The sequence below is a fragment of the Myodes glareolus genome, chromosome 9 (genome assembly GCF_982192425.1).
Source record: "Myodes glareolus chromosome 9, mMyoGla1.1, whole genome shotgun sequence".
In the NCBI taxonomy this organism is placed as follows: domain Eukaryota; kingdom Metazoa; phylum Chordata; class Mammalia; order Rodentia; family Cricetidae; genus Myodes; species Myodes glareolus.
In genome coordinates, this window is record NC_142034.1 from 33,483,918 (window position 1) to 33,746,484 (window position 262,567).

The window sequence follows — 262,567 nt, forward strand, 5'->3', positions numbered from 1 at the left end:
TGTTTTATTACCCAAACAGAAAAGTAGCTAATGTAGGAGAAGAGAAGAGAAGAAAAACGGGAAAAGGCCCATATGCTCATTAGATCAACTTGACCCAAACTGGAGTCATTTTGAAAGAGGGAAATCTCAGCTGGTGGTGGCGCACGCCTTTGATGCCAGCAATCAGGAGGCAGAGGTAGGTGGATCTCTGAGTTCGAGGCCAGCCTAGTCTATAGAGTGAGTTCCAAGACAATCAGGGCTACACAGAGAAACCCTGTCTCAGAAGGAAGGAAGGAAGGAAGGAAGGAAGGAAGGAAGGAAGGAAGGAAGGAAGGAAGGAAGGAAGGAAGGAAGGAAAGAAGGAAGGAAGGAAGGAAAAGAAGAGACACTCTCAATTGAGAAAATTTTCCCACCATATTGATTGCAGGCAAGCCTGTGGTTTTGGTTGATGACTGATGTGAAAGGGCCCCACCCACTGTGGGTAGTGCTGCCCCTGGGCTGGTGGTGGTCCTGGATGCCATAAGAAAGCTGAGAGAGTGATAAGGAGCTAGACAGTGTGCAGCTCTCCTCCGTGGCCTCTGGGTGAGCTCCTGTCTCTAGGATCCTGTCTTGTTTGAGTTCTGCCCTGACTTCCCTCAGCAATGGAGAGTTGTAAAATGCAACAAACCCTTTCCTCTTCAAGTTGGATCATATTTTATCTCAGTGACAGGAACCCCAAAACACGAGGGACAAGGAAAGGAGAGGAGAAGAGAGGAGGGAGGGGAGAGGAAGGGAGGGAAGGAAAGAAGAGGAAAGGAGAGGAGAAAAGAGGAGAGGAGAGGAGAGGAGAGAGGAGGAGAGGAGAAGAGAGAGGTGGGAAAAGGAGTGAGAATAGAAGAAGAAAGGGAAGAGAAGAAGGGAAAAAGAATAGAGAGGAAGGAGGGAGAAGATGATAATAGAGGAGAGGCTAGGAAAGAGGAGAGAAGAGACAGAAAGGGAAGGAGGGGAAAAGAAAGGTAGAGAGCAGGAAGGGAGGGGCGGGGAGGAAAGGAAAACAAGCATTTGTGCTGTTTTGGAGCTGGGAAGCCTGTCTGCATAGTTATCTCCTTCGATGCCCCTGGTGACTCCCGGGGCAGGGCAGGTGCCATGATCACACCACAGAGAATCAGAGACTAGAAAACAAGCCTCAGAGACTAACATGTCCTGCAGCTCATCAATAGCAAGGAGTGTTTTATCTTCTCGTCTGTCTGTGCATCATATGAATGCTGTGCCCATGGAGGCCAGAAGATGCTGCTGGATGCCCTGGAACTGGAGTTGCAGATGGTTGTGAGCCAAACTATGATTGGTGGAATTGAACTCCGGTCCCCCGGAAGATCAGTCTGTTGCAAGGAGGGCCCCCTTTGTTCTTCCCGGTCACCCGCTTGCGTAGCCCCAGAAATAACCACACAGAAATTGTATTAATCAAATCACTGCTTGGCCCATTAGTTCTAGCCTCTTATTGGCTAACTCTCACATCTTGACTTAACCCATTTCTAATAATCTGTATATCACCACGAGATCATGGCTTACCAGAAAGATTCAGCATGTCTGACCTGGCAACTCCATGGCGGCTCTCTCTCTCTGCTTTCTCTCTCCCAGAATTCAGTTCTATCTTCTCCACCTACCTAAGTTCTGCCCTATCAACTAGGCCAAGGCAGTTTCTTTATTCATTATCCAATGAAAGCAACACACAAACAGAAGGACCTCCTACACCATCAGTCAGTGCTCTTAACCGCTGAGCCACATCTCTAGCCCTTTTAGTTCCTTTCGTTGTGGCATTCTACCACAGCACAGCCACAGGAAAATAAGCCAGGATACCATCACAATGAAGCAAAGGACAGTTAGCAGTCATCTCAGTCAGCCAGCTAGTCCTAGAAAATTCTAGGTATTCTAGCCATAGTACATAAACTCTGAGCTTTGTGACTGCACCAACCTCTAGTCACCTTGCAGCTTGATTTACTTTCCCATGCCTGTCTAGTTTAATTCAATTTCAACACATTATCAATGCAAAAATTCCTAATGAAATACTTTATATTCGTTTTCACACCAACTTGAGACATTGTGTGTGTGTGTGTGTGTGTGTGAGAAAGAGAGAGAGAGAGAGAGAGAGAGAGAGAGAGAGAGAGAGAGAGAGAGAGAGAGAGATGCTCATGGCTATGTTCCTGGGCAACACCAGTCTAGAAGAACTAGAAAGCTTTAATGGTGAGGATGGGGCTGAGAGCACCTCAGACAGAGGGAGCAAGATCCTTGCTTGATGTAGAAAAAAATCATCTCAATGTCAGCTCCCTACATGCAATCAATACACAAAGATCATTTCCATTCCCAAACTACATCCCTTCTTCTCCTTTTCCTCCTGTCTTTGCCTTTTCTTTCCCCCTCCTTCTTGGGTATCGTCTGATGGAGCATCTTCTCTCGGCATTAGAGGAGATGCAGATCCACAGGAGCCCACTTGCCCCTTGCCCCGTCGAAGGCTTTCAGACCTGTTTTTACATGGCGCTGTCAGGAGAATGCAAAAACTATGGTCTCTCCAGTAACCCTGACATCAGAAAGAAAGAAGATTTAAAAACTGAAGTCTGGAAGGATGGAGGCGAGGAGGGAAAAAGAGGAGTGAAAGATAAAGTGGAGAAAGATGCTGGTTTGCACAGCACACCTCCCGCCATGGCAGGTCCTCCCAGACGTTAGTTAGAAGAGGAGTTTTGAGCATCTAGTGAGTTGGAACAAGTTCACACGGGGTTAAAGTGGGTCTTGAACCAATGACTGCTGCTCTTAGGGTACAAATACGTTCCTTAAGCTACTTTTCTCCGGGGCGTGGTCAGAGCGCTGTGAAACACTAACTCCCAAGAGCATGGAGCAGGTGCCCTCTGAGCGCTTCGGGAAGTAACTGCCTAGATTTCAGCCATCTAGCCTCTACTTCTTTGAGGATCTTAACTCCCAGCCCACCCGCTACGGCAATTTCTTAAAGCAGCCCCAAGAAACTGCTAGAAAAGGAAGGCCAGCCACACAGCCTTTCTCAAGAAAACCAGAGGACAGCTAACCAAGCAGACAGAGCTTACAGGGAGGCCGTGAGGGACCTGGGTGCTGGTTTCACTGGCTGCAGGCCCCCAGGTGCTTGTGAACAGGGATCCACTGATGTCACCTGCCCCCACCCTTCTATGTTGGTAATTATGCGTGAGGCGCTAAGCCTTAAAGTGAAAGGTTGAACATTTCAAAAATGTTATGTAGATGTAAGGGCAAGCAGTTGGCAACATTTGTTACCCCACTGATCACCAGGGCTGATTTTGGCTGCCTGGAATCTTCCCTTCCTCCCTCACTACTCCCCGTACATCCTTCTCTCTCCATAGGTCAAAAAGGACAACCTTCCCCGAACAGAGGAGGACCAGCATCATCCAAGATACAAAGTAGCTGTACTTCTGTATTTCTTGTTTAGAAACCTCCAAACAAGCTCTCAAGGTTTCAAGAGTAACCTATAAAGGAGAAAGTCACTCACTCTGAGAATGTACTAAGAGGGCAGACTGTGGAACAGACTCAAAGAGGACAGGAAACGTTAGTTCAATAAATCAGCCTGGGGCGGGGTGTTGTTTGTTTGTTTGTTTTGAGACAGACCTTGGCCTGTGACCCAAGCTAGCCTCAAACTCCTACTCCTAACACAACTGTCTCTGTGACAGGGTTTTAGTTACCTACCACCATGCCTAGCTCTTCTGACAGAATTTGGTTGTTGTTGTTGTTGTTGCTGTTGCTGCTGCTGCTGCTGTTGTGGTTGTTTTGAAGATATCCCGAGTAGCCTAGACTGGCCTTGAACTTGCTCTGTGGCCACACCTGGCCTTGAACTTCTAACATTCCTGCCTCTACCTCTCGAGTTCTGAGAGGGCCAGCAGGAGTATCAGAAGTTCAAGGCTTTGATGGAATTTTTGAACAAGCGAGTGACAGGTGAGCTACCTCGTAGGCCAGTCCCCAGTGGAAACTGACCTAGGAAGTATTAGAAACTAGAGACCTGGAGAGAGGATTGGGGGGGGGGGTGCTGGTTACAGGCACTTGCCATGCCAGCCCAGAAACCTGAGTTTGATCCCCAGAACCCACATGCAGGTGGAATCAGAGAACTGAGTCTGCAAAGTTGTCCTCTGACCTCTACACTCACCATGGAACAAAAATCCCACAAACACTTGTGATGCATACCCTCACTCACACACATGCACACACACACACACACACACACACACACACACACACAACAATAAGAATTTTTTAAACTAGAGACGGGTTTTATGGGGTGGGACGTCTTATTTTGTTTTGCTGTTATCACGGAAGTTGCTTTGGCAGAAGAAAAGAATGAATACTGATTCTAAGCAAGAACATTTTCCATCTGGGCAGCAGCAGGACAGTTAGGAAGGGGCTAATAGGTAGGGACTCCCCAGTGGGGTGGCTTAGCACAAATCCTACCCTGCACTGATGTGGGTTCCTGATCTTCTGGCTCTCCCCAGTGTGGTCCATGCCACATAATCTGTCACCCTGCGCCTGACCTAGCTGCTCCATTTCTCACGCATTTCTAGTGATATGAACGCGAGTCAGCGAGCCAGAGAGGCGCTGGGAGTAGAGAGAGCCGTGTATAGGTTACATTTATGAGGAAGCAGGAAACATAAGGAAACGGGAAAGTCAACAAGGCAGTGCACGTCATAACAAAGCAGAAAGTGGCACACGTCTTGTGCTCTGCTTATTTCTGCATCTCAAACTCCTTCGAAAGTTAGCGGCTCAGGACAACTGTCGCACGGCTCGGCGCGAGGCATAACGTTAGGAATACAGTGAGACTCAGCTGACTGAGTCTTCTGTCAGGATGGAATCGACGGCAGCCACTCCGTGGCCATCTGCTGGCAGATCGGCTAGTACAGCAATCCAGAATGGCTTCCCTTGCCTTTGGGAAGGCTGAAAGATGGGGCTTAGCTGGGCTGTAAACGAAATCTCCTACAATCTCTCCAGCATGCCCTCTAAGGAAGCTAGATGCTGTATTAGTTAAGGCTCCCAAAACTGAATGTTTCAGTTAGCAAGGCAGAAGTTCCATGGCCTTTTATGACCAAGCCTGAAACTGGCGTAGCACCATTTTGACATATTATATTTCTGAAAGCAGTCACAAGCCAACTCAGATTCCAGGGGCTTATGATTCCAAGAGAAGAGGGTCCAACAATCTGTGGCCATGGTGTAAAATCACCATCCCAGAGATGCACAAGAGATGGGAGGAGTTGCTTTCTGGTTCCTGATTCTCAGAAGAGAAACACCTAGGACTGAGGAGGTCAACAGGCAGGAGAGCAATTGCTGGCGTACACAAAACCCAAGGTTTGACCTTTAGCCTCACAAAATGTGTAGTAGTGAGGAGAGCAAGCCTGCTTTTCATCCTGTCTGGCTGCCGCAGGGCTAGCTTTACACCCGAAATAGCAACACACAAATTGTATTCATTTAAACACTGCCTGACCTATTAGCTCTAGCCTCTTACTGGCTAACTCTTACATCTTGATTAACCCATTTCTAATAATCTGTGTAATACCATGAGACTGTGGCTTACGGGGAAGATTCTAACCCACGTCCATCTCTGGCCGGAGCTTCATGGCGGTTGCCTGACTCTGCTTTCTTTCTCCCACAATTCTGTTCTGTCTTCCCCTCCTACCTATGTTCTGACCTATCAGGCCAAGCAGTTTTCTTTATTAATTAACCGATGAAAGCAACAGATAGATAGAAGACCCTCCTATATCAAAAATGAAAGTTTTTTTAAAGATTTTTGCTAATTGTGTGTGTGTGTGTGTGTGTGTGTGTGTGTGTGTGTGTGTGTGTGTATGAACATGTGAGTGCAAGTACAGCAAAGGCCAGAAGAGGTCACCAAATCCCCTGGAGCTGAAGTTACAGGCAGCTGTAAGATTCCCAGTGTGGGTGATGGGTGACGGGCACCAAACTTGGTACAAAGCAGTACACACACTTCACCACTACACCATCTTCCCAGGGCCCCAAAACACTTCCTTTTGAAAACATGATATGTATGGGTGTTTTGCTTGCATGCGTATCTATGTGCCATGTGCATGAGTGGGGCCAGCAGAAGCCAGATGAGGGTGTCAGATACCCGAGACTGAAGTTACAAACAACTGTGATCTGTTGTGTGGGTGCTGGAAATAACACCTGGGTCCCAGAAAGAGCGGTCAGTGTTCTTAACCACTGGGCCATCTCCATCTCACTAGTCCAATTTTAAAAAAAATAAAACTAGATCCTGTATGTGGGTTTCTGTTCCCTGTTGTGGGCTGAATTGTGTCTGGCAAAAAAAAACAAAAAAGAAAACAATCATGTTGAAGTCCTAACCCTTATGCATTTTAAAATGTGACTGTATTTGGAGACAAAGTACTTAAAGCAATAGTTAAGTGAAAAGGACATCTTTAGGGTAGGCCCTAATCCGATATGAAGCGTCTTCTTATATGAGGTGGGAATCAGATCGGGACAGTAACAGGAACAAAGGGAAGAACACATGCATGGAGACACAGGGAGAGCAGCTATCTACCAGACAAGGAGACAGGCCTCAGGGGAAGCCAACCTTGCCAACACCTTGGGTTTAGACTTCAGTCTCCAAAACTCTGTGTGTGTGTGTGTGTGTGTGTGTGTGTGAGAGAGAGAGAGAGAGAGAGAGAGAGAGAGAGAGAGAGAGAGAGAGAATCTGCTGTTAAAATCTCCCAGTCTGAAGAAATTTGTTATGGCAACCCTAAAAACACTACAAGCCCTGGCTGAGCCACTGTGCCCAGCGAAGGTGTCCTGGTGTTACCATAAGCAGTGAGTGGGCTGGGCCTGCGTGGCTACTCCTCAGAGCAGGTACAGAGCCAGGGTGGTTCCAGTGTGCAGCAAAATGTGAGGACACCGTTGGCACAGGCCAGTTACCAGCTTCTGGTGTACCAGAAGCAGAATGGAAAATGGATGTCTCATGGCTCCCTTCTCCACCGACTGCAAGGGGAGGCATTACCTTCATCCTTTGCGAAAGCAACAATACTTTTTCTTTGCAAAAACAAACACTGGCCTGGTCCAGGTTTCTTATAAACACAGACCACAAATGCAAACAAATGCAGGTCTGCATATACACACACTTGCATGCGCACATACGTACATGCATACACACATACCTGCATGCATATGCACGCATGCATACACATCATTTCTGGATTCCCTCCCAATACACTCTCCCCCTGCGTCCAGCACCAATATCCAACAGCAGACCAGGGCTCAGGAGACCTGGGCTTGGTCGCAGCGCATCTCTACCAATTTCCATTCCTCCTAGCTTTCTGTTTGTTCGATTTAAAGTCAAAGGCCTAGACTGGAGAGGGTTTCCAATATGACCTTCGGCACTCAGGACTCTTAATCCCAGCCTCACGCAGATAGCCCAGCCTGGCATGACAGTTGCACAGGGGTCTGCTGTTGATCAGCCACGAGCAGCTGGTCACGTCTTCTGGTCTCCCTCTCCTCCACGGTGAAATGCACCTCGCGGGCTTCCTCTCGCAGTCTAAGCGTGAGATCTGCTCTCTGTCCTATCAAGTCTTCTGGCCTTTCATGATTTTGCCCTTGTTTTGTTTTGTTTTGTTTTTTGCCTTCAACAAGAATGTCTCCTCCTTTGCCTCCTGAGCCTCCTGAATGGGAGAAAAACAACAACAAAAAACAAAAAACAAAAGCAGAAGGACACTCCTAGGTAAGGTGGAGGAGAAGGTCCATAGTAGACAAGGGGAGAGCATAGCTAGAGGTGGGAACCTCTGGGAGAGTCCAGAGTGAATACAACCAGACTCAGCTGGACCATGTGAAGAGAGGGGATAGGAGGAAGGCAAGAGGAGCTGCCCACCAAAAGGGGCAGCTTGGGCCGAGAGACTGACCAAGGGACCAAGAAGGTAAAGGGTAGACAAAAAGTCAAAAGGACCAGGTTACCAAAATGTCTGGATTATGTGAGAAAGGGCAGCCCGGCCTCTGGGCTGGAGAAGTTTAGGGTAAGGGGCGGGAACGCCAACCCTGTGACCAGTAAAGACTGAAGGACACAAGTGGACTGGGTCTGCTTTGATATGATAATAGACACCTCAGTTAGCCTTTTGAGGGGGGGGCGGGATTGAAACTTAACCTCTCTGCTGTCTTCTCCAGAGTTTCTATTCCCAGCCTACACCATTCAGCATTCCTTAGTCCCTGGTGTTCAAATTTTTCCTTCTCCATCCCCAGTAGGGTAATCTACAGCTCTAGCCTCAATGACCTTGACTGACCTCCATTTCCATCACACACACACACCTCCATGATCATAACAGAGCGCTGGGCCCTCCCGCACCTACCGCCAGGGCAGCCAGCACCCTCACATCCCCTTCGTTTGCTGACTCTTTGCTGACTCTTGTCACTGCCCACCCTTTATCTCTAAAGTATCTTTCTTTCTTGATCACTGAGTACCCTCCCTCTCCTACTGTCACTGAGAACCTCTTGCCTCCCACTCTGGAATCCCACTCCCCAACCTCGGGCCTTGGCATCAACCCAACCAAGCACCTTATCTCCTGGCAACTCTGGACAGCAGAATTAAACAGAGAAATCCTCCAGCCACACAGACAGGTGCCAAGCCAGATGAAAGAAAAGTCCCTGCCAACGCTGACCCTGGACAGGGATCACCTGTCCCTAACAGCCCTTCTGTCGTCACCCCCGCCCAGGTCCTTCCCAGCCTCCCCCAGCGCCTTCGGTCTCCCAGCCTGGGAAGCTGCCCGCTACAACCGCACAGGATGACCTCGCCTCCTCCATCACAGAGAAAATAGAGGCGATCAGGAAAGGACACCCCCATGTTCCTGCCACCCCACCCACATCTCCACATGTGTGCGCCGTCATTCCTGCCTTTCCTCCCGCTGCAGTGAAGGGCACTCCTACCTCTGCCAGGGCCGATCCCACCTCCGGTGCCAGATTCTTCCCTACCCTCCTTCTCCCTCAATCCTGCCAGAAGTGACAGCCCCCTCAGGTTTTGTCCTTTACCTGGTCTTGGGTACCTTTCTCTTGGCACATATGTATGACCGCATCTCTCCTTTTGGACTAGATTGCAGGCCCTGCCCTTTGAGGTAACTTACACCCCACTTCCTTTCCTGGCTCAGACACTTGAAATCAGCCACTGGTCAGGGACTTTCTCATCAGACACGTATAGATTTTAAAAGTAAAAATCTTTTAGGATTTCGTATGAAGGCTCTTGCCTTCTACCTTCGTCTCTCATCAGAGCTACTGTGCCAAACGCTCCATGCTGGTTGTCCTCTGAGCTTCAGACAAACACCCCCCACCCTCCCACCCCCCACCCCACTCCACCCCCCCCCCCCGTCTCTACCTCCCAGGAATGCTAGGGTTGCAGATGTTTGAACCAGACCAGGTGGGTTCCAGGGATCAAATTCAGACTGAGACTTGGACAGCCAGTACCTTTTTCTGTTGTGTTGTCTTCCTGATCCTAAAGTTGCTTTCTTGCTGTTAAAAGGCAGGGGCTCATTGTCAGCTCACACGCAATGCAAGAACATTTGAAAACAACACAAATTTAGCCCGCAGGACAGCTCTGCAGATGCGGCTGCCAGCGCAAGCCTGAGAACATCAGTTTGGCCCAGAAAACCAACCCCAGACATCTGACCTCTGACCTCCACATGGCACACACATATATAAATAGATGAAAGATGTCCAAAGAAAATTTGAAGCCAGGTGTAGTGGTGCATGCCTTTAATCCCAACATTAGGAGCCAGAGGCAGGTGGATTTTTATGAGTTTGAGGCCACTATGGTCAACAGAGTGAGTTCTAAAACAGCCAGGGCTGTTACACAGAGAAATCCTGTCTCAAAAATAAATAAATGAATGAATTGCGGGGGCGGGGGGGGAGAGAAGAAAGAAACTTTAAATAAACAACAAAGTCAAATTTTCTCCTGCCTCAGCAAGCAGCTTTGGGGTGCTGCCACACAGCTTGCTCCCAGGCGTCTGCCCCGCAGGCTGAGGAACTCAGGTTGTGCCCTACGCAGATGAACTCTCAGAGTTGATGGATGGCTCTGGAACCTGCTTCCCTCAGCACACAGTGGGTTGTGGGTGTCTCTCCACGGCAGCCAGGGTGAATATCACCACCATCAGTGGTGGCTCCCCGAGACCCGTGTGTAGACTCATCATCACTGGCTGAACCGCTCTCCAGAGAAGGGGTGTTTAGCTTGCCCTTCTGAGCCCCCTCCCAATGTGGCCAAGTGTTGGAGGGTGCAGCTCAAGACCAAGATACAGAAAGTACAGTTAAGTTTGAGAGACCAGGACCTGTGCCTTATTGCTCTCTTTCCACTTGAATGTCCCCCGCCCCCGTCTCCACTCTTTCCTGGATGACTACTCCCTCCTCCCTTCTCTACTGCTCAGTCTCCCGTCCCTCATCAGCACATTTGTGGCCAGGCCGCAGCCCCTGAGTCCACAAGGCCTTCCAGCTTTGCTCCCCAAGGAACAAGCTGTTCGTTCACAACCATCTGAGACAGGCTGGCCTCCTGTGCAAAGACTCCCCAATGTCCAGAGACAATGGCCAGTTAAGTCATGTTCTCACAGTTTCCCCTTTTCACTAACACCCATAAGCACATTGTCAACTGCTCTCCCCCATCTCCCTTCCATTTGCTTCCAGGCCACTGGCTCTCAACAGATCCCAAAGTCAGATTTTCCTGCACCTGAGAGTATCACCACCATCACCCAGCCTGCCCTAGCCCCAGTCCTTCCCAGCATCCCTCCACCCACCTCAGGGACTGATGTTCTCAGCTACCTGACAAAAGATTCTGAGCAAGATCTGGAATTTCCTTTATTGTAGGGGTGTGTGCCATAGCCACTTCAGCTCCTACTCAATCCAAAGAAGGCACAAATACAACACACACACAGGTGCACACACACACACACACACACACACACACACACACTCACCAACATCACTGCATTCTGAGTCAACACCCTGACACAAGGTCCAGGACAAACCCAGCATCCATGCTGATCTATGAAGACTCTGACTATGGCATCCACTCTGTGGTCAACAGCAGTATGAAGCTGGACTGGAGACATCAGCCTTGGCATCAGCCATGGCATCAGCCATGGCGTCTTACTAATAACAGAGACTTCCTTTACTCTGAACCTCTGTTCTCTCATGTGGGAAACAGGTATAAAGATACAAGGTCTGTAGAGAGGTGATGGCCTAGAAGCAAGAGGAATAGGGTATAGGAAGAGAGGTTGACAATATCCTTTATGGGTACCAGTGCAAAGCAAAAGCATGGAAACAGTGTTTAACAATGGGGTGACTGAGAGATGGTGTCTAATGCATATGTGTGGGAGAGGCATGTATGTATGTGCATATGTATCTGAGTCTTCCACTCTTTCCTCTGTCTTATCTTTCACCCTTTACAAAGCTTTCCACGGCTGTCCCTGGAGTAAGTGTGACCAGTGCCTACCGCAGCAGTACCCCAGCTGAGTCACCTGCTGTCTTCCAAGCCAGCTACACTTTTGTCAAAGCCTCAGTGACACACATGGAGAGTGGACTGAGGGAACAGTGCCCAACTGTCACCAAGCTGGCTACAAAAGCAAGAGGAAGAAACTGAGAGTGGGGCGGCGGCAAGGAACAAGAGGGGAACTCTATAAGTAAGTGACTTCTTGGATTGAATAGTGTAAGCAATGCCCACGCTAACTGTAGGCTTCTGTGGTGATGTAAAAAAAATGGCCCCCAAAAGGAGTGGCAATATTAGGAGGTGTGGTCTTATTGGAAGAAGCACGTCACTGTGAAGGCAGACTCTGAGGTCTCATATATGTTCAAGTCCATGGCCAGGAAGACAGACCACTTACCTGTTGCCTGCCAGTCAAGACTAGGAATCTCAGCTGCTTCTCCAATACTATGTCTGTTTACATGACACCATGTTGCATCATGGCAATAATGGACTAAACCTCTGATTGGAAGCCACTCCGATTAAGTGCTTTTCCTTTATAAGACTTGCCATGGTCATGGTGTCTCTTCACAGCAATAGAAACCCTAATACAGAAGTTGATACCAGGGATTGGGGTATTGCTGGGCTAAGCCAGACCATGTTTTTGTTTGGAGTAATATGGACTTTAGTACTTTGGGTTAGGAAAACAGTGGAAGGCTTTAAGCGTTGCTTAATGGGTCATACTAGTAGGAGCATGAAAGACAACAGTGCTGAGTATGACTTGAACTGTGGTGGGGGGGGCTGACTCAAAAGGTCTCAGAGGAGAAGAATATTAATATGTGGCCTGGAGATCATTCTTGTGATATTTTGATGAAGAATGTGGCTGCTTTTTGTCCTTGCCTAAAAAGTTGGCCTGAGACTAACGTGAAGAGTTTTAAATTAATTCTATTGACAGAGGAAATCTCAAAACAGCCTAATATAGACTCTGTAGTGCGGTTACTAGTGTTAACTCTAATGAAGAGATATAGTGAAAAGGAGCAATCCGAGTAAGGAAAAATATTTGAGGAGAAAAGGAGTACCAGAAAGTGGAGATAAATCCTGTATCCAAGAAAACAAACAGTTTAAGAAATGAAACAAAGGGAGTGGAGACCTCAGGGCAGGATCCCACCCAGCTAAATTTCCAACTTGTGAAAAAGAATTAAAGAAAAGTTTAGAGTCAAGTATAATGCTGCACACCTTTAATCCCAGCACACCAAAGGCAGAGGCTGGCAGATCTCTGAGTTTGAGGCCAGCCTGGTCTACAGATCTGTTTTCAGGACAGACAAGCTTAAGCAATGAAAGAGATCATCAAGAATAGAAAGTTTGTAGTATGAAGGCCGGCTTGTTGGGGTATCTGTCCATCCCGGTACCCTACAGCCAGCAAGCCCCAAGAAAATCTCATAGAGTCTACATTAGGTTATAAACTGATTGGCCCATTAGGTCAGGCTCCTTATTAGTCCTTGTAACTTATACTAATTCATTATCATTATCTATGTTAGCCACACGGCTCAGTACCTTTCTCAGCATGGCAGCTCACATGTTGCCTCTTCGGTGATCTGGGCAGGAGTGGCGGAGGGAGTTTCTGCTTCCAGAATACTCCCAGTCTCTTTGCTCCACCCCTACTTCCTGTCTGGCTTTCCCGCCTATACTGCCTGCCTGGCCAGTCAGCGTTTTATTAAAATATGATTGACAGAATACAGACAATTCTCCCACACCAAAAGTTAGCGGAGATGTAACTGAATGAGGGAGAAAATGTTTCTGCCCCAGTAAGCAGCAGAACTTGGCAGCTTCAGTCAAATGGTTCTGGCTTTAGAGTCAAGAATAGAAGAAAAGAGTTAGGGAATTTCCCCCCCCCCCCGAGACTATGGAAAGCCGCTGAGGCCAGGCATGTGTCATAGGTGTCCCTGAATGGAGGCCTAAAGAGGCCATTAAGTGAAACTGTGAAGTTGAAGTCTGGATTGCCTTGGAATCCCCAAGATGTTGGAGATGCCAGAGTCGTGGGATACCTGCCAAGGAAAGCTGCTAACAGGCAGTGGAAACAGCCCAAGAGAAAGAAATATGTTGCAGTCAACAAAAGTGAAAGGAGTCAGAGATCTGAAGAGCATTTTGACATTGGACATGGAGATGCAGAGTTTGGAGTTTGCCCGCTGATTTTCAGCCTTGCCTTGGTCCAATATTTCCTCACTATTCTCTCTTCCCTGTGTTTTGGAACTATAATATATATCCCGTGCCGTTATATTCTGGAAGTATGTGATCTGTTTTTTGGTTTTGATTTTATAGGCGATCGCAGTTAAGAAATTGCATGAATCTCAGAAGAGAATTTGAACTTTAGACTTTTAAGTAAGTCTATAAATAGACTATGGGGACTTTTGAAGTTGGACTGAATGCATTGTTGCATTATATGGATATAAGCCCTTGAGGGCCAGGGAATGGAATGTGATGGTTTGAAAGTGACCCCCAAAGGGAGTGTCACTATTAGGAGGTGTGGCCTTGTTGGAGTTGGTGTGATCTTATTGGATGAAATGAGTCACTGTGGAGGCAGGCTTTGAGGTCTCATATATGTTCAACCCATGCCCAGTGAGCCAGACCACTTCCTGCTACCTGTAACTCAAGATGTAGGAATCTCAGCTTTTTCTCCAGCACCATGTATGCCTGCACACAACCATACCGCACCATGACAATAATAGACTAAACCTCTGAAAATGTAAACCACCCCCAAATAAATGTTTTTTTCCTTTATAAGAGTTTCCATGGCCATGGTGTCTCTTCACAGCAATAGAAACTCTAAGACAGCATCCATGTCCAGTGTCTGCCCTCTTCCCTTCCTTTCCCAGCAGTCCTAGAGTTCTCCTTGGGAACTCAACAGTCAGTGTGGCCATCCACACCCGGCCAAGTCAGATGGAGTGACATTGTTATGGCGTGAATGTAAAGCGTCTCTCCAAAATGCTACTGGAGTTGTTAGCATCAGAGTCCAGGCCCTCGCAGCCTTAACAAACTATGCTGATCCCTCCCATCCTCAATAGATCAACTAAGCAAACAAGTGATGGAGACAAGGAGATGTGTTTGATATGGCCACACTAGGAAGAGGAACAAGGAGTTCCAGTAACACTTCCATCCCGACAAGTTCATCTGTAGGGTCCTGACGTGGAGTTTAGGTTTAAAAAGGGAGCAGAAGTGTGTATTACCAAGTAGTCTTGTCATGGTGTGGTCTGCTAATCATTGGCACATCACTGAAGCGTCACTGGCCTGGCTCCAACCCCTCCTGATCTGAGAAGTTGTCAGAACTGTGTCAAATCTCTGTCAAGGGTCAAAATTTCCCCTCTAGCTGGGACCAGAATTCAGTCAGTCTTTTCCTTTGCCCAGTATGAGCTCCCTGTCTCAGTCTGTTAGGGAGGTCACATGTGTCTATTTAGAATATCTTCATTCCTACACCAAGATCATTACAAAAAGGCTGGTGTAGAGCAGACTTGGTCCCCAGATAGATCCAGTCACTGAGTCGTGATTGGATAATGAGGCCTTGACCTGATCAATGGATGGCTCCACCAAAGGGTGCCCCATCTGATGACATTATTGGTAGATGAAGGGTAATGTGGAAAGTAAGGCCTGACTGGAGAAAGTAGACCACTGAGAGCTTGGGGGATTCTCTTTATTTCTCTCTACTTCCTGGACAACAGGAAGTGACATCCCTGCTCTGCCACATATTCACTACCATGACGATTCTGCTTCTCCTAGGGCCCAAAGCAATGGAACCACTGACCGTCAGAAACCGTGAGCCAAATCAATCTCCCCTTTGAACATGCTCCTCTCATGTATCTGTAAGCAAATGGAAACTCTAACATAGATACACTCTGGTTCCAACACAGGTCACAGGGAAGAGACAAGGTCAATTAATCTAAATGTTCCCCCAGTGTGCCATGCACCCTGAATCTCATGCCCACCTGCCTTCTACCCCCCTGCAGCCCTAAAGCCAAGCACACAGGAGTTTGCTTGGGAAGCAGAAGGCAGACAGCCCTGCAGATCCAGATGAAGTTTGTGACCCTTACCAGGCTCTGTGGATAGAGGAGGAGAAAGTACTCTCAAGTCCCATGAGTCTACCAGCCCTGCACGGATATGTTGCCCTGAACTGAGCCTCCTCTTCTGTGACAAAGAGAAAAAGAAGGGAAAAAAACTTGACAGGATCCATCCTAGAGTGCAGAAAAGAGAAAGCACAAGCTGAAGTTTGACTTCATAAGAACTCAATGAAGCCGACAATTTTTCTAAGCAGAGATAGAGTGAGGCACCCAGAAACTATCAACAACACCCTGCCCAGAGCTGAGAGGCTAAGTAAGAGCCAGAGGCTGAGAGGGAGACCAGCACTGGGAGCAGACATGGTGCAGATGGGTCAAGAAGTACTCCAACTCAAACCAGGCAAGGTGGTACATACCAGTAACCACAGAACCTGAAAGGTAGAGGCAAGAAGATGGCAAATTTAAGGTCATTCTTAGCTACCTTGTAGGCCAGAGGCTAGTCTGGCTGGGCTATATGAGACCTTGTCTGTCCCAACCTCTCATCTTACCCTATGATGTCCTCACAGTATCTTCCCCCTGGACAAACCCAACAAGAAGCCGGAAGGTGGGTAAGGCAAGGGTGTGTGTCCATAGCGACCAGACTTCGCATGGAGAGAAGGGTCAACATGGGACCGGAGGGAAAGGGCATTGTTCTCTCCCACGTCACTCCAGCATCCGGGCGGAAAGAAGCAAATGCCTGCCATAGTGAATGCTCAGCACATTCTGGTTTTTACCCTTGTCATCGTCAGTTGCATCACCTGTCTGTCATGAACCCAGCCCCTGCTCTTCTCTTCCATGGAGCGAACATGGTTATCCTTTATCTTCTAGGGAGGAAACCACTGATGAAGACCGCAGCATTCAGCTTTGCTCTAGTGACCCCATTTTGCCTCAGATCTCACAATCCAGTATGTTAGAGTGCAACCACACCTCCCTCATTGACTTTGTCCAGCCTACCGAAAACGGCCCATGAGGTTCCACTCTTTGCCCCTTGAAGTCAAGGCATCAAGAAAACTGACATTGGCTGAGCTCCTACAGCGCCAAGCACCCTTCTACATCGTATCCAGTGAGGCTGGGCAGTTAAGCACATTTGCTTTGGGACTAACGGTGGAGTTCAATGGTAGATCACTTGCGTGGTATCCATCCCGCCACTGTAAAGTGGGGGAAGGGAGAGTGGTAGCCTCGGCCTGGAAGCAGGCCATTCCTGGACAAACGGTTGGATTTTTCTGATTCCTAGGTCCTTCCCCCATCCCCTCCCCATCAATGGAACGCTGCCTGGGAAAGCTCTGTGGTGACAATGGGGAGGGCCTCACACAGAGACGGTCTGTCATCTTCCGGGGAACGTGTGTCAGACGGAGAAATGGGGATCATAGCAGATAAGGGGTTTTCTAGCGGCTCCCCCAGTGATGACATCTGAACCCAACCCAACGCCAGTAACAGCCCACTGCCCGTTCTACTGTACCTCTCCCATCTGAAGCCATCACTGTGTTTTGAAGAGGCACAGACAGCACATCCTGTAGTCTTATCTCCTGATGGTGTCGCTTAGTTGTTGGGCACAGACATGCATGGGTGTGGGGTCAGTGGCCTCCTTGGCAGCAGCTCCAGGAATTGCTTAGAGAGAGGGAGAATAAAGAAAGTGCAGCTGAGGAAGACCTGGCTGTGAGCATCCACGCAAGGGGAACCGCCCAAATACATCTGTCCTTTCATTGAAACTACCAGCAGTAGGGACGTAAGAGGGGATCCCCAGTGATATTCCTAAGCTATCTGCCAATCTAAACATCCCCCTCATATCCTGGCCTCCAGAGCTAAAAGATGGCCCTGTGCCCCCCTGCAAGGCCTAGGGACACTACTCAGAAATCTGGTCTCTAGGAAGTTAATGTTAAGGTGATTTGGAAATGAACTTCACTGAAAACTAGACTGGTCTTTGAGTCATGAGGTGTTTTTGTTGTTGTTGTTGTTTTGTTTTGTTTTACTTTTTCTATGCAACAGTAGAAAGTTAATCTTCCAGGCCTCAGTTTCCTCATATGTGAACCCCTAACTCCTGGTGTCATTAGGAGGAGGTGCACTGAGGTCAGGTGTTTGCCGGGAAGGGGACAAAGGACTGAGGGAACCAAAGCTGTGGCCTCCTGCCAGCTTCTAGTCAGGGATAGCTGAGCACACCAGAGTTCTTCAGGCAGAATCAAGGCTGGCTTCTGTCTGTGCCTCAAGGCTCCAGCCCACTCTGGCCACGGTTGTCTGTTGCCGCCTGTCCTTCGCTCCTTTAAAAGGAGGCAGCGTCCTTCCTCTGGAGACGGTTGTCCTGAAACCAGCCTGGAATGCTGGAGACATTGACTTCATGCTGAGTATGAGGAACTACTTTCCGGGTTTAAGAAAATATATTATTGTTTACTTAACAGTTCCTCGGTGAGAAATGGATGTCTAGTGCTTTAAACAGAGGCAGGGTGTGCACACAAAAAGGCTCCAGACTTGTTTGCAGCCAGCCGAGAGGAGGGAGAATGAGGGCATCCTGTTGTTAACCAAAAAGGATGGACAGACAGACAGATGGACAGACAAACAAGAAACAAGTCAGCAGAGACTTGAACAGAGATACCTAACTCATTTTCCCTCTCCACAGAGAATTATGGGTTTGGTGTTTTGTTTTGTTTTGTTTTGTGTGTGTGTGTGTGTGTGTGTGTGTGTGTGTGTGTGTGTGTGTGTGTGTGTTTTCAAAAGCAATTCCTTTCCTTCTCTTTCCTGGCATGTGTTTTGCCAGTCTTACCTCAAATACTACTAGTTTGCTTAAGAAAAGCATTCTTTCTCCAGTTAGGCTCTGTGGGACTGACTGGCATTTCTACCTGACTACGTCAATCCTGAAAATCCAGTCAGCAGTTTTATGAGCAGCAAGGAACCTGGTAATGGGAATATGAAAAGCCCGTCTTATTCGCTGACTGGCCCAATGGCCATACCTGTCCTATAGTATCTGCCCACACCTGCCTGCTTCACAGGAACAAAAGCACAAGCAGAGGCTTAGGAGGGCTGAGGCTGGACCAGGCAGACTTCACCACGTCTCTTTAGGTCCCTCCTCCCAGCATCCCACCCTCATAGACCCAGCAGCAGGTGTGAGGGTAGCAAAAGGGGGAAAGGGAGCAATGAAATGGGTTTCCGGTCATGTGGCTTGCAAGCTTCTGAGTGCGTCTGGTTGCCTCTGGCAACGTTTTGGTTCTTTAAGATGCTCTAGCATCAAGATTGAGATGCCCAGGATTGTCATATCACAAGGGTGCATCTGACTCCACAACTGTCATTCTCAGCAGTGTCGCCGAGCATTTAAGAAGCATCCATCAATTGCCAGTTCAAAGTGGTTCTCCCAAACCTCCCTGCATGAGCTGGTCTCAACCGACTCCTCTCATCCATCCATCTCCTCGCTTTAATCCTTGTAGGGTCTGCTTAGCCATGCCTCCAAGAGTCTCTCATCTCCTCTAACTCAGCACGGACCTTAGTGTAAATCTGAGACTCCTAGCAGCGGCTCCAGCACCACCAGGAAGCTGATGGGCAATTCTAGACTTTCGCTCCCGCCCCAGAACTGCTAAGTGAGGAACTGCCTTCTACTAAGATCTGTGGGTACACATTAAAGTGTGAGAAGTACCATGACTACACATTCACCCCTCACCTTGGGACCTTTGTACAGTAGCACCCTCTATCTAGAGCACGCCTCTTTCATCTGTGCTAGCCTTGGTCCTACTCAGCCTTAACTTATATGTCATTTCAACTGAAAGGGATCACTTGATCCTCCAACAAAATGTCTGGTTCTTTCCTTTTAGAATACAATTTTCAGTCCACACCACCTCACATCTGCCTTCAGTGAAAACTCAGGCCTTGTTTTACTGGCTTACCTGTAATACAGGAGGAGCTTTGCAAACACATGTTGACTACATAAACATTGCCACACTGGGGTCCTATGTATAAAAGGCTTGCTTGTTGCAAAGTGGAGTTCAAACTTGAAAGAGTAAGTCTACTGTCTTGTTCAATGGACGTGGTTGGGGCTGAATGCAGCCACTCATGTTGGTCTTGCTAGTAGCAGCAAGGACCCCTCAGAAGCAGAGAAAGGAAATTAATACATCCTGCTTCCTACTTCTGGACTAGGTGTCTACATAGCCAGCAAGTGTCAAGAAGGGTACACAAGAATAATGCAGGGATTGTTTCTCTAAAATCCATGACTTGTGCCCTGTTTTCAAGCAAATGTAGCAATGCACACAATTTGGGGCTGGAAAGATGGCTCAGCAGCTAAGAGCATGCACTGTTCCTGCCAAGGACCCGAGTTCAGTTCCCAGCAGCCACATCAAGGAGTTCGCAACCAACAATAACCCAGCTCCAGGGGATCGAGCAGCTCTTCAGGTCTCTACAAGCATGACTTGCATATGCACACGCCCACACAAAGACACATATGTATATACATAATTGAAAATGAACCTTAGAATCAGACGAGGTGGTGCACACCTTTAATCCCAGCACTCGGGAGGCAAAGACAGATGGATCTCTGTGAGTTCGAGGCCAGCCTGGTCTACAGAGCAAGTTCCAGAACAGCTAGGGCTACACAGAGAAACCCTGTCATGAAAAACTAAAAATATATAAATAAATAAACAAAACTAAATCTTAAAACAATGTGAATAATTTAAAAATAAAATGGCGCAGTAGTCTCTCATTTTTCACTATCTTTAGTTCTTTTTTTTTTAATTAAATCATTGCTTGGTCCATTAGCTCTAGCTTCTTATTGGCTAACTCTTACATCTTAATTTAACTCGTCTCCATTAATCTGTATATCATCACGGGGCTGTGGCTTACCAGATAAAATTCCATCTAGCATCGCCCCAAAATTAACTATATTTCACTCACATCTATTTTTTGGGGAAAACTATTTCAGATAAATGTACAACTGCTGCTTGGCTTATTAATATTATACCTTGCTTATTTAATTTTTTTCTTTTCAAAAATCGCATTGTATTTACCTGTGTGTATATTTGCGTATGTGTGAGAGTATGTGTGACACATTCTTGTGTGTGGAGGCCAGAGGGCAACTATTTTTATCTTCTCTTTAGTGGAGAAGGGGCACAGTACACAAATATGCCTATGGTGGCTGGAAGACATTATGGAGTCACTTCTCTCCTTCCACTTTACATGGGTTCCGGGAACCCAACACAGGTCATCAGGCTTGATCATTAGCAGCAAGCTCCTTTGCCCACTGAGCCACCTTGCCAACCCGAATTCTTTCTTATGACATCAAGAAGCAAACTTCCCCACCCTCTGGTCTAGCCTGCTAAGTGTAGTCTTCATGCCTCATCAAGGAAATTTCTTTTCGCCATAGATGGAGACCGCAAAGGAAAGCCACAACCAATCAATATGAAGAGCTATAGAGACCAGTTCCAGAGGATAGACCTACAAAACACTTCCACACCTACGGCTCAGGGAACATTCAGGAAGAGAGAATGGAAAGAAGGACAGAGACGGAGGATAGAGGACTTTGCTGAGAGATTGTGCCTCCTAGGAATGCCAGAAGCTCCACCCAAAAAGTCTAACCAATGTGACTGCCTAAACGTGAACTGAACAAGGAGGGCACGAGTAAACACGCCGACGACACGCAGAAAAGCCCTCGAGGCCGCAGCGCTACACAAAGAACTTCAGGCAACTGAGTCAAGCTGAGCAGGAGAATGGTCCTCCCCAGGGAAGAGCGCACCAAGAGGTTAGCCAGTCAACCCTGAAAACACACATACAGGTGTCACTGTAGGGACTGAACAGGTTATATTTGGGAATATAAATAAACACACACACATATGCACGCAATAAGGATTGACGAGAAAAGAGGCCATGGATTTGAAGGAAAGCAGGGAGTAGTATATGGGCAGATTGGAGGAGAGAGAAAGGAGGAATGTTATAACTAAAATACAATCTCAAAAATTAACAAAAAAAAGAGAAGTGAATTTAGCTGTCTGTACCATTCCTATCTCCTATATCTATTTGATCTGAATAAATTATATCACTGTTAATTATCTTTATAAATTCAAGCAATGTGATAAAAATGCATTATTCATTCAACTATTTACTGGCCCTTCTGGGTTTCTATTACTGTGTTTCTCTGTGTAGCCCTGGCTATCCTAGAACTCCCACTGTAGACCAGGTTGGCCTCAAACTCACAGAGATCCTCCTGCCTCTGCCTCCCAAGTTCTGAGATTAAAGTCGTGTGTCACCACTGCCCGGCATCACTGGCTCTTCTTAAATTACTATCTTATAAAATTTCTAGGGTCTCTCTATTTTTCTTAGCTCATGTCTCCACACCACCTGGCAACTTCTGTCATCTCTATATTTACAGTGCCAATGGTAATAACATTCACATTCTGTTATTTGGCCAAAATAATTGCCTTCAATTCCTCGTGTATCTAAAATTTGAAAATATATTGCATTTATCAGTCTAAGAATACTAACAAATCATGCGTTAACAATACCTTCTTCGTCATAGGCTTTATTATTTTCCTTGAGCTGCCAATAGCTTTTGTTTTCCTTGCAGTATTTACCTTTGTTATAACTCCTCCCCTCTCGACTGTAGACTTTCTATCGTACAAAGCGCAACTCCGTTTTTCTCCAGGCGGCATCTTAACTCACTCTCCTGGCCCTCACCTAACCTCCACAGCATCTTCTAGCATGGTTGCTTTTGAGTGTCCCCCTCCCCCCGCAAAAAAAAAAAAACCCACTTATAATGTGTTCTCTTCAGTTAGAGCCATGGTATTTTAAAGTTGTGTCTTAGTTAGGATCTTTTGTTGTTGTGCTGTTGTTGTTGCAGTTTTTTGTTTTGTTTTGTTTTGTTTTGTTTTGTTTTGCTTTGCTTTGTTGAGACAGGGTTTCTCTGTAGCTTTTAGGAGCTTGTCCTGGAACTCACTCTGTGGACCAGGCTGGCCTCAAACTCACAGAGATCTGCCTGCCTCTGCCTCCCAAGTACCGGGATTAAAGGCGTGCGCCACCGCTGCCCAGCTTAGTTAGGGTTTCTAATTGCTGTAATAAATACCACAACCAAAAGCAACTTGAAAGGCAATGCTGTGGGACAATGGTCTTTTATCCTGTCACTTGTGTTATTTTTAATAAATGTTGATTGGCCAGTAGCCAGGCAGGAAGTATAGGCAGGGCGACTAGGCAGGAAGTAGAGGTGGGGCGACAAGAACAGGGGCGTTCTGGAAAGAGGAAAGATTCAGTCTGCAGTTGTCACCCAGACGCAAAGGAAGCAAGATGAGAGGGCCTCTCTGATATAAGGTACCTAGCCACAGTGGCTAACACAGACAAGAATTGTGGGCTAATATAAGTTATAAGAGTTAATAAGAAGCCTGAGATAATAGGCCAATCAGTTTATAATTAATGTAGGCCTCTGTGTGTTTATTTGGTACTAAAAGGATGTGGGACCTGGTGGGACAGAAAACTTGGTCCACAAAGCAAAAAGTATATTTCATCTTACAGCTTATAGTCCATCATGCCAGCAGTCAATTCAGGACCTCAAGGCAGGAACCTGGAAGCAGGAACTGATGCAGAAGCCACGGAGGAGTGATGCTTACTGGCTTACTTGCTAATGGTTTGCTCAACTAGGATTACCTGCCCAGGAGTGGCAGTACCCACAATGAACCGGGCCCTCTCACATCAATCTGCAGTTAAGAAAATGGACCACAGGGCTCACTGACAGAGCAGTCTGGTGGGGGTGCTTTCTCAAGTGAGGCTCTCTCTCATCCAAAATGGCTCTAGCTTGTGTGTGTGTCTGTGTGTGTGTGTGTGTCTGTGTGTCTGTGTGTCTGTGTGTCTGTGTGTCTGTGTGTCTGTGTGTCTGTATGTCTGTGTACATACATGTACGGGGAGGCCATAAGTCACCCTCAGGCAGCAGTTCTTAGGAGCCATATTGTTTATTTGAGACAGGCTCTCGCTGAGAGCTGGAGCTTGCTGATCAGTCTAGGCTAACTGCCTGGCCAGTGAGCCCCAGGAAGCTCCCTGTGTCCCACCTTCTCAGCGCTGAGATCACAAAGACCACCACATCCAGTTTCTCCTGTCGGTGCTGGAGATTGAACTCAGGCCCGCATGCCGGCAGGGCAAGCACTTTACCAACTAAAACTCTCTTCCCAGCTCCTCCTCCAGTGTTTCCACTGCAACATGGTCTTACCTTCCAAATAAATAAATGAAGGGTTCGTGACACACACCTTTGAGAAATCCGTGTAGTTGTTTGACTATGCCTCTCGGTTACAATTGATCATTTTTGTAAATGGAGAAGTCGATGGAGAGTCATTGTTCCTCAGAACTCTGAGGTCACATGCCTTGTTTAGCATCCAGGACTGCCCATACGGAATATGACCTGCAGTCCCTCCTATATGACAGTTTCTTTCTTTCTCTTCCTTTCTCTCTCTCCCTTTCTTTCGTCCTGGGCTTCCTTTCTTCAGGATCTTTTCATTAGAAAAAGTAAACCATGATTCATCTTTCCAGTTACAAACTCATGTTCTTCAGCTCTGGGACCCTGTAGACATGACCTTGTGTATAAATCCTTGCTTCTGTTTTCTTTGTCACCTTTCTGAAGACCAAGCAGGGCTTCCAGGAGGCACCTGGATGCCGCCTTTACATCTCGTTTCCTTTCCCGCCACTTCTGTCTCTCGGCCTACGTTCTGGGATTCCTCCTTGTCCTTATTGTCCAAACAGACATTTTTCTCATATTATTTTTATTTTTTAAATAAGTCCTTTCTTTCTTTTAAAAAGAGATTTGACTTTATTTTATGTGTGTTAAGTGTTTGTGGAGTAAGTGCAAAGCCAGCCTGAGCAACTCAATGAGACCTTGTGTCAAAGGATAAGAAGGCTTAGGAGTATAGCTTGGTGGCAGAATACTTGCCTAGTATGCCAAAGATCTTGGGTTCAATCCCCAGAGGCACAGAAAAGAAAGAGATAAAGAGTGAAAAAGAAAGAAAAGGAATGGTCTCTTCAGTCTCTATAACAGGAGGTAGGATCTTCCTGGGCCCACACAGGATGATCTTGTACTACACTAAGGCCGGCTGAAGGGAGTGAGCAGAGGCTGAAATCAGGCCCGCTCTGCTTTCCAGGGCATGTGGCCTAGCCCAGGGCTTGTTAAACCCACTTGGGCTCCATTTCAGCCTCTTGTTGCTCTCTCACCCGAGGACTCATGCAATGTACAGCCTGCTCACACATTCACAGAAGCCCTGTTTCTCAGGAATAAGACTTGACCATGCTAGCCCCCATTGCCACCGGGCAAGACGCAAAGGAAACCGAGGCCCACATCCTCCTTAAACTGAACCCATACTCCATATCGCCAAGCTTTCTGCCCAACCTGCTTTATTTATTTACGTTACCCATGCGATCCCCCGAGGAATTTGAGTTTACGATCGTTATCTTAAACAATAAACTTTTCATGTTGGTTTGTCCCAGGAATTAGTTTCATGGTCTATTTCTGAATGGCATTTCTCTTTCCCACCCAACCCCCTTTCCCAGCCCTCTTGGTTAATCTATTTGTGCTCACTCCGCCCTCCTCTAAAAATACATACAATGCAACAAGATTTTTTTTAAGGTAATCTCTGGAATGTGTGAAAAGCATTCCAACCACAAAGTTATATTAAGATGTTTAATTATCAGAAAATTGCTGTATAATAAACCTATCAAACAGTAAGTGTGTACCCTGCATATATGCACTGGGAATTCCTGAGCAACCTCAGTCTGTAAACCTATTCACCTCACCCAGGCACTCAACGAACTCTTTATGCCTTTTCTTTAGCCAGCCCGAGAGGCTTGGAGGTTCAGTTGCTTCTGAGGAGCTTTAGGATTCACCAGTTCCGGGGAGTTCTCCAAGCAGTTAGGACTTCCCCTAGCTCACCCAGAGACTGTGCTTGCTCATTCTTCCCTCCTCTTGCCACTTGCCCACTCTTAAGGGATGTATTTGTTCACTGTCTATGTTTTAGGAAGTCACTGGGGCACCAGGTCGCTACCGTGGGTTGTCTCAGTCAGCTGATACTGCATAACAAGCAAACACAAACATCACAGTAGCCTGTAACAAGAAGCATTTTTGCGGGTCTCGTGGGGTGACTTGACTTCAGGATCTTTGTCTCTGGGTCATCTGGAGCAGCATAGTTCTCTGCACAGCTCTCGCCCCACAGAGCCCATGCCCTGGTTTTCCCATAGCAACGGCACACGTTTGAGGAGGATGTTCAACAGCATGAGCCATTTCCACTTCTATTCGTAATGCTGCCTCCGGTAGCACCAAGTGACACAGAGAAGCTGGGAGTCGAGGGCAGGCAGATGTGCTTGTCTCTGGAGGGGAGTGGGAAAGGAGACGAGGAGTATCTACAGACTTTCCTCATTCGTCTGCCCATTTGTCAGAAATATCCGCTCCTTTCCCACATACAAAATACATCACTAGATCCCTGAGACACACCACCAAAGCTGGCATGTCTCTGAAACCCCAGAGTCTGATGATCTACGCCAGAGCTGGCTGAGACTCTTCTTCACTTGATAAGTACATGAAAAGAAGAAATAAAAGAGAAAAGACGTGGCTGCTCCTAGGTATGGTGGAGGAGACGGTTTATTGTAGAAAAAAGGAGAAGTTGATAGTCAGAGGCAGGGGCATCTGGGAGAATCCAGAGTGAGCATGACCCTTAGCCAGGATAGGTGAGGAGAGAGGAAGGGGAGAGAGGAGAGAAGCAGCATGGGCCAAGACCCTGGCATTACCAAAATGTCTGAGTTATATAGGGGCCAGAGGAGCTGGGGCGAGGAATCCCAGTCCAGCAGCTGAGCTGGAGAGTCCTGGGTAGAGGGCGGGGCATGCCTGCAACAGGTAGAGACTGAGGGATGTTGGGAGAACCTGACGGCTAGCGCCCACAATGCTATGTTAACGGGCACCTCAGTTAGCATTTGTCCCGTGTTTAAGACCTAACAAGAAGGACCTGAGAATCAGCAAGACATGTTGTTCTTCCTCAGACACCTAACACACAATGGAGCACCATGTACCGAGCCACCACAGAAGCACTCCCATTGAGGGTGGGACAAAATGGAAGGCATGCAGCCCCCATTCGTGTAGCCCTCATTCATGCCCACAGTTTCAACACGAAGCTGGAAATGCTCTCACGGAGTCCCTGCTCTTCACTCTCTGTCTACCCTGCTCCTTCCTCTCCTTGGAGGTCTTGACCCTTCCTTCTGCTGTACCTTCCCTGCCCATCTGACTCCGCTGATTTGAAAGAACCTGTCTGAGGGCAGGCGGATCACAGCCCACTGTCTGCTTCCAGCCAGACATGATGTTCACATCCCCAACTGCCCCGTCTCTCTTTTGAATTGCCTGATGGAAGTTCTTCCTAATATTTTGTTAGCATTCTGTGAGGTTCATTTCATTTGATTCCAAGCACAAAAGCCACGTCCACACTTCTTTTTGAGAGCAAGCCGTTCTCTTTCCCTGAGGAATCACACCCTTCTTCCTTTGGTCCAGGAACCTTTGTGTCCAGCTGAAAGGGTACCCCATAATCTAGTGGGCCACCGGGAGCTGCCACGTAGTGAAGATCTGAACAAAAAGACTTTAACTAAGGAAAATCAATTCAACTGAGCCAATAAGTTGCTGACTGTCCTGATGGCTGAAGCAGAGATCAATGAAAAGATTCATGCTAGCTTGTTAGACAAAATACTTTCTTTTTTCTCGAGATCATCAAACACAGTAAGCAGGCTAAAATTCAGATGCGGGGCAAGGGGGCAGGGAGGGGGAAGCTTCTGGCGGTGAAGACAACTTCGCACACGTCGGGAAACTTAAAAATGACCTTGGGGTTAAAAAGGAGAGTCTGTCAGCTCGTGTGAATGTCAAACAAGAAGACAGGCTATCCCAAAGGCAGCTCCCTGTTACCTGGGAGAGAGAGAAAATTGGGGTGAAGAAGAAGAAAAGGCGTAAAGCCCCATCCAAGGATGAGAAACCCAAGATTTCTGATAGTCAGTTGTATTTTATTTTGTTTTTCAAGTTTCAAAACACTGAAGGAAGTATAAGCCTTAGGTCTCGCTTCAGAGGTGAGAAAGATGTGCTAGCTGCTCAGCTGACCACTAACTGGGTTTGCTTTCTAAGCTCTGGAGACACTGGACTGGCATTCTGTCTGATCGCTGAGGGCTAGTGTAGTCCTGTCTGAAGGCACTGAGGAGGTCCCATAGAGGCCTAGGAAGGGTGGTTCACTTCTGAACAAGAGGCTGACTTGGTCCCTTTGTCCTGAAAGAGTACCACATGTATCTGAGACATGTGAGGTTAGTAATAGACGGTGGGGCCGAGAGAGATGGTTCATCAGGAAAAGGTGCTTGCTGCCAAATCTGATGACCTGAGTTTGATCCCTAGAAGCCATACGGTTTAAAAAAACAAAAAAAAAAAAACAGATTCCTGTAGGATGTCCTATGGCAACCACACACATGCTGTCAAATGTACACAAACAACACACAATCAGTAAATACAAGGCAAAGTGTGCACATGTCTGTGTGTGTCAGTGTGTGCTCCTTTTCAGGACTTCTACACGGGGTGTCCTCTCAGGCAGAGGTAGCTGACCACAGCCCTAGCTCTGCTGGACTGACGTGGGAAGATGGAAGGCTGGAGTTGGAAAAACACCTTAGAGCTGATGTCACCGATACAAGAGGCACCTGTGTCTCCCCACTAGTGTCCTGTCTGGTTCATAGCTGTGACCCAGTGCTGAAGCCAAACTTTGGCCAGACTCTTTCCGGATTCCTTCCCAGCTGGGTCTCTCTGTCCCAAGTGACTGGTGTCTTTCCCCATTTACTAAATGTGCAGTGTGATCTCAGTTAGCGGGAGACAGGAAAGCCACGCTAAATCCAAGTGCCGGCATGTCTGGGTTGGTCCTGGGTGATGCTCGCTCTGCAAGTCATTCATGCATCTCCCTACTCACAAAGCCGTTACCTGTCTCCTGCAGCAAGAGGGCTCTCAGGAGGTGATGATTCATTCCCAGTGATGAGCACAGAGGTCAGAATCAGGAAAATGCCTTCTGTCTGCCATGACACCATTCCTTAGAAGAAGGCAGGCTCTCTCATTTGAGGCTCCTTTCTAGCAGGGACATGTTGAAGGGTGGCGTGAAGAATGTGGCACAGCCAGCCCACCAGTAAAGCAATTACAGAACAAAATTAGGCTGGTGGTTTAGGATATAGCACAAGCCACCCCTCAAACGTGCCCTAACCTAAGAGCCAGTCCCCAGGACTCTGCGGCCCCTCAGGCGGCCACCCTGCTGGGGAGGGAGCATCCCTAGCAAGCAAGGAAATCATCAAAGGCTGGGCAGCAGGGATGCTCAGCCATTAGACAGGGAAGACAGATTCCCTCTAAAACTAGCCTTTAAAGGCATCTCATTTACCTTCAAGGGTCTGGGGAAAGCCCCAGATAGGTGCCATCCAGGAAACAGGGATACTTTGAGATCAGCAGGGTATAATGCGGCATAAGAGAGGCAGGTCAGGCCCAGAAACAACTTCCTGACTCGGAGGGCTTATTGGACCATGAAAGAGGACTCCTAGGGAGACTGCGAAATCACCATCTTTCTGGGCCTTTAGATGCCTGTTTATGTGAGGCCATGGCTTCCCGGCCAGCCCAGAGGCAGGCTGGGGGATATGAGGACTTCTCAAGGCCCCTCCTGTCAGCCAAGGAAGCTATTTCAGTCTAAGAGCCCAGGTTTCCCCTTTCTGTGTGGAAAATCAAGTCCAGAAAACAGCATTATCTTCATTGCTTTAAAACAGCACAGAACGATAGAACAGCACTTCACCCACTCATTCATTCATTCATCCATTCATTCATTCGCTCAATAGACACAGTAAACATTCATTCCACGCTTTGTTCAGTTCCGCCTACTTGAGAGTAATGGGAGGGCTTTGATGCCTTGTGATTTCATTTTATTATCCAAAAAGGGATGGGGTAAGCAGAAAGGGGGCAGATCTTCTTCAGAAATATTCTCAGCCTAGAAGTCATTTCAGTGACTTAACTCTGTGGGGCTTCTCTCCAACTTTGAAAGAGCTGTGGGATACAAAATTGAGCCCATAACTCTAAAGTAGCAAGCGGTGAGTCAGGGTGGTGGAGGCAGGATCTGGAGCTGGGAAGGGGACCAGGCAGAGAAGAGGGTGGAATGAATAGTGGCTTTCTTTATGTGGACTCACATATACACACTACATACACACATGTGAAGTCAGGACTGGAGAGAGAGTTCAGCACTTCAAGCACGTACCGCTCCATCGAGGATTGGAGTTCAGTTTTCAGTGTTCGCATGGAATGGCTCACAACTGCCTGTAACTCAAGCTCCAGGGCATCAGACACCCTCTTCTGGCCTCCTTGATCACTGCCCTCACATGTGCAAACCCGCACTCAAACATACACACACACACACACACACACACATAATTGAAATTTTTAAATAATTTAAAAAATAAATACCAAATTAGAACTCCCAGCATCTCCCCCACAACCAGGAAGTGTAGATTCTATAGCAGCAGAATGCCTACAGGATTTGGTTTAGAAATCTCCTAAAATCTGAATGTGAACTCCTTGGATGACCCGGTCATGTACAGACAGGTGATGACTCCCAGTAGCCGAACATAAACATCCCCTGTGGAAAGGGTGGAGTGTGGGGACAGGGGCCAGCCTTTCATCTCAGCTCCTTTAAAGTGTGTAGTCTTTCTCCAGCATCGTTCTTGGGGCTCACGAGCATGGGAGTTGCCCCTCCATGCCTCTTCCACTGAATGCTGCATTAGGAGCTTCTGGATTTGCAGTATATCTATTGGATATAATTATTATTTATTTACGTAGCTCCTGGAAGTGAGCTGCAAAGTTGTGCTGGGCTCTGACAATTGGCTCTGGCTTCTCCAGGCCTTCCTTGCCTGCTAGGTTTCTATTCTTGGGGCCACAGAGAACACAAACTTATTTGATCACTCATTCTGTTCATCCACTCAGTCATTCGCTTGTTCACTGAGTTGCTTGTTCAACACATTCAGTAAATACTCTTCTTATTTTATTACATTTTTTATTTAGGCAAAGGGGCACACGTGTACTGTGCCATGTGTGTGAAGGTCAGCATGGGTCCTCCAACTCAGGTTGTCTGATTTGGTAACAGGCTCCTTTATCCACTGAACCATCTCACCAGCCCAGGAAAGATTCTTGAAGCCTTGTCAAGAGCTAAAATTGCAGCAATGAACAAAATAACCTCCATTCCAGTAGTGCTTAGTGTTACAATTTTTTTTAAGAAGTAACACAAGTGAGAAAGACACCATGCGATAGAGTGTGTAAGGGTTTTTTATTAGGAGAAAGAGAACATAAAAAGAGGGAAGTGATGTAGGATTCCCCTCTGTGTGTTGTGAATACCATTGGTTAATAAAGAAGCTACTTTGGTCCTATTGCAGTGCAAGCTAGGGCAAGGTGGGAATTCCAAGCAGGTAGAGGAGGAGAGAGTAGGTGGAGTAAAAGAGAAACCATATAGCCTATGCAGAAGATAGACACTAGACGCTGGATGGAACCTTACCAGTAGGCCAAAACCATATGGTGATACACAGATTGATAGAAATGGGTTCATTTAAGATATAAGAGCTAGCTAGGTGGTGTGGGAGGTCCTTCTGTCTATGAATTGCTTTTATTGGTTAATGGATAAAGAAACTGCTTTGGGCCTACAGCAGAGCTATAGGGGAACAGAACTAGGTGGGTAAAACCAAACTGAATGCTGGGAGAAGGAAGGCAGAGTCAGAAGAGAAGCCATGAAACCACAATCAGAGACAGACACTCTGAAACTTTGCTGGTAGGCCATGACCTTGTGGTGATGCACAGATTAATGGATATGGGTTAAATTAAGATGTAAGAGTTAGCCAATAAGAAGCTAGAGCTAATGGGCCGCCAAGCCGTGATTTAAATAATATAGTTTCTGTGTGATTATTTTACAGCTGAGCAGTCAGGAAACAAACAAGTGGCCTCCTTCCAACAAATTGGCACCCATGTGATCAACTAAAATCCATGTAAAACCTGAGAGGGCTTGGAAAGGAATTCTAGACAGTAAAAAAAAAAAACAAAGTTTAGGTGCATTTAATTTCCTGAATGGGCTTGGCTTGCTGACAGCTCCTTTAAGAGAGGTTTTCCTGATTCAGCAGTAGAAAAAAAAAGCCACAACTTTTAAATGCTGGTTTTCTGGGCTTTGCTGACAGCATGACCTCTGGTTCTTTCAGGAGGCCAAGCATTTAAATGGGGTTTGTAAGCAGCATGTTACAAACTGCTTAATGTCAAAATAGACCTGCTGTGTGAATGGACTTCCACCATGTTGGACTGTGTGGAGCAAGCAGGAAGTACTATATATATCCTAGTAATGCTGCAGCTTAAGTTTTTAAGAAGTGCTTAGCATTTTAAGAAGTTCTCCTGGACAGTAAAAAATTACAGATACACAATAGGACAGATTCATACATAAAAGACCTCTAAATGAGACACAGTTTTGGATAAATGTATGTAGGCTTGGGAGAGAGAAGAAAAAACAAAACAAAGTCTTTAAAGAGACAGACTATAGACAGTCAGATTAAGAAGAATAAAAAAAGATAAGCCATTTAAAGAATGGAAAATACACAGAGAGTTTGGATTATGTATATTATTGTGTTGTCTTTGAATTTTTTGACTATGAAGGAGCTAAGTATGGAGAGACATTTCATTGTATGGGCTGCTAAGCTAAACCAACATATATATTATAAAGGTATCTTGATTTCAGAATTTGAGTCCAAGGATATGTTGCTTTGAAAAAGAGGTTCTTCTTTTGTTTCCAGAGAGGATGAGAACCTGTGGGTTGCTTCCAGATTCATATGGTTTGATGCACCAAAACCCCCTGAAAGGATACCATGAACACCCCAAAATATTACTTTGTCCAACTGCTGACTGAAATGAACTTAGCACACAGGATACACCATGAAAGACCTGATTAATAGTGTCCCCAATCAGCAGGAAGTAGTCTAGAGAACTACATTCAAATTCCCAAATATTGTTTATAAATGTTTGTTTACATTTTATGCTATAGAGATGGATATTTTTACATTGGTATAGATCTTGGTTTATTGATACAAATTTAAGATCAATTTTGTTATACTGTATATGTTTATTTCTGCTCTTGATTAAGGTATTGTGTTTGTGCAGCTCATTTAAAAATGTAATGTATAATTAAGAAATATAGGTTAATAGATTATCATCTATAATAGTCAAGCTTGTAGTCAAGTTAGTTAGGCTTTTTTTAGATATCTAGAGATATACTTTAGTTAGATAGATATTCTCCAACTCTTTCAGAGACCTTCAGAATATGATATTTAGAATGTTTAAGAACTTAGGACTTTTCATGACAGTGAGACACATCTGCTCCTGGAAGCACCAATTAGTTCAAGGGTAAGATGGGCCTCAAAAAGGCGCCTCACGGAGTTTGCTAGCCATTTGGGCAAGAGACTGCTCTTGCCTGGACTGTTGCATAAACTGGACATGCAGGACCCACAGAGCAATGACTGCTAAACTTGCCTAAAGGTGAGAGCATCCTTCAGGGTTCCTGCTTTATAAAAGAGTCCGCCAGACATTCTGCAGGACACAGAAATAAGTGACTGACAAACTGCCAATATAGGCAGAACTGTCTTTGAAATTTACTGCCTCATGGAAAAGACTGCTGGATACTATGAGCCTGTAGGCTGAAGATAGATTCCCCATTGGTACAGAAGAACTTTGGGTAACTGTCCAGGCAGTGAGATGTCTCTGTTAATTCTAGAGTGTTGAAGTTGCTTACAATGAACGTATTGTTTACTTAGGTAATATTGCATCCTTCTGGAGTCTTGGATGGAGTTGAAAAATATATAGATAGTTATAGTTATGGTTTATCTTAGTTATGACAAAAGATAAAGTAGATGTAAATATTATATCTGTAATTCTTGCTTGACACCTGTTTTGTTATATGTAATTTTACTATGTTAAAGTTAAAACCTTCCTTTTCATTTAAACAGAAAAGGGGAGCTAGGTGAGGAAAACTAAATGGAATGCTGAGAGAAAGGAGGCAGAGTCAGAGGAGAAGCCATGGAGCCACCACTGAAGACAAACATGCTGAAACTTTGTTGGTAGGCAACAACCTTGTGGTGATGCACAGATTAATGGAGATGGGTTAAATTAAGATGTAAGAGGTAGCCAATAAGAAGCTAGAGTTAATAGGCCAAGCAGTGATTTAAATAATATAGGTTCTATGTGATTATTTTACAGCTGATCAGTTGGGAAACAAACAAGTGGCCTCCCTCCAACAGCTAGGATACACTAGAGTCATTGGCCAACCAGTATTGCAATTCACATAGTTTCAGTGTAATTATTTCAGGTCTAGGCGGCTTGGAAATGAAGTTTCCGACAACAGGGAAGGGAAGAGAGGAGACCAGCCTCTGGGAAAAAGAGCAGCAGAAGAGAAGAGAGAGGGGGAGACAGAGAGAGAAAGAGAGAGAGAGAGAGAGAGAGAGAGAGAAGAAAGAAAGAAAGAAAGGAAGGAAGGAAGGAAGGAAGAAAGAAAGAAAGAAAGAAAGAAAGAAAGAAAGAAAGAAAGAAAGAAAGAAAGAAAGGCTGAAAAGAGAAAGAGACAGAGACAGGCAGAGAAGCAAGGAGAGAGAGAAAGAAACAGACAGAGAGAGAAGGAGAGAGAGAGAGAGATGAGATGTGGACAGAACCCTTTTAAAAGGGAAGGTAGTGAATGTACACAGGAGGTGTTCTAGTGGCTACCACTGAAGACATAGCCTGTCAGAATCCCAAGGGCAGGCCAGTAAAGATGCCTGAATACTAACACTTAGACCTAATTTCTAGTGAGGGGAAGCTCATAAACAAGAACAATGAGAGGTAATGTAGCTGGTAGATAGATGATTGATTGATAGATAAATATAGAATCTTTGCATTAATTTTATGTATGTATTATACATACATATATGCAATTTCAAAAGCAGGGCCAAGTAATAGAGAGAGACTAGGGTGGGGCAAGCATTTCCTGAAATGAGTGGGAAAGTCCCTCTGTACCATTTGTGGCTCAGTGAAGCCTGCATCAGCAGGAGTCAACTCAGTCCCTATCCACCAAAAAGTGATCCTCCAGACAGGGACCTGGCAAGTGTTAAGAGTGTGAGATAAGAAGTATATTGACACAAGAAGGGCAACAGAGTCAGGACACAGGAAGACAGATCTGTAAAAGACCATATAGATGAAACTATGACTTATTCCAGCATTAAAGCTAGGTGGAAATGCACAGACCCTGGAGGAGCGGGGGTTGAAAGACAATGCCCCCCCAAAGGTCTATTGGGAGGTATGGTCTTGTTGGAGAAAGTGTGTCACTGTGGGGTGGGCCTTGAGCTTTCTTTTTCTCAAACTTCCCTCAGTGTGACTGTCAGTCAACTTCCTGTTGCCTGCAAGATGTAGCACTCTCAGCTCCAGCACCACGTCTGCCTGCATGCCACCATGCTCTCCTTCATGATGATAATGGACTGAACATCTGAAACTTTAAGTGAGGCACCATGATTAAATGTTTTCTGCATAAGAGTCACCATGACCATGGTGTCTCGTCACAGCCATAGAAACCCCTAACTAAGACACTGGGGTTCAATTCCTAGCTTGAATCAGAGGCCAACCAAGAATTCTTAGCTTGTTTATGGTGATCCAGCAGTGCGACAAAGAGCCAGAACAGGTCCCGGAGCCTGCTAAGCTTCTTACCCAGTGTTTGAGCCACTGTATCACAGCCCTGTAGCAGGTGCTAGCACCCTAGAGCCTCCAGAGACCACAGTGGTTCTGGGAGGAGGGATCCAGGTTGGTGAAGGCAGGCAATAGGAGGTGAGGAAAGGGCGTCATGAAAGTCCCTGACTTCAAACTGACCAGAACTGACCTCAAGTTCAGATGACCCGTTCTCAGATCTATGACCTTGGGAAGGTCACATAACCTCTCTGAGCTTCAGTCTTGCCCTGTGCAATATGAGACAACACAGACCCACTCCAGAGATGTGCTGTAGGGACATTCAGAGGGCGGAACACAGGTCTGGGCACATGTGAGGAGACTTTGGGATAAGTCTACTGCTATTATTGACTAGTCCTGAGCCTAGAAAGGCTTTTTCCACACACGAACACCCCAACACATAAAAACACCAAATATTATCAGGCATCTGTCCTGTAACAAGTCCCCATCCAGTCCTTAGGAATACAATATGGGGCACAGGTGAACGTAATCATGCTAGTTCAGGAGGTAGGCAACAAGCAGCCACGTGAAGATTGGTGAAGATGCGACCAAGAAGTGCTAGGCCAGGACCCTGGAGTGGTGGCACATGACTTTAATCCCAGCAGGCGGATCTCTCTGAGTTTGACGCTAGCTTGGTTTACATAATAAGTTCTAGGACAGTCAGAGCTACATAGTGTATCTCAAAAAAAAAAAAAAAATACTAGGCCAGAGATGAGGGCAAGAAAATGCTGGACTCTCCGGTGTAAAACAGCTCTGTAGACAATCTAATAAATCCTTTTTAAATGTATATGCATTCTTTTAGTTCTGTTCTTCTAGAGAAGCCTGAATAATAGAACAATATGGAAGATGGCCCAGCCCTGGCTCCTACAAACAGTTGAACAAGCAGACATATGCTAGCAACAGTTTGTTGTAGAAGGAACACTGGGCACAGATGCTGAAATCCTAGGTTTGAGTTCTGGTTCTGCCCATTATTGGATAGCCCAGAGTTCCTCAGGATTGGGACTGAGTTTGATCATCCCTAAGTCCCAACACCTGGCACCCAAGAAGGCTGACACAGTTAAAATGGTCATGGAACCAGAAAGAATACCAGTAAGGTTACAGCTGCCCTGTGTTTTATCAGTTTGAAGACCCTTCATGCCTTTTTACTGCATGTTATTCTGAACCCGTAGCATCCCTGTGATGGGATTTGGGACTGGCTGTATGATTCTTGGGACCTAGTATGAAAAGAAATGTAGAGCTCTCCTTCCAGTCTTTATGGGGTAGAGCATTAAATCAAATCTGGGTTTCTGTGAACATGAGCTCCTGCGTGAGCATACGAGCTGCCCGGATGTGAGCCAATCCTGAGCAAGTCCACTGTACAGATGAGATTACAAAAGAAATTATTCTTCTAGCAGGGCATAATGGTGCACGCCTTTAACCGCAGTACTTGGGAGGCAGAGGCAGGCAGATCTCTGTGAGTTCAAGGCCAGTCTGGTCTATAAGAGCTAGTTCTAGGACAGCCAGAGTTACATAGTCTGGTCTCAAAAAAGGAAGGAAGGAAGGAAAGAAGGAAGGGTCCTACCGTTGTCATCCAATCAGAAGCCAGAAGAATGAAGCTCCACAGTAAATCCGGCCTGAGCCCAGCTCCTAAACTTCCCATTAACGTCAGATGACCTGACTTTTGCTCTGGGGAACTGTTCCTCCCCAGTACAGCTCTATTTCAGCAGCCATGTGAAAAGAGACAAGGTGTGGTAGTTTGAATAGGAATGGCCTCCATAGACTCATGTGTTTGAATGCTTTGCCCATAGGGAGCTGTGTCATTAGGAGGTGTGGCCTTGTTGAAGGAAGTGTGTCACTGTGGGGGGTGAGCTTTGAGGTCTTAGATGCTCAAGCTAGGCCTAGTGTGGCTTTCACTTCTTCTGCCTACAGATCAAGATGTAGAACCCTGAGAGGGGAGGGAGAGAGAACTGGGATTGGTGTGTAAAATGAGAAAACATTGTTTTAAAACTTAAATTTAAAAAAAAAAAAGATGTAGAACTCTCAGCTCCTTCTCCAGTACCATGTCTGCCTGTGTGCTGCCATGTTTCCCACCATAATGATAATGGACTAGACCTCTGAAACTTGAGGCCAACCCCAATTATAACAGTTGCCAAGGTCATGGTGTCTCTTCTCAGCAATAGAAACCCTAACTAAGACACAAGGTAAACAAACATCCTGGGATCTTTCCCTCTGTGGGATCTTTATCAGTTCCCATTGTTCTCAGGACAAAATGGCAAAGCCTCGGATGGCCACGCAGAGTCCTTTGCTCTCTGAGCCTTCATTAAAATTCCCCAGCTGCACTGCCTGCTTCTCCCCCTCCCTCAGAATGTGCTTCCCAAGCACGCATACCGTCTGGCCTCTTCCCAACTGGACCTTGATCCTTCTGGTTTCCAGGCCTTTGCTTCCTCCAGTCACTCTGTCTCCTGCTGTGTGTTAAAGGGTGACTAAAAGCTAATTGGTCAAGGAGGAGAACAGAAGGAAGAAAGCCGAGGCAGAGGGAGACCCATGACCCATCGGTCTGCAACCTGTGAGTGCCTCTCTCTCCTTCCATTTATTCTGCCTTTCAATCACCATTCATCCACATTAGTTACATCTATCCATCCTTCCATGCATGTATCTGTTTGTCTACCCTTCCACCTACTTGTTAAGCTATCCACCATTCTTTCTACCCATCTACCCTTCTGTATAGCATCTGTCCTTCCCATTCGTGTGCCTAGTCATTCACCCATCCACCTATTTATTCATCTATCCAACCATCCCCCCATCCTTCCATTTACCCTTCACTCTGTGTACCCATTCATCTCTCCACTCACCTATCTTTCCAATCATCTAACTATCCTTCCACTCATCCACTTCCCCTCTATCCATCCATCTGGTTTTACCCATCAGTCTATCCTTCAGTCTACCCATTCACTCACCTACACATTGACCCATCTATCTTTAGCTCCATCCATCTCGCCTAGCTCTCTTAGAAGCTAACAGTCTAATGGGAAGGCAGCAAGCATCACCCATTGCTTAAACCAACGACATCATAACTTGTATGAATCGAGACCGTGTCCTTACAGTTGGTGGCCATTCTCACTGTCCTCCTCCTGATTCTATTCCTATCAGTGTTTCCATGGATGTCATCCCACAATAGGTGGTGGGGACACAGCTCCAGCATTCTTTACCAATTTCCTACAAGAAACACAAATCCAGTAGGATCCCTGTGACGTTGGTGACCTCGCTGCTGCGGCATTGAGATGAAGGCGGCGTCCTTCACTCCACAGCTTTCCACTGTTTTGCTAAGTTTTTCCCAAATTACCCCACCTCTTCCCAAGTCCCAAGAGACCCTCTCCATGGCACAGCCCTCTGGTACGTAAACTCATCCTCACTCCCTGCTGTGGCAAGTTCCCAGGATCTGGTGAGTATAATGGCCCTCTGCAACGCCTCTCCGCCTCTCCGCTGTCTGCCAGACTGCAAGCCAAGACCTCCAAAATCACAAACATAGGCTCCTGGTAGCATGTCTATTCATTTCCCAGTGTCTCCGGGTCAGCTAAACCTCGAGTGCACTTTCCCAGCATCCTTTGCTCCCCTCCACACCAGCTGCCACCTTGTAACACATCCATCATCTGTAAGTGTCACAGATTTCAGAAGGAAACACGGTCCTGGCCCCTTCTCCCTTGAGTCCTCAAGCAGGTTATTTTGTTAGAGATCATGGACTTCCAAGACACAGTCTCGGAACCCCTGAGGCAGCACCTTGTTTTGAATAAGGAAATTATATTTTGCCTGAATGTTGTGTTCAGATTCAATATTAATATCGGAAGCCACAAAATGTGAATGGTGTCTAAATTGGAGGCGTGTGTTCTCCAATTTCACCCCCAAAGCATTACTTCAGCAACTGACTTTGGAGGCAACCGCACGGTATCATGGGACTTTCCTCCGTTTGCTGGGAATGACTGGCGCTGAGCCACACAAACAACCAGGCAGGTGCTTACTCAGCAAATCAGTACTCTGGACCCTACTCATGGGCTCCAGGGACTCACAGCAGAGGGGACCCAGGAGACAGGTAGTTCCTTTCTTAAAAAAACTGGAGGCAGAGTCTTGTTCCCATGCAACACGTCTGCCCTGACTTAAACTTTGACTCTGCACCAGTAGCCTTTCTGAGCTGTTTGCACTGAGAACATAGCACCTAAAAAGATTCATTTAAAAAAAATTAAAAAGAGGTAACTGTCATTTTTAGAAAGGCGAGACACTCAGCACATCCTACTCTGAGTAGATTTCTTTGACAGAGTCTGGTGTTGCCCGGATAGTAAATATGCCCTCAGACTGCAAGTAAACAGTTCACGGCATGGAGCTGGGGTAGAAGAGAGGACGTGTTACACAACGTGGCCACACACACCTTGTTATTTCCCAGAAATTAGAGGGTCTCCCAGTGACCCCGTGAATTCATCACACAGGCATTATTCCATGGTTTCAACAGCAGGCTCACGTCGACAGAGTTTTACAGTCCCCGTAGATAAGACGCAAGAAGCATCTCTGCAGGAAAATGGATGGAGCTAGAAAACATTATTTTGAGTGAGGTAACCCAGACCCAGAAAGACCATTATTACATGTACTCACTCATAGGTGGTTTTTAAACATAAAGCAAAGAAAGCCAGCCTACAAACCACAATCCCAGAGAACTTAGACAACAATGCGGACACTAAGAGAGACTTACATAGATCTGATCTACATGGGAAGTAGAAAATAGAAAAAGACAAGATCTCCTGAGTAAATTGGGAGCATGGGAACTATGGGTGAGGGTTGGAGGGGGAATGGGAGAGGCAGCGAGGGGAGCAGAGAAAAATGTAGAGCTCAATAAATATCAAAAAAAGAAAAAAGAAAGAAAAGATGCGAAGAGCTGGGGATGGAAAGAGAAGGGGCCAGTGGTTTCACCAAAAAAACAGAAACCAAGTTCTTGGCCTCTGGGCTTCTGAAGGAAAAACTCTGTCAACAATGAGTATCTTTGGCTGGGGATGGGATCGGTAAGAAGACTAGATGAGGGTTAATTCCTCTACTGGGGTGTCTTTTTCCAAAGCAAGAAGAGTTTACAGGACTGGTAGAAAGAGAGACTCGCACACACTGCAAGGGCTGCATCAGGCAGGTTCCAAGTGGTCCTGGATAGCACCCTCCACCTACAGAATGCATCAGAGAATTTTGAAGATTTCACAGCCACACTTAGCGATTCCCCAACCCCCTTAGACAGCCCCAAGGTTGAGCCCAAACCCTCATGCATGCTAGAGAAGCGCTCTCTCACTGAGCTGCAAACACTCCCAGTTCCTTCACCAGCTCTTTGACTCAGCAACAGTGGAGAAATACAAATCTCCACGTTCTAAGTAGCTGCCATTGATTCCCTTTAAACCGCGTCTTTCCACCGCAAACGGTGGCTGGCAGAGACCCAAGAGCCCAGCCCTGAGCACTTGAGGCATTGGAGAAAACACATCGCTTGATCTTCACCATCTGGAATGCCGAAGGTGGGAAGTGAGGCTCAGCTTAAAGGGCTCCCTGCCTCTCCCAGAGTCCGCTGCTGGGAAGGACAGAGAGGGGAGCAGCAGCAAGCACAGGCTGGTGTGAGTCACTTGGGCTGTCAACTGTCAACTGGCAGCCTTGTGGGTTTGTGTGTGAGAGGAGTTGCTGCTTTGTTTTGTTTGGGGCCAGGTCTTACAGCAGTGTTTCCAATTCATGTTGTTTATTTACCCATCTAACAAGTGTCCCTGGGCCTTTACTGTTTATAGTGCTGCTATCTACTTGCCCTATATAAGACAGAGTCTCTCATAGCCCAAGATGACCTTGAACTTCTGACCTTCCTTACAGGCACAATCCACTATCCATGTTTTATGCCATGCTGGAGATTGAACCCAGGGCCTCACAAATGGGAGGCAAGCACTATACCAACAGGGCGACATCCCGATCCCATCTAGACATTTTCTATAATGATTTATTTTATTTTGTTTTATGTATATTGATGTTTTGTTTGTGTGTGAGAGAGAAACTCTGTGTGTGTGTGTGTGTGTGTGTGTGTGTGTGTGTGTGTGTGTGTGTACCATGTGCATACAGTGCCAAGGAGACCAGAAAAGGGCATAGGATCCCCTGGAACTGGAGTTACAGACAGTTGTAAGCCACTGTGTGGGTGCTAGGAATTAAACCCAGGTCCTCTGGAAGAGCAGTCAGTGCTCTTAACCACTGAGTCATCTCTCCAGCCGTCATCCCCTGCATCTAGACTTTTAATTAAGACCTTTTCAATGGTCAGCTGCTGTCTTTCCATGGTGGGCTTCACACTTCGTTTTCATGCCTTGAACCGCATCTCCTCCACCCGGTCTGCTTACAGAAGAAGCTAGTGTCAGTTTTGAAGTTGGCGGTCCGTGGAGTTCTTTGATACAGTCTTATGTGTAGCTGTTACAACAACCGCGCGTGAAAAGGAAAAGCAGTCACGAAGGCGATACCAAATATAACGATGATGACAATGTTCTCACTTTCACACCTGTCAGAGGTGAGGCCTATGCATCTTGAATGAATGCTGGAGCTGGAATTCGACCTCAGGTCCTGAGATGCCACTCTCTGAACCCTTCCCACTGCTGCACAGAAAGCCAGATGGACAGCACCCTCTGGAGAAGATGCTTCTCAGGCAGTGTGGCTAGATGCAATGGGTCCAGAGAGAGAACGGCCGGCAGGCTCCTGAGTCAGACAGCCTGGGTTACAAGTCTGACCTGTGACAGTAACCAGATGGCCTTGGTCAAGTGCCTTAACTCCTTGATCCCTCAGCTCTAAACGGATCAAAATCAAATGACAATAGTGTCTACTATTGTGAAGACTAGAGATTAATACACACGAAGTCCTAGGACAGTGTCTTGACTTGATAAATGTCGTTCAATAGTCAGTTGCTCTCGCATCATTACAGATCATTTGAGGGCAGCGGAGGCTGTGGGAGAAAGAAGAGCACAGAGATCCGCAGCTGGGGGTGCAGGGGAAGATGAACTGACGCTAACAGGAACCCACTCTACCACTTTCTCCACACACCCTTGAAGAGATCCGCTGCCATCCCGGCCATTGGTTTCCTCACCAGTCGGTGAAGGGCGTTCAATCCTGTTAGTCACCGCCACTTGGCAGAGACAACTGACTCCCTCGTACGTCCCCGTGGCCCCTGGGGACTCAGAAGCATTCCCAGTTGGGCGGCTTGGACTGAGAACAGCTGGTGAAGATGACTGGTCAGTTTCGCTGAGGTCCCGACTGGCCGATTCGTCCCAGATGCTGGGGCTTTCCCAGTTCTCGCTGGAAGCTCTACCTCCAGAAACACAAACGAAGGAATACCAAGATGGCAGGCCACCCCAGTGGTCAGCTCGTTTAAAATTCTGTAATCGCTTCCCAGACTTTGCCCTTCATTACCATCTCCGTAGATTTTGGCCATAGTTGGTATGGAAGTCTTTGCTCAAACACCTCGATTTCCAAAGACTTTTCACATCATGATGTCAGCGGTCGGTATAGCTGGGTCAGCTGGGGAAATAAATATCCCCATAAAACAAAGCTAGAGAGGCTGGGGAGATGACTCAGTCAATAAGGTGCTTATTGTGCAAGCAAAAAGGCCTGAATTTCGGTGCCCCCCAGAATCTAAGTTAAGAAACTGAGCGCAGAGGAGCTTGCTGTGATGCCAGCATCAGTAAAGAGGAGACACGATCATCCCTGGGGGCTGCTGGCCAGCCAGGCTATCCCAACTGACCAGCTGGAAGTTCGCTTGGAGACCCTGTCTCAAAAGCAGAAGGTGGAGGAGAGAGTGAAGCCACCCACTGGTGTGAAGTGGGGCCCAAACCCACCGCGGAGGCTTCTAGAAGTGAGACCACCTACCTGACCAAAGAAATGCATGGGCAAGGAGTTATTGTGATGAAATGGTGGCCGAAGAGCGTAAGGAACGCTGTGAGACTTTGATCCCTTTATGGATGCTGTGACTGACTGATGAGGGTGTGGAGACGGTAACTAATGGGCAGCCCAGTGACACGGGAAAGGCAGCAGCGCATCACGTTAGAAGCCTCGGGAGAAGCTTAAACAATGGCTGCTCAGCAGGGCAGCCCATAACCCTCCCCAAAGGGCCTTGTTTGCTATGACAGAAAATCGGATCATACATACTTTCATATGACACTTTTTGCTAAATAAACTTTTACAATGAGAGAGAGAGAGAAAGAGAACGCGCTCAAACTGGTGACTTTGTGTTTAATCCCAGCGCTCAAAAAGCAAGCATCTCTCTCGAGTCCAAGGCCAGCCTGATCTACCTGGAGAGGCGAGCTAGAGCTATATAGTGAGACTCAGAAGAAAATGTGGAGTGGAGAACTGTTAAGACACTTGTTGCTAACCTCTGGCCTCCATACACATGTGCATGCATACACACCCACACATGTGCTACACATATATGCACAGCAGTAGGAGGGGAATCGTGCTGGACCAAGTTAACACAAGCCTGGCGCAATCTGCTGCTTTTTTGCCCGGCTCTCAGCTCCTATTCATTCCTCACCATTCAGCTTAGACAATAATCCTCCGGGATGCTAAAATAGAGTCCTTCAGTCCCATGCAATCCCCATTACACCCTGAGCCCCTGGTGCTCTGTCCCAACATTCAGTATAAAAAGGCCTCTCTCCATTAGGTGGGCTCGGTTGGGCTGCAGTCTCCATGGAGACAAGCACCCACCAACATCCACACACCTACAGCACTGCCCAAGGGTGCAGCAAGTGGCACATGATTATTGAGAGACCAAGCAATAACCCACAAAAGCCACTCTCAAGCAGTCACCGAGATTAGTGTCACCCCCTCACCCCAAGCATCTCCTTCCCATTCCCAAGATCAAGGCCTCCTCCCCACCCACTTTGTCAAGGAAGGCAAGAGAGCCTGCACTCTGGCCACCGAGAACGTGGTGTCCGGTGACACTACTGGGAACGCTGACAAAAATGCGGTTGTAGTGGGTTCACCCTGCTCTCAGGAAGGACTAGGTATCAGTCAAACTGCCTCGCACACAGGAAGAACATGAGCTGGTGCCGGCGGCGCAGGACAGCCTGAGCCTTTGGTCTTGGCTTTCCCCTCCTGGAGTATTTATATCCATCCGGAGAGGCTGGCTGGCCTCCTCAACGTGAATGTGTGTCCACCCAAAGTAGCTATGCCCCAAATGTGTTTAGTACCAGGCCTTAGATGGGCATTCTCTGCCGTTTTGAGGGTTTTAATAAGATATATAAGATGAATGGCTCAGGAGTGTCCAATGCTATCTTTGTCCCCTCAGAGGGGTGAGCTCCTGGCTTGGCCTATAGTTTGGGTTTGAGTTTGGTTAGGTTGGGTTTGGTTTGGTTTAGTTTCCAGGACTGAGATTTGAGTCTAGAACCTCATACATGCTAAGCAAGCACTATACCAATGGACTCCTCAGACCTTTTCTTAATTGTTTTTGTTTTGTTTTGTTTTGTTTTGTTTTGTTTTGTTTTGTTTTGAATCAAGGTCTTGCTAAGTTGACCAGGCTGGAGTTGAACTTGGGATCCTCCTGCCTCAGGCTCCTGAGTAGCTAGAATTACAGGTCCAGACCCACAAACCTTGTTTGCATTGTTTATTCCTACAGGAACCGCTACTTTACAAACAAATAAGAAGGAGATGTAAGCCCTCGATTGTCTAAGAAAGGTAAAAGGAAGCAAAGACTGCAGACTCTATGTCCAGTGTCCCTGAAGAGTCAGTCCCTGTGGCCATCTTTCCAGGTCACTCCTGGAGCCTTGGATCCCAGAGACCTGGTTCCCGCCTCTGATTTCTCCTTTCTCTCCAGAGAGCTGGAGAGGTGGAGAAAAGCCACCTGGCCTTAAGAGTTGAATCTTTGCAGTGAGCGCAAAGGAGGGCACATACGATTTCTCAGCCACAGAAGTCAGCGCGTGTTCCGTGAGGGACAAGGAATGCAGGTTGTCCCAGAAGGGAGAGGCCTGCTGCATGATGGGAGGCCAGGTCTGCAGCCCTGTCCCGCACTTGTCAGATCCTAGGAGCGGGGGAGGGGAGTGCAGCCGTTACTGCCACCCAGGCTCCACTACCCAATCTATAAAGTGGGCACAACGGTAATGGTGGAATCCTTGGCCAGATCTCCTGGTGTCCTTCTGACACCAGTCCTTCTGACGAGGAGGAATTCATTCAGTATCTACTGATCGCTATTTCCAGTACAGGAGTTAAGAATCTTGCCCTTTTTTTCACTACACACACACACACACACACACACACACACATATATATATATCCTACTAACAGTGTATCAGGCACACACAGTAACTGAAATACAAAGAAAAATATGGAAGCTGGGTCAGGCTTCAGGGTGCTCATTGTACATGACTCAAGTTCAGAGAAAGGCAGGCAGAAGTTGGATCCTTGTGGAAGGAACTAGAAAAGTCATGGTGGAAGAGAGCGTGGAGAAGGTGGAGGATGCTAGACGGTGAGGGAAGGGGACCACTTATCCCTGGCCCATCTGCCCAGTGGTTGGACTTCGGGAAGAAAATCAACTCCGATCAGATTTGGTCTAGGTTCCAAGCAAGTAGCAACGTTCCCGAAGTCTTATTTCCAGAGCACACTCTCGACAAAAGAAGAACCTACCGCTGAAGTGACATCAGATCAAAGTGGATTATTTTCTTTTTTATGGCCAGTCCTTTGGCTAGTTAGCCAGACCGGGGATAAAGTGGAGTCTGTCACTGTACAGAGGCCCCAGAAAGTGAAAGAAGAGAGAAGCGATTATGCAGGACTTCTTGCCTGCCCCACCACCCCTTCCAAGAGTCTCAGGGTGGAATCCTGCAGTCCGTCTCCTGGGAGCGGTTCGCTCTCCAGAAACTATGACACTATTTCCTGCCCTTGTTTGTTAGCACACCCCGTCACCATCCGCCTCGGTTTCATGTAACTGCCAACCGGCATTAACACCCTCCTCCTCGCCGAGGGAGAAAATAGAAAAGGAAGAATTCAGCGGACCACCCCACCCCAACCCCCCCCCCCCCACCCCCGGTGCCATCCTCGGCGGCACCAAGATAACCAAGGCAGAAACCACAATAGGATCCGTGCTCCCTTCACCAAGGAATGCTAAAGCCAGGACAGTTTGACTACCTTCTGCATTTTCCTGCAAAGAGAAAGTGTGTTATTTAGGCTGTCTAGGGTCTCTACCTCACTACAGAGAAAGATTCCCCCCTCCCCATACACACACCCCCACCCCGCCAGGACAAGGCAGGAGGTGTTGAACACAGTCGGGCGGGATCTGTCAGCTGGAGTCTGCAGCAATCAGGTGAGCCGCCCGCCAGCGCCTGCAGCGGAGACATACTGACCCCTAGTGGCCGGCCGAGCCCTTGACGCCTTGTGTCCACCCTTCCTCAGTTACAGAGCACAGTTACAGATTGTTACAGAGCAATCAAGTGTGTGCCTGCGTGGGTGTGGCCCGTGCTGTGTCTCCACCGCCTATTCCAGCACACTCACGCACGAGTGCACACACACACCCCATGATCCCTTTTCCCGTCCAAACCATAGAAGCAATTTTTCCTCCTTAGTCCGTTCCAGAGAACAGTTTCCTGGGAACCTTAGGAGGGGCTCCTGGGCTCAGCTAAGGCAAGTTTCTAAGTTTTGGGGGAATAGGTGGGAAAAAGAGAGAGTGCCCCCATATAACACGGGGCTGGGGAGGTGGTTCAGTGGGTAAGAGCGCTTGTTGCTCAGGCATGAGGGTTAGCATTCCCTTAGCACCCAAGTGTCAGGGGAGAGGGGAGGTTGGACAAATGACCCAAATGGTTCTAAATAAATAGTTCAAAAGCACTAGTTGTGCAAACATGAGGCTTGAGTTTTGATCCCTAGAACCCACATACATGCCAAGTGGGTTCCTGGTTGTCACGGGTGATCTCCAGAGCAGGCTGGCTAACCAGGCTCACCTGTGAGTGAGCTCTGAGTTAAGTGAGAAACCCTGACTCAAGTAGTAGAGTGGGGAGCAACCAAGGAAGTTCGCCAACACCAACCTCAGGCCTCCACACATGCACCCAACACCCATATACACACACATATATAGGTATTAAAAAGATAAAAATATCCAGGGACACTTGTAAACTCAGCATTGCGAAGTGTGATGGAGGCAGATGGATACATGAACACACGCACGCATGCATGCACGCACACATACACACACAGAGAGACTTTTTAAATTATCCATGTGCTTTCAATACGCAATTAGGACTATACCAACACTTCACAGATGAACAAATTGAGACCTAGAAAGGCTTAATAGTTAGGGAGGATGAACCCAGCAGAACGCCCAGACAACCTGTCTCTCAGTCACGGCACTGGGTTCCATGCTTTGCGGGTGCCATCAAAGAGGTGACCAGGATGATGGCGGAGTGTAGCAGGCTATAGACCCCCAAGCTCTGCTCTGCGCCTTGCTTTCCTAGAACACCGCTCACTTTTGGAGCCTTGTGCACAGCATACAGGGTGTTCAATCAATCCCGAGCTAGACAGTTTGAGGGAAGGTTCTAGGAAACTGGGAGAGCCGGAGGAGGGGCAAGAGCTCCGTGAACCCTAACGCTGAGGTGGAAGCATAACTTGTACTCTCCAGGACTACCCCAAGAAGAGGGGTTTTCAAGTACAGCCTCATTACCCCTTCATTTTGGAGCCAGTATGGTCTGTAGACCTCAGCTGAGCCCTGTGATTCACATCTGAAAATGGAAGCCTCTCTCCTTAGTTTAGCCCGTGCGTGTTCTAGAGAAGTCTTACTACGTAGGAGTAAATATAACCACATGCTTTTTACTGTTTTCATCACTTATTGTGCGTCTCCGTGGAGGAGGGGGAGGCATGCATGTGACACAGCCCACATCTGGAGGTCAGAAGACTGACAACTGGCCAGAGTCTGTTCTCTCCTCCAACCATGTGGGTTCCAAGGATTGAACTCGGGTCCTAAGCCTTGCCAGAAAGTACCTTGACCCACTGAGCCAACTCCCAAGCCCACCAAACTCTGGTTTTGACATGAAAAAAAAAATGAAGGTCTCTGCCAAATGGTCTCAGTCACTATCTCCGGTTTCCTCGACATTGAGCAGAGACCCTGAACACCCTGGCTTCCTGAGTCAAGGCAGCTGCCTTCCCACACTGGGACTGTCACCAGGACCCTCACACGCTGAAAACCCACCTGTCCTGCCCTCTCTCTGTAAGGCTCGTGTCTGTCTGCAGACCTTTACCCGAGCCGTTCCCTCAGCCGGGAGTGCCCTTCCTGTACATGGATCCTCATGAGGTTGGCTCCTTCCTGTCATTCCGGTGTCAGCTCAAGTGTCACCTCCTCCGAAAAGCCTTCCCTGTGCACCCAAACCCAAAATAGCCTTCCAGTTACTCTGTGTTGCATCACCATCGTATCTGCTTCCCAGCAGCCACTAATCTCTGCAGTGTGGTGTCCAGTCACCCCGGCTAGTTTCAGCCCCTGAGGAAGAAGGGCATCTGTCACCCAGCAAGAGCCCACCGTGGGCCACGCAAGGGTCCTAAAGCTTCACCCGCAAGACCGTGGCAGTAGGTTCTATCGTTATCCCCACTGAACAGAAAGGGAAATCCAGGCAGGGAACAGTCTACAACCTGTCCAAAGTTCTCCCCTTAGTAAGCCTTGCTCTGAGTATGAACATTCGCCCGTCAAAACAGCAAAAGACAACTGAAATTGTACGCAAGCACAGGCTTGGAGCGCTCTCCCCTCAAAAGATACCGGATTGGCCGATAAACAAATGGAAATTTGCTCAAAATTATTATTAGGCTTTAGAGAAATCAAATTCACACCCACCAGGGGTGTTTGTTTTAAGTGGGAAATAACAGGCTGTTGGGAAGAGCGTTGAGAAGCCTTGATGCTTGTGTGTTTCTGGTGGGAGTGAGAGATGGGGCGGCTGCTGTAGAGCACAGAAATTCTCCTCGAAGTACGATACAAGCCTGGGGAGGTGGTTCAGTCAGTAAGGTGCTTTGCCCTGCAAACCTGGGGACCAGAGTTCAATTCCTAAAACCCATAAAATTATTTTGTTTGGCTTAAAGTTGGTTGTAAGGCGGTGGCACTCACTTGCAATCACAGAGGCAGGCAGGTGGAAACAGGGGGATCCTTGGGGCACATGGGACAGTCAGTCCAGCCTAATGGAAGACCCTGACTCAAAATAAGGTGGGTGGCGTTTTTAAAGAATTACACCCCAAAGGTGGTTCTATGACCTCTACCCACTCACTGTGCACACGCACGTGCACACACACACACACACACACACACACACACACAAATGTGCATACACACAATAACAACAAAACTCAATGGAAATCACATACAATCCAGCAATTCCCTCTCTAAGTAGGGACTGAAAGGAATTGAAAGCAGTTACCAAACAAAAGCATGTACCTGAATGTTTATGCCACTCCAGACAGCTAAAGCGTGGTAGGAACTCAAAGACTCATCAACTACTAAACATGAGGTGGGACATAGATCCACTCAATGGAATATTGATTGACCCTGAAAAAGGAATGTTCATGCATGCTACAGCAATGATATCCTTGAAATCATAGGCAATGTATAAGAAATCAGAGACAAAAACATTATAGGACTCAATGTATCTGAAATATCTGGAATAGGCCATTTCATACGTAACAAGCAGATGTTACTGAAGACAGGAAAGCATTAAAAACAGAATGACAGCTTAAGGGACATAGGGTCTCACTCAGGGCGATGAGACGGTGGGAACTGGACAGTGGTGCTGGTGCACAACATGTGAAGGTATGAAACCCCACTGGGTTCTGGGTTCTAAAGTGGTTACCAGAGACCTAAAAAGACGCCTCAGCAGAGAAAACTCTTGACAACCGGAGGTCAATACATGGACCCACGTGGTGGCAGGAGAACCAACCCCTGCTAGCTGTCCTCTGTCTTCCAGGCTCACGGCATGGCACGTATGTTAAACAAATAAATAGATTATAAATAAATAGGTAGATAGATAGATAGATTATAAATAAATAGTTAGATAATTAGCACAATAGATAAATAAATCGGCCTCCGATGCAGGGCAGATAGCTCGATGGATCAATTCCTTGTTGCAAAACCATGAGGACCTGAGTTCAGATTTCCAGCAGCCATGCATGAGAAGTCTGGCATGCAGCATGCACCTGTAATCCGAGCCCTGGAAGGCAGAGACTTACAGGCTCCATGGTCAATCAGACTAGATTATCAATGGGCTGCAGGTTTGGCGAGAGACACTACCTCAAAAAAGACAGTGGAAAACAGCTGAAGATGTTGACTTCTGACCCCGACATGCACACACGTGTGTGAACGCATGCACACACATACCAGCACAAAATGTGCTTTTCCTATTTTGCTTCCCACATCTCTGGACCTAGGGCCACCAACGTCAGGTATATATAAGATCATAAATAATTCCCTGAAGGTGGGAGAGGTGGGGGAAGCATCCGTGTCTCCCGGCGCACTCGGGTCCTTTCACGGCGGCATAAAGTTCCAGGAAAGTTCTGGGTCCATGGTTCCCAAACTCCAAATGTTCCCAAGAATCCCACTGAGTCAGAGGGCTGGCGAAGCCTGGGAGTTTGCATGTGTAGCTCAATAGCTGTCTTCCGAGGGCCACATTTTAAGAACATGGCTGTGCAATCGCATGCCTTTCATCCATCCACAAAAGAGGTTCTCGGAGACAGGGCCTACATACTGAGAGAAATATACATATGTGGGGGGTTGGGGACACTGAACCATACTGAGTCAGTTTCAGAGTAAGAGATCTCCATCCAGGTCTCAAATTCTGTGTGTGGAAAGAGGAGTTACAGGCTCAGGGAGGGGCAAGAGAACCAGATGCAGACTCCAAGGACTAGCCCCTCAGTGATCTGCTTCCTCCAGATAGGCACTGCCTTCTAAAATATCCAGAAACTGAAATTGTGCCACTAGCTCGGAATCAAGCCTTACCCGGTGGTGGTGGTGTTTGGGCAAGGGTCTCATGTAACTCAAACTCAAGCTAAATCTCAAGCTTGCTGTGTAGCTGAGGATGACTGTAAACAGCTGGTCCTCCCGCCTCTACCTCCTGAATGCCAGGATTATAGGCATGAGCCACCATAGCCAGTTTTATGGAATACTAGTTGTCAAACCCAGGGCTTTGTACACACTATCTAGGCAAGCACTAGTCAATTCCTCTCCAAGCCAGTACAGAAGTCTTTGGGGAGCATCTCCTACTGATAACATGTTTCTGTGTTACCAGGGTAAAGGTTTGCAATTCAAGGCTGAGCTGGGATGGGTCAGGACCAGGAGAAAATTCACAACTGAACAAACAGATATTTACTATGTGCCTCCCCTCACTGTGACAGAGAGCTGGGGCCCTCTCCAGAAATGCCTGCCAATGACTAAACTATAGCACAGCCCTTTGAATACATATGAGTCTCGACCTTTGTGTACTAAGTCCCTCTGAACGGGGACCATATTCATCTATGCTCACCTAAAAGAACACACTCACTTCCTGGGTAGGGGCTCAGTGCTGGCTAAATGAAATACTAACTGCAATTTCTCACAGAATTCCTAATGTCCATCCATTTTTTCCTTATATCTTCTTGTGTGTGTGTGTGTGTGTGTGTGTGTGTGTGTGTGTGTGTGTACGTTTATGTGCACACTGCGAGCACAGCACAGTGCAGAGGAGGCCAGAGGATGACATCTGGGAGTCAGTTTTCTCTTTCCACTGTGGGGGTCCCAGGTATGGAGCTCAAGTGTGCAGGTTTGGCACTAAGTTCCAGATTTTCCATTCCCTGGAACCCCTCAGGACTTCTCCCTTTGCCTTCTATTTACTGGCTTTTTATTTCATCTCTACAAGTTGGTGTGATGACCCTCGATCTGAATAGCAAACAGAGATGCCCTAAAATATAACAATACTATGTGGCACCAGCTTCATAATGGAATCCAGATGCCATAACAAGCCGTAGGAATGTTCAAATAGGAAGAGACAAAAAGGCTATATTAGTCGTATTAAAACAATAGCCCTGCATCACAACGAACAATAACAGGTAGCATCAGCCCCAAGTTAATGGAGTGAGGCTAACGTCTTTACGGAACTTTCTGTGTAAGGTTTCAGCGGCCTTTGAGGTCTCCTAGAGTGCTTTGGGACAGCTATCATCAGGCAATCCCGTGTAAGAAGCCTGCCTCACAAGCCACAGCTTTACTTACTGTTTGGTTTTGCAGAGTTGACACAAGGAACTCCATTTTTGTCCCGCCAGGTTTCCTTCCCATTGCTATGCAGAGGTCCAGCAACTTTCTCCTTGTACCAGCCCAGCCCAACCTTCCCAGAGGCAGGACCACCCAGACACCACTCAAGGTGACCTCCTTGCCCTGCTTGAACTTTGACCGCCTAATTCTGGGACCAAGGTACAGATGAAGGCTAAGGAGTACAGAGAAGCAAGAACCCTGCTTTCCACAAGAAATCTCTCCTTTGCTGGAAGACTGGGTATGTATTTGGTGTTGAGTTATGGTCCTGTTGGTCTGACCTCGAGCGGATATCTTCCCTGCATTTTTTATTTATTTCACGTACATGTCTATTTTATCAATTCCTGTGAGTGGGTGTGTGCGTGCCACGGCATGCTTGTGGAAGCTGGGGGATAATGTACAGGAGTCAATTCTCTTGATTCATCATGCAGATCCTGGGGACCAATCTCAGGTTGTCAGTCTTGGCAGCAGGCACACTGGCCCACTCAGCCATCTCACCAGGCCCCATTCACATACTTAAAGAACAGTTTATGGGAGGGAGAGATGACTCCGTAATTAAAAGCATTTTCTGCACCTGCAGAGGACCTAGTTTCAGTTCTCAAGCCCTTTCACCCCACTCCACCCCTCCCACCCCACCCCCGTGCACACATGGTGATTCACAGGTCTCTAGTAGCTACAGTTCCAGGAGATCAATGTCCTTTTTCTGGTCTCCCGCAGTGTGGTGCACCACGCCCATCTGCACTCTATGTGCCGCCAACCGCCAACCGTTTGTGAACCAGGCAAGGGGCTGGAGATTGAGACACACAAAGACTCACAGACAGAGACACGGGTCATCCTTGATGCCAGAATGCCCAAAGAATGCCCCCTTTATTGTGTCCAGGGGCAACTTATATAGGGATAGCCACGCCCCAGCCAAATGTACCAGAAACCATTCCCCTGCCATCAGGAACTCCTGAGGGTCTCGTGCTCAGAGCAGCTGTAGGCTCTTAGGAGCCCTGTGATTCAAGTTGTTAGTTTTCAGATCAGGGGAAAACAAGTTGTTTACAAGAAATTCAGGATCTGGGGGTTCACAGCTCCCAACACCCCAGCACATGGTGAACATACATACATGCAGCCAAACACTCACACATATAAACTAGGATTAAATAAGCCTTTTAAAAATAGTGGTACATTATTTGGAACTGGGTTTACAAAGGGGAATAAGGAAAGAAATCCCCAGTACTCCCCTAGTGGGAAAAGAGACACACAGAAAGATTAGACACCAGCCTTTATTAGTGCCGCAGAGAAATGAAAAAGCAGAGGACCCCAAATTCAGCAGCTCCCAGTGATGCACTTCCCCCCTCTGAGCAAGAGAGCCCACAGTACAGACACCCCGCCCCAGGCCTGTTCTCCAGCCCCCAACTCCATCCCTCTTGGGAGGACTGGGGCTAAGCCTACTTGCAAACTGGTAGGAAGGCTCTCAGGGTCCTGTGAGTCAAGCTGTTAGTTTTCACAATGTGGGCAGGTTAGTAAAACGAAGCAGAATATGTATTTGTCATTTCCTCTGAAGGCCACTTCTAGCCTTCCCACAAAGGGCCGCAAGTTCCTGAGGTCAAAAGGCCTCATTTCTGCAGTTCCAGATCAGATGGAAGACGAGCTTCTCTCTGTCCCAGCAGCCTCCGGATCACTGCCTGGAAACCTGCTGGAGAAGAAAAGAAGGAGAAAATAATTTTAGAATGGGGGGGGTGGTAGTGGTGGAGGGTAGGGGGAGAGTGGTGGGGGAGGGAGGTGGTGGTAGTGATGGGGATGGTGGTGGGAGAGTGGTGGGAATGGTGGTGGTGGTGGTGGTGGGGGTGGTGAAGAAGAAAGAGAAGGAGCTACCAGCTGTTATTTCCTGAAAATTTCCTGTGTGCACCAATTTTGAAAGATTTATTTTATTTATTTATGTGCATGTGCATCTGTGTGTGCATATATGGGTAAGGACGTAGGTGTGCCAGGAAGCCAGAAGAGGGCGTTAGACTTTCCTGGAGCTGGAGTTGTATAGGTGGCTGTGAGCTGCCAGGCGTGAGTGCTGGATCTGAAGACAAGCTCTCTAGAAGAGCAGCAAGCACTCTGGGGTTTTTTGGTTTGGTTTGGTTTGGTTTTGGTTTTTTGAGACAGGCCATCGATGATGCCAGGGCAGTAAGACAGTCCATTGACAGAACTGGAGGAGCACTCTACAAACTCCCTGGTGACATTCTGAAGGGACATCCCTGTGCCATTACAGTCACACAGAACACTCAGCAGCAAAGGTGCAGAGATTGCTCGTGACCACACATAATCAACCACCCGGTTATGCCCTGTCCTGCTTGGCCTATAAAGCCTAGAAAGGGCTAAACACAGTGGTGCATTCCTTCAGTTTTAGCACTCAGAAGACAAAGGCTGTAAGATTTCTTTGAGTTCAAGTTTAGTCTGATAGACACAGCAAGCTCCAGTCCCTCCAAACTGGGGGGGGGGGGAGGAGGAGGGAGGGGAGATTGTTGTGGTGTTGTGGGGGAGGGGGCGCTACAGAGAGAGATGACTCAGCCTTTAAGAGCTGCTCTGCTAGAGAACTCAGGTTCAAATCCTAGCGCCCACTTGGTGGCTCATTACAGGCTGTAACTCCAGTCCCAGAGGATCTGGTGCCCTCTTCTGGCCCCTGTAGGAACTGCATGCATGTCGTATACAGATCTTTCCTGGATGGCAAATAGGGTACCATTAGCACCCCATCTGGGATCTCTCGTTGACCAGTAGGCTCCCCTGCTTTCCTTCTTGCCTGACTCCCTTGCCACCCCTTAAACTACAAGCAGTGACACCCTGGCCCCTGAGCACGCTCCTCCAGGAAGTCTCCCCACCGTGAACATATTTTCCATCGTCATTCTCCCCAAAAGAAGGCCGGGAACATACCGAGTCCGCTCCGGGGCCCTACACGGGGTGGACCAGGTTCCTATCGCAGTGAGGCTTGCAGTGGGGATTCAGCCAGTGTTCCAGAAACAGCTCCTCGGCGCGGTGCTCCAGGGCCAGCAGGTGGTGCACATACTCCTGAAGAGACAAACCAACAAAATGAGAGGCTCCTGGAACTCGCTTTGTAGACCAGGCTAGCCTGGAGCTCACAGAGATCCGTCTGTCTCTGCCTCCCGAGTGCTGGGATCAAAGTCGTGTGCCACAGACCCAGCTTGCTCCTTCTTCTTAACCTCAGTCTTTCACACAGCCCAGTGGGAAGTAAGCCAGCAAACGAAGCCAGATGGTACAGCCTGCAGGGTCAGCCTCACTCTGGAAGAACCCTGGGCGCCATAACTGTGAGACGGGAATCACTACAAAGTATGTGGGAAGTGGAACCACTTAAACATTTTTAAGTAACTCTAACAAAACAGCGGTGTTAACCAGAAAAGTGGCATTTCACCTTGAGAGAGAATGAACATATTCAGTCATATAGCATTTGTGACAAGATACGTATCTATATCAAATTTTATATAGTAAGTTATTATATGTTATATATAATAACTATATATAATTGTACATATATATGGTTTTTCAAGACAGGGTTTCTCTGTATAACAGTTCTAGCTGTCCTGGAACTCGATTTGTAGACTAGAATGGCCTCAAACTCACAGAGATCCACCTGCCTCTACCTTCCAAGTGCTGGAATTAAAGGCGTGCGCCACCACCGTTCAGCTCAAAAATATCTTAAAGCACATGAGCCTTTCTGGAGCACTGAAAAGCCTTTAACAGAGGGCCTGGCTTAAACTTTAAGATTTTTGTGTTTTGAGAATGTCCTCTGGGAACTCTGTAGCCAGTACTAAATACAATCATTAACAATTTAAAAGAGGGGGTGGCGCTGGGAAAGAGTGCAGTTGGTAAAGCACTTGTCATACAAGATTAGGGCCTGAGTTCAGATCCCCAGACCCCACAGGAAGCAGAAATGGGGGTAGTGACGTGTGCCTATAATTCCAGCACTGATGAGGCTGACAGAAGGAGCCCAGGACTTGCTGGGCAGCCAGTCTCTCAGAATAAATAAGTTCTGGAGACAGTGAGAGGCCCTGTCTCCGAAAAAAAAAAAAAAAAAAAAAAAAACCAAAGTGAAGAGCAATTGAGAACCTCTGGCTTCCAACTGCACGTGCACACAGCTGTACCTGCACACCTGCACAGAAAAACATGCGTACACAGACACCATACATGTGCACACATTCATAAATGTATACTTGTACAGGAAAACATGTATACACAAACACCATACACATGGTGCACACATCTCTACATGGACACCTACACAGGAAAACATGCATACACATACACCATACACATGCACACATCTGTACATGGACACCTGCACAGGAAAACATGCATACACAGACACCATACATGAGCACACATACTCACAGAAAGCCAGATGTGGTGTAGTAGCTATGTAGCTGTAACCCCAGCACACGACAGGCTGAGGCAAAAAGACATACATTCAAATTCAGCCCAGGCAGCATAATGAATCTCAGGCTAGCCTGGGCTTAGTATGAGACCCTGTCTCCAGAGAAAAGAAGTGTTATAGGGAAGGAGGGAAAGGTAACACCATCCTTGACGAGGGCCTAAAACACACAGCCAGGTAAAGCCTTGCCACCTACTTAGCCGCAACTGTTGCTTTTTGGCCCTGGAAAAAATTACACTGAGTGCAGTAACCCAGGCTCAGAAAGACAAACACCACACATTCTCTTTCATAAGCAGATCCAAACTCCGACGTTTGGGGATACAGCCCTCACGTGGTGCACATACATACTTGCAAGGAAAATACTCCTGTGCGTAAAATAAAAAAAAAATAAGTCTATAAAATAATGTTTAAGTAGAGAGAGGGCTACATAGAGAGACAGCGTCTCAGAAACAAACAAACCCTGGGCTCCAGTGATCCTCTCTCGTAGCCCTCCTGAATAGCGAGGGACTAGGGCACATGCTACTCAAGCCAAGTAGGGATTTCCATTGGTTTGTTCTTTATGGCAACAGCCACAGTACACTAAGAGTGCGCCTTAGTGCCTGGTGCACAGTAGGGCCTCAGCACAGCTCCCTGAAGACATCTACAAATGAGAACATGACAAGACTGCTTCTGATCCTATTACGTCCTCGGTGGAAGGTCCCTCGCCATCTGTGTCGATTGTCTCCCTGTAATAGCCAAGTGTACATAAAAGTCAGTATCTACTTCACAGCGGTTGAAGTCATCCCCGAAGAAAAGTCATCAAAATAGACACACACTGAGAACAAGAAAAAAAGCCAGCACCGGTTTCCATGACACTTGAGTATTTATTTTAAACGTCAGGGAAATGAATACGCCACAAAGGCCTGAAAGCAGTCATTAGTCAAAGATGAAAAGCCAAGCTACAGACCTGCTAGAAACCACAAATTCAACAATTGCACTGGCCGAGTCTGAAATGGCCCCGCGTTAATGAGCATCTCAAATGTTCCTGGACTGGGAAAGCGGAGGGAGATGGAAAACAGGTTTTTATTTCTTTAGATTCTCTTCTCTGGGGAGGGAAGAAATTAAACAAAAACAAAAACTGGGATTCGTGTTCCGTGTCAAATGCCCATTGTAATGATTTAAGTGAATCACTCCCCAGTAGTGGGAATGGAAACTGCGCATAGACCCTCACTGGAGCAACATGACAACAAAGCATCCAGCGGAACCCGGCCTGACCCGAGCATGACAGCGCAAAACCTATCAAAGCAGCAACTTTTTCCAAGATGTCACCGTCCTTTCCGATGACATTTGAACAGGATTGCAGATCCATGGGCATTTGGAAGAATTCTTTGGCTCGTTAGTCAAAGCAAGGTAATCACACAAGCCGGAGGATGGCTCAGAAGTTAAGTGCCCCAGAGTCCCAAAGGCTCCGAGCCCCCAGGAAAACCAACATGCGCCGAGCGCAACAGACAGCTAGGTAATTCTGAACCGTCTTTGAGACCATGGGGACGAAAGCCTGATGCGGTCCCTCGGACATTTCTCGCGGGGATAAACATGAAAGCGTGTTTACAAAGGCTACTTAGCATCAAGCTAGCCTGAGTTATCCGCACCCAGGAAGAACATGCCTGGAAGGAACACAAGCCGAAGTGGCCCAGCTTCCTAGAAAGGCAAATACCCGGATACAGCAGTGCTCGCGAACACGATCACAGAAGACGTCCCTGAAGCCTGAATGTCATCTTTCTTAAAGAGTCTGCATCGTTCTCCCGGGCGATGGGTAAACATATTCTTCCCTAAAATTTGGAAAGATTAGGAGAGGACTAACAAGTTTAAATGAGGTAAGGAGATCTCTTTGAATAAACTCCAGGTTCACAGTAGAGTTCTATCCTGTTGAGTCCACCCCACCACCACCACCCATCCCAGGAAGCACAGAGACAGAACTAGTACTTAGTAAATGCCAATCATCGGTTTGGTGCTGGAGACCCAGAAGTGAAACAAACTGTCCATCTCCTAAAGCCATTTACAATGGTTTAATAGGAGAGACATAAAAATATCAAAACTGGGAACTGTAGAAATGGTTCAGTGGTTAAAAACCCACATGGTCCATGCGAAGGACCCAAGTTCACTTCCCCAAGCTCCTATTGGGCAGCTCTCAACTGCCTGTAGCTACTGCTTTAGGGAATCCAGCTCCCTCTTCTGGACTCCACAGGCACCTGCATACACATGTGTGCATACCCACACACAGACAAGCACACAAATGCATAACTAAAAAATGATGCCTGCAAAAGCAACCTATGGACTGAACCACCTGCCATATACTATGGTTTTTTCCTACACACACACACAGGCCTATGGTGAAGTTTAGTTTACAGGCTGGTTCAAGTAAGAAACCAATGACAATAATTAATTATAAACTAGAACAATCCAAATGTTATGCTACAGAGATAGAGAGGTAATTCAATCAGTAAAGTGCTTGCCCCTGCACAGAGCAGGGCCTGTCTCAGGAGAGGCTGGGTCTGGGTAGGGAGAAAGTTACTGAATTATCCACAATAATGACAAAGAAAGTTGGCCAATCAGACAGTTAATAAAGTACTTGTCTTGCAAGCATGAGATCTTGGGTTCAATCCCTGGAACCTACATTTAAAAAAAAAAACAAAACAAAACAAAACAGGCATATGCTTTGGAAATCAGTATGACAGTTTCTCAGAAAATTAGGAAACAGTCTACCTCAAGACTCAGCAATACCACTTTTGGGTATATACCCAAAGGATGCTCAATCATACTACAAGGACATGTGCTCAGCTGTGTTCATAGCAGCATTATTCGTAATAGCAAGAACCTGGAAGCAACCTAGATGCCCCTCAAGAAAAGAATGGATAAGGAAAATGTGGTACATTTACACAATGGAGTACTACACAGCAGTAAAAAAAAACAATGACATCTTGAAATTTGCAGGCTAATGGATGGATCTAGAAAAAAACATATTTAGTGAGGTAACCCAGACCCAGAAAGACCAATATAATATGTACTCACTCATAAGTGGCTTTTAGACATAAAGCAAAGAAAAGCCAGCCTACAGGCCATAACCCCAAAGAAACTAGATAACAAAGAGGACCCTAAGAGAGACATGTATGGATCTACATAAGAAGGAGAAAAAGACAAGATCTCCTGAGTAAACTGGGAATGTGGGGATCATGGGGGAGGCTAGAAGGAGAGGGGGGAGGGAAAGAGGGGAGTGAAGAAAACTGCACAGCTCAATAAAAACAACTTTAAAAAAAACAGTCATAATGGTGTGTACTTTTAATCCCAGTGAGCAGATCTCTGAGCTCCCTGGTCAGCCTGTCTATCCTACTTGGGGAGCCCAGGCCCGTGAGAGACCCTGCCTCAAAATACAAGGAAGATAGAGGTAGGAAGCTCCTGAAAAATGATACTCAAGGTTAACCTCTGACCTCCACACATAAAAGCACAAATGCGCACGTACACACACACACACACACACACACACACACACTGTACTTCCCTTCTTCCTGTGAGGACACAAGATGACGCAATGCTTCTGGGGTGGGATGCAGTGAGCTGAAGGGCAGAGGCTGTGTGTGCTGAAGCTGGCTGGAGGAGAAACACAGTAACTCTGCAACGGACTCTGTGGTGGACACAGGACTGCCCTAGTCCCTGTTGTTGCTATGAGAGAGACTCCGTGACCAAGGCAACTCTTAGAAAAGAAATCCTTTAACTGGGGGCTTGCTAACAGTTTCAGAGTGTTAGTCCATTATCATCATGGTAGGGAACAGGCAGGCATAACACTGGAGCTGGAGCTGAGAGTTTTATACCCTGATACCTAGGTAGCAGGCAGAGAGAGACAAAATGTTTCAAAAGCCCATCCCCAGTGACATACCTCCTCCAACAAGAACACACTTAATGCCACACCTCCTAATCCTTCCAAGCAGTTCATCAGCCAGGTACTAAGTGTGTAAATATATGGCCTGTGGGGGACATTCCCACTCAAACCACCAAAGAAACCAAGTGACTGACAGGTGTCTTGTACAGAGTGCAGACACACTAGACCTCCTCACCCCAGGAGAGACGAAGCAAGGCAGCACAAGATCGCATCACCCTCCCCAGAATGCTGCACAATTTTAATCTTAATTTTAATTCTCGCTAGAATTCCCCCTTTAATATTTGTAGACTCAGGGTGAGCATGAGTTGCAGAAGCTTAAGGAAGCAAAAGTGAAAATAAGGAGGAACAGAGAGAGCTGGGAGAGCAGACAGGGAAGAGAGAAGCACTGTGACTTTCAGAAGGAAGAGGAGACTGCCAGGGGGAGCTGAGGGGGGAAGGCCTTGCCGGCAGATGGAGACGCTTTTGAGAAGGTGCCCAGGTTTGAAAAGGAATGAGAAGGGACAGCTTGGGGCTAGGAGGTCCCCAGGCCAGGGAGCACGCTGCCTTTCCTTCGATAAGCAGAAAGAAGGCAGAAGGCTGTCTTAGTCGGGGTTACTGCTGCTGAGATGGAACACAGTGACCCAAAGCAACTGGGGAAGGAAAGGGTTGATTTCACCCATTCTGTATTATGATTCATCACTGAAAAGAGGCAGGGCAGGAACCTGGAACCAGGGGCTGATGCAGAGGCCATGGAGAGCTGCTGCTTACTGGCTTGCTCCTTACGGCTTTGTTCAGTCTGCTTACTTAAAGAACTCGGGACCACTAGCCCAGGGATGGTCCAGCCCATAACAGCCTGGGGCTTCCCCCATTAATCACTAAGAAAATGCCCTCCATACTTGCTACGACCTGGTCTTGCAGAGGCATTTGTCCAGCTGAGACTCCCTGCTCTCTGATGACTCTAGTTTGTGTCACATTGACATAAAACCCGCCATCACCAAGCCTTCAAAGCTTTTTTTTAATAATAATAATAATAATAATCGCCCATAGGTATCACTAGACTGAACTAAGTACACATTCTCTCATTTCAGCCTCACAGTGAGACAAATAGGCAGTTATCGGTTCCTCATTTCCTAGCCGTGAACACTGAGACTCGGGGAGTTTAAACGATTTGACCGAGTTATGGCAGCGGGTCCGCAGTGAGCAGAGATGCAGACAGTTAACTGCTGCCACCATGATCTCCATGATCTTGTGGAAATCATACATACATAGCATCATTAAGTTTTTTAATGGCTGCCTAAAGAGCAAGCCTACTTATAACATACTTATAAATTCATGCCTACTTATAACATACGAAGGGGACCCTTTGTCTTGGAAATTGAATCTTTATCAATGTTACCAACTGAAGACAGGATTCAGGTGGGTCCTATCCAGTGTCTGGTGTCCTTTGAAGAAGGAAATGCGAGAGACCGGGGCGAGAGCTCAGAGATCAGGCCCTTTCTTAGCACGGACGGGTTCCGTCATCACGTGACGTACATTTCCGGTTCCCACTACCTTACGGTCTCCACAGTAACAGGCTACAACCCACGATTGAGAGCTCGGATAAAACCTTTCTCCCCTAAGTTGCACTTTCCAGGGTATTTTAACACAGCCACCAGAAACAGAACTAGAATATTCCAACCTGAAAAGGAGGAAATGGAGACACTGTATCACACAAGGAATAAGGCCCCACATGTGACAGCAGGCAGGTTGGCATAAGGCAGTCATGGGTTAAGAAACGGTAAGAACCACCAATCACCACCAGGAGGCAGTGGAGGGACATGGTTCTTCACTGCTTCCGGAAGGCGCTAACTACCAATGCTTGACTCAAACCCCAGCCTCCGGAACTGTAGGATAATAAAGTGATACTGTTCTAGATACCGCAGTCCATTACGGCAGCCCTAAGAAATGGAAACAGAGCAACCACATAGAGGACGGAGGTGACAGTAAAATTTTGCTCCAAATCTTATTGCTCAAAAACATCATCACTTTTGCCCCATACACACAGATGCACGTGGTACCCATCTAAATATGGGTAGGCCAAGTTTGCCTTCAAAACTTCCTCTCCGTTTTAAGAGCTGTACATGAAAAAAATTTATTTAAAGTTTTGTCAAGAGTACAGGGAACTGACTACCAGGGCACCTCCGAGGGAAAGGTGCTTACCACATAAGCTTGGAGACCAGAGTCGGGTCCCTGGAACCCACAGAGAGGTGGAAAAAGAGAGTCAGCTCCACAAAGTTGTCCTCTAACCTAACAGTCCCTTTCCTCGGGGAGCAGAGATGAAAGCATTGCCTTCAGCAAAACAACACTTCCTAACTTGAAGGTGTCCAGGGTGGCTGAGTATTGCACAGCCATGGGCCATGTTTAAGGGCTGTGCCTACGTTCTGCCTGTCTGAGGAGCTCAGACGAAGCCTGTGCAGCTCTCTAGACTTGAGGTCCAGCCCTGCAGATAGAGGCCAGCACTCTCACAGCCGATGGGCTCTTCCAGGGGGAGCTCAGAATCATGTTTGCGTTGGTGACTTTCAGACCATTGCGACCTCAGTACCTGACAGAAAACAACATAGAAGAGGAAGAGTCAGGCTGGAGACACAGCTCAGTGGTCAGGAGCACTGGCTGCTCTCCCAGAGTTCAGTTCCCAGCACCCATGTCAGGTGGCTCTCAACCACCTGTTACTCCAGCTCCAAGGGACTCTGTCACCTCTCACCTCTTTGGGCACCTGCATTCACACGCACATAATCCCCACACAGATACATGAAAATACAAACCTTGGAAAGTATAAATAAGCCTAGCAGTGGTGGTGCATGGCTTTAATCCCAGCACTCAGGAGGCAGAGGCAGGCAGATCTCTCAGTACAGGGCCAGCCTGGTCTACAAAGTGAGATCCAGGACAGTCAGGGCTACACAGAGAAATCCTGTCTCAGAAAAAAAAAAACTTTCAGATAGATAGATAGAAGATATAGATATAGATATAGATATAGATATAGATATAGATATAGATATAGATATAGATATAGTGTGTGTGTGTAAAATCTTTTTGTTATTGTTTTGGTTTTGGTTTTCAAGACAGGGTTTCTCTGTTTAACAGTCCTGGCTGTCCTGGAACTCTCTCTGTAGACCAGGCTGACCTTGAACTCAGACCCACCTGCCTCTGCCTCCTGAGTCCTGGGATTAAAGGCATGCACTACCACTGCCCAGCTATATAAACATTTTTTTAAAGACTTAGGAAAGATTTGTTTTGGTTCACGATTTTAGAGAGTTTATTTAACCCACTGAGGTTAAACTATGGTAGAGATCTCAGTTCAAGGCAGCCGGAATGTGTGACTGTTCACAACATGGTGAACTGAGGAACAGAGAGAGTAGGGCGATAACCAGGGATCATGTACAATCTTAAAGGTGTACTGCCCTGTCCCACTTCCACCAGCCAGGCCCCAGTGCCAACTAAGGAACAAATCTTCAAAACCTGAGCCTGTGGGGACATTTCAGCTTCAGACGGCTTTCCGTTCTGCCTTCTCTTCCTATAGCCCCATCATCATGCCGTTGTCTCCAAACAAACCTGGGTTGTCTGGCTGGTCTTGGCCTCTTTGTGCGTGCTGAGGCTTCCTTAGACCCACAAGTCCTCTGACACAAAAGAAAAACTATGACAACTCAGTCAAATCTACCTGTCTCTGAATGGCACATCCCAAAATGAATACCAGTCTTTGGCGAGCTCCCATCCCATTTCCAGGGGGTTCAGACCCTACTCTCCAAAAATCTCTAAAGATCTGGAGCCAAGTTAATTATAAATGACCATCAGAGTCAGTTACACTACCACAGCAGCTCCAAGAGTCTAGGGGTGACTTTCCCTTCCTGACAGCCACGATTGTCCCCACAGTGTACCCCCTGCCAGTCATCAGTCCGTCCAGGAAACCACTAACACAGATGGCTGCGTGTGGCTGGGGGCTGCAGAAGATAAAACACACACAGCAAAACCAACTGCAAACCCAGCTGGGCAGGGAATTCCGGAACTACCTCGCTGGGCATCAGCCATTCTCCTTTCTCTGGACAAACGCCGCGCCGCAGTTCGGGAGGAGCAGCTGTGAGTCTCTGCGCATGGTTTCATTTTGAATTAACACTCCCCGAAAGCACCGCTCCTTACCCTCTGCCATGGCTTCTTTCTTCTCTAAACCAGTGTTCTTTCATCTAGTCACTTAGTGAGAAACAAAATAATAGTCAACATCTCAGTTAGTTCCGGTGACAGCGAGCACATGGGTCTCCAGGCTTGGTTTCCAGGGGCACATGCTTTCCCCCAAAAGCTGTCGACTAGATTCATTTGCCAAAGTCCACCTGTCCATCTCCCAGGTCACGTGACAAGAAGATGGAAAACACGTCCAACGATGTCACTGCCATGACCAATGATGTCACCGCCTGTTTCCAATGGGCAGCAGGGTCTGAAGGTCTAAACGAACCTCTAAATGGTTCCTGTGGAGCAGGCCTGATTTTATCAGTTGCCTGATTAAAATTCCTAGATGGTTCCACAAATGTGTGCAGCCCAAAACCCAACCAGGTTGCAGTGATGGCCAGGAGAGGTCCTACCTGACCCTGAGGCAGCCCTCCACTGGCACCATTCCAGGTAGCCTAAGGCCAGGCCCAAAGAGGAATATGCAGCAAGGAGTTCAGACAGTTTGACGTATATTATTTTGCAAAGCCTGTTTCAAAACATACACAGGTAGGCCAGATATGGTGGCACACTTTAATCCCAACACTCAGGAGGCAGAGGCAGGTGGATCTCTGTGAGTTCAAGGCCAACCAGCCAAGGCTATATTGAAATACCCTGCCTCAATGAGAGAGCAAAGGAGAGAGGAGGGGAGGAAGAGGAAGAGAGAAGGAAGCATAACTCTTCAGGAGCCAAGGGCCCTTGGATGATGTCTACTCTCTGTGAAGCTCCTGACCCTGCCTGGCCAAAGGTGGGACCTCACTGGCACCCCAAGAATGCTGGCAAGCACAGGGCCACCATCCTTGGCCTTCAGATCCAGCTGGGTGTGTTATCAGGGGTGGCAATGGCCCCAAGCCAGAAGTAGGCACAGTGTCAGCAAAGGAATATACTCAGAAGATGGCCTCAAGCCAAGAGAGGACCATACAAGGTAGAGTTCAGAGCCAAGAGCAGCACAGTTGCAGGAGGCAGGAAACAGCTTCAACGGTCCAAACACCTGCAGGGAGAGGCCCACAGAGTTCTTCAGAAAGGGCCCTGCCGTTGCCCCACAGAGCTCAAGACAGCCAGGTGCAGGCGCTGGCAGAGAAAACCCTCAAAGACTGGCGTGAGCTGAAGGGTAGAATGTTTGTTTGCCCTACTTACGCAAGGCCCCAGGTTTGATCTTGGTACAGGAAGAAAGTTGAGAGAAATGGTGGAGAGCAATGTAAGGGAACCTCCCCAACATGCAGTTAGAATTCATTGAGCTAGCTGGAGGACTGGGGGGTGGGGGGAGTAAAGATGCTTGCTGTCAACCCTGACAACCTGAGTTCGGTCCCTGGGCCCCACATGACAGAAGGAGAGAACCATCTCCCACAAGTGGTCCTCCAGCCTCCACATGGATGTACACACCACTCAATAAGTAAATGTAAACAAAGAAAGAATGAATAAGAGAAGGAACAAAGTGAATGGAAAGATTCAAACCTAGTCTGACCTGAGCCAGGAGTATTTACCATCATTTTTTTTTTTCTTTTAATGCTGGAGATCAAATCTAGGGCCTTGCACATTCCAGGTGAGCTTTCCACCACTGAGATACATTCTCAGACCAATGAAAGTCTTTTAAATATCAAATATGCGCACTGAGTCCACAGTCCACAGAGAAGGCAAATATGGTTCCAGGTTCCTGTGGACCTCACATAAGAATCTGACAGAGAGGCTGAGCTGATAGCCAGTTGAGGGGTCCAGGAAAGAGACCAACCAGGACCACAGAAATACCACCAGACAATAACCTCCAGACACCCAGAGCGAGTACATTGTGATGGACCTTCACTTGGATGACGCAGAAATACCATGAATGTCAGAACAGCCAAATTAGACCCCAAAACAGGGGCTGGACCAGCCTGCCAGGGTCTCACAGAAGGCACTAAACACCCAAAATAAAGGCAGGGAAGGGGACTGTACAATTACTTTCCTCGCTGTGATAAGATGCAACTTGAACCAGGCAGTGGTGGTGCATGCCTTTAATCTCAGCACTGAGAAGGTAGAGGCAGGAGGATCTCTGTGAGGTCAAGGCCAGACCAATCTACAAAGTGAGTTCCAGGACAGCCAGAGAAACCCTGTCTCAAAAAAACAAGGAAGGAAGGAGGGAGGGAGGGAGGGAGGGAGGGAGGGGGAAGGGGGAGAGAGGGAGGGAGGGAAGGAGAAAGGGAAGGGAAGGGAAGGGAAGGGAAGGGAAGGGAAGAAGGGAAGGAAAGGAAAGGAAAGGAAAGGGAAGGGAAGGGAAGGGAAGGGAAGGGAAGGGAAGGGAAGGGAAGGGAAGGGAAGGGAAGGGAAGGGAAGGGAAGAAGGGAAGGAAAGGAAAGGAAAGGAAAGGGAAGGGAAGGGAAGGGAAGGGAAGGGAAGAAGGGAAGGGAAGGGAAGGGAAGGGAAGGGAAGGGAAGGGAAGGAAAGGAAAGGAAAGGAAAGGAAAGGAAAGGAAAGGAAAGGAAAGGAAAGGAAAGGAAAGGAAAGGAAAGGAAAGGAAAGGAAAGGAAAGGTCAGTCCCAACTCACATCTTCAGCACAATTCCTGCACCTAAGGGTCAGGGATCATTGCAGAGGAGAGACTTGAAAGACTGCGAGAACCAGAGTAACAGGGAGGGTGCTGTGAGCTTGTGTCTCCTAGACATATCAGAAAGGCGTGCACCCATGAAGTCTAGTCAACATGGCTGCCTAAACAAGACTTGAACAAGGATAACCGAAATGAACATTGCTAACATGGAAGAGAGAAAGCTTGTGAGGCTTCAACCATAGACAAAGAACTACAGGCAGCCAGGGAATTCTAAGAGGGAGAGAAACCATCTCTCCTAGGGAAAACCTCCCAATTAGCTATCTAATGCCAAGTTGTCAACCCCAAGATCATATACATGCAGGTAACATTATACAGACCAAGCAGGTTGTATTATTTAGGAGTGTGTGTGTGTGTGTGTGTGTGTGTGTGTGTGTGTGTGTAAATCAATTAAAGAAAAGGAGGCAATGAATTAGAGAGAGAAAGGGGATTACATGAGGGGTTGGTGAGAGGATATGGAAGTGGGGAATGATGTAATTTTATTACAATTTCAAAGAATAAAAGAATGGGCTGGAGAGATGGCTCAACGGTTAAGAGCGCTGGCTGCTCTTCCAGAGGTCCTGAGTTCAAGTCTCACCAACCACATGGTGACTCACAACCATCTATGATGAGATCTCTTGCTCTCTTCTGGACTGCAGGCCTACATGAAGGCAGAATACTGTATACATAATAAATAAATCTTTAAAAAATAAATAAAAGAATATCACTTTTTAAAAAAATAAAAGCTACCACCCAGCTTGCTTTCTCTTTTTGAATGCAGTCAATTCAAAAAAATTGGATTTGAACCCAATCCATAGAATGCAGCTGTCTACGTTTAGGGTGGGGTCACCCATCTTGAAACTCTCAGGCATACCCAGAGGGTTGTCTTGAAAGTAATGCTAGGTCCTCTTAAGCTGACAGTCAATGTTAGCTATCCCAGGTGCCTTGGTTCAGAAAGACTAGGCAAGTGGAAACCATAACCCCCAGAGCAGAACTGAGAACAAAGGCATCGACCAGAAGCAGCTGGTACCAAGATTCTACCCAAGGTGACCGCTGCCAGCTGAGGATGCTAATGCAGGGGTCCAAGAGGCAGACAGCCGGTTGGCATCAGCCAAAAGGAGCAGCTTCTGAGCAAACAGAGCAGAGGAGGGAGATGCTGAGCAGCCCCCTCAGGATGCAGGGCATGTACACCACATACCTATAGACCCTGCTATTTCCGTTTTCAGTACCGTGTCCTCAGTAGGTGAGGACAGCCAGCGTCCCCAGGGGTGAGGAGCACACGTCTTAGTGCTGTCTGGACTAGCACCCCCATCTCACAGTCCGTCCAGTGAGCAGCACTCAGTTCATTTCAGAGTAGACGCCCACTCAGAAGACAGAGTATGCTAGGCAATTGCCAGAGCCAAGCACTCACCCGCATGGGCTCATCAGGGAATCCAGGTTTGCTGGGCCTGTCCTGTCGCCGGGACCTCAGGAGCTGCTTGGCTTGCTTTTCTGTCAGAATCGGGGAGGCCTCTGAAAAGAATCAGGGAGAGACTTGAGGGCTCCCCAGGCCCAGGCGCCCACACTCCGTCTCAGTGCTCCGGGAGGACTTGCAAGTTCAATCATGGTGAAACACAAAGAGGCATCTGTCCCAAGGGATGTGGCATTTCTGAGGACTCGGAAATTTTAAATTGTTTCTACTATGGTTAACTTAAAGTAAAAGCTTCGGAACTTAAAATCTACGTACTTCTTGCAATGGTCCGCTCATTCACAGCAGACATTTATGTAATGTATAGAGTTTTTTTGTTGTCATTTGTTTTGGCTCATTTTTATTTGTTTTGAGAGAAGATCTTTTGCCTCACTGCCCTTGAATTTAAATGTCTAGTTGGAATGACCTTGAACTTCTGATCGTCCCCAGTGCTGGAATTACAGTTGTTTGTCGCTGTGCCCTGTTAACATGGTACTAAACTCAGGGCTTCTCCACATGCCAAGCAAGCACTCTGCCAACTGAGCTCTCCAGCCCCGACTACGGTTTTAAAAAACATTTTTAAATTCTTTCCCAATCTATTGTCTGTGACAATAAGACTGTGCTAAATCTGTTCTTCACACATCCCACACAGAAAGTATGATTGCAAAATTATTAATGGGGAGGGGGGGCCTCATGCAAACATTAAAGGATATTAGCATAACAAAAGTACATCAAGCTTTCCGTGATCGTATATGAACCTTAGAAGAAAATGTAATTCAAGGCTTGTCAGTATTTCTGAAAATAGTACTCAAAAGCATCTTAAGACTTTTCAAAGAAAGTAATTTACCTCCCTTCTAAATAATAGGAATTCGAAAAGCTTACTTTTACAAAAAAGAAAGTATAACAAAATATCAATATACACTATGATGATCGCGTCAGTGCAAAAATAGGCCGTGTCCTTCCAGAGAGAACCTACCTGAGGAAAAAGCCAGCAGGGTGAGAGCAAAGACCAACACAAACAGCTTCTCCATGATGCTGGCCAGGCTCCTCTCCTCCCCTGACTGAACTCTTCGGACCCGTCCGGACCCGTTCCACCTACTTAAAAGAGGCCCTGTCAGTACCAATGCTGTGTAGACTTCCACTAACACAGTTTGCCACCTGATGCTAAGCGTATCTGACTCTGAGCTTGGAATAATGACTGTAAAAATATTTCCCTCTGAATTCCTGGGACTTTTTGTCCTGAGACAGGAAATGCTCCCTCTGTAAGGTGACCTCCCGAGTGCGGTTTCGAGAATATCCATTTCACGTAAACAGGTCTACCGAGTGCATTTGGTAATATTTCTGAATATTTCTCTAAAGCTTTGGTTTATTATTTTCTGTCTCACTGGGTAGCACTCACCCTTTTATTGACATCTGGCTATGTTGGAGGGGGGGTGTACATGGGCGTTCACCTGGTTCCATACAAGTATGGAAGTCACGGACCAGCTTGTGGAGTCAATTCTCTCCTTCCACTGGGTGGGTCCTGGGGATTGAACTCAGGTTGTCAAAGACTGTCAAGCTTGTCAGCATGTGCCTTTACCTACTGAGCCATCTCACCAGCTGGCATCATCTCTTATATTTGCATATTTGATTAATGGATTTTGGAAAAAGGTCATAAATCTAAGTTCATCTGTGTGTGTGTGTGTGTGTGTGTGTGTGTGTGTGTGTGTGTCTCACACGCACACACACACTGATAATTTCAGAGGTAGGTAAGCAAGGAACATAAAGAAGGGAATAAAGATTTTCCCTCGGTCTTTGGAGCCAGGAAAAAAAAAAAAACCACCCTTGAAATCGTGACCTCTCTCTCTCTCTCTCTCTCTCGCTCTCTCTCTCTCTGTGTCACACACACACACACACACACACACACACACACACACACACACATTGCTCCTTCAGGTAAATCAGTAAGTTTAACTCTTTCTTCTCTTCTTGGAGAAGGAACCAACAAACCCACCATGTTGGTGTGGTGAAGCACTGGGAAGAAGCATGAACTTGCAGTAGCTGTGAGCCCTCACTATCAGCCATTTCTATCTTAAAATTGAGGAAATTAGGATCCAGAGAAGGGAAACCGAGTCCAAGTTCACACATATATATTGGGGAGAATTTAAGTCTGTCTCCACACTTATGTTGTGTGTTCTCCTTATGCTCCATGCCATAGCTTAGATACAATTACCCAAAAAGGTCCCTGTGTTAAAGACTTGGCCCCCAAAATACCAGTACTGGGAGGAACAGCCTTTAAGATGTGGAGCCTTGCCCAGATACAGTGGTGCATGACTTTAATCCCAGCACTCTGGGAGTAGAGGCAAGCAGAGCTCCGTGAGTTCAAGGCCAGCCTGGTCTACACAGGGAGTTTTAGGATAGCCAGGGTTGTGTAGAGAAACTCAGTCTCAAAAAAAGAAAAATAAAAAGCTGGGCGGTGGTGGCACACACCTTTAATCCCAGCACTCTGGAAGCAGAGACAGGTGGATCTCTTTGAATTTGGATCTCTATGAGTTCAAGGCCAACCTGGTCTACAGAGTGAGTTCCAGGACCACCAGAGCTACGCAGAGAAACCCTGCTCGAACAACAACAAAGAAGAATGTGGAACCTACGTAGGGAGTTCCAAGGTCACTGGGCAACGCATCCTGAGGGAGGCTGTGGGCCCTGACTGCATTCCTCTTTCTCTTTTGCTCCTGCTCCACCCTGTGCTCTTGCCATGATATGCTGCCTCACTACAGACCTAAATCTTTCTACTGTGCTCAGCCTTCCTAATGCTGAGACACGTTCATACAGTTCCTCGTGTTGTGGTGACCCCAACCATAAAATTATTTCGTTGCTACTTCATAACTGTAACTTTGCTACTGTTCTGAATCGTCATGTAAATATCTGATATGCAGCCCCTGTGAAGGAGTCATTCGACCCTCAAAACGGCCACTGCTCACAAGTTAAGGATAACTGCCCTAAACTGAAGCAAAAGGAACCTTTTCTCAGGGCCGGGGCAACATCTCAGTAATTACGAGCACCTGCTGTTCTTGGCAAGGACTCAGAGTCAGTTCCCGGAACCCACATTCATAACTCCAGTCAAGCACACACGGTACACATGCCTGCATTCAGGTAAAACATTCATAATATAATAAAATAAACCTAAAAAAATTTAAGGGAAAGAAGCCATGAATTGGAAAGAGAGCAAGGCGAGAGGGTACACAGCAGGGTTTGGAGGGAAAAGAGAGAAGAGGGAAATGTAATTACATTACAATCTCAAAAAAGTTAAATAATTTTTTTGAAAACCCTTTTTGTCTTTAAAAATTTGATCCCCGCAGATAGCCTATCACAGGGACAAAAACCTGATTAACACACCCATAGCCCTCTTCTTTCTGTACAGGGCTGGGGGACATGCCAGGAAGGCCATAGCAGCCTTCACCAGACTTCAGGTTATTTTCCTAAAGACAGTAAACCTGCTGGGTGTGGCGGCACACTGTAGGAATCCCGGCTCCTGCTGGGTAGCAGCAGGAGGACAGGGGGAGAGTTCGAGGTCCTCTCCACCACATAGGAAGTTGAGTGGAAGCCTGAATCTCAGCGACCCTGTCTCAAAAGAAGATGGGAGACTCCAACACACTGTTGAAGTTCTCTGAAATTCGTCAATAAATATTACGTGAAGAAATCGTTAGATGCATAACAAATAGAGCTGGCAGGGACGTGGCCTTTCTTTGTAAAAAGCTCTCCTTCCAGAATAATGGCCTGCTGTCCTGTTGTCCTTTTGCCTGCCAGCTCCAAAGAAAACAGAACTTGACCCGCAGTTGTCGGAGGTTATGCTAATGCTGGGTGACTGATGTTAAACCGAAATGTCCTCAAAAGGAAATGAAAAATAAACAAACTTTCTAAACTGAAATATCCTGGCACTGGGTTGGTATTTTGAGCAGTCTGCACACAGGAAAAGAAATCACGCGCTGTCAGTAAAAGATGCCTCACGCGCTCTCTCCCCTCCCCCCTCTCTGAAACAGGGTCTCTCTGTCTAGCCCTGGCTGTCCTGAAACACACTCTGTAGACCAGGCAGGCCCTGAACTCACAGAGATTCGTCTATCTCTGCTCCCTGCATGCTGGGATAAAAGGCATGAGACACCACATCTAGTTGCTCCTTCATCTCTCAAAACATGGGGTTTGGTTTAAGGAGCTCTGCTGCTGCTAGCAACCTTCTGTTTTTATACAGTTCTCCTGGGAGATGGCTCAGTGGTTAAGAAGCCCTTGGACCAGGCTTTTTCTTTTGTCCCCAACCAGCTCCCAGAGCAGGACACAGAGACTTATTAGTTATGGATGCTTCAGCCTTAGCTTATGCTCATTTCTAGCTAGCTTTTATTTAATTTTTTTCTTTAATTTAAATTAACCTGTTTCTCTTCATCTTCATTTTGCCTTGGACCTTTAAGCTTCTTTCTGTGATGCCCTGCTTTTCTGCTTCCTCCAGAGGCTGGCTGCTTCCTGACTTCTGGCCCCAGGTGTGTCCCTCTCTTTCTCTCTCCTTCTCTTCTCTCCTGCCCGCCAGTCCTGCCTATCCCTCTCCTGCCTAGCTATTGGCCATTCAGCTTTTTATTAGACCAATCAGATGCCTTAGGCAGGCAAGGTGAAACAAATGTTGCACATGTTTAAATAATCAAACACGTTCTTACATCCTTAAACAGATACAACATAAAAAAAAAGTAACACATCTTTACATCATGAACAAAGGCAGAAGAAACTAATGTAACACCTCTTTGTTCAGTTAAAATAATATTACAAAACAAGCCCTGGCTCCTCTTCCAGAGAAGCAGGGTTTGACATCCTGCACCCACATAATGTCTCACAACTGTCCCTGTAACTCCAGTTTCAGAGGAAATGATAGTCTTTATGAGCACTGCATGGACATGGTACACAGATGTTCACTCAAGCAAAACACCCATACACATAAAATAGAAATAAAAACATCAAAACAAGTTTCAAAAAAAGAACTAAGGAATTTTAAAGTGCTGTTTTAGGAATATGCATATTGTCACACTAAGTATTTTGAGGTTTTTTGTTTTTCTTTGGGGGGGTCAGAGGTGGGGGGTTAGGCTAGTAAAACAGATGCTAAGCCTGACAACCTAAATTCAAACCCCAGAATGTACAGGGTGGAAAAAAACTGAAGTTCTGACTTTCACACAAGTGCCAGGGCATCCTTGTGCCCAGTGCATATGTCTCTACAGAAACACATAAGTAAATAAATAAATGCAATGAAATATTTAGGCATCCTGTTTTTGGTTTTTGCCCATGCTCATTTTTTTTTCCATTTCTTCTGCTCTTTGTGGTTGGGTAGAACACTGTTTGTCTTGTTATATCAAGTAAACGTCTTCCATCAATTAGAAAAAAAAAAGTTAGAAATTTCTAGAATGTTCTGTATACATTCAGTCTGAAAGCATTTCTCTAATCTAGTAATTTCTGTCCAATTAAAAATACAATGTGGGCCAGGCAGTGGTGGTATACACCTTTAATCCCAGCACTCAGGAGGCAGAGACAGGCAGAACTTTGCAAGTTTGAGGCCAACCTGATCTACAAAGCAGATGTCAGGACAGGCAGGACTGTTACAGAGAAACCATATCTTGAAAAACCACACACACACACACACACACACACACACACAAACCATAATGACAAGATGCAGCAGTGGTACCACACTTCTTTCACCTCAGCACTTGGAAGGCAGCGGCAGGGGGGATCTCTGAGTTCAAGGCCAACCTTGTCTAAAAATGGAGTTCCAGGACAGCAGGACATAGAAACCCTGTATAGAGGGGGGGAATACAAAAAATAATATGAAGCAGGACTAGGCACACAATTGTAATCCCTGCTCTCAGGAGACTGACTCAGGGAGGAGGCTCATGATTTCCAGGTTGGCCTTAGATACACTGTAAGGCCCTCATTCAAACAAACAAACTGATACAATAAAAGGAACTTTTTGGCTAAGGATGTAGCTCAGGTATCAGACCCTTGCTAAGCACAGGCACAAAGCCTTGGGTTTGGTAACACAAGCCTGAAATCTTAACACTCAGGAGTGGGAGGCAGGACGGTCCAAAGCTCAAGGCCCTCCTCAGCTCCATAGATAATGCAAGGCCAGCTTGGGCTATGTGGGACCCTATCACAAGAAAGTAACAAGCCTTGAGGGAGAAAGTCATTCGAGACGGGGTCACATATCGTGCGGGCTGGACTTGAACCTCTGATCATCTTGCTTCTACCTTCCAAGTGTTGGAGTTGCAGGTATATGTCAGCATGTCCATTTTTATGCGCTGTTGGTGATCAAACCCAGGGTGTCATACATTAGTATCACTCTACCAACTGAGCTGTATCCTCGGGCCTGGGAAACTTCTCAAGTACTATAAAATAACCTACTGCTGTTGGAGGAAGCCGCTTGTTGGTTCCCGGCCACTCAGCCCGACAAAGTTTCAGCACATCTGTCTCCAGAGGCAGCTTCATGGCTTTTCTCTAACTCCGCCTCCTTTCTCCCAGCATTCAGTTTAGTTTTCCTCACCTAGTTCTGTTCCCCTGAAGCTCTGCTATAGGCCCAAAGCAGTTCCTTTATTAACCAATGATATTCACAGCATACAGAGGGGAATCCCACATCACAGTGGAGGGGTCACACACCTTTAGTTCCAGCACTCTTGTGAAAAGAGGCAAGCATACCTCAGTAAGTTGAGGCCAGCCTGCTCTACAGAGTAAGTTCCAGAGATCTGTAGAGAGACCCTGTCTCAAAAAACAAAACCACAAAAAGGAAATGTAAAATATAAACCAGTCATTCCCGTGCTATATTTCTAGGTTATTCCACGCCGTCTAATGTTGCTGAGTCAGACCTTCAGACTGATAGGTCGTCCACACTTCCACGTCTCAAGTGCTCCACGGCTGCATATGGCTAACAGCTACTGAACTAGACAGCGGGGCCTACAGTCTTCCGTCTCCCTTGCTACTACCCCATCTTCAGCGCCTGTCCTACGTCCGCAGCTGGCCTCCCATCCCCACTGCCCTTGTCAATCTACCCTCCATGCAGCAGCACTGATTTTCTCCATCAAATAGAATCTCGCCCAGCTAAGGGGGCACACAACTTTGAAAGACAGAGGCAAATGGATCTCTGTGAGTTCCAGGCCAACCTGGTCTTACATAGTGAGACCCTGTCTAAAAACATTTTTTGAAAAAAGTTTGAAAAAGTGAAATTAGAAACTCCACTACCTTTCTTATAGACTCAAAACAAAACCAGGGCCCTTCCCGTGTGCTACAAGCCCCTGAGTCCTATGCATCTAGCGCTTTCCAACCCCGCTCCAACCCTCCCCGCTCACTCACTGTCAGCTAAACAGGCTCTTTCCTATCTCAGGACACCTCTGCACGTGCATTTTTTTCGTGATACCTCCTTCTCATCTTGCAGGTGTCAACTTGAAACTTCTCCCATCTGGGTAACCCTGTCCTTCTTAGCCTTCAGTAAAATTCCCCTTCCCCGCTACACGCATTTCCGTCCCATATCTTATTTAGTTATTTGCCTTTTAAAGGCTGTCTCCTCCACTGGGTTGTAAACTCTAAGTTAACGCGTTCTCTCTAGTGGACTGGAGGGGTAACGCTGGAGAGTGAGCGCCTGTATCACACCCTGGCATGCTCAGGTGGAAAGGACCACGCAGGTGTGGAGCTAGGCCATCTGATGCTCAAAAGAGCCTGTCCAATTTTGCCTCTCAGAAGAGGATGCAATTCCCAACACGTCCACAAGGTGGCAGAGGAGAGAATAGGACCCCCGCAACTAACACAGCAGAAAAGCAACAAGACCTCTACAACTTTCCCATTTTGGAAGCAGCCAGGCTCCCAGGGAATCACTGGTCATAGGAAGGGGTGGTGCTCCAGTGCCCAAGACTATTTCTCTACTACTAAGTTAATGGACTACTCGAAGTCTTTTTTTATTTTTTATTTTCTTCTTTTCTGGGAACAAACCCAAGGCCTTGAGTGTGGAAGGGACGTGCTCCACCTCTGAGCCCCACCTCAGCCCCTCACTTGAAGGCCTTCCTCAGACTCCGAGGGCCAGGAGAGGTCAATTATCCATCTGACAACAGCTACGAACACAAGAAGGTGCCACCCAGGCTTGGAGGAACACACTTGTAATCCCAACACTCATAAGGCTTAGCAGAAGGACTGAGAATTACAGAGCTGCTGAAAGCAAGACCCTGCCTCTAAGGAAATAACTAGATGGATGGATAGATTGACTGACAGACAGACAGACAGATAATTACCACCTACTACCCATAATCTTATGGCATTCACATAACTAATGATGTCATTTGCTGTTTCCCCTTTTCTTTTGGAAGTGGTTCTAAATGAACACAGATATTTAAAGACCTTTGATAAGTCAACGCTATAGAGTGCTCTGCCTCCTCCTACATGGTGTTTTACAGCAATGGAGATCTAAATTCCAAGAACTAAAAACATTTCTGAGACACAGAAAATCTATTTGGGTTTTTGTTTCTGTTTGTTTTAGTACAAAAAGATCCTGAACCTATCCCAACCAAGAGATTTAACGTGTCCACATTGTATAGGCCCAGAGTCAGCCTCGTAAATTCTTTTTTGTTGTTTTTGGTTTTGTCTTTTGTTGCTGCTGCTGTTGTTCTTTTCTCTTCTCTTCTTTTTTCTTTATGTAACAGCCCTGGCTGCCCTAGAACTCGCTCTGTAGACCAGGCTGGCCTCGAACTCACAGATATCTGCCTGACTCTGCCTCCCAAGTGCTGGGGATTAAAGACATGTACCATCACTGCTGGGTGCACACTATGCTTTTTTAACTGGACAGAAGCTACTAGATTAGAGAAAATGCTTTCAGAATGGTTGTCTACTGAACATTTCAGAAATGTCTAGCTAGGTATAGATTTCTTTTTTTCTAATTGATGGGTGAAATTTATTTGATAAAATATAACATCAGTGATCCACCCAACCACAAAGAGCAGCATTCCTTGGTGTCACATGACAGGATGGCATGATGCATGCTTGTATTTAAAACCCAGTTTGCAGTGAAGCTGAACCCGTGAAGCCCGTGGGAGCACAGCCAGAAAGGCCTTGAATGAATGACACGTTTGGTTCTGAATTTGGGTTTGGTTGTCGTGCATTCAGGAACCTTGCTCTCACCGAATCTTCCACCGCCCAGCATTCGGCTAGCACTACAGCTCCCGCTAGAAGAGCTAAGGTCTGGACCAGCTGACTCTCTCTGAGCAACGGGACAACAGCAGATGTGACACAAACAGGGTGTGCGCTGTCTTTGTGAAGGTGCTCGTTCGAGGCGACCTACCCAAGTCCGTCAGCCTGCCCAAACCCGCCAAGCCTGGCAGTGGATCTAAGTTATTAATAAGGCCTTGCCAGAATGGCCATTCAAAGACAAATGAACGCCTCTGTGTAGGCAGGGAGGTCTAATGGCTGCAACTGTGGCCTTTGGACCTCAGCACCAGACCTGGGATAGTTAGGTGTGGTGTCTGCCTATAATTCCAGCAATTAGGAAGTGGAATTAGGCAGGAAAGTCACAAGCTTGCGGCCAGCTGGGGGCACATAGGCTGTGACCTTCTCTCTCTCTCTCTCTCTCTCTCTCACACACACACACACACACACACACACACACACACACACACACTGGGGTGTAATTATCATTCTTATTCTCACCACCTACTCTGTGTGAAGCCACTCTAACTTGTGTTGCATGCACACCCACTCTCAGGCTAGAGAGTCGCACACCAAGCCAGAGGGGTCAGTGCAGGCTGTGTTTGTAATCCTAGCACTTGGGAGGAGGAACCAGGAAGATCAAGAGGTCAAGGTCATCCTTGGCTACGTAGGAAGTTTCGGAAGTTCAAAGCCATCTTGGACAACACAACAGAGCCTGTCTATAAAAACAGAAATGGGGGGGCGGGGGGGAGCCCAAGTCTGTGAAACAGTTTTTTCAAAGGACCAAAGATGCTGAGGTTAGTCAGCGTATCAGGATGCAGACCTTTCCACACTGTTTCTGAGGAGAGACTGTGGCCCCTTTTTAATGTGAGATTGCTGGCCCCACTCACACACCCTTCTGGGCTCCCCTTCCCTTTCCTTTCGTTCCCTCAGGGTTTTGCACAAGTTCACCCTTCCCTTCCTGTTTGGAGCTGCGGAACAATGGTGAGATGCTTTGGCCTTGGACAGAGGCCTCCTGAGTGCTTCCACAAATGGACTTTAATTTCTCTTCTGGGTACAGGGACACTGGCCTCAATTTGTGTCTGCCCAGCAGGTGAGGAGGATAGCCAAGGTCAGCAACAGTTATGGTGGCCAGAGGCAGCCTACTGTCCAACCTAAACAGGAAGAAGAGGCATGCGGGCAGAGGGCCGGGAAGGTACCATGGTGATAGGAGGGGACAACGAGGTGCACTGTGAGGCCTACGGTCCTATTCAGGATCAGCGCCCGGCCTGAGACTGAAAGACACAGCATTTACTCTGGGAAAAATAACAGTCTTATGTCAGTCAGGTTGACAAAACGTCCACCATTAGGGACCCCCCAGCGGCGCTTCTCCAGCCTCTGAGGACTTCTGATGCAGCAGAGAAAAAGAAAAGAAGAAGATAAAAGTGAACCTGGGTCAGGCATGCTGCTAGAGCTGTAATCTCAGCAGTAGAGAAACTGAGACACATTGGCACATTGGGCTGTGGTGGCATGCGCCTTTAATCCTAGCACTTGGGAGGCAGAGGCAGGCGGATCTCTGTAAGTTCGAGGCCAGCCTGGTCTATAAGAGCTAGTTCCAGGACAGCCTCCAAAGCTACAGAGAAACCCTGAAAGAAAAAAAAAAGCTGAGATGGTAGGGATTGAGAGTTCAAAGTTAACCTGAGCTTCATAGCAATAACCTGTCTAAATTAATTAAATTAATTAGTGAATCAACAAACCCTTAAGAGGGAATCAGCAACTGTAAAAAGACAAAAAAATGGATAAATAATATAAGTATCTTCTGAGAGGTAAGGGAACATTTTTACTCAAAAGAGAGAGGAACAGAATGCTGGGAAAAAAAGAAAAATTTGGCAAAAAAAAAAAATATTTCCAAGCAGAGTGTGATAGTCCATGCCATAGTCCCAGCTGCCTCAGCAGCTGAGGCAGGGGGATTGCTTGAGCCAACCTGAACAGCATGGTGAGAGACCCTATCTCAAAAACTGGGAGAGAGGGGGGAAAAAGAAAGGAAAGAAAATTCAGGAAATTAAAGAAGCAGGCTGGTGAACTGGCTTAGCAGGCATAAGCCTTGGGCTTGATTTCAGTCTCCAGACCTATATGGGAAGAGGAAAGCCAAGTCCGGAAAGCATAGCCCATGTCCTATGCAGTAGTGACTGCAGCATGCATGGACACACACACACACACACACACACACAACAATAATAATAATAAACTAAAGGGTTTTTTATTTTTAATATTTTTTATGGTTTATTTAACTTTTTATTTTATGTGTATTGGTGTGAAGTGTCAGATCCCCTGGAACTGGATCTTCAGACAGTTGTGAGCTGCCATGTGGGTGCTGGGAATTGAACCCGGGGCCTCTGGAAAAGCAGTTAGTGCTCTTAACCACTGAGCCATCTCTCCAGCCCTAAACTAAAGGTTTTTTAATACACAAGCAGAAATAAAAAACTTAATAAAAAATATTTAAGGGAAAAACTGAAGAAGTATCTTTAAAGCAAATCAAGAATGACAGGGAGGCTTAAGAAAACAAGAAAAAAAAATGTTTAAAAGAGGAAGCGTTTGCCCAAATGAGTTACAAACCATGCCCACATGAAAAGTTCCACAGGGAAGTTCATAGAGGTTTTATTCATCATGGCCCACACCTGGCAACCATCAAGATGCCCTTCCAAAGACAACAAGACGAATGATCTGGAGAGAACAAAACAAAGGAAGAACGGGGAGTTTTAAGAGTAAGTGGAAGAAAGCGGGTTGAAGCCAGGGTACCTGGTACGCTGGGTGCCACCATCCACCTGGACACCCAGAGCTGTGGCAATCCCTGCTCCACACCACCTCACCCTGTCACCTGGGTGCGTGCTCCTTACCCCACAGCGTCCTCCCTCTGAGAGCATATTTTTGCCAGATGTTCAAACTATAGCCCAGCCTGGAAATTTCCTTGGGTGATCAGCTGTCTCCCGAGAGCCCGCCCACCCAGGCTGGGATCTTCTCAGGGAAACTGAATCCATGCTCTGTCCCTGAGACACTCAGCTTAACTCCCGCTGGTAACCTCCACATAGAAGGAAATGGGTTTTCTGCCACCCCTGCACCCTTGCACTGATGTGATAAGCCAGATCAAAACAAACTGAAAAAGTATAACAAGTACATGGAGCAAAGCAACTCTCTGGCGGGTTCACTGGTCTCAGGGAATGAGGCCAGAGAAGTAACGCACAGGGGCTAAAGCAGTAACGTTTTATAGACTGTAGGCGAGGGGCGATGACGTGCCTGCCACAAGCGGGGTTTGTGCCCAAGTATGATCGAAAACTGAGAGCTTAGGCAGGGACTTGGACAGCTGGCAACTTCAGGGGAGGAAGCTGCAGCAGCCACCAAGACTACAGCTGAGCCTCTGTTACCTTTCCTTTGTTTGGAGACTCTGAGCGGGCAAGGTTCACAGAGACAGAGGAGAGAGAGATAGGGCTTCCCAGAACATGCAGGGGCGAGCTGGAAGCGCCAACCAAACATGGGGCTTTACTGATCCTCTGGATAGGGCTAAATTGGGACAAAATTATCAGATAATATTGACTTTCCAGAGGTACTATTTTTGTTTGATTGAGACAGAGTTCAAATTGGCCTTGCTATCACTACAGAGCCTAAACTGACCTCAGACTTGAAGAAAACCACCCTGGTGAGAGAGCAGGGGTGTGCCACTGCACTCAGAATATTAGTCTTCAGGACTTTTTCATAAGCGCTAATCTGCCACAGTGCTGTGAGAACCTCAGGAAATCATGCAAGACGGGGATGTTTGTAACAGCATATGCTAGCAACAACTTCACTAGTTCTGGAAGTAGGGTTAACATAAAGTGTGGGTGGCATGGAATATTATATTATAGAATGGAATAGTATGCAGCCATTAACCGTGACCGTTTTTCTTTGTTATGTGTAGACATGTTGCAAGGGGCCCGCTTAGCTCTGAAATAATCACACAGAAACTGTATTATTTAAATCACTGCTTGGCCCATTAGCTCCAGCTTCTTATTGGCTAACTCTTATATTTATTCAACCCATTTCTACTAATCTGTATATTACCACAAGGTCGTGGCCTACCAGCAAAGTCTTAGCACGTCTATTTCCTGAGGCTCCGTGGCTTCTTTCTCTGACTCCACCCTTCTTCCTCCCAGCATACAGTCTAACTTTCCCTGCCGACCTAAGTTCTGCCTTGCTATAGGTCCAAAGCAGTTTCTATATTTATTAATTGTAATCACAGCATATAGAGAGAACTCCCACACCACCTCCACTTTTCTGTTTAAATAAAAAAGAAGGCTTTAACTTTAATATACTAAAATTACATATAACAAAACAGGTATCAAGCGAGAATTATAGTCACAATATTTATATCTACTTTGTCTTTATCATAACTAAGGAAAACTACAACTATAACTATAAATTTTTCAACTCCATCAAAGACTCCAGAAGGATATATTACCTAAGTAAACAGGAAGTACATTGTAGGCAAATTTCAAAACTCTAGAATTGATAGAGACATCTCCGTGCCTGGACAGTCACCCAAAGTTTTCTGTACTGTTGGGACATTCATCTTCAGTCTACAGGCCCATAGTATCCAACAGACTTTTTCATGAAGCCGGAAATTTTAAAGACAGGTCTTCCTATATTGGCAATTTGCCAGTTACTTTTTTGCTGTTGTTGCTTCCTGTAGAATGTCTCGCAGACTCTTTCATGAAGCAGGAACCCCGAAGAATCATCTCACCTTTTGATAAGTTTAGCAATCATTTTTTTGGGGGGGGATCCTGTATGTCCAGTTTATCTAACTCCATAAGGAGCCTCTTTGATGCCTATCTTTTTCTTGAAGTAGATTGGTGCTGCCAGGAGCAGATGTGTCTCACTATCATGAAAAGTCCTAAACTTTTAAAACATTTAAATGCCATATTCTGAAGGCCTCTGAAAGATTTGAAGAATACCTATCTAACTGAAATATATCTCTGTACATCTAGAAAACCTAACTAACAAGACTGCAATCTTGACTATTATAGATGATTATCTATTAACCTATATTTCTTAATTATATATTACATCTTTAAATGAACTTCACAAACATAATACCATAATCAAGAGCAGAAATATACATATAACAAGGTTGGCCTTAAATTTGTATCAATAGACCAAGATCTTTTCCAATGCAAATTATTCACTAATGGTGATCACAGCACAGAGAGGGGTCTCCCACATCATATATATACATAGAAATGTGATACAATCTGCTGAGTCCATTCACTAATGGTAACCACAGCACAGAGAGGGGACTCCCACATCCTATATATACATAGAAATGTGGTACAATCTGCTGAGTCCACCTAGTGTCACTACTATGCAGGAGTTTTTAGGGCTGACCACTTGACACTGGATAGTCAATTAGGAGGCTTATCCCTGGCCGTGACAGGATCTCCCTCTCTCAGTAGACACTAATTGTAGCTTTTCACCTACGGGTGCAGTCTCGTGAGACACACTGGTATGTCCACTGGTGTCATTGTTCAGATCTTGTTTAGGCTATAAATATGATTTTTTAAATATGTAAAAGATATTTCGTTGCCAAGCGTTGTGATGCACACCTGTAACCTCAGCACTGGGGAGAATGAGGCAGGACCATCACCATGTTTCAGAGGCTTACTTGAGTTATGTAATGTGACCCCGACACACACACACACACACACACACACACACACACATTATCTTGAAATCTAAATTTGGAACACAGTGATAAAGAATGTGTTTACTACTTGCCCTTAAGTGTGTATAGGAAAAAAGTATGCCACTGTTTCCAAAGAGAACAACCAAAGAGGGCTGGAGGGCGTACCCACTGTGCAGCCCTGGGTTCCAACCCCAACACCAAGTAAGTCAGGCTTGATGCCAAATGCCTGTATTTCCAGCACTTGGGAGGTGGAGGCAGGATGGTCAGAAGCTCAAGGTCATCCGCAGCTACACAGTGAGTTCCAGACCATCTTGGGATAAATGAGAGCCTCTTTCACAAGGAAAAAGAAGACAACAGAAGGAAAACAGGTCAAAATGTTTAAACACCAGCTATGACCTGGTAGGACATTTGAGCAATGCTTTCTTTTTCTTCCCTTTACTGTTGTCCATTTTCCAAATATTCAACAACATGGAGAGAAACGGTCATTTTTTAAAAAAAAATAGTATGTCCTTTCCTTGCCTCTTCAAAAATGTAAGGATTCTTCACCCAGAAGGATTTGGAGAAAATGGTGACTAAGCACACACCATGCCAGTGGACAGAGCAGAAGGAACGCTGCAGAGACCCTCCCACACTCATGTTACAGATAAGGATGTAGGATGGGGGGAGTGAAACATGAGCCTTGGAGGCAGGAATCCCACATGTGAGGGGTAGCACTCCCCAGCCCATCTGATCATCTTCCCATTTAACCAACAGCATCTCCATCTTCCAATTCCAGATGACTAGGTAGGCCAGACTCAGACTCACAGTGTGATGCTAGGCTAGCTCACCATCTGATAGCTATTGTAAATGCAGACTCCCACCACCAAAGTGGTACCTGCCTGTATTCCCAGTGCTTGAGAGCCAGAGGCAGGAGGACTTGTTTCTCCGTCAGCTTCCCAGGTAGACTTAAAGTTACTGCTATTTTAACTACCATATGTGACCCTGCAGCCCTGCAGTCAGTGCCGCCGAATGGAGTTTTTAACTAAGTCTCTATTGTTCTATTTACCAATAAAACTCAGAAGTCAGATATCAGGGTGAAAACCTGCTAGCTCAGAGAGGCTGAGAAGCAACCAGCTGACCTTTCTTTTAGACCAGAGATCCAGCAACAGAACATCTCTCCAGCTGTCCCAAAGCAAAAAAAAAAAAAAGGCAAAACTCTTAAGTCCTCCCTATCCCTTCCTGTGTTTCCTGTGTGTCTTTATATTCATCTTCCTGTCTGAGTCTCTCCAAGACCAATTCCTGTCAGCTAGTTGCTGGCTTCACCTCCTGATCCAAGGTTGATCTTATTAACACAGTCTCAGGTTTCACAGTGCAATCAAATAGCCCACAACAATGACTGACACAAATTTGAGGCCAGCCTGGCTTATATAGTGAAACTGTCTCAAAGGGGTAAGCATCTCAGGCCTCTTTCCCAAGAAAAGGGGAAGCAGAGCATACCTTTTAGAACCCCAGGGCAAGATTCCCAAGGGAGCAAAAACAAATACAGAAACTCTTTGATGACTTAGGCTGAAGCTGTCAGCTTTTTTCTTTTTTGATTTTTTTCAAATTTTATTTATTTATGTTGGGGGGGCATCACATGGCACAGAGAATATTTGGAGGTCAAAGGACAACATCTTAGGGTTTCTCTTGCTGTGAAGAAGCACCATGCCCACAGCAACTCTTATAAAGGAGAACATTTAAATGGGGCGGCTTGCTTACTGTTTCAGAGGTTTAGCCCCTTGATTGTCGGGTCGGGGAGCAAAGCAGCCTGCAGGTAGACCTGGTGCTAGGGAAGGAGCTGAGAGTTCTTATACCTTGACTATAGACAACAGGAGGTGGTCTATCTCACTGGGTGTGGCTTGAACATATATGAGACCTCAAACCCCCCCCCCATAGTGACACACTTCCTCAACAAGGCCACACTTCCTAATAGTGCTACTCCCTTTGTTGGGGGGGGGGCACGTTTTTTCCAAAATACCACAGACAAGTTGCAGAAGTCAGTTCTTTTCTTCCACCTGTGGGTCCCAAGAATCCAACTGAGGTTGTCAGGTGTAGGCCTCTACCTGATGAACCATTCCACTGACTCACAGATGGCCAAAGTAAAACAAAATGATTTGGGATGTGCTAAGCTGTTATGGATGGGGTTGACCTTCTCAATGTAGTTCGGTCTGGCCCTGAACTCGCGGAGATCCATCCTCCTCTGCAGTCCACCATACCCAGCACGTGTGTGTGTGTGTGTGTGTGTGTGTGTGTGTGTGTGTGTGTGTGTGTTTGTCCCATACATGTAGGACTCAGAGGAGGCCAGAAGAGGGCCTCTGATTCCCCTGGAGCTTGAGTTGTAATGCTACCAGAGAACCAAATTCAGTTCCTCTGGAAGAACTCTTAACCTCAGAACCATCTTTCCAGCCCTTAATAATTCTTTTTTTTTTAATTCTCCATTTTCTTACTTTTTCTTCCTTCCTTCCTTTCTTCCTTCCTTCCTCCCTTTCTTTCTTTCTTTTTTTTTCTTTGAGACATGGTTTCTCTGCCTAGCCCTGTCCTTTCAGGAACTCATATGTAGACTAAGCTGGCCTCGAACTCAGAGGTCTGTTTGCCTCTGCCTCTCCACTGCTGGAATTAAAGGCATGCACCACCACCACCCAGGCCCCTTAATAATTCTTGCTAGACGCGTTTCTACAGGCCTGATGCCCTCTGAGCGTTGGGACTTCCCACCTAGTAATTGTCACCTAACAATCATTCAGTATGTGTGCAATAATACCAGTAAGTAGTCTAGGGTAGCTCAGTATAGTGTTGTCTAGCATGTGATATCTCTGAGTTCAATCCCCAACACCAATATATAAATAAGTAAATACACAGAGAGAGTAAGAGCACTGGTGACTTTTGGCAGTCTTGCACTTGTGCGCCATTCAGAACGTTACGCTTTCAAAAGAGACAGTTTTATCCACTCCGACATCCAGACATCCATAACCACGTCAATTCCACCTCCATCAGCGAGGAGGTGGGTGAGGCTGAAGATCAAATATTGTAAATTGTTTATGGTAGGACTTCCTGTGGTTCCGAAAGTTTGCGAAATTTCGTTCCACACATCTTCGCTTTCAGGGTGCTCATCCTTTTCAAAGCTATAGATCCATAGTCTTTCAACATTCCTGCCCATCTTCAATCTCCGCCTCTCCTCCAGATCTGGCTCCGCCCTCATACCTGATCCCTCCCACTCAAGGGGGAGCGCCGCCGCGGGCCCCGCCCTACATCCCGTTCCGCCTATAAAAGCGTTTCCTCTGCACAGGCCCCGCCTTTCTCTAACTCCGCCCACCAGCGGAATGCGCCGCCATAGGCCTTATCCTATCCGACTCGCCCACTCCCTGGGAGCGTCAGGCCCCACCCATCCCTCCCCGCAGAGGGCCAGCATGCGGACTGCGCAGGTGCGCGCCAGAGGCGCGGCCTCCTCACCCCACGCAGATCTCGCCGCGTGAGGGTGGGACGGCGATCGCGGGCTTGACTGCAGGTAGAACCCGGGGCCGCGCGAGCCGTCGGAGGTCTCAGAGACCTCGCGAGAAGGGCGCGGGCGAGGCCCCGCGGGACGGCCGTTGCGAGCGCGGTGGCGGCGGGCCTAGCCTGTGCTGGACCGAGCCCGCGAGTGTGGGCCCGGGGGCCGAGGCCGCGCGCTGCGAAGGCGAGCCGCAATCCCACGCTGTGAGTCCTAAAGGCGAGCCCTGTGGACCTGGCCGCTCCCTAGACCACGCCCCAGCCTGGGAAGATGGAGGGGGACCGGCGGACCGGTCCGCCCAGCCAGAGCCTGCTTCCCGATGGCCATTTGGTCCTATGGACGCTGTTCTCCGTGCTGCTGCCGGTGTTCATCACCTTCTGGTGTAGCCTTCAGCGGTCGCGCCGGCAACTGCATCGCAGGGACATCTTCCGCAAGAGCAAGCACTGCTGGCGTGACACCGACCTGTTCAGCCACCCCACCTATTGCTGCGTGTGCGCGCAGCACATCCTTCAGGGAGCCTTCTGCGACTGCTGCGGGCTCCGCGTGGACGAGGGCTGCCTCAAGAAGGCAGACAAGCGCTTCCCGTGCAAGGAGATCATGCTCAAGAACGATGGCCGGGCCACAGATGCCATGCCTCACCACTGGATCCGCGGCAACGTGCCCCTGTGCTCTTACTGTGTCGTCTGCAAGCAGCAGTGCGGCAGCCAGCCTAAGCTCTGCGATTACAGGTATGGCCTTTGTGTGTGTGTGGGGGGGTGCAGGATTGCAAACACTCGCTCGAGAGACCTAAATTCATCGCAGCAAATGGCCTAAACCACTCACTCACAAGCATCCCCGGCGTTCACGGCAGACCCCCTTTAGATGCTTTGTTTTCCCGTTTTTGGAGACGGGGCTCTTCTATAGCCCAGGCTGGCCTCAAACTTTCTGGCTAACAGAGGATGACCGTGATCTTTTGACCTCCCCCGTGCTGAGATGACAGGCCAGTTCAAGAGGTGTTGGGGATCTAACTCAACGCCCCTGAACACGTTTCTCAAGTACTCTGCCAACCGAACCCCGCCACCACCTTCCCACCCCTGCCGGAGCTCTTAATTTTCATCAAAGGCCTCTTAATTGCCGCCTGCCTTGGGGCTACTCTGTAGCACCCCATTTTATATAAGGAAAACTGAAGGGCACACACAGTAACTTTATTCTAGTTACAAACCAGCTGGCTCTTGGTTTGGAACTATGAAAACAAGGGTTGTACCAAAGCAGAGCTCTCCTCTAAGTTTCTTTTGCAAACACAGCTCTTGGTATCATAGCGAAGTGTTTGACACACAAGACAAAAATGGAGTATTTATTTTATGTTTGCCATTTGTTTATTTGCGTGTGGGAGGTGCACATTTGTAATGAGTTGTATATGTGGTGGTCAGAAGACAACTTTGTGGAGTGAGTTCCTTTTCACCCCAGGAGTTCTGTCACTCTAGCAAGTAATCCGGCTAGTGGGCCTCACCAGCCTTGAAAGGAATGTTTCGTTGTCAGATCTTTCAGGTGAGTCACCTGAGTTAAACTGAGCATGTTTTTAATGACTTCCCCACATACACCGAAGAGTGCGTTTTGCGTGTGAAATGGCGTCTGAACGAGGCTTCTGCATCGGAGGTTGGTGGGCAGCAGTGCTGCCCTGCAGATCATTTGCCCTCGCGTGTTTAACGGTTGAGAAGACTGAAGATAAAACAGGGCAGGATCCCGTGATTTCTAACACCTAGCCTTGTCAGAGCCTTGTCTGGATCTCACTATGTGATGGGTCTTATTTCCAACAAATAGAAGTCCCACACACGCTTCCAAGAGCTGAAGCAGAAGGTGGTACTAGCTGCTGTGTGACTCTGTGTGGGGTTATGTACACATGAGCACCCACAGAGGCCACAAGAGGGTAACACTCAGACACACACACCCAAGCCAAAGTTGAGGTGGTTTCAGCACATGGGTGCTGAAAACCAAACTTGGGTCCTTTTCAAGAGCAGTACACATTCTTTAGCTGTTGATCCTTCTGTCCATCCTCTCTTTAAAAGGTTTTTCAAGACAGAGATTCTCTGTGTAGCCCTGGCTGCCCCGGACCTCACTCTGTAGACCAGGCTGTACTCAAACTCACGGAGATCCGCCTGCCTCTGCCTCCCAGTTCTGGGGTTAAAGGAGTGTACCACCGCTGCCTGGTTGAAAAGGTTTTAACAGGAAAAAAAAAAGATTGAATAAGTTATGAAATGGTACATATAACATAATATTACACATTTCTTTCTAAATCATTTTTTTAAAAAAATAATAGCTTAGGAAAACATGCATGATACCAACTTGGAAGAAATGCAGAGTCCAATACACACAGATCACACTCCTACCTGAAAAGCATCTTGTACTATAAAATTGGAAATACATCTCCAGAAGAGTTGTCGATGGTGTTATTTATACCTTTCTAAGATTCCTAAATTCTCAAGCGTAAGTTTTGTTGTTTTTTTTAAAAAAAACTTTTATTAAAGAAATTCATCAGGCTGGAGAGATGGCTCAGTGGTTAAGAGCACTGACTGCTCTTCCAGAGAACCCAGGTTCAGTTCCCAGCACCTACATGGCAGCTCACCCTTGTCTGTAACTACAGTTCCTGGGAATGTAACACCTTCATGCAGAAATGAATGTGAACAAGACACCAATACACATACAATAAAATTAAATCTAAAAAAGAAAATCATGGGGGGCTGTTAAGATGGCTCAGATGGCTCACTGACTGCTCTTCCAGAGGACCCAGGTTCAATTCCCAGCACCCACATGGCAGCTCACAGCTGTCTGTAACTCCAGTTCCAGAGAATCGGACATCATTATACCAATGCACATGAAATAAAGTTAAATAAAGTTTAAAAAAAAAAAAAGAAAAAAGAAAATCATGAATATATTCTAGTTTTTAGAAACTAAAGTAACACACACACACACAAATAGAGGGTTAGTTAGACGTTCATGTCCTCCCCACTTTAGTTTTACTTTTCTTCCCAGGGGAAGTTATTAGGAAATATTGCAGTGGTTATCCTGCAGGTTATGTTCAATAATAATATACAATAAGGTCACCATCATGTGTTAGCCTGTGCCAGGAGGCTAGACCTAGACTCTGCCCTTGCTTGGGGTTCTGCTTCAGGAGGCTAGATTTATTTTATATGTGGGTGTTCTTCCTGCATATATGTTTCTGTACCGCTTGTGTGTCTGGTACTCCCAAGTGGAAGAGGATGTCAGAGGCCCTGGAACTAGAGTTGCAGATAACTTGTGAGCTACCAAGTGGTTGCTGGGACTCTAACCCAGGTCCTGTGCAAGAGCTCTTAATTGCTGAGCCATCTCACCAACCCCTGCCCTTGTTTTTTCAGCATAACAGTTTTTGGTTTGGGGTTGGTTTTTGTTTTGTTTTGTTTTGTTTTGTGTGTTGGGAGGGTTGTTTGTTTGTTGTTTTGGTTTCTTTCTCTTTTTTGACACAAGAACAACACTTCTGAATGGGAAATTATGTATCCCTTGTGTTTGTCTCTGTGGTGGTGACAGTTTGTTTATATACCACATCTGATTAGCTGTGCAGGTGTGAAAACAGGAAATTAAGTAGATCAGTGTCTCATAGTCTTATTTAATTTAAAAATTGGTGGTGAAATTTGACCCTTTTCCCCGCAAATAAATGTGATATGGGGAAAAATAAATACAATATAGTAGGTTAGGGTTATCTGAGCTGTAGATGTAGGTAGGTAGGTAATAAGAACACTTGGATATCATATACAAATCCTAGGTTCCATCCCCAGCACTGGAGGAAAATTATCCAAACTTGGTGGCACTTGTCTATAGCCCCAGCAGTCTGGAACCTGAGGCATTAGGATTGAGAGTTCAAGGCCAGAGAGGATCAAATAGCAGCATCTGACCTCAGAAACAGTGATAACATACTCAGTAGTTATTAGCTGTAAGCAGCCAGTAGATGGGTATATTCACATCTATTGTGTAACCTTCCATTACAGTTTCTGACGTTAGAAGCCAGTCTTTATAAATGGCATGAGCAAGTTGTGTTATAAGTGTCTCATTGTGCAGGTATCTATTTTTAGCCATCAGTAGAACTCTTGAGTAAACAGTAATTACTTGACAAACTCAACATCCAAAAGAAAGAAAGAAAAAAAAACCTTTAAAATAGAAGACCAGGAGTTAACATCTGGCAGAGAAGTGTTTGTTCCCTCCTTCTTAGATTAGTTAATTCTGTCCTGCTCTGGTGGCCTGCTTTTGCTCAGTCAGATCTGTCTTATCTATGAGGGGATTAAATAGCTTAGCAGATTAATAATAGAAAGCCTAAGTCTTGCCAACACTGTTCCCTGCCTGTAGCTGGCACTGGTACCCAGTTCAGAGACAAATCTGAATACGCATGCTCTGTCTTTGTTTCAGAAGCAGGCATGGAACTGTTTATCAGCTCCTAAAAGAAGTGGGATGCTTTCCTCTCTATGTGTTGGCAGTTTTCCAAACCGGACCTGAGGGACTGCAGGTGTCAAACAGGTTTAAATGAAAGCCTACACATTGCTAATTACGGCTGTTGTTCTAGGTTGACCTTGTTAGGGAGTTGTACCTTCAGGTGTCTATCATGATACAAAACTACCCTGAGAAATTGTTTGTGCACTTTTAGAAGTATGATCATAGGTAGTATATTTTTGTGCAGTTTTTAAAATTATATTTATTTGTGTGTGGATACACTGTTTTACCTTTTGACAGAAATGTGGTTGTGGGTTGGAAACACCAGTTTAAAATTAACTGACGGCTGTTTCTTCCCTCAGGTGCGTTTGGTGCCAGAAAACAGTCCACGACGAGTGCATGAAGAGCGGCTTGAGGAACGGACAGTGTGACTTTGGAGAGTTCAGGAATCTCGTCATCCCACCAGGTTATTTAACTTCCATTAACCAGATGCGTAAAGACAAAAAGACAGATTATGAAGCGGTAATTAGTTTATTTTTTTATAAATTTACTTATTTAAAGTTAGTATATAAGATAGTTAATTCTGTGTGTTTGAGGAAAAAATGGGAATGAAGTCAATAAGAGATTAAGGGGTTTAAAATGCCATTATGGGAAGCCATAAAACTGTACCCACGGCCGGTCATGATAGCCAACGACTGCAGTAGCAGCACTCAGAAGGTAAAGGCAGTAGGACCAAAAGTTTAAGGTCAGTATAGCAAGTTCTGGAATATAGAGCGAAAACTAAGAACCAGGAGCTGGAGAGATGGCTCAGCAGTTAAGAGCACTGACTGTTCTTTCAGAGGACCAGGATTCGATTCTCAACATCCACATGGAGACTCAGAACCAGTTATAACTGCAGTACCAAGGGATCCAACACCCTGTTCTGGCCTCTGGACATTGCTTTCATATGGTACACAGACATAAATGCAGGCAAGACACCCATACATATAAAATAATAAAAGAGCCTTTAATCACAGTACTTAATAGGCAGAGGCAGGAGGCAGATGGATCTCTGTGAGGCCTTGCCTCAAAAAAACAAAGAAAAAACTAGATCACAGACAAAAAAAAAAAAAAAAAAAAAGAACCTGGTCAGAGAAGATAAGAATCTGCTCTGTCAATGGCTAAAAGAACATGGACTGTATTAACTGGTGACAGACTCAAATATTAAAGTTGAGCATCCCTAACCCAACATTGAAGATCCAGAATTTTAGGTACCATCATGGTACCACAAGTAGAAAATCCTCCTCCTAATCACAGGACAGGTTGTGGTCAAAATGTAGGAACACTAAAATGTCCTATAAAACTGACTTTGTGCTGTTTGAAGGTACATACATATGAAACATAATTTCATATTAAATTTGGATCCTGTCTCTAAAGTCGCCCCATTATGTATGTGCAAACACTCCAAAATAAAAAACACTTCTGCTGGGCGGGCAGTGTTGGCGCATGTCTTTAATCTCAACACTCTGGAGGCAGAGGCAGGCGGATCTCCGTGAGTTCAAGGCCAGCCTGGTCTACACAGCGAGTTCCAGGACATCCAAAGCTGTACAGAAACTCTGTCTCAGAAAAAAAAAGAGGGAGAGACATACTTCTGTTTAAGCATTTCAGATAATGGATACTCAACCTATGTAATGTTCCAAGTTTTTTAACATAGCAGTTGTGTGGAAATTTATGTAATAACTGTTTTGGAAGCAAAATGAGAAAAATCAGTGAAAATTATTAAGAACCCCATTTTCAACTTAATTTTATACTAATTTGATTTAGCAGTGGCATAAACTGCTTTATTAACGAGTTCCTCTAAAGTGATTTATTTCATGTGTAGTCTTGTCTCCAGAAGACCCAGGTTCAATTCCCAGCTGCCACATAGCATCTCACACCTGTGTACTCCGGCTCCAGATTGTCTGACACCCTCTGACTTCTGAGGACACTACATACCTACATACACATAATGTACATACATACATGCAGACAAAACACTCATACACAGAAAAACAAATTTAAAATGTTAAAAATGGATTCAATTTAATGTCTTAAAAAGGATAACATGGAAAGAATCGTGTGGAAATTGGGGAGTGGCTCACTTAGTAAGCACTCGCCCTGCAAGCGTGAGGACCTAAACTCAGTCCTCAGCATCTGTGTTCAAGGCTGAGCATGGTGCCTCCATTTGTAAGCCCTGCCTTAGGAAGGCAGTACTCCTGGGGCTTGCTGGCTAGCCAGCCTACCATAACTGACAAGTTGCATGAGCCATCGGGAGACCGTATTTCAAGAAAGAAGATAGTCTCTCTTGGTGGGTATGTGGCCAACACCTTCCATCTAGCACCTGGGAGATGGGCCGGTGGATTGATTTCTATGAGCTCCAGGCCAACTAAGGCTATATAGTGAGATTCTGTCTCAAATCAGGAAAGGAAAAAGGGGGGCTCCTGGAGAAAATATCTGAGGGGGTGGTCTCCTCTTTCCATGGAGACTTATGCACACAGGAAGTCTACACTGAGTAAAAGGTCAAGCTGTAAAATCCTCTGCCATTCTTGGGCTTGTTTGTCATTATTATGTTGATAGTACAGGTATATTTCTTTCAGCAAATTATAGCGCCATTGCTACTAAGGAAAGTTTTGTATTTGCCATCTCTCAGACACTACTAACCCTGTTTCGTTCATGTTCATTTTTTAGCTGGCTTCTAAGTTTGGAAAGCAGTGGACCCCACTAATAATCCTGGCCAACTCTCGCAGTGGAACTAACATGGGAGAAGGACTGTTGGGAGAGTTTAGGATCCTGTTAAATCCAGTCCAGGTAACTAAAGAGAAAGCCTTGCTTTCTAAGGTCATTTTTAGCTTTTGTTTTCCCTAAAACGCAATGGTTATTGATGCTTTAAATCACTACCTAGTCATAGAAAAAAATAATACTTGTTAAAAAAAAAAACTTCAAGCCTTTCAAATATATAGTAAAACAAAAGTCACATCACCCAGCAATCTCATTTTAAGGGAAGGAAGCCTTATATCCCACAGAGATTGGGGTACACATGTCCCATGGCAGTATTAGCCATAATTGCCTAAAAATGGAAGAGCTCGACTCTCCATTAGCTGGTGAATGAATAAACACTCTGTGTTTTCATAAAGTGGATACTTTCCAGTGACGGACAGAAACAAACTATTTGATAGTAAGTGAACCTAAAAAGCACCGCTAAACCAATCAGGGCTTAAGGTATCAATCAGACTGTGTAATTGCTTTCATGTGTCCTGTCTAGAAAGGGCAAATCAATAGAGCCAGAGAGTATAATTCTTGATTGCTTGGGGCTGGAAATGGGAAGTGGCTGTAAAGGGATCTTCAGACATCTTATTAAAAAAACAAAACAAAAGGGTTATTATGTACTGGATTTTGATAGTAGTTGTACAAACTAAATTCAACTATGTTTTCCTTTTTAGAGAGGAATTTTTTTGATAAAGTAAATTATACCTTGATTTTTTTAGAGGATGATCAAGATAGGGTTTCTCTTAGAGTTTTGAGCCTGTCTTGGAACTCACTTTGTAGACCAGGCTGGCCTCAACCTCATGGAGATCTGCCTGTCTCTGCTTCCCATGTGCGGGATCAAAAGCGTGTGTCACCACTGCCCGGTTTATACATTGATTTTTCAAATGGGGGGAGGCACGCCATTAAAACTGAATGCCCATAATCCAAGTGTGATGGCACACCTCTATCATCCCAGTACAAGGAGACGGAAGCAGGTGGATCTCTAAATTCAAGGCCAGTTTTTAAAGCATGAAGTACAGAATACTGGCCAAGGGCGAGATTAGCACACTAGAGTTTGACATGAACAGAAAGGAGTCAAATGGTATTGTAGCCTTAGGCTCTCAGTTTGCCTTGTGTTTCCACATTGCAGAATCGCACAATTGATTTAGCCTCCTGGGCCCCGTGTCCTAGTCGGTTGAATGAGGCCAGTCCCTGCTTTGTAGGTCAGTGTACTGGATGAACCACAGTAATAGATCGGGCCCTGGGAACTGTCAGGAAAATACATAATAGCCAGTCCTGCTGCTCAGCTACGCCTCTGTGCATCTAGAGGGCAGTCATCCGCAGGTGAAGGACAGTGTGGGCTGAACAGTCTTCTCCTTGTTCTTTTATTTTTAGGTGTTCGATGTAACTAAAACACCCCCGATCAAAGCCCTGCAGCTGTGCACTCTTCTTCCTTATCACTCAGCCCGCGTCCTTGTTTGCGGAGGGGACGGAACAGTGGGCTGGGTCCTCGATGCAGTTGATGAAATGAAGATTAAGGTATCTGTCTTTAAGAACCACTGTAATGCCAGCAGTGGTCGCACACCACCTTTAATCCCAGCACTCAGGAGGCAGAGGCATGAGGATCTCTGTGAGTTAGAGGCCAGCCTGGTCTACAAGAGCTAGTTCCAGCACAGGCTCCAAAGCTACAGAGAAATCTTGTCTCAAAAAACCAAAAACAAAAAAAAGAACCACTGTAATGGGGGCTGGTGATATGGCTCAGTAGTAGAGCACTTGCCTGGCATGTGTAGGGTCAGTCCCTAGTACCAACCCCAAAAAGAATGAAAGTAACAGGTGACCACTAGATGAAGCCAATTTGGATAGTTAGGAATAGAACACTGATTAAGTAATTAGTGCAACCTACAATTGTTACATTTTTTTCTTTGTTGCTTTAGTCTTTAAATTTTACAAAATACTATTATGCTACAAATAATCCAAAGAGAAAAATCTGCAGTACATCTTCTGTATTCTAGGGACAAGAAAAGTACATTCCACAGGTTGCAGTCTTACCTCTGGGAACAGGCAACGATCTGTCCAATACCCTGGGTTGGGGTACAGGCTATGCTGGAGAAATCCCAGTCGCACAGGTCTTAAGAAATGTAATGGAAGCAGATGGAATCAAGCTAGACCGGTAAGTTACTACTGCTAACTAGTAACTAGTACTCACAAGTCTGTTCCTTGAGTTTGGGGGTATTATTTGTGTAAATGAAGACTTGTGTGGCTATAAAGTTCAATGAAGTTGGTCAGGCATGGCAACTCATCCCTGTAATCCCAGCATTTGGGAGATTGAAGCAGGAGAGAATTGCCATGAATTTGAGGTCAGTTGCCATGGAGTAAAGACTTTGTTTCAAGAAGCCAAAAACAAGCTAAATGTAATTAAAATGAAAAGAGCTATCTCAGCTGCACTTATAACAGATTCTGGTGCCTTGGTTTTGATATTGTAAATAGTTCAGTTATAAATTATGCTAAAATTTGCACACTTACTTAGATGTGGGTACATCCTCAGATGCTTTAAAATAGCATCAAGGGCCAGGCTGTGGTGGCGCACGCCTTCAATCCCAGCACTCGGGTAGTAGGTAGGTGGATCTCTCTCTGTGAGTTCAAGGCCATCCTGGTCTACAGAGCAAGTTCCAGTACAGCCAAGGCTATGCCGAGAAACGCTGTCTCAAAAAAAAACAAAAATAAATAAATAAATAAGATAAATAGATAGCATTGAAATTGTCTTCTGTCAACTTATCTAGAATATAGATTTTTTTTGTAAAATATACTTTTTTAACTTCTGTTTTTAGATGGAAAGTGCAGGTAACAAATAAAGGATACTACAATTTAAGAAAACCCAAGGTACGTTTTCAGTGCTTCGGTTGTAAGCAGTTTAGCAAGTGCACACACAGTGTCTGTGGTCCGTTATTTCAGTCAGGCAGGGTGGAAAGATCTGGCATCAAAAGGGAGCTGGGTACAAAGCAAGTCACCCATGTGCCTGCCTTACTCACTGAACTGTTGGGTTTGGGGTTTTGCTTGGTTTGTTTCTGTTAACTTGTATTTGGGGAAGTGCTATATGAATACTCCGGCCACATCGGGCTATAAAATGTTCTTTGGAAAAGAACAAGTGCACTCCTGCCCTGGCAGATCAGGTTAATGTGGATCAGCAAAGGACCATAGGTGAGGTATATCAGCAAATAGTTGACATTACAGAGATAATAGAGAACATTCGTTTACTGAGGATCAAAGTCAGGATCTCACACACACTGCCCAAGTATTCTGCCACTGAGGTACCCACAATCTCAATCTGTATTTTAAGAAAACTTTCTGAGATAGTATGACCATAGCTTATAGACACAAGGAGAATCTTAAGGATAATTTCGAGAGTTTATTTTCAGTTTAAAGATGTTTTAAAGTTAAACTGAAAAGCCTTGGTAACTGGTGGCCACAAAACGAAGAAAACAAATACATAGCTACGAGAGCTTAATGTTTATGATTAGGTATATGGAAATGATTTTAATCAAAAAAATAAAAATAAGGAAGTTGGGGCTTGGAGTGAAATGAAATGAGTTACTTGGCATAGCGTCTCAAATGACTGTGGGTGTTTAATCAGAGGCTGAATGTTTGTGTTTTTTGCTCAGAGATCCAAGCTAGATATGTAGACTGAAGAATTTAGGCTGAATAGGAAAATACAAACTAAGGGAATAAAGAGTTAAGACCAACGGAATCTGAAAGTTACAAAGAAGGTACAGAACAAATACCATGAGAACACAGAAGTAAAAAACTGCCAAGAAAATGCAGAGCCGTGGTGTTGGCGCACACCTTTAATCCCAGCTCTGGGGCAGCTCTGTATCTCTGTGAGTTTAAAACCAGCCTGGTCTACAGAGTGAGTTCTAGGATAGCCAGGACTGTTACACAGAGAAACTCTGTCTCAAAAAACAGAGAGAGAATGCAGAACCATTCCAGACGGGATGAGATGTGGTGGTTGAGTAGAAGTGGGAGTCGTGTCTGTAGTTACTGAATTCAATTCCCAGCAACCACATGGTGGCTCACAGCCATCTATAATGAGATCTGGTGCCCTCTCCTGGCATGCAAGCACACATGGAAGGAATATTGTATATCTAATAAATAAATAAATCTTTTTAAAAAAGAAAGAAAGAAAGAAAATATTCCATTTGCAAGAAGAATGCGGACTGAGGTTGACCAGTGGGTGGCGCAGCTGCTGGAGTCACCGTCACTTTCTCTCTCACAGGAGTTCACAATGAACAACTACTTCTCTGTTGGACCTGATGCCCTCATGGCTCTCAATTTTCACGCTCATCGTGAGAAGGCACCGTCTCTGTTTTCCAGCAGAATTCTTAACAAGGTGTGTGGATAAAATAACATTTCCTGCTTATCACCGAAGGTACAGTAAAAATCAATAGTTAATTATATTTAGCCCTCTTAGATTCCGATCAGATTGACTTATGGAAACATTTACATGCTCTGTTTTGTGTAGGATTTCAAATTAAGATGTATAAATGTATTTTGTTGACTATAACAAGAGTTTTAAAATTAGAAAGTTGAGATATTTTATTTAGATGGAAGTTAATTGGAGTATGTTAACGTCTGTCTTAAGTAGCTGAAAGATTTTTTTTTTTAGTTTTTCTAGACAGGGTTCCCTTGTAGCTTTGGAGCCTGTCCTGGAACTAGCTCTTGTAGACCAGACTGGCCTCAAACTCACAGAGATCCACCTGCCTCTGCCTCCCGAGTGCTGGGATTAAAGGCGTGCACCACTACCACCCAGATGGAAGATAAATTTTTGGTTAAATCACTGATAGAGAACTATATTCTGTTGGTTTAGGAAAGCCCCACAAGGCAAATGAGGTAAGGGCATTTGTTCCCATGACTCTTAGACTCTTAGCAAAAGTCTCTCTCCAATTCCTAGCATGGCTGATCCCTTACTCCTTATTTGGTTTGGTTTTCTGTTTTGATATGGTTTGGTTTGGTTTTGGGGGGGACAAGTTTTCTCTGTATAACAGCTCTGACTGTCCTGGGACTCATTTGTAGACCAGGCTAATCTCAGACTCACAGAGAGCCACTTGCCTCTGCCTCCTGAGTGCTGGGATTATAGGCATTTACTACCCCTACTTGGCTTGTTTGTATTTGATTTGCTGTTATTATTGCTTCTGGATTTTATTTTTTTGAGACAAGGTCTCTCTAGTAGTTCTGGAACTCACTATGTGGACTGAGCTGGCCTTGAATTTGCAGGGGTCCACCTGCCTTTGCTGGGATTAAAGATGTGCTCCACCATACATACCTGGGTCTGCTTAGCATGTTTAGTGACTTGACTGTGAAAGATAAATACACTTTAGTTTATCCTTATTTATGTTTTACAAATAGTTGAAATTTCATACTATTTGTGTATGGAATATACACATTTCGTGGGGGCATGTCTTTGCATCCTTCATGGACAGCAGAGAGATGAACTTCAGGAGGCAAAAAGGCAATTCTGCTCAGCACGACTCAGTACTGCGTGTTGGTTCAGACTTCAGCAGTCTGACCCCAAGTGGTTTGTTTTAGGCATCTTAAGCACAGCACAATTTGGTGGAAACTGTTCTGGGGATAACTAACTCAGTCCCTCATAAACAACAAAGCATGCGTACATCTCCTTGGGAACAAAGTAAGCTGAATACACACCGGATGTGACTCCATCGAAGCTCTTTGTAAAGCCCATAAAGATGGGTTCTATAGATTGACCCAGAAAAACAAACTTAGGATAAGGGTCTGGGGGAGGATCTGGTGCCAGAAAATCTCTGGCCACACAGGTAGTGCAAAGGTCACCAGATTAGCAAGCATGCTTCAGCCTCTGGGCAGAGAACAGGTTTGCATTCCTTCCCCTGAAGAAACAACCCTGTGTGCACGACTGTGAGCATAGAGACCTCCATGGCACCCAATATTCCTCTCTTTATTTTTTAAAGAAAATAAATTGTGGCTGTAATAGAGGCCAAGGCTGAGTGCAATACTTACCTACAGTGCTTGCTACTCTAGCTATTATGGGCAAGCATAAGAGAACTGCACGAATAGCAGGGGACCAAGGAAAGGAGAAAGCTATCTTAACCATGATAGTCATTCAGAGGTCACTTGGGAGGGAGATTTTTGTTGCCCCCCCCCCCGTGTCTCTGTGTGTTTTGTTTGTTTTGTTTGGGGGGTTTTTTGGGGGGATTGTTGGTTTGTTTGGGTTGTTTGGTTTTTTTAAGACAAGGTTTCTTTGTGTAGTGTTGTCTGTTCTGGAACTCACTCTGTAGACCAGGCTGGCCCAAATTCAGAGAGATCTACCTGCGTCTGCCTCCTGAATGCTGGGGTTAAAGGCATACGCCACCACCACCCATCATCATTTATGCAGAATATCAATTTGACGATTGATAGATAATATGAGAGAAATCTGACATACTAAAGCAGCACGTGCTAGTAGCTATGTTTGCTAAAACGGTGGTTCTCAATTTGCCCATCACATCACTTGATTAACTTCTGCTAATGTTGTTGCTGTTGTATTAGTACTTTTATTAATCATACAGATCATTTTTTAAATATCTCTTTATCTTCCAGTGATCACTGCTGGGACTGGTAATAAAAAAAGACATTGTAACAGGAACCATTACAGGATCTAGTAGATGCAAAAATAACCACAATTTTCAGGGAGAGTTCTTTCACAGACACTTGTCCCCTTTTCTTAATAAAATAATAAGACAGGAGGGGACAGCAGAGACGACCCAGTGGTTAAGGTCACTGAATGCTCTTGCAGAGGACCAGGGTTTGATTCCCAACACCCACGTGACAGCTCACGACCCTCTCTGACTCCAATTCCAGGGAATCAGATGCTCTGTTTGATTTCTGTAGGTACTAAACACACATGTAGTGCATAGACATGCGTTTAGGCAGAGCACCCACACACATAAAATATTTCTTAAAATAGTGTTGCTAAGACAATAAAGACTGCTATTTATACAGTTGGCAACTTCAGTTTTTCTGTCAACCCTTCTATATTCAAAAGTGTTTAGAGAATGTTTGCTAGGTTTATATGCATTTTCCTTAAATAATTTGGAGTACTGGGAAAAAATAGAATTTCCTTACTTTAACGTAGTCTTATAAAATATACTTTTTAGATAAGTCAGGAGGCAGTACTATTTGAACACAAACCATCCCAACCATATCTTACATTCCCTCAGAAAAACAGAGTAGTTAAATCAAAAAAAAAGGGGGGGTTATTATCACCTTTAAAGAGAGTGATGATTCTGTAATTCTAACAGAATGGGAGACCTGAGGCAAGAGAATCACCACAAAGTCAAGGCCAGTCGACTACATAGTAAGACTTTATCAGAGGAAAAAGAGGGTTTAGAAATGCTACTCAATTGCGAGAGTCCTTGCATGGATGCATGTAGCCCTGGATTTAACCCCAGCACCTCTGAAAGCCAGGTGGGGTAACAACCAACTGTAATCTCAGTACCCAGGAGGCAAATGCGTGAAGATTAGGAGTTTAACCTAAATATCAAATTTTAGGCCAGCCTGAGCTACATGAGACCCTATCTCCAAAGAGAGACAGTTAGCATTTCATGTGTCCTGGCCACAGTTCACCTAGACTCCTCCTACCACAGTTGCATGATGAAATGAAATGCTGAACGGGTATTAGAAGAGTGTGAAACTGGGTCGCATGCCAGAGGCTTCCCCGTTTCTCTGTCCCTCAGTGTCCAGGCCACATGGGAAGCAATGGCTTACAGCACAGCAGGAGCCTTGCTGGAGTGTCTTCTTCATACTTTAATGCTGTATTTTTGTCTGTTTTCACAGGCTGTCTATTTATTCTATGGAACTAAAGATTGTTTAGTGCAAGAGTGTAAAGATTTGAATAAAAAAATTGAGGTAAGCTACTAATGCCTTTTCTAAAGATTTCGGTATTGGCTGAATTCTGAAGTTCTTTAACAAATGCTGAGTAGTTTTCTGTAAACATACTTTGTTCATGGATGTCAAGTGTCCATTCGTATGCTAGACACTTGCTCAAGTTGTTTGTTTTTATGTGTATGAGTGTTCCTCCTGCATGTGTGTATGTGCACCACTTGTGTGCCTGGTCGTCTCCGTGACCTAAAGAGGGGAGCAGATCCCTTGAGCTAGAGTTCAGGACAGTTGTAAGCTGCCTTGTGGGTGCCTAGGAACTAAACCTGGTTTTCTGTGAGAGTAACAGGTGCTCTTAACCAGTGAGCCATCTCTTGACGGCCTCCACTTGACTGAATTCTTTGTAGTCCTTGTTCCTCTAAATTGTCAATGCAAACATTTATGTCAGGCATTACTATATTCCCAGAGACAACAAAACTATTTTAAATTATTTTCCTAAGTCACATGGTTCAAGGTCACAGGAACTAGTTAGTATTCACAACTTGGACCCTGGTTTGTTTCCAGAATCTGCTTAACTAGTAAGAAGATAGCAGATTTATGTTTCCTAACACAGTGAATGCTTATGAAAGTTTAAAAGATTAATTCATGTTTTGTATGATATCTCTTACCATATTAAAGCAAGTAAAAATGTATAAACAGTAAAAATAAGGCATTGTTGACTGTGTATTGTTCCAGACCCTTGACATCACACATAGCGGTTGTGTATCTTCCTTGCTTCTGGAAAGAGTCTGTAAGAGTTAACAACAACAGAAACATTAACTAGAGAACCCCAGAACTATTGTAAAATAAGAAGGGGTGGGAATGATAAACGTCTTGAGAAAGAACGGACAGCATGGGCATGCAGTTAGGAGTCTGACGCGCCAGCCCAGAAAGCTGCCGTTGTCCAGCAAACCCTTAGCAGAAAGCCTTCAAGAAGCCACCCGGTAAGGAGGGAATTGCAAGAGTCTCCATCAAAGTTTTATTGACTGTGGTTCTGGGGATCAAACCCAGAGCCTACGGAGCCTAGATACATATAAGAGCTTCACTGCAGAACATGGCTTGCAGGGAGGAGAGGGTGAGAGCCAAGTCTAAGACATCCAGACAGAGGCCAGCCCATGGCTTATCATAGCAGACTGTTTGGAACTTGAATTCTGCCTCCGGTGCCAGGGTAAGCCAGTGAAGTCTGTAATGAGGGAGTGGCATGTTGGTTGTACCAGCTGATGTGTTAGGGTGCATGAGAGGGGAATGAGGCAGGAGTACACAGCCTGTTAGAAACATTTACGGGGGAAGGGAAGGTGGTTTCCACAAAACACTGTCAGGAGAGCAAGACAGGCAGTGTCATCTGGTTTCCTACTGGTTGGCAGTGGGGAATCCAACGCAGAGAGTGCCAGGCTCCTGGTTTGGGAATGTAAGGTGCCATGCTGCTTTCTCTATTTTGTACAGAGCAAGGAGCCCAAGTAACTAGTTCTAGTGTTGTTGATAACTTGATTAAAAACTGTTCCACTTGGGACTGAGGAGATAGCTCAGTTGGTAAAGGGCTTGTACAGCAAGGTTAGGCCCCTAATTCAGTCCCCAAGGTAGATTGACCACCGCACGTGTGTGTGCACACACACCAGGAATAAACTAATTAATTAAGAATTGATTCCATGACCTGGAGAGATGCCTCAGCAGTTAAGAGCACTTAGCTGCTCTTGCAGGGGTCCTAAGTTCAATTCCCAGCACCCACTTGGTGGCTCACAACCATCTGATTCCCTCTTCTGGCATGTATGAAAACAGCACTCAAATACATAAAATACTTGGATAAACATCTTTTGTAAAAGAATCGATTCCATTGTGTCAAGAGAAGGAACAGCCAGGTTGCCTTGCATGCACGGAGTTGTCTTCCCCTCAGGCATGTCTCATATCTGAATATGTGTTAAAGTTTGAGTTCCGGGTAAGTAAGTGTGGAAATAGGGTGCCCTGTAGTAACTACCTGTATTTCTTTAAAGCTAGAACTGGATGGTGAGCGAGTTGAACTGCCTAATTTGGAAGGTATTATCGTTCTGAACATTGGCTACTGGGGCGGCGGCTGCAGACTGTGGGAAGGAATGGGAGACGAGACTTACCCTCTAGCCAGGTATGGATGTTTGCGGTGTAGTTGGTTGGGCTTGACAGTGCTTGGTGTGAGTACATGGTCTCACTGTGAAAACCACGTTCATCTTGAACACAGTTTCACGTTGAGGCCTCCCTAGAGCTGGATTACAGTTGTTAGTCACCACAGCCAGCTGTAGTCTGGAGTTGTCACTTTACTTTAAAGTGCTCTGGGGTTTTTGTTTTATTTTGTTTTAGTAAGTTTTCCCTCCAGTTTTCACTTCTTCTATATATGTTAACATATGAACATTAATAAGTTGATGGAATAGGGTGTGGTGGCTCTGGGTGCCTTTAATCACATGGATGGGTGGATGGATGGATGGGTAGGTGGATGGATGGGTGGGTAGATGGATGGGTGGATGGATGGGTGGGTGGATGGGTAGGTGGGTGGATAGATGGATGGATGGGTGGGTGGGTGGGTAAGTGGATAGGTGGATGGGAGGGTAGGTGGATGGATGGATGGATGGATGGATGGATGGATGGATGGATGGATGGATGGATGGATGGGTGTTGTAGGAGGCCGTTTGTTTGTTTTCCCAGCCACCCACACTCCTGAAATAATCACACAGAAACTATATTATTTAAATCACTGCTTGGCCCATTAGCTCTAGCTTCTTATTGGCTAACTCTTACATCTTAATTTAACCCATCTCCATTAATCTGTGTATCACCATGAGATCGTGGCCTACCAGCAAAGTTTCAGCATGTCTGTCTCTGGCAGTGTCTCCATGGCTTCTCCCTTACTCCACCTTCTTCCTCTTCGCATTCAGTTTAGTTTTCCTCGCCTAGCTTTACTCTACCCTATCACAGGCCAAGACAGTTTATTAACCAGTGGTGTTCACAGCATACAGAGGGGAATCCCACATCAGATGGGCAGATGGATGAGTAGGTAAATAAATGAACAAATAAACTGATGGCCCATCTTATTAAAAGAGAAACTGCTATCTGTGGATAATTTGATTTCATTGTGTTCTGTAATCCATATTTTCTTATTCCAATGTTAGGCATGATGATGGCTTATTGGAAGTCGTTGGAGTGTATGGGTCTTTCCACTGTGCTCAAATCCAAGTGAAACTGGCAAATCCTTTTCGAATAGGACAAGCACACACAGTGCGGGTAGGTAACTGGCTGTTTCCAAGCTGTGAGTGTGAGGAAGACAGCACGCATCTGTCACTTTCTCTGTCCTCGTAGACTGTAGCAGGGCCTTGCAGGAAGCTGCCAACTAAAGAAATAAAGTACCCATTAGAAAAGAATCCCTAAGGGGCTGGAGAGATGGCTCAGGATTAAGAGCACCGCCACCTCTTCCAGAGGTCCTGAGTTCAATTCCCAGCAACCACATGGCGGCTCACAGCCATCTGTAATGAGATGAGATCTGGTGTCCACTTCTGGCCTGCACGGATACATGTAGACAGAACACTGTCTACGTAAGAAAGATGGAAAAAAAAAGGAAGGAAGGAAGGAAGGAAGGAAGGAAGGAAGGAAGGAAGGAAGGAAGGAAGGAAGGGAAAAAACAAAACAGACAAAAACCCACATATAAACAGCTAATAAACTGAAAATGTTCAATTACATTAATCAGTAAAACCTATAAAAAAATTTTAAAAAAAATAAAAGAATCCCTAAACAGTCTTTCGGTATATTCAGATGAATTTTTGTTTAATGTCAAAGGTTAAGAACCTGTAGGAGTTAATGGGAGATAGAAATACCTGTTCGTAGTTTCTAGAACTGACATTTTTCTAATTATTTCCTGATTTCAGCTGATTTTGAAGTGCTCGATGATGCCGATGCAGGTGGATGGGGAGCCTTGGGCCCAAGGACCCTGTACTGTCACCATAACGCACAAGACACATGCTTTGATGCTCTGCTTCTCTGGGGAGCAGTCGGATGACGACATCTCAAGTGCCTCGGATCAAGAGGACTTAAAGGAAGCTGAGTAGGATGAGCTGAAGCAGCAGCTGTCCAGCCACAGACACGTGGTCGCCCGCAGGAAGTGCTGTTAGCACCGTCTTCGTTTCATTCCTAGTATAATGGGTGTGAGCTTATGTAAACAGCATTTCCACAGCTAGACTTCAGTATCACAAACACGTTCTCTTAGCAGCAAGATCCTCTGATCATTTAGTACTAACGTTGGGAAAACACGCAAAGCTGCACTCCTGACTGTTTCTCCTGTTTCAGCTGTTTCTCCTGACTGGCGCCCACTGCAGTGTGCACTGTCTTGAGTGACAGTTGATAGACAGAGTGAGGATGAGATCATTTCCCTCTTAGTTTTTGATATGGTGACAACGTAACATGTTAAAAATTAACTTGCTTTTTGAACTGCTGTGGTTAACGCTGGGCTTTCTCCTGCAGTGTGCTTCCTAAGATCTCCCAGCCCCAGGCCAAACGGACCTACGTCCTGATTTCTGGGAGCCCCTGAGGAGAAAAGAGAAAGAGCAATGACAGTTTAAGCTTTCACAGTGGTGTATTTTCTGTCATTGTTTTTAGGCCGCTGGGTATTTATTTAATGACCATATTGAGCTGAAATGCAAAAATCTCTTTTTTTTAAGTTGTTTTTGTTTGGGCAGTACTAGAGTCTGGACCTAGGTCCTCTGGAAGGAAGTGTAGACAAATGCTCTACTACTGAACTGCACTCCCAGTACAGTGTGTGTGTGTGTGTGTGTGTGTGTGTATGTGTGTGTGTGTATTAGGTGGATGGGTCTAAAGTAAGATTAAGAGCACTTTGTGTTGGGAGCTCTATAATTCACCAGCTTCTCTGTTGATTAAAAGGTAGTGTTGACAGTGGGGAAAAAAATACACATAAGGGAAGCTTCTGAGTTAGATTAATTATTCAAAAAACAATTCTAGGCCTACTGCCTTCGCATCAAGTGAGCAATCTTGTGCTATGAAACTGCAGGGCTTCAACAGCATCAACCTTGGAGAAGGAAGCTCTGCTGAGATGTTTATATCATATTTATTTCAAAGTTAGAAAGATATATATTTTAACTTAATTTATTATTATCCTTGTGGTATGATCCTTGTGGTTAGCATTTACACTGTATTGTACAGCTTTAGCTAGTGAGGTGGTCATGTAAGTCTGCTGGTCACAGTCACATAGAACTCTCCTTTGGTTTCCATGGCATGTATACTCACTATGCTCATTTCTCAGACTTGAAAAGGGAAGGCACATGATGAAGACCTTGGGGTAACAAAGCTTGGTTTCATCGCACCTCCACCCTCTGTTGCCAAGGACTTACTGAAAGGTGGTTCCATAGCTCTCCATTAGAGGGTGCTCTTCTGTTGTCAATGGCCTGCCTCTGTGGTTAGTCACACCCATTGGGCATATAACCCTGTGTATTTCTGACAAATGGCATGTTTGCACTTGGTGGTCTTGCATGAATTAATTTCTGAAAGACTAGAACCTATTCCCAGAACCACCATTTATCTCCCGTTTAAATGGTTTGTTATGAATCCACAGTCAGTGAATTGCCATAAACTCCAGTCTGAGTCACCTCAGGCCTAGACCATGTGTTTGGAAGGCCAATTTAGTAATGTCTATTAATGCATACATCATCTAAAGTAAATTTTCACTGCTAAATTAACTTCTTCCAGATGATGCCAAAGTCTACCATTGAAAGATGCTCCACAAGTCTGTCCCAGCTTCCTCATACACCTTCACTGGATAACTGTAGCCAAGGGCAAGCGAGAGTTTGCAACACTCCCTTGTGAACGGATCCTGCTTGGAGTGAGATGAACTTCCTCCTTAGGAAGGTCAGGACTGCTAAGACGTCACCCTCTGAGGCACACTCTTACTTTTACCTGTAGTTCACACCGCTCATCTGTAGTGGAAACAAATCATTCATTTGGGGCTATCAATCAAAATAATTCGGGTGACTCCAGAAATGCCGTAGTTAGAGCAGGTGTGTGACCCCTCCCCACAGCACACTATACTGATTCTGAGGCTTTGCTCAGCCAGATCTCACTCTGCACCTTTCACAACATCACACACGAAATGTACAGCATTGTTCTACAGCTCACACTTTTAGGCGCTAGTTCACCCAGCATTCCAGATAAATGTATAGGCATGTGCCTTGTTTGAATACAATATATAAGACTTGGTGTTTGCAAGTTATATATTAGGTAGTGGTAGCTTACATTCCCGGGGTCTGTACTTCACACACTGGGTCACCACGAGATCCTCTGTTCCATTTAAAGTTGTCTCGATAGCAACATAACTTATATGTTCTCAGGAAAAATTAGAAACCATCTATTTTCACATCTCTTGTCTTTTTCTGCTCTGATACATTCCTAATGCCCATAAACTTAGTGGCTTAAACACCAAATACCTGGCAGCTCCTCTCGGTTCTTACGCAGATAAGTTTCCAGTGCTTTGTTATATTTAATCAAGTCAGAGACACTTCTGTCTCAAATGGAAGTTGTCCAGTAGTGAGGTCACTAAATTTAAATGTTCTGGATTTTCTGTAACTCTTCGCTGTGAACCTGTAATGTAGCTGATATTTATAAACATTTTATAGTGAAACTATTTTATTTTTTTAGAGTATGAAATCTGTAGTAGTCGCCTTTTGAACATTTGTGTACCTGGTTGTAACATAGACTGACTCAGCAAAGTTGTTATCTGTGCTGTAAACTGGGTGCTTCTACCAGCATGTCAGAAAGAGGCGTTTTCATCTGTAATATAAAGTCAAATATTTCTAATGTACACTGTGGGTTTTTTAATTTGCACTAGTTAGAAAACTTGAAAGATTATGTTAATTTGCACATCAATGTGAACCTAAATACATAATCTGACCAGAAAGGTCTATAGAGGATGATTTCGTGATACTTTTGTTCAAAATGGTAATTCTGAAGCAAGAAACCAGCGCTTTATATTCAGAAATGCTCTGGTAGGTTCTCTCTTTGTGGGGGGGTGGTGGGGTAATTTGATTTTTGTGACTTTCTTTTTTTTAAACTGTATAGTTTAGGACAGGGAATGTTATACTCTTATTATTTAGAAAATGTTTTCTTGTTTGGGTTTCTTGCTTTGCTTTTTTATTTTGTCTAGAAACTTTAAAAAGAAAATTGTTTTGTTGCTTCCTCCCAGTCCTCAGGAAGTCCCATGCTCAGCTACAGCACAGGTTCTTGCTTCAGCTCACCTTTGCAAAGCATGCTCTGTGTTTCTAGAAGCCTCAGACCTAGCTGCTGCATCTCGCGTGTTCTCTCAGAGCCACGAAGGCCAAGAGTGTGGTTGAGAGGTGAATTCTCAGCCCCGTCATGGTCTCACGGGACAGAGGAGCCTTTTTATTACAGCACCCTTGTTTGTACGAGGTTGGCAGTGTATACTGTTATAATCTCAACACCTGGAGGCAGAGTCCTGGCTACATAGGAAGATCCTGTCAGGGAAAAAAATTGCATTCTAACCCAATCAGTGACCTAGCTATTAACATAAACACTGGTAGTTCCTGGTGTGAATGTAGTCTTTAGACTGTTGTGTGGGGTCTCGGAGGAAGGAGAGCTGGTGGAGCAGAGTGAGCAGGCCAGATGAAGCCCCTGCCTTCCTCCTCAGTCAGTGCAACAGCATGTGAGACCACTCACCTCTGCTGCAGTGAACCGTGCTGAGTGAGTCCTGGGACTTCAGTATGTAAAGTATTTATGCTGTTTACAAAACAATTCTCTCTCTCTCTCTCTCTCTCTCTCTCTCTCTCTCTCTCAACAAAGTTTCTCTGTGTAGCTTTGGCTGTCCTGGATCTCACTCTGTAGGCCAGGCCAGCCAGCCAAGGCTACAGAAACCCTGCCTCAAAAAACAAGGTTGTTTTGTTGTTTTGGTTTTTTTAAATTGTTGTTATGTATATGTATGTTTTGTTTACATGGATGTCTACACCATGACGGTGCACAGGGAGGTCAGAAGAGGGCGTGGGGTGAGCTACAGTGTGAGTACTAGGAGCTGAACTCAAGTCCTCTTGAAGAACAGCCAGTGCTCTTTTCTGCTGAGCCAACTCCCTAGCTCAAATTTTTTTCTAAGGATTTGGAAAATGCTTACTTTGAAGATTTTGTCATATGGTTGGTTTTGTAATGTTTTTTATGCACCTACACCCTCATTTTTTTCTGAAAGTACTGTGTTGGGGACTCCATCGCCACTTGGAACAGTCACTTGGCTATGTCACAGCTTTCCGTGGCATTTCGTTGTGTTGTAAAGTACCAGGACGGCCTCTGTTGTGTTGTGATCATAGTGTGCAAATTGTCTGTGTACTCAGGTACTTTCCCTAAAGACACACATGTGTGTTTGCTCTGATGCCCCTGGCTATTTAGTGAGTATGAGGCTTACTGGTCCCAAAAGTGTATATCCCAAGATTCTGGGGAAAGCGTATTAAAAAGTTAAGTTTTAATACCAACATTGACAAGATTATCACTCTGCAAATAGAATCTATAGAATTTACCTAGAAAGTGTATAGTCATGATACTGATACTAGCTAGACCAAAGGCATTTCCTCAGTCTCTGTAGGGGTAACCTGGATATTAAGGCTACTCACATTAAAGGAGATTCAACACACAGGATGCACTGAACAAGAAAGGAGCCCAGATCTCTGGTGACTGACATAGAATGTTCAAACGGGAAGAGTCGGGACATTAGGTTGTTTTCTTAGTTTTTTTCCTGGCATTGTCCAAGCAAGATAGCACCCTGATTGTTTGGACAGATTTGACAGGCTGGGAAAAATGCAGGGCTGGGCAGGGCACCACCTTCTTTTGGATGGCAACTGCCTCAAACATCTTTTCTAAATTCAGGGTTCTGCTAGTAGTCCTTCCAACTTGATCCACTTGAATGATCCCTTGGCCATCTGCTCTGTGAATGTTCTGTGCCAGTTGAGAGCGCCCTACCTGGGTCTTCTGTGCTCTCACAAGAGAACTCATCCTTTGAACCCTCAGCACTGAAGATGCAGCAACTCCACTGGAGCAGCCAGCCGGCTTCTTTCACCTTGTCCCCACTCTGACCACAAATGTTACATTCACCCATTTCTGTTAACTGCTCCCGTGGAGTTGGGTCTGCATCCTGTGGTCGGTACCTACAAACAAATATAAATGAGAGCATATGATATGTTGAAACTATGTTTGCTTGTTTTAAAATAAAATTTAAAGTTTAGCACTTGAAAAGTTGATCTTGTGGTGGGTGTATGATTGCCAAACAATGACGTGAAGCTCTGAGTCATTCCAGGCTGGGGGAGGGGGCAGGGGTAGGGGGTGCACACCTTTAACCCCAGCACTGGGAAGGCAGAGGCAGGTGGATCTCTATGAGTTTGAGGCCAGCCTGGTCTACAAGAGCTAGTTCCAGGACAGCTAGGACTGTTACACAGAGAAACCCTGTCTTGAAAAAGAAAAAGAAAAAAAAATAGAAAGCTGTGAGTCTCTAGCAAATAGTCATTGGTTTTCAGCAGGGCAGACATACCTTGTAGCAAGTTCTAAGTCATGTTTCTGAAAGCAAATAAACATGGAAAATTTATAATGCCTGGGGTTATGGTGACATTCGCTTTGTGTTGGCTTGAATGAGAATGCCCTCCATAGACTCATGTTATAATACTTGGTCCCAGTAGGTGAAGCTGTAGGGAAGAAGTAGGAGGTGTGGCCTTGAAGGGGGTGGGTGTATCATAGAGTTAGCCTCTGAGCTTTCAAAAGCCTCCCTGCATCCCGTGTGCTCTCTGCCTCCTGATTAGAGTTTGAGATGTGAGCGCCCAGTTGTTCCTGCTGCCGTGCCTTCGCCCCCTTCCGTTAGAATTGTAATTAAATGGCATTGAAGAGATGGCTCTCAGGAGCACTCACACAGCCATGAGAAGCTGAGTTTGAATCCTGGCACCCACATAACAGCCTACTGTAATCTCCCAAATTCCTGTAACCTCAGCATTCAGGAGATGAAGACAGAAAAATCCTGAAGTTGACTGACTGCCAACCTAGGGAAGGCAAAAACAGGGCCACACTTGGGGTTGCACATCTTTAATCCCAGCATTTAGGAAACAGACAGAGGCCTCTATGAGTTCCAGGCCAGCCTGGTCTACATAATGAATTCCAAGTCAGCCAAAGCTATGAACTGACACCCTATCTCAAAAAAAAAAAAAATCTATTAAACCCAGATAAGTAGGGTACTATGTTAACTGGAGCAAATAAAACACACCATCTATCCCAGTCAAGTGACATGGTAGCCTCCATAGAGCATCTCATCCATAAAGCAATCTCAGTCAAGTATTTTTTTTTGTTCCTTCCAAAATATTCAATGGAATCAACAGAACAGATAGAACACCTGTTTCCCAAATCATGAAGGGTTAATGGCATACTGAGTTGTCCTGACTCCATTTTTGAGTCTGTATAGACAGTTGCCAGTCCTCTACTCCCCACCCCCTGACAGCCAGGTCTGCCTTGGCAATACATTTGGAATTTCCATGACCCTGACCATGGTCCAGATGCATTAACCAAAATAAGTAATGATTATACAAACAAAATGTAAACTAACATAACAGAAAAAGGTATAAATCAAAATTAATTGCCATGTTATGTCTGAAATAATTAGGTTCTATCAAAACAAATGCCCCAGGGTTACTCTGACCCTCATCCAAGATTGATGTAATTGTGTTTTTTGCTTTTAAAAAACCTGCCCTGGAGCTTCTTTGCAAAGAGACACTGAGTTATTGGCCCCACTCTTGGCCACTGGTCAAAAAATTAAAGGACTCAATCTTGAGATTCTTGGCTTCATTGGAGTGGTGGTCCGTATCTTTCTCATGTGAATTTATTTCAGTGATGGTATTGCATAGATTGTAATCCCTGACCCACACAGTCTTATGACTCTGAAATCCAGTGGGTTTGGGCCTCTCTTTTTCCCCAACTAAGTTACACCATCTGGTAAGTTACACCATTCTGGCCGGTGAGGGGTTTCTAGCTTTCACAGTTGACTGTTGTAACTATGAGGGTTTCTTTCTGTTTGTTGTGACCAGAAGCAAGGACAGCATTTATTTCTGCTTACAGGATGGAATTCATTTGGTAGAGTTCAGGGCAAGAACCAAGCAAGGAGCTGGAGAGATGGCTCAGCAGTTAAGAACACTGGCTGCTCTTCCAGAGGGCCTTGGTTCAATTCCCAGCACCCACCTAGAATTCCAGTTCCAGGGGATCCAACACCCTCACACAGACATGCATGCTGGCAAAACACCAAAGCACATAAAATAAAAACAAATCATTTTTTAAAAGAGAGAACTTAAGCAAGAACTTGGAGGTAGACCTGCTTGCTGTTCCACATAGCAACACCTCCAGTCAAGGAACTCACTTCACAGCCAAACAAGTACAGCAGAGATCGTGGAAGTGGGAAGAGGTGCTTGCTAGCTTGCTCACAGGCCATGTTATACTCAGATAGCTTTCTTACACAGTTCAGGACCCTGTCTGGGGCTGATACTTGGGTCCTCCTATATCATTAATAAGATAGCCCCTAGACATGCTCACAGGCCAGTCCCACCTGGAAAGCCCCTTGTGTGAGACACCCTTCTGAGATGCCTCCAGCTTGTCAAGTTGACAGTTGAAACAAACTCAGACAGGGCTGGAGAGATGACTCAGCAGCTAAGAGCAGGTATTTGCAGAGGACCAGAGTTTAGTTTCCAGCACTCAGATTGGGTAGTGTAGCATGAGGGCCTGCTTGTTGGGGTTTCTGTCCTGCCCAGTTCCCACAGCAGGTAAGTCCCAAAGAAAATCACACAGAGAGGTCTACATAAGTTATAAACTGATTGGCCCATTAGCTCAGGCTTCTTATTAACTCTTATAACATATTAACTCATTATTCTTATCTATGTTAGCCACATGGCTCAGTACCTTTTTCAGCGGGGCAGGTCACATCCTGCTTCTTTGGTGTCTGAGAGGACTGGAGAGGAATGGGCTTCCTCCTTCCCGGAATTCTCCTGTTCTCATTGCCCTGCCTCTACTTCCTGCCTGGCTACTGGCCAATCAGCATTTATTTAAAACATAATTGACAGAATACAGAATTGTCCCACACCAGGGTAGCTCAAAATTGTCTGTAATTTCCAGCTCCAGGGGTTCCAATGCCTCTTTTGACCTCCAAAGGCTCTGTACTCATGTGTACAAACCCATGCACACACATACAATTTTTTTAAAAGTTAACTAAGACAGTAACAGACTCCTTTTTTCCTCTCTCCACTGTCTCAAAGCTATCCCACAAAGCAGGAATTGGTGTTTGTATGTATGTTGCACATTCATATGTGTACATGTACATCTTACATGCAGGTGCATGTGTGTGGAGGCCAAAGGGTAACCTCAGTCCTAGGTATTCTTCCTTAGGCACAGTCCCCTTGTCTTTTGAGACAGGGTCTCTCACTAACCGGAGAGTTGACGGGGGCGGGGAGGGGGGGAGGGGGGGAATGCCTCACCAGGTAGGCTAGACTAACTAGCTAGCATGCCTGAGAGATCTGCTGTCTCCACTTCCCCAGAACCGGGTTATAACTATGCCAACCCATCCAGCTTTTTTTACATGCGTTTGGAGGATGGGATGGAACACATATCTTCTCTTCAGGTTTACTTTACCAACTTGGAGAACCCCAGATCTCCCCAGACCAGAAAGCAAAATTTCGTGGGGACTTCACTGGAACTGGCCTGGCAAGATGACTCAGCGGGTGAAAAACGCTTGATGCCAAGCCTGAAGGCCGGGGTTTGGTCCCCAGGGTCCACAAGATGGAAGCAAAAGAAAGCAGCCTCCATACGTTGTCCTCTGTTCCCACCTGTGTGCTGTGGTTCACACACACACACAACACGCACACACACATGCACAAGATAAATGTAAAAAATACAGATTTTCATTGCCTGGCATGATAGTGTACATGTTTGGGTTTTTTGGTGTTGTTGTTGTTGTTGTTGTTGTTTTGATTTGGTTTAGTTGGTTTTTTATTTGGTTTTGGTGTTTTGAGTTTTTTTGTTTTGTTTTGTTTTGCTTTGCTTTCAAGACAGAGTTTCTCTGTAACAGTTCTGGCTGTCCTGGAACTCTCTTGGTAGATCAGGCTGGCCTCGAACTCACTGAGATCCACCAGCCTCTGCCTCCCGCGTGCTGGAATTAAAGTCTTGAGTCACCACTGCCTGGCTAGTGCACACGTTTAATCCCACCTCACCCAGAGGCAGATGAGTCTCTGTGAGCTTGAGGCCAGGCAACAGGACTACATAGTAAGACCCTGTCTCAAACACAAACACAAAAAAGGAAAACCCCAGCAGTTCTAGCCAGGTCAATACATGCTGGCGGTGCAGTGAACTTGCTCTGACCGGTCAACTTCCGCTGCCTCCAGTCATTTTCTGCTCTGACTCATCGACCGGCCCACAGAGAAACAGCGCGTGAACCTCCAGGTTCTGAAGAGCAGGAAAAGGAAAGTGATACTTAGCCTGAGCCCAGAAGGAGATGACAACCTAATAAATTCAAATCCGAGGATTTGTCATTTGTTATCTATTGGACAAGACAGCAGGAAGAACAGGGTACTAGCAGAGGCTCAACCGGCAATGAATTTGGGGGGTGGAGGTAGCGGATCACCAGGGAAGAGAATTTTTTGACATTCATGCTGCTGTAAAGCCCAGCTCTCAGCCCCTCAAGAACGGAAGGGGAGACGGGGAGACGGGGGGGGGGGGGGGGGGGGGGGGGGACGGGAGACGTGAAGTCCACAGACTAATCACTCAATTGCCTTTCTTATCTGAGGTAATAAAACGTAATTCTCTGGGGCCAACAAAAAGGGTAAACAAACACACCCACGCACACACACCTTCAGAGTCTATCATTTTCTATCTTTATTTTTTTCCCTTACAGCTTTTACACCTCATCAGAATCTCTCAAGCAGTATAAAAAGTACGATGTGGTTACATTCTGTTTTTCAATTGAATGATTATAATGAATACAAGTTTTAAAAAAACAGCATGTTTCTCATTTTCCTTACACGATTAAACATTTTCTATATTTTACAGGTGAAAAATAAATTATTCTCAAGGACCCACATACATTCATGTCTAAACAACTTGTTATAGATAAGCAAAGTGTACACACACAAGGTATTTTTCTCAGTCAGTTCTTTTACTGTCAGGCTTCATTTTGCCATTACAAAGAAAGGATCAATCATTTGATTTATCCCAAAAGGTGATCTTATAAAAAATTTTAAAAGAATCACAAATCTAAACTCTTATATATGAAAAACAGTCATCTCTACTTTAAATCCTCAGGGTACATACCGACTCATCAACAGTTTTTTTTTTTTATTACAGGAAGTTGAGGGCAAAAATGGGAGCAAGAAATTAATCATCGCCTTTGGCACGTGGTCAGCTCGTAATACCCAGGGCCACCTTTGTTCTTGTTCCTTGACCTCAATGGGTCCCTCGCTCAACTAACAAAAGTACGCCTTTCTAAACGTTAAATTGCCCCCTAAGATTTTCTACATCAAAGCCATTAACAAATGCACCTTAACCTAACCTTACTAACAATCTACATGTCTGAATTCTTTCTAAGGCTGGTGACGGAGTCATTAATCTGCTCCAGCAGCAACGCTTGGAAAAAGTCCCTATTATTTTAAGCACCAGTAGCACTGCCCAGTGAGGGGCTAGAGACCCCTGAGAGTTTTCATACAACTCATAGATTGTGAGGGACATGATGACCTCAAGGGTAATAAGCAGAATTATACTCAATAACAGCATGAGTCCGCAGGACACATAGCCCTCGAGGTTCACTTGACGAAGCTTTGCTGTCTACCAGGCTATGGTCCATGAGTTCCAATGCTGCCTGTTGGTCCCCTGGCATGGCCCATGACACATTCATTCATTCATCATTCATTCATTTATTCATTGATTAGAGAGCATGCAATCTCGGCACTGGGGAGAGAGAGGCAAGAAGATCAGAAGTTCAATTTCATCCTCACCTACACAGTAACTTGGAAGGAAGCTTTGGTTTGACATGAGACCTTGTCTCCAAGGAGGAGCTTGAGCCTTGGAAGAATGGATCTGTTCAATAACTCTTGTGCACACACATATGTGGATGATAGAAACAGAATCACAAAATGCCAGATCACACAAACAGCCAAAGTCAAGTCCTGGATGATTGAAGCTTACAGGAAGCCACTCTGAATTTTATTTATTTATTATTAATTTGATTGAGCTATACATTTTTCTCTGCTCCCCTCCCTCTCTCCTCCTCTTAAACACTCTCCCATTGTTCCCATGCTCCCAATTTATTCAGGAGATCTTGTCTTTTTCTACTTCCCATGTAGATTAGATCCATGAATGTCTCTCTCAGAGTCCTCATTGCTGTCTAGGTTCTCTAGGATTGTGAATTTCTTTGCTTTATGTCTAAAAGCCTTTTATGAGTGAGTATATATGATATTTGTCTTTTGGGGTCTGGGTTACCTCGCTCAATATGATATTTTCTAGATCCATCCATTTGCCTGCAAATTTCAAGATGTCATTATTTTTTTCTGCTGTGTAGTACTCCATTGTGTAAATGTACCACATTTTCCTTATCTATTCTTCAGTCGAGGGACATTTAGGTTGTTTCCGTGTTCTGGCTATGACAAATAATGCTGCTATGAACATAGTTGAGCACATGTCCTTGTGGCACGATTGAGCATCCTTTGGGTATATACTCAAAAGAGATATTGCTGGGTCTTGAGGCATGTTGTTTCCTAATTTTCTGAGAAATCACCATACTGATAGCCATTCTGAATTTTAAACTATCACTTATGGGCTAGTGACATAGCTCAGCAAGTAAAGGTGCTTGCCACCAAGCTTAATGACCTGAATTCAATCCCAAGGACCCACATAAAGTAATAGAGTAAGATTCTATTACAAAGTTAAGAACTAAGCAGAGATATGATGGTGCACACCTTTAATCCCAGCACTTGGGAGACAGAGACAGGTAGATCTCTGAGTTTGAGGCCACCCTGGTCTACAGAGAGAGTTTCAGGACGTCCAGGGCTACACAGAGAAGCACTGTCTCTAAAAACAAAACCTAATAAACAAAGGCAAGAACCAGTTCCTAAAAGTTGTCCTCTGACTTCCATATGGATGCATAGGCCCATACATATACAATAAATTAGTGCAATAAAAAAGTAATGATAAAAAATACACTATTACTTCTATACATAGCAAAAAGAATAATCCAAGGCTGGGGGTGTAGCTTAGCGGATGAGTATGCCAGATGTGGCATTTTACATAATCAGTAAAGGCGGTAAAAGCTGGAGGCAGGAGAATCAGAAGTTCAAAGTGATCCTAAACTACTTACAGAGTTTGAGGCCATATTGGGCTTCGTGAGAGACCCTGCCTACACACCAGAAGATGCAGGAAGTTCAAGGGGCCTGAAGACCACAATGAATATGGTTGGGCAGTGGGTTAAGAAGCTGCTTCTGCTATTCTGCTTTGGGTATTAGAAAGCTCTGCTGTGAGGAGCCTGGGCAGGAAGCTCCCCCACTTCCTCCCACCTCCCAGAAGCACTGAGAAATGAGAACCTGTCTGATAGCTTCTCTAGACAGCTACGACAGCTAACCGAGGGACTCCTGGCCGTTCCTTGAAGGCACCCAGCCTCCCACATCCAGGAAGAGCACAGGATGTGCTGCCAAGACTCGATAAACTGCCTTTCAAATTCACCTGAGTACGTGCAAGGTCACCACGACCCCATAGTGAAGCCCTCCCCACACATGGGAGCTGGGCTGTCAGAAACTGCAGATAAACTTGGCTTTAACTCGAGGGACTGTCCAAACAATGGGGACATTTATGAGGAAGTGCCTGTGGCTGGGCAGAACTGACAGTGTAGATCTGTGTGTCCCGTGCACATTTGGTGGTGATGACTGGCCGTTTGAGAGCCATCTCTAGTCCTGAGGTCTTGCCTCTAGGACACCTGTCGTGGTTTCCATCTGAGGTGTCCCCCACAAAGACTGGTGTGCTCATTCTCCAGCTGGTGCCACTATTTAGGGAAGCTGTGAAACCATTAGGACAGGGGACCTAGCGAACTGGTTAAAGGGAGTCACTAGAGGCAAGGCTTCAAAGGCCGGCTCACTCTGCCTCCTCCTCTGCCGTGATGTGAGGCACCTCCACCAGTGAAATGATGAATTCTGCTATGTCTTCCTGGCCTTCCTGAACTGAGCCCCTCCGAAACTGTGAGTGGAAGCAAACCCTCCTGTAAGGTATTAATGACAGGCATTCTGTCACAGTGATACCAAAGTAACAGATACAACAGCTGTGTTATTAATTACCTGAAAACTTAGTAGTTACGGCATTTGGGGTTTTTTTTTTTTGTTTTTTTGTTTTTTTTTTTGGTGGGAGGGAGGGCAAGGTGCTTTTTGGGTGATATTTTCCCCCCAGTTCCACCCAAAAACTGAGGTTCAGGCAGATGATTCTGGCTGAGTCCAAAACAGCCTCCTCTGACCTCTCTGAGAGGCTGCCTTGCTATGGAATAATCCTCTTGTACACTGTAAAGATTTGTCACTCAAATTGGTTTGATAAAACACTGATTGGCCAGTAGTCAGGCAGGAAGTATAGGTGGGGCAACCAAACTAATGATGATAGGAAGAAGGGCAGAGTCCCAGAGGGAGCAGAAGATGAACATGCCATGCTAATAAAGGTACCACCAGGTGGCAGGACATAAATAAGGAATATGGGCTAACTTAAAATGTAAGAGTTAGCTAGTAATAAGTCTGGGCTAGCAACTGAGCGTTTACAATGAATATATAAGTCTCTGAGTGGTTATTTGGGAACTAGCGGCAGGGAAAATGTCCTACTATACTGCCTTAGCTTCCTCACAGCATGGAATCCCAATTCCAAGGAAAACATTTGGAGAAGCAAGCTGTGGAGGGAAATCCTGTCTCCTCAGGTGACAGCCTCAGAAGTTACAGTGGCATTTCCACAAAAGGCCCACCCAGACTCCCCAAGGAGGAGGTAGCCTTAGCCTCTCCATGGAGACGTGGAAAGGAGAGCTCATGGGACCAGAGAGAGGCACTGGCCATTTTTGAAAAATACGTATGTAATATTATTAACATTAGCTGCCATTCTTGTTGCTGTTGTGGCAAAATATGCATAAGGAAACACATAAATTTAGTGATAATCTTAATAGACTGGTTTTACATTTAGTTAGTTCCTGCATGTGATGCCTGCATGTGTGCGCTTGCATGTGTGGAGGTGGGAAGACAGCAGGAGTCATTCTCTCCTTCCACCTTGTAGGTTCCAGGGATCGAACCCAGGTCATCAGGGTTGACAGCAAGCACCTTAATCTCTCCCTGGTCCTGTTTTAATTATTTCAAAATGTATGAAACAATTGCTTGCAATAAGGTCACAAAGTTGGGAAAGTATCACTGCCATCCATTTCCAGAACTTCCCCAACATCCCAATCAGGACTCTGTACCCATCACACAATGGCTCCCCACTCCCACTCCTCCCCGAATCCACCATTCTACTTTCCGGCTGTGTGAAGTTGCGGGAACCTCATCTAAAGGGGACTGTCACGGTCTGAATGTGAAATGCCCCCCCTGGGCTCACGTGTTGAACATGGCCCCAGCTTCTGGCTGTTCCTGGAGATTATGGTACCTTTGGGGAAGATGGACTAGCCCGAGGCTGTGAGTCGCTGTGGGTAGGGACTTTGAGCATCGCCTCCCAGCCCTGCTTCGCACCTGAGCTCCCGGAAATCTGTCTACCAAGGTCTGCGGAGCTACAGTGATACTCTTCGGCTATGCTGGAGTGGTTGCCAAGCCTCATCACCGTGAGGAAGTAAACCTCTGGAACCGTGTGCCTGAATGAGCCCTTTTTCTGGGAAGTTTCGTCTGTCTGCTATGTTGTCACAACAATTAGAAAATTAATGAACACGGGGACCATACCATATCTGTCCTTTCACACCTGGCACAATGTTTTCAAGGTTCAAGAAAGACCCCTTGAGCCTGTTTCTTATCTCCAAAGTGGGGTAACAGAACCTTTCCCATAGGGTGTTGACACAACTCCCATCAAAAGGGAATCGAATTCTTCTCTCTATGAACATATACACTGACCTTTCTTTCCTTTTCTTTCTCTCTTGACAGAGAGTCTCACACAGCCCAAGCTGACTTCAAACTAGCAATGTAGCAGGATGACCTTGAACTTTTGACCCTCCTGCTTCTACCTCCAGATCACTAGTATTGCAGGTTTTACCACTTTGCCCATCTTATGCTGTGCTGGGGATGGAAGCCCAGGACTTCACACTTGTCAAACAAACTGACTGAGTCACACTACCAGCCCTAATTGGCTACTTCCAGTGTGGCACAGAGTCTCCTGAGGTGCCGTTGTAAAAGGTGGTCCAGCTTCTGCCTGGTTCTGCTGAGACAGCTGCCCTTGGATTCCAGTCCTTTCTTCAGTCTCTCACCAACAAAATTTACCTGCTGCAAGGAGAGCGACCAGATGTATGGGCAGGTCCCAGTTCACATTAGTGGGTAGTGCGGGGGAGCAGGGTAAGGACAGCTCTAGACTCCAGCCTTCAAGCTACCCCAGCGGATGTCAAACTGCACACATCGAAGATTCAGGAACAGAGTACACCTGTTTTCTTCTCCAGGTTTGCTCTGTTTGTCACATAGAGTTGACACATGCTGAATCAACCCAGAAACCGCCCTGCTGTGAGACTGAGAGTTCTTGAGATGAAACAGTTCCTTATTTGTAAAAGCTGGGGTTTCCACCAGGGCATGGTGGCTCATGGTTACAATCCCAGCACTCAGGAGGCTAAGGCAGGATGGTTGCCTCAAGTTACAGTTCAAAGTCAGCTAGGACTACTGGGTAAAACAGAGTCTCAAGGGAGGTGGTGATGCATGCCTTTAATCCCAGCACTGGAAAGCAGAGGCAGGTGAATCTCTCTGAGTTTGAGGCCAACCTGGTCTACAGAGTGAGTTCCAGGACAGTCAGGACTACACAGAGAAACCCTGTCTTGAAAAATAAACAAACAACAAAAACAGGCTGGCAAAAATGGCCCAGTGGGTAAGGGCACATAATACTAAGCCTGATGACCTGAGTTTGATTCCGACGACCAACCAGGTGGAAGGAGAGAACTCTTTCTCATCGCTGTCCTCTGTGCCCTGGCATCATGCCCCTCCAACACAAATTAAAGTAATTTTCCAAAAATATGATGAGTTTTCCTCTGACCTTCACACATACGCAGTGCCACATGTGCAAAACCCTTACACACTGCACAAAAGAAATGTCAAAACCTTTCTTTAAAAAAAAAAATTTTAGGAGGGGCAGGCTGGAGAGCTGCCATGGCAGTCAAAAGCACTGCCTGCTCTTGCAGAGGAGCTGGATTTGACCCCCAGCACCCACACAGTGGCTCCCAATCATCCATAACTTCAATTTCAGGGGATCCAAAACCTTCTTCTGGCTGCTGCAGGCAACAGAGGTGCATGTGGTGCACATACATGCAGCTAAAACAGGGATACACCTAACATAATAACTAGAAAAGAAAGATGGGCGCACTGCCATAAGCAGTAACCTGGCACCGTGTGTGTGGAAAGTGCTGGGTGGTGACCGAGAACACAAAGCAGCAGAAAGAGGAAATGCGTTACCAGGTACTGCTGTTACACTAGCTGGGGGTCACAGCGGTACAGTAAGACCAGCAGTGGAGAAGACGCCCCCTCAGTGGTGGAGGCGACAGCTCAGGTCACCAGAAGGTAAAATGACGACCAATAAAACAAAGCAAAGTTAGCCGTGCGGTGGTGACGCACGCCTTTCTTTAATCCCAGCACTTGGGAGGCAGAGGCAGGCAGATCTCTGTAAGTCTGGTCTGCCAGTCTGGTCTACAAGAGCTAGTTCCAGGACAGGCTCCAAAGCCACAGAGAAACCCTGTCTCGAAAAACAAAACAAAACAAAAAGAGAAAAGAAAGCAAAATTAAGTTGGGTGCACACCAAGGAGTTGTGAACATCAACTAGCAAGAAGCCATGGTCAGGACAAAAGCTCTTTCCTGACCTCAAAGAGACCTCAGGGAAGCCATGTGTGACACTTACACAATCTGATGAGTGCAGTTCTCAGACGCTGTGACACCAGTGGGTGCTGTGGGTGGACAGGGTGTCACTGCTGTAGCCCCCCAGAGTCACTGAAGCTCTAAGTAGTGGGGATTTGCTCCCGGAGGCTCTGAGAGGCCTTAGGAAAGGCCTTGAGTGTGGAGGGCAGTAAATCCTCAGCAAGAACTTTACCCTACTAGTAAAGCAGACACCTAGAGAGGGAAGATTTTTCTCCACAAGAAACTGAAGGCAACGCTCTCCCCAACAGTGTCACTGGAGAGTAGATGCAGGATAGAGATCCTGGGCTGTGGGCTGGCGACACCAGGAAGGACCTTAACTTCTCTTCTGTCCTAGGACTCTGGTAGAGTCATACTTAGCGTGAGGGTGTTGGTAGTGTTTCAAACAGGATCTCACCATGAACTCAGGCTGGCCTTGGCTCAGGACCCCCGTCTCAGCCAGAGGAGTGCTGTGATTTCGATTATGAACCGCCAGCCCAGCACAAGTGTTAAAGATGACGATGACAATGATTTTATGTTTGCTCAGGAGTGGAGGGGTGTGAGGGAGTATGTCTGTGTGAGTACAGTCATCCCTGAAGGCCAGAAGAGAGTATCGGGTGGATCCCCTGGAGCTGGAGTCACAGGCAGTTGTGCGCTGCAGGGTGTGGGCACTGGGAACTAAATGTCCAGTCCTCTACAAGAACAGGAAGTACTCTTAACAGATGAACCATGTCTCCAGTCCACAACTCAGGATTTAAACACACCACATGCACACACACACGCACACACACACACACCTCACTTCCAAACCTTCCTGTTTTCCCACAGTTTTGCCTTCTGGGGACTCAAGAACTCAGCCCAGCAAAGGGGTCTTCCCCAGGGCCTTAGCTAGAGCAGCACACGTCCATTTATTAAGCTACGGTCTGGCCTGTTTTCTTTACAGCCACCTTCGCTATACCTCCCTGTAGGATACAGAACCCCACCCCACCCCCAGACACGGACCTGGGCTGCTTTTTCACTAGCATGGTGACAATGCCTGGCACAGGGCAGTCCTTGAAACAAACTTACTGGATGAGAGAAAGTCACCCTTCCGATGCTGTGAGGCAGCGGTGGCATTGTGTGATGGGAGGCAAAGGCAGAGTTCACAGCAGGGACCCGCAAAGGCTGGGCCTGGCAGGCAGGACACGTGTGACATGGAGAAGCAGCTGTTCTAAAGAGAGCAGCTGACCGTGAGCTGTGGGAGCCGAGATTTCCTCTGAGTGGTGTTGCTTTAAGAAGGAATAGAGAGTCATTGTCTTGGTCCCTGTTCTCTGGCTGTGAAGAGACACCATGACCATGGCATCCATTTATGAAAGAGAGCATTTAATTGGGGGCTTGCTTACAGTTTCACAGGGTCAGTGCATTATCATCATGACAGGAAGCATGGAAGCAAACATGGCGTCAAGCATGGCAATGGAACAGTAGCTGAGCACTGCATCCTGATCTGAGAACAGAGGAGGCAGAGGGAGGGAAGGAGGAGGGAGGGAGGGAGGGGGAGAAGGAGAGAGAGAAAGGGAGAAGGAGGGAGCCTAATAGTAGCAGTGTGGGCTTTTTTGAAATGTCAGAGCCCACCCCCAGTGACACACCTCCTCCAGCCAGGACACAGCTCCTAACCTTTCTAACCCTTTCAAACGGTGCCACTCCCGGATAATTAAGCATTCAAATATATGAGCCTATGGGGTCCATTCTTACTCAACACACCACAGCCGTCATTAGCAGAAGAGAGAAGGAGTTACCTGATGGGAAGGGAGAAATCCAAACTATAAAACGAGGAATCAAGTCTGGTGACGTAGGCCTGTCGTGCCTGCAGTTCTGGAAGCTGAGGAGGGAGGAAGCTCACAAGTAGGTCCAAGGCCTGCCTGGGCTACGGACTGAGTTCAAGGCCTGCCTAAAAACATCAGTGAGACTGTGCTTCAAAAATAAAACATCCCTGGGGATGTCATTCACTGGTTGAAATATGCTAGCCTAAAATGTTCAAGTCCCTAGTTTCAAACACCAGTATAGCCGGGGTGGGGGGCAATGCAGAGGAGAACGACGGGGGACGGGACAGCAGCGGAATGGACCCTAGCCGTGACTTCTGACCCACTTTTAGTCTCCAGAGGCTGGGAGCTCTCACTTCTAAAATTCCGCCTTTTCCCCCCAGTACAGACTGCTGGCTCCTATCAGTGACATCCAGACCTACTGATTGGTTGGCTGCCTTCCAGACAAGTGACAGATGAGGCCTCACCACCCTGCACGGCTAGAGTGTGCCTTTAAGAAATTTGCCTAGTAAGCAGTCAGACTCTGTATGAGTCACTCAAAATGGGGAAAGAAATCGGGAACTAGAAACTGGCCCACCCAGCAGGTGCTGCTGGGTTCATAGGACAAAGTTCAAAGTTACTCAGCAGTTAGAGTCATCCAAGACCTGCCCAATCTTTCTGTTTACGTTTCTTGGAGTGTTACTCCCTGCAAGACTGCACAGTTGGCACGTTCTACTTACTTAGTAAATTTAAGCGTGTGTGTTTATTCCCCAAGAGGAAACCACAGCAGAAATTGCTGTCAACCTTTTATTTTTTTTTCAAAAAAAAAAATAGTGTTGGAGAGATGGCTCAGTGGTTAAGAGCACTGACTGCTCTTCCAGAGGTCCTGGGTTCAATTCCCAGCACCTATGTGGCAACTCATAATTGTTTGTAACTCCAAGATCTGACACCCTCACACAGACATACATGCAGGCAAAACGCTGATGTACGTAAAATAAATAAATTATTTAAAAAAAAAAACAAACCCGGGCGATAGTGGCACATGACTTTAATCCCAGCACTCAGAAGGCAAAGGCAGGCAGATCTCTGTGAGTTCTAGGCCAGCCTGGTCTACAAGAGCTGTAGGACAGGCTCCAAAGCTACAGAGAAACCCTGTCTTGGAAAACCAAAAAACAAAAAATTTTAGAAGGATTTTTATTTGTGAGCATATGCTCATACATCTGTGTCTATGCAGCTGTGTGTGGGTCCGTGCAGGTACCCTGAGAAGCCAGACAAGGGGTTCAGATTTTTTAGAGCTGGGGTTACAGGCTTTTGTGAGCTGCCCAAAGAGATTGGTCTTTCTTCTGTTAAAGAATCGTTGATTAACTTTTGTATCTTATGAAATTAGTTTCTGTGCTTTTGCTGTTGTTTTGTTTTGTTTCTCGAGACAGGGTTTCACTGTGAGCCCTGGCTGTCCAGGAACTCACTCTGTAGACCAGGCTGGCCTTGAACTCTCAGAGATCCACTTGTTTCTGCCTCCTGAGTGCTGGGACTAAAGGCATGCGCCCTGACTTTGTCTTGGAACTTTGCCAGTAAAGTTTTGCTAACCTAGTGGAGTGGTGTCTTAGTGTTCTGTGGCTATGAAGAGATACAGTGACCATGGCAACTCATATAAAAGAAAGCATTTAATTGGGGCCTTGCTTAGAGTTTCAGAGGCTTCTATTATCATGGCAGGGAGCATAGGGAGCTTGATCCTGATCAGCAAGGAGAGAGAGAGACAAAGAGAGAGACAGAGAGAGAGAGAGAGAGAGAGAGAGAGAGGGCCTAACTGGTATGGGTTTTTGAAACATCAAAGTCCACCCCCAGTGTCACACTTCCTCGACAATGCCACACATCCTAATCCATCTAATCTTTCAAATAGTTTCACACCCCAGTGACTAACTGTGTACTCAAATCTCTGAGCCTCTGGGGCCATTCTTATTCAAACCACCACAGATAACGTGCACTATTAGTCCATCATCATCAGCCATCCCAGCACTTGGGAAGCAGGAAGATAGTGAGTTTGAGGCTACAATGCAGTGCCTTGCAAGCCCATGTTTATTTATTTATTTTAATTTTAAAATTTTTTCAAGACAGGGTTTCTCTCTGTAGCCCTGGCTGTTCTGGAACTCACCTTATTGACCAGGCTGGCCTCGAACTCATAGAGATCCACCTACCTCTGCCTCCCAAGTGCTGGGATTAAAAGCGTTTGCCACTGCTGTACAGTTGCAAGCCTATCTTTTTAAAAAAAGCTTCTTTTGTAAAATTAAATATACTTTTCATGAACTACATGAATATCATCAATGACTCCTATAGCAGAAGCTTTTCATTAACCCCTAATATGGTGTGTGTGCCTATGTATGTGTGGGGTCTGTCTACATGCTTTGTTCTGAAAAGAGAGGCCTGATGTGTAACTACAAACCAGATTTTTTTAAAATTAAGCTTGAGATCAAATACTATTTTGTTTGTTTGTTTTGTTTTTTGAGACAGAGTTGAAAGTTTAAGTTGCCGGGTTGGCCTCTAACTCACTATGTCGCCAAGGATGATACTGTATTTCCTCTACCACCTAAGCCTGGAATATAAGCACCATCATGTCAGGGTTAGTTCTAGTGACTGAATCCAAGTCCTCTTACCAGCTGGGCAGGCCCTCTGCTAAATGAGCTCCACCTACCCCTGTCTTCCTTGTCTGCCTGCAAGTGAGCTCTCTCTCCCTCTTTTCCTTTTCCCACCCGCTCTCCCCTCCTCCGTCCCCCCTCTCTCCACTCTCCCCTTCCACCTACCTTCTTGTTCATAAGTCTTGCTAGGCAGTCAAGGCTGTGTGTGTATATATGAGTGCGGGTACATGCATGGAAGTCAGAAGACAACCTGCAGAAGTTGGTTCTCTCCAGCCAGCGGGACCCAGGGACCTAAATGAGGTCAGCCAGTTCAGCAGCAAGCACCTTTACCCACTGATCCGTCTCACTGCCCCTCCCACTTGTTTGTTTGTTTTTTTTTTTTTTTGTCTTTTCTTTTAATATTTATTTATATTTTACATACATTGGTGTTTTTGCCGTGAGTGTTGGGTCTCCTGGAGTTAGAATTAAAAACAGTTGTGAGCTGCCATGTGGTTGCTGGGAACTGAACCCGGGTCCTCTGGAAGAGCAGACAGTGCTCTTAACCACTGAGCCATCTCCCCAGCCCCACTTGTTTGTTTGTTTGTTTGTTTGTTTTGTTGTTGTTTTTTCCAAGACAGGGTTTCTCTGTAGCTTTGGAGTCTGTCCTGGAACTAGCTCTCATAGACCCGGCTGGCTTTGAACTCACAGAGATCCGCCTGCCTCTGCCTCCCGAGTGCTCGGATTAAAGGCGTGCACCACCACTGCCTGGTGATTTTTTTTTTTGAGACAGTTTTTCTGTGTACCCATGGCTGACCTGGAATCTGCTCTTTATACCAGGCTGGCCTCAAACTCATAGAGATCTGCCTGCCTTGGTCTCCCAAGAGTTAGGATTAAAGGTGGTGCCACCACCACCAGACCCCAGCCTGTTTTGAACTGAAAAGTTGCCCTCTAACTTCCTTAGACCCTCATAAACAAGATTATAAACTTCGTTTACAACGCCTTGTGACACCCACAGTAAGGACTCTTCCCTTGCTGTGACTTACTATTTTGTCTTATCTCTGTTGTAATCCTGCCCAGCGCACTTCAGGATTACCCCATGCTCTGATTTACTAGAAATAATAGGTTCATTTGAAACACTTTGAACAATCTAACTTCTGAAGCCACTAAAAACATACACTTGGCTATTGGTGACAGTAAGCCCAGGTCTCTCCTGAGACGCTCACACCCATGTCTTGGGTGTGTACTATTCTTTTCAAGACACCTTTCCCCGACTAACTAACGCCTGTGCTTAAAAGCTTTTTATCCTCTTCCTAAGATTTTTTTAAAGATCTTTATTTATGTATTTATTTATATACGTGATCTGTCCTCATGCACCCCAGAAGGAATCTGATCCCATTACAGATGGTTGTGAGCCACCATGTTGTCACTGGGAACTGAACTCAGGACCTTTGGAAGAGCAGTCAAGTGCTCCTCACCACTGAGCCATCTCTCCAGTTCCAAGATTGACTTTTTTTTATGTGTATGTGTGGGTGCCTGAGTGTGTATATGTGCACCATGTGTTGACACAGGCCCAAGGAGGCCTGAAGACCCTTGAATCCCTAGAACTGGAGATCCAGGTGGTTGTGAGTCCATGTGGGTGCTACAACTGAACTCTGGTTTTCTGCAAGAGCAGCAAGCGCTCTCAACCCGCGAACTTTCGAGGATGCTTCTTCCCATGATGTCTACAGAAGGGAATGGGTACCAAAACCACAATGTAAATGATGGAACAATGCTGAGTCCTAGGATAGCAGGAGCAGCCAAGCTGTGGCTGCAAGGATGCTCCACCACCAAGGCCCATTTCGACCATCAGGGGACACAGGTCCCAGGAAGTGGCTGTAACTTCCTTGATTTTCTCAACCTCCCCTCTGGAATGGTCTTCCTGGAGTAGGTGGGGGCTTTTTTAGAAGGTGTTTTTACACCCAGTTTCGTCTATCACAATTCCAGGTCTTAGGAGAGGATGGGAAGAAAGGATGCAAGTGCCTTGGGCATTTGCGCATGTTGTGGGGCTTCCCCGGGTTGTGGGGCTTCCCCAAGCCGCTGGAGTTGCCAAGACACAGCCTTGTTTTTCCCCTACTCCGCACCCTGTCCTTCTTCTTATCAGCTTGGCTGCCTCACACTCTCCTCCCAGTTCCCAGACGTAGTTAAGGCTAACTTCAAACTTCATTTTCACATACGCTTATTTCCACCACAACACAATCTCGGCCAGGAGTCTCTCCACTAGACCACCAAAAACTTTCAAATTGTTCCCAGCGTTTGGGAGGGGGAAGCAGGAGGATCAGGTATTTAAGGTCACTCTCGGCTTCACGGTGCATCAAGCCTGGGTTAAATGAAATTCTGTTGCCAACAGAAACAGTCGGGACTGTGGGGCTGGAGAGCTAGCTCGGCGATTGGGCTTCCGCCTCCTCTCCCCTGCATCTGGTTAGTGGGGCTCATAGACACCCCAGACCTCTTCTAGACTTCAAGGGGGGCACCTGCACTCACAGGGCACATTCCCATACTCACACGCATGCCTTGCCTCGACTGAATTGCCATTCTGACTTTCATCTGAATGACAGACGAAGTGCCATCTCCGAAGAGTCTCTAACTGACATTGTGGGTGTTCCAGGGCAAGCGCTGAAGCAAATGGAAGATGAGGTAATTTGTTAAAAGGGTGTGTGTGTGTGTGTGTGTGTGTGTGTGTGTTAGCAGGGCAGTGGTGGCGCACACCTTTAATTTTAGCACTCAGGAGGCAGAGGCAGACAGAACTCAGTGAGTTTGAGGCCAGCCTGGTCTATAAAGCGAGTTCCAGGACATTCAGGACTGTTACACAGAGAAACCCTGTCTTGAGAAACAATAACAACAAGAAAGAATATGTGTTGTGTGTGACAGGCTGCCCAGCAGGACTTATTCAAAGCTTGCAGGTCCCATCACCTCTGTCCCAGTAGCAACTGCTGTCCTGCACACAGTGGCCAGGTCAGCCACCAAGAGTTAGATGTGGCACCCCAAGTTAAGGGACACAGTCCCCCACTGTAGTGCCTGGCCTCAGACACCAGCATCACTTTGGTGGCCTCAGGCTACACACAATGTTGACTAACTGTAAATCCTGGGAGTGGCTGTGATCTGCCTACCATTTGTCATTTGCTAGAATTCACAGAAGGCAGGACAGTCCTGTATTTATGATTTTAACTTTATTAAAATGAAAAGAATCAGGAAAAGTAACATAGAAACACAAACAGGGCAAGGTCTGGAGGGGTCTGGAGCACAGAGCTTCCTTGCCCGGCCACCCTAGGACAAGAGTGCATCAGCCTGAATGAAGCACAGCCATGTATGTGCCCATCTGCAGAGAAGATGCACTAGGTCTCCACCAGGGCAGGATTATTCCCAGAGGTCTCAGAGTCACCTCAATCCCCAGTTCTCTCTTCTCCCCCAGAGGGGTCCTTCAAACTCAATGCCTCAACCCTCTAATCAAGCTGGTCTTTATATTGGCCAGTTGCCACCCTTGGCCATCTCCCACCAGGGAGACAAATAACAATGACAGTCCATCCTCTCAGGAAATTCCAAGGACTTAACACCCCCCCACCACATGCCCCCAAACCAGGGACAAAGGCCAGCCAAATCCTTTAATAGCCACCATTTCCTGAGACACCCATTCCTCTGTAGAAAAGATCATGAATGGGGTCCATCTTCTGGTCTGGCCTGTTTTCCATTTCGCTATTGAACTTTTCACGATAGAAATGTTCGAGCCTATGCAACAACAGTAGGAAGAATAAGAAAACAGGCCCCGGGTTCCCATCTCTCCTTGTTGGTTACTCAAACGGGGCTTACTTTTCAACAATGTTCCACGTTGGCATTATCTTTTGAAGCTAAGCCCCCACACCCTCTCTCTGAGTATTACTTCCCCAAAGTTCCCTGCAATCGCCGCTACACTACGGTAGGCTTCAAGGGATCTGGAGTGGAGCCTGAGCACCCAGAGGCGCTGGGCAGTAGCTTTCAGGGGGTGAGCACATCATCAGCGGATTTCAGATTAAGGGACAATTTCTCCCCCCCCCCACCTCAATCCCCAAGGGACACAGAATTCTACTTCACTGCATTCAGAGTGAGGACCGGCCAGCCTTGCCCTGTTTATGATGATTATCTTGGTAATGAGTCGCCTCTAAAGCACTACGTTCAAGAAGTCATCAGCTAAAACATTAGTAATTCACTAAAATCAATAGAGAGGTAAATGATGTAAAAGATAACCCCAGTATTAGTAACAGATTGAAAATCAATCTCCAAGTAATTAAAAAGACTAGTCAGCCAGTCCTGAATAAATACAAAGACTGGACCTTTAGTTTATCATGCCGGAGAGGATTTTACATCAACGTTTCTGGCAAGTTCTGTATGTCTAAAGGACCCTGGGGTTTTCCTGTCACCCATGTTAGGCATCTCTGCCATGTTGGAATGACAAGAGCGGTGACCAGAGCCATCCATCCTCCACCTTCCCACCTGCCCGATTCTGCACAAGGAGGGGTGAGATGAATACACAGCTTCTGTCCATTCCAGGACCCTGTGGTACAGGATGAAAGAAACGGCTGTGGTGAAGGGGAGGTCTTACCATTGCAAACAGAAAGGTACCAGACAGCAAGGGTACACTCCTCCACTTACAACTCCAAAGCACCTCGAACAGCTCTGGGCTTTGGTGGCCTGCTTGACTCTCATAAACAGAGGGACACATGTCCCAGGCCTGAGCTGCACATTGCCTGGGAAGAGTCTTGACTGCTGGTCTCATTTCTGCATTAGAGCCCAAGCAGGACCCCTCAGTGAACCTTGGCATTCTCCTTCTCTAAACCTAAATGTTTCCCAAGTCTGACTTGGTTGCAAACAGGTTTTGTTTCGGAAGATTGGCGAAGATGCCTTTAGACATCTTCAAATTCAGAGAAGAATCACCAAGAATTTGTGTAGCAAAGGAAAAAAAAAACTTTTCAAAGGCCACATATCATCTGCAGGGACATGGTCTCTGCAAAGACACTCCCAGGGAACAGAACATTCCTCTGGGAGAGGACACAGGTCACACATCTGTCAGGAATGCCAATGCTGAGAGCTCTGGAATTCCATTACTAGATCTGAGATGTGCTATGTTCTCAAGTATCCATCCATATGAAAAGTCTAGGGGCCCCACCTTCCCCATAGTGACCTTTCTTCATAGGAAGGCTTACAAGAGGGAGCTCCCCACATAGGAAAGAGAGCTAGACTCCTGTCACAAGAGGCCAAATCCTCACAGGTTCTGGATTTGACGTCAGTACAGAAGAAGGGAGGGGAGATTTCGGTCATCCATCCCTGCCCTTTAGTGGCCTGGGCTATTTTCATTGCATGAAAGACTGCAGAGAAAACAGCCACTGGCTGGACCCTCCTTTTTTTTTTTTTTTTCTTTCTTTCTTATCTTAAAAAGGTCTTCCTAACCTACAGTTTGGTCTATATGAGCATCTGGAATTGGCTCAAATGAGAAAGACAGCAGAATGGTCCAGGTTAGGTGATGAGTCTTGGACTCAGCACTGGGCCTGCAGTATGTGGCTAAGGGAAAAACAGGAAAATGGCTGTCTCTCACTGGTCCTCAGGCCAGAGTCACCTCAGTGGGTGGTCTCGCATGGCTCCTGAAGCAACCACATGAAGCCCTTCTGCATGACGGTAGGGTATGGGAATGAGGTGTGGCTGGCCACTTAACAAAGGGTGACATGTATAGCCACAGTCCAGTATCTACAATCCGGAGGAAGGGCACATTACTGCTGAAGACAGCAATTAAGGCAAGACATGAGTAAGAGCAAAGCCAGCAGGGTCCCGTGAATCCAGCCAGGGTTCTTCTGCTCCCCAACCCCCACTCCCAGCACAGGCTATGGGAAGAAAGGCCTCCAGCTCTATGGCCACAGTCAACATGTCCCTGGTGAGATGCCCTTGGAGAGAGAGAGATTCCATCTCAACCAGATCAGAGTTCATGGACACAAGCTGATACAGATCAGAGTTTGAAGCCTCACCTACAAAAGATTCCCGGGAGGAAGAGATATATGGAAACTCAGAGTAGGGATTAGGCTCAGTAGTAAAGCATGTGATACATGCTGATCCCCAAAACTGGATGTTTGCATGTTTTTTTCCTTTGTTTTTTATGACAGGGTCGCACTATGTAGCTTCAGCTGTCCTGAAACTCGCTATGTAGACCAAGCTGGTCTCAAACTCATAAAGATCCACCTGTCTCTGCTTCCCAAGTGCTGGAACTAGAAGCTAGACCACTACACCTGGCCTTTTTCTTTTTCTTTTTTTTTAAATCTAGGGCATAATCAAAACACGAGGGTCTGAAGACTAACCCAAAGAGTGGACATCCATCACCTGAAAGAAAACATGGCCACAGACTTTCTGCTAGACAACAGGAGTTGCCGGGCGGTGGTGGCGCACACCTTTAATCCCAGCACTCGGGAGGCAGAGGCAGGCGGATCTCTGTGAGTTCGAGACCAGCCTGGTCTACAAGAGCTAGTTCCAGGACAGGCTCTAAAGCTACAGAGAAACCCTGTCTTGGGGAAAAAAAAAAAGAAAGAAAAAGACAACAGGAGCACTAACGATTTTACTCTCTGCCGCTCTGCCCAAGTAGCTAGCAGCCTGAGAGATTTCCCAGAACACGGGAGGGGGTCACCCTGTCCTCAGGGGCACCGGGAGGTAGATATGCTTCCCCACCCACAAGACAATCACCCCACCCCTTTCTGAGCCAAATCTCCCCGTCTTATTCTCTCTGCCTCTTCCCCAGGTCCCCGCCAAATCTCCTATCCGTCAGGGACTCGGAAGTTCTCCTGGGAGGATCCCTTCTACGGTGTTTTAACCAGTCTTGGATGTTCCTCGGCAAGCCCAAGTGTCTGAGGCTGGCCTAGCGGCTTGCCTACTTGGAAGAATAAATGGAAAGCTTGGTGCCCGCAGAGAAGACCCAGAAGGCCGGGTACAGGGCTTCGGTAAAGTCCACCTTGTACTTGTACATCAGGTGGACCTTCTCAGTGACAGCAAAGAAAATGACAAAGCCGTGGTCGCAGTTGAGAAGCACGCCGACCCGCGTGGCCTTGGTGGAGGGCAGCGTTTTCTCCACATTGTTGTGCCAAGCCGAGATCTTGTTATTGAACCACTCCACACACCACGAGTGGGCATTGCGGCCCAGCCGGCTCTCGGGGCCCTGCCGCTCCATGCTGCCGTAGCAGACGCCTACTCCGCAGAAGTTGTTCTTCTGCAGCTCCACCTCCCAGTAGTGAATGCCTTTCTTATAGCAGTGCAGCCCCAGGACCTGAGAACAGTAGGTGAACCTCTGGGGATGGGTGCGGTACTGCTGGAGACCCTCGGCCACAGAAGCGGTGGTGTAGTTGTCGGTCAGAGTCACCTTGTTGTGGGCAGTGTTGTAGTCGAAGATGACTTTCACGGCATCTGAGAAAACATCCCCCAGGGAATCCATGGCAGGAAGCCCAAAGACCTTTCACCTTTAGAGCTTTCTCTGTAGCTATTTCACCCATCCACCTATTGAACTACCCATCCACAGATCCACTTACCCATCCACCTAGTCACAAGTCTCCCCCCCACCCATCCATCCAACTAACCATCCACCTTACCCATCTACCCACTCACACACACGCCTATCCAGCTATCCACCTACCCATCCACTTACACCTATCCATCTACCCAACCACCCATCCATCCAACTGACCATTCATCTCTCCAAACACCCACTCAAATACACACATCATCTATCAACCCATTCAACTAGCTGCTCGCTGGTGCTTTGACCACCCACTCCTCTGTCTGTTCATCCATCTACCTACCCATCATCTACCTGCCCAACCATCCATCTACCCGCTTATGCACGCATCCGGACGCCCACCCACTCTTGCATCCATCCATCTAGCCAAGCTACTCACACTCCAGAAGCTGGGCTCTGGACTTGGCTAAGAAGTTTTCTAGCATCTTGGCTTTGAGCGCAGTCAAGTTTGGCTGTGGGGTGTTGGGTTTGGGCGTGGCTAGAAGAGGAAACAGAGAGTGGTATTCAAGACAAGCTCAGGACAAATGGCAGAGGCCTCCTTGGTGCTAGGGCACAACTCACCATCAGGGATAGTTGTTTTAAAGTCCATTGACTGCCCAGGAGCTCCAAAGGTGGGCGTGTTGGATGAGGGAGAGCTGGGAGTGGGTCCAGGAGCAGTAGCTGAAAGGTGAGGGGAGACAGACGTGAAACAGCAGTATGACACAGAGGCCAGATGACCTCTCCTCCCTTCTAAGGTGGCTGTCAACTTCCACCAACCGCCTGACCAGTCAGGGCCACACAAGTGAGTCCAGATAAGGCTCTTTATCTGTCTTACTCAGTTACGCTGGGCTTCCTTTCCCTGCTCAGGCCTGGCTGCCTTCACAGCGGACATTTGGAAGGACAGGGCCATTGCAGAGCCTTTGTTAAAGCAGGTCAACGGTCGCTCTCAGTGTTAGCTCTAGGCCCAAACAAGTCACGAGAAAAAGATAAACAAATGCACAACTTACGGGGTTTCTTGGTCTTCTTTTCCTCTAAAAGAAAGAAAGAAAGATTTTAGGATTAAGAAATTTTAAAGCACACTGCTATACATAAAAGACCATATAACATTCATCAGCACACACTTGCCACATGTAAGCTGAGGAAGGCTGGCCTAACTTCAAATATAAGGGGGTGGCTGGCAACACACATCTACAAGGACAGGAACCCCACCAGGGACATGGGGGTATAGACTGACTAGGAGGAGATGGGAATTTTCTAGGAAGCATTTATGTTGATTTGGGTAATGGTAAGATGGGACCCATTTGTCAAACATGTATTTAACTGTACATTTAGGGTCTATGCATTTTTACTACCAAAAGAAAGCAAGCAAAAAAAGAGGAAGTCAGGGGAAAAAAAATAGTCTTGGTTAAGTATTACCACAGTGCTTAAAAAACACCTGCCTTCCCTAGGGTTCTTCCGAGCACGCTCAGTCGCCAGGTGTTCTGGTCCACAGAGAGACCGAGGTTCAGCAGTGGTTTGCAGAAGACAACTTACACATTATAAACAAGCAGCAAGCAGTAAAGTTCACCCACGTTCCTCTTGCACCCCCTAACACCACTAACAGCAGGGCACCTCCATGCCTTCTCACACTGACCCTGGGGAAGCAGTCCCAGCTTGCTTGCTTGAGGGTTATAAAGAGTTCTCATGTACAATAAAAGAACTTCTGGAGGCATCACAATTTCTGACTTCAAACTCTGCTACAGAGCTACAGTACTGAAAACAGCCTGGTACTGGCATAAGAACAGACAGGAGGACCAATGGAACTGAATAGAAGACCTGGATATTAATCCACACAACTTCGAACACCTGATCTTTGATAAAGAAGCAAAAAATATTAACTGGAAAAAAGAAATCATATTTAACAAGTGGTGCTGGCATAACTGGATATCAACATGTATAAAAATGAAAATAGACCCATATCTATCACCATACACAAAACTCAAGTCCAAATGGATCAAAGACCTCAACATGTGTTCAAGTGGCACAGGGAACCACTTTCTAAATATAACCCCCAGCAGCCAGACACTGAGAGAAACAAATAATAAATGGGACCTCCTGAAACTGAAAAGCTTCTGTAAAGCAAAGGACACGGCCAACAAGACAAAACGACAGCCTACAGAATGGGAAAAGATCTTCACTAACCCCACATCAGACAGAGGCCTGATCTCCAAAATATACAAAGAACTCAAGAAATTGGACACCAAAAGATCACATTATCCAATAAAAAAAAATGGAGTACAGACCAAAACATAGAACTCTCAACAGAGGAACCTAAAATGGTTGAAAGATACTTTAGGAAATGTTCAACATCCTTAGTCATCAGAGAAATGCAAATCTAAACAACTCTGAGATACCAGCTTATACCTTTAAGAATGGCCAAGATCAAAAACACTGATGACAACTTATGCTGGAGAGGTTGTGGGGAAAAGGGAACACTTCTGCATTGCTGGTGGGAATGCAAGCTGGTACAGCCCTTTTGGATGTCAGTATGGTGATTTCTCAGAAAATTGGGAAACAACCTTCCTCAAGACCCAGTAATACCACTTTTGGGTATATATCCAAAGGATGCTCAATCGTGCCACAAGGACACGTGCTCAACTATATTCATAGCAGTTTTGTTTGTCATAGCCAGAACGTGGAAACAACCTATGCGCCCCTTGATTGAAGAATGGATAAGGAAAATGTGGTATATTTACACAATGGAGTACTACACAGCAGAAAAAAATAACAACATCTTTAATTTTGTAGGCAAATGGATGGAGCTAGAAAACATTATTTTGAGTGAGGTAACCCAGACACAGAAAGACAAATATCACATGTACTCACTCATAGGTGGTTTTTAAACATAAAGCAAAGAAAGCCAGCCTACAAATCACAATCCCAGAGAACCTAGACAACAATGAGGACCCTAAGAGACACTTACATAGATCTGATCTATATGGGAAGTAGAAAGTAGAAAAAGACAAGATCTCCTGAGTAAATTGGGAGCATGGGGTTGGGGGAGGATTGAAACCAGAAGGGGAGAGGCAGGGACGGGAGCAGTGAAAAATGTAGCGCTCAATAAATATCAATAAAAAAATGTAAAAAAAAAAAAAGAGTTCTCACAAGCAGTGTGTCCCACGGGAACCTCGCTTGCCTTCATTCCACGGGCCAATTGTTATAATTTTTCCAAAGTGAGGGACCATACTATACTAGGTCCATCCTATTCTTCCCCAGCCCCATATCCACATTCCCATTGACAGTGACGCCATCCCTGATGAGGGGAAGGGAACAGGGGTAAAATCTAATGCTTGAAGTATGGGGTAGAAAAAGTGTTCTTTTGCCAGGTGGTGGTGGCGCACGCCTTTAATCCCAGCACTTGGAAGGCAGAGGCAGGCAGAGACAGGCAGAGACAGGCAGAGGTCTGTGAGCTGAAGCTCAGCCTGGCCTACAAAGCGAGTTCTAGGACAGCCAGGACTATAGAGACACTCTGTCTTGAAACAAACAAACAGTGCTCTTTCTTTTTTTCCTTCCTTCCTTTTTTTTTCTTTCTTTCTTTCTTTTTCCTTTATAGAGACAGGGTCTCTCGACAGAGCCCTGGCTGCCCTAGAACTCACTACATAGACCAGATAGGCCTCAAACTCACAGATGCTGGGATTAAAAGCATGTACCATCATGCCCTGCTTGCTGTTTACTCTTTTTATAAATCAACAAATATACTGTACACGTGTAGATTCAAATTCCCACTGGTAGGAACAATTAGGAAAACATTTTCTGTTTTTCTTTTTTTTTTTGGGGGGGGGGGGGCGGGTAGAGACTTTGGAGCCTGTCCTGGAACTAGCTCTTGTAGACCAGGCTGGTCTTGAACTCACAGAGATCCGCCTGACTCTGGGATTAAGGGTGTGTGCCACTGCCACCCGGCAATTAGGAAAACATTTTCTTTGGCTCAGTAGAAGAGGTCAATAGGGGAAAATAGTGAGAAACACGAGACTGGGTAGATGGCTCAGCAGGGAAAGCACTGGCCACGCAAGCATGAGGACCCGAGTTCAGATCTTCAGACCCCAGACAGTGCTCGATGGGGTAGCATGCATCTGAAATCCCAGCATTCTTACAGCAAGATGGACACAGGGGAATCCGAGAAGTGTTCAGGCCAGTGAGCCTGGCTTAGGCCATGGCAAACAGGAGATCCTGTCTCAAACAAGGTGGAAGGTAATGACTGACACCCAACGTTGAATTCTGACTTTCACATATGCACGATGTGTCCACACTCCCACACACAAACTTGAACACATACACACACACACTGAAAGACAGGAAAGATTTAAAAAAAAAAAAAAAAAAGAGGGAGAAACAACACACACAACGTCATTGTGCATTAAAGCCGGTTGGGTAGAGAGCACACTTATTGGTTGCGCTCGGAGTATATCAAATAGTTCTTAAACACATGGCAGCTTTGGTGACCACTATCCCACACAGTCAACTGTAAACAGAAAAGTCAGATTCCCTGTCCCAGTGGAGTGAATGCCTGACCCTGTGCCGCAGTAGCTGACGGGATGGTCTCATCTGTCAGCCATAGTCACACTGACACCAGAGAGATGAGAGGAGGCTACTTACGTTGGGGCTTCTTCACAGGGCGTGTAGGCTTGGATGTGGACTCCGGACCATGACCTCCCACGCCACCTGTGCCAGAGAAAAGGGAATGGCTGTATGTAGTTCCTCCCCACCAACTCCCAGAGCTGGGTTTGTCAAGGCTGTGGGCAGAACATTCACACAGACACACAGCTCGCCCACTGACCCAGCCATTTAGTTGCAAGAGACAGAAATTAAATGCTAAGAGGACCAATTTGTTTGTTCCTTCTCTCTTCGGCTTAAAAGGCAGCTGGGGCGAAGTCTCCTCTGCAGCACCCAATTCCGGGACTTCTCTGAGATTTGGTTTCTTTGGCCATCCATCAAAGATTCCAACTTGATGATGGCTGATGGTACCCCTGAATGAGGTCAAGGTGTCTGGTGTGGAGTGGAGACTAGGCCAATGTCAGTTTCTTGCCCACTGGCTCTTTCTTCCCTCCTTCAGCAGGCTAGTCACTCACAGATTTACCCCCTGTGAAGTACTTCTAGAATCTTCCACAAAGGTGCCTCCTTGTCCCTGTTTCAGAAGCCCTTCTGCAAGGACCCTGGGCTGGCCACATGAAATTCAAGGCCATCGCCTGTCATTCAACAGGGATTTTACAAGCGAGTCAGGCTTCTCTGCGCAACACCACGGGACAGCTTTTTAACAACAGAACACAGTTCCAACCTTCACAGAGATCCCCACCTCTGAGGATGCTGGACAGGAATCTCCAGGAGCAAGAAAATGGCACCTACGTAAAGGATTCCAGAGGAAATGAATCCTGCTCTAAGGAGTGGAAATGGAGCTGGTAGGATGATGGCTCTGTGGGTAAAGGAGTTTGCCACCAAACCTGAGTTCCATCCCCGGGACCCGCACGGTGGGAGGAGAGAACTGACTCCCGCAAGTTGTCCTCTGATCTCAACGCCCGTGTCATAGTGTACATGTCCACATACGTACACATACAAAATGCATACGCAGACAATATGCATGCAAACAAAATAAATAAATGTGTTGTCTTTTCAAAGGAGCGAGAATGTTGGTTCTGGAACCTGGCAGAGAAATGTAATGGCTCAATGATTTCCACACAGTGAGAAGGAAGCCCAGTGTGAGGGTGAATGTTACGTCATCAGCTTGACAGAGTCTAGAATCAACTGGGAGGCGGCCCTTTGAGCACGCCTGCGGAGGGTTATCAAGATTGCATTAGCTGAGGTGGGAAGACCCGTCCTGACTGGGATGCTGGACTGTTTCAAAAGGAGAAATCAAGGTGAGCACTAATATGCAAACAATTCATTGCTCTTCTGACTGCAAATGTCATGTGACCGGCTGCTTCACACTGTGCGGCCTTGATATCCTGCCCCAGGGACTGTGGTGTGGGCTGGGAGCTAAAATAAACCCTTTCTCTCTTGAGTTGCTTCTGTCCGGATATTTGATCACAGCTACAGGAAAGAAACACAGATGCCTAACAAAACTAAAATGCCTAATGGTAGATTCCTTTAACCCCAGTTACTTAGCAGCCTGAGGCAGGAGGATTGCAAACTCAAGGCCAGCCTAGGCAATTTAAAAGATCCTTCCTCGAAGCCAGGCATACATCTTTAATCCCAGAATCTGGAAGGCAGTGGCAGGGGGATTTCTGTGAGTTCTAGGTCAGCTTTGTCTACATAGCAAGTTCCAAGACAGGCTGAGTCACATGAGAGAGAGAGAGAGACAGAGAGAGAGACCCTATTTCAAAAAAAGATCCTGCCTCAAAATAAAAATGTTCAAAATGGCCATGGGTATAGATAGCACTTGTCTAGTGCATGAAGGCAGGTTGTCAGTACAGCAAAGCCAAACAATACAATAAAACAGCAGAAAGGAATTAGCTGGTGAAGAATGTGATGCCCCCAGCCAAGTGTGTTGGGAGGATATATATAAAGGTCTTGTGGCAGGAAGCATGACACTGAGAGATAGACTGTAGAGAGATGTGTGAGGGCTTGGGGGACAGTATCTAATCTGTCCTGACGGTCAAGGTCTGGTCTGTCACTTTAGGACAATGGAGGTTAGGAGGAAAACAAGGTGAAAAATCCAGGTATTTTCCTGCTATTGCCAGGAAGGATTTTTCTTGGCAATAGCAGCAGATGCAGGGGGACTTTGGAGGAAGCTCACATGGTCACGGAGCACAAGTGATAGTCTCAGATAGCAGGCAGGTGATGTCTGCACAGGACTTGGGGGCAGAGGCAGAAGAGGAAAAAAAAATTGGTAGCTAGGTGTGGTGGTATACACCTGTAATCCCAGTACTTGGGAGGTGGCCAGACGGTCTGGGCCAATGGAGAGATCTTGCTTCAAACAACCAAGGATTGGGTATACAGGTCGGTGGTGGAGGGCTTGCCTGGCACACACTGGGATGGGTCCCCAGAACTGGGTGGTACCAGTGGGGTGGGCATGTGTAAAGCAGCAAAACACGATGGTGGCTGAGGTGTGTGTGCCATCTCAGGGACAGGTGTGCCAAGGAGGAACGTGAGGTTTCTCCGATCCTGGAGCTAGCCATCTGTCCCTGTCCAAACACACTGGCTATCCAGGGTCACTCAAAACCCATCCAAGTTGGTCTCCAGAGTCCATCAGACCACCAAGCCTTAAAGCTCTTTTTGGAAGGAGAGCTGTGACGTCAGGACAAAGCAGAGACACATCCAATGGAGAACGCAGTTTCAAGACCCCTGAAATTCAAGCCCCCGTGTGTTGGGTCACTGTTATTACCTGGGCCAACGGACTCCTCAGCCTTCTCCTGGGGCTGCTTGAGGGAGCGCTTCAGCTCATTCTTGAGGTCCATGGCGCCCTGGTAGACCCCCTTTATCAACTCGTGGTCTAGGTCAATCTTGGGGATGTAGACTGGTTTCGTTGACAATTCTTGCAACTTTGCAGCTTTCTGGAACAAGTCAAGGTGTTAAGGATGGGCAATTCAAGGGAAGCCAGGGCCTGGGCTCCACTCTCATCAATCCCACAAGATGTTTCCTATGACAACAATGAGCCCCTGCCTGCTTCAATCACAAGCCCGAGGTCACCAGCAATTGAAGTGTCTTCTAAAGAACTGGAGACGGGGGCTGGAGAGATGGCTCAGTGGTTAAGAACACCAACTGCTCTTCCAGAGGTTCTGAGTTCAATTCCCAGGAACCACACGGTGGCTCACAACCATTTCTAATCGGACCTGATGCCCTCTTCTGGTATGCAGGCATACATGCAGACAGAGTACTCATACAATAAAAATAAAATAACAAACAACTGGAGCCAGAAGGACCTCAGAGGTCACTTGGCTTACAAAGCAGGTAAAGAGGTCACATGGCAAGTGACTTGCATAGAAACTATGCCAAGGAGAGTCTCTGGAGCTCCTCCCTTCCTCCCAAGAGATACAGGACACTCCAACCCAATAAAGCTCTAATCAGATGGTCAGGAATGTCTGATGGCAAACAAGGTTGATCTAGGACATCCCTATGGGACGGGGGTCGGGATGGGAATGTCACTGAACTTAAAAAGTTATCTCACTAACTTGAGTCCTCTGGAATGAAGGGGACTCAGACAAGGACTTTGAATCCTTTCCAGTTCTTAGGCACAGGAATGAGCTCCCAGGGGCAGGAGGAAACCTTCACCAGGGCACCAGCAGGTATCACACCCAGAGGAAGTTCCATCACTTCTGTACTGAGCAGGGAATCTGGGTCCTTGGGGGACCAAACTGAAAGACTCTAAATGCGTTTCTGAGGCCTCTCAGCTCTAAAGACATTTTCTGAAACCTCTTATCCTTTGGAAACAGGACAGTCACCCCCCCCACACACACACACACGCTGGACTGCTCATCCTCCTGTGTCCTTGTGAATAATCTTCAAACATAACTCCATTCTGGGAATTGAGGCAAAGACAACCCACAGATGTTGACTCAGTTCCTGATGTATTGATTTAGTCACTAGAACAAGGTCAGGATGGCCCATAGATGCTCCCTTTATCTCATCTGACCACGCAGCTATTCTCCTGCCCTGAAATAGACCAATCACTGCTAGTGACCCTTTGAATAAGCCAATCCAATAAGTTGGAAAACAACCTTCAGGTTCCCCCCACTTGTGTCTGTGGCTTTTTGCTTTAAAAGATGGGCTGTAACAGCTATTGGATGTCCTTCATATCCTGAACCTGAAGGGCCCTGTCATGACAGAATAAAAATCCTCTTGCTTTTGCATCAATTGTGGTTATGTGAGTGGTGTCTGGAGCAACTCCTCCCTGATGTTTGGACTTGCAGTCCAACAAAACCAGGTGGATCACAGATCTAGGTCCTGCACTGTCTAAGTGAGGGGGAAGGGGGAAGTGACAAGATGTGGCTTACAGCCAAAGGGTATACAAAAACAAGCACATCTGAAATGACATCATTAGCACTGTGACGGAGTGGGACATTACGCTGCAGCACTAATAATGTGTAACACCAGGACCCAAGAGGGTGGACCCTGGAAAAAGGACATAATCCACTGGGCAGAGGAGGCCAACATGGTGTTTACACTCAGCAGGAATGGAGAGTACAGAGCCTGTCGGGACAGCAAGGACCTCACTCATGGACCACACTAAGAAGCATAGGGCCAGACAGAGCAGGAAGACAGTGCTTCAGAAAGACATTTTCAGGGACCACGTGAGGGAGGACTAAGATGGTCCCAAGAGTCTCCTCTTACACACAGACCCTCCATCTCCGTCTCCTTGAGCACAGGGCAGATGCACAGGAAAAGATGCTGCTGCCCCAACAAACTTACAAGGGACAGAGGAGGTACGCCACCGGGACACTGAAGACATCAAACAAGCTGAGAGAATTAACTAAGGGCGATTATTCTGCGTGGGCCAGGATACTTAATTGGGTAAAAGACCTTACTAGAGGAACTCGGGCCTTCCTAGAGGGCAGCACACGCTGCCAAGTCGAAAGAAAGCCTCAGCAGGCAGCCAGCAAGAGAGTGTACACTTGACCTACAGCCCCAAGGAACTCAAATTCCGAGAGCAGCCAGGCGCACTTGGAAAACAACCCTGTGCTCCAAAATCAATACAGCCTCGCCTGCAGCTGGACTGCTGATGCCAACCATGGGGAAGCCACGCCCAGATGCTGAGCCAAGGTCCTTGCTGATCAAGGACCCATGAGACAATAATCAGCCATTCTCTGAAGCCCCTCAGGTCTGGGGAGCTGCTGCAGAGCACAGAAACAGAGCATGTCTCCGAGACACTTCCAGCCCCAACTCCGTGAAGTCCAGACGGCTATCAGCTCTGGGACGCTAACACGCACGACAGCAGCCTCGGCCCGACTCACCTCCAGAAACTCAAACTCGTCCCCTTTGGCCAGGGTGAGCTCAACCTCTGCCTTCAGGTCATGCATCTCATTCTTCTTCTTGACAAGAACCTGGTAGATGGTTTCCAGCTTTCCGAAGACCCTCTTCTCCTCCTCCTTCAGCTTCCGTGTGGAGCCGGTCTCTGCCGAATCAATGACAGCCTTCATCTCCGTATATTCTTGTCTCAGTTGTTCCAGCTTCCTACTCATAGAGTCCTACAAGGCCAAGGTGAAGGGGTTCCAGTCAGACTGGTGGAGATGCTAAGGCTGCACCCCTGGGTGTCCGGGAGAGGGGAGCAAGCACCAGGAACTGCATGACCCTTCATGGTACTTGGCAATGTCCCGTCCACCAGGACCCAGCAACCCCAATACCTAGGACAATACTCTTAATCACCTACCCCCGAAGCACATATAAGGATGTTCACAAGCGCCGGGTGGTAATAGCGCATGCATGCCTTTAATCCCAGCACTCCGGGAGGCAGAGGCAGGTGGATCTCTGAGTTTGAGGGCAGCCTGGTCGACAGAGTGAGTTCCAGGATGGCCAGGGCTTCACAAAGAAACCCAGTCTCAAAGAACAAAACAAATATTAACAAGAAAATCCAGGTGTGGCGACTCACAAACATAATCCCAGCACTTGGGAGGCTGACACAGGAAAGACCAGGAGTTCAAGGTCATCCTTGGCTGCTTGGCCCTACTTGAGGCCAGCTTGGGCTACATGTGACCCTCACTCATCTCCAGACTGGGGTGGGAAGGAGGAGAGACAACTGTTCACAAGCAACACTGTTTGACACAGCAAAAGTGAGTGGGTCACAGTGGCACATGTTTATTGTCCCAGTTCTTCTGGGGACTGAGGCAGGGGGGGGTCGCTTGAGCCCAGGTGTTTGTGTCTAGGCTACAGAGTAAGACTGTCTGGGGGTGGGGAACCTGAACATAGGAGAGACGATGCAAAGACTGAGAAGTGACCATAGATGGGAACATTAAACAATAAACGAGAGGTCCGTGTGGATCCATCTCCACCAGGGAAAAACACAGAAGCAGAAGCAGCAGTATGATTCTTTTCACACAAAGCTCAGACATTAACGAAATGGTGGTGTTTGCTATTAAGGAAGGCACACACATACAGACATGCATAAATACATAAACACGGGGGAACGAATCAACAATTCAAGATGGTGACTACCCCTTGGAACTGGCTAGGGTATAAATATAAGGTAGGAACAGTGGTGGAAATACACTGCAGATATTACCTTTTTTTATTTTTTATTTTTCGAGGCAGGGTTTGTCTGCATAGCCCTGACTGTCCTGGAACTTACTATGTAGACCAAGCTGGCCTCGAACTCAGAGATCCATCTGCCTCTGCCTCCCAAGTGCTGAGATCAAAGGTGTGCACCACCACTGCCAGGCTGGGATATTAATTTCTTAAGGCAGAGGCAGTTCCTAGTAAATTTTTAAAAGAAGGCATGAAACAATTTCAAAAGGTTCCTAAAGATGGTCTTTCCCTAGAACTCTCCTTTTGAGTGTTACATGTGGCTTCTGAGCTTTGGAAATGTGCCAAGAGGAAATGTGTCATGACTCATGAGTAGACACTAGATGTCAAAAACTCGATACCACCAGGTGATGGTGGTACACACTTTTAGACCCAGAACTTGGGAGGCAAAGGCAGGTGGGCTCTCTATGAGTTCAAGACCAGCATGGTTTACAAAGCAAGTTTCAGGACAGCTGAGGCTATTATACAGGCTATTATAACCCTATCTCAAAAAAGAAAATCAGAGGTGCCTGGGATGATTCTGGTAGACAGTGTTGCTTCAACAGTCAGATTTTTGAACGGACTTCTTGGGTAACTGTAACAGTTCAGAATCAAACATAACAAATAAAAATATACACTGTACACTCAAAGAGTGGAACTCAACTTTTTAAAAACTGTTACATTAATCATTAATTTTTTTCGAGACAGGGTTTCTCTATGGCTGTGGAGCCTGTCCTGGAACTAGCTCTTGTAGACCTAGTCTTGAACTCACAGAGATCTGCCTGCCTCTGCCTCCCGAGTGCTGCGGTTAAAGGTGTGTGCCACCACCGCCCGGCATAATTATTAGTTATTATTTTGTTGTTGTTGTGTGCATACGTCCCCAGGAGGTCAGAGAACAACTTTCGGGAGCTGGTTCTCCTTCTCCACTGGTCTTGGGGACCAAACTCAGGTTGTCAGGATGGCGCAACAAGCACCTTTACTCACGGAGCCATTTCACTGCTCCTCCACTCTGAACCCAGCCCTTCGCTCCACCTCCTCCTGTGAACACCAGCATCCTTCAGTGCTCTTTGTAAGAGAACACCCCAGGAGTGTCAAGCGGGTACACAGCTTCTCAGACAACATTTTCCAGACTACCCTGAAACTAGGTTTGGCCAGGGTAGCTAAATTCCTTCCAGTGTGGTAAGGCTAGAAGGGGTATGTTGTATCACCACAGTGATTGCTTAAAAGGAAATTGCTTGTTGCTAGTATCTTCCATCTTGTTCCCCTTTTCCCAGGCTAGAGCAAGCAGGTAAGGGTGACCCAGAGCAAAGACCCAGATTGACATGAATTTTGCCATCTTGGTCATAACTGCCAGATGACCCTAACACAAATCCCAAACCCTACAGAACATGTTAATAGTATTATCATCATCATCATCATCATCATCATCATCATTATTTGCTGTGGAACAATCCTTTTCTACACTATGAATATGTCTTACTTTCGTGGGTTAATAAAAGTTGACAGGCCAACAGCTGGGCAGGAAGTTAGGCAGGAAAAATGAAAATGATGGGAAGAAGGAGGGTGGGGTCGGGACACCAGCCAGTTACCCAGAAAGCAAGACATGCTAGAGGACAGGTAAAGCCATAAGCCACATGGCAGTACATAGAGTAATAGAAATGGGTTAATTTAAATGTAAAAGTTAGCTAGTAACAAGCCTGAGCTATCGACCGAGCATTTACAGGTAATATTCAGCCTCTAAGTCTGTTATTTGGGAGTGGGTGGTCAGGACAGGAAATGTCCATTTATAATTGTTATTATTATTATTACTACTATTATAGAAAAGCTAGGTACATTCCAATTTGCCATGTGCCACCTTTTCCTAGCTTAGAACATAAACCCCTTCCTCTTACCTTGGGGCACAGAGGCACTATTGTCTGGTCGCTACCTAACAAACCCTTCTGCCAATAAATCCTTAATACATGTTACAGTCTGTGAAATCCTGGAATTGCCAGCCTCTTTGTTCTTCAATACCTTCCGCCCTGGCAGCCAGTTTCTATAATAGTCTTTGGTTTTTCTAAAAGAAAGAGAGAGAGAGAGAGAGAGAGAGAGAGAGAGAGAGAGAGAGAGAGAGAAATCCAGCTTCAATCAAAGACACGAGAGCCTCACGCTGTGGAGTAGCAGGACAGTAGGATGTTTGTGTGGGGCAAAGCTACGCTACAGGACAAGGGTTACTCTGGTGTGGGCTTCGGCTGTTAAACCGAACAAAACGAACTACCTTGTTGGAGTCCCTGCACTTGGTGCCAGACTTACACAACCATCACCTTTATGAATTAAGCCATCTTTCTAGGCCCCTTATTCTTGATTTTTAATGATTTTCCCAAGGCTGGGCTTACAGACAGTTTTCAATTTGTGTTTAAAAGACCATTTCTTGGACGTGCAGTTTTTGGAATGCAAGACCTTTTTGTTTGTTTTTTATCGAGACAGAGTTTCTCTGTGTCGCCTTGGCTGTCTTGGAACTTGCCCTGTAAATCAGTCGGGCCTCCCGAGTGCACAACAACCACCACCACCTGGAGCTTTTTTGTTGTTTTTTTTAAGACAGAGTTTCTTGCTGAGAATGAGGGTGCACACCTCTAATTCCAGTACTCAGGAGGCAGAGACAGACACAGATCTCTGTGAGTTCGAGGTCAGATTAGCCCACACAGTGAGTTCCTAGACAGTCAGGGCTACATAGTAAGACCCTGTCTCCAATACAAAACCAAAACAAAAGACAAGGTCTCAGGCAGCCAGGCTGGTCTGGACCTCACTAAGTAACCAGAGATGACCTTGAACTTCTGATCCTCCTGCACCTGAGGTGCTGGAGTGGAACCCAAGACTTCGAGGAAGCTACACAAGCACTCCACCGACAGAACCACACTCCCAGCCACAGCCAAGCTGTGTCTGTCCTCCCTGAAGGATGGACGGTGTTCCCACGTTTCCAGGCAGCAGCGGGGGAGTCACTCACGTGCACACTCTGTTGCTTGGCTCTCACATCGTCCAGTGCTCGGGTTGCCCCGCTGATGTGGCTGTGCATGATGGAGAGTTTATGCCGCAGTTTGTTCTGCAGAGGAAACACACAGGGTGAGAGAGCCCCTCTTTAGCCTCCAAGCCCCCCACGCTGGGGGCCATCCTCACCAACCATCCCGCTGGTATATCTGCCTACCCCGGGCTTCTTGTATTTGGTGCCCCCCTTTATCCCTTTAGGCAGACAATACAGAAACATCAAGACTTGGAACCACAATGACTGTTCGAAATCCCCTTCCCAGCTATGTGTCTTCAGCCTGTTTCCTTGGCTCTGAACAGATACCACTGTGTCTGCCTACACGGGCTATCGGGAAGACGAACCAACACAAGATCCATGTTCAGAGCATGGCCTGGATCAGCCTAAGGCCATACTAAATGTTGGCTTCTATTCCAACACACTTCATTCGCAACTACTCATTTTACAGCTCATGAAATCCAAGCAAGGGAAATAATGGTGAGCGGCCACGCTCACAGAGACAGAATGATCTGGAACAGCTGCTTCTGTGATGGCGGGTGAGGTCACTCGCCCTACCACAGCAAACACCCATGAAAGCAGACAAAATGTCAAAGGAAAGGTCCACTCAAGACACTGGAGAGCTAACAAAGCAACTGAGTTTCCAGGAGAACAGAACCCAGCGAAGAAGCCCAACACTCAAGACTACCATCCTCAGAGGTGCCTTCGAACTGCTGAAGGAAGCTAGGCGAGGTTTGGTCCGCTCCAGCAAGGCAGGGACAAATATCAAACTGTACTTGGCCACCTCAGGCTGAGGCCACGGAATGCTGGGAATCAGGATAAGCTGGTCAACCAGGCTTGAAACCGCTAAGCTGATTCAAAACCACCTTCAGAAGCAACGGTCTCCTGTGTCCCTGCTAAGATGGAATGGTGGCAATTTAGAGATGAGAAGGAATGCTCCACTGCCACAATGAGGGCTGTTAGGAAGTGCTTACACGCGCCAGGCACCCTCCTAGAACCTGACATCTACCAACTTTTTAAAGCGAAGTGCAGTGCCTAGAAGGGACATTGGAGACACGGAGGACACGGATGACTCGCCCAAGGCCACACTGTTAGTAATTGGTACAGCTAAAGTTCTGGTACTAAACGTATAGACTATATAAACTGTGTATGCTAGGAATTTCTAGGAAAACAAACAAACATTTTCTTCCCCTAACCAGCTAGCTCAACACACTCTCGCCCTCTCCTCTACTTTCCTGCTTCCTCTATTCCATCAGAGTCGCCTGGAGCTGAACCTGACCTGGAGGCTGGATTTCAACCAGCCTCTGTCACATGCAAGGGCTGGATACAGAGATCAAGGCTGCGCAGACTCTAGCCAGAAAGCCCAGGTCAGTGATATTTGACTCAGCCTCGGTGACACGGCCCTTCCCCCGGGCCTCCAACAGTGGCCGAGATAGATTTGGGTCAAAGGACAAACCCAGGCAGATCCTGCCTCCCTCCCGCAAGCTGGAAGACACTTGAGAACACTAGCACCTGGTTCACTTCCAGAACTGCCCTGGGAGCCCTCCCTGCTGAAAGGGTTACCCACTATTAATCAAACCAAATAACAGTTCCCTCACTGTGGATGGGGGGTCCACTCCACCCCACTCCAAACCAAAGAGAAGCAAGTCAAGGATTTAGGGGGTGATAACAGAACACTGGCCAAGGATTAAAAAAAAAAAAAAAAAAAAAAAAAAAAACACTTTGAAACTGGGTCCTCCACATGGGAGAGAATGGAATCCTGAGTCTGCATCCCCAAACTAGCAGCCAAGATACTCAAGACAGTAGCAGTGCTTGCTTGTCAGGGGCTGGCACTGAAATACTAGTAGTAGCAGCTGGGTCAAAAAAGACATGGGCATAAGATTGGCAGGGAAATCTGCTACCAGGATGAAAAAGACAGCGGGAATGGCCACTCGCTCCAGCTCTAGACAGAAAGGCTGAAAGAGAACAGAGGCTCAGGTCAGGCTAGGCAGGCCCTCCTGCCCTGGGGAATAGGTGCTTCTAAAAGCGCCCTCCTTGGAAGCCAGGTTACTGCAGGGATCACTGGCAAGTCCTCTGGACTGAGACAGAGACCGCTAGGACAGTGTGCCCTGTCCGTGGCTTTCCCAGAGCATGGGGTGCCTCATCTACACAGGCCCAATAACAAAATGGTAGCGACCAATATGGAGATTTTGTAGAAAATTGTTTTTCCATAGGCTGCCTTATCTACTGTCTCTCTTATTTTTATGGTGTTTTTCCCTTAATTCTTATTATATTTATGTATGTGTGTGTGTCCACCCACACACGTGATCACATGCAGATGGATGTCAAGTCAAAGGACAATTTGCTGGAGTTGGTTCTCTTCCTACCATATAGGTCCCAGGGATCAAACTCGGGTCATAGCTTTGGTGACAAGTTCCTTTACCAGCTAAGCAATCTCGACATTTGTTTGTTGTTTTGAGACAGTCTCACCCTGGAGCTGGCCTCGAACTCACGATGATCTCCCTGCTTATGCCTCCCACGTGCTGAAATCACAGACATGAGGAACCATGCCACCTGCACCCCACGTTCACTATACCTGAGACTAGCACCACCATGTCCCCCATTTTATCATTTTGTGCCTGAAAGCTACGAGCGGAGTCAGGGTTTGAACCCAGATCTTGGCATTGAATATGGGAGGAGACTCCTGAGCACCCAGCCTTCCGATACTGAATTCTGCCTCCGAAGTACTTCCCAGGAGGCCCAACCTACCCAGAGATCCGCAGTGACTTGCCTTAAGCCAAACAGCTAGCTCTGTGGGGCAAAGCAGAACCCCAGGTTCCAAAGGCTAAGCATACTTTCTTCTAGAACAGGTAGAATCAAAGGTGTCCATACCCACAAAAAGGATGTCCATACCCACACGGGCGGGGGGGGGGGGGTACCGAGGAGGTGAACTCAAAAGATGTACCTTTAGGTCCAGCTGCCAAGCTTCAAAGGGAAAACATCTAGAGGAACCTGGCTAAGCCCCAGACAAAGTCAGGAAAGGGCTGTGGTAAAAGGGAGCAGAGCTGGGATCCCATTCCTGGCACCAATGCAAAACCTGCCAACCTCACCCAGGCTTACGATTCCGTTCACAACACTGGGACAGGTCTCAACTTCCCAGCCATTTAGTGAAACGAGATCAGATCACACTTTGACAAATGTGGTAGAGGGGCAGCTTCTGCTGAGTCCACAGGGCGAAGAGAGGAGCCTCTAAATCATCAAAACCCTGGAAGGCCCTCAGGAACTCTGACTCCCCCCCTCTCCTGTCTTTATCAAGGTGGACCTAGATCCAGAAGCTAAATCCCTGCTCAATTTCACACAGCAAGAATGACTACACTAGCCGGGCATGGTAGGACATGCCTGTAGTCCCAGCATTTGGGAAGCAGAAGCAGGAGGGATTTCTGAGTTTGAAGCCAGCCTGGTCTACAGAGTGAGTTCCAGGGCAGCCAGGACTAGGTAATAGTGAGACCCTGTCTCAAAAAGAAAAAGAAAAAGAAAAAAGATGGGCTACACCACAGCGCAACAGATCACATGCAGGGGTTCCTCAGGCTCTGCCCACATTCCCTGTCCATTAGAACCCTCCGGATCAACACAGGCTTCTCCGTCCGGATCAACACAGGCTTCTGCCTACAGCCTGCAAGAACGCTCACGCTCCTGAACTCAACAGATGTGGACACCAGTCTGGTGGTCTACAGGGGAACGAGAAACCAGAACGGTGAGTCTGAGCAGCTTGTTTCCCAGCTCTGATTGTTTGGACAATTACTGCCTTAGCACCGCGAAGCTAATCTCTCTGGGACTGTTTTCCTGAACTGTGGAAGGAACTAGCACACAGTTCTTACATGCTGCCAGGAACTGGGGGTGTGGGAAGTGGGAGGGAGGGTGGAGGAAGGTAAACCCCAGGGCTCATAGTCAATATTCAAAACTACTAAACTCCACTGGAAAATCTCAGGTTTGGGGGCAGGCAGAGGGTGCCTCCAGTTGTCTGCTATGTAAAATAGACACGAGAGGACTGGAGAAAGCAGGCAATGGATAAGCGGAAGGCTATACAACCTCCTGGCTCTCTGATTTGCCAGTGGGGCTGGCCCTCTACTGCCCAACTTACAGAGAGTGGCCTTAGGAGCCTAGAGCCATGAAGTCGTGTGAAGAGGTGGATCTCTGGCTCAGTAAAGCCTATCTCCTCCGGCAATCCACTGTACTAGATACCCAGGATGGGCCCTCTCCACAATTTAGCTGGCCCGGGACGTCCTCTATATCCGCACCAGCCATTCCCTACCTCCAGGTCGGCGCTGGCCTGGCTTAAGGGTGTTGGGGAGCAGGTCTTGTGCTCTACCAGGCAGATATGGCAGATGCACTCGCCATGCTCCGGGCAAAACAATTCCCGAAGGCGGTTGTGTTGGGGACATTTGCGGCGCAGCAGGTCACGGACGGGTGGCTGCAAGGGGTGGTCCAGGAAGGCGGGACTGTCGAAGTGCGGTCTCAGGTGCTCCTGGCAGAAAGAGGCCATGCACACGAGGCACGTCTTCACTGCGAACTCCTTCAGGCAGTGGTCACAGGCCACCTGGGTGGCTGAGCTGGAAGTGGCGGAGCGGGCAGGGGGCGTCCAGTCGTCCACGGGCGCCCGCGCCTGATCGGCTTGCAGGAACTGCTCCACCACTGCGCACAGCACCGTGTTCTTGTGCAGCTGCGGGCGCACCTGGTACACGGTGCGGCACTGCGGGCACCGGTACGGCGGGCCCTGGACGACCCACGTCTCATCCAGGCACGACCTGCAGAAGTTGTGGCCGCAAGGAGTGGTGACGGGCTCCTTGAAGGGCTCCAGGCAGATGGAGCACGACAGCTCCTCGGCCAGAGGAACCAGCTCGGCCATCGCGCTCCTGGGGGCACCCGACGGGACGCGCTGGGACAGCGGCAGACACCACCGCGCGGTGCTCAGAGAGCAGCGAAGGAATCGAAACTGGACAGGAGGGGCGGCGCCCTGGGCTTTCAGGAAGTCACGTGGGTCCCTGGAGGCGGGGGCGGGCTTAAGGCCTCTGGGCTGGTACTGGGAGCCGAAGGTGGGGCGACAGGCAGAGTCCTGACGGCCCCCAGCGACCCGAGCAGCCGCAGCACGACCACCAGGTGCCTTTTCAGGGTCACTCAGCAGATGAACTGTGGCAGTTGGGGTATTCCTACCCTCCTAGTCAGGGCCCGTGTCCTCCCAGAGTGCAGCACCACTTTGGAGAATATTCGTCCGTGCTCTGGGTGTCCCAACCGCCCCTCCAAAATAAGACAGGTCTTATTGTCCTCATTAAAGCAAGACAGAATAAAATACGTAGACGCAGAACACAATGACTTGTGCCTGTAATTCCATCTCTTGGAAAGCTGAGGCAGAAGGATTGCCACGAGTTCGATGCCAGCCTAGGTTACAGAGTGAGTGACTGTCTCAACATCTAAAGCAGGGTTGAGGAAATGCCTGGGTGGGAGGACGTGCAGGATAAGGCCACGGGGCCGAAATCCAGTTACTTAACCCTGGTTAAGACCTTACAAAATTGTCTTTCTGGGTCTGGGTTACCTACCTCAAAGTGATATTTTCTAGCTCCATCCGTTTGCCTGCAAAATTCAAGATGGTGTTGTTTTTTTTTCTGCTGTGTGGTACTCCATTGTGTAAATGTACCAGATTTTAGTTATCTATTCTTCAGTCGAAGGGCATTTAGGTTGTTTCCAGGTTCTGGCTATGACAAACAAAGCTGCTATGAACATAGTTGAGCACACGTTCTTGTGGCACGATTGTGCATCCTTTGGATATATACCCAAAAGTGGTATCACTGGGTCTTGAGGAATGTTGTTTCCTAATTTTCTGAGAAATCGCCACACTGACATCCAAAGGGGTTGTACCAGCTTGCATTCCCACCAGAAATGCAATAGTAGTTTTTAAACATAAAGCAAAGAAAACCAGCCCACAAATCATAGACAACAATGAGGACCCTAAGAGAGACATATATAGATCTAATCTACATGGGAAGTATAAAAAAAAAACAAGATCTTCTGAGTAAATTGGGAGCATGGGGACCTTGGGAGAGGATTGAAAAGAAGGGGAAAGGCAGGGAGGGGAACAGAGAAAAATGTAGAGCTCAATAAAAAAAAATTTTTAAAAAAGACTCCACAAAATTATCCACAGGGCTCCCCACCCACGCACACAGACCAAACACATAATAATTTAAGGAAAACAAAAACAACAAAACACAATTATATGGAAAGTAAGTGACTGCCCTTTACTCTCTTTCCTTTCTCCTCCCTCCAGCCGCTCCTTTTCCCACTTCCCCAGTCCTGCGCTCTGACTGCCACCACACAAGCCCTAAAGGCAGGAGCCACACTCAGACTTGGCAATTTCATTCCTTTGATGGTACACGACCTTTTTTGAAAAGAATACTATTATCACAAAGTTGGTGTTACACCCTGTGTCTCAATCAGCTCCAGTCACCGGTCCTCAAGACAAGTAAAAGCCCCAAATTAAAAGAGGATGGCAGCAGAGGGTTTATTTATTCACTGAGGCCACAAAGAGACCCAACAAACTCCTCAAGTCCACCTTCCGGGTTCTGAAATGAGATCAAAAGTAAAAGAGAAGGCAAAAACATGCACCCCTAAGCAGCTCCAGTCCACGTCTGGTCCAGCCCACTGACCATCACTTGTCTGGGCTTCAGTCTCCGAAAGTTGACCTGACAAGCTGTTTAAAATCTCTTTCCAGGAGACAAGTCCTATCTCAGGTTTCTACCAATGAGATTCTGCGGGACCTCTGATTTCTTTGGGGTCCATTGTCTCAATAATTTGATAGACTGAGAGATACAAGGGTCTCTTTACATCTCTTTACTCTTCCAGATTGGTTTCAGTGTTTCCAAACTGGGCAGGGTAGGGCACACCTATAATCCCAGAACTCTCTCTAGGGAGACTGAAGTAGGAGGATCTAAAGTTCAAGGCCAGCCTTGGCTACACAGCAAGACCCCCCCCCCTTTTTTTTTAAAGTAATAAGAGGATATATATAGTTTAGTGGTAGCGCCCCTTGCCTAGCAAGTGTGAGGCTCCAAGTTCAATTTTCAGTATTAAAAAAAAATATAGCAGTTTTGACTGACCGGGGATTCGAGGACTCCCAAATCTAACAAATGTCTTCTCTCTTATGTGTGCACACACAATATTGGAGCTTCTAACTTTTTGTTTCCCTCAAAATCATTCATTTAGGCTTACTTTGTTTTTAGTTCTGTGGGTCCCCCATTCTGGGCGGAGTGCAGAACATGTGGGTGGGTGGACAGGAGGCTACACGTGTTCTTTGGGAAATTCGATGGGGGCAGACAGACGCTTTTGGAGGAATTATGGGAGTTTACCTTGGATGACAAGGCTCAGCAGCCATGATGACAAGGTAAATATCCCACGGTATCTAACAGCCACTGTCTATGAGGCGCCTACTGTGTGTATATTATTGAAAAAATCCTTACAAAGCCCTACGAGTCAGTGTCCTAGGTCCATTTTTTACTGGTGAAGGTCAAGATGCTGTCACAAACAGAGCTGGGACTCGAGCTTGGGACTGCTGAACTCAATATTCTAAGTTCCCCTGATTTACCACACAGGCTTCTACTTCCCAGGACCTATTGTCCCATCTACTCTCCTTCATATTTTGGTGGTCATTGTCTGCATGGAAAAAGAAGACGAAAGGATGCTGGGGTGAGACGCTGAGACCCCCCTTACGATAACCTTCAAAGGAGATAAAATCGTCCCTTGTTACAGAGAAAACAAGCAGGCTCAGAGAACCTGAGCAATACAGCTAAGACAATGGGCGCTGGCACGGGGCCTATCTGCTTCCAGAAGGCAAATATTTCCTACTACAAAATGCTTCCTCCCGAGGGAGGTGCAAAGCGGCTTCCAGGAAACAAACACTAGAAAATCCACCCCTAACCTAGTTTTCATGGGTGGAGGAGTGTGGTGAATCATGGCAGAATGTGGAATTCTCTATCTAGGCTTGTGGTTGGGAAAGGCTGATTGAAGATCACTGGGAGAGCCATACTCCATGTTGATCAAATTCCAAGGGGGAGAGCGTCACGGAGACCTCCACGACAGGCATGCATGCCACAAAGCGAGAGCTGAAAGGGTAGGGGCCAACCAGTTCTCCTTCTAACACAGTTAGCAGTGAAGAGGTGTGTCCCGAGAGGCCAGCTCCTCTTGAGGGCATGGATTTCTTATCCGTGAAGCTGGGAGAGCCCGAACGTTTTAGTACAGATGACGTATGTGTGTAAACACATCGGATGTAGGCGGTGATGAGGACCCTGAACTGTTAACCTTTACAAAGGGCTGATGGCAGGCCAGGGACTGCTCCTGGCTGATAGGGTGTGTTTGTTTACCATCATCACTGGTATCTTCAGTCCGGCAATGTTCCAAAGTCAAATGGGACCCAGGTGGTCAAGAGGGAACTATATGGCCCCATCCAGGTAATGCCTAGCAACCATGTTAGGATCCCTGCTCTGTATCTGGAGGTTGGGGAAAGCAGGTGAAGAAGCCTCATTCGCCTGCAAATACAACTTCGTTATTCCCACCAGCGCAGTCCTTGTGAAGCGTCAGCTGTGGTTTGAACACGCACCTTTGACTCCTCGAACCCTTGTGAAGGATGTTGAGAGTCTGGGGATGTCGCTTAGTGCTAGAATGTGGAGTTAACATGATGAAAGGTTAAGTGTGGGGGGGGGGAATGACAGTCAGAGATGTCTAAATGGCAAAGATGATACAGACCTATTGTGAAATAGTCACAGAACAGACTGAGCTCTGAATGGGGGAGAGGGAGGTCCCTGAATCTTAGGTCTCTGGGCTTAGTTTTTCCTTAAATGTGCCGTCATGTCCATGTCCCCAAAACATTTAAAAACAAACTCCCACCCCCCACCCCCAGATTTTGAAAAAGAAACTCTCATTGTATAGCCCAGGCTGGCCTCCAATTCTTCCTGCTTCCACCAAAGTTATTCCTAACCAAAAAAATAAGTGTAAAGCGTTCCAACCAAGCTCTTGTTTTATTCCCAAACTGTGATGTTTTGATCGCGGAACTCTCATTCGCTTGGTCAACACAGGGCTGCCTTTTCTACCTTACCTGGTGAGTGGGACGAGTCGCACAAATTGAATGTAAACACACACTCCTGGAACAACCAAAAGGCATGAAGTATTACCGTTTTATATATTGCTGGGTTTGATTTGCTAATCTTTGTCTTTAAATTTTTAACATGTGTGTGTGTATATGCTCATACGAGTGTGTCCTTGTTACAGCATGAGCAGGCCACAGCATGCGTGCAAAGGTCAGAGAACAACTTGAGGGAGAAGGTTCTCCTCTTTGACCATGTGGATCCCATGGATAGAACTCAAGTTGTCAGGCATGGCTGCAATCACCTTTACCTGATGAAAAATCTTACAGGCCCATTTTTCTTTCTTTCTTTTTCTCTTTCTTTCTCTTTTTCTTTTCTCTCTCCCTCTCTCTCTTTCTCCCCCTCCTCTTCTTCCTTCCTCCTCTCTCTCCTTGAACACCTGATCCTCCTGACTTCACCTCCAAAGTACTAATTACAGACATGTATCACCACGCCCCGTTATGGGGGTTGGGGATGTAACCTAGGTCTTTGTATGTTTTAGGCAAGCACTAGATTGAACTACAACCACAGTCAGGATTTGCTAATATTTTTACAGATGTGGTGTTAGCATCTCATCATGGTGATGAAATACAAGAGATGACAGAATAACAGGAAAGGGTGAACCTCGACTCCTTTGTTCGGGGTTCTACTTCATGATCAGTTGGTCCCTTCGCTTTGAATCTGTGGTGTAGAAGCACGTTGTGTCAGGAATGCCTGGCAGAGAGCCTGTCAGGATAGAGCACCTTCCCTCAGTGACAGCAGGCCTTCAAAAGTTCCCGCCTCTCAACAGTGCCACCTTGTGGATGTAAACCTTTAACACATGGGCATCCAGAGGACACAGTGATCTGAGGGATGGTGGTCTAGGAATGCATTAGACACGTCATGAAAGACCTTTAACTTCATCAGTGTTTGATGGTAGGTATCTTGGTCTGGAATTTTCTCCAAGATAAGGCTTTGAATTGTGAATTTGATTTCTTTCAAAAAAATTTTAGATTTATTTTATGCATATGATTGTTCTGCCTGCATGTATGTGAACCACATGTATACTTTGTGCCCATGCAGGTCAGAAGATGGCATCGGATTTCCTGGAACTGAAGTTACAGATGCTCTTAAAAGCTGAGCTATCCGTCCATCTCTCCAGCTCTGTGAATTCAACCCCTCCAGGTGCTGTAACAATATTCAGAATCTGGAGCTGGAGAGTTAACTCAGAGGTTAAGCGCACTTGTTGCTCTTGCAGTGAACTTGGAGTTCAATTCCCAGCACCTGCATGGCAGCTCACACCTGTCTGTAACTCCAGTCCCAAGAGATACTGCGCCCTCTTCCGGCCTCTGTGGGCACAGCACACGCACACAATGTACAGAATACATGGAAAAATCATCCATGCACATTAAAAAAAATTCAGGAGCTGGTGATATGGCTCAGTAGTTAAGAGCACTGGTTGCTCTTCCAGAGGCAGGTGGATCTCTGTGAGTTCGAGGTCAGCCTGGAGCCTGGTCTACAAAGTGAGTTCTAGGACAGGCTCCAAAACTACACAGAAAAACCCTGTCTCAAAAGTCAAAAAATAAGGGGGACAAAAAAAAGGCCAGAGGTTTCCACTATCTTATTACTTTCCTTATTTTGATTTTTGAAAGATTTTATTTTCAGTCAGGCTTGATGGTTCACATCTTTAATCCCAGGGTTTAGGAGGCAGAGGCAAGCAGATCTCTGTGAATTTGAGGCCAGTTTGGCCTACAATGCAAGAGTTCCAGGCCAGTTGGGACTACATAGCTAGACCCTGTGTCAAAAATTATTTTTTATTTTTTAAATATTTATTTTGTGTGTATGTTAAAGATTTAAATTATGTGTTTGTGTGGGAGGATGAGTTGGTGCTCAAGGTATCGGACACATGGTGAGAATTAGCTCAGTCTCTGAAACACACAAATACTTTACAGGGGACCCAGGTCTACACATGGCTGTGTATACACAAATAAAGTAAAAGTGGGGGGGGGGGGTTGTTTGGGTTTTTTTTGTTTTTGTTGTTGTTGTTGTTTGTTTAGTTTTTCGAGACAGTGTTTCTCTGTAGCTTTTGACCTGTCCTGGAACTCGTTCTTGTAGACGAGGCTGGCCTCGAACTCACAGAGATCTGCCTGCCTCTGCCTCCCGAGTGTTTTTTCCTAAACTCTTGTGTTTTTCAGAAGGCAGCTTATGAACCCTAAACTGATTTTATCATCTTTCTGTGCACTCTATTTACCAGTATAGAGAGCAGGGCAATTCACATGCTGATCACACCTGAAAACACACCCTGAGGTCAACACTTCTGGGCCCAGCCAATGCTGACTACTTATCTCATTCTCTTTCCAAGTCCTGGAAAGCCGGTGTGCTACACAGAGCCCCACAGCCAAAGTGTCCCGTGTCCCCCCCCCCCCCTTAGGGCTGAGCTGCCCTCCTAGAGTAAAACTTATACATCCTCAAACACACACTTTGACATTCTCTACTATACAGATTAAATAAACAGCATCTTCATTGATCCAACAGCTTCCAGATCATATGGAACTCGGCTAAGCCACACTTTTTGACAACAAACTTGAGTCAAAGCAAATGATGATAACTCTTTTTGAGACACTATCTCGCTATGTAGCCCAGGCTGTCCCTGAACTTATAAACTTCTTAACTTTGGCCTCCCAGATGCAAAGTAAACCGCCGTGTTATGAAAATGATTATAAACCAAGAAGACTACTTGAAGGACCCAAACATGCTAACTCAGCCTGGAAATTGAGTTCAATATGATTTTATTTAAAAATCTGCAAAGCTGAAGGAGGGATCTAAGTTTTTGTTAAAAGAAAGCAATTTTCACAGGGTTTTTTTTTTTCTAAGACAGGGTTTCTCTGTAGCTTTTAAGAGCCTGTCCTGGGACTTGCTCTGTAGGCTGGCCTCGAACTCACAGAGATCCACCTGCCTCTGCCTCCCAAGTGCTGGGATTAAAGGCGTGCGCCACCACCGCCCGGCAATTTCCCACAGTTTTTATTCAGCCTTTAGATTTACTGAGTGATAACAGAAAAGGAAATTTCTGTTCAAGATCCTTGCTTCAGCATGCTGAGCCAGGCTCCTGGCATCCGTGGCAAAGTCGCCTGGCCAGCCTCTGGCCGTAGCAGCCTGCTCTCTTCCAGGCAATACAACATGGTTGTCTTGCCACTGCTTTCCGCACAGGGCCCTGGGGATCCTTATTTTACCGCTGGAAAAGTTGAAAGGTTCCTTAACTCATCCTCTGCACTGAACCCACCGCCCCCAGGTCTTGGGGATGATGAGCATAAAACGCTCAGAATGCGTGAGACGCCCTGCGCTTACAGAGCGACTCACATGTGAAAAAATTAGGTCAAGAAACATGCCTTAGTATTTCAAATGTGACCCTGAAGAAAAAAACACAAGATGCGCAGCACGATCTCGCATGTGTACTGTAAACTACGGACGACTGCTACTGGTGAGTCGGAGGTGGAAGAGAGCAAGTACACTGCCATACTGGTCTGCCCACAGAACATCACGTTTTCAATGGAGCTACTGAATTTAGCCGAGGGAAATAAAGGTCTACAAACAAACACCCATGTTACTCTAAATGGTGAGGTAGATTCTTTTTCTAGTATGGTAAAGTGAAGATAACAGAAAGTCCAAATGACAGTTAATCTTCTTTTTGAAACTTCAGGTTATGGTCACGGTCACAAACAATTCTTATGGAAGGCGAGGCGACGAGATCAGAGGTTATGTGGAGACGCCCTATTTACTTGAGATACTACTTGAGGCATCAATAATCAGTCTCGGATCAATCAGTTCTTTCCAGAGCACGGTGATCTGTGGAAAAGTATAAAACACCCATTTAACCAACTCATTCTGACGTCACAGAGATCTGCAGCTGTAAATCGGAGTTAAAGAAATTTCTGTGCAGAATGGTTGAATAATAAGAATAATTTCAATACTATTAAACTGAGTTTAGTTACTCAAAATGCAGCTAAGTTTTACATTAAACATATTTTAGCCTTTGGGTCAGAGTCAGAGTCTGGGTGATGAGAAGGCCGCTACGAAGTATCAGAAGGATTTGCTTAGCCAGACGGTGGTGGCGCACACTTTTAATCCCAGCTCTTGGAAGGCAGACACAGGTGGATCTCCATGAGCCTGGTCTACAAATGCTGGTTCCAGGACAAGCTCCAAAGCGATAGAGAAACCTTGTCTCAAAAAACCAAAAAAATAAAATTAAAAAAAATTAAAAAATAAAAAACCCCCAAAAAACAGCAACAACAACAACAAAAAATCAAAACAAAACAAAACAAAACAAGGATTTGCCTTATAGACTGTGAAGGCCCAAAGAGACCAAAGGTCAGAGAGTTTGGGACTTGTTTTTAGTCCATTCGAGGCTGTTGTGCTTGTAACTCAAGCAAAGATCCACCTATATGTAAATCGGAGTTCTGTTCTCTCAAGACTGTTGTCAGCAGGTGTGGCTGGTTGCCAGACCGTGTGCTGAAATAGGGAAGTAGTTGGTTCCCTACATAAAACAAAAGTCTAAGGATCCAACTAAGTTCCAGTTCCCTTTATGGAAATAACTTGGGATTCCACCCGGGAAATGGTTTGCCTACAGTGCCTAGGGCGTGAGTCTAGGTAAAGAGCAATGGATGTAGCCCATGAGTTTCAGTTTGTGTGTTAATGCAGTCTTTTGTTTCACTCCTACCTTTTGAGGTCAGGGATATATTAACCAGCTGGAAATTAAACACGGGTGAATTTTCAGTACTCACTGAAAAATTCCTTCCTGATACTATCCTACATGTTTCTGTGTTTTAGGCTGGTCTTCGACAATAGACAGGCAGCTCTGAGGGCTAGATGGGCCTAATGGCCAGCACTAGGTGGCTGATCTCCTTTCCGGGCCACTCTCTGGTTAACTTATCCTAGTCTGCCTAAGACAGGAACTATCACACAATTTACCAAGAGAGATGCCCCAAGCACTGGGTAAGGGTGAGTGATGAGAGCCACCTAGTGTCAAAAAAGAAAAACTACAGGTTTTCTGCTTGCAATTTTTCTAGGAACATATTTCAACAAAAATTATAAAAAATATTGCAAACACAGAAGTATAGAAGATGAAGCTGGCCTTTAATCCCAGCACTTGGGAGAGAGACAGGCGGTTCTCTGTGAGTTCAAGGCCAGCCTGGTCTACAGGGCAAGTTCCAGGACAGGCTCCAAAGCTACCAAGAAACCCTGTCTCGAAAAAACAAAACAAAACAAACAAACAAACAAAAAAGAATAACCAAACAAAAAAGTATAGGAGATGATACCTTCACAAACCCTAAGAATGTGTTTCTAGGAAGAAATCCTAAGAGGCTCTTCTATCTTAAAACACAGTCTGGTTGGGTCTCTAATTTTCAGCACTGAAATATATATAATGGCAAAATAAGCAAAACGTTTCAAATACGAGTACAGAGAGGAAGCATTCTTAACTATCATCAAGCTGCCAAGCAGCTACTGCCAGGAACTGACTGCTAGCTCTGAACAAGGGAAGCACGTAGACCATGTGCTCTCTCCCTTACGCGAGGGTCGGTAAGATGGCTCAGTAGGTGAAGGTGCCTGCTGCCAAGCCTGACATCCTGAGTTCAATCCCCAGGATCCACAGGGTGGAAGGGCAAGAACAGACAATTGAAAGTTGGCTTCTGACCTTTACATGCATGAGGTAGCATATACACACACAATAAATAAGTGTAATTTAAACATTAAAATAGAACATCAGAGGACAGAATCACCATGTTATGTCATTCTTTATGCCCTCTATGCCACTTAGGTCAGGACTGGGCAACCTGAGGGAAGTACAACTTGTAATGACAGAGGTTTCTCTCTCTCTCTCTTTTTTTTCTTTTTTTCTAAATTCACCTCCATCCCACCCCTGAGGACTTAGAGTTCTTTTTTCTTTTTCCTTTTTTAATTTATTTATTAACTATGTATACAGCATTTTCCCTACATATACGCTGCAGACCAGAAGAGGGCACCAGACCTCATTACAGATGGTTGTGAGCTACCATGTGGTTGCTGGGAATTGAACTCAGGTCCTTTGGAAGAACAGTCAGTGCTCTTAACCTCTGAGCCGAGCCATCTCTCCAGCCCATGACAGAGGTTTCTGAGTTCATATTTCTTCTTGAGCTGAGTCTGTTCACGTGGTTAAGCTGAAGTTACAGCAATGGCTCTCAGAGTATTTGGTAATATAAAGTCTAACATATGCCTCTTTCCTACGGGAACCTACACAAGTAGAAATTTCCATAAGCACTCTGCTTTTATACAAGGTGTGTGTGTTGTCGTGTGGGCTCTGGGAGGTCCGTGGTAGAACCTTGTTTGCTATTCCGCAGGAAGATTAAATGCCCCAGAGCCCTGATCCTGCAGGGCTTTAACACAAGCAGTTCAGGAAGCTGTAATGTCACCTTTCATACTCCGCCCCCTCCCATCAGTCAAAAGTTTTAAGAGCAGCTCGCCTACCCGCCTCTCCTGTGTCACAGCATACTCCACCACCTCGGTTCCGTTTTCATTATGATAGACCAAATCAAACTTCCCAGGTTCTTTCACAGCTGAAATCAGAGGGTAGAAGGACAGTAAGTCATATCTCCGTGGTTAAAATGTTCCCCACGAGGATTTCCAATCACTGGGAAACTGGTGTGAAGGCTGGGGACATACAGGAAACTGTGGTATACTGCTATGTAAGACATGGCCTATGCCAGCAACAGGATTTTCTTATCCTTTATCAGAGATGAGCGAATCTTCATCAGAACGACATGGGTTTGAAAAACCCACTGAGTACACCCAATACAAAATGTGCAACCACAAAACAATCCCCAAAGATAATCTTTGTTTAACAAGGTAAGGGATGGGATGTTGATGTTTTCAAAAAATCATGTATGCCTAAACTCGGAAACATGAGCAGGTTTCAGCCTTGCACAATAATATGGGATCAGAAAAATGATCATACAAGCTAAAACCATACAAACAGAATTTGAGGCTAGCCTGGTCTACAGAGCGAGTTCCAGGACAGACAGAACTGTTACAAGAGAAACCTTGCCTCAGAAAACAAAACAAAACAAAAAATCATCAAAACATTGAAAATCTCACCAGGGATGCAGCTCAGTTGGCATTGTGTTTATCTAGCACGCATAAAGTCCGAGGTTCAATTCCCAGCACCCCATAAAACCAGGCATGGTTGTGGTCATCTGTAATCCTAGCACTCAGGAGGAGACTCAGAAGTTCAAGGTCATCAATGGCTACAGAGCAAGTTCTACACAGGGATCTACAAGACTCCAGCTCAAAATATGGGGAGGAGGAGCAGCGAAAGGGCTCGGCAACCGAAAGTGCCTGCTGTACAAGCCCAGGACTTGAGTGTGGTACCCAGGACCCACATGGTGGACAGAAAGAATTAACTCTTGCAAGTTGTCTTGACTAGTGCATGCCTAAACACACACACACACACAAAATACATGTCTTAAAAAAAAAACTGGGAGTGGGGGGACAGGGCACAGGAGAAGTTAGAGGGGGTGGAAGAGGGGTAAAAATGTGAATGCAGTCTCACGTACAAAATTCTCCAAAAACAAAACCCAAAAAACTGAAATTAAAACAAACACAACAACAAAACCCCCAAACTTTAAACATTTTTACTATATAAAGAAATTAAAAAAAAAAAACAATAAAACACATAACGTGTACTCGGATCTAGAAGAGCAGGCAGAGAAAACAAAAGCATCCACCTCTTTGTGCGTGGTGGACACCTGCCTCCTGCAGCTTCCACAAGTCATTCTGTGCCTTGTGGACAGGCACGCTCCCTTCAAAGCTCGGATCCTCTGAAGCTCAGCACTGACAAGTTTCTTTCCTTTCTTTCTTTCCTTCCTTCTTTCCTTCCTTCCTTCCTTCCTTCTTTCTTTCTTTCTTTCTTTCTTTCTTTCTTTCTTTCTTTCTTTCTTTCTTTCTCTCTGTTGTTTTTGAGACAGGGTTTCTCTGTGTAGCTCTGGCTGTCCTGGAACTTACTTTGTAGACGAGGCTGGCTCGAATCCATAGAGATCCATCTGCCTCTGCCTCCCAAGGGGTGGGATTAAAGGTGAACACCATTGCTGAGTTTCTTTTTGATCTTTTATAGCTGATTTATGCAAACAGTTGAATTGCAGTTTTTCTCTAACCTCCCTAACTAAGCATTCAGTTTAGGTTTCCAAAAGTAACTGTTCTTGCAATTCACATTCACCAATACTTATAATCTCCTGTCAAAGTGTATGACAGTGATAAGAACAACCAGCTAGCTGGGCAGTGGTGGCGCAAGCTTTTAATCCCAGCACTTGGGCAGGTGGATCTTTGTGAGTTCGAGGCCAGCCTGGTCTACAAGAGCTTGTTCCAGGACAGCTAGGGCTGTTACACAGGGAAACAAACAACAACAACAAAACCCAACCAATCAAACAAACAAACAAAAAACAAGCAGCCCAAGGTCTGCATCCAAGAAGGTTCCCAGGTTCCCAGGGCTACAGTGTGCTGACAGGTAGTGGAGATCAGAGAACGGTACCTATCCTGGGGCCAGGCAAGTGGAGGCCAGGGGAGGGCACAGCTCTAGGTGTAAGACTGCTCAGAAGGCACTGTGGGATGGAGGCTAACGCACCACGCTGCTCCTAAAGACGCACCTGGTAAGGACGAGAGGATTTCTATTTCCACTTGCTGGGTCTCTGGGTCGTGGCTTACAATTTTTCCTTCCTTCCAAAAATAAAAGACCAAGTCAAAAATCTCTGTGTAAAGCATTGTAACGTACAAAGGACACTAAGTAAGTAGACAGTAAAATGATTACTTTTTTTGTAATATAAATTTATCTCAACAAATCAACATGTAGGGCAATAGCAAGAAGCAATTCTACCTGAATATACTGAAATATCGTAAAGGTAAAATAGATAAATGTTAGTCATGACTGATGGATACATACAGCACTTGACAAAAGGAAAACAATTATAACAGGTCCCCAAAATTGATGGGGTGAAAGGAAGAAGGCAAGCTAAAGCAATATGTGCAAGCAAGGACCAGCATCACAGCTTTCTTTGGGAGAGTGACACAGAAGCAGTGATGCTTGGGTTCCTGGCACTGCTGGGGCCACTCTAAGCTGTATGCACAGCCCCGCCCACAGCAGGGACAGGAAGGCACGTTGCTGGCCCCTGCACAGCTAGGAAACCTGGTCTGCCCTACTTACCCAGCACCCACCCCACCCCACCTCCCAGGCACTGAGAAACTTCTCAACAAAGGAATGGCGCCAAAAGCCCAATTACCCATTTCTGGTAGCTGATGCAATCTGCCTTTCTGACATGGCCAGCCCACCCAAGTGCTCACCCAGGGGCTTGTTTTCTGACCATAATTGGGTACAATCCCAGCACCTGGCTGGCATGTCATTAACCTTCACCTATAAAACCTCCTTAGTTCAGGCACATGACTTCTCTGGTCCTGTGACCTCATCTGAGAGCTACACCCAATAAACCTGCATTTATCTGCTTTTCATTTGGTCTGATCTGGACTTTTGCATTGGCAGAAACATATCAAACACCAGTGCACATAAAATAAAAATAAATAACTCATAAAAAGAAACTTAAACTGGGCGTGGTGGTGCTCGCTTTAATCTGCATTTGGGAGGCAGAGGCAGACAAATCTCTGAGTTCTAGTTCGAAGCTAGTCTGATCTACAGAGCAAGTTCCAAGACAGTCAGGGCTACACAAAGAAACCCTGTCTCAAAAAGCAAACAAACAAAAACTTAAAAAGAGGACCCACTGCTCTGCCCATATTGGTGGCAATGGTGGGACAGCTGTGGGGCCATATACTGAGGCTAACCAATGAGCTTTTTGTTGTTGCTTTGTAAGACAAGTTTACTTTGTGTAAAAGCCCTGGCTGACCTGGAACTTGCCTTGTAGACTGGGCTAGTCTCCAACTCACAGAGATTCGCCTGCCTCTGCCTCCCGAATGCTGGGATTATAAAGGCGCCCATCGCCGCCCGGCTAACACTAGTCCTTTATAAAAAAGCATGCAAGCACTTCTTAAGGCTGAACCACCTCTCCAGTCCCAGCACTCAGTACCTACTCTGGTTCTCTGGGTGCAGGCGAGAGGGGCCCTGAGTTTGGCCCTCAGCAGCACAACAGTCCCTGTGCTCCAGGTGGAGTTCATCATTCTCACCCTGTTTCCTTCTTGGGTGTCAGCAACAGAAGACTGGGAGACAGGACTCTCCTCTTCTTTTATGATATTATTTACCAAAAGTGCCTATATTATCCGTGCAAGTGTTATTCAAATATACCAACACTTCATTTTTTAAAAGATTTAATTATTTTTTTTATATATGAGTACTCTATTTGCATATACACCTGCACGCCAGAAGAGGGTATCAGATCCAACTATAAATGGTTGTGAGCCACGATGTGGTTGCTGGGAATTGAACTCAGGACCTTTGGAAAAGCAGTCAGTGCTCTTAACCACTGAGCCATCTCTCCAGCCCAGTACTCCATCTATTTAAAACATGTGAAACAGATCTCTCTATGTATGCCCAGTTCACTTCAGATTTAAAATTCTCCTGCCTCAGCCTCCTGGATGCCAGGATTAAAGGAGGGTGCTGCTACACTGGACAAGTTTCTGACATGGTGAATCTTCTCTGCTTTTCAAGAGATGCAGGCTCAGTATATTGCCCAGCCTAACTGTGACCTCCTAGGCTCAAAACATTTCCTGCCTCTGCCTCCTGAGTAAATTGGACAACAGGTGCACCCCACAGAACCAGCTGGCTTTATGATGTTCATAGAGACAGCCTTACCTTGTAGTCAGAGACATCCGGAGAGTAGTCTGACGTGAGCTCCAGAAGCTAAGAAAGAAGACAAATCCTACAGGTCCACACTGCCCATTAGACCCTCACCCTCACGCTCCCTCCTATCCCAGGAACAGGGGCCATGCAGAGGCGCACACTCCCACCCACCTGAGGCCCCACCATGACTTCTGACAACGGCGGACGGTTTCTGGAGACAATTACTTAGCAAGACTTATTAAGTAAGCTTTGTGTGTACGTGGGGGATGGGAATCTTGCCTTTATTAGAGCTGGTGCTGGTTTAACATGTACCTTAAATGCAATCTTTTCACCAACTTGAGGGGCAGCTGCCAACAGTGGCAATAGACTATAGTCCTTCTTGTGTGTCTCCACAGGATTCTGGAAAACAGTCATGTGACTTCGTTACTGGGGAGAAAAGCGGAACCCATGCCATGCCACAGAGCTGAGATACCTCCGTGGGAAACAGAGGAGGCCAGCTCACACACAGTAAATACTTACCTGGATCACGGTGGATGAGTTTGTTAGGATGTCATTTAACTGCTTCTGCTTCTGACTCTCAGAACTTCTATTGAAGATACAGGAGACAGCATGCCCGCGGCCTCGACCTCGGCCCCGTACACCCCGGCCCCTCAGTCCCTTCCCAAACAAGAAGTCCTCTCCTCGTCCCCAGCCTCTTCCCAAACTGGTGGAGACAGGTACACTGGGAGGAGGACCAGGAGCTTGCCTGCCTCTGCTTGAGTCTGAAGGCTTCCATCCTGTGACACCCGGCATCTGCAACGTGAGCCCTGGACCCCCTTGCTCTGCAAAGAGGCCAGCTGTCTTTAAGAAGTCCGAGGCACCCTCAGAGATGTTCTTGGACACCACAAATTGGTCTTCCGACTCTGAACTCGAGTCTGAACTGGATGACGAGGTTCTGGTGGTCTTGCTCTTGCCGGAGCTTAAGGAAAAGCCGGGCTTTGAGGCCCGCCTGCTGGCAGCTGCAGCTTTTGTAGCAGGTCCGTCTTTCAACAGCTCGGCTGTGAGTTTCTCTGAGAAGGTGACCCCCTGCACTGTGACACTGCAGTGGCCATCACTGACTGACTCTGGACAGGAATCAGAGTCCGACAGGTAGCCTGGGCTCCCTTTTGGCCCTGCGCTGCTTTTCCTCCGGGTTTTAGTGAGGCTGCTTCTGGGGGAGCCCTTGGGCGAGCCACAGTTCCACTCCTTGGGCGCCTGTGTTTTGGGAGACTTGGAGGCCTTGGTCTGTTTCTTAGGTTCACATTTCTCCTTTCTTTTTGGCGACTTCTTTCTGGTCTCTTCCTCCTCCTCTTCCTGGGTGTCCGTCACTTTGCTTTTTCTCTTGCTTTTCCTCCCCGCTTCATCCTGAACAAGCTTTGTCTCCAGGTCCAAGACCTTGTCACTGTGGCTGCTGTCCTCTTGCTTTTTCCAGTGCTTCTTTGAGCACTTGTAACCCAGGTCCGTTTCTTCATCCTCCACCAACTTCAAAGTCCGCTTCTTTGCTCTTCTGAGTAGAAAGTGGGAGTCGCCCCCATTGCTTACCATGAGGCTCTCAGGGAGTCCTCCGTCTTCTAACTTAACCCTGTCGGAAGAAGAAAGAGGCTAGCGACCACAGCCCCAGGAGGCAGTGCCGTGTGCCAGGACTGCGGACCGTCACACAGCTGAGGGGTGAAAGACTGCAAAATGATCCACACAGCACGACTCTAATGTAAATCAGCTACAGGAAGACAAATGCCACACATGTGCATTTATATGAAGAGTTTAAAAGAAAAGCTCTCAAAGAAGAAGAAACTAGAATAGGAACCTAAGGAGGTGGTAAGGGGAGGTAAGACGTGCACAAACACTGATAAAGACTACATTCTAATGTTCCTCTGTAGCACAGGCAACAGTGGTGGACACTGACTAAGCAGCCCCTAAGGGCCACAAGAGAGCATTTCCCTTTTTCCTTTCTTTCCCCTCCCCCTCCCCTCTCTCTTTCTTTCTTTCTTGACAACACTGGTAGTATTGTGTGGCTTGAACTCACTTGTAGATCTGGCTGGCCTTGAACTCAGAGACTTCCCTGCCTCTGCTACCTGCGTGATGGGATTAAAGGCATGTCTGAGAGAGGACTTTTAATGACCCCAACATCAAAGAAACAGTATGAAGAAACAGATATGACAATCAATTCTGATCTAATCATTACATATTATATATACGTACCCTGAAATGACACACTGTACACTACAAATATGTGCATTAACTACATGTTAACAAAGCACTTAAAAATAATCAAGTGTCTTCCTATTCCTGCTTAGATTCTAAATAGTTATAGTCACCCACGTGCTCCATGATAGTTTGCAATGGTTAAGTTTATGTCAACCTAGCAAGGCAATGGGATGCCCAGCTCAGACACTGCATCCAGGACGTCTCTGAGTTTCTGGATGACATTCCCACTGAAGTCTCAACACTGAATAAAGGGCACAAGTCAACCTGACCCCTCTCTGCTCTCTCGGCTGCAGGTAGCTATGACTCGCTCCTTTTCTTTTCCTTCCTTTCTTCCTCCCTCCCTCCCTTCCTTCCTGTCCTGGAAGTCACTTTGTAGACCGGGCTGGTCTCGAACTCACAGAGGTCTGCCTGCCTTTACCTCCCAAGTGCCGGGATTAAAGACGTGCACCACCACTGCCCAGCACATTCCATACTTTTTATATCACCCCCTCCGAGGCTCAGGGAACATCAAAGAAGAGAGGAGAAGGAATAATATTATAAGACCACGGGGAGACATGCAGCAAAAAGATGTCTTCTGACATGACACAGCCTTTGCACTCAGGAGCTCAGGCAGGAGGGTATGCGCTTACAAAGGACTGGACCTCTCAACATTTCACCTGGATGGGGGGGGGAGGTCAATGAGACCCCACCCCTCCCTGAGGGAGCTGCTAGTAAAAATTAACAGGACTAAGTAAACTGTCTCTCCCAGTGCCTCAATCAGCAGAGCACCTGCTGTTCAAGCATGAGAACCTAGATTTGGAGCCCGAGTGTGCTGGTGTGTATCTGTGATCTTCGCACCGGGAAAATGGAGATGGACAGAGGCAGGCAAAACCCTGGAGCTCACTGGCCAGGCCAACCTAGCCTGGCTCCAGGTTCAGGCAGGGAGCCAGCAAAATAAGATGACTTGTAATTGAGGAAGGCACTAGGTATCAATCTCTGCATAAATTTACACAAATGCATGCACACCCAATGCATATGTGCACACATGCATACAAGACACACACACCCACACACAATATATCTGTCAGGGGAAGACAACTGTAAGGAGCAAGAAACAATCAAACAACAAAACCCCAAATGTTCACATTTAGTTGACTTTTGAAAAAATTTTTTTGAGATTTTATTCATTATTTTCTTGTTTGGGTGTTTTGGCTGCATGTATGTTTGTGCACCATGTGTGTGCAGTATCAATGAAGACCAGAAGAGGGCGTCAGATCTTCCTGGGACTGTAGTGAGCCATCACATAGGTGCTGGGACCTGAACCCTGAACCAGGATCCTCTAGAAGAGCAGACAGTGCTCTTAACTACTGAGTCATCTCACCAGCCCTTACACATAGTTGTTTATTATTATTATTATTATTATTAATATGACCTACACCATTTACCAGCAAGGCTCATTGCAACCCACCTCTTTAGTTCCCTGGACTGAATCTAGGCCTCAGGCTTGCTAGCTAGACAAACACTCATTCAACTACTGAGCTACGTTCTCAGGCCCACAGAGGTAGCATCTTTCCAGAGGCAGTTGTTCATCTGAGGCATTTAGGAGAAATTTTCCTGTCATTTGCTACAATCGTTACTTATAACAGTTTTCACTGTCGTTTTGGATATCGTTAACATCATTATAAGGCTGTAATTCGGAAGGCTGAACCTCACTCCCACCTTTACTACTACAAGTGAATCTCTGTGAGTTCGAGGCCAGCCTGGTCTACAAAGCTAGTTCCAGGGCAGGCTCCAAAGCTACAGAGAAACCCTGTCCTGAAAAACCGAAAAAGAGAGAGAGAGAGAGAGAGAGAGAGAGAGAGAGAGAGAGAGAGAGAGCGAGAGCGAGCGCGGGTCTGTGGCACATTTGAGAAGCGCCCGAGGGAAGGATGCTCCATCCGGGCTAGACGACTCCGGATCTCGCGCCTATGCCTTTCTGCAGTGGCCGCGCAGTGCAGCCAGCGCGCCCACGCCCGCCCGCGCCCACGCCGCGCGCGCCCGCACACCTGAGGCAGTCGTTGTCTCTCACCAGGCGCGCGCTCTCGGCGGGGGGCAAAAGCCCCCCGTCCAGGTAGAGGCCCAGGAACGCCCCGGAACTGAAGCCAAAGCGCTGGCGGATGAGACTGATGAGATCCGTGACAACTCGGCATCTGTTCAGGTCCACCAGAAGCCAGAAGACCGTGCAGTGCGGCGTGGCCGGCGGCGGATAGTCAAACTGAAGCCGAAGCCTAACCGTCTCGGAGGCTGCCATCTTGCTCATGCTCTACGGAAGCCTAGAGGTTCCACACGGCTACAGAGAAGCGTACTCAGGAGGTTCGCCCGCCCCTCAGGCCGATGGCGCGCGCCGCCTCATGGCGCAAGTGTGTATTGCAGGGTCCCGTAGTGAGCTCTAGCTACTCCATTCTTTCCCAGGTCTGAATATATCCAACCTTCTGCCACCTAAGATATCGGTTTGTGTATGAAAAAAATAAAAATAGTAAGCAGCCTGACCCAATTTTTATCTTTATACCCAAAAGGTCAGAAAAGCACCAAAATCCACATGTGGTGTTTGTCCGGGCCGAATCCTAGGGGTTCGTCCTGTGAAACCCAGAGTTCTCACGGGAGTGTCTAAAACAAACAAAAAGTCCTTGAGGCCTCACCGGTTCCGTGTGTGCTACGTCTGTGACCAGATCAAGTGTGCTTTCCTTATCTTGAGGCAGAAAAAAATCGTTGAAGGCAGAAGTCGGAATCAGAAAGTTAAATAAATATAAAGTTTTTAAAAATAATTAAAATCAAGGCTTGTTCTCTAGAAACAATAAAAACCAGTAACCTTTTGCTGGCAACACAGCACAGTTGATAAAGTCATTTCCTCTAAAATGCATGTGGCCCCACCACAAAGGTATAAATTATGACCTCTTATCCTATTTGGGAGATTTTTTTTAAAAAAAAATGTGTGTTCTAACCCTACAAATCCATCATTTGAGATAGTACTTGTAGACTAGGTACTCTGTTACTTTAGAAGAAATTATCAGAGTGGGGTTAATAAAGAAATTTAAAAATATTGTTTAAAAAATTTAATGTTCCGGGCTGGAGAGATGGCTCAGAGGTTAAGAGCATTGCCTGCTCTTCCAAAGGTCTTGAGTTCAATTCCCAGCAACCACATGGTGGCTCACAGTCATCTGTAATGAGATCTGGTGTCCTCTTCTGGCCTGTAGGCATACACACAGACAGACTATTGTATACAGAATAAATAAATAAATATTTTTAAAAATTTAATGTTCCGAGAAGTTAAGCAACGACGCCCAAAGTTTACTAGATCAATGAATGGTTGGGACTTGCCAGTCAGTCGGCACTGGGAAAAAAAAGTTTTCTTATGATTCTAATCCTGTAGGTCTTCCGGATTAAATCACCATTACTTTCGATTAAATCACAATTACTTTCTTTTGATGTGGGGTCGAAACCAAAGAGTTGAATTCTACATGCGAGGAAAGTGTCTTCTCGCTCAGCTACATTACCATCACCGTTGTTAGTGGTGCACAGCTAATCAAAATAAAATAAAACAAGGTCGGACCTGGTAATGGCCATGCCTTTAATTCCAGCACTCAGGAGGCAGAGGCAGGTGGATCTCTATGTGTTCCAGGCCAGCCTGGTCTACAAAGCAAGATCCAGAACAGCCAGGGCTACACAGGGAAAGCCTGTCTTGAGAAACCATTCCAACAACTAGCATACATTAGTAACACAATAATTAAACAGAGAAAGTGAAATGGACTCCTGTAGCCCCCCACACACACACAGTGGAGCACCCTCCCAGACCCCAGATTAAGCACAAACCACATACAAACACCTGTTTCACAGAGAGATACTTTATTAAGCAGGAAAGAAAAGTTAAAAAAGACTGCTCTCTGACTCAGGCAGCAAAACAGCAGCGAACGACCTTGCAGGTGTAACTTTTAACAGGCAAAGGGTAGGTCTGGGTTGGAATGGGCAAGGATGCGGTGGTAGAGGAGATAGAGGAGGGTGAAGGGGAAGGGGACAAGGGAAAAGGGAAAGGGTGTGGGGAAAAAAGGGCCAAGGAAGCTTTCTCTCTCCCCCTTCATAACCCACTAAATAAACTCTATTACCTTCCCCCCACCCACCCAAAAAAACCTGACCCTGACTTGACCCCAAGACCAGAACCAAGGACTTGAAATCTCACCAATCTCTGAACTTGTCCCAGAGTCAGGCCACAAAATCCCACCAATCCCAAGCTGCCCTGGAAAGCTTCGCCCTGCCTCACCCCCTACCAAAAACCCCTGTATAAACGTTGTATTCTGTTCAGTTTGTTGCGGTTTCTCACCCAGAGGCAGCCACCCTCCTGGATTTTTCCTTCCCGATAAATCTCTCATGGGAGGTTTGTCCTGTGGTGGCACTTTCACTGGAGCCGAGTCCAGCTGTGACAACTTTCAGGAGAACAGAGCAAAACTATGACACTTTTGCCGGTGAAACTTTCCCCTAGAGGAGCAGAGCTGTTACATCTTTCCTGGGGAAACATCTTCGTTGGGGAAACCCTCCCCCAACAGAGTAGAGTTGGTCCATTTGCAGAGAGGAACCCATTCCCTGGAGCAGACCTGTAAGCTGCAACAGTTACAATGACTTCATGGGTTTTTCTTGGCTCCCGACTGCCAGGAAACATTTCCATCAGAGCTGCAATGATAACATTTGGTGTCATGAGTGGAATGGGTTCTCCTGGTGCCTGTGCTGCCCATCATGATCTGAGATGCAAGGGAACCCTATCCCTCATCTACAGTCCACTGGCAACAGACCCACCTTCTGGCTCACCAGTCACTCAGCACCCCATCCACCAGCAGCAACTGGGTAAGTTTCTCCTCTGGTTGATGTAAACATTTCTGAGGAAGTGACCATTGAGTATCCAGCATTCCTCTGATACTCTTGGAGGTAGAGGTATCTTCATCCACATTCTTTAAGGCTATGACTGGCCCTCTTCACATGACCCCATCCCACCACTGATATGGGATTCCCCTCTGTATGCTGTAAATACCGTTGGTTGATAAAGAAGCTGCTTTCGGCCTACTGCAGCACAGAATAGGGCAAGGTAGGTTTTCCAAGCAAATAGCGGAGGAGAGAGTAGGCAGAGTCAGAGAGAAGCCATGTAGCCTCTGCAGGAGTAGGACACTGGACACTAGATGGAACCTTCCTGGTAGACCACAACCATGTGGTGATACAAAGATTAATAGAAATGGGTTAATTTAAGATATAAGAGCTAGGCAAGGAGAAGTGTGAGCTAATAGGCCAAGCAGTGTTTAAATTAATACAGTTTCTGTGTGCTTATTTTGGGTCTGTGTGACTGGGAAACGAATAAACAGCCTCCAGCTACAGAATGGTGCTCAAACGTTTGGAGATGATGCCCGTCACCCACTTGGGGTCTGGATGCTTTTGTGCCCACTGGGAGTCAGGAAGAAAGTAGCAGAGACAATGCCCGTGGCTCAGCGCTCCCCGTCTGGGAAGGCAGTGGAATCGGATCTGCTAGGAGTGCACAGGCAAGAGAGTATGGCAGATTCTGCCACCAGACACAGAGATACTTCCAGGCTGTGCAGTGCACTGCAAGGCAGATTTAGCTTTTACTCAGATTAAAAGGGTTTATATACTGCACAGTGTCACCCAGAGTTGAGGTGGTGAGGATGGCTCCCACCCAGCAGCCCCAGAGCTGGTGTGAACTACCTCTGCCATATGGAAAGTCTGAGAGAGGCAGAACCAGCATCCAGGGCCACTGCAGCCAAGATGCTTACCATTTTAAAAGTGCTCCTGGTCAAAATTACAGATTTTGATTACAGATTACTGATTATGAAAATGCAATAAAGACAGATTTAGACAGAAATAAACCTCTTAACACTGTGTCTTTAAAAACTGTATGTAGGCTTGGAAGAAAGAGGAAAAAGAATATAGAGAGTCATAAAAGAAGCAAATAGTTTAAATAAATAAAGTCTTTAAAGAAACAGTAAAAAAGTACAGACAGTCATAGATTAAAGAAGTAAAGAAAAATAAGCCACATAAAGATGAAATATACAGAGTTTGAATTATATATATTATTATTGTGTTTTCTTTAAATTTTTTGACTGTGAATGAGCTAAGTACAGAGAGACATTTCATTGTATGGGCTGATAAGCTAAACCAACATATATACTTTAAAGGTATCTTGACTTCAGAATTTGGGTCTAAGGCTGTGTTGCTTTGGAAAAGAAGTTCTACTTTTGTTTCCACAGAGGATGAGAACCTGTCAATTCCTTCCAGACTAATGCAGTTTGATGAACCAAGAGTCCCTAAAAGGTCTCCATGAACCCCTAAAATTACTTAAATTACTTCACCCAACAAAAACCAGGAAGCAGTTTGGAAAGAACTATGCCCAAATTCCCAAATATTGTTTATAAATGTTTGTTACATTTAAAGGGGGATATGGTATAGAGATGAATATTTTGCACCGATATGGATCTTGGTTCATTGATACATATTTAAGGTCAATTTTGTTATATATATGATGTAGGATTCCCCTCTGTATGCTAAGAATATCAATTGGTTGTAGTGGTGGGAGTGGCGGGCTGCGGCCCGGCTCCCAGCTAACTTTACCCAAAATAATTACACGGAAACTGTATTCATTTTAAACACTGCTTGGCCCATTAGTTTCAGCCTTTTATTGGCTAACTCTCACATCTTGATTAACCCATTTTTAATAATCTGTGTAGCACCATGAGGTGATGACTTACTGGGAAGGATCTTAACCTGCGTCCATCTTGGAGAGGAGAGCTATAGCGTCTAATTCATTTCCCTTCTTCCCAGCATTCTGTTTTGTCTTCCCTGCCTACCTATGTTCTGACCTATCAGGCCAAGCAGTTTTCTTTATTAATTAACCAATGAAACAACAGATAGATAAAAGACCCATCTATATCAATTAGTTAATAAAGAAACTGTCAATTAGTTAATAAAGAAACTGTGTTAGGCCTATGCAGGGCAGAATACGGGTGGGCGGAGAAAACTAAACTGAATACTCAGAGAAAGAAGGCAGAGCCAAGGAGACGCCATGTAGCCCCACCAGAGACAGATGCTGGAACTTTACCCGGTAAGCCACAGTCACATGGTGATACACAGATGACTAGAAATGGGTTAAATTAAGATGTAGGAATTAGCCAATAAGAAGCTAGAGCTAATGGGTCAAGCAGTGTTTTAAATAATATAGTTTCTGTATGGTTATTTCTGGTCTGAGCTGCTGGGTGGCTGGGAAACAAACAAGCAGCCCTTCCTACAACACACACACACACACACACACACACACACACACACACACACACTGCTCTTGATTAAGGTATTGTGTTTGTGCAGCTCATTTTAAAATATATGTATAATTAAAACATATAGGTTAATAGATTATCATCTATAATAGTCAAGCATGTAGTCATGTTAGTTAGGTTTTCTAGATATACAGAGATATATAGTTTTATATATATATAGATATAGATACTTCAGTTAGATAGATATTCTTCAAACCTTTCAAAGACTAACAGAATATGGCATCTAAAATGTTTTAAAAACTTAGGACTCTTCATGACAATAAGACACATCTGTTCCTGGCAGCACCAATTACTTCAAGAGGAAGATGGGCATCAAAGAGGCTCCTAATGGAGTTTGCTAGCCATTTGGGCAAGAAACTGCTCTTGCCTGGACTGCTTGATGCTTTGCTGTGTGAACTGGACATGCAGGATCCACAGAAAAACAACTGCTGAACTTGCCTAAAGGTGAGACAGTCCTTTAGGGTTCCTGCTTCATAAAAGAATCTGCCAGACATTCTGCAGGACACTGTCATGCAGTACTTGGCAACATCTGTCTAAATTATAGATCGGTGCATGTGCTCTTTGACCTAGAATTTCTAGGCCTACCTCGAATCATAGGTGTTCGGCGACGTGCACAGACTCCCGTGCAGTGATTTTGGCAACAACAGTGGGTTGTTTTGCAATACTAGAGATTGAACAGAGGGCCTTGTGCACACTGGGCAAGCACTCTGCCACTAAGAAGCATCCCCCAGGCTGTCAACTTTGTAATAAACAGCAACTTTATAATAAAAAGCTAAAGGCAAAGTAAGTGCCATCAACCAGGACTGAACAGAGCAGATGAGTGTACAGCCACATGAGACTGAAGGAGGGCAGATTCCTTGCCTCTGCGGGTGGCAGAAGCACCTTGCTCTGGGTTTCACTGCAGCTGCTGTGTGCAGATAGGCCGCAGAGAACTCATTCATCTCGGGGCGCTAGTTTATTAGTTTACCTAGTTTACTGTATTTGGCTGTACCTACATTTAAAGGTAAATTACCATTCCTGTTATCACATCTACGGTAATTTATTTATCATAGATACGGTGTTCTGCCTGCAGGCCAGAAGGGAGTATCAGACCTCATTACAGACCGTTGCAAGTCCACCATGTGGTGGCTGAGAATTGAGCTCAGGACCTCTGGAAGAGCAGCCAGTGCTCTTAACCACTGAGCCACCTCTCCAGCCCCGGCAATTTAAATTTAAATGCTGAAGTTGAAAACAGGGCTTCAAACCCAGCTGTGCATCTAGCAGGCCATCATTGCCGCTGTTTGGGGGGTCAGCCTCCAGCCGCACAGGGCCTTGACAGGAATTCACGGAGTTGGTGAAGCTAGACTTTTCTATCTGAGGGGAGTTAGGGGAAAAGGCACTCCCAAACTCTCCTGATGATTTCCTTCTTTATTTTCTCTCTCTGTTCTCTCTCTCTATCTCATGATTTTTTTTTTCACAGATTTTATTCCCCAACAGAATCATCCAGACAATACAAGAATCAAAACGGTTGCATTTCATTTTTCAAGTGAATGATTGTAGGTAAAAACATGTTTTTTTTCCTCTCCCTCACATGACTAAACATTTTATGTATTACAGGTAAAAAACAAATTATCCCAAGAACCCACATACATTCATACCCAAGCAACTTGTTATAGATTAACTGTGCGTGCAAGCAAGGTGTTCTTGTCAGGTCTTTTAGCAGCAGTCTTCAATTTGCAGTTATAAAGAAAGGGCCAATTACTTTATCATTTATATTGAAAAGTAGTCTTATAAGGAATCACAAAACTAAACTTTTATATGTGACAAAGAATCAGTCAACTCCACTTTAGTCTTTAGGGTGCATTCCATTCACTAATAGGGTTTGGGTTTTTTTGTATCAGGAGATTGAGGGCAGAAATGGATATAAGGAATGAATCATTGCCTTTGGTCATCAACCAAATCTAGCAAGGAGGGTGTGTCAGCCAGTAATAATTGTAATAATTGGGCTGCTTTGTTCTTGTTCCCTGACCTTTATTTTTTTTTTAAGACAGGGTTTCTCTGTGTAATAGACCTGGCTATCCTGAGCTTGCTTTGTAGACCAGGCTGGCCTCAAACTCACTGAGATCCACCTGCTTCTGCCCCTCAAGCGCTGGGACTAAGGGCATGCACCACCACTGCCCAGCTCAGCTATGTGCCTTTGTTTTAACTTTGCTATTGGGCTTTTCACCTCAAAGTTACTTAACTAAGACATCTTAGTCTAACTTTCTTATTTTCAAAGCTTTGTTTCAGCTGTGATACACTCCAAGACCTGTGAACATATCTCCCAACATTAAGGTTGAAAGAATTTAAACTAGTTGAGCTACCGGGACTCAATTGTTAGTCATTAACTTGAGCTACAACCCATGCGTGTCCTTAGGTGAGACTTAGACCCTGGCTGTGAAACATATCCTTGTATTTATTTTTATTCATCAAAACTCTGTATAAGCTATCAGTATTGTTATCAAAGCAAACAGTTCAGCTTAGGGAGTGGTCATCGTCTTGACAATCCACAGGTAAAAATGCTCAGTAGAACGGGATGTTTCCAAGAGATAAACACACTGTATTTCAGGCAGCAGAGATCTCCCCACATCCACTCACACCATGCTAGACACCAGAGAAAGAGAGCTGCAGCAAACATGGAAAGACACGGCAAAAGCAAAAGACATTCCGGGGTCTGTAGCTCCGTGGCTTTTCCTAAATGGGATTGGCCCATCAGAGAATGCCCTTCTGCCGGGCTGACACCTGGAGCTTCAATTGCAACTCGCTGCTTCTGTGTCATGGCCAACGGCACAGCATCACACATCTTTCGGGGTACCTGTGACCTACACGCGACAGCTTGAAGTGTTGCTCGGAATAAAACAACCAGTTCAAAAGCATGCCATTTGGGAAGGTTCAGTAAGCTAGCCATCTGGAAAACCGCAGAGGAAGGGAGGAGCCCCAGATACCCCTCTGGTCTTGGTGGGTTTCAATGCAAACAATGATCTCTAGAATATTTCATCTCTGATACTTTCCTGTTGTGACCTTTGTCAATCATATTTACAATCTGCCTCTGCCTTGAATGGAGGCTTAATTTTTTTCAGATGTATGATGTTGGTCACATGTTATCAAGAGAGAAAAACACATTTTTGTTGTTTTTAAGAAGGTATAACCAAAACTTAGTTGGGCAATGGTAATGCTCGCCTTTAATCCCAGCATTCAGGAGGTAGAAACAGGTGGATCTCTGTGCGTTCAAGGTCAGCCTGGTCTACAGAACAAGTTTCAGGGCAGGCTCTAAAGCTACAGAGAAACCCTGTCTCAAAATTCCCCCCCTCCAAAAAAAGATATAACCAAAAACTTATGGGTAAAGTTTGTATATGATCTATTTTTTGTGAATTTCTAATATATTCATGATACATGTGATTTAAGAATAATTTTTAGACTCGTTGTATTTTATCTGTATGTGTTTTGCCTGAATACTTGTACATGAAAATGTGTGACTAAGGAAGAAGGTGTCAGATCCCCTGGAATATGAGAGGTGGAGTTAGGGATGGTTGTGAGCCACCATGTAGGTGCTGGGAATCAAACCCACATCCTCTGGAAGAACATCATGCTCTTAACCTCAGAACCATCGCTCCAGAATGATGTTTTTAAAAACATATTTCTGCAAATGGAACATAATCTTAAATGACCTCTGGTTCGTGCTTCATTTCACTTAATATGATTGGAGGCAAATGGAGTTTCAAAAATGCTAGGCCTGGGACTAAGAGATGGCTCAGTGGTTAAGAGCATCTGTTGCTTTTCCAGAGGACCCAAGTTCAGTTCCCAGTTTCCATGCTGAGCCACTCATAGCCGCCTGTAACTCCAGCTTCAGGGAACCCCACTCCTCCCTCTTTTGCATAACTACCCACAGGTAGCGCGCGCACTCACACAATCATAAAGTAATAAAAACAAGTCTTACAAAATGAAATTCTGGTCCTTTTGTTGGAGAAGACAAGTACGGACAGGTCAGGGAGGATGGTAGTTAGCCCTCGGTAGTTTCTCAATCCTTCCCTACTTTGTAACCCAAATCAAATGTTACATTAACACAGCAAAGGATGACCTAACTTGGCAGAACCATCCGAAAGACCTGGCGGGAGGTTCTGGGGGTCCGACCGGCAGAGGGCGCGCCGAACACGGGGAGCCTCAGGGCCCACTTAGGCCCCGCCCTGACTCCGCCCAGGCCCCACCCACCGCCGTCACGCGCCGGCCGGCGGGGTTCAGCCTGTTGCTGATGCTGCGGCGCTGTATTCACCATGGGGCTGGCGTGTCGAGTCTGTCCTGTCCGACTGTGGCTGCTGCTGCTGTCGCTCCTGCTGGGCCTCGGCGCAGGTAGGTTCCCGAGAAAGGCGGACCGGTGGTGGGTGCTTCCTTCTCGGATTTGTTACTGAATTCGTGATCTTTTTTAAAAAACACATTTTCCCCCTCCCCCTCGTTCTTCCCTTGCATTGATTTATATCGCTTTTGAACCTCCTAATTTTTATTTATGTTTTAGTTCAAAGTTCCTTTTCTGCCTTTTTCCTGGTTCTGGGTGGTTCCTCTTTGCGGAGGTAGAGGTGGTTGTACCAAAACATACGGTTTCAGGAAACTGCTGATGAGTGAGACTTTAAGGTCTAAAGGCCACCTCCCGTTTCTGCTCGGTTGACGGCCTAGTGACTTGTAGGGTCATTTGATTGAACTGAGATCAGAGGCCAAAGAGACCCCTGTAAATCCTACCAAACGTGAGGTGTTGCTTTGAAACAATGCCTGCCCCCTCTGCTGGGTTAGAACAGACAAAATATCAGCTGACTCCACTGGCCTGTTTTGGGGCAAAAGCAAATTTGTGTTTTGTGGAATAATTTGGAAATGTTCTTGCACTTTATTTATTTTCCTGAGGCAGGGTTTCTCTATGTAGCCCTGACTATCCTAGAACTAGCTCTGTAGACCAGACTGGCTTTGAACTCACAGAGATCTGCCGGCTTCTGCCTCCTGAGTGCTATAATTAAAGGCGAGCACCACCACTACCTGCCAAAATCATTTTTTTTTAATTTTTGTTTTGCCTATATATATGTTTGTGTTACTATGTATATACCTGGTGCCCTTGGGGGTTAGACGAAGGCATTGAATCCATTGGAATTAGAGTTACAGAAGGTTGTGAGCTGCCATGTGGATGCTGGGACTCGAACCCAGGTCCTCTGGAAAAGCAGACAATGCTCTTACCAGCCGAGCCAGCTTTCCAGCCTTTATTTATTTACTTATTTACTTTGCATTTTTTAAAATTTGTTTTGTGAGTGTGGAAGAGGTGTGCATGTGCCACAGTGTGTGTGTGTGTGTGTGTGTGTGTGTGTGTGTGTACACGTGCACACACACGGTCAAAGGATAACTTGGGTAAATCAGTTCCCCTACTGTGTGGCTCCCTGGGATTGAACTAAGGTTTCCAGGCTTGGTGGCAACTGGCTTTTACCCCCTGAGCCATCTCACCACCCCCTGATTTTTCAGTCTTACTGCAGGAAAAATATTTCCTAGTCAGAATCAAGAACTGAGAATTCTATTTGGTCCCAAACTGGCCCCTTACTGTTAGGAAGCTGCATAGCAGGTCTGCGGGGACTCACTTGGCCCTACAGTTTATGCTTGGGAAAGGGAAGGTGTCCCTCCCCCGACCCCCTTATATTGAACAGTAGTCACTGCCAGGGAAGGGAGAGAAACACCAGGGGTAGATGCCAGGGTCTTCAGCCTTATCGATCATTTTCAAGAAACCTGTAATTTCGTGTTATTTTATAGACACAGCCACACCTGTCATTTTTCAGCCTCTCTTTTTTTTTTGGCTCCTTAGTCATTTTCTGGCATGCACACATGTGTATGTGTGTGTGTATGTGTGTGTGTGTGTGTGTGTGTGTGTGTGTGTGTGTGTGTGTTAAAGTTTCTTATTTCTCCAGTTGGCCCAAACTCAGCATGTGCTTAGGCAGGGCATGGACTCCTGAGCCTCCTGTCTTCCATCTCCCCAGTGATAAGATTATAGGCCTGGCCATAAGACAGCATCATCTTTTCACCCACTTCTATCTCTTCCTGCTGGGCCCCCTTTTTGTTCTTTTACTTGCTGAAGAGGCTTGAAAGCAGGAAGGAGAAAGCAGCGAAAAGCAGAAGCCACCCAGGGATTCTTCCCTCCATCTCCCATCCCTGCTTGCCCCACCCCATCCACCCACCTTGGCTGGGAACTGAACCCAGGCCCTGGCACAAGTCACGCCAAGGTTCCACAACTGAGCTTCACTCTCAGACTTCTTCTTTTACAAATGGTCTCACTGTGTTGCCCAAGAGAGAAGTGTTTAGTTTCTCTTTTCCATAGCTGAGGTCTGTGGGTTTGTGGGTTTGTTTATTTGAGCTTGGGTCTCACTTTGTAGCCCTGGCTGACCTGGAACTCACTTCATAGACCAAACTGGCCTCTAACGCACAGAGATCTACCTGCCTCTGCCTCTCAGGTGCTGGGATTAAAGGGTACACAAGCATGCCTGCCTGCCTGCCTTCCTTCCTTCCTTCCTTCCTTCCTTCCTTCCTTCCTTCCCTCCTTCCTTCCTTCCCTCCCTCCTTCCTCCTTCCCTTCCTTCCTTTCCTCCTTCCCTCCTTCCTTCCTCCCTCCTTTCTTTCTCCCTCCCTTCCTTCCTTTCCTCCTTCCCTCCTTCCTTCCTCCCTCCTTCCCTCCTTCCTTCCTCCCTCCTTCCTTCCTTCCTTCCTCCCTTCCTTCCTTTCCTCCCTCCTTCCTTTTTTGCTCTCCCTCCCTCCCTCTTTCCCTCCCTCCCTTCCTCCCTCTCTCCCTCCTTCCCTCCCACCCTTTCCTCCTTTCTTCCTTTCTCTTCCTCCCTTCCTTCCTCCCTCCCTCCCTCCCTTCCTTCTTTTTGTCTTTGTTTTTTCTAATCGGCACATATACTGAGAAGGCGAATGACCTAAAGCATACAAGATCATCTCTAACCTGGATGACCATCTCCACCAGGCTTGAAACCCACGTGGGCATTAGATATTCCTCAGGAAATGACACTGAGCTTCAGTTTCAGGAGCTGCCATCGACTGGCCCGCACAAGAAGGCAAGGAAGCATGGGATTATGTGACCGTCCGAAAAGATGCCCACATGTTCTGGTGGCTCTATTATGCCACCAACCCTTGCAAGAACTTTTCAGAACTGCCCCTGGTCATGTGGCTTCAGGTAAAGTAACTTCTTTGCCTTAAGGTCAGGCCCCCTTATACCTCTCTACTTGGTTCTTACGAGCATCCACCTTGCAAGCCTGGCTCAGTTTGGTCCAGCCAGTCCTGGGGGCTCCTCACGTGCCACTGAGACAGCTTGAAGCAAGAGTGTGTCAAAGGAAGCCCTGTTTACTGGTCTTAATTTCATTCATTCATTCATTTTGAAGACAGGATCTTGCTCTGTAGCCCAGTGTGGCCTCGAACTCTTGGCAATCCTCCTGCCTCTGCCTCCCAAGTGCTGATGTTATGGGTGTGCACTCCTGTCCCTTACTTTCCAGGGACATTTTATATTGAGTCCAGACAGTTTCAAGGGCCCTTACTGAAAACTTCCAATGATACAGTTGGCTTTCGACAGACGGAAGGTGTCTGAAAAGTTCTGAACCAAAGGTTGAGGTATCCCAATCCTGCTCACTTCTCCCTCGCCACACAATCCTGGGCCCCAACTTCTTGTACCCAGAGAAGCCATCTTTTTTTTTTTAACTTTGAGATTATAATTACAAAATTTCTCCCTTCCCTCTCCTCCCTCTAGCCCATCCATGTACCCTTCCTTGCTCTCTTTGAAATTCATGGCTTCTCTTTTCAGTCATTGTTTTTTGGTTTTGGTGGGTTTTTTTTTTTCTTTTGTTTTTTTCCCATACAGGGTTTCTCTGTGTTACTTTGGAACCTGTCCTGGAACTCATTCTATAGCCCAAGCTGGCCTCGAACTCACAGAGATCTACCTGCCTCTGCCTCTGCCTCCCGAGGACTGGCATTAAAGGCGTGCACCACCACCTCCAGGCCTTTTCATTAATTATTATTGCATATATTTTTCTAGATATAACATACTAGTTTTTTGTGCCTTAGCATGAATGTGAGCTCACGCCCTTCTTCTCCATGGTGTGTTTGTATTTTAACCCTGAATTCCACCTCTAGGGCTGAAGACAGAAACCTGTGAGCTGTTTAGGGATGGCAGAGACGCTGTGGCATTCTTCTAACGTCCCCTATGGTGGCCTCGCCCACCCGGAAGACTAATTTCTAGGGAGGGGCTGAGGTACCTTGAAGTTCTGAGTGTCTCACCTGTAATTAGGGCACCCTGGTACTCACCTCTGTGGGATATGGGTGAGGCTTCCTTCTCAAATGCCTGCTGGAACTGAGGCCTTGCCCCAAGGCCAGTCACTGAAGACTTCAGGTCGCTGTGAAGTGAAGATCACCAGTTTTGCTGTAGGATCTTTGCAGCCTCTGTGGGGGACTGGAAATACGGCTGGCCTGGTAGCGCAGCTGAAAGATGGTCAGCAGTGGAATCCACGTGCCCCGGGGCTGGCAGCTGGTTTTGAATGTGTGACATGGTTTCCCGGAAGAGCCGAGGCTGGAGTGGCCTCTCCTTCCACTTCTAGCCACAGGGAAACTCTTCCCTTCTCTGGACTTTAGTTTTCTTAGTGGGGGTGGGGGTGGGGGATGGGGATTTCACTGGGGTTTTGAGAATCTTTGTTAATCAGCAGAAGTTTCTGGCTCAGATGAAGCTGGTGTAGGGGAGGAAAAAGGAGAAGTGCTGAGACCAGGACGGAGCAGAGCGGCTGCCTCTTTGTCCCCAGCTACTCCAGGGCGCTTTCTGTTTTTCCAGCAACCAGTTTGAAAAGCACTGGATTTCATAGGTGGCTTTAGCTCAGTGGTTCCGAGTTTGCCTGCCCTGAAGGCGGCCCTGGGTTCTGTCCCCAGCACTACAGAACACAAAATGAAACCAAAACCCGAGTTGCAAGGCAAGCGTTCTTTGTGCTGTCTGCCTGGCTTGCGAGGGGGCGGTGTGTGGCTTTGGTTAGGCTAATCCTCCTGCTGAGATGCTATATGAAGGGTGATAGCTGAAGACACCAGTCTGCTCTTCTCTGCTTCCCCAGAGGCCTAAGGAAGAAGAATAGAATATGGTTGAGGAGGAAACAGTTAATTTAGATGAAAAAAAAAATCTAGTTAGCAGCCTTCCAAGGGTTCAGGAGGTAGCATCTTGGGGGAGTGACGTTCTTTGAGAATTGAGGTCATAGCATAGTAAGCTATTTCAGGGATAGTAAGCTATTTTTCAAGTCATTTAAGCATTTCAGTTCATCACTGACGCATTTATCATATTTCAGAGGACCCGTCACCCTGAGTCTCAGCTGTATAGATCAGCTGTTTCCAGAGTTTCTGGGGGAGATTTTGTGATCATTTATTGTTATTATAATTATTTTTATTCAAATAGCAGGGGCTTTAGCTATGGCTCATGAGAATTTGAATTTAGATACCCATCACTCAGGTACAATCTGAGTCAGTGGGGCTAGTTTATAACCCCAGTGCTGCGGAAGTGGAGGCAGGAGGCTCTCTCGAGCCCACTGGCCAGCCCGGCTAGCCGAACTTATCAACTCCAGGTTCAGTGAGAGACCCTGTCTTAAAATGTAAGGTGGAGAGCAATTGAGGCAGACACTCAGTGGTGACCTCTGGCTTCCCCGTGCGCGCACACACACACACACACACACACACACACACACACACACACAGTGGAATCTTCTAGTCAGTTCTCCTAGCTGCTGGAAAAGGGAGCAGAAATGGAAAATGAAAATTCTCGTCCAATGGCCCAGGCCCCGACATTCTCAGTCGTGTTTGCTGCCAACTTTGGCTTTCGACCTGCCCACACTGATAAGTCTTGAAAGAGAGGACCGGCCGCCGTTCGAGGGTGCACACTTCAGTAGTGGCCTGTGCCTGTGCGTTTATCTCGGAGCCACACCGCTTCTGAAGTTGTGATTCTAAGTGACCACATGACTCATTGTGCAGGTGTGGCTCCTCACCCTCGTCCCCATGGCAGGACATCCGAGTTGCGCCCTGCCCCCTGGTGCTATTCGTGGCACAACGATGAATATCTCCAGCTGGTTTGCAATCTTTTCATCACGGTATTAAGAAATCTTAGCATGTGAAGTGCCTATAATCACAGGGCAGCTGGGCCTCTGAATTTTAGCAAGAAGGTTAGTGACAGTTCACAACATTAGTGTGGGCGACACTTGGCCGACAGGGCCTGTTGTCTTGTCCTGCCAGCTCTGCTTCCCCTTTGTCCCGAAGGCAGCGTCTTGCCCAGGCTAGCCTTGAACTCAGTAATCCTCCTGTCCTGCCTTTGCATGCAGTGCAGGGATTATGGGTGTCTGTCACACCCCAGTCAGTCTTTGGGCAGATTTCCCTGGCTTCCGCTGTGCCATCTCATTCTTCCCTTTACCCTCTTCCTTCTGTACCCATCCTTCCCTGCCCTGAGACACTGTAGACCAGGGCACGTCTCTGACTCCACCCATAACGCTTCCCTCATCCCTGCCCCCCAGCTCATGTGGACCCCCTAGAAAAGCTCCCTCCTTTTCCCTGACCATCTCCCAGAAGACCTTTTCCCGTCATCCAGCCCACCTTACCTGCCCCATTTTGCCTGCTCAGAGCACACATAGGAACCAGTGCCTTTTGCAGTTTGGGGGCTCTGGTACTAATCTTCAGTTGAGTCCTACCTCTTTGCTGCCCATATAAACCCCTTCATGTCACATGCTCCCACTCCGAGACTTGTACACTGGCTATGGTGTACACAGAGACGAGGCTTATCCAAAGTGCCCCTCAGTCTTGTTACCTGGCCATCCACTGGGCCCCTAAGGAGAGAGTCTCCCAGCTTGGGCTGAGGGGAAAGAAAGAGTCAAAAAGCCAAGTTATAGTGGAGCCTGCAGGAGCTCAGGGGCTCAGGGCTAAGCCGTTCTGCCCATCTCTGTGCCTTTGAGCTCTTTGAGATGAGAGAGATTTAGAGATGTGTTTTGAAGGTCTCTTATGATGCTAGAACCGGTGAGCCCCAGGGCAGAGAACCAAGAGGGAGGAAAGGCCACCTTGGACCTCTTAAGTCATCTCCATTCTTTCCCAGAGAGACTTGCTTAGCTCCTGCAGGAGTTTGGTGGATGCAGAAGCTCCCAGATACTATGGAGCTGGAGAAAACATGTCCTTTGCTTTGAAATTTTTGTTTGTAGCTTAGGATGACCTTGAGCTCCTGATCCCCCTGCCTCATCCCCTCAATGCTGGAATTGTAGATGTGCACCTCCTCGCCCAGCTGAAAACATGTCCTTTGTCCAGGCTGGTGCAGCTGTCACTAGGTGCCCAGGTGTTTCCTGGGTGTGCACATCTGTTATACCAGCTGAAAATGTGTCCTTTGTACAGGCTACTGCAGCTGTCACTAGGTGCCCAGGTGTTTCCTGGTTGTGCACATCTGTTATACCAGCTGAAAATGTGTCCTTTGTCCAGGCTGGTGCAGCTGTCACTAGGTGCCCAGGTGTTTTCCTGGGTGTGCACATCTGTTATACCAGCTAAAAATGTGTCCTTTGTACAGGCTGGTGCAGCTGTCACTAGATGCCCAGGTGTTTTCCTGGGTGTGCACATCTGTTATAATAACCGGGACTTGGTTGAATTTTCTCTGGGTTAATGTCCGTTTCTTTCTCTTCTACAGGGTGGTCCAGGCGGTTCCAGCACTGGATTTGGAAACTTTGAGGAAATCGGGCCTCTGGACACCCATCTCAAGCCACGGAATACCACCTGGGTACAATAACATCCATTAACTATCCCATCATCTTCTCAGAGGCTGGACCCCATTGCTCCAGCCAGGCAGGGTGGGGCCACAGAGTTAGCAGTCCTCCCTGGTGGGCTTTCTTGAGACCTTGGATCCCTACACACAGGCTTCTTCCAGCCCAGCTTCTCCCATGTCTCTGAATGAGTATCCTACAGTTGTCTCTTGCCTTTTCCAACTTGGTGACCTTTCTCCACTGCCCTTCAGAAGCATCTAGCCATGCTGGGGCTCAGCTCAGTGTGGTATGATACTTGTCTCACATGCACAGAGCCTTGGGTTCAAACCTCAGCACTATAAAAACCAGGCTTAAGAATGAACACCTATAGAGGGCAAAAAGTTCAAGGTAGTTCTTGGCTGTGTAGCAAGTTCAGGGGCTAGCCTGGGCTATATGACACCCTGACTCAAAACAAACAAAACTGGGCCAGGCAGTGGTGGTGCATGCCTTTAATCCCAGTACTTGGGAGGCAGAGGCAGGCAGATCTCTGAGTGGGAGGACAGCCTGGTCTACAGACTGAGTTCCAGGACAGCCATGACTACAAAAACAAAAAACAAACAAAAAACAGAAACAAAACTGAAATCCCCTGCAGCTGATGCTGGTGACCTTGTGCCTAAGCACAGGTGGTCATCTGCAGCCTCAGACCTGCACTCCCACCATCTGCCACTACTTTAAATTTTCTTTGTCCTTCCCCTCGCATCTGGACTTCATCAAGCTTGCAAGTCCCTTGTCCCCCCCCCCCCCCCGCCTTTGTTATCTTCCTAGTTCTTTGTGTCCCCCCAACCCATCCCTTTCTTCTGTAAGCATCCTCATTCTCAGTTCACAGTCTGCCCGAGTCCGTCCTGCTGACTAGCTCGGCCTGAGCTCTCCTGCCCCCATGCGCTATGCCGTGCTGTGCTGCGTGTCCTCCAGTGTCCTCAGGCTCCTCGGGTCCTCCCCCCATCTGGTCCTCCTGCAGCGTTCTCTCTTGGCCCGAGACAGTTCTAATCTTGCTTGCTGCTGGAGTGCCAGAGTCAACCACTCCCCTCCCCAGCCTTCTTCCCACACCTGGAACCAAAGCAGGAAGATGGGAGCAGAGAGCCTGAATGAGGAGGGGCTTGGGGTCCAGCCGCTGTCCTTCCTCTGTGGGCTTGCACGAGTCCTGGGCCTTTTCAGGGGTTTCTGCTTCCTGATCAGTGAAGAACATGGCTGGATGCGCATCCCTGAGGCTCCTTCCAGATGCGCAATTTAGAATTCTCCTCCTCTTTGAAAAATTTAGTTCTTGCAGTGTAAACAGGAAGATGGGCCAAGGTGGAGATTAGATTCATCTCGAAGAAAACTGCTATGTGGGGCTGGAGAGATGGCTCAGTGGTTAAGAGCATTGCCTGCTCTTCCAAAGGTCCTGAGTTCAATTCCCGGCAACCACATGGTGGCTCACAACCACCTGTAATGAGGTCTGGTGCCCTCTTCTGGCCTGCAGACATACACACAGACAGAATATTGTATACATAATAAATAAGTAAATATTTAAAAAAAAAAGAAAAGAAAACTGCTATGTGATATCTATATTTCTTTTTAAAATATTTCTGAGACAGCATCTCATGAAGCCTAAGCCAGCCTCCAGTTAACTGGGTAGCCACGATGCCCTGAAACTTCTGATCCTCTAGCCTCTATGTCCGTGTGCTAGGATGACAGACATGGTCCACCACCAAGTTAGTGCAGTGCTGGGGCTCGAACCCCCTTCAGGCATGCTAAGCGAACATTCTAACGCTGAGCTGCATCCTCAGCCCATGCCATCCGCATTCCACATGTATGTTCATTCCCTCCAATTACTGCTCAGACTGATACAGCCTGGTGCTCCCTGCACTGTTCCCTGTAAGTGTGCTTCTGTGTGTGAGACGTGGTGGCCTAAAGGCTTTGTTCCTGTGTGTGTATTCGTCTTGTCTCACCTTTCTTGGTTGCAGTTTAGATTCTTATCCCCTTAAAGAAATCTTCATTTATTTTGTACGGTGTGTGTGTGTATGTGTATGTGTGTGTGTGTGTGTGTGTGTGTGTGTGTGTGTGTGTGTCTGCATCCACCTTGGGTTGCTGTTGTTTTGAGACAAAGTCTCTTATTCTCTTATTGGTTTGAAACTCACCATTTAGGCTACACTGCCGAGTGAGACCCCTCTCCACCTCCGCAGCACTGGAGTTACAAGCATGCACTACCTTGCCAAACTTTTTTTTTGACATGGGTTCTGAGGATCAAACTCAGGGTGATATGCTCATAAGGCAAGGACTTTACTAACTGGGCTGTTTCCCTAGCCCCTAAAATCACTTCAAAGAATAAGATAAAATCAGCACACTGGTATTATGGTAGATGTGGTTTTGCCAACTTGCTAGGAAGATCACTGGTGACTAACCGCCGGTTGCAATGGTTGTTTCTTCGGGGTGCCTGCAGCTGCAGTCGGCCAGCCTCCTGTTTGTGGATAACCCTGTGGGCACTGGCTTCAGTTACGTGAACACTACCGATGCCTATGCAAAGGATCTGGACACGGTGGCTTCAGACATGATGGTTCTCCTGAAATCCTTCTTTGATTGCCATAAAGAATTCCAGGTAAGGGCTGGGGAGATGGCTCAGTGGTTAAGAGCATTGCCTGCTCTTCCAAAGGTCCTGAGTTCAATTTCCAGCAACCACATGGTGACTCACAACCATCTGAAATGAGATCTGATGACCTCTTCTGGCCTGCAGGCAGACACACAGACAGAATATTGTATACATAATGAATAAATAAATAAATATTTAAAAAAAGAAAAGAATTCCAGGTTAATTCTTCAGTTCAGCCGTGAAAGACGAGCAAGAGGGACAAGGAAGTCTTCAGAATACTAAGCTCCCCGAAAAGTTCAGTGCCTTGGGGCAGCCAGGACTGCGTAGAGAGATCCTGTCTTGAAAGCAAAAGCAAACCAAAAGAGTTCAACGGCAGCTGATTCTCAGAGACTTCCTCTTTTCTTCCTGGGTTGTGGGCTCTGACTTTTTGTTATCACCCAACTAGATGTTAATAATCAGATCGCGGGCAAAGTCAAACAGACTGGGTTTATCAACCCCTGCACACTATAGAGATCTGGAGATAGTTCCTGTGAGTTGAAAGGCAATCCGGGTGTTTTAACTCTCGGTAAATTTCTTTCCTTGTTAGACGGTTCCGTTCTACATTTTCTCAGAATCCTACGGAGGGAAAATGGCTGCTGGCATCAGTCTAGAACTTCACAAGGTAAATGGGAGATGACTTTGTGGTGATGTTTTGGAACAAAAAAGTAGCGAGAGTTGCGTTCAGATACCTACCTGATGCTGAACAGGCCTGGTTGCTCTGTTTTGTTTTTTTAATTATTGTGTGTGCATGCACCATGCCATGGTTGTGTGGGGGTGTGTGTGTGTGTGTGTGCATGCCATGGTTGTATGGGTATGTGTGTGCATGCCATGGTTGTGTGGGTGTCTGAAGAACTCTCTCCTTATACTGTGGATTCTGGGGATCAAATTAGGTTGTCAGGAATGGCGTCTTGTGCACATACATACCTGTAGGTAAACTCTTATACATAGAAAATAAAAATAGGTACATTTGTAAAAGATTTCTTTAAAAAAAAATTCTACACGTATGAATATTTTGCCTGCATGTACGTCTGTGTACCAAAGACGTGTATTTGTATATGTATGTATCTGCATGCCTGGTACCCACAGAGGCCAGAGGAGGGCACTGGATCCCCTGGAACTGGAGTTGTAGCCAGTTGTGAGCTGCCATGTGGGTATTGGGAATCGAACCCAGGTCTGCTGTCCTCTGAAAGAGCAACTAGTGTTCTTAACTGCTGAGCCATCTTTCTAGTCCCTACATCTTTTTTGTTTGTTTGTTTTGTTTTGTTTTGTTTTTTTGTTTTTTGAGACAGGGCTTCTCTGTAGCTTTGGAGCCTGTCCTGGAACTAGCTCTTGTAGACCAGACTGACCTCAAACTCACAAAGATCCGCCTGCCTCTGCCTCCCGAGTGCTGTGATTAAAGGTGTGCATCACCACCGCCCGGCCCTACACCTTTTTTTAAAAAAAGATTGATTTCTTTCTTTATGTAATGTTTGCGAGTGCTCCATCTGCGTGTACACCTGCACACCAGAAGAGGGCATTACAACCATCTTGCTACAGATGGTTGTGAGCCACCATGTGGTTGCTGGGAATTAAACTTGGGACCTCTGGAAGAACAGTCAGTACTCTTAACCTTTGAGCCATCTCTCCAGCCCCCACATCTTTTTCTTTCTTTTTTTTTTTTAACATCAGAATATAAGCTAGCTAGGTATGGTGGGCACACACCTGTAGTGCAAACACTAGATGCTGAGGAAAGAGGTTGTGAGTTTGAAGCCAGCCTGGGCTACACGCTGTCTCAAAGAAAGAAAAACTCATCTACCAGGTGGCACTCACCACTCTTTAGTACTTTGTAATACTTCCTGCTCACACCCATGAAATCCTAACCAAAGTGCAGTCACACTGTGACCTGTCTCCCTCAATGGGCCCCCTCCTTTTTCCTGTTCAGACTTCTTTCCATGGTCCCAGCATGTCTTTTAAGCTAGTTTGTCCAAGCAAATACACCGTCCAGATGAGTGACGTCTGGCTTCGCTGTCCCTACGGGCTCTTCATTCAGCACAGACTTCTTTCCATATATTCACATCAGTTAGCTTTTGCTCTCCTCCCCTTGGCAGCCTCTTGGTCTCTTTATTTTACCAGATACACATAACTGTAACCCATACATGTGATTATATGTGATATCTTATATGATACCCCGGCTCATATTCTTATATTATATTCAACTGTTTAATAATATGCTGTGGGGATATTTTCACATTGGTTTTTTTTTTAGATTTATTTATTTATTAAGCGTACAATGTACTGCTGGCAAGGAAGACACCAGGTCTCGTTACAGACGATTTTGAGCCACCATGTGGTTGCTGGGAATTGAACTCGGGACCTCTGGAAGAGCAGCCAGTGCTCTTACCCTCTGAGCCATTTCTCCAGCCCCTTCACCTTGGTTTTTCAGGCACCTTCTGCTTTGTCTTGAGTTTTATCACGTATGATGATGGTTCATGTGCCCATTTTCCTAGTGTACATTTAGGTTGTGTCCAGCATTCTGTTTTGGGACTGGTGTAGAGAAGGATGGCCTTCCTGTCCTGTGAGTGGTACCCACCCTCAGGATTGTCCTGCTGAGCCCCAGCCTCTGTGACTGCTGCTTGGCAGTGGTATCTGTACCCAAGGAGCCCCTGAGCACCTTGGGAGGCTCCCAGACTTCAGGACACAGATGTCCTTAGCCTCCCAAAGATAACTAGGGACAGACCCCATACCTGTCCCAAGGACACTCATGAATAAGGTGGAGAAAAACTCAGCAGCCCCTCCTCTATTTCCCAGTGGCGGTGGGCAGGGGCTGCTGTCACGTGTGTGGTCATCTGATGCCTGGGAAAACTTGAACAGTGTGAGTTAGGGGAAGGCATGAGTATGCACTTCTGCCGAGGAGGGATGGGAGCCTTGGTGCCCTTGGTCAGAGCATTTCTTGGCTCTTCTTTCAGGCTATTCAGCAAGGGACCATCAAGTGCAACTTTTCTGGGGTTGCCTTGGGTGACTCTTGGATTTCCCCTGTGGGTAAGTATGTGGCTTTTAGGCCTCTCTCTTTTTTCCTATCCCTGTCCCTGTCTGTGACTTTGGACTTATTGTGTGACTTCTGGGGAAACATAATGAAAGGTCTTCTTTGCCTCCGGCACCAGCAGACTGAAAGATTCCATCCAAGTCCTGCTTGGTGGACCAGGGAGCTTATGGGTGTTGCTTACAGGAGCCTGGGTGACTCTTGTACAACTGTGTACTGAAAAGTCCTGTCCCTAGGCAATTTTAAAATTTTTTTTGCGACAGCATCTCTCTACATAGCTCTGGTGGGCCTAAAACTCACTCTCTAGACCAGACTGGCCTCAGACTCAGAGATCCACCTGCCTCTGCCTCAGGAGTGCTGGGATTAAAGGAGTGTGCCACTGTGTCCTAGGCTTATACAGTAAATATCTTTTTCCTCTGAGCCATCCTGCTGGCTCCCCAGGCAAGTTTAACCTCATAGATTTGAGTATTTCTAGGATGATGTATAGTAGGGCAGGCAGTAGTGAGTTTGGAGTGTAAAGGAAGGGTCTTGTCAAAGTCTTGTGATCTCCTTTCCTCCCTTGATTGCTCTCTTATCACGGACCTAACTAGCTGCCGTGTAGTTCCGTTTATTTTGTTGCCTTGACTACCGTTCAAGGTCTCTGATAGGTCACTCTGCTGTGTGCTGGTGACCAAGTCAAGCCTGGAGAAGCAGCCATCCCACAGGGCTGTGCTGTCCTGATAGAATGAGAGGGCAGCGGAAGTCTCTGGGTTCTTGGGAAAGCATCACAGACAGTAGTCATTCCCACAGGGTACGTGGGGCTGAGTCGTCATTGACGTCGCTTCTGCGACCAAGCTGAGTTCTCTGCTGCGACTTTCCCAGCAAAGGAATCGAAGTTTACAGTCAGAGATGGCTATGAACACTCAGGGATGTTGAAATCCTCCCTCAGACAGCTTGAGTGGCCTCGGAAAGAGGAGATACAGTTCTGTGCAACTCGGCACAGGTGAATCTGTGTCACTAGCTCGTCCTCTCCGGCAGCCTGACGCTAGACGAGCATGCGCAGTGAGGTTTCCATGTGTGACTTGCGGTGGAGGTGAGGCAAGGTTGGTGTCATGTCCTGCAGCTCTGAGGTCTGCACTTTTGTAATCCTTTAGGAGCACAGACGGGAGTGGTCTATCTCAGACACGATCGGGGTGTTGTGGCTTCAGGCGGCTGACCCGGTTAACTCTCCTGGGTTCCTTCAGCCTCAGCACCACGGCCATTTGGAAGAGTGTAGTGTTACGGGGAACTGTTCTGTGTATTAAGGACATTTTGTTGTTGGTAGTGGGGTTTGTGAGATGTATGCATGTGGTATATTAATACATGTGTGCAAATGCATGTGTCCGAGTGCGCATACATGCATAAGCCAGAAGAGGACATCAGACGTCTTTGTCACTCTCTACCATATGTCTTTAAACACAATTCTTTGAGATTTTATTTATTTTTATTTCATGTATGTGGGTGTTTGCCTACATGTATGTCTGTGCACTGTGTGCATGTAGTGCCCTGAGGGGCCAGAAGAGGACATCAGATCCTCTGGGACTGGAGTTACAGGTGGTTGTGAACCATCTGATCAGATCAAACTTGTTCATCTGGAAGAGCAGGGAGAGCTGTAGACCTCTGAGCTGAGCTTTCTCTCCAGTCTTCCACCTTATTTCTTGAGACAGGGCATCTCCCTGGACCCGGAACTAGACTGGTAGCCAGCAAGCCTCCGCAATCTTCCTGTCTCTGCCCCACACCGTGCTGGGACTGACTATAGGCTCATGCGGCCAAGCCTGGCTTTGTATGTGGGCCCTGGGATTTGAACTCAGGTCCTCATGCTTGTGCAGCTAGCACGCTTACCTGTGAGCCATCTCCCTGACCCCAATTTTTGGACATTTGTCTGTAGCAGCCTCATCCTCTGGTCATGAGATGCCAGTAGGATCACTCAGTGTGACATCCAGAAATGTCTTCAGATATTCCTCTGGAGGCTAAATGGCTCCTAAGTCGGGAACTGCTGTTCTAAGAAAAGATGACTTTTTGTTGTTTTTTGTTTGTTCAATTGGTTGGTCAAGACAGGCTCTCATGTTGTCTAAACTGACTCAGATTTGCTTTATAGCTGATGATGGCCTTGAACTCCTGGCTTCTTACTCTTTGTCTCTTGGCACTTTGAAAGGAAGACAGAGGGATGCTCTTAGCTATTTTTTTTCAAGATTTATTTGTTTGTTTGTTTGTTTTCAAGACAGTGTTTTTCTGTAGCCTTGAAGCCTAAACCAGGCTGGCTTCGAACTCATGGAGATCCATCCGCCTGCCTCTGCCTCCTGAGTGCTAGAATTAAAGGAGTATACCACCAACACCCAGCTTTTAAGATTTATTTATTTTATGTATATGAGTGCTCTATCTGCATATACACCTTTTCACCAGCAGAGGGCATCAGTTCCCACTGCAGATGGTTGTATGGGTGCTGGGAATTGAACTCAGGACCTCTGGAAGACCAGCCAGTGCTCTTAACCTCTGAGCCATCTCTCCAGCCCCAAGACACAGCTAATTTATACTCATTTGGTTTTCTTTAGATTCAGTGCTGTCCTGGGGACCTTACCTGTACAGCATGGTAAGTAGGTGGGTCCTCCACACCACAGTCTCCCTGGGAAACAGCACCACTGACTTCCTTGGACTCTGACCTCCTTTGGTCTTCAGAGAGAGTGTACTAGTATACTCTTGCTGTGAGCTGACAGAAAACACCTGAAGGACAGAAGGATTCGTTTGGCTTAGGCTGGAGAGGGTGTGGTTCGTCTTGGCAAGGAGGATGTAGCAGCAGAGATGGGAGAGGCTACTTGCCTGTGTCCGGGTAGATCAGGGAGCGGAGAGAGACATGCTGGTACTCGATGGTTGTTCTTTCCCCCTTTATGTTTGGTCTGGAACCTCAATCACTGTGTCCACATTCACACCTCAGTTAATCTTCTCTGGAAGAATCCTCCCAGACACACCCGGAGTCGTGCCTCACTAGTGCTTCTAGGGCTTTCTTTTGAAAAAATTGTGTGTCATGTGTGTTTGTTGCTGGAAACTGAATCCTCAGACACGCAAAGCAAGCACTCTGCCACCTGAGCTTAGCCCCAAGTGTTGTTGTGTCATGTCTCCCCTCCCCCATCCCGAGGCTGGATCTCATGTGTCCTATAGCTTCTGGTCTACAAATTGAGCCTCATCCCTAGCCCCCAAGCCCACGTAGACCAGAATGACCTAAAAGTCACAGAGATCCACCTCCTCAATACACAATCTTGAATTCTCTTGTTCTTAAGCGACTTTTCAGATACCGCTCCCCCAAAGCGGTAGGTCATCTTAAACCTAAGCCCTCATGGGCCTACTATCTTGATTCATTTAACAGTCTACTTTGTTTCTTTCCTTAATAAGTATGTGACTTAGGGCTAGGGGTGTAAGTCGGTGGTAGGCCATGGCCTAGAATGCACAAGGTTCTGGGTTTGATCCCCAGCACCTCTCTGACGCTTGTGGTTTTGTCCTCTTTAGGTGAGCTCCCATTTTTCCTTCTCTTCCTTGCTCTTCACGAGCTGCAGCTGGCACCAGACTCACACTCCCTAATCAAGTGGTCTTTTTGTCCTCCGTTTATCTTCCAGTCTCTCCTTGACGACCAAGGCTTGGCCGAGGTGTCCGAAGTTGCAGAGCAAGTCCTCGATGCTATAAACAAGGGCTTCTACAAGGAGGCCACTCAGCTGTGGGGGAAAGCAGAGACGGTCATTGAAAAGGTAAAGACGGAGCATGACATGGGGGATAGGACCCACAGTTGGAGTGGTCAGGATCACACCTGTCCCGGGGGCCTCCCACAAGTTTAGAACTTCCTGTATGCTGAGTGATACTCTAGAAGGTTGTAGCAATGATGTAGTGACCTTTTATAGGGTCAGAAAGCCTCCTAGGCTTGAAAGACCTTGTTCCTTACTGAATGTTTGGATTCTGTAAGAAAGACTGTCTCACCCAGGCGGTGGTGGTGCACATGTTAATCCAAGCACTCTGGAGGCAGAGGCAGGTAGATGTCTGTGAGTTTGAGGCCAGCCTAGTCTACAGACTGAGTTCCAGAACAGCCAGGGCTATGCAGAGAAACCCTATCTGGAAAAACCAAAATATATAAAAAAAAAAATTTAATTAAAAAAAAAGAAAGAAAGACTGTCTGGTGGCCAAGCAGAATGGTACATTTGTGTAATAGTCTAGCACTTGGGAGGTAGAGTCAGGAGAATGAGAATTTCAGGGTCACTTCAACTACATTGTAAGTTTAAGGTCATCTTAGGCTACATGAGACCCTGAATCAGAAACAAAAACAAAACCCCAACAAACAAAAAAAAATATGGTCCAGTGAATTTTATGTCTTAATTAGGGTTTTTTGTTTGTTTGTTTTTCAAGACAGGACTTCTCTGTTGGCTGCCCTGGAACTTGCTTTGTAGACCAGGCTGGCCTTGAACTCACTGAGATCTGTTTGCCTCTGCCTCCCAAGTGCTGGGATTAAAGGTGTGCCACTTTTAACTGCCCGGCTTAGTTAGGGTTTCTATTACTGGGAAGAGACACCATGACCATGGCGATTCTTATGAAGGGAAGCATTTACGGGGTGGCTCAATCACAGCTTGAGAGGTTTAGTCTCTTATCATCATGGAGGGGCATGGCAGCGTGCAGGCAGACATGGTGCTGGAGAGGTAGCTGGGAGTTCTGCATCTTATGTAAGCAACAGGACGTGGTCTGTCTCGCTGGCGTGACTTGGTCATATATGAGACCTCAAAGCCCGTCTTCCATAGTGACACTTTTTCCCTCCAACAAGGCCACACCTACTCCAGTGAGGTCATACCTCCTAATAGTGCCACTCCCTTTAGGGACCATTTTCTCTGAGACCATCATAGTTGGTAGTGCACATCTGTAATCCAGCACTTCTGAGGCAGAAGAAGCAGGAGGCTCGGGGGTTTCAGGTCATCCCTGGTGACATAGCAAGTTTGAGACCATCCTGTACAACATGAGATAACGTCTCAAACACCGGAGGAAAGAGACTGCCATGCTCAGGAGGATGTATATTTTAAAGACATTTATATTTTCTTACTGGGATCTTTGTCAAGTAGTATTCCGCCCTGACTAAGATCGAAGGAAAGAATACAATGGTCAAGAGGACTCTGCTGCTCGACTCCATGTACGCTGACACGCAGGTCCTTGCATTCCAGCAGTGTCTGGGCTCCCATGAGCTGTGTGCTGCAGGTGCGTGGGCGGGCACAGCTGCCGGCTAAGCCTTTAGAGAGGCTTTCTTACTAGTCCAGTAAATTTGTGAGCTTAAGGTCATCCTTGGAAAGCCAAGCACTTTTCTGTTTTGCAACTTCGCCAGTGGACAGAGAAAGACAGCATCCGAATGGCCTCTTTATTTCAGAATACAGACGGGGTAAACTTCTATAACATCTTAACTAAAAGCACTCCCGAGACCTCTATGGAATCGAGCCTTGAATTCCTCCGAAGCCCCTTAGGTGAGTGTACCTTGCCGCGGTTGGCCTCTACCCAGCTTCTGCACAGGAAGGCCTGCCCCGTTACTAACATTCATTTATATAACAGAAGAATTTTTCAGTGGTTTGAAGTATATTCACAGAGTTGCTCAGTCATCACCTCAATCCAGTTTTAGAATGTTCCCATCACCCCAAAAAGATCCCACACATCTGTTTGCAGTCACTTCTCCTTCCCACTCCCAGCCCCAGGCAATCACTAAGCTGCTTTCTGTCTCCCTGGGTTTTGGCTTTTCTCAGCATTCTATATAAATGGAATCATACAGTAGCTTTTGCCTCTATTTTTCGTTTGTTTGTTTGTTGTTGTCCCTTAGCATAATCTATTTGAGACGCAATTTAAGCACTGATCTTAGCCAAAGGGCCAGGGAGCACTGGGAGCCAATGCCTTCTGATGATGGAAGGTTAGGAATGGTACCCAGGAACTAGAGCACACTGAACACGTGCTCTGCCGGTGAGCTGCCCCAAGGGGAAGGAAGCAGTTTCTGCTCACTGATCTGCAGTGTTGAGTCCTCACAGGGCTGACTTTAGTGGTCGCTCAGCTGGCCGAGCTTGGGTTTGGTTGCAGAATGCCTGAGCCCCACCCCCAGTCCACTCTCCGTCCCTGATTCCCCTTCTCAGCTGACTTCCTTGGCCTGCCTGTTCAGAGTAGTCGCAGTGGCCCTGCAGTGTGCAGACTGCGGTTATCAATAACCTATCCGATTTCAGCCTGCTTCTGGCCTCCTTTCTCCCCTCCACGTGGATCGAAGTGGCTTTTTCCTGTGCTGCCATCTCCTCCTAGCTTGGGAGAGAGGTCTCTGGGGTCCCGCTCCCAGGCCTTTGACTCACTGTATACCGGTTTGCCTTTAGTTCGTCTTTGTCAGCGCCACGTGAGACACCTCCAAGGAGACACCTTAAGTCAACTCATGAATGGCCCCATCAGAAAGAAGCTCAAGATTATCCCTGAGGATTGCTCCTGGGGAGGTACTTGAATGGCCTAATCAAGTGTCCTTTGTGTGTGGTGGGTGGGAGCTGGGAGGGGGGATGTGATTTGAGAGCCCTTAACTTGTAGCCTGGGTTTCCTTGGTGAAGACAGTCTGCTGTAAGTCAAATACCGTTCCTGTCTGCAGCGGATGTGGAATCAGTCAGTGACGTGGCCAAAGCAGATCAGAGTAAGGGGCTGGCGGAGACGTGGGTGGGAAGTGGTACATGATTGGTTATGAGTCGATGGTTGTTGAAGCCTAGTATGGATACACGGGGACTATTATACCCTTTACCTTTGCAACACAGTGAGGTGATACACACCTCAATACCCAGTCCTTGGGAGGCTGACATCAGATCACAAGTTTGAGGCCAGCCTGGGCAATTTAGCAAAAACGCTGTCTCTAAAAAAATTAAAAGACCAGGAGATAGCTCATTGGTTAGAGGTACATGCCATCAAACCTGTTGACCCGACTTCAGTCTCTGGGATTCAGCGTGCTAGAAGGAGAAAACAGACTCCCGAAAGTTATCCTTTGACCTCTTTGCCTGTGCCCCATGGCATGTATCTGCTTCCACCCCCGCCCACCATCAGTAAATCAATAGGTTTTTTTTTTTTAATTATGACAAAAAAATGCTGCATTTTTATTAAAAATTCTATAGCCGGTCACATGTGAGATTTCTGGCCAAAGGTCCTTTGAAGGATATCAGGTGGTCCATGTACATAGGCGGGGTCTGCCCAGTTCCCGTGCTGGCCTTTCAAACATTCTGGTGCTAGATATGGTCCTGCCATGTCTGTTCTGGTCTGGAGGTCACAGTGTGGAAACACTGGCGTCTTTAGAGACCAGCCAGATAGAAATCCTGGGCAGGATCCTAGTTAGTCCCATAGGAGCCTTTAAACAAGAAAAGTGGCATTTGTTTGGTCTACGACCAAGATACCCCAAGGCTATTAAGGTCAGAGGCCCCTTCTCAGATTGCCCCTCTTGTAACTGCTGAGAGCTATGGGGTTTGTTTTTATTCATTCATTCATTCATTCATTCATTCATTCTGTTTTTGGTTTTGGGTTTTTTTCCAGATAGGGTTTCTCTGTGTAATATACCTGACTGTCCTGGAACTCACTCCGTAGACCCAGGCTGACCTCAAACTCACAGAGATCCACCTGCCTCTGCCTCCTGAGTGCTGGGATTAAAGGTGTCCAGTAAGAACTATGTTTTGACCCTGGTCCTGACTTTGTTAGGGTTCATGGGTCACTGTCTCATAGTCCGTATCACTGGAGCTCATTCCTGACTTAGAATCCTCATGTCTCTGCATCAAGTAAACAGCAGACTATGGTGTTAGATGCTGCAGGGGGCTCCGTATAGTGGCAGACACCTGCAGTCAGTCCCAGTTCTCAGCAGGCTGACGCAGGACGATTGAGGGTTCAAGGCCCGCATGGGCTACATAGTAAATGAACGAGTAATGTCTTTAAATAGCTAGGTGTAGTGGCTCACGTATGTGAACCCAGCACTTGGGAGGCTGAGGTAAGAGTATCACAGTAAGTTCTGGGTCAGTCTGGATTACAGTGAGACTCTGTCTCAAGAACGAATCAAATCAGGACTGGAGAGATGGCTCAGTGGTTAATGCCCTTGCTATTCTTGCAGAGGTCCTGAGTTCAGTTCCCAGCACTCACACTGGGTAGCTTACAACCTGTGACTCCCGTTTCGGGAGATCCAGTGCCCTCTTCTGGCCTCCACGGGCCCTGCACGCATGTGGTGTGCCTAAATATACACAGGTGCACACAAGCGTGCGCACGCACATAAATACAAACTAAATCTTTTTTAAAATCCAAATAATGGAAAAGGACAAGCTGTCCTTGGCTGTGAGTTGCAGTTGGTCAACCAGGCCCGAATTCGAGTCTTATCTCAGCAGTGGCTGGTTATTTCCCCTGGCTGTGTTCCTGAGACTCCCTGAGCCTCCTTTACTTACACTTTGTCCAGACTCCTTATCTTCCAGCGTAGTGATGAAGTAATAATCGCCTCTGTAATATTTGCCTAGCCCCATGCCTGTCAGAGGAATGGCGGTGCTAGTTATGTTGTCCCCAGCTATGATGGGGGGTCAGGTGGTCGGGCAGCAAGAATCTGTGCTGTCTGTTGGCTGAGAGTCACGTCTTAGCCATCTGCCTTTCCTAGAGGCCTGCTCTGAAGTAGCTTAGACCTGGTTCGGTCTGTGGTACGGTATCCCCCTGTTCAGGTTCATTCCTTGTGACTACATACCCGCAAACTCGCTTCGGCCCAGAGTACAGTATATTCCCAAGTGGACCAGCTGAAAGCGTTTCTGGGCCTCTACTTCTCTGTTTCCTTCTGCAGATTCCTGTTCCTTGTTGTGCATGGCAAGCTCCCAAGCAAAGGGACCATGTGCGCTCTTTCTGTTTCCTTTCCACCCAGCTATTGCTGACCAGTTGAGTTGGTTCCTCTGTGGAGCACCTGGCATACAGCCTTGGTTGGCTACCTAGGGACTGTTAGGTACCGGCTCTTAGGATGCTTGGGTTGAAAGATATTTCTTAATCTGGCCCATTCTAACCTGCTACCCCTCTCTCCTTCTGCTTTTGTAGCCCAGTCATCTTACGTCTTCATAAGCATGGAAGGGGACTTCATGAAGCCTGTCATCCACATTGTGGATGAGTTGTTGGAAGCTGGGGTCAATGTGATTGTGTATAATGGACAGCTGGATCTCATTGTGGACACCATGGGTAGGCGCCGACTCTGAGGGACACGTGGAAGCAATCACGGGTCAAGCTAGAAGGAAATGGCCTTAATTACATTAGCCTTGGGGTTGGTGGCGTTAATATCAGGAGGAATACCATTTTCTGCTACATCCATCAACCCCTGACTAGTCTCTGTAGCATGAGTATAAAAACCAAGAGACAGAAATTGGGGTTCAACTCGAAAACCGGAAAAGCGAGGCAGCCAAGCCACTAGAGAAGTCTTCCTTCTACCAAGGCTGAGTGACTGCAAAATAAGCATTATTTTTTTTTCCCCTTCCAGACTAGAGCTCGCTCTGTAGACCAGGCTGGCCTCGAACTCAGGAAGATCCACCTGCCTCTGCCTCCCTAGTGCTTGGATCAAGGCATGTGACTCCCTAGGACTGGGATTAAAGATGTGAGCCGCCACCACCTGGATCTGTTTCTGCATTGATCTTGTGTAGCCCTTGTTCGAGGGTAGCCTCGAACTCACAGAGATCCCTCTGGCTCTGTCTCCCAAATTCTGGGATTAAAGGTGTGTGTCCCCATTGCCTGACCTCTAGTGGCTTTAACTTTGCCTCTGGTCTTCAAGATTTTTTTACTGAAATACAAATAATTCGCCACTACAACTCTTGAGCTGTGATGCCTGAGAGAATTCTAGGTCTTTCTAATTCTGGGGTGCCTGGGTATGATTAAAGGAAAGAATAATAGTCTGTCACCCTCCTGCCAAAGCCTTCCTAGCTCTTGAACATGCAACTTCACTGGGGAAAGGCTTTATTTCTGTGCAGTGTTACAGGTATTAAACACTAACCACTAACAACCCTTATTTCCAAGACCCCAGGAGAACTGGTCTCTGTAGGATCTCAGGCAGGATCCCATTACCTTATCTGAAAGCCACATGCTTTATCTGATGGCAGTAGAGTCCTGTGGATGCTTAGAGACCAGATCTTAGAAACCACAGGTAAAGCTGTGCCTAGTACCCAGGCCTGTGATTGGTAGGAAAAGTATCAGCTCAAGACCCCCAAGACCAAGTTCTCAGCACAAAGGAGATTTATTTGTCCCAGAAGGACAGGGCAGGGATAAGAGACAAAGACAAAGACAGGAGAAGGGGAAGGAAGCAAGGGCAAGGGAGCAGGGATATTTATCCCAGAGGGACAAAGAACTGCCTCTGGATGGAGAGGAGACAGACATGGCACATAGGAAAATTGCAGTTTCTAAAGAGGGAAATCCCTTGTTAGGATGAGGTGCTTAAAATTTTAATTGGGTTTGTTAATCAGGTGAACCAAAGGGAGCTTTTGATTTCAATCCTTTGATAGCTGGATCTTGGTAGTCAGCCTCAGGAGGAGGGACTGGCCAAATAAGGGAATAGACCTTGGGGGTTAGCTTCAGAAATGTAATGTAAACTTTTAGCAAGGCAGAGGGAACTGGGGAGAAGGGCAAGGCCTGCCAGAGCCACATGCTCAAGTGGGCTAGTGTCCTGCCACTGATGATAGCCACCAAAGTTAAGACAAAATGATTAAAATATCAAGTCCCAGATGAGCAGTAGAGTGAGTTCAAGGCCAGCCTGGAATACTTGACATTTAGCAAGACATTCTCTTAAAAAAAAAAAAAAAAAAGCCAACCTCTTAGTTGTTGGATTTCTCAGCCCCAAGTATCGATGGGAATCTTCCTGAAAGGGGTTCACAGGCCTCACCAAGAACTGCTTGTAACAAGATCTCAGTGAATTTCCTGTGCATTACACCTGGGCAGCAATAAGTTATAGGACCTAGATTGTTTTCTCTGCCCCTGACTCCACCACACTCTTGGTACTGATCCCTTTCCTTGGCCCCTCTCCCTAGGTCAGGAGGCCTGGCTGCGGAAGCTGAAGTGGCCACATCTGTCCAAATTCAACCAGCTGAAATGGAAGGCCCTGTACAGCAATCCTGAGTCTCTGGAAACATCTGCGTTCGTCAAGTCCTATAAGAACCTCGCCTTCTACTGGATCCTAAGGGCGGGTCACATGGTGAGCAATCTCTTTTTTGTTCTAAATTTCAGGATGGTGCTGTGTAGGAAGCCACAATGTTTCCCACGTGTGTCCACTTGCTGGACTGGCCTTCAGAGAAAACTTCAGGTTTGGGAATATCTGGAGTCCGTCCATGCTGTACCACCCGCCATGACACACACCATCCTCCATGCCACGCGTGCGTGCATGCGTGCGTGCGTGTGTTTGTGTGTGTGTATACCTTGTGTTCTTGCATGCATGTGGAGGCCTGAGTTACCCTGGGTATTGTGTTCCTCGATTACCTTGTTTGTTTGTAGGCAGGGTTTCACCGCATAGCCTTGGCTAGTCTGGGATTCACTTTGTAGACCGCAGACCAGACTGACCTTGAACTCACAAAGATTCACCTGCCTCTGCTGGGATTAAAGGCATGCTTCACTACTCCTGGCTTATGCTTATTTTTTGAGACAGGGTCTCACTGAATTTGGAGCTCTGCCATTGAGCTAGGCTAGCTGGCCAGTGAACATGGGGTCTGCCTATCTCTGCCTCCCCAGTGCTGAGATTATAGGTGTGGGCTTCCAAGACTGACTTTTCATGGGTGCTAGGGATCTGAACTTAGGTCCTCAAGTTTTTGAGGCAACTTTACCAACTGACTTATCTCCCTAAGTTTAAAACCTGAGTTTTAAGGTTTTGGGGTTTTTTTTGTTTTTGTTTTTTAAATGAAATTCTGCTAAGTTTGAACGTTGTTAATCCAAAATCTAAACTTTGAAACTTTTTTAACATTAACATAGCGTTGCAGGGAGAAAGATCATTTTTAGATCTCATGTCATCTGACAAAGTTGAGACACAATGTGCTTAAAACATTGCACAAAATCACCGTCATCCCATAGGGTTAGTGATAGCCATCTTGGGTTCCAGCCTCACGATTTCTTGTTGTGTATATGCAAGTATTTCAAAATCTGGGGGGGGGGGGAAGCACTCTATCTAAGGGTTACTCAACCTCTGTTAGTGATTTTTGTTGTTGTTAAAGATTTATTTACTCATGTGTATGAGTGCCCTGCCTTCATGCACACCAGCAGAAGGAATCTGATCCATTACAGATGGTTGTGAGCCATCGTATGGAATTCTGGAACTGCTGAGCCATCTCTCCAGGCCTCTGATAGTATTTCTTTGAGGCTGAACATAAACTCATTTTAAAGCTTAAATCTCCCTGGGAGGTGTATGCTGCGCTAGCTCTCTCTTCTCCAATCTTTGTTTTAAGTGAATTCATTGGGTGCGTGGTTCTTAACAGTTTGCCCTGGGAAAGGAAAGGAGAATTACGTTCTCATGACTATGTAAAACCTAAGGCTGAGCTGAACACAAGGACACTCTCACATAATCCCAGCACTCAGGAGACAGCCAGAAGGATCAGAAATTTAAGTCTGGCCTTGGCTACATAGTAAATTTTAGAACTTGGACTACGTAAGACGTTGTCTCAAAACAAAACAAAGATGGTGGCTGCTTTGTAAAGTCGAGCCTCAGTAGGCATGGGATAAAAGGTCCGGGGAGTATCTCTAAACAGTGGTGGCCCAGCAACATGTTTGGAAGAGGCTTTGGGTATAAAGAAGGACTATGGGCTGTGGGCACTTTATGCCCATGGAGGGAATGGACTATTTTCTTTTTAGGTTTATGTATTGATTACATAGCTTTCTCTGAGCTGAGAGAGATTACAGGGCCCTTCATCTCAAGTGTTCCCGAGTCCCACAACAGACACACATATTGATGAAGGAATTGGGAATGGCAAAAGGCAGAAGGGTCTCCAAAACCTCATTAATCAGACACCCATATGCCTCCTAAGCATAAGTACTCTGTGCAGGGCTGGGTGAATGGTGCTGGTCCCTGGCCTCACGGAGCTGCAGGTCAGCAGGGCCTAGGGTCACAGATGTCTGGGAGGATTACAGATCAAACATTTACTAATAGTGAGTCATAAATTTATTTAAAGACAATTAAGCAGTAAAATTAAACCTATACCAAAGGGAATTTTTTTCTTTGGTATACGTTTAATTTTACTGTTTATTTAGAGACTAAATTTCCATAGTAGTGAGATGTATATGCCTGTTTATTTTTATATAAAGAAATACATCTTGAATATGTGATACTCCAGACAAAGGGAATCTTCATTATTTTTCAGAGTCTACCTCTGTTTAAGTTCTGTAAGATTTATTTTCTTTTTATTTCATTTAAATGATTTATTTATTTTTATTTTATGTGCATTGGTGTTTTGCCTCCATGTATGTCTGTGTGAGGGTGTCAGATCCCCTTGGACTGCTATGTGGGTTCTGGGAATGAACCCGGGTCCTCTGGAAGAGCAGCCAAGTGTTTTTAACCATTTAGCCATCTCGCCAGCCCCTTATTTTATTTTCAGATGTATGTGTTTATGTGAGTGCATGCCACATGTCTGTGGGTGCTCATGGATACCAAAAGAGGCTGTCAAGCTGGGGTCACAGGTTATCCACCCAACACAGACCCTGGGGCCTGAACTCTGGTCCTCGGGAAGAACAGCAGGTGCTTACACTGCCTCTCTAGCCCTGCTATTTGGGCTTTAAAATATTTTCAGTTACGTTCTTTTTGCAGAGGGTTGTGGGGGTAACGGACATGTGGAGGTGAAAAGACAACTCAGAGCCTTCCCTTCTCCCCTTCGGCCTCGTGGGTCCAGAGGATCACACTCAGGGTGTCTGGGCTTAGCAACAGCTGCCTTTCCCTGCCGAGCCATCTTGCCAGCCCAGTAATTTGAAGTTTTATAGTAGTCATAGCTGAGAATGCTGCTTCATAGAAATAAGTAAAAGAAGATAGTGGAAGGAATTAGGTAATTTTAAAATTATTGAAAATTATATCTTCGTTCTGTTGGCTTTTTTGTTTTGTTTGTTTGTTTTTTTGTTTTTGTTTTTGAGACAATGTCTCACTTGGTAGCCCTGGCTGGCCTGGAACTCACAGACCTGCCAGCCTCTGCCTCCTAAGTGCTGAAATTAAAGATGTGTGCCACCACTGCCTGGCTTAGGGTAAACTTTTAATGACAGGCTATCTCCCCAGCACCATATGACAGTTTTTCACTAAACCCAAGTCAACAACTCAAATATTTTTTTTTTTTTTAGATAAAGTCTGATTTAGCTCATGCTAGTCTGGAGTGTACTATGTAGTAAGAGTGATCTTGACCTCCTGGTTCCCAGGCTTTTCCACCTCTTAAATGCTATGGTTACAGGTATCACTACCATGTCCTGCTAGAGCAGCGGTTCACAATCTATGGGTCTTGACCTCTCTGGGGGTCAAATGACCCTTTCACAGGGGTCACCTAAGATATTTGCATTATGATTCATAACAGTTGTGAAGTAACATCGAGCATATTTCATGGTTGGGGTTCAGTCACCACAGCGAGAGGAACATAAAGGGTCCCAGCATTAGGAAGGTTGAGAACCACTATGGTAATGAATCTGAAACTACAGAGTGAAGGCCAACCTGGGGTACAGGAGACTCTCAGGAAAGGGGAGGAGCACCCCCACACTTTGAAGGATAGGTTGACACAGGAAGCAGTGGGGGCCAGGGTTAAGATGGCTTTAGTTACGGATCTGTGAATGTGGGTACTTCCTTTGCTGCTGACCTGGGCCAGGCTGTTAAGAGAACCCTAATGGGACACACTGCTACTTGGTATGACCCTCCCGCTCCAGCGTGGAACTCAGACTCGCATCTTCTTGGTTTGTCACTTGCAGAACAGCATGTTCAAGCTAAAACAGTCCTTAGAAACTGTTACTAAGTCATTCAGTTGACGGAGTCTCATTTTAGGAAGTCCCAGTTAGGAGAGTCCCGGACAGTGAATCACAGAATCAGAGGGCAGGGATCTTAGGCCCCGTGTCTCAGATAAGGTGTCTGGCTGTGAAGAGACTCCATGACCACAGCAACCCTTACAAAGAAAGACATCTAACTGGGGCTGGTTCACAGTTTCAGAGGTTTAGTCCATCATCAGCACAGTGGGAAACATGGCGGCATGCGGGCAGACACGGTGCTGGAGAAGGAGCTCAGAGTTCTACAGCTTGATCTGCAGGAAGTGAACTGAGCTTGAGCTTCTAAGACCGCAAAACTGAGCAAGGGTTCGCATGCCGAGTGAGGGTTCATTTCTATTGGCTTTTAGCTCTTTGGTTAAACTGTGCCTCCCCCTCCTCTCCACCCCATCCCCAGCCTGGACAAGGACCTTCCTCCTACAAAAGGAACACTTTCAAATGTTGAACATCTCCTCTGTTCTCTGTTCCTATTTGTTTTATTTGTTAGTGTGTTGGGGTGTGGGGGGGCATGCCTCGAAGTGTATGTGGACATCAGAGAACATCTCTCAGTTGGTTCTCTCCTTCCATCTTGTTGAGGCAGGGTCTCTCTGTGCCGGCTCACAGATTTCTGGGGGATTCTCCTGTCTCTCCACCTTTTGTCTTGCCACAGGAGTGCTAGGGTTACAGATGCCCACGTCTCTCCACCTTTTGTCTTGCCACAGGAGTGCTAGGGTTACAGATGCCCACGCCCATATCTGAATTTTTAAATTAAAAGAACATTTTTTAAATTTATTTATTTTTATTTTCTGTGCATTCTTGTTTTGCCTGCCTGCAAGTCTGTGCGAGGATATTGGATCCCCTAGAACTGGAGTTACAGTCTTGGGCCACCATGGAGTTGAACCCAGGTTCTCTCTCTGGAAGAGCAGCCTTGCTCTTACTCACTGAGCCATCTCTTCAGCTACCCCAAAATTTATTAAACATAGTGATGTTTTTTGTTTTGTTTTGTTTTGCTTTGCTTTTTTGAGGCAGGGTCTAATAATTTAGCCTAAGCTGCCTTCTGACTTTCTATGTTGCTAAATCTGGTTTTGAATTCATGATCCTCCTGCCTCCACTCTCAGGTGCTGGTCTTACAGCCATGTACCCTCTCAGCCTGTTTTGCGTGTTACCATTCCCGGGGATGGAACGCACGTCTTTTGCATGCCAGACAAAGACTTTAGCAGCTGAACTACATCCTCAGCCCTTCCTTCTGCACCATCTTCCTTCTTTCTTAAAGAGGCCAAATCCGAGTACCATAAGCACAGCCCCCATAAGGAAGTCAGCAAGAGCTATGTATGTGACTCGGTGGTAAAACACTTGCCTAATGTGTGTGAGGCCTGGGGTTTGGTTTCCCGCTCTGCTAAAAAGAGTGAGAGGAAGGAAGAGGGGAAGGAGGAAGGGACATGGAAAGAGGGAATGGAGAAATGAACAGACCATCCCCAAGTGGAATAAAGGGGGCTCTTTCCTAAATGCCAACTTCTTCAGGCCCCAACACCCTGGGAGCCCAGAAGAACTTTGGTCCAGCAAGGAGGCCATTTCTTTACAGGCAGCTGTCAGATCTTTCTAGATCTCTGCTAGAAAGGTGGATGTCAGTCACCCTTGTCCTTGACCCAGTGGTTACATCAGGAACACTAATCTAGATGCTTCTTGGTTCCAGGTTCCTGCAGACCAAGGGGCCATGGCTCTGAAGATGCTGAGGCTGGTAACTCAGCAAGAGTAGCGTGGCCGAGCTGAGCGGAGCTGGCTGGGCCTGCAGACCCTGGAGCAGAGCCAAGGATGGAGGTGCTAATGTCACAGGCTCTTCCCTGGCTGTCCTGTGGGATGTGACTATGGGGGCTCCTGCCATCTCCTATACACTGGAAGACCGTGGCTTCTGTGACAACTTAGAAATCAGTTCTGCTTTGTAAAGAGCATTCAAAACCATACTCATTTAATCAAAATGAAGGACTGTAATGGACAGACCTCTTAATACCAAAACAAATGATAACACATGCAACTTCCAGCACTTGGGAGGTAGAAGCAAGAAGATCAGAAGTTCAAGATCACCCTCAGCTAGGTTGCAAGTTCAAAGCCAGCCTGCACTAGATGGGAGTGACATATCGAGAACAATAAACACCCACTGAGCTGCCCACTCAGTGTCCATGCCTATAGGTCTTTTGTTTGCTACATATACCTATATATTTTTACAAAGATGGAATCCATACCATATGCTATTTTGCTTTCTATTTTGTTCACATATCAACATGACCTGCACTACTTTTCCTGTCAATAAATGTGCTGTGATGTTTTTAAAGACTGTTGAAAATTCTATTTTGTGATCACTCCTTGCTAATTGTTTACCTCAAGAGTTTCTAGTCTGTCCCTGTTGCAGATGGTGCTCTGGTAAGTCACCCTAATAGCTAATGGTTTTATGCACACTTCGTTTCCCAGCTAGCCTGGCAGCAGGACACAGCCCGCCGCACCTCCATACTACAGTTCCTAGAGTTGCTCATGCCCCTATTTTTGTTTGCTGTGGTTTGAATATTCTCTTTAAAGATCATGTTGCAAAGTAATCCATCTCTGAGGGTCTTGGGAGGTAGGGTCTTTAAGGTGGGGCATGAGAATGCCCCCATCATTCAAAGACATCAGGAGTGTCTTTGTTGTGAATTGTAGACGGATTTTTCTTTTGGTTACCAACTCACAAATAACAACATGGAGACTGGATGTTAATTATGAAAGCTCAGTCTTAGCTTAGGTTTGTTCCTAACTAATTTTTTGTTTTGTTTTAGTTTGGTTTGGTTTTTCAAGATAGGGTTTTGCTGTAGTTTTAGAGCCTGTCCTAGAACTAGCTCTTGTAGACCAGACCAGGTTGGCCTCGAACTCACAGAGATCCACCTGCCTCTGCCTCCTGAGTGCTGGGATTAAAGGTGTGCATCACCACCACCCAGCCCTAACTAATTCTTATATCTTTAATTAACCCATATCTTTTAATCTACATTCTTTTACATGGCTTGGTTACCTATGTACTGCCCATCCTGCTTCCTCTGCATCTGGCTGGTGACCCCTCCTTTCTTCTTCCTGAGGCCTCTCTGTCCCTGGAAGTCCAGTCTAACTTCTTCCCGCCTAGCTAGTGGCCATTCAGCTCTTTATTAGCCAATCAGAAGGCACCTTGGCAAAGACACATCTTCACAGTGTAAACAAATACTGCGCACCAGTGAATACAAGAAGAAACTTGTTTATAAATCCCCAATCTGTGGTTTTCTGTTACTACATAAGACACAGTCTATTGCATTGGCTTCTACTCCAACACATGCCTTCATAGGGAATTCCCTGAGATCCAACGACTGGAGAAGGCAACTCTCAGGTTTGGTTTACACATTCCTGACCCTGGGCAGGCATCCATCACCCAAAGATGCACAGCCATAACCTCCCTCTGTGGTACTCCTGAAAGACGGCCATTCTCCCAGAGGGTAGAACTTGGAACCATGTACCAGCTCCACCTCACCTGAAAGGAGATGGATGGAGAAATGGACCATTATCAAATCCTCATCTGCCTGGATAGGCCCTAGAAGAAACGTAACTGAAACACCGATGACAAAATCTGAGGGAAATGGAGGAAGCTAGCATGAGTGGGAATGGCCTGTGCTCCATGTGAATCCCCACCCCAGGATCAAGGAAGGCTGGAATAGTGTGCAGGCTGCAGTAATGTGTAGTACGTAGGATGAGCTCTGCTCTGTGCACACCCATGCCATGGACCACAGACAGCCTCCTGCAGGCACTCCTGCAGGCAGATGGCTCACGGACAACGTGGCTGTGGTGACAGTGGAGGTTATTCATGGACATGCCGCTCAGCATCTGCCAGCAGAAGTCGCCCTAACCTTCCACCGCAGCCGGAGGTTCGGCCAGCTGCCCACCTTGGACCATTTTCATTGTGGATGAGGCGATGCCTTTGTTCTTCCTGGAGTTAACACTTGCTCTGGATGTACATTTGCCTTCCCTGCTCCCACCACGACTGCCAGAACTAGCACCTGTGGACTGAGTGAGTGCTCACCCCCAGCCCCGCTTCTACTGCTGTAGCTTAATGCCCGTCAAAAGCAGCCTTCAGTTAGGTTTTCATTGCTTTGAAGAGACCCCATGACCACAGCAACTCTCTTAGACATTTAATTGGGGTGGCTCCCTTACAGTTTCCGAGGTTCAGTCCATTATCTTCATGATGGGGAGCATGGTGGCCTGCCGGCAGGCATGGTGCTGGAGCTGAGAGTGTGCTGCCTCTTGCAGGCAACAGGAAGTCGACTGACTGTTACCCGAAGGGAGGCTTGAGGAAAAGACACCTCAAAGCCCCACAGTGAGACACATCCTTCAACAAGGCCACACCCTCCTGAGAGTGCTGCTCCTGTTGGGAGCCATTTTCTTTCAAACCTTCACAGTCTACCGTGGCAGGGAAAGCATGGTGGTTGGGGCATGCGGCACCTGGCCACACTGCATCTGCAGCTGGCAAGCAAAGAGAGATGGATGCTGGGGAGCTCTTCTGGCTCACTTCTTTCTATCCAGTCCTAGGACGGTAACCTATAGAAGGTAGCATTCATATTCAGAGTGGGTCTTACCTTCTTGGCTAAACCTCTCTGGAAATACCCTCACGCACATACCCAGCGTGTGTTTCCATGGTGACTCTGAATCCTGTCGAGTGGACAGTCAAGATTAACCACCGGTTTATTCACGTGGAACTCATTCTCACCCCGTCCTTTGTCATCCAGAAGGGTCTCCCATGGCAGATGGCTGAATGGGTCTTTGGACATCTGGTCCCAGCGCCAGCTAGGTAGGGATGGTTGGCAGAGCTGGGATGTCATCCTCTAGTGTGCTGGATGTGCTCTTCAGAGTGAGCATCCATGCTTCTCTCACAGCCAGGATACATGAGGCTAGCCATCAGAGGACCAAACCAAAAATGTCTTCCCTCATTATGAGCCGTAGTTAGTAGTGAGCTGCTCACTTCCCGTCTCTGCAGCTAAGTTGTCTGTACTGACCTGGAGGGCTTGGTTACAGTGGAAGAAACGTTTTCACCATTGCACTGGTACTTGAAGCTGCCATCTGGCCTCTTTGGACTCTGCACTGGCAGGCAAAGTACTCGCTGAGGTGACTGATCCAACTGTCCTGACCATCATGGTTAATCAGGCTGCTATTATACAATACAGGTAGGGAGGAAGAATGTAGGAAAGCCTTTGGGCCGTATTGTCTGAGTAAAGTCAATAAGAGATGCGGGTGCATGTGATATGTGGTGTGTGTATGTGTGTTCACATGTGGTCTGTCGTGGTCTGTGCTTCTTTCCATGTACAGAACTCATGGATTCTACTTCATGCTTAGATTCACATTTTCCCTGATTTCTACTCTTTTTATCCATTGTTCTTTCCTGATTACTTACTCTGCGTACTGTGGTCTCCAGGACTGGGTCTGAGACAGTGGCCTTGTTGAGACTGGCTGTCTGTCTCCCATACTGCCTGGGTCAAGTCCCGTAGTGGTCACATGAACACACACACACACAGAATTACACTTCTCAGTTTCAATCCTGATTATTCTATTTACTTAAACTTAATTATTTTAATGTATCCCAAATCCCTTATAATTAGAATCCGAATATTTAATATGTTTTAAATAAAAACTTGATTAGATATAGGGACTTCTTCCTCTTCTTTTGGTGATGCTTCGGGGTGCTGGGACATCATGCTTGGGTGGCAAACACTCTTATCCCAACTGCATTTCTCGGCCTGCATTTCCCTTCTTATTGGCATCTGACATTGGCATCAAATTTGAAAACAATAAATTTAATAATGAATGCTATAGACATTTTAAGCTCATAAACTGATGACTTCAGATGGTTACCTCAATGTTTCTAGTTTTTTTAAAAAAATATTTATTTATTTATTCTGTATACAATATTCTGTCTGTCTGTATGCCTGCAGGCCAGAAGAGGGCACCAGACCCCATTTCAGATGGTTATGAACCACCGTGTGGTTGCTGCGAATTGAACTCAGGACCTTTGGAAGAGCAGGCAATGCTCTATAACCTCTGAGCCATCTCTCCAGTCCCAATGTTTCTAGTTTTTAACAGTAATTGTTGGTTTATATTTGTTTTGTTTTTGTCTGTTTATTTGTTTGGTTGGTTGATTTGCTTTGTTTTGGTTTTTCAAGACAGGATTTCTGTGTAGCCCTAGCTGTCCTGGAACTTACTTTGTAGATCAGGTTTGCCTCAGACTCACAGAGATCTGCCTGCGTTTGGCTCCCAAGTGCTGGAATTAAAGGCATGGACCACCACATGTGACATTTGGTTTTATTTTTAAGACCATGTCTCACACATCCCAGGCTGGCCTTGAAGGCATCAGGAACGGAGCTAAAATCCCCAGAAACCACAAAAACCTGAGCAACATGAGCCAGCAAGAGTGCTCAGTGGGTAAAGGCCCTTGCCATTTAAGCCTCCAACGTAAGTTTAATTACTGGGACCCACAGAAAGGTGGGAGGAGAAAACGCACTCCAGTGTGAGGAGCTGAGGAAGCCTTGAGCTGAATGTGGAAGGGGCAGATGAAGTCCCGAGTGAGTGTGTGTTGATATAGGCACAGGCATGTCAAGGAACCCAGTGCTTCAGATCCACGGGATAGCAAAGCATTCTTGAGGTGAGGCTCGGAGGAATGAGAAGGCTTTCTTGTCTGAGTTCAAGTATTAGATGTGTGCAAAAACTAGCAACCGCAGCTTCCTCCTTCCAAATGACCGCAACCTGAAAGGGCTCCCCTTACAGAGACTGCCTACTGGAGAGGAGCTAACACCTCCTCAGGCCGAGCATAATAAACGTGCTGAGGTTTCCCATTGTTACCAAGTCGGTGCTTCTCCAGTAGAGAAAGCAGGGCCCACCTGATTTCACCCTTTCTGTACTTGCTACGTGCCTGTCCATCTGTGTTTTCTCTATTTATTGCCTTCATTAGGTTATTGGTAACAATCTGTGCAAAATTGTCCTGTAACCTCCACAGGTGCACTGTGGTACATGTGCGTGCGCGCGCGCACACACACAAACATGCAAACACACACATGATAATGGAAATAAAGCAGGTTAGCGTGTGTCTGTAATTCCATTACTAGATCCGATGAGAGACCCTGCTCACACAGATGAGGTGGGTAAAGAGTCAGTGGCACGGCTCAGTGGGTAAAGGCGTCTGCCACCAAGACTGACGACCTGCGTTCGATCCCCAGAACCTGCACGGTGGAAACAGAGAACTGACTTCAGCCAGTTGTCCCATGTCCTTCGCATGTGCGCTGTGGCACTCACTCGTCCCTCTTAAAATAACTAACCCAGAAAAGAAATTCTTAAATGAGACGGGGCGCAATCAAGGGACACACCCAAGGTCAACCTATAGTCTCCCTGGCACACAGGTGCAACCACACCCACACGTAAACACATACAAGCATGAGGGAGGGATTGCACCATTCTTCCCCAAACCAGCATGACTGGAAGGAAGCATCAACCATTCTGCTGTTGTCATAAGTAAGAACCTTTGGTTGGTCACCACATTTACTTGTGTGTAGGCTAAGGAAATGTCTGATGTTCTGATTCCTCTTCCGGTTAGAGAGTTCCCCTGGAGGACAACGGTGAGAGAACACGGCAGTGAAAGCCGCACTCTGTTAGGGGAGGAGAAGTCACGAAGCCGCTTTAACCAGGTGGCTCTTTCTGAAGCCCCTGCAGCATTATACCCCACTTTGTTCTCCCAGGTTAATGGTTCTTTGTCACCTTGTGTTCTTTCTTTAAGAGCCACCTGCCAGTGGCCGCACCCCCCGGGAGCTGCCTTTATTCCTGGCTCACTTTCCCTTTAAGGGTTGGAGCGTTTCAGCTGGCTAGGACTCAAGTGCTCTCTGGACTAATTGGCACAAGGTGAGGATTTTCCAACTTGGGAGAGAAAGAACGTTTGCCAGTGAAGGCTCTTCAAGGTAATTGCTCTCTCGGAGCTCCCACTGCTGCCTTCGGCAGCCTTCAGGGACAAACCCTTCTTGCTGCTGAAGGGGAGAACCCCACAGATGGGCAGACAAGCTCAGGGATGAGACCTTTGGACCTAGTGACCTCTGGAGAGGAGGATGTGGGGGAAAGGCCAGTGTGACAAAGGCAGCGGAACCAGTGTTTCCCCCCTCAGCACCACTGGGCTGTGCTAGTCCCATCACCAAAAGCATCCCCAGGAGGAAGGATATCGTCACAGGAGACCCACACTTCTGTGGTGGAAATACATGAACAAAACACCTTACCCTAGCATACACCTTTAGTCTAGCACTGGGGAGGCAGAGGCAGGTGGATCTCTCTGAGTTTGAGGCTGGCACCTGGCCTGTAGAGCAAATTCCAGGACAGCCAGGGCTACATGTGGGAAATGCTGTCTTGAAAAAACAAACAAACAATAAAAATAAAACAACAACAACAACAAAAAAAAACCCACTGAGGGGCTTCATGGGAAAACCAGGGGATACTGGATGAGGGAAGATGGTCCCTAACAGGTTAAGGTACACAGAAGAGGTGGTGTGTGTGGTGGTGGTGGGGGGGGCGGATAAGAACAAGGAGACAGAAGCCCAGATGTGGATGTGTATGGGGGAGGGTTGTGAGGCTAAGAGGGAGCTCTGGAGACAGTTTAGTCAGTAATATGCTTGCCAGGCAAGCATGAGGACCTGAATTCAACCCAGAACCATGAAAAAAAAAAATGGGAGGTGATGGTGCTGCCTTTAATCCCAGCACTCAGGAGGCAGAGTCTATGAGTTCAAGGCCAGCCTGGTCTACAAAGTGAGTTCTGGGACAGACAGGGTTACACAGAGAAATCCTATCCTGGGGGTGGGTGGGTGGAGCTAGACCTAGTGGCACACAGTTATAATCCCAACTCTGGGAGGCAGCACCAGGAGGCTGCTCCCTGGGGCTTTCTGGTGAGCCGGCCTAGCCTATTTGGTGCACTCTAGACCAGTGAGAAATCCCATGTCAGAAAACAAGGCTTGGGGCAGAGAGATGACTCCAGAGTTAAGAACACTCACTGCTCTTTCAGAAGACCAGAGTTCAATTCCCAGTGGCTCACAAGTTCCTGTAACTCCAGCTCAAGGTTCAAGAGGATCTGATGCCCTCTTCTGGCATCCACAGGTACCCACACACATGTGGACATACACACCACACACACACACTCACACACACACACACACACAAAACACACACACACACACACACAGAGAGAGAAAGAGAGAGAGAGATTCCACATAATCAAAGAGCTAAAAACCAGAAAGAGCAAGGTGGCAAGTCCCAAGGAATGACATTTACTTTTGTCTTCTTAGCTCCTTTTGCATGTGTACCCACACATACACATACACATACACCCACATAAACACACACCCCCAAACACATACACACACAAACACCCCACACAGACACACAGTCTTCTTAGCTCCTTTTGCATGTGTACCCACACATACACATACACATACACCCACATAAACACACCCCCCAAACACATACACACACAAACACCCCACACAGACACACACACACACACACAACACACATACCCCACATACATAGAGACACACACACATGCAGGAGAATAAAGACCAAGAGGGAGGGTGCCAAACAGATAGGGATGGCAGGCTGGAGAGATGGCTCAGCAATTAAGAGATGGCTCCTGCACTGTTCTTTAAGGGACCTGAGTTGTATTCCTAGTACCCACACTGGGTAACTTACAAATGCTGTAACTCCAATTCTAGGGGATCCAGTGCCCTCTTCTGGCCTCTGTGGGCACCTGCACTCACATGCACATACCCACACACAAACATACACATAACGAAAATTTTAAATTAAAAAAAAATTTTGCCAGGTGGTGGTGGTGCACACCTTTAATTCCAGCACTCGGGAGGCAGAGGCAGGCGGATCACTGTGAGTTCAGTCTGATCTACAAGAGCTAGTTCCAGGACAGGTTCCAAAGCTATAGAGAAACACTGTCTCAAAAAAAAATCTTTTTTTTTTTAAAGGGGGGTGAATTGAAAATAAGTTTTCATGATATTGAAGTGTTTTCTTCTTTGTTTTTTATTATGTTGCAGAACAAACCCAGGGCCTAGTGTACATTGGGCAAGTGCTCCACCACAGAACTTGCTCACTCCTTCCTTCCTTTCTCTTCTTTTTGAGACTTGTAGCCCAGGCTGACCTTAAACCTACTATGAAACCAGTGATGACCTTGGGCTCCTGATCACCCTGCTTGTCTCTCAAGTGCTGGGGACACAGGCATGCAGCATCACTTCAGCCCTTCCCCAGCTCTGCTCTGGGCACCTGAGCACAGTTTTCCTTGTTTCCCATTGCCGTGGCATGGGGGAGCACATTCTTTCTAGGAAGCAGAGTCCCTGTGCTGGCTTCTGTCACCTGCTGATGTGGGGGTGGAAACAAGAGGAAGCCCAGCATAACACAGCACAGAGGAGCACTCCAGTGGGGTGGCAATCCCAGGGAGAAGACAGTTGTTTGGGGTGAAGTGGAGGCTTGGAGATAAGCTGAGAGGCAGCCACTGAGGGAAGATCCTAGGTCAGGCATTAGGGAAGGACTGCTTGACTCCAAAGCTCAGGGTCTTTTGCTTTCCAAGACAGGGTTTCTCTGTGTAACAGTTCTGGTTGCCCTGGAACTTGCTTCATAGACCAGACTGGTCTTGAACTTACAGAGATCTGTCTGCCTCTGCCTCTCTTTAATGCTGGGATTAAAGGCATGCACCACTGCTACCCGGCCAAAGCTCAGGCTTTTAAGGAATTTAATTTAATGTACCGTCAGTGTGGGAATGATATGGAGTGTGTGCGTGGGTCAGAGCGCACATGTGCAGGTCAGAGGGCATGGGTCACAGTGCACATGTGCAGGTCAGAGGGCATGGGTCACAGTGCACATGTGCAGGTCAGAGGGCATGGGTCACAGTGCACATGTGCAAGTCAGAGGACAGCTGTCAGTAGCTGGTTCACTCCTCTCACCACCTGGATTTCCTGGGTCAAATTCAGATCCTTGGGTTTGCTCAGCAATTGCTCTTCCCACTCAGCCAATCTTGCCAGTCCTTTGGCAGTTCTTAATTATCTGCCTTTCCTCCTGCTCTGGGTTCTAGAATGCCTGTTGAATGCCCAATGGCAGCTAGCTTCTGGTTCTGAAAAGGAAGAGCTGAGATTAGGGGATAAAGATACTGAGTTTGAGCAGATTCTGGGAGGCTATGGTACCTTTTGGGAAAGTGGCCTCAGTGACAGCTGATGAGACCATAGGAGCCGGCTTAGGTAAAGGTTACAGGCCAGTTCCTCTTCTATCTGGAACCTCTGTGTTCCTCATCTGTGAGATTCAAGTTGGGCCTGAAGCTTTAGCCATCACTTTTCCTGCCAAGATGGACTGCACCCTCAAACCATGCACTGATGTTGGATTCCCGTCTATATGCTGTAAATATGTTTTTATTACCATTAGTTAATTAAGAAGCTCCTTTGGCCTATGGCAGGACAGAATAGAGCTAGGTGGGATAACTAAATTGAATGCAGGAAGAAAGAAGGCATAGTCAGACAGATGCCATGTTGCTGCCAAAGGAAAAAGACACCAGAACCTTACCAGTAGGTCACAGCACCGTGGTGATACATAGATGAATAGAAATGAGTTAATTTAATATGTAAGAGTTTCTGTGTGATTACTAGGGTCTAGGGGGCTGGGAAACCAATGTGCAGTCTCCATTTACATAATGGCACCCAATGTGGGGCACAAATAATAAAAGGAGACTTCTGAGAAGAGGAAAGGCTCAGTCTACAGCAAAACCCCAGAATTTTCCTAGTCTGGTTGCTTCGCCCATACTTCCTGCCTGGCTACTGAATAATCAGTGTTTTATTAAATCAATGTGAATGACAAATCTTTACAGTGTACAAAAGAATTATACCACAACAATGCAACTTCAAACTGTGACCTTCAAACCATGACCCTCAAACTGTGTATTCTTAAACTGCATACTGTCAAACTGTATACCCTCAAACCATAACACTCAAAACATGTACCTTTAAACAGTGCACCCTCAAACTGTGCACCTACTGTGGTATAATTCTTTTGTACACTGTAAAGATTTGCCACTCATATTGGTTTAACAAAACACTAATTAGGGGGCTGGAGAGATGACTCAGCAGTTAAGAACACTGACTGTTCTTCCAGAGATCCTGAGTTCAATTTCCAGCAACCACATGGTGGCTCACAACCATCTACAGTGAGATCTGGTGCCCTCTTCTGGGGTCCAGGTATGCACACAGGCAGAATACTGTATACATAATAAATAAATAAATATTTTTTAAAAAACACTAATTGGGCAGTAGCCAGGAAGAAAGTATAGGTGAGGAAACCAGAATAGGAGAATTCTGGGAAGAGGATAGGCAGAGAATTAGTCACTAGCCAGACAAAGAGGAAGCAAGATGAGAATGCCTTACTGAGAAAAGGTACCAAGCCACATGGCTAAACATAGAGAACAATTATGGGTGAATTTAAGTTTTAAGAGCTAGTTAGTAATAAGTTTGAGCAATAGGTCAAACAGTTTATAATAAATATAAGCCTCTGTGTGCTTATTTGGGACTAAATGGCCACAGGACTGGGCAGGACAGAAACTTCTGTCTACATGTGCCCTCAAACCATGAGCCAAAATAACTTGTTCCTTGCCATTGCTTCTGGTCAGATATCTGGTCTCACTAACAGGAAAAGTATCTAGTCCAGATGTTCAGAACACAACACAGATGGTCACAGCTGAGATTAGGGGAGACAGTAGTCATCTTTGCCTGCTCTTGTGTTGCTCACTCTGGATGAGTCCTTGTCACCAGGCAACCTCATGAAAAGGCCCAGGGAATGAGAATGCAGAGCCACTGGCCCCCAGACATGCGTGAGCTTCACAGCACATTCTCCTCCGATGGAGCTTTCAGATGAGACTCAAGGCTTGGCTGACAGCTTGATCATGACGTCATGAAAAGCCAGAGGCACCTTGCTAAGTCACACGAGGACTCCTGACTTACAAAGACCATTAGGTAACAAATGGTTTATTGCTTTAAGCCACAACCTCTTGTACAGCAAGAGGCAACCGATATAGCACAGTCTTTTCTCAGAATAAAGAATAATGGTTGGTGTTAAACTGAATGTGGTTATGCAGGACTGTCATCTGAGATGTGGAGGCAGGAGTATCAAGAGCTTGAGGCTAGCCTCAGCTACACAGCCTGGGCTACATAAGACTGTGCTTCAAACAACAGTAATGAAGTGTTGGTAATGATAGAGCCTGAGTTAAACAAGAAATGTTAATGAAAAGTCTCCAAGTTTCAGCTTAGCTTTTATTATATTAGTGTGTTTGTGTGTGTGCGCGCACTTGTGCTTTGTGAGATACCAACAGAAGGACAAATGAGGCAACTTCTTGTTCTTGTGGTGCATATGTCCAGGGATATAATTTATTCTTATTTAGTAAGAGAAAAAGAAAGGTCATATGGTAAGTAGCAAAGCTAAGACACCAAAAGCTGTGTGAGCAATGTGACTTTGCTCATTATCTTAAAGAAAATGGCAAGCTTTCTTAGCCCACAATCTGTGAATTTGGTGGCACACCACTTGACACCAAAGGGGCAGTCTGCAGTGCCTCATCCAAGGACAGTGGGAGGAAAAACAAGTCACAAAGTGTGTGTTCAGTTGGGCATGATGTCACAAGCCTGTCACTTCAGCTACTTGTGTAATGATATTTTATTTGTATTTTAATAAATAAGGCTTGCCTGAAGATTAGAGTGCAAATCTAAGCCATTAGAGGCCAGAGAGTGGTGGTACACACCTTTAATCCCAGGACTTGGGAGGCAGAGGCAGACAGAACTCTGAGTTCAAAGCAACCCTGGGTTACACAAGATTGATCCAGAAACAGATTCAGGAGGTGGTGGCTCACACCTAATTCCAGTGTTTGGGAGTCACACACCTCTAATCCTAGCAATAGGGAAGTGGAGATAGGAGCAATATGGCTGTGCAGAGAGAGGAATATAAAAGGGAAGAGACAGGAACTTACTGGAGTGTGGAGTCTGAGGTTGGTGGGGACATAGTGCAGCCTAGGCAGTCCAAGAATCATCCTTTAGGTTTGAGCATTGGTAGAGGTAAGAGATCTCTCTAGTAACTTACTGCTCTGCTTCTCTGATCTTCAGCTTTAACCCCTATGTCTGTCTCTGGGTTTTTATTATTTGTGCATGGGAAGCTAAAGCAGGAGAGTAATAATTTCAAGGGCTCTCTGGGTTATAGGGTAAGGTCAAGGCCAGCCTGGGCAGCTGAGACCCTGTCTCAAAGAGTAAAAGGCAAACTAGAGGGCCTGGCTTGGCATTGGTTGCTTTTCCAGAGGACCCAGGTTTGATTCCTAGCATCTGCATGGCAGCTCAAAACTGTCTGTAACTCCAGTCTTAGGGGATACAGTGCCTTCTTCTGGCCTCCAAGGGCACCAGGCACACACATTGTACAGACATAAAAATAAATAAATCTTAAAAAAAAAAACAAGCAAGCAAACAAACAAAAAAGAATAAGCCAAAGAAGGAAAAGGAAATAAACAGGTCCTCATTCAGTGGCCCATAAAGGATAAAGGAAGAAGCGAGAAGGACAGTTCATCAGGTATCTTATTCTTGATGGGGAGGAATGTGTGGAACTACATGGGATTCTGAGTAGCTGGGTTTTATTTTAAACCTGTGGTGGGTACATGGGTGTCCCTCTGTGAGTGTGATAGATCTTACGATACATTCAGGGACCTTTGATGCAGATAGAGCCCTGCCCCTCATTGTGTATGCGTGTTGATGTTGATGTTGGATGTCTTTCTTAATAGCTCTCACATTGTTTCTTGAGACAAGGTTTGTTGCTGTATGAAAGAATTCCACACTAGCCTAGAATGGAGAATAACAAAGGCTTATAAAGGTAAACTCACAGAAAGAGTAGTGATCTTCAGTCCTCTGCATGTCTGGGGAACTGGCACTGAATTCAACAGCAAAAGGGACCATGCATACTTTACATCTGCATTTATAGAACATGAGCCCATGCCCAAAGTGGGCCAGTATCTTAAAGACTACTGACTGAAGGAGTTCCCACAGCATCTCCCCCTTTTGTCTAAATAAGAGAGTTCTAAGCCTAATACAAAACTATATACAATAAGAACAAATATCAAGTACAAAAATTAGAATTACAATCAGCATGAACAACATTAAGCAAGAAACATATGCTGAATGTTTCAATAGTTACCCTATCCTAAGGAGTCTAAGTCTTATATTAGAAATGGCTTGGCTAAGTCATGGCAGGAAAGTAACAACAACTTTCTAATCTTCAACCCCATCAAAGATCTGAGAAGGGAAATAATATTGCTTGAGTAAATAGAAAATGCAATCAAGGGACTGGAGAGATGACTCAGAGGTTAAGAGCATTGCCTGCTCTTCCAAAGGTCCTGAGTTCACTTCCCAGCAACCACATGGTGGCTCACAACCATCTGTAATGGGATCTGGTGCCCTCTTCTGGCCTGCAGGCATACACACAGACAGAATATTGTATACATAATAAATAAATAAATATTTAGAAAAAAGAAAATGCAATCAAGAAACTTCCAAAAGGTACAAGAAATGACAAAGACAACCAGTTACCAACTTTGACTAAGGCTTAGCGTAACTATCTGACAGACCATTTTCAGAGGCAGGAAAATTTGAAAAACTGTCTTATCCTGTCTTGGCAAAGTTTGGCAGTCTTTTTTCTTGTATCCTGCTTGTCTACTGCGGACACCATTCATTTTGTTAGTGGTTGAGGCAGGGGCAGTTCTTTGCCCAAAGGCCAATTTTGCCAAGAAGAAAAACAAGTTCCAAATGGAGTGTCTTCAGTGCCCAACATTCTCTTGGGAATAGATCAGTGCTACCAGGAGCAATCATGTCTCATGTCAACAGAATCCTAAATTATTTAAATGTCATATTCTACAGCTTTTGAAGTGGTTGAAGATTACATATCTATGCAGAATACAATCTCTATGCATCTAAAGCTGATTAGTCTAACTATAAGTATGGCAAACATGGATGACTATTGACCTGTAATTCTTAATACCTATATAGCTTAAAGACTTAGGCTTCATATTAAAATATTAGACAATCTTTAAACAAATGTGCAGCAAATGAGAACAATGACCTCAAAATGTAAACAATATATAAGTATTTTGATCAGAGGTAGAAATGTATAGTGCAATACAATAACTATATCCCAAAAAATGCATCAATATACAAAATATCTTTAGCAGAGGTAGAAACATGCATGTGTACAATATGACAAAATAACTTTGCATAGGTGCACAAATATTGCAAACAGAAATAGGAGCATATTTAATATAACAAATAAAATTAGAATTTGTATCAATATACAGAAATCTATACCAATGTGAATTGTTTGTAAATAATAGCTCCCAATTACTCTCACTATTACTCACTATTATTATTAGTGTGAGTAAGCTCACACATATCTACCTATTATCCCATCCAACCCCTTTATTTTTCAAAAGAGATTCCTAAGTCTACTTAATTTCCACTCCCAACCCCATACCCCTTATAACCAACCCCTAATAGATGTCCCTAACCCTGAGGACAAACTTTGTTGGGAGAGGGGACATCGTCTTTTAGAATTACTTCTAGCTGTCATGGGGGTGATGTTATTTCTATGGGATCCTGTAAAAACTAAAATGATGGTTAAGTTTCAAGATTGCTGTCTGGTACAATCGCAGATAGTCTCTGAGTAGTTGGTTGGGTTTTTCTAAAGTTCTTATTTGAAGTTCTGGCTAGAACATTGTAAGAAGGTGCACCATCTCAGCAAGCCAATTGAAATCATCCGTTTGTACCAAAACCAATCTTGTAGTAGTGCTATCGGCATCATGACATCATATCAACCAGGTGGAGTCATTGTTGTGGGGCCCCCATCTTCTTCCTGGAGACTTCAGATTATTGCAGGAAAATTTATTGTTCGTTATGGAAAACTTAAACATTATTTATACAGACATATATTCAATAAAAGGTACCATAGAGACACAAATAGGTATGGGGAGAAGTAAAATTTTTTCTAAATTTTTTTTCTTCCTTCTGTCCCATTCCAGGTGGCTCCTAATATGAGACAAAAACTTTTAAATTTTCTTTTAACAACATACTTGGATTTGGAGAAGGATAGCCACTTCTAACTCCAAAATCAGCTTCAATTTTTAAATGAGTTGTGATTATTATTTATACTGAGAAGTAGGGAGATATGTAGGTTTAGGTAGTAAAATTTTATTCTGCAAAGGATATGGGTACCATAAGTCAGATTTCTCTTTGCTTGTTGACTCTTTCTGGATAGCTATCTTTTCTTCTTGAGGCAACTAAATGTCCAAAGTCTCTCGACTCTTTGAAGATGGGTATTTTCCTGCAAAGACAAGAACAGAACCCTGCCCCAACCTTTATGAGGTTTCCTTACCACCTGTATGATTGTCACCTCTGTGTATGAGCTGTCATTTCTCTTTCTCAAGAGATTTCTCTTTTCCAAATTGAATCTTTATTAATTTTGATGGTATCCATAGCCTTTCTTCTCCTGTGGAAACAAAAGTGAAACCCCTTCCCCACTGTAGTACATCTCCTGGTTTCCATTGTGAGGTCAACACATCCTTAAAATATACTGGCTGATTTAATGCAGAAGTTTTTTTCTATTGTCCAATGTCTCTCTGCTTCCATTGTTACTTTCTCATTAACATTAAGAAAACTCAAGATTAATATAATTAGGCAATCTATTTCTTGGGATATTTTCCGTTCTTTTCTGTTTGTTTAACATACCCGTTAAAGTTCAATTTGATCTTTTTATAACTGCCTGACCTGTAGGATTGTTTGGTATACCTGTAATATGCTTTACATTATGATAAGCAAAAAACTGTTTCATTTTCTTAGAGATATATGCTGGACCATTGTCTGCCTTTATTTGTAAAGATATGCCCATGATGGCCATAACTTCTAGTAAATGATACAGAATCAGCCTTTTCCAAACTCAAAGCAGTTGACCATTGAAAACCTGGTATAGGAGGGTCTTCTTTCTATGTGTTGAATTCATTGGTTGAATAAAGAAAACTGCCTTGGCCTTTTGACAGGGCAGCCCTTAGGTGGGCGGAGTAGACAGAACAGAATGCTGGGAAGAAGGCAGTGTGGCAGACGCCATGATTCTCCTGCCTGAGACAAACCCTGGTTAGACTCATGCCGGTAAGCCACAGTCAAGTGGCGATACACATTAATGGAGATGGGTTAATCAAGATGTGAGAGTTAGCCAACAAGAGGTTAGAGCTAATGGCCAGGCAGTAATTTAATTAATACAATTTCCATGTGGTTATTTTGGGTGTATGCTAGCCGGGTGGGACGGAACAAGGAGCCTGCACCTCATACTACAAAAACATGAATAAGTGACAATGGTGTGGTGTACATATTTTAATTTTCCAAATTCTACAAAGTGGAACACATCCATCTGCCAGATTTTATTCCTTTGAATACCCTTTGGGTTACTTCCTGTAGGTAGTGGTGTTTGGTTATAGAAAGCACAAGTAGGACATCTCCTTATAATCTTATTAGTTTGTTGTCATTTAATAAACTCCTTTTTAAAAGTCTTTGCTATTGACATGGTGTTTTTAATGAAATTCTGAAGCCATCATCACATTTCAATCAATAATCGATTAATTTCTGCATTACCTTGTGCTAGAAGACCTGGCAGACCCGTATGGGATCAGATGTGTGTTATGTATATGGGACATAGTCTATTCCTGATTATATCTTGAACCTGAATAAGTAATAAGGTCAATTCTGTATCATCTGGTATAAATTCAGTGGTTTTAGTATGCAAAACAATTCTTTCTGCATATTACAAATCAGTAACTACATTGAGAGGTTCTTTAAAATCCCTTAGTACCATGAGAGTAGCATATAATTCTGACTTTTATTTAAATCTTCTGATATGTAACTGGCCTTTCCTGGTTTATTTGCATTAGTTTAGAATATGGGGCTCCAGTGACTGGTGTGTCACATACAGTGTGCCCCACATTGAGCACCAAACTGTTGCCATACAAAAGAGTTCCACACTAGCCTGGAATGGAGTTTAACAAAGGTTTATTTATTAGAGCGTAAACTCACAGAAAGAGTAGTGGTCTGCAGTCCTCTGCGTGTATGGGGAACTGGAACTGAATCCAGCAGCCAAGCCCCCCACCCCTGCATGCTTTACATCTGCATTTTATAGTAAATGAGACCGTGCCCAAAGAGGGCCAGTATCTGAAAGGCTATTGGCTGAAGGAATTCCCACAGCAAAGGATTCTCACTGAACCTGGCCAGCAAGACCAAGAGATCCACCCCACCCCCGCCCCATCTCCACCTCTCTGACAATTGGAATTATGAATGTTGGGAATTAAACTGGTCCTCCCACTCATGCAGCAAACCCTTCATCCATTGAGCCCCAGCTCCTTTGTTACAGAGATTGGGATGTTTTACACCACAGGAGCTTGGTGCTCACCAAGTAACCAAGGGTGACCTTATGTGGTCCTGGGACCCAACCCAGGCTTCATGCTTGCTAGGCAGGCTCTCTGCTGTCTGTGCTACCTCCCCAACCCAAGAACTCTCTTCCTCAGAGAAATAGGACTATAAAGTGTTCATGGTTCAGCAAATCTCCCACACAGGTGGATCCCCAGCCTGGCTTCCCATCATGCCCTTGATGTGAGTCAGGCCGAAAATAGACCCGAGTTGGACAGAGTTTGATCATCTCGCTGTTTGACACAGCAAGCATGAGCAGGTGGAGTCTGGCTCTTCCTGAAAGAGCTACTGAAGAATGAAATCTAACTCTCTCTTGTAGCAGCAGCTGCCCTTGGGATATCCACACAGCAAGGCGCAGCATGTACCGAAGGCTGAGGAAAGCCCCTTCCTAGGATACTATGAATTATATCATCACAGATATCATCACAGATTCCCTTACAAGACCCTATCAAAAAAAAAAAAAAAAAAAAGGAGAGAGGAGGGATTGCTCAGTGGTTAAGAACAAAGCACACTCACATACTTCTCTTCCATACGACCCGAGTTCAGGTCCCAGCATCATCTATGTCAGGGGACTCACAGCTGCCTGTGACTCCAACACCCAAGGATCCGGTGCCCTCTTCTGGCCTCTGTTGGTACCTGTACCCATGTGCACATAGTCACACCCTCAGTAATTAAAAGAAATCATTTTCTTTCTTTCTTTTTTTCCTTGTTTTTTTGGATTTTTAAGACAGGGTTTCTCTGTGGAGCCCTGGCTGTCCTGGAGCTAGCTCTGCAGATCAGGCTGGCCTTGGACTCACAAAGATCTGCCTGCCCCTGCTTCCCAAGTGCTGGGATTAAAGGCATGCACCACCACTGCCCAGCAAGAAATACGTGTTTTAAAGGCAGTTAAGGTAGTGCTCTGTTTGGGACTTTAAGCCAATTTTAGAGATAATGGGAGGGATTTGAAGCCTGACTTTGTCCTGGGGAGGGGGAGGGAAGGTAGGTGGGGGTAGTTGAACCAGGAAGTGGCTCCTTATATTGTTCTTGCTCTTTTAGAATGCCCAGCTGTTCCAGTCAGCCACACTCTGGTCAAGACGGAACTTTTTATTTATTTTTCTAAGACAAGATTCATTATATATAATCTTGACTGTCCCAGAACTTGTTATGTAACCAAGACTGGCTTTGAAGTTGCAGCAACCCTCCTGCCTCTGTCTCTGGATGTTAGAAATGTCAAAACCCCTCTTCTCCAAGTTCCCACCAATCCCAACGGCTGCAGCAGTTTTAGCTCTTGAACTTCAGTAGGGAAAGAATTCACCACATAGGCAGAGCAAACAGTCGAAGTTTATTTTTAGCAGGAGAGAAAGCGAAAGCAGAACGCTCGCCCTCCAGAATGGAGAGCTGAGTAGCAGCGAGAGGAGCTGCCTCTAGTTTCAGGACTTAGTCTTGGTCCACCACATCTCCTCCCCTTGTCCACCCCCGGGGGCAGAATGGGATCACCTTCTTCAAATATGTGAATTGTGGAAGCTTTCTTAGAAGACATTCCTACCCACAATTTAGTCTGTGATATTTAAATGCAAGAGCGTATATAAAAATGTAACTGTCCATAAAGTAGAGACCTTGGTAGGTCTTGGTAGGTGCCTTGGGGGAACTTCTCAGGAGCCAGAAGGACCCTGCTAGCCTGCCAAGTCTAGTTTTGCTGTCTATGCCCACCCTACCTACCCCACCCACCCCGGGACCCCATCTTTCCTCTTATCTTCTTAGCTTAGCTGTTTTATTTTATACTCTAACTTCAAGCCCTCTTATTCATCTTCTTCAAATAAGGTCCCTCAAAAAACTTGCAACTCACTTTTTGGCTAGACTAGCAATCAGCAATCCCCAGTGGTCCTCTTGTTTCTGCCCACCTCAGTGCTGGAGTTACAAGTCCTATATCTGTAAATGACTTTTTGTATCGGTACTGGGATCCAAAAGTTTTGAGGGACCTTATTCAAAGGAATAAGTCAGGGAGAGATAGAGAATATCCATGCACTCTGCCCATGCACAGGAACATTGCACCATATACAGTGGGCATAACTCACACAGAAAGAAAGAAAGAATGGGAATGGGGAACTCTGAAGAAAATGGTGTGGTCAGGAACATTGGGGAAGATATTATCAGCCTTCTGTGGAGGCTAGTTGTAGAGCATCCCTCCAATATGGATAAGGCCCAAGCAGGATTCAAGTTCCCAATCACAACACACACATAGGCACACACACACACACACACACACACACACACAGAGAGAGAGAGAGAGAGAGAGAGAGAGAGAGAGAGAGAGAGAGAGATTATCAAAGAGTAAAAAGATAACCCACAGAATGCATAGAAATATTTACAAATTATCTAATAAGGGGTTGGTATTCAGAATCTATACAACACTCCTGAAACACAAACGACAATGAAAACAATAAATAACTTAAGTAAAAAAAAATAGACAAAGATTTTGAACAGACATTTCTTCAAATGAGACATCTAAATGGAGCTGGTGAGATTGCTCAGGGTTAGGACGCTTACAGCCAAGCCTGACTGACCCGAGTTCAAGTCCCAGAACCCACTCCCAGCTCCCACAAGTTGCACTCTGATCTCCACAAACTTGGGGTATAAACACTCAAGGGCATACACCCCTCCAAAAGAAATGAATGTAATTTCGAAATCCTTAAAGAACAAAACACACACCTAAGTAGCTAACAAGCACAGGAGGACACTCGGCACAGCCCCTGGGAAGAGTGAATGACAATGCCACACAGCCATTAAGACAAAGAGTACCAACAAAAAATACACATACAGGAAATCAGTTTGTAAGGCTAAGAAAAAAACCAGGGTCCTCATAGCTGCTGTGAAACGGAATGTCAGTTTCCCAAACACTAAAAGTAGAATCCTAACATGATATAGCAAGCTCAGGTCTAAGTCACTTGTGTCTTAGAGCAGAGTCACAAAAAACTGTATGCTCACCAATGTACTGCAGTACCATTCTCAATAGCCCAAGTGCCTGTCCAGAGCCTGCAGTAACAAAGTGTGCTTCTTCTTACATCCAGTATTAGAGAAGTCAAAGGTATAATGACAGAAAGCAGACTGAAGGGGGCTGGAGAGATGAATGACTCAGTGGTTAAGAGTACTCATTACACGGTCATCAAGACTGAAGTTTGGATCCCAGCACCTATGGAATAAGCCAGATGTCCAGCCTGTAAAGCCCAGCTCCAAGGTGGATGAGGACAGGACAAACCACTGGGGGTTACTGAGTTTGGCTTCTAGCTTAACTGGGAAAACCCAAGCCCCAGGTCCAGGGAGAGACCTTACGTCAGAGGAATAGATACTGTGATAGAGGAGGACCCCCGATATCCTCTTTGGGCTCAGCATGAGCACATACACTCAAACAGATACATAGACATAAATAAATAAGAAAACAAACAAATCTTCAAAAATAAAAGAAACGAGAATGATGGTTGTCGGAGTCAAGGGAAATGGATTTTTATTATTGAATGGTTGTAGCTTCAGTTTTATAAGATGAAAAAGAGTTCTGAAGATGGATCATGGTGCTGGTACCATAACTTCACAAGTGTATGTAACACCACTAAACTATATGCTTCTAAATGGTTAAGATGATTGGGTATGGTGATATACAACAGCCTTTAATCTTTGTGAGTTTTAGGCCAGTCTGGTCTACATAATGAGTCAGCTAGAGTTACATAGTGTGACCCTATTTCAAAACAAAACAAAAAAACAAAATAGTTAAGATAGCAGATTTTAGGTTTCATATATTTTATAATGAAAACAAAACAGAAGCCAGGTATCATGGCGTTTTCTTGCAGTCCCAGCACTCAGGGGACTGAGGTGGAAGGATCCTGTGTTTGAAAGCCAGCTGGGCTGTTTAGATCCTGCTTCAGAGGGTAGGGTTGGGAGAGGGGGAGGAATGAGAGAGCAGAAAGGAAAGGGGAGGGAGAAATTTTAACTCACACTGCTGAGGAAAACCAGTCAAATGATAGTACCGTAAGATTCTGACTCTCACTATGTGACAAGTATAACAGACCATAGCAAGAGGATTGGGGATTCAAGGCTAGCTAGTTAGTATTGGCTACAGAGTGAATTCAAAGTCAGTGGGGGGGGGGGGGGGGCTGAAGGAGACCCTGACGACGACAACAACAAAAATCAAACAGAAAACAGCTGCTGGGGACTTAGCAGAAGGCTTGCTTAGCATGCGTAAAGAACGGGGTATATAATTGCATATATTATTGGCGTGGTGGCACAAGCCTTTCGTGCAGCTCAGAAGGGTTTGAAGTTCAAGGGCGTTCTCAGCCACAGGAAGAGTTTGGGACAACCTAGGCAAAAGCCGTGTCCAAGACCAAAACCAAAAAACTCTCGCAGTTACTTCACTCCACCAAAGCGCCTTTCAATCCAGCTATTTGAGTGTTTGCAAATTACAATTCCTGTATTCCCGTTTCTGCTGCCTGTGTTTTATAGTTCTGCAGGAGACTGGCGTCTAAAAGGAGAGGCCCTCGAGATGCGAGGATGAGAGAGAGAGGAGGATGAAAACTGACCCAAGGTCTGGGAATTGCCTGCCCAGGGCTGGAATCTGAACTGCTGGAAGCCTCGGTGCCCTCCCCCCCTCCGCAGAACGACAGGGGTTTCGGCTAAATCCCCAGGAGCCTGCTTCCTGTCAAGTGTCTCGGAAGACACACCCAGTTCCTAGCCCTGCGGGGCTGTGAAAGTGAAAGGTTTTGTTGGATCTACGGACAAACAAGTCGGCATTCCCCAGGAGCTAGGGACTCACAAAGGTCCCTTGGGGCCGAGGCGCTGTGTTTAGTGTTAGGAACCCGCGGAACAGAGGAAAGACCGTTTCTCTAACCTTCCCCCCCTTTCCTTTTAGTTCCTTGAGCTTGCAGCAGTCAATTTTTGCAGAAGAGAAAGGTGGGGGGGAAAAAGTGTTGGGGTGGGAACTGGCTCAGCCTCAGCAGATAAAGGCACACTGCCAAGCCTGATGACCTAAGTTTGTCCCTGGGACCCACTTAGTGGAAAGAGAGAACCAACTCCACGGATAGCCCTCTGACTTACACAAGGACACTGACAACACGATGAATAAAATGTAGCAAAAAGATTTAGTTGACAAAGGAAACGAGAATATATTCAATTAGTACACAATTATTTTGGTGAGGGAGGGGGTTTGAGATATGTAGCCCAGGCTGGCTTCAAATGCACTGTGTAGCTGGAGACCCACCTTGAACTCCTGATCCTTATGCCCCTGTCCAACAAGTACTGGATTATAGGAGTGAATCACCATGCCTGATTCACCTTGTCTGGTTATCAACAGTTATTTGCTTATCTCTTCCCACATATACATTGTATCATCAATCACACCATCAAATTAATAAGCGGTTCCATCAGCCAAATCAATAATACACCCAGCATCATCCATAGATACTTTTCTGTGAGTATATGCATTTGGGTGGTGAGCTCTCTTATCTCAGGGTGCAGTGGTCCATATCTAGAATCCCAGCTCTTGGGACAGTTCTGAGTTAGAGAACGGCCGAGGCTGCTTAGGGAAACCCTCTCTCAAGAAAACACCACAAAATTCAAGAAAAGAATATAGGTTTTTTTGTTGTTTTGTTTTGGTTTTGGTTTTTGTTTTTGTTTTGTTTTTTTACTCAGCCATCTCGCTGCATTCCACCCCAGAAGTGGCTGGTTCTATAACTGAAACTCTGTACCCTTTGACCAGCGCCTCCCCATTTCCTCTAACCCAGTCCTTGGAAAGCAACCTTTCCCTTCCTGCTTCTATGAATATGACTTCCTTAGCCTCCACAAAAAAGGAGAATCTATACTGTCCCAGTAACAAGAGCTTTTATTGTATTTGTTTAAGCTAAGATAGGAGTTAAGTCCAGAGGTTATATCACCAGTCAGTACTTAAAAAAAAAAAAGAAAAAAAATGATTTATTTCAGCACTCAGGAGGAAGAGGCAGGAAGATTTCTGTGAGTTTGAGGCCAGCCTGGTCTAAAAGGTTAGGTCCAGGACAGCCAGAGCTGTTATTCAGAGAAGTCTGGTTTCAAACAAACAAACAAAAAAATGACAACAAAAGATTTATTTATTTATCTTCTTTTATGTGCATTGTCTGCATGTACATATGCGCTCTTGGTGCATGAGGCGGTAAAGGGCAGAGTACCCCTTGGAACTGGAGTTACAGAAGGTTGTGAGCTTCCAAGAGGGCACTGCAAACTAAATGGGCATCTTCTGCAAGAGCAATACGTGTTCTTAATTACTGAAGCATCCATCTCTCCAGCGCCTGTAGTCCAGGCTAGCCTTGAACCCCACATGACCCAGGACCTTGAACGTCTGTTGCTTCTACCTCCTGAGTGCTAGAATTACTGGTGAACAAAACCACACTGGGTTTTTTGTGTGTTTGTTTTTCTGGTTTGGTTTCTCAAGACAGGTTTTCTCTGTGTAGCCTTGGCTGTCCAAGAATTCACTCTGTAGACCAGGCTGGCCTCAAACTCAGTGTTCCACCTGCCTCTTCTTCCTGAGTGCAGGAATAAATCCCTTTTTTTTTTTTTCTCCAGCGAATTAAAAGGCGTGTGCCACCACTACCTGGCTTTCCCCCCCACCACACACACTAGATTTTCTATGGTGTTAGAGAGGGAAGTCGGGACTTGGCCCATGCTAGGTGAGCACTCAACCAACTGAGCTTTATCCCCAACCTAGCTCTTAGTTTTTGAGCAGCCACATGGTTATTGACAACCATACACAGGCACTCATCGAATCTGTGTGAGTTCAAGGTCAGCATGGCCTACATAGCAAGTTCTAGACCAGCCAGCATTACCTAGTGAAACCCTGTGTCAAAAACAATGAAATCAACAAAAGAAAAACCTGTATTATGAGTTGAACATCTTTGCATCACAAAATTTCTATGAAAAATAGGTCTTTTTCTTTGTTTTCCATAGATACTGAGGTATCATTGACACCAAAAGCATCACTGTCCTTAATATGGATTGCTAATAATTATTTTATAAAGATATCATAATAAGACTGTTATTGTTTTTATTCAGTACTATTCTGTTTTGTTTTGTTGTTTTTTTTTTTTTTTGCTTTTTCATCTTTTATGAGTCTGACCTGCTGCCTTCTGAACTAAGAAGCCCTCAACACTTAGAGTTTTTGTTTTTTGAGACAGGGTTTCTCTGTGTAACAGCCCTAGCTGTCCTGGAACTCACTTTGTAGACCAGGCTGGCCTCGAACTCACAAAGATCTGCCTGCCTCTGCCTCCCGAGTGCTGGAATTAAAGGCATGCACCATCACTGCCTGATTAGTTCAGTCTTTTAAAAAAAAAATAACTTCAGGGGTTGGGGATGTGACTCAGTGGCTTGCTTCAATGCCTAAGGACCTGAGGCCAAATCAATACTCAGGTAAAAAGTTGGGTGTGGCCACCCAGGTGCCTATAACACCAGGATTGGAGGAGGGGCGGAGACAGGAAGATCACTGAGGCTTGCTGGCTCCCCACCTAGCTCCAGGTTCAGTGAGAGACCCTGCCTCAAAGGGATAAGGCTGAGGACCACAGAACAGGACCTCTAATGTCATTTGCCTTCCATAGGAGAGCACAGGCGCATACACCCACGCAGCAGCTCAATATACCACACAAATAAAACAATTAAAAATACTAATTACAAAAGTTGCACAAGTGTTGTTTGTATGCAAATGATGTTTTACTTAAAATACACATATAGGTCAGGTCAGCTGGAAAGAATGCTTGCCTGGGAAATCTGGGAACCTGAGTTGGATTATTGGGCACCATTGGTGAAAGGTGAGAATCAGCTCCTGAGGTATTCTCTGACTTCCAAATGTGTGGTGTGGCATCCACCACCCCTTAATAATAATTAATTAATTGTGGGAAAAAAAGGCTTTATAAAAAATATCAGCATTTCCAAACACACACATTTCACTTGGTCAAGGCCAATTTCGAGGCCTGGTTGTAAAATTCTCATTACAGTAACAAAATACACCCTTTACTCTCAGGATATGCACGCATAAAAGCTATTTATAAAAAATAATTTCTTTCTCCTTCCAAAATAATTTCAGTGTAAAATTAAATGCTAAATTTTCTGCCATGTTGATGCAATGGAAAATTGCAATCGTTAATTTGAATTGGATTGCATTTTTAGAGAAATGCATTTATTCTTTCAGAAGGCTATGATAACCATTTTTCAAGCTCACTACCTAATAAGCATCATAAACTCAATTTTCACATTCAGCTGCAGCTTTTATTAATGTGATTTTGTTCATATGCTAATGGACAGGTCAAGGCTACATTTGGCTTTCTGAGTTATGAATTTCTTATGAATATTTCTTTTTTATCATTCTCATTGTTTTGTTCAATATTTAAGTCCCCATTTAGTGAAGCAAGTAGGATTCCATTTAGATTTCCTCTGATCTTTTGAAATTGCAGGTTTGGAGATTTTGTTGTTACTTTTTATAGGACAGTAAATAAAACTTCATTAAAGAATTTAGAAGACCCTGTTAGCAAATATGATGTGGGTCAAACTCAGCAAAGGTCACCTAACTCTCTCTGTTTTCAGGTTCTAGAAATGCCAGCAGTTTGCTCTTTTGGCTTCTGGACCCTCTGGTTCCTTTCCCAGTGCCCCTTTCCTGTTTCCTCTCTCTCGGGTGGTCTTGACTGATGCTCATCTTCAAAAGTATCTAAGCAAAGCTGCAAGTTATGTTTAAATTTGGGGGAAATTTCAATTCCATTGCATTAATGTTTTTATTAGCATCTATAATCTCAATGTGGTTCCAAAAGCCTGGGAGAGGTGTGAGGGAGGGGAGGGGCAGAAAGGATAATTTCTCAGGGCTACAGCTGGGTGGGAGGAACTTCTCATCTTCTCTGGCAGTGGTGCGGCTGGGGTTGACAGCAACTAAGCATTTCAGAATAGCTGGGTCAGAGATTTAAATGTTTTCGATATAAAGTAATATAACTATGTCAGTGACTCTGACTCCATCACGGCACATGACACACATACAATGACATGTCACACTGAACCCACAAACATTCACAATTGCAACATGCTAACTAAAAATAAAGACAGGGGCCAGGCATGGTAGCACATGTCAGTAATCCCAGCACTTGGGAGGTAGTGACAGGTGGATCTCTGTGAGTTCAAGGCCAGTCACGTCTAAAAGAAGCATGGTGGGGGCAGGGGAGCATTGCAGAGAGATGACTCAGTGGGCAAAATGCTTGCTGGACAGGCTTGAGGTCCCAAGTTCAGATCGCCAGCACCAACTGAACGAAGGCAAGCACAGCAACCCACATGTTCCCCTATCACTGAGAAGAGAGAGAGAGACAGAGGGGCCCGGGGGCTTGCTGGTCATTCAGTCTAACTGAAATGGTGAGCCCACTGTGCAGCACAGTACCAAAAAAATCAGATCAATGGGAAAGACACCCAGACCAGAGAGATGGCTCAGCCATTAAAGGCTAGGCTCACAAACAAAATATCAGAGAAAGATACCCAACGTAGGCTTCTGACCTCCACATGTACACATGCGTGTTCACGCGCGCACGCGCGCGCACACACACACACACACACACACACACACACTGAAAAAATATTTTTACAGCATCATAATTTGGCCTGTGAATGTTTCTCAACGGTACAGAACTTGCCTGAGATGCTCCAGGTCCTGGGCCCGATTCTCAACAAAATTACAACGCTAGAATTATTCAATGTGCATCTCACTGCCATTGTGTCTGTCGGTCTAGTTGCCAATTCCGATCATGCCGCAGAATGAAATGGTTAAGTCTGTGTATGCACAGACTTAACAGCATAATGAATTATTTATTTAATCTTACAAGTATTCCTCATCTGTCTTTTGCAACAGTTGCAAATTCCAGAAGCATGCACCATAGAGAGATGACACCTTGTCACACAAGAGTCTATCACATTGTTGCAAGCTGGAAGGATTTGACAAACTAATTACTAGCCCCACTTCTCCTTACATACCTCCTCCTCTCTGAGCTCTGAAGCAGTGTCTAGCTGTGTGTTAGCGACAGCACAGTGTGGAACGCTTCCACTGCATCTTGGCTCATTCCCTCTCTGTCTCCAGGACACAGGGCTTGAAAACGCAGGGAAGTGATTTCTTGGGATGAGAACAGTCTAAGATTTGAGACGCGTGCGGCATACAGCTTGTAGAGCGTAGCATTGTTGTGGGAACCCTGACATGGCCAGATGGACAAATGACACACATAATCACAATACTGGAGAGTTGAGACAGGAAGACGGTCAGGAGTTTGAGGCCAGCCTGTGTTGTGTAACAAATGTTAGGCCAGCCAGTGCTGCATGGGGACCATGGATAAAATACATGGCTAGTAGGCTGATGAGACGGCTCAGCAGGGAAAGGTTCTTATCTCAGGAGCTAGAAACCCGAGTCTGATCTCCAGGACTTACATGATGGAAGGAGGAAAATGACCCCTGCAACTTATTCTTCGATCTCTACACGTGTGCTGTAGTATGTTTCCCCATCCCCAATAATAAAGAAGAGAAATATATTTAAAATAGATAATTATCTGTTGTGTTTGTTATATATGGGTATCTCTGAAGCTTGAGAGTTCTGTTTACCAAGGGCAATGGCACCTTGGAGTCAGGCATGTCCAACGTTTTTTAAAAATGTTATTATTTACTCTCTCTCTCTCTCTCTCTCTCTCTCTCTCTCTCTCTCTCTGTGTGTGTGTGTGTGTGTGTGTGTGTGTGCAATGTGTGTGTGAGTGTGGGTGCCTGTGTGACAGAGTTTTTCCATATGGAGGTTAGAGGACAACTTTCAGGAGTCTGTCTTCTCCTCCAGTGTATTTTCTAGGGGATTGAACCCAGGTCAACAGGATTTTGCAGCAAGCACTTCTACCTTCTAAGCCACCTTGAAAACCCCTGTCCAACGTTTTGACACTGCAACACAATGCTATCATCGACAATGTTCACACTCCAATTGCTCAGCCAAGTCACGAAGAGAAAAACAAATCCTATCATGTTTTAGGTAAGTTTATACTTTTGGGTTGGGTTGTATTCACAGCTACTTTGAACCACAGGCTGGACATGCTGCAAGTTGTCTTAGGGGCTGGTGAGAGATCTCTGAAGAGTAAGAGCCCTCACAGAATGGAGCTGGGGGAAGGAGCCGCCAGGTGAGATCTAGGGACAGAGTAGAGGTTGACGAACGCCCAGTGTCAACATCCCTCGTTTCCAGAGATTGCTCTGTGACTCATATGAAATTCCATGCCCCCCCCTTTTTTAAAGATGACTCTCAAGTTACAAAATTTGTTTGAAAAACATAAAGCAGGCTACTAGGACCAAGTCCACCAGGCTCGATGTATCTTGCTTCAACTGTTTAATAGCGACACAGGACTAGTGGCTGCCACAGCACACATTACAGATCTAGATAACCTCAATCTCCACCTTCCAGTAGATGCAGACTAGAAGGCTGTATTAGTTTCCTATTGCTGCTGTAACAAATCAGCCCAAAATTCATGCCATAAAACATTGATATATGCCAGGTGGTGGTGGCGCATGCCTTTAATCTTAGCACTCGAGAGGCAGAGAGAGGCAGATCTCTGTGAGGTCGAGGCCAGCCTGGTCTACAGAGTGAGTTCCAGGATGGCCAGGGCTACAGAGAAACCCAGTCTCAAAAAAACCAAAACAAACAAAAACAAAAAATCAACATTGACTTAGAATTGGACAGATGATGGCTCACCTAGGAAAGCACTTGCTTCATAAGACTGAAGACCTGAGTTGAAGGAGCAGAATCCACATGAAAATGTCTGGATAGTAGCATTGTAATATGCTTGTAATCCCAACCCTGAGAAAAGGGAGACCCACAGGGTCCCTGGGGCTCACTGGTCAGCCTAATTGGTGAGCTTCAGGCCACTGTCTCAAAGGAGATGGTTTGCTTTTTTTTTGTTTTGTTTTGCTTTTTGTTTGTTTGTTTTTTGAGACAGGGTTTCTCTGTATAGCCTTGGCTGTCCTGGAACTCACTATGTAGACCAGGCTGACCTCGAACTCACAGAGATCTGCCTGCTTTGCTTCCTGTGTGCTGGGATAAAACATGTGCCACCACTGCCTGGCATGATGGATTGCCTTTCTGAAGAAGACTCCTGAAGTTGTTCTCTGGCACCTACACACACACACACACACAAATGAATACACACATATGAACACATACACACACAAGTGCATATACACATGAATACACACAAATGCATACACACATATGAACACACACACACAAATGCATACACACACATGAACACATACACACAAATGCATACACACATATGAACACATACACACGAACACACACATATGAACACACACATGAATGCATACACACATATGAAACACATACGAATTCATACACACACATGAATACATACACACAAATGCATATACACATATGAATACATACACACACAAATGCATACACACATACGAATACATACATGTACGAATGCATAGACATATATGAATACACACACACAAGAATAAGAGCAAAGAAGGAACTCAAATTCCATAAGAAAATTAGGGGAAGCTGAAGATGCCATGTCTTACATCATCCATAACTTTGCTGACAGCTGGGACCAGATACCTGACAGGAACAGGTGAAGGGAGGCTGGGTTTCTCTTGGTGCAGCCTCTCATGACAAGGTGGGCAAGACAGAAAGAAGTTCATGCCCTAGCCCTCAGGAAGTGGGAAAAACACTGCACTCTCTCTCTCCTTTGAGTCTCCCTGGCTCCCCAGCCCATGATATAGCGCCAAGCATGTTCAGAGCAGTTCTTCCCTTCCTAGTTCATCTTCTCTGGGAACACCCCCACACGCACACCCACGGGTGCGCCTCACTGATCCTCTAGGCGGTTTTAAAGCTAACAATGAAGACTCTCACTGTCATGGGGGCAGGGGGACAGCAGGAAAGAGCCTGGCCAGAGTCACCTGAGCCTTCAGGCTGTTCCCTCCCACCCCCAGCTCCCCTGCTGTTGGGAAACCTGTCACAATCCTAGATTGAGCTTTTTCAGAAATGACACCTCCACCCAGGCTTTCAGACCCCTTGCCCTGTCCTTTATATATTACTGAGACCACAGAACACAGCCGGAGGCTACACTCTTATAGTGTGCTTATCAGTAAAGAATGGAGTGTTTAACCATTAAAATGGTTGTGGAATAAAGAAATAAGGATAAAGCAGGCAGGGTGGCTCATGCCTGTAAGCCCAGCGCTTGGGAGTGAGGCAGAAGGATTATGACAAATTCTAGGCCAGCCTGGGATAGATACACTGAGACCAGGTCAGTCAAGGCTAACAACAAGACTATTCAACTTCCCCTCCCCCAAAAAGAGAAAGGATTGAAAAGCCAGCAAGATGTCTCAGCAGATAAATGTGTTTGCCTTGCAATCTTGGCAAGCTGAATTGGATCACGGGAACCCACATAAGGTGGGTGGAGAGAACCAACTCTACAAAGTTATCCACCTCCCAACATCAAGCACACACAAAAACAACATGTTTTTTAAGGAAAAAGTGGGGCTACCACAGTAGAGTGCTTACCTAGTATGCACAAAGTCCTGAGTTCTGTCCCCAGAACTACATAAACCAGGCATTACAGCCCTGAGGAGGTGGAGGCAGAAGGATCAGAAGTTCAAAAACATTGTTGGCAAGTTGGAGATCAACCTGGGATACATAAGATCTTGTCTGAAACACACACACACACACACACACACACACACACACACACAGAGGAGTGGGGAAGCCATTAATAACAACAATAAGTAAATAAACCAAAACAAAAAGATATAGCATTCTCTTGTAGTAATCCTAGTGAAATCAAACAGCACGTCTCTGATCAAAAGAATGAGCACTGAACGAGCAAAAACTCCATTCGAATAAAAAAAGATTATAAAATCAACAATCAGCTACAACAATAAAAGTCTCCTGGTCCAACTTCCATAAAACAGGCTTGAATGTGTTGTAAACCATGATCACGCAGAGAGTCCAGTGAACCGCAGAGCACAGCAAATCCTCACAGGGTTATACATTGGAGTTAAAGCTTGATTTGAGGGCCATAATGTGACCAATAATAATCTTGTCTGACTTGTTAGACTTCAGCACGGCTCATAGGAGATGGTTTAATGATCCAAGGCTATCTCACTGGTACCTTTATTATCTCTTAATATATGTCCTTGGAGCAAGGTTGGAGGGGGGTGTCTAAAAATGGTTCAGCACATCCAGGCCTCAGTGTTAGTTACTAGGAATGAAAGCCATGATCATCCGAGACAACCCGGCCAAGAGCACTGACAATACAAGATACTTGACATGCTCACTGCTGTGGGATGTGCCCTCCGTGGGAAGACAGCCCACAGTGTGGGTGCTGCTGGGCTGTCTGGTTGGCAGGCAGAGTGCAGAATCTGAGAAAGCAGGTGAGCTGATGGTGATGAATTCATTGTTTAGTAACCGGGAGGCATGAAACGCGTCTGGCATAATGAGCCGCCAGGGGCAGGACAGATTAGTTACTAGCACCCAGGACATAGCTGAGTAGTACAGTCACCATCCAGAATGCCTTTGGGGGAGCATGGTGCATGGTGGTGCACACCTTTAGTCACAGCACTCAGGAGACAAAGGCATGTGAAGCTCGGTGAATTCCAGGCCAGCCAAGGTAACACAGTGACACCTAACACCTTGTTTTAAAAAAAAGAGAGCTGGGCGGTGGTGGTACACACCCTTAATCCCAGGACTCTGGAGGCAGTGGAAGGCAGATCTCTGTGAGTTCGAAGCCAACCTGGTCTACAGAGCGAGTTCCAGGACAGACAGGGCTGTTATACAGAGAAACCCTGTCTTGAAAAACCAAAACCAAAAGCAAACAACAACAAAAGCAATAAAACCTTTTAGAGGGCTTGGGAGATGGCTCAGGGGGTCAGTGCTTTCTATGAAAGCGGAGCAGGTTCCTAGCTAGAATCCACCTAAAAACCGAGGTGGCAGCACCTGCCCTGGCCAGCCAGCTCACCAAAAATGGTGACCTCCAAGATCAGTTAGAGATGCTATCTCAAAAAATAAGGTAGAGAATGACTGTTAAAGGCACACCCAAATTATGCCCAAGTGCACATACCACATGTATATACTCCCCCTCCCACACAAACAAAAAATTTCTGAACGATGCCAGAGATCTAAGACATGTGCCATTTGTCATAGAAGTGCTTCATGCTAACGGATTGCGCCATTGTAATGGCTAACATTGCAATGGCTAACGATGTATTGCTAACATTGTAGCCATTTGTAATTCTGCCAAGCCAAGTCTGTGAAACCCCTGAGTATGTTGGAACTTGCACGTGGGTGACCAATATTCCATCTCAGTGCGACTGTGGGACTTTGGTCACGGTTGGGAATGCAGACACTCTCCTTTGACATGGGGACACTTGCCATCAAGCCTGATGACTTGAGTTTAATCCTCAGGACCCGCAGGGAGAAAAGAGAGAACCAACCACTGTAGGTTATCTTCTGACCTCAACACACACACACACACACACACACACACACACACTTTCATTAAATAAATGTAATAAAATTAAACTGTGTTAAACTGTGGGGAGAATACTGGGGATTAAAAGCATGAAGGGGAATGGGATGGGGGTAGTTCAGGAAAGAGCAGAGGTTAAGGTAAAAAACGTATAAAAAAGGCCTTAGAAATTCATCAGCATGGTCTACAAAGCAAGTTCCAGGACAGCCAGGTCTACATGGAGAAACCCTGTCTTGAACCACTGCCTCATTCCAAAACAAATAATAGAAAGGAAAAAGAAACTTACTACTTTGTAAGCTAATTAGAAATTTTATTTCTTTTTTTCTTTTTCTTTTTAAAGAAAAGAATTTGATGCCAGGGATGGTGGTACATACCTTTAATCCCAGGATTTGGGAGGCAGAGAAAGCTGAATCTGAGTTCAAGGCTAGCCTGGTCTAAATAATGAGTTCTAGGCCACTCAGCCTGACATGGTGAGAACCTTTCTTAAAAAAACAAAACAAAACAAAACAAAAACAACTATAAACAGCCACTAAAAGGAATTTGAAAGTCCCATGTTCTTGACCAACACTATAGGGATGTATCCATTAACCAACACTAAGTTTTTCAACTTAATAAATAGCTCATGTCTTCGGAAAGAATCATTGTCTACCCATGCAGGGTAGTGCTCCTTTCAAATCACCATGGTGCTTAGCTGGTCACCATAACTAGATGGTAAAACTTTATTGCTAAAGATATCATATGCTTTGTTTGCAAGACAAAGAAATCAGACTGAACTGGCTGGGAAATTTGCTTCTTTCTAGCTAGCTTTCATAGGGCTGGAAAGGTGCTCCGCAGGTCACTGGAGCAGAAAAACCATTAATGGTTTTCTATAGCAGTAGAGCCTTCATGCCACTAACCTGCAGACAAGATGTGCTCACTGGTGCATTCGTGCCATGAAGGTAATGGGTTTCTCTGTAGCTTTGCAGCCTGTCCTGGAACTAGCTCTTGTTGACCCGGCTAACCTCGAATTCACAGAGATCCGTTCGCCTCGGCCTCCCAAGTGCTGGGATTAAAAGTATGCATCACCACTGCCCGACTATTTTCTAGTCTCAGTGTGAAGGGAAAGTGCAGGGCTTATCTGAAGTCCTGGTTGGAGTAGTGCATGAGGCTAGATCATCTTAGTTAACTGCTTTGAAGTTGTCCTGAGCAGTTTGTAGTCCAAAGCTGATTTTTGGATTACATTCGTCAGCTTAATAGTGTTATCGCAGTCCAGGTAGATTTGTTGTTGCAGGGCCCCATCATCTTTTTGGAGACCTCAAAGGTCACTGCCAGAAATGGTCACCATTCACTGCAAAAAACTTAAACATTTTAAATATCATATGCAGCAGATCTCTGAGAGGTTAAAGAACCACAATTTTGTTAAGCACATTCAGGGTACACAAATTTAGTTCCTATTTACCTGCTTCAGACTCAAGCCAGAAATCACATACAGGAAGCTAGATGAAGTCTATTTCTAGACTTAGTTACTACTCTATATGATCATTAATATCATGAAAGAAAGTTCATATATACATCCATAATAAACTTATAAAATTTCAGATTAAGAAGAGGTTAAAGAGTCAAAATAAAATTGATGAATTATGTGATTAGGGACAATAGACTAGTCCCCTTAATTTAGTTTTCTTCTGTCCCATATCAGGAGGCTCTTCTGACATGAAATATAGATTTTAGATTTTTCTTTAACAAGCAAGCTTGGGTTTAGAGAAGGAGAGAGCCACATTCCAACTCTAAAGTCAGCTTTAATTTTTAATTTAATTAGGACTACAAGAAGATCATTTGCTTTATGTATTTGTAGAAAACTTCAGAAACAAACATCTGGGAAGATTTATGAGATTTTGTCCTGTTGGAAATGTGCTCTATCATTAGGTCAATTTACTCCTTTTCTTGGGACATTTTCTCTTAATGATTTGTCCTTTTTTTTCCCCCCGATATCTTACTTGTCCAGTGGTCATCAGATTCTTTACTTGAATGCTTTTATTCTCCTGGAAAGATAAAAACAAAACCCTGTCCCAGCCCCAACTTTGGGGAGTTCCTTTTATGGCAGGTTATAGCTGATCAAATGAAAGACATTTGTGAGTCTTATAAGTTAGTTTAGATTGAATGGCAACACTGTTTGATGAACTATTGTATCTCCTAATCAAGAGGTCTCTCTTGTTAGACTCTAATCCTTTATCAGTTTTGATGGTATCCATAGCTTTTCTTCTCTTGTGGAAACAAAAGCAAAACCTCTTCCTCAATGTAACACATATCCTAGTTTCAATTCTGTGGTCAACACATCCTTAAAATATATAGGCTGATTTAATTCAGCAGTTTTGGGTGCTGATCTTACCTTTAAAGGTCTAATCACCCCTTTGCATTCTAAACTAGCATTTTTAAAAGCGAAAAGATTCAATAAATATTTGTCTAACTTCTGTTGTTGTTGTTGTTTGTTTTTTGAGACAAGGGTTTCTCTGTAGCCTTTGGAGACTGTCCTGGAACTAGCTCCAATAGGTCAGGCTGGCCTCAAACTCACAGAGATCCGTCTGCCTCTACCTCCCGAGTGCTGGGAGTGTGTCACCACCACACGGCTTGCCAAACGTCCAGATCTGATATTATTCTATTTACAGCTAAAGTCAATCTTTGCAAAAAATCAGCAAAGGCTTTTTTTTGGGCCTTGTATAATTTTAGTAAGTGACTCGGTCCTCTTTCCTGATTCTTCAACCCTGTCCCAAGCATTCAAAGCTGCTATCTGACACAGTGCCAAGGTATAATCATGAAATTCAAATTGTCTTTGCAAACCAGCATACTAATCCTCACTGAGTTCAATACCCCTAGCCCTACTTCATTGTTCTATGACCCTAGCTTCCTCTCTCCACAATGTTTTTCATTGTAACTGAGCACCAGCTTCCAATATTGCTGTAGCTAAATATTTCCAGTCTTGTGGAATAATTCTTTTCTGAGTTGCCCACTAATTTAACATCTGCTTCACAAAAAGGTGAATGCATACCATATGAAACAACTGCTTCCTTAAATCTCCTCAAATCTAACATTTCTACAGGGTCCCCAGTTAACTTCTGTATAACCTTAGGGGTGCATATCATCTGGTGGTCATTCTTGAATGGTAACTGGATAAATTAAGGTTGGTTTTCTAACAACCTCGCTAACATCAACATCATAAGACAGCCATAAATGCCTACTCTTTTTTTTTGTTGCAGTGCTGAAGATCTAACTCAGAGTCTTTCCCACACCAGGCAAGTACTTTCCTGAGCTATATCCCTAGTCCAATACAGACAACATTTTTGGATAAGTTAAATTTTTTAAAAAGGTAACTCCCTGTAGGCTAATTCCTGCATTCCTAAGGAAGGATAAATCTGCATCCTCATTCTCCAGTCTCTGCCACATGCTCCTGTCCCTCCAGCAGGTCACAAGGGGAGAATCCCACCAGTCTCTTCTGACTAAGATGGAGATGAGCTTCTGCTTCTCCCGCTGAGCCCAGGCCTTCAGTTCTTACGCCAGGCTGTTGTTTCCTCACGTGGTACAGAGCCCCACAGATGTCTGGAAAGTTCTTCCTTCTGCTTCCGCATCCTGTATTAAACAAACCTACAGTTTAGTCAGAATCGGACTCAGGAGAAATGGGAAAGCCCTGTGAGCAGGCACAGGATCTGTCGGGGGTGGAGTCCTGAGCGGGTACATTTCCCTTGCATTGCAATTTCTGGCCAAAGTGTATTTACTCTGGAGCTTATCTGCAGGGATTAACGCTGAGTGTTTCCCTCAGTAGATCTCACCCTGCAGTTCCTCTGACTTCTGTGTGGAACTTGGAATAAATACAGGTGTGTCCCATCGGGGCCTCTGTAGGTCTGCAGTGAGAAGTTCTGCAAGCCACTCTGTCTAACGCTCCCCCTCCCCCACCCTCATTTCCCCGCGGTCTCACGCTACTTCCCTAAACTAAAATTTCCTACCTATAAAATTTCCTACCTGATTAAAAACGACCTTGAAATCCTTATCCTCCCAAGTGCTGGGATTACAGGTATGCACCTCAATGCCCAATGTATGGTGTGCTGGGGAGCAAACTCAGGACTTCCTGCCTTTTAGGTAACCGCTCATATAGCCCACATTTTTTTTTTTTTCTGCAAACCATTTTCTTTTCTTCTCCCCTAAGCCCTTGTGCTGGGGACCACATCAGAGTCTTGTATAGGCTAGAGAACCACTCTGTCACTGAGCTACATTCCCCAGTCCCAATAAATCATTTTTCCTATATGTCCTTGCCTAATTGTCTTTTCTGAATTTGGTTTAAAAACAACAATAAGGAATATTTTTTTAAAGGAAAACTAATAATTCTAAGTCAATTGTCCAAATAAAAATGTATTATTTCTTTGGCTCTGGTCCTTGATCATGTATAGAGACTTTAAAAATTGGACATTTAGCATTTCTGTCTTTTTTAAAATGTTCATGCCACCATATAGTGACAGCAACTGCACAATATTCCATCAAGTACTTACGCATACCACAATTCAGCTAACCAACCCCCTACTGGGGGGCATTTAAGCGGTTTCTTTATATGTAGTTGCTATAGAGAAAATGGCAAGAAGCTCAATGTGCATGGATTTGGGTTTCCTTTCGAGTCAGTTCCCTTGGGCAGTTTTGTGGGAATCTAGTTATTGGGTCAAAGGATATGAACGTTTTTTTTATGACTCTTGTTAATGATTGCTAAATTACTTCCCCAAAGATTGAACAGATTTGTAGAGCACCAGCTCCCTGGCGTAACCCCTGAGATTTCAAGCACGGAGGGCCAAGCCTTCTGATCTAGTCTGCTTCCCCAGGACATTCGACTGAGGGCTCCATTTGGTCAGTCACTCTGCCTTACTGGGAAGTCAAGAAACCTAGAGCGAATAGATAGAGCGAATCGTGGCACTGCCTGACTGACTCAGGGACCGTCTCCAGTAGTGTCCTTGCATTCCCGCTATTTCTCAAAGAACCCTGGGAAGTTAGAGCTTTATGAGGAAATTATTAGTGGGGAAGGAGAGGAGGGAGGGGAAGCGTAGGAATGGGAGTGTACACGCACATGCGCCTTGGCCATGGCCCACATGTGGAGGCACTGTGGTTGTTAAACCCAGGCTGTTAGGCTGGCATGACCAGTACCTTTACCCACAGACCATCTTGCTGGCCCAGAAGACCTTACTGGCTCTGGCTCTTATCTTATAGGTGAGGCAAGGATGGGGAGAAAGACCTAGTAACTCCTAGTAACTTCCCAAGGTCACACTTCAGTGGTACTGAAGTATGGTTTGAACTCTGTCACCTGCTGACCTGAATTTCCCACCGTTGATTTCTGAAGTAGCCAGATACTTCCAAAGTCAGAACTATATTGGCTGAAAATGAAATGTGACAGATTTGGGAGTTTGAAGATGACCACGGTACTCTCCGGTCACTCCCTCTAAGGGGTAGAGTCTGCCTTAGTGCAGGGAGTAAGAACATTTGCTGCACTCCTAGTCTCCGTGTAAAAAGTCACCATGGCCACATACATATGCAGGACAGAGACAGGAGGATTGCTGGGGCTGCTGGCTGCTAGCCTAGTTCCAGGCTCAGCGAGAGACTCTGTCTCAATAAAATAAAGGGGAGAATGACACAGCAGGACACCTAACGGTTTCTGCAAGCATGCTCAGTTAACATACATCACACGTCACATAGTTACATATACATACGGGGGGGGAGGGAGGGGGGAGGGAGGGAGGGAGGGAGGGAGGGAAAATGAGCTATGTATCATCAGAGATTGATCCCAGAAGCCCATGGAGATACCAAAATTCAAGGTATTGAACTCACTTTTATTAAATGGCCTCTTCTGTGCATATAACCTGCCCATATCCTCCCATGTGCATTCTAAAATTGGCTGTTTGAGACAAGGTCTTGTAATGGAGCACAGGCTGGCCTCCAACTCAAGGAAGTCTTCCTACTCTGGCCTCTTGAGAAGGTGGGAACATAGACGAGATGGGTGTGTCACCACGTCTGGTTGTCACAGGCTCCTTTTATTATTTATTTTTGTAATTTTTGTGAGGTACACACACAAGAGTGAGTGTACATGTGTGTGTGTGTGCGTGTGTGTGTGTGTGTGTGTGTGTACGTACATGGAGGCTTGAGTAGGAATTTGACTGTCTTCTCTACGGATCTCCACTGTATTACCTTGAGACAAGGTCTCTGAGTCAGAAGCTTGTTATTTGAACTAGGCTTACCAGGCAATGAGTTTTGGAGATTTGCCTGTTCCCACTCCCCATGCAGCCACACCCCACCTTTTTTATATGGGTGGGTGCTAGGGGTTCGAATTCAGGTCTTTATGCTTGTAGAACAAACACTCTTAACCCACTAAGTCATCTCCTCAATACTTCACAAGGACTTTAAACCATTTCTAGATAGTTCATAATATCTAACATGGCGTATGCTTTATGATTGGTAGTTTTAGTACATTGGTTAGGGGAAAGAGTAAATAACAATAAGAAAAAATGTCTGTACAGGTTCAGACTAGATGACATTTTGAGACAGGGTTTCACTCTGTATCCCTGACTGGCCTGGGACACACTATGTAGGTAGACTAGGCTGGCCTTCAACTCATAGAGATCCACTTGCCTCTGCCTTCCGAGTACTAAGATCAAATGTGTGTATCATCTTGATGTGTAGCCCAGCCTGACTTGGAGTTGTTGTGGGATATGCGAACACTCTGTGGAGATATATCGCTAAGATTAGTGTAATTAAAGTCTGAACAGCTAGGTAGGAGGTATAGGTGGTACTTCCACAGACAGAGAGAACTCTGGGAAAGAGAAAGGTGTATGAGCAGTATGGAGAGATGATGTAATGCGGGAGAATATAGATTAATGTAAATGGGTTAATTTACATTATAAGAGCTAGTGAGGCAAGCCTGAGCTAAGTTCAAGCTTTTATAATTAATAATAAGTCTCCATGTCATTATCTGGGAGCTGGTGGCACAGAGAAAGACTTGCTACAAATGGTGCCTACCATAGAGTGCATCCACTTAGCCCACTGTTCACAGTGTACAAAGGCAGGGCCTTTTTAAAGAGCCCCTGCTGTGCAGCAGAGCTCTTGAATAGCTGGTATGCTAGGTTAAAAAAAAATGCCTGCCACTCAGACTCAGCAAATGCCCAGAGCTGGGCAGTAAATGGCAGTTCCTGCCCAGTACCACTGACATGATTAGGCCCTCAGGGAACCAAGGAGGGTGGAGCCAATCGCAAGAGCAGTACAGTTTAATGTTTGGCTCATGCATCAGAGACCACTACAGGTGCTCGGTTACAGGTGCTTAGTAAAGTCAGACCCAGACAGAAAATCTCTGAGCAGATGTAGTATGTTTATAAATGTGCTTAGATGCTAAAGAAAGAAAGACAGTCATAGGAAAAATAGTTTAAAAATAATAAAGTGAAGCCTTTAAAGAAAGAATAAAGTAATATAAAAAGAATAAACCATGTAAAGATGGGAAATACATAGGGTGTTTGGATCCTGTACGGTGCTTTGTTGACTTTGAATTTTTAAATGCTAATATACAGAAAACAAAAGCTGCTGAGAGACACTGGATTATGGAAACTGCTATGTTAAAACAACCTATATATTTTAGGAATGTCTTAATTTCAAAGTAGAAGTCAGGAAATAGGTTGTTTTAGGGGAGAGGTTATGCTTTTGTTCCCACAGAAAGCAGAAGGTTATGGTTTTCTTCAAAACTGATAAAGATCAGATTTGGTCGGGGGAGACCACCTGAGGATCTTGGCTACATATGTGAGGGTAAAAGCCAAGATAGATTACTGTAGTAGGAGACCACTTGTTTGTTCCCAGCTGCTCAGCCCCAAAATAACCACACAGAAACTGTATTAATTAAATCACTGCTTGGTCTATTAGCTCTGGCTTCTTATTGGCTAGCTCTTACATCTTAATTTAACCCATTTCTATTAATCTGTGTATCGCCACATGACTGTAGCTTACTGGCAAGATTCCATCTAGTGTCTATCTCTGGGGGTGCTACATGACTTCTACTTGACTCTGCTCTCTCTCTCTCTCTCTCTCTCTCTCTCTCCCTCTCTCTCTCTCTCTCTCTCTCTCTCTCTCTCTCTCTCTATATATATATATATATATATATATATATATATATATATATATATATATATATATCTTCCAACATACATGCAGGCAGAATGTTGTATAGGTAACAAATAAATCATAAAGAAAAAACATAAGACTTTTTATGACAGTGAGACACAGATGCTTCTGGCAGTACCAATTTACTTTAAAAAAGGATGATGGACATCAAAGAACCTCTATATAGAGTTTGCTTTTATCATGGAAAGTTTGCCATGGGGCAAAAAAATCCTCCATTCCTCAACTGCTGGCAGTATGCTGTCCATATTGGACAAACAGGACACAAAAGAAAGCAATTGCTTAACTTTTCCTAGACAAAGTAGTACAGTCCTTCAAAATTCCTGCTTTATAGAAAAGTCTGTTAGATATTCTATGCCTGTAGGCTGAAGATTGATCCCCCAACATTGCAGAAGAGCCTTGGGGTGACTGTCCAGACATCCAGATGACTCTGTAATTTCTTAGTTTTGGAAGCTTCTTGCTCTGCACTTCCTGTTTAATTAGGTAATATTATATCCTTCTTGGGTCTCTGATGGGATTGAAGATGAGATAATTTTAGTTTTACAATTTTCCTTGTTACAAAATTTAGGGAAAAACTTCCATAAAAAACATAAAGTTTATAAGGCTGAGAAACATAAAATCTTAAGTTGTTAATCTAAGAAGATATTTTAATGTCTAATAAGATTGGGATGGTAATATAAGTGATGATAGAAAGTGGTTTAGGTATAAAACTTTGGACTCACTAAGATAGCATAGATAACACAGTATTTTCTCTGAATTTGCCAAATACAAATGGACTGGATATTGTATGTGTAATTCTTACCTGATAATTGTTCTTATTGTATATAGTTTTATTATGTTAGAGTTAAAACCTTTCCTTTTTTACTAGACAAAAGGGGGAAATGTTATAGGATATTTGTATTGATGTGATTGGTGTAATAAAAAGCTCAACAGCCAATAGCTAGGCAGGAGGTATAGGCAGGATTTCTGGGGAGAGGAAGGAAGAGGAGGAGGCATCTAGGAGCAAGAGAGAAGCCAGGAGGCACAGAGAGGAAACAGGAGGTGCAAGATGGAATAGAGGTAATGCCACATGATAAAACACAGATTAATATAAATGGGTTAATTTAAGTTATAAGAACTAGTTAGGAATGAGCTTAAGCTATAGGTTGAGCTTTCATAATTAATAAGAAGTCTCTGTGTCATTATTTGGGAGCCAGCTGGTTGGTAGTATAGAGAAAGACTCATTACATTGAGTTCATAGTCTTTTTCTCTGCTTCAGTTGCTCAAGTGGTGGGATTTTCTGTGTATGCTTTCTGAGTATCCTCTTAACTTTGAGGATATGAAGGGCCAACTGTAAGTCACCCAATTTTCTCCTTTATATTGAATCTCAAGGCATTCATCAGTCAGAATTTGGTGTATACAAACTCATACTTGTTTTTATTTTTCTTCATATACATACATTCATCAGCAACATATTGTTGGTTTTTCTTTTCAAGTTACATTAGTGTGGTTAGAGAGATGACTCAGTGGGTAAAATTCTTGTTCCATAAACATGGAACTGAGGTCAGCTCTCCCAGGACCCATACGAAAGCCAGGTGTGAAGGCACACGTCTGTAAAACCAGCACTGTGTGACAGAAAAGGCCAGCCCTGGTGTGGGATCAGCAAACCTAGCCAAAAAGTAAACCCCAGTTTCAGGGAGAGACCTCATCTAAAATAAATGAATAGATAGAAAATTAAATAAAAATAAATAAAACAGAGGGCCATCAAGATAGCTTAGTTGGTAAAAGGACTCACAGAACAAGCCTGGCAACCTGAGTTTGATTCCTAGAACCCATAGAAAGGTGGAAGTAGAAATAAACTCTGTAACATTGTCCTCGGACCTGCATATAGATGCTGTGTCAAGTATAGACTCCACATACACAATAATTTTTTTTTTGTATAGGTATAGGTATAGGAAGACATCTCACTGTCAACCTCTGGCTTCCACATGTACCACAGGTAATCACATATACATACATGTTTGTATACATGCTACACACACACACACACACACACACACACACACACACAGTGTGGGAGCTGGGGACATAGCTCAGTTTATAGAATACTTGCCTAGCATGCTTGAGGCTTTGACTTTGGTCCCCAGCATCCATAAACCAAGCAGGGAGTCGAACCTAAAATCCCAGTACTGGGAGGCAGAGCAGACAGATCTCTTTGGACCAGTTAGTATCAAAAGTGGCTTTCTGAGAGTCACTCATCTTAATTGTAGACAGAGTTTTCCTGTCCCACCAGCCCGCTTCCAAATAACCACACTAGCCGAGTGGGTAGTGGAGCATGCGTGTAATCCCAGTACTTGGGAGGTAGAGCTCAAGGTCAGTCTGGTCTAAAAAGCAAGTTCCAGGACAGCCAGCGTTGTTATACAGAGAAACCCTGTCTCAAAAACCAAACCAAACCAAGCAAAACTAAATAACAACACTGAGTCTTAATATTAATTATAAATGTTCAGTTATTAGTTAACTCTTACATTTAAATTAACCTGTATTTCTTATCTATCTCTTGCCATGTGGCTTAGTGCCTTTTCTCAGTACAGCATGCCCACCTTGCTTCTCTTTGCATCTGCTGGCGACTCCAGACTCTACCCTACTTTCTTCTGGCATTCTCCTAGTCCGGGTCTCCTGCCTCTTCTCTTCCTGCCCAGCTATTGGTCAGTCAGCTTCTTTATTAAACCAATCACAGTAGTATATAGTCACACAGTGTAAAGGAATATTGCACAACAATTAATCATGTGGTTTTTAAATGGTACCTAGTATCTAATTAAAGAAGTAGGGCATAACTGATAATGGCTGCATTTCAAAAAGTTTTTATTTTGCCTGGTGATGGTAGCGTATGCCTTTAATCCCAGCACTCAGGAGGCAGAGGCAGTTGTATCTCTGTGAGTTTGAGGCCAACCTGGTCTACAGAACTAGTTCCAGGTCAGCCAGGCCTTCACAGAGAAACCCTGTCTTGAACCTGCCCCTCCACCTCAAGTTTTTATTTTAACCAGGCATTGTGGCTCACACCTATGATCCCACACTTGAGCGACTGAACCAGGAGGAATAATGTGAGTCTAGGCCAGCCTGGCCTATATAATGGGTTCCGAGCCAGCCTCGGCTAGATAGCAAGGCCCTATTTAGAAACAATAAAAACAATAGAACGAGTCATGTATGGCAGCACAGTCCTATAATCCTAGTACTCAAAAGACAGAGGCAAGAAGATCCGTGACCAGCTCCAGGCCATCCAGGTCTAAGCAGACCATCTCTTCCGGTTACAATGTTTCCAAATGTAAAGTTCTAGTCACCATTAAATCCCTGCGTAGTCACAATGTTTCAATGACATTTCCCACTCCCCCTCTCTCTCTGTGTGTGTGTGTGTGTGTGTGTGTGTGTGTGTGTGTTTTCTCTAGGCAGATCTACAATAGCATGAGGAGGTACTTTCTGGGGTTTATGTATATTTTACTCAGATACAATTTTCCTCCCTTCTTCCCTTCCTCCCTTCCTCCCTTCCTCCCTCCCTCCCTCCCTCCCTTCCTTCCTTCTTTCCTTCCTTCTTTCTTTGACTTTGACATTACCATGTTGCCCAAGCTGACTTCCAGCTCCCCATGAAGCCCAAATCAAGGATGACCTTGAACTTCTTACCCTCCTGCCCCCACCAGTGCAAGGTTACAGATTGTGTTGCCCTGTCCAGTTTGTGCCATGCTGGGGACCAAATCTAGGGCTTTGTGAATAGTAGGCAGGCATTCTATCAACTGAGTCACATCCCAGTCCCAGAGATGTGCCACGCTTTCGGTGAGGAGAGCCAGAGGCTGAGGACAATGGAAATTTGGCTGCCAAATGCCTGCTCCTATACTGTACTCCCCCTCCTTTCCTGGGAACAAGGCACCTTGGCCATCTCACCCACAAGGAAGCTCAGGTTTCCCTGAGTTACTTGAGATTTCTAGATAGCTGTGCTGTAGCGATGTTCAGAAGGCTATGCACAGAATGGCCATGCAAACTACCCAGTTAAACACGGCACACTGAACTACCCGGCTCCTAGCTTTCAAGCAACTACACACTTGGCATCCAGGAAGCTTAGGTAGCCTCTGGGAGGGTCCATACTGCTATCTTTCAAGAATCCAGGAAATCAGCTAACCGGCTTGCATTACCTTTGAGCTTTGCCATCGCGGAAGGCTTACATTAGCTTTAGGTAGACTCCACCTTGCTAAGAGCATGCCCATTTTTCTCCTCATGTTCCAGTTCCAAGCTGAATGCCCAGTGGATGAAGCTGAGAACAGTAGAGGAGTGGGGCTCCGGGGAGTGTCCCATCATACCTAGGCTAGCTACACATAGAACAGGAGAAGGGGAACTGAGCCCTTCCCTGTGAGGCCAAAGGGGAGGCAAGCTCCCTTTCACCACCCACTGGCATCACGTTTTCCTTTGATGAGTTGATCTCCAGGGCCTCAGGAGAGGGGGGCAGTGATTGGTTTATGAAGGCTACCATACCTGAGTTCAGTATGACACCTGAGTAGCTCAGAACAACAGGAACTTAACCGTCCCACACTTCTGGAGGGAAGTCTAAAATCAGTGTACATCCTGACAGCTGCAGAGGAAGGCTTTCCTGTCGTTTCCCAGAGTTTGCTGGTCTGCTGACAATCTTTGGCATCTCCCCTCCCCACAACCCACCTTTTGTTTCTTTCTGATGCTGGAGATCAAACTCAGGGCCTTGAATGTGCTAGGCAAGTGCTCCACCACCAAGATAACCCCAGCCTTCTTTAGAACTACATTCTCACGGAGTATCCTTTCTGCCTCAATGACTTTGGGACTCTGCTTATAAGGCATTCATCACACCAAGTGTGTTGAGTTAGGGTTATTCTTATAAGAACCCTAGTCCTATTGGAATAAGCATGATCTCCACTTAGCCCCTGTCCTCTGTTGGAACAGAGGTGTGACCTCCACTCAGTCCCTGCAGCAGCCTGAGAGTCAGGATTTTGCCCCTGGAGGCAAAGGGGTTTAGGTCTTCAAAGCATCTTTTTTAGAGGACCTAATTCCCCCTCCCCCAAAACAGATTCATTTCTCTGTGTAAAACTGCTCCCTAAGGCCCTACCTCTCAATCTGTAGTAAAGCCAGCCGGTTAATCAATGGGTTCTGAGTCAGAAAGCTTGGGTTGAAATCTTACTTTGTTGCTGTGTGTGACTAAGCGATTTGAAACAGGAATACATTATAATAAGAGTTTTTGAGGTTGTTGGAGGATTAGGACAAAGACCTTCGCTTCGTGTTGGGGATTAAGTGTTGGGAGTATTAGTTACTCATGTGTGGTTAGAGTTGTTCCCCCATTCTTCTCATGGATTTCCCTGGGCATATCCCGTGTAGACACAGGGGCTTGGGACCAAACGCATTTTTTTCTGTAAAAGAACTGAGAGTGGGAAGAGTGGAGAGCAGGAAGGAAGAACTTCTTTAATGTATACAAGCTCACACTTACCATCCCTTTCTTGGAATGGCTTTGTGGACTCTTCCAATGGTAGGGCATTTCTCAAATGTGACCTTGAGATTGGAGAGGCTGCTAAGAGACCAACTTTTTAAAAAAGGGCTTCACAAGGGGCTAGGGATCTCACTAGGTTGGTAGAGTGCTGTTCTCCCATGCAAGAGACTTTGGTCCCCCGCCCAGATCACATAAACCAGGGTTGTGAGTCACACCTGTAAGACCAGCATTCAAGAGGGAGAGATGTGAGAGGAAGGAAAGAAGACAATGCTTTCGATTTGGTTCTTTTCTTCCACCCTTTGGGTCCTGGAAACTGAACGTAGGCCTCCTAGCTTGACAGCAGGGGCCTTTATCCTTTGAACCATCCCATCAGGCCCACACACCCAGCTTTGTTCATTTGTTTGTTTTCGAGACAGGGTTTCTCTGTGTAGCCCTGGCTGTCCTGGAACTTGCTCTGGAGAACAGGCTGGCTTTGAACTCAAAAAGCCTCCTGCCTCTGCCTCCTGAGTACTGGGATCAAAGGCTTGCACCACTGCCACCTGGCTCACGGGCAGCTTTCTTTTCTTTTTGTTTTCTTTTCAAGACAGGGTTTCTCTGTAGCTTTGGAGCCTGCCCTGGAATTCACTTGGTAGACCAGGCTGGCCTCAGACTTACAGAGATACCCCTGCCTCTGCCTCCTGAGTACTGGTATCAAAGGCATGGGCCACCACCACCCGGCTCATACCCAGCTTTTAACATGGGTGCTGGGGTTCCAAACTTAGGTCTGTGCAACAAGCGCTCTTGCCCCTGTTCCCTTTATGCTTTCTCCCCAACCCTCAAGCTTTAATTTTCCCTTCTCTTCTTTAAAACACCCCCACTTTAAGCCATGTCTGGTGGGGCGCAGCGATCATCACAGCACCAGGGGGACTAACATGAAAAATCACAAGTCTGAACCAGCTCGAGTTACCTAGTTAAAAAGCAAAAACCAAACAAACAAAAACCTATCTAAAGCAAAGCAAAAACAAAACATCTCCAAATCTGTATATAAGTGTGTCTGTTCCCTTTTGGCATACTTTTACATATTTGTATTTCCTACCCGTTCTTCTTTTACCTCCAGGCTTGCACATCCAACTCAGTTGCTATTTGCAAAGACAGAACAAAGGTAATGGGTCCCAGGCAAACCAAATGTTTGCTAGCACTTTCCTCATTCTTTGTTCCCACAGCAACTCCAGCCAGAGGGATTATCATTCCATTTCCCTTTCCTTAACCATAAAACATGAGTGAATCTTGTTTCTCTACTTCCAACACCCTCAGAATCACTGAGTGCAGGGTTATGTATGCCCATGTATGAAGACAAACACTCATACACATAAAATCTTTAAAAACAATTTTAGGGAGCCTACTTTGAGATAGGAGCTCAACTCTAGCGCAGGGCACCTTGAAATTGTGGCAATCCTCCTGCCTCAGCCTCCCAAGTGATGTCTCATGAAATAAATGAGTTAGATAGTAGATACATGGAATTTTATTTATTACTCAGTAAGCATATAGTGTCTTTAAATTTTAAATTTACATTTGATCACCAGTGAAGATTTTTCCAAGTAATAACTAGTTCCTTTTGGTTTTTGTTTTGTTTTTTTTTGTATTTTTTTTGGGGGGGCAGGATTCTCTGTGTAGCTTTGGCTGTCCTAGAACCTACTCTGTAGACCAAGCTGGCCTTGAATTCAGAGATCTGCCTGGCTTTGTCTCCTGTGTGCTGGGATTAAAGGGGAGTTGCACCACTACTTGGCTAGGACCAAGTAATGGTTAGTTCTTAGTATGCTATCTTTTTTATATTTTGTTCAAAACATGTGCATTTAAAGTATCATGTTGCCTTTGTAATGCCAACACTTGGGGAGGCAGAGGCAGGAGAACCAGGAGTTCAAGGTCAGCCTCGGCTACCTTGCCAGGTTGAGGTCAGTGTAGGTAACATGGTGAGACAGTCTCAGAATATCACAAGTAAAAAAAGGCAAGAAACAAAAAGTTCCTAGGTTTAAGGTTCAGAGCAGGGCTGCTCAGCTGCACCTCCGTCCTATCCGATTGTCTGAAGGTATTGTATTTTCCAAAGTTGTTGGGGGAGGCGGTGATTCATGGTGACCACTTCTTCGAATGCAAACCTTCTAAACCATTTAGAGGAAAGTCACTTCTACAGCACTAAATTTGCGACAATGCGAAAGCAACTTGCATTCGAGTGCTACACAGTATCCATATTACCGAGCAATTTTAATGGCCTCCTTTTATAC

The 262,567-nt window shown here is 45.9% G+C and overlaps 5 protein-coding genes and 1 pseudogene across 7 annotated transcripts; 3 read left to right on the top strand and 3 right to left on the bottom strand.

Moving 5' to 3' along the window:
• Positions 1–53,688: 53,688 nt before the first annotated feature.
• C9H17orf67 (chromosome 9 C17orf67 homolog) lies at positions 53,689–70,335 on the bottom strand. 2 transcript variants are annotated; one of them, XM_048446871.2, is made up of 4 exons: positions 69,955–70,335; positions 68,943–69,043; positions 55,341–55,475; positions 53,689–54,114 (listed from the first exon to the last, which is right to left on the bottom strand). In XM_048446871.2, exons 1-3 carry the CDS (start codon positions 70,277–70,279, stop codon positions 55,359–55,361), a joined length of 543 nt encoding a protein of 180 aa, XP_048302828.1. In that variant the 5' UTR covers positions 70,280–70,335; the 3' UTR covers positions 53,689–54,114; positions 55,341–55,358. The 2 variants fall into 2 exon arrangements, with proteins under 2 accessions (XP_048302828.1, XP_048302827.2); XM_048446870.3 differs by having other exon boundaries at positions 53,689–54,117; positions 69,955–70,156.
• On the top strand, positions 56,968–57,071 carry LOC125408600 (U6atac minor spliceosomal RNA; annotated as a pseudogene).
• Positions 70,336–87,289: 16,954 nt separating the features above from the next.
• Positions 87,290–111,730, top strand: Dgke (diacylglycerol kinase epsilon). Its single transcript, XM_048446869.3, has 11 exons — positions 87,290–88,086; positions 92,155–92,314; positions 94,499–94,618; positions 95,951–96,094; positions 96,568–96,725; positions 97,384–97,435; positions 98,826–98,939; positions 102,398–102,469; positions 104,467–104,594; positions 105,613–105,724; positions 106,363–111,730. Exons 1-11 carry the CDS (start codon positions 87,629–87,631, stop codon positions 106,540–106,542), a joined length of 1,698 nt encoding a protein of 565 aa, XP_048302826.1. The 5' UTR covers positions 87,290–87,628; the 3' UTR covers positions 106,543–111,730.
• Positions 111,731–131,146: 19,416 nt separating this feature from the next.
• Trim25 (tripartite motif containing 25) lies at positions 131,147–154,668 on the bottom strand. The gene is made up of 9 exons (XM_087910112.1): positions 153,983–154,668; positions 149,659–149,754; positions 145,412–145,645; positions 142,846–143,014; positions 140,124–140,189; positions 136,499–136,522; positions 136,074–136,172; positions 135,892–135,990; positions 131,147–135,403 (listed from the first exon to the last, which is right to left on the bottom strand). The coding sequence occupies exons 1-9, from the start codon at positions 154,574–154,576 to the stop codon at positions 134,874–134,876; spliced, it is 1,911 nt and encodes a 636-aa protein (XP_087766238.1). The 5' UTR covers positions 154,577–154,668; the 3' UTR covers positions 131,147–134,873.
• A 6,917-nt stretch (positions 154,669–161,585) lies between these two features.
• Positions 161,586–174,135, bottom strand: Coil (coilin). 2 transcript variants are annotated; one of them, XM_048446866.3, is made up of 7 exons: positions 173,865–174,134; positions 170,137–171,217; positions 169,930–170,016; positions 169,630–169,677; positions 167,483–167,552; positions 165,312–165,400; positions 161,586–162,656 (listed from the first exon to the last, which is right to left on the bottom strand). In XM_048446866.3, exons 1-7 carry the CDS (start codon positions 174,116–174,118, stop codon positions 162,582–162,584), a joined length of 1,704 nt encoding a protein of 567 aa, XP_048302823.1. In that variant the 5' UTR covers positions 174,119–174,134; the 3' UTR covers positions 161,586–162,581. The 2 variants fall into 2 exon arrangements, with proteins under 2 accessions (XP_048302823.1, XP_085551768.1); XM_085695642.2 differs by lacking the exon at positions 169,630–169,677 and having other exon boundaries at positions 173,865–174,135.
• A 9,264-nt stretch (positions 174,136–183,399) lies between these two features.
• On the top strand, positions 183,400–213,916 carry Scpep1 (serine carboxypeptidase 1). Its single transcript, XM_048446865.3, has 13 exons — positions 183,400–183,542; positions 186,230–186,384; positions 190,879–190,968; positions 193,410–193,565; positions 194,143–194,217; positions 196,541–196,613; positions 199,185–199,222; positions 200,241–200,369; positions 202,019–202,112; positions 202,992–203,105; positions 205,690–205,827; positions 207,657–207,820; positions 213,281–213,916. The coding sequence occupies exons 1-13, from the start codon at positions 183,467–183,469 to the stop codon at positions 213,341–213,343; spliced, it is 1,365 nt and encodes a 454-aa protein (XP_048302822.1). The 5' UTR covers positions 183,400–183,466; the 3' UTR covers positions 213,344–213,916.
• The last annotated feature ends 48,651 nt before the right edge of the window (positions 213,917–262,567 follow it).

What these genes read in the sequence shown, in the direction of transcription:
- C9H17orf67 (XM_048446871.2), bottom strand. Translation starts at nt 70,279, where the DNA reads ATGGATATTCTCGAAACCGCACTCGGGAGGTCACCTTACAGAGGGAGC. An exon ending in CCTGCTGGCTTTTTCCTCAG is followed by an intron (nt 69,044 to 69,954) that starts GTAGGTTCTCTC and finishes GATTCTTTTCAG; the next exon opens with AGGCCTCCCCGATTCTGACA. An exon ending in TCCCTGATGAGCCCATGCGG is followed by an intron (nt 55,476 to 68,942) that starts GTGAGTGCTTGG and finishes TTGTCTCTTCAG; the next exon opens with GAGTATGTGCACCACCTGCT.
- Dgke (XM_048446869.3), top strand. Translation starts at nt 87,629, where the DNA reads ATGGAGGGGGACCGGCGGACCGGTCCGCCCAGCCAGAGCCTGCTTCCC. An exon ending in TTGATGAAATGAAGATTAAG is followed by an intron (nt 96,095 to 96,567) that starts GTATCTGTCTTT and finishes TCTGTATTCTAG; the next exon opens with GGACAAGAAAAGTACATTCC. An exon ending in GACAAGCACACACAGTGCGG is followed by an intron (nt 105,725 to 106,362) that starts GTAGGTAACTGG and finishes TCCTGATTTCAG; the next exon opens with CTGATTTTGAAGTGCTCGAT.
- Trim25 (XM_087910112.1), bottom strand. Translation starts at nt 154,576, where the DNA reads ATGGCCGAGCTGGTTCCTCTGGCCGAGGAGCTGTCGTGCTCCATCTGC. An exon ending in ACGAGTTTGAGTTTCTGGAG is followed by an intron (nt 143,015 to 145,411) that starts GTGAGTCGGGCC and finishes GACTTGTTCCAG; the next exon opens with AAAGCTGCAAAGTTGCAAGA. An exon ending in CCCTGTGAAGAAGCCCCAAC is followed by an intron (nt 136,523 to 140,123) that starts GTAAGTAGCCTC and finishes TCTTTCTTTTAG; the next exon opens with AGGAAAAGAAGACCAAGAAA.
- Coil (XM_048446866.3), bottom strand. Translation starts at nt 174,118, where the DNA reads ATGAGCAAGATGGCAGCCTCCGAGACGGTTAGGCTTCGGCTTCAGTTT. An exon ending in AATCCTCTCGTCCTTACCAG is followed by an intron (nt 165,401 to 167,482) that starts GTGCGTCTTTAG and finishes CTCTGATTTCAG; the next exon opens with CTGTGAAAGAACCTGGGAAG. An exon ending in CTGTGACACAGGAGAGGCGG is followed by an intron (nt 162,657 to 165,311) that starts GTAGGCGAGCTG and finishes ACTTTTCCACAG; the next exon opens with ATCACCGTGCTCTGGAAAGA.
- Scpep1 (XM_048446865.3), top strand. Translation starts at nt 183,467, where the DNA reads ATGGGGCTGGCGTGTCGAGTCTGTCCTGTCCGACTGTGGCTGCTGCTG. An exon ending in GACCTTACCTGTACAGCATG is followed by an intron (nt 199,223 to 200,240) that starts GTAAGTAGGTGG and finishes TTTATCTTCCAG; the next exon opens with TCTCTCCTTGACGACCAAGG. An exon ending in TCCTAAGGGCGGGTCACATG is followed by an intron (nt 207,821 to 213,280) that starts GTGAGCAATCTC and finishes TCTTGGTTCCAG; the next exon opens with GTTCCTGCAGACCAAGGGGC.